The sequence below is a fragment of the Phoxinus phoxinus genome (assembly GCF_949152265.1).
Source record: "Phoxinus phoxinus genome assembly, chromosome: 25".
NCBI classification, from domain to species: Eukaryota; Metazoa; Chordata; class Actinopteri; order Cypriniformes; family Leuciscidae; genus Phoxinus; species Phoxinus phoxinus.
Genome location: NC_136900.1, coordinates 3831516 through 4103463, shown reverse-complemented (window position 1 = coordinate 4103463; position 271948 = coordinate 3831516). Strand labels below are relative to the sequence as shown.

The window sequence follows — 271948 nt, the reverse complement described above, 5'->3', positions numbered from 1 at the left end:
GAAAGATAGTAAATTGTAAATATTAAACATGAGATAGAATAACATCTCCTCCCACTGTGACATTCAAGACCTTTTTGTTATTTATTTATGTTAGCTTTATTTGGATAAACTATGTCCTTGGTCTATGAGTAAGGAATGATCTTCAAATTAATAAAGATGTGTAGAGGTTGTTTGCTTTTAGAAGTGCATGATGGGATAGACTTTATTTAAAGAAGGCCTAAGAGACGCTCTCTCAGTCGTTCTCTTGTGAACATTGAGTTATTTGTGCAATCTATCAAGAACATTCTGCCAAACTGCATTTATACTTCATATTCATAAATATGAGAGTGTCTGAAGATGTGCAGAGTTTCTGACTGTCCCTGAGAGATGATTTTCACAATAGCATGTTCTTCTCACATGTGTGACCCTGTGAGCGCTCTCAGACAGTCCTGAGTCATGAGCACGTGCACTTTCATCTCACTGGAGAAAGCCAGAGATGGATTTGAAAGGAATCTATCTGGCACTTCGGCTCTTTTGTCAGTCTTTTCCTCGGGAAAAAGAAAAGCATGGGATCTCTTTGTATTTCCCCTCGCTTGTTTTCTCTTAGTTTCTGCTCTTCCACCTTCCTTTGCTTTGTCCAGGGGAATCATTACTGTTTTGCTGAATATTTCATACACTTCAATACCTCTCTTCTCATTCACCTGACACACACCTGCCCCCGAGTTCAGGAAATAAATAAAACACACCCGGAACTCTGCGTAACTGCGGTCTCCTGCGAGAGAGAGAGAGAGAGAGAGTTCACCAGAGACAGAAGTACATCCGTTTCCCAGATAATAATGCAGCAACAGAGAGGCTTTAATTCTGTAGCATGAAGGGTTTACCCTGTAACACTCACTAGCTGGACCCTCGGAAACGGTTCCTTTCATTTCATTTCATTTCATTTCATTTCATTTCCTTTCCTTTCCTTTCCTTTCATTTCCTTTCCTTCCCTTCCCTTCACTCCCTTTCATTTCATTTCATTTCATTTCATTTCATTTCATTTAATTTCCTTTCCTTTCCTTTCCTTTCATTTCCTTTCCTTTCCTTTCCTTCCCTTCCCTTCCCTTCACTCCCTTTCCTTTCCTTTCTGTTCCCTCCCTTCCCTTCACTCCCTTTCCTTTCCCTTCATTCCATTTCCTTTCCTTTCCTTTCCTTTCCTTTCCTTTCCTTTCCTTTCCTTTCCTTTCCTTTCCTTCCATTTCCTTCCATTTCCTTTCCTTTCCTTCCATTTCCTTTCCTTTCCTTCCATTTCCTTTCCTTTCCTTCCATTTTTTTCCCTTTCCTTTCCATTCCCTCCCTTTAATTTAATTTAATTTAATTTCCTTTCCTATCATTTCCTTCCATTTCCTTTCTTTTCATTTCATTTAATTTCATTCAATTTCATTTAATTTCATTTAATTTCATTTAATTTCCTTTCCTTTCCTCCCATTTAATTTAATTTAATTTAATTTAATTTAATTTAATTTAATTTAATTTAATTTAATTTAATTTAATTTAATTTAATTTCCTTCCATTTCATTTCATTTCATTTCCTTCAATTTCATTTCCTTCAATTTCATTTCCTTTCCTTTCCTTTCCTTTCCTTTCCTTTCCTTTCCTTTCCTTTCCTTTCCTTTCCTTTCCTTTCCTTCCTTTCCTTTCCTTTCCTTTCCTTTCCTTTCATTTCCTTTCCTTTCCTTTCCTTTCCTTCCATTTCATTTCATTTCATTTCCTGACAACCAATCCTCTACACATTGTTTCCTCCTTTCCTTTCCTTTCCTTTCCTTTCTTTTCCTTTCCTTTCCTTTCCTTTCCTTTCCTTTCCTTTCCTTTCATTTCATTTCCTTTCCTTTCCTTTCCTTCACCTTTCCTTTCCTTTCCTTTCAAAAAAAAAAAAACTTTAAACATAGTTTCCTTCTTTCCTTGCATTTTCTTTAAAACCAAAAACCTTCCAAACCAAATCATTTCCTTATTCACCGTACCCTTCCAAACATATATTCTATTCTATTCTATTCTATTCTATTCTATTCTATTCTATTCTATTCTATTCTATTCTATTCTATTCCAAATCAATGGAATGGAATAGAATCAATGTGATTTGCTAACAGAGAATCTGAGAGGAAACATGTATAATTCAGGTGTGGAGCCGGCGTTCTGCAGCGCTAGGACTGGCTAAAGCATAGCCTGAGGGTTGTGTGCTCCTCTCCAAGCCTGTAGAGCTTTCTCGTCTCCTGTGCAGATCTTTTGTTTAGCTGCCCTTGGTTTTACATGTGTACTTCTGTTACTGAAGTAAATGTCAATCCACGTGAACAAACTTTGACCGCGAGGAACTCCTTAAGTGACTTTTCTCAGCTCTCTGTTGTACTTCTCATGTCTAACATTGCTTACAGTTTCATAGCAATATAGTGAACTGATTTTGAGGGTGTATGTGTGTTAACACATTTCCGAGTAACATTCCTCAAGACGGTGTGATTGGGTGTGTTAGAATGGGGAATTTGGCTCAAAGAACAAACCGGTCTAAACTACAGTCACACCAAGTCTCTCTCTCTCTCTCTCTCTCTCTCTCTCTCTCTCTCTCTCTCTCTCTCTCTCTCTCTCTCTCTCTCTCTCTCTCTCTCTCTCTGAAAGAGAGAGATGAAAGCATTACTACTCTCTATTCTAACCTAGTCTAACACAAGTCAAGTGTAGAGCGCCACAAGCTCTCTCTTACTCTTCAACCTGTCAGTCAAACTCTTACCTATACTGACGTCCTGGGCCACGGGGAAGGGAACGGATGTTTTAAACAGTCTCTCAGATGTCTTAACCAAAGAAAAGCTGTCTCTCTATAGCTCTGCAGAGAAGAAATAATTATGTGCTCTCTTATCTGACGGATGAGGAAATCGGGAGTTGGCATATTTCATCTCGAAATTAAAAAGAATAATAAAAAAAAACATTTATCCCTTAGTTTTCATGACTGTAATTGATACAATATATACTGTTTAAAGCTGAGGTGTTCAAATTATGGTTGTTACAAAACTTTCTCCTATTCCAGCATAATATGTAGAGACTACAGTAGGTCATATATTTGTAAATTGTTTAAATATTGGAATAATTACGATTTGTTGGTAGAAGTTTTTTTTTAAGTCCTGATGCTCACCAAGGCTGACTTTATTTGATCAAAAAATACAGTAAAATCAGTAATATTGTGAAATATCATTACATTTTAAAATAACTGAAAATGTTATTTATTCCTGTGATCAAAGCTGTGATTCCAGCATCATTACTCCAGTCTTCAGAACTGTGGCGAAACTTCACAGCAAAAAGAAAAGTATTTCTGCTGAAAATTTGCTACAATGTAAAATCCATTTATTTACTTTTTTGTTTGACTGTTTGTAAAATATGAACCAAATCCTTTCTCTTATTTATTTCTAATTACAACTTTTGTGTGTGTGTGTGTGTGTGTGCGTGTGTGTGTGTGTGTGTGTGTGTGTGTGTGTGTGTGTGTGTGTGTGTGTGTGTGTGTGTGTGTGTGTGTGTGTGTGTGTGTGTGTGTGTGTGTGTGTGTGTGTGTGTGTGTGTGTGTGTGTGTCCGAGCTGAGCTCACTGGTCTCGTGTTTCATTAGAGAGTGTGTGTGAGCTGGCGAGTGACGGGAGCAGGAATGCTTTTCCAGCGGTCATGAGCCCGGAGCAGGACACATGTGGTGGTCACTGGGAGAGATGTGGCCTTCTCATCGCACTGCTATTTAAACAGGCTGGTGACAGGAGCGACTGCCAGGTTTCAGATTTAATTCATTTTACTGATGATCATATTCCCTTAAATAGGCCAATGAACAATATATCTGCCTCTGACAGCAGCATATGAAATCAGATGTGTGGGTTTCTGAAGCACAGGGCCTGTCCAAGACATGACAACGACTTATTTCACTTTAAGCCAGCACAGTTTTAAACCTGTAATTATTCATATTTTGGTAATAAATTACAATTAAGTCCTATTAATTAAACATAGAGTTTTCATAAACACTTTTTGTTATTCTGGTTGAAACTCTCTTTACATCCTGATAGCAATCAATAACAGACGTGGACTAGATATTAAAGTGCATGCATATATTGTCTGTGGAAGTCTCAGGACCAAAAAATGTTCGTCCAAGCATTGCATTCGGTCCGAACGTAACGATTGGACGTCTTGCCTGTCAGCACATGTATTTCCATTCCTCTGTCATCAGTCGTTCTCATCGCAGAGCTGTAGACAGACGTCAGTCACAGAGCACCGCAAACAAGCAGCTAGATAGAAACTTTAGATCATTTATTGAGATATTACTGCTGCGTGATATCTCTGCGCCCAAGTAGCAGTGCTTCGCCTGTGCTTCACACATATAGTCCCAAGTCAATATCTGCCTAGGAAATCGCCTAGTCTTAATCTGCATCGCTATTTGTACTCGTTGTGAATACGCAGGCCACAAGAAGTAATTAGGTTTTTTATTTTATTTTGTTTTAGCACTTTTACTCAGGACATGCTAGCTGGCAACAAAGGATTCCATTCATTATGCTAAGCTAAGCTAGCGGCGACCCTACCAAACTAAAACAATGCATGCACTGAGACAAAAATGCATTTGCCCACCTATCTAAATGTAGGAAAGACGGTGAATAAGCACTATTTAAAAAAAAAACGGTGGAGTGTTCCTTTAAAAGTAGTAAATAATGTATGTTGAAAGCATGGTAAACGTTTCCAAGATGGTTTAATGTGACCTTTATATTAGAGCAGGAAATAAAAATACTGTTAGTTTTAATAAAAATCAACCCCTGGGACCGGGGAGTGTCAAAGTTGAAGATACACTAGTTTATATCCAGTCAGTCATGGGAGTTGTTTGATAAAGATTTCCAATGAAAGCCATAGAAACGCCAATGTCACTGTGGATAACTGTCGAAAACATGATTTCAAGCCATTTAATCATTCTGGATGTGGATTTAACCGTTTGACCCCACATCCCATGAGCTGTTTGCTTTCCTCTATTTTAAAACGATCATCTGTTCGTCCGTGTCAGATATGTTTATACCAAAACCCAGATTCCAGCAACTGTATATTTTCTTTCAATATAACACATACCGAGTCCATCCTGAAGACAGGGTGAGCGAGACTCCGGGGAATTCTTGGAGGTCGACATTTTAATACTGGTAATTACGCTCCAATCTTCCTGTGAATCCACCTGTAAAATTGTATTAGCTATGCGATTTCCCATGGTCCTGTGGGAGAGCGGCCCAGTGCGGAAGTGTGTTCTGGATGTTTGATTATTTAATCAGAGAGTGATCTGAGGTCTCACACATTTCTCAAGGTCATGGGAGTTTCCACAAAGAGTTGTGTGTGGATATTACAGCGCTCTGGTGATGATGATGATGATGATGATGAAGATGATGATGAGGATGATGAGGATGATGAAGATGATGATGATGGTGGCTGTTTTAGGTGGGCCCTGGTTATGGTTCATGAATGGAGATATAGATCACTCTAAAAAATGCTGGCTTGTTTCAACCCAATTTTGGGTCAAATATGGACAAACCCAAACTTTGGGTTAAAAATTTAATGTAAAAATTTAACCCAACGGCTGGGTTTGTCCATATTTTACCCAAAATTGGGTTAAATATAATTTAAATATATATTTAAAGTCCCCCTGTAGTCAATCATTTTATCCCTTAAAACTCATCTTTGATCACCAAAATATCATATAAAAAACAAAAGTAATGCTTTTAAACAGCTTGCAAGTCACACCCTTGCCTTATTTAGTATACATGTTTTTACAAATATGCAAATGAGCCCCGCCTCTACTCACTCAGCTCAGAGATCCACTGGTTGACGATCACATGTTGATCTGGGGTGCGTTTCCCGAAAGCATCGTTAGCCAACTATGGTCGCAAGTTCCGTCGTTATCAGCTTAGTTCAAGGATTTGGTGTTTCCCGAAACCATCGTTCCAACGAACGTTCGCAAACAGCGTCGCAAACTTGTGTGGTTGGAACGAGAGCTCTCGAGCTGTGGTTAGAAGCAGAGTTTCTAGTTTACATGAGATGTAGACTGAATAAATCCTTATCTTTAGCAAAATAAGCAAGCTGACATTTAGTACAACCCGTGTTATTTATTTATAATACATACAAATGTAATTTACGTCTTTTAGTTTGTCAAGAGATTTAAAGCACCGTTTTTGAAGACTGCGCATGTGCGAACGTGCTCTACTATGTAAGAACGAGCCAAATATTGAGTCTGGTCAGAGAATGTCTAATAAGGGGAGAAGTTTCACTCTCGCTACAAATAGCAAGTGCCGTAGAGCGCCGGAATGAGTTGCCGGATGAACTCCCGGATGAGTTTGCGCGAGCTTACGTAAATGTATTTTTTTACATCGGTTTAAACATCTCGGATAAGCGCAAACTAGTACCATTTCTATTAGCCGTCCTACCTACAATCTCTGTTCTGTGCATAGGTTCTGGTGTAAACAATGAGTGACGTACACACACACACACGCGCGAGAGATCACTTCCGGCGCTCTACGGCGCTTGCGCAGACTAAGTAAACAGATCACTTGGACGTGGTTATGTAAAAGAGATAAAAACTATATAAATACTGTTCGTTTTATCACACAAACCGATTGTTTCGTGTCTTAGGCCATCAATGTGCACTTACGATGGGGAATTTTTTAATTTGGACTTTTCTCTGCGTGCTATTAGAGACAGTGCCTATAGACCTGCATTATATGACTGACAGACAAGAACAGTTTGATCTAAAAATATCAAAATTGCAACTACTGCGGAGACAAAGACACCTACATCTTGGATGCACTTCAGGTAAGCTAAAACATACCAAAATTTAATTTCAAAGTGAACTATCCCTTTAAGCAGCGAGCTATATAGTTGTACGGGAAACGCACCCCTGATTGGTTACAAGGTAGTTTGTGACATCAGAAACACCAGCGATTTCAAACCGTGTTTTTGAGACTGTCTTTGGTTCACTGCAGTTTTAAGCAGAAAATACTCAGCAATGCTGTCCACTTATGAATTCACACATGGTTTGTCTTAAAGCAGATTAAAAACACCACATAGACATTTAAACAACATTAAAAACACCACATAGACACATAAACAACATTAAAAACACCACATAGACATACAACAATATACGCTTGGTTTTCACCACAGGGGGACTTCAAATGTATGCAATTTTGACTGTATATATTTTTTTATACATTTAACTACTTAACACTCTTTTACTGTAACATTTTTACTTTCTTAATATTTTAACCTTTATACAAAAGGAGAACTGGCTTATCTTGTAGACAACAAAGCCTTTTCAACAAAACCTTATGTGAAGGTTTTGGGTTTACAAAAACCTGATGAACGTGATATAATCCTGAGGCAATAGTGCAACACAATACAAAACTCTCCGTCAAACTCATATGGAGTTTGTTTGAAGATTGACTTTGAGGATTTAAGATTTATCACAGCGTGACTCATTCACTCGCACATCCCTCGCTTTGGCCGGCAGCCATCATGTTGAAACTAGCGCCGCCATGTTAGCACATTTTCTCAGATGATGGTGAAGTTGTGTCTTATTAGTTCGCACAGCGGGTCTACATTTTGGTCCAGAATGATGATATGTTAGAGCAGTGAGAACATTCAGGGCAGTTGTTTTCAGGGCTATGCTACGATCATGCTGATCCGGTACAACAGGTGCTTCAAAACGAGATGAATTATAGCCTATAGACTGAGACATCTATTCACTTATAATCTGCCGAGGACAATGCTAAGCACTAGATTTAAAGACATGTGAGAGTGGTTTAACACTTGAGCTTTGAGGGCTGTTGTCAGGGTGTTGTTAAGGTGCTCTGAGTGGTTGTTACCAGGCTATTCAGTTGCTAGCATGTTCAGAGTGGTTATTAGCTGGCTATGCGTTTGCTTGGTTAGCATGCTATGTGCCCTGATAGCACACGCACATTGTGAGACTTCTATTTGATGTGCGTGTTTTCACCTGCAGAGTGTTTATTCATCTGCAATACTTCTCTAAAAGTTTAACTGTCAGATGTTATTAGACATTTATGTCTTTAAAAGCTAATTCACACGGCAAATAGACAGTTTTCGCAGATTGAACATGTTCAGTTGTTGTGGAATGTCTGATAAGTGACGTACTGTAATCTGGTAATTATCAGGGTCTGTCGGTGAAGTGTGAATTGGTCTTAAGGTGTTTATGATTATATGTAAAATGTATATTTTTAAAGACGTGTATCTGTACAACATGCTTTCCAGATGAAGCACTCTTTAGCAGACATCTTGGAGACATACGTGTTATCTGGATGGTTAGCATGTTTTGCAGTTGCTAGCATGTTCTGAGCAATTTTTAACATTGTGGTTGCTAGCATGTTCGGAATGGTTGTTAACATGTTGCGGTTGCTAGCATGTTCAGAGTGAGTGTTAACATGTTGCGACTGCTAGCGTGTTCAGAGTGAGTGTTAACATGATGCGGCTGCTAGCGTGTTCAGAGTGAGTGTTAACATGTTGCGGCTGCTAGCGTGTTCAGAGTGAGTGTTAACATGATGCGGCTGCTAGCGTGTTCAGAGTGAGTGTTAACATGTTGCGGCTGCTAGCATGTTCAGAGTGAGTGTTAACATGATGCGGCTGCTAGCGTGTTCAGAGTGAGTGTTAACATGTTGCGGCTGCTAGCATGTTCAGAGTGAGTGTTAACATGATGCGGCTGCTAGCGTGTTCACAGTGAGTGTTAACATGTTGCGGCTGCTAGCGTGTTCAGAGTGAGTGTTAACATGTTGCGGCTGCTAGCATGTTCAGAGTGAGTGTTAGCATGTTGCGGCTGCTAGCGTGTTCAGAGTGAGTGTTAACATGTTGCGGCTGCTAGCGTGTTCACAGTGAGTGTTAACATGATGCGGCTGCTAGCATGTTCAGAGTGAGTGTTAACATGATGCGGCTGCTAGCGTGTTCAGAGTGAGTGTTAACATGATGCGGCTGCTAGCATGTTCAGAGTGAGTGTTAACATGTTGCGACTGCTAGCGTGTTCAGAGTGAGTGTTAACATGTTGCGGCTGCTAGCGTGTTCACAGTGAGTGTTAACATGATGCGGCTGCTAGCATGTTCAGAGTGAGTGTTAACATGATGCGGCTGCTAGCGTGTTCAGAGTGAGTGTTAACATGATGCGGCTGCTAGCATGTTCAGAGTGAGTGTTAACATGTTGCGACTGCTAGCGTGTTCAGAGTGAGTGTTAACATGATGCGGCTGCTAGCGTGTTCAGAGTGAGTGTTAACATGTTGCGGCTGCTAGCGTGTTCAGAGTGAGTGTTAACATGATGCAGCTGCTAGCGTGTTCAGAGTGAGTGTTAACATGTTGCGACTGCTAGCGTGTTCAGAGTGAGTGTTAACATGATGCGGCTGCTAGCGTGTTCAGAGTGAGTGTTAACATGATGCAGCTGCTAGCGTGTTCAGAGTGAGTGTTAACATGTTGCGGTTGCTAGCATGTTCAGAGTGAGTGTTAACATGTTGCGACTGCTAGCGTGTGCAGAGTGAGTGTTAACATGATGCAGCTGCTAGCGTGTTCAGAGTGAGTGTTAACATGTTGCGGTTGCTAGCATGTTCAGAGTGAGTGTTAACATGTTGCGACTGCTAGCGTGTTCAGAGTGAGTGTTAACATGATGCGGCTGCTAGCATGTTCAGAGTGAGTGTTAACATGATGCGGCTGCTAGCGTGTTCAGAGTGAGTGTTAACATGATGCGGCTGCTAGCATGTTCAGAGTGAGTGTTAACATGTTGCGACTGCTAGCGTGTTCAGAGTGAGTGTTAACATGATGCGGCTGCTAGCGTGTTCAGAGTGAGTGTTAACATGTTGCGGCTGCTAGCGTGTTCAGAGTGAGTGTTAACATGATGCAGCTGCTAGCGTGTTCAGAGTGAGTGTTAACATGTTGCGACTGCTAGCGTGTTCAGAGTGAGTGTTAACATGATGCGGCTGCTAGCGTGTTCAGAGTGAGTGTTAACATGTTGCGGCTGCTAGCGTGTTCACAGTGAGTGTTAACATGATGCGGCTGCTAGCATGTTCAGAGTGAGTGTTAACATGATGCGGCTGCTAGCGTGTGCAGAGTGAGTGTTAACATGATGCAGCTGCTAGCGTGTTCAGAGTGAGTGTTAACATGTTGCGGCTGCTAGCGTGTTCAGAGTGAGTGTTAACATGTTGCGGCTGCTAGCGTGTTCAGAGTGAGTGTTAACATGTTGCGGCTGCTAGCATGTTCAGAGTGAGTGTTAGCATGTTGCGGCTGCTAGCGTGTTCAGAGTGAGTGTTAACATGTTGCGGCTGCTAGCGTGTTCACAGTGAGTGTTAACATGATGCGGCTGCTAGCATGTTCAGAGTGAGTGTTAACATGATGCGGCTGCTAGCGTGTGCAGAGTGAGTGTTAACATGATGCAGCTGCTAGCGTGTTCAGAGTGAGTGTTAACATGTTGCGGCTGCTAGCGTGTTCAGAGTGAGTGTTAACATGATGCGGCTGCTAGCGTGTGCAGAGTGAGTGTTAACATGATGCAGCTGCTAGCGTGTTCAGAGTGAGTGTTAACATGATGCGGCTGCTAGCGTGTTCAGAGTCAGTGTTAACATGTTGCGGCTGCTAGCGTGTGCAGAGTGAGTGTTAACATGATGCGGCTGCTAGCGTGTTCAGAGTGAGTGTTAACATGATGCGGCTGCTAGCGTGTTCAGAGTGAGTGTTAACATGTTGCGGCTGCTAGCGTGTTCAGAGTGAGTGTTAACATGTTGCGGCTGCTAGCGTGTTCAGAGTGAGTGTTAACATGTTGCGGCTGCTAGCATGTTCAGAGTGAGTGTTAGCATGTTGCGGCTGCTAGCGTGTTCAGAGTGAGTGTTAACATGTTGCGGCTGCTAGCGTGTTCACAGTGAGTGTTAACATGATGCGGCTGCTAGCATGTTCAGAGTGAGTGTTAACATGATGCGGCTGCTAGCGTGTGCAGAGTGAGTGTTAACATGATGCAGCTGCTAGCGTGTTCAGAGTGAGTGTTAACATGTTGCGGCTGCTAGCGTGTTCAGAGTGAGTGTTAACATGTTGCGGCTGCTAGCGTGTTCAGAGTGAGTGTTAACATGTTGCGGCTGCTAGCATGTTCAGAGTGAGTGTTAGCATGTTGCGGCTGCTAGCGTGTTCAGAGTGAGTGTTAACATGTTGCGGCTGCTAGCGTGTTCACAGTGAGTGTTAACATGATGCGGCTGCTAGCATGTTCAGAGTGAGTGTTAACATGATGCGGCTGCTAGCGTGTGCAGAGTGAGTGTTAACATGATGCAGCTGCTAGCGTGTTCAGAGTGAGTGTTAACATGTTGCGGCTGCTAGCGTGTTCAGAGTGAGTGTTAACATGATGCGGCTGCTAGCGTGTGCAGAGTGAGTGTTAACATGATGCAGCTGCTAGCGTGTTCAGAGTGAGTGTTAACATGATGCGGCTGCTAGCGTGTTCAGAGTCAGTGTTAACATGTTGCGGCTGCTAGCGTGTGCAGAGTGAGTGTTAACATGATGCGGCTGCTAGCGTGTTCAGAGTGAGTGTTAACATGATGCGGCTGCTAGCGTGTTCAGAGTGAGTGTTAACATGATGCGGCTGCTAGCGTGTTCAGAGTGAGTGTTAACATGATGCGGCTGCTAGCGTGTTCAGAGTGAGTGTTAACATGATGCGGCTGCTAGCGTGTTCAGAGTGAGTGTTAACATGATGCGGCTGCTAGCGTTTTCAGAGTGAGTGTTAACATGATGCGGCTGCTAGCGTGTTCAGAGTGAGTGTTAACATGATGCGGCTGCTAGCGTGTTCAGAGTGAGTGTTAACATGATGCGGCTGCTAGCATGTTCAGAGTGAGTGTTAACATGTTGCGGCTGCTAGCGTGTTCAGAGTGAGTGTTAACATGTTGCGGCTGCTAGCGTGTTCAGAGTGAGTGTTAACATGATGCGGCTGCTAGCGTGTTCAGAGTGAGTGTTAACATGATGCGGCTGCTAGCGTGTTCAGAGTGAGTGTTAACATGATGCGGCTGCTAGCGTGTTCAGAGTGAGTGTTAACATGATGCGGCTGCTAGCGTGTTCAGAGTGAGTGTTAACATGTTGCGGCTGCTAGCGTGTTCAGAGTGAGTGTTAACATGATGCGGCTGCTAGCGTGTTCAGAGTGAGTGTTAACATGTTGCGGCTGCTAGCATGTTCAGAGTGAGTGTTAGCATGATGCGGCTGCTAGCGTGTTCAGAGTGAGTGTTAACATGTTGCGGCTGCTAGCGTGTTCAGAGTGAGTGTTAACATGTTGCGGCTGCTAGCGTGTTCAGAGTGAGTGTTAACATGTTGCGGCTGCTAGCGTGTTCAGAGTAAGTGTTAGCATGATGCGGCTGCTAGCGTGTTCAGAGTAAGTGTTAGCATGATGCGGCTGCTAGCTGTTCTAAATGGCTTTTCGAATGTTATGCAGTTGCTAACATGTTCTGATTGGATGTTAGCATGCTATGCGGTTGCTAGCATGTTCTGAATGGTTGTTAGCATCATAGATATGTATACGTAGATGCCTCATTAGAGACAGTTTCTATGGGCTACTATTTAAGCTGTCAGCCATATTGGATAGGTCAAATGCCCGGTCCGTGAGCACTTGAGAGCAAGTTGACTGTGCATCTACAACCGCAGTTATTCACATGTATTGTATGAATATTTACATCTGCAATAGACTTCAGTAGATGATTTTAATATTATTTTGTATGTTTTTACTGTGTGTGACGACAGCATCTGAAATGTTGACCGTTCCAAGATGGTGGACACACTGATGTATCTGGAGCAGTCGAATGAGGTATCCATGTATAGATATCGATGGTTAGCATACTGTGCGGTTGTTAGCGTGTTCCAAGTAGATGTTAGCATGGTATTTAGTTGCTAGCGTGTTCTGAGTGGTCGGTTCTTGGTGGTTACTTCCACTTCGTAGGTAAGGACCTCCATGAAACTGAACTTTAGTTTGTTAAGTAACACCTGACATTACTAAAGGGCCCACAAGACATGAGCACAAACAGGCCTAGTGAGATATAAAGGTTTCGAAATGACTACAGAGTGGAACGTAAACACTCTTCGCTTGCTTTAATACGTACTCAAGAAAACAATCTATTACCATAATTGTTCTGTAACCCCTCTGACAAGAGCTTGTGGGAACAGGGTGAGGAATTTTGAACTGAATGGGGAGAGACCTCAGTCTGTCCTCCTTCTCCCCCAATCCAGACGAGGGTCCTTTGTGTGGCGTGAAAGCGTTCCCATCAGAAGCCTCCGTCAGACGCAGGCATGAAATCTGTGCCACCGCCCTCTCGGGCCGTCTGTCCTCCAGACACACACAAACAATAACCTTTAACATGCCTCGTATGTTCATATAGCTGTGGTTTAAACACAAGAACTCTCATTAAACTTACTCTGAACTAATATCTAGATCTTTGTCAGTTTAATTACAGATAAAAGGTCTGCAAACAGCTAGACAAGTGAAATGCAAATACGTTGAATCAGAATCCAAAACAATTAACGGTGAGTTTATCGTTTACTTTAGCTTCAACCGAGCTCCTGTTAGCGAACTAGATTTGTTTGCATTGCTTGAAGAATATGTGAGTGGTGTTTGCCACATTGCTAGGGTGTTGTGGGTGGTTGCCAGAGTGTTGCTAGGTGGTTTCTAGGGCATTGTGGGTAGTTTTCAGGTGGATTTTTTTAAAACCTAGTTTCTATGATATCCTGGTCTCTAGATATTTCACCGCATTTGATCCTTTAGCAAAAAGTAATAGCTCAGTTTTCCTCAACAAGACATAAGAAATGAGGTATCGTATAATTTATGTGTGTAGCACAAGTTAGGCTACATGTTAGCCTTAACACTACGGGTAAAGGGTTTGCTGAAGTATTTGGTCTATGTTTATGATCTAATGAGCCGGATAAGAGAAGAAGGCAGAACATGTGAAGGTTTAAACTGGGATTTTTTGACTGCCTGCAGATGGCGCTCTAAAGCAGAGGCAACACGTGACAATCCTCAACCAGCAACACGAAAAAACCGCTAGAAAAACTTCAGTCATTTCAAGTGAAGCTTGACAACAATTGTTTTCTGTCTGTCAATCAAAGGGACCTCAGAGGAGATTGAGATCTAGGCCCTGGACAACCACCATTTAAAAATATTACTGTTCTAAATAGACACAATTCTATTCTAATTCTTTCCTATTTTAGGTGCAAATGTTCAAATGTGATTATGAATAATATAAGCAACTAACGTTTCTTTAATTTGCATTGTTTTTAATTCGCATCTCATTTCTATAATATTTAATTCAAATGTCTTTTGAAAAAGATTGAATAGAAGAAATAATTCATTATGACAATTGTGATTTCAATTTAATATTCAAAATATATGTCTTTGTACAATATTATTTCAAGTAGGTACATTTTCATTTCATTTACAAAACATTGGAAATATTTATTTTGTTTTACCCCATTTAAAATATTCAGACAAAACGTGACATATAAAATGCAATGTGACAAACATGTTTTTTAAGATCCAAGGCATTTGGGGGGAAAAAAAAGTATAAAAGATAATTCATATTGTTAAATCACGTAGGCTATTAAAGATAAGCATAAAGTCTGGTTTCATTTTATTGCGAATCCTTAAATCGGATGTGCTAAAATAAGACAAAGATGATGCAACACTTACTCAAATCATAATTCATGTGAACAAAGTCGTGCGTGCGTGCGTGCGTGTGTGTGTGTGTGTGTGTGTGTGTGTGCACGCGCACACATGTGTCTGTGTTTAAGACATGATTAGAGGACTTTTAAAATTCCCATATAGGCACTATTTCCTCCATGATTTATTATAACTCTCAAAACTAATTCTGTAATTGTACAATCTATTCATTTAGAGTCATTTGCTGATTTTAAAATAGGCTAGGTCTGAATTCAACGGTATGTGAGACAAAACTGTGCATCCTATGGATAAAAACACAGGACTTATCAAATGAGTCTAACAAATGAAACACAATGGAATGTATGTTTACAAGTCAGCAATATAAAATATATTCTAATATAATCTCATCATTTGAAGAGCTAATAGATATTATAAATTCCCGGGCATCCTTTTTGTAGAAATCGGATATATCTCTGATTCATGATGACCATGTGTTCCTTTAGGACGGTGAAAAATCAAACAAATAAATAATAATAATGATAAAAAACTGAATTGTTCTATAGGTTGTGAGTCCTGTGGTCTCCAAGCTTCATGTGTGTGTGTGTGTTTGAGGTGTTCTGCTGCTTAAGTCCGAGGTAATGGCTGGTTAAGGCCATCTGATGGGCCGAAAAGGCCAGTTTGGTCCAGTTTTGAACATGGACAGGACTCCTGCCTGCCTGAGCTTCACAGGTCCTCTGACCCCGCGAGGGCCTCTTGGGACTGTCCGGTGTGGTTGCGGTCTCAGCCAGAGACCAGATCTTGGGCTTCTGAGGCGGACTCGCGTGAAGCGACGGCTCTTGTGCCGCCGGACTCTTCTTGACTCGCTCCTCCTCGTCTGAGTTCCTGTCTTTCATAACACTGCTCACGAAACTCTTCTCAGCGGCCGCGTCATCATATTCCTCGGACGCATCGGAGTCCGTCCTGTCAGAGGCTTTACACTTCTCGTCCTCCGGATAATCACAATCCTGCTTGTCTTCCATGTTCTCCGTGTCAATGTTCTCCAGGTCTATTTCCTCGTCCTCGTCCCGCTTGTCTCCGTCCTCGTTGTCACTCGTATACACATTTCCTTCCTCGTCGGTCCTTGTTTTGGGAACCCAAGTCATTTTGTTCTCCTTCTTCAGTCTCCTCCGGGCGTTGGCGAACCAGGTGGACACCTGAGTGAGGGTCATCTTGGTGATGATGGCCAGCATGATCTTCTCGCCCTTGGTGGGATAAGGGTTTTTCCTGTGCTCGCTGAGCCAGGCCTTCAGGGTGCTGGTGCTCTCACGGGTGGCGTTCTTGGGTCGGGACGGGTCACCAAACTGATACTGGTGTCCGTATGGGTAGAAGTGTGTGTGAGGAAACCCAGCGTGCTGAATCCCAGGACTGTCTTTAAACTCGTACTGGGAGCCCTTAGACAGAGGAAAAAAGCAGATATGAGCTTGTGTGGTTCTAAGAGAAAAAATATATGCTTGCTTATTTTCTTTTATACACTCTAAAAAATGCTGGGTTGTTTCAACCCAATTTGGGTAAAATATGGACAAACCCAGCCGTTGGGTTAAATTTTTACATTACATTTTTAACCCAATGTTTGGGTTTGTCAATATTTTACCCAAAATTGGGTTGAAACAACCCAGCATTTTTTAGAGTGTATTTGTATAAAAAACAATGGCTGAAAAACATGAATAACCCTAAAGAAAATCAAAACTATCTTGAACAATAAAGAATTGTCCAGTGATTTTTTTTTTTTATTTTATTTTTTTTAGCATCTTACACTGCGAAATGGAAATATCTATCCTTTATTAATTTTTTTATCTATGGAATAACTTTTGCTATTTAGCTTTAATGTACTATTCAGTAAAATTAAATAATCGTTTAAAGCATTTTGATCGGGTTAACATTTAAAACTACACGAAGTACATTTTCGTTGCTCTCAAGGGTTCTTGAATTGCCTTTAAATATATAAAAAAAAAACATGGATGTTGGAATCTTCAGGTAAAATAAAAATGCATAAATGTACGCTGTTATTCGTTTGTATAGAAAAAAACGAAAACGTAATTTGTGGAATGTGACAAACGTTTTATTCGTTATAAAAACATGCAGTTTTACTTAAATCTACGCCGTTTCTTCTGTTTTATTTGTAAAGTAGCGAACCTATACGTTTTTAGTAATTATGGAAGCAACATTTTCCAATTTTAAGACATCCGCGTTTTCTTAAAAATAGCCGTTTTCTTATCAAGAACATTTTAAGGCTGTATAGGGTTAGTGTGTTTAACTTAACGGTTTTTTTTTGGAGAAAATAAAACTTTCAGCATATATTTTAATACGTGTTCTTTAAAGAATCAATTCGTTGATGTTAAATAAATAATTAGAAGAATTAGAAAAGTTTTTTGAAGCTTACAAATAAACTTTAATTGTCGGCTATTTAAAGTAGGCTACACTAGTGCGGTTTACAAGCTTTAGTCATCGGATAAAAAAAAAAAAAAAAGCCGAACGATATTTTCAACCTTAAAGATGCTTGTAAATCCAAACGATTATGTTCTTGGACTCAAAGTTTCTTCTGCATGCACTCACCAGCTGGTTGAGTATGGAGAGGTCGCTGGAATAGGGCAGGAACGCGCTGTATCCCTGCGCGTTGGCGAACGGAGCTCCGTACATGCTGGAGAGGACGCTGGAGAGCGAGCCCGACGCGTTGAGATCCGCGACGCGACCGCCGACCGACGCGTGCCGCTCCGTGGAGTACAGCGGTCTGATGTACTTATAGCCGAGCTGCGGGAGAGACATGCTGATGCTGGGCGATGGAGAGAGTCGCGGGTCTCGCCTGGACACGGAGGATTCAGAGGAACCTCGCGGAGAGTCTCGGGGAGAGTTAAAGCTCTCTCCAGTCTGAGGTGGACTGAGGTCACATTCAGATCGAGTGGGATTGTTCACAACACTCGTGTGATTGACATTTCTAGTGTCTCACAGGCCCCTCCCATCCTAGAAATCTCTCTCTCTCTCTCTCTCTCTCTCTCTCTCTCTCTCTCTCTCTCTCTCTCTCTCTCTCTCTCTCTCTCTCACACACACACACACACACACACACACACACACACACACACACACACACACACACACACACACACACACACACACTCACTGTGGCTTTCGTAGTCCGATCAATTCCGACTTTATGTCTTATTACCCTTTAATCATATAAAAATGTATTTTCACACAACTGGATATTATAAAGCTGACCCATATAGGCTATTGTAACAGAAACAAGACAAACATTTAGCCTGTGTCAGGAAAAGGCTAACTAATCGCCATAAAAATAGCTACAATTTAAACAACAATTATAAAACAGCTTTACTAATTATTATGACAATAAAATGCGATATATAGGCCTAAAATATGGCAATACGAGAATTAATTAAATATCTACAGTAAAAAATATGAAAACAAATCGAGCTTGTTATTCGTCATTATACAAACTTAATATTTCTACAAAATGCGATGGATTAAACAATATTTTTCTGTCAACATTAAGACTAAGAAACACGAGATATTGAAATTCCAGGAAAAGCTTGAATAAATCCTGAAGAGGCATATTGATGCTTTATTGTCCTCAGAAAACAGTGCTGAGATTACATCTCCATCGTCGAGTTATTAACAACATCATAAATCTTATTTCACAGAAACTAATCCGCTTTAAAAAGAGTTTTTATCCGGCGAAGCAAACGATCATATCACTATCGACATGTGCTTAAATTAACAAAGAATAAAACAAAAGATTTGTAGATTTAAAAATGAGATCATATGAGAAGACATTGAATTGAATCCTGTTTAAGCTTTTCTGATCCATTTCACTCGATTTTAAAACGCATGACTTGTAATGTTGCCCACAGTTTATACTAAGAGTAAAATGTAAAACTGGTTTATGTAAAACTGCTGAATGCAAACTAAAGAAGAATTGCAAATGTTAGCCTACACTTATGTTAAATCGGTGATTTTTTTTTGTGTGTGCAATAAAGATCCATATTGATTTTGCATTAGGCTATGGTGGATCAATATAGCTGTAAAATAATTGTGATAACACGGTTTTACCAAAGCACTTAAAAAGATATTCAGTCCAACGAAATAAAGAGAAAAGCTTTTTTTTAAGTTTATTTCTGTTTAGGCTATCCATCTTCCAAAATGAAGATCCAAAATTATGATATAGCCTATCTTCGACAAATATTGATTTGACCTTCACTCTAAAAAAATGTTGGCTTGTTTCAACCCATGTTTGTGTCAAATATGGACACAATTTAAACCAACAGCTGGGTTTAAAAATTACACTCACAAAAATTAGACCAACGGTTGAGTTTGTCCAAACGTGACCCAAACATGGATTGAAACAACGCGGCATTTTTAGAGTGTTTGGAAAGGACAATGAAATCAAAATCTCTCAGGAGTTTATTAAGTTGCTCCAAATGCATCAAAGAGTCATCGGTGGATTTCGAGATTCAACCTTCTATCCAGCTGTTTATCTTACAGCAGCACTGATCCCTGTAGAGCTGTGGTGGACCGTCAGTCTGTATATATATTTATATATATATAAGGAGTTCATAACCGCGGGCTTCTGACGCCGAGCAGTTATTAGACGCGGCGCGCGAATCTGTCGGCCATGATTTGCACGCGCTGGAGCGAGTTGGTCGGGCGGTAACGAAAAAGAAATAGTGTTCACAAATTATCTGAACATCCTACCCTGCCATCTCGTGCTCCTTTTGCACCTGCTTTATTTCAGCGGGCAAATGACTGGAATCTCGAGGAATCAATAGGGCGTTTAGCCAGGAGAAACAGGGTCCTTATGGCAGTCAAATGGATGACTTCACAGCCAGTTATTCTTAAGTAATAGATCCACTGCGCTCCGCCACCCTGAAGAGACAGCAGCGAAAACACATTTCCCAGAATACTAACAGGAGCGTCGCGCGCCGTGTCGAGGGTCACAGGTTAATGTAATGCACGCGCGCACAGTTTGTTTTCCTGCGAAGTTTAGATAAGTAGCTGACCAATGAAGCTTGTAATTACAATATTCCAAAAAACTGGTCCCGGATCAGTATATAAATCTCTCCATCCAATTACAAGATGTAATATTTCTGCAGTGGCGCTGTAATGAGCTCTAATGCCTGAGCTTCAGTTAATCCCCCTCGGATGCCGCACAGATCAGATGTTGCCTCTGTAATTAGACTGGCAGAAAATCATTATTTCATGTTCAAATAGAAAATGAGGTTGGTGGGGAAGTTAATTTCTCTCTGCTCTGTCAAGCATGGACAAGAATTTAATGATTTAATTACAGTTGTAAGCTCTTTGGATCAGACTTAAATGGAGACGGGTTTTTTTACCCTTTCTTCTTCGGCACAGTTGTGTAAATGGCTACGGCGACTCGAAGCCTTTGACACGAGCTCAGAGAGAGCAGAGATCTTTGTGAACGCTTCTTATGACGATATTAATTGCCTCGCTTCCTTGTTCAACATCTTATACCTCTTCATTCTTGATGATGACAGTGGAAACTGAATGAATAGTCGAAAGCGATGTTTCAAATCTTAATGATTATCCTTCTACCATAGAACACAAAATGAGAAGTTTAGCAGAATGATGAAGCTGCTCTTTTCCCTACAGTGAAAGTGAATGGGGACTCAGATTGTAATTAACATTTATCAACTCACATCAGTTGTGGTAAACTGACGCTCAAGCATGATCAATGTTTATATATGAATCAAAAACTAAATTAAATCTGTTCCTCGTGTAAAGCGATTGAGTCTCTTCGGAAAATGTGGCCTAAATCAACCGTTCGCAAAGACCCGCCCCCCTTACTGTCGTTATGTCCGACAAGCGCCGTTCTCTTACGAGAGGTTCTCTCGTACTGCGTACTGAAAGTACGCACCGGGTAAAGTCTCTTTGCTCGAGATATTGAAGCCAAAATTTATCCTTAAATTTCCATATCTTGTAAACGCAGTGCAGCAGCAGTCAGACCTAGAGCGGGCAATCTAGCGCGCTCATTGGCTGCTCCGCGGCAACTGCTGCAGCCTACCACTGAGCCCCTGGCGTGACGTCACGCCCAATGAGGACGCTTCGCGCCCTCACGCGGCCAAGCCCGCCAAAATGGGAGTGGCTTAGCGTATATAAGGGGCAGTTCAGGCTGCTAACACTCGATTTTAATCTCTTCAGCGACGCTCTACGCTTCGCTGACCTCCGAGAGAAGCCGCCGCCGTCGAATCCAGCGACCAGCCAGCTTAGGACAGCGCCTGAGGAAGCCGGCCGTCTTCGCCACCTTCAGCCGTCCGTGCCAGCTACGCTATCCGGCGACAAAGTATCCTTTTTCCAAAACCTCTCCGTGAGCTCGCCGCCGCGACTCACGTCCTAAAAGAGCAAAGGCGTTTGTACAAAAATGCCTCGTCTTTCCTGCGGTTCGTGCCGAACCGCGCTCAGCGACGGAGACCGCCACGTGATCTGCGCTCTCTGCCTGGGCCGAGACCACGCAGCCATCGCTCTCTCGACGGGTGGCTGCATCGAGTGCGACGAGATGGCGATTTCGACCCTGCGGGCTCGACTCGCCCTCTTCAACGTCGAAGCTGTCGCTCCGCCTCTCTCCAGTGGCCCGCGGAAGAAGAAGCGCCGTGCCCAGAGACTCCCGGAGCCCGTCGCTCGCGAACGCTCGCCGGAACCTTCCCCTCGAGCTTCGCGTTCCCCTTCACCGCCCCCCCTTCCCGACGCGCAGATGACGGCTTCGGCCCTCACTGCCGTCGACACAGGGGACGAGGCGGGGGACGACGCCATCGACAGCTGTTCTCTCCTGGCGTCGGACAGTGAAGAGTGGTCTGGATCTACACACTCCACCTCCTCTTCGACGCAGGAACCTGGCAAGGCCCGGTCTAATGTGGACGCCGAACTCATCCGCCTCCTCACCATGGCCGTCGACCAACTGGGCCTGGACTGGTCTCCACCGGAGGCGCCCGCGCCCAACAGGCTCGATGGGTGCTTTTTACCTAGCCGCCGCCTAGCGCCTGCCTCTAGGTCAGCACCCTTCCTGCCGGAGCTCCACAGCGAGCTCTCTAAATCGTGGAATGCTCCATTCTCCGCGAGACTCCGCTCCCCTGCTTCCTCGACTCTCTCCCAAGTGGACGGAGCCGTCGAAAAAGGCTACAGCCGGATTCCCCCAGTGGAAGAGGCGGTCGCAGTGCATCTTTGCCCGCCATCACCAAAATGGCGCTCAAAGTCTGCCCTCCCGTCGAAAGCCTGCAGGACCACTTCAGCCCTTGTCGGCCGCGCTTTCGCCGCCGCCGGACAAGCCGCTTCCGCCCTGCATTCTATGGCTGTCCTCCAGATCCTCCAGGCTGAACTCCTCCGCCGTTTGGACGAGAAACGCCCGGTTCAGGACATCGTGACGGATCTGCGCAGCGCGACGGATCTTTCCCTCCGCGCCACGAAATCCGCAGCACAGGCGATGGGACGATGCATGGCTTCACTCACGGTAACGGAGAGGCACCTTTGGCTGACGCTCGCCGAGATGAGTGAGTCTGAGCGCGCCGTGTTCCTCAACGCCCCGCTCTCCCCCGCCGGCCTCTTCGGCCCCGCGGTGACCGGGATCGTGGAAAGGTTTTCTGAGGTACAGAAAACGTCTCAAGCCATGAAGCTGTTCCTCCCACGACGCGTTAGCTCCGCTGCAGGCCGCTCCCAGCAGCCTCCTGCACGAAGCTCATCGCAACAACGCCCATCGCAGCCTCCATCAGCTTCGCAGCAGCGACAGGGCGGCCGCCCTCGATCGCGCTCAAACAGCCGTCACAGACCGCCTCCCCCCCGGGGACCGCGACAGAAGATCGTGCTGAAGCCTGAAGCCGCGAAATCCTCCTAGCCACCGCGAAGAGGAAAAGATGCGCGAGTCCCGCCGCCGCCGCCGGACCGCCATCAAAGTTAGCCGCTCTGTCAGTCCCCTTAAACAAGGCTACTGCAGTTGTGTATTTAGCAGCCAACGAGCCACTCACAGTACACGCTCGCCTGCACACAAACGCCGTTTTCACGGCGACCCAGATAAATCACAAAAAGAGTGTAATGTCTGTATATACGGCTCACGCCGATTGTGTTCTATGTGTAGAAAATGTGCCCACTCCAATGTGTTCACCCCTACACACAAGCACCCCCCCCAGGTTTGTCACAGAGCCCACTCATATAAAGCGGGCACGCGCCGCTCGAGTGTTAAATGTAGGATTTGTGCCCACGTCCCAGTGCCCACACCTACAAAATGTCCGCTCTGCTGTACAGTTATCACGGGGGGCGAAACTAATAAAGCCAATAGGCCGTGTTTCAGATATAAGCGCCGCACGTGCTCACGAGCACGCGCGCTCACTGACGAACACTGTTCCCCCCATATCGCTCACAAGCACCGCTGTTCGCGCCACAGACTATTCTCCGTCCCTAGCGACCGAGTTACTGAATGCGAAACGGCAGGCTGCTGTAACCAGCGAGCAGCATTACTCAGCAAACGAGGGCGCGCGCGCCGCGCTGATACCTCCGTTTCAGTTCCTCGAGCCCGCGCAGTGCGGCGCTCAGGACGCGGAGACCATTCTGCCCCTAGCTATGCGTGCGAAAGCATGGGAAGCTATCCCGGGCGTGTCAGAATGGGTGCTGAAGGTTGTAAGACAAGGCTATACACTGCAGTTCGCTCGCCGTCCCCCGCGCTTCCGAGCCCGTACAGTGACGAGCGTGAACCCAGAAGTAGCACACCTACTTCGCGCAGAAATAGCAAAACTGTTATGCAAGGGGGCGATAGAGCCGGTACGTCCTTCTATGAGCGAGTCAGGCTTTTACAGCCGTTATTTTCTCGTGCCCAAGAAGGACGGAGCGCTCAGACCTATATTAGATCTGAGACATTTGAACAAAGCTCTTATGAAAAGACCGTTCAAAATGATCACGACCAGACAAATCCTCGCGCAAATTCGCCCGAGGGACTGGTTCATTTCTCTCGATCTGAAAGACGCGTACTTTCAGATTCAGATCATACCCCGTCACAGGCCATTCTTGAGATTCGCCTTCGACGGTCAGGTATATCAGTACACCGTCCTGCCGTTCGGCCTGTCTTTAGCACCCCGTACATTTACGAAGTGCATGGACGCGGCGCTCGCTCCCCTGAGGCGTCAGGGGATGCGAATATTGAACTATCTGGACGATTGGCTGATTTTAGCACAATCAGAGGCGGAACTTGTGTCTCACAGAGCTGTGCTACTCAGTCATCTGGAAAACCTGGGTCTCACGGTCAATTGGACCAAGAGCTCACTGCTGCCCCGTCAGTCAGCTTCCTTTCTGGGAATACAGCTCGACTCAGTGGCAATGACGGCTCGCTTGTCAACACAGCGCGCGCGCCGTGTTCAGCGTTTGGCCGCATCTTTCCAGAAAGACAAAGTGTTTCCCCTGAAAACGTTTCAGAGATTGCTGGGCTTTATGGCCTCAGCCGCAGCAGTGCTCCGGCTAGGTCTATTGCGTATGCGCCCCCTGCAACGATGGCTCAACGCTCGTGTACACCACCGAGCGTGGGCTTCCGGCGGTTACCGAATCAGAGTGACTCAGAGCTGTGTTTCAGCTCTGCAGCCCTGGCTTGTGACCGACTGGTATCAGCAGGGAGTTATGATGGGAACTGTCTCGTACCGAAAAGTTATCTCGACGGACGCTTCCAACCTCGGTTGGGGCGGGATATTCGAGGGCAGACCGGTCTTTGGCCTTTGGTCAGACACGGAGAAGCTCCTCCATATAAACTGTCTGGAGATGATAGCGGTCGAGTACACTGTGAAACACTTCCTCCCTTTTCTGCGGGGCCACCACGTACTGGTTCGAACGGACAACATGTCTGTGGTATCGTACGTGAACCGCCAGGGCGGTGTCAGATCCAGGGCACTCTGCAATCTGGCGGAACGCCTCCTCGTCTGGGCTCAGCACCACGTGCGCTCGCTCAGAGCCACGCATGTGCCAGGACGCCTGAACGATGGACCGGACAGACTGTCCAGGAACAACGTTCCCCTCGGGGAATGGTCCCTGCACCCTCAGTCAGTCCAGTTATTGTGGCACCGCTTCGGCAAGGCGGAAGTCGACCTATTCGCGTCGACAGACAACGCCCATTGCCTAAGGTTCTTTTCGAAGAACGAGGACGCTCTGGCCCAGACATGGCCCAGATGCCCGTTATACGCGTTCCCTCCGGTCTCATTGTTACCACAAGTAATCAAGAGAATCAGGGAAATGCGTCACTCGGTGCTCCTCATAGCCCCCCGATGGGAGAACCAGATATGGTTCTCGGAGTTGGTGCGGCTGTCAGACTCAGCCCCATGGCCGATCCCGGTGAGGAAAGACCTCCTTTCCCAAGCCGGCGGATCGATTTGGCATCCTCATCCAGAGCTATGGTCTCTGCATGCATGGATAATCAATGGGTACCCGTTGTTTTGCCAGAAGGGGTCGTGAACACGATCACGCAATCTAGAGCTCCCTCTACCAGGCGGCTTTATGCGTCTAAATGGTCGGTGTTTACTAAATGGTGCACGGACAAGGGCTTGCAGCCTCAAACGTGCGGAGTCTCGTGGGTGCTTTGCTTCCTTCAAGAGATGTTGGAAAGGGGCAGGTCCCCTTCCACGCTCAAAGTATATGTCGCGGCCATCGCAGCGTTCGCCGAGTCGACGCTCGGCCAGGCGATAGGAAGGAATGAGCTCATCATCCGCTTCCTTAGAGGAGCCAGGAGGATGAATCCCCCACGGCCCCCCTCGGTTCCTTTCTGGGATCTTTCCCTGGTCCTAGAGGCCCTGAAAGCACATCCCTTCGAACCGCTTCACTCTGTGGATTTGAAGTACCTCGCGCTCAAAACCGTGTTTCTGATCGCTCTTGCATCAGTTAAACGTGTGGGTGACTTGCACGCGCTCTCTGTGAGTGCTACGTGCCTCGAGTTTGGACCTAATGACTCTAAAGTCATCCTTAAACCGAGACATGGTTATGTCCCCAAAGCGATCGGTACCCCGTTCAGAGCACAGATCATTTCGCTCTCAGCTTTGCCGGCATCAGACAACGAGGTCGATACGAACCTCCTTTGTCCTGTCAGAGCACTGAGAATTTACGTCACGCGCTCCGCCGCCTTCAGGCGCTCGGAGCAGCTTTTTGTTTCGTTCGTTTCGTTTTTTCACAGTGCTGATATTGTTAACTAAAACTGAATCCATTTTTTTGTTTAATTTAAATAAAACATGAATAATATAGAGTATTAAATGAAAATTGAAGGAGCATTAGAAATGTTGCCTTGCCAACTAACTTAATAAAATAAGTTGAAGTTGAAGTACTGCAATTATTAAAACTAAAACTGAAATAAAATTATGTTAAAGCTGTATAGATATATAAAATAACTAATAAAACACATAACAAAATGACTAAAAATAAAATAAAAACATAAACATGAATAATAGGATAATTGACAGTATTAATAAATACTATAATACTATTTAAATAACTCTCACTGAAGTTTTTCCCCTCTCAAATTTCAGTCGTTTAAATGTCGGCTCTGTTTGGAGCTTGACAGATTGTTTCATATGAACTGTCAAATTGAAAAGAGCTGCAGAAATATTATTTAAAAATGGACTGATTATCTGAACAGCAAAGAGCAACTTCTGCATTTCTGAGCAACGCAAAGTCAAGAGATCATAATCTCGACTCAACATTAAATGTTACTTCTGAAATCAACTTTCAGTGCTCTCCACATTAATGTGTAATGTGTACTTTAAATCAACCATATAGTCTTATGTATGTTTTTATTTCTCCTCATTAATACATGCTAATACTAAAAAGAAAGGTATTGTGAACACTCCTGCACAATAAAAAAGTCCCATTTCTTGGTTTTGTCAGTTTGTTTTCTCCCCTGCACTATTAAATGAAGTCCCAATGTGACTCCACTGTGTATAACGCTGACATTGTCCACAGTCCAGTGCAGATATGCAAGAATATCATTTAGTATTCAGAGGCTTTATGTGTCACTCAACATGACAGACCCCCTCATCTCTCCTCCATATTCAGAAATCACGCCATGTTTCTCGTCCCTTAGGAGCAGCTTGCAAAAATACATGTTTTAAAGGGTTAAATCCTTCATGAGTTCACAGCAAATGATCTGAAGGTGCCGACTAAATATGATCAAATTGTCTGTGAGTCTGTGAATGTTAACAGTTAACTAAGCATCATATTCCTCATATTCCACCGTCCACTACATGTTTATTCATAAATCTGGCCCTGGACCACAAAACCAGTCTTATGGGTAATTTTTTTTTAAATTGAGATGTGTACACATGAAAGCTGAATAGATAAGCTTTCCATTGATGTATGGTTTGTTAGGATAGGACAATATTTGGTCGAGATACAACTATTTAAAATCTGGAATCTGAGTGTGCAAAATAATCGAAACATTGAGAAAATCTCCTTTAAAGTTGTGCATTTATGTTCACGATTGTGCTGCATTCACTCACAAAAATACATTTGATATATTTGCGGTAGGAATTTAACAAAATATCTTCATTGAACCTGATCTTTATTAATATCCTACAGATTTTTGGCACCAAATAAAAATAGATCATTTTGACCCATATAATGTATAGTTGGCTATTGCCACAGATATACCCGTGCGGCTCCAGACTGGTTCTGTGATCCAGGGTCACACATTTATTTACACTGTCAATTGCAGTGCAGTTCCTTGTTGTGTGTGAGTGTGTGTTCATGTGAAAGTGTGTGTGCTGTAAATTAGCTGTGGGAGAGAGTGTGATTTTAGGACACTAGTGAGATTTGTTCTAGCAAACAGGTAAATCCCACAGCATGCTGTCAGTCACGTGTCTGCCGGTGTTTCTGAGAGATCTGTGCTCTCCACTTCCCTCTCTCTGATGTCTGTCCCGATCACACTGTTTCTATATATATTAATAGGTATATAGATTTTGCGTATGGTTTCCCACGCCCCCATAGGGTTTTTTGAGTGGTTGCCAAATACTTCCTAAGATGTTCCGGTTGGTCGGTGAGTGCAAAGAGCCCAGTCCAAAATCTCGATATATTCTGGTCTTTAGATATGGCTCAAATCCCTCCCTCAATGTAAATTTGTGGAATTATTTTTTGCCTGTTTTATCATCCGGAGAAAGCCACACTTAGAAATGTAACAGCACACCTCTCCTCCTTTAAGGTATCATTTATGGTCGTAGTAAAACGGTTGTAGAACAAGTTAGAAGTCAGCAAAAAATATAATCTACGCAAAAGCGAATGCTAACACTTCCCTTGTTGTGCTCATGACAGACTTCAGTAGGCTACTCAGAGTCGCCTCTAAAGGTTTCTGGCAGTAAACTGGATGTGGAATTAGAGGCTTTCGCACCAGAGGAACATTTCCATTCCTTTAACTGGTGAAAGTTCCCGTTTTTTGATATGTTTGCACCGCAGGAACTGGGAAAGATTTTAGTTATAGGAACAGCTTTTGGGGGAACTAAATTAGCTCCTCCTTCATATTTAAAGGTCCTGTGTTTTTGAAGCTTTGGTTGTGTTTACAGTGTGCAATATAACATGTGTTCATGTTTCGCGTGTAAAAAAACAATTGTATTTTTCACAAATCTGCATACCGCTGTTTTCACTGTCCTAAAAACGGGCTGATGACTTCCTTGTTCTATGAAGTCCCTCCTTCAGAAATACGTAACGAGTTCTGATTGTGCCAGCGGTTCCTGTGTTGTGATTGGACAGGAGTTTAGCGCACGTTGCCCGGAAAGGCCACGCCTCTTACCATAACGTGAAGATGCATGCGCTCAGTGTTACTGTAAACATGGCCAAACAAAGGTGATTTGACTCCGGGATGAAAATAACAGCGTCTCGCCGACAAACACTCTACAAACGCAACTCTTCCTCTTCTCTGTAGGAGCGCAACAAGACCACGCCCCCTTTTTTTGTGTATTCCTGTGTGCGGAGGCTAGTCAAACTGTTCTAGTGACGTCATTAAAGCAGGAAGTAGAGGATGTAGTCCGAACCGGCCGCTCGCTGTAGGCTTTGAAAGGGGACTTCTGTTAAATCAAATATCTCGCTTGGCATTGAACTTTGAGCTTTATAATTTTACAGGTATTATTTATGCTCTAACAGCAACATTACACACTAGCTAAAGTTAAAAAAATGGAATCACGAAGAACGGGACCTTTAATATGTTTTACTTATATGAACTAACTCCACGAACATGGAAAACAACAAGCTAATGTTCACGGCATTAAACTACCCAGTTCGAAAGCCCCTATTATTCAGGTAGCAAGCCATAAATATGCTGACTGTTTTATAGCATGCTGAATCGTTCTGCCATAAACCGATCAGGGATGCTTGTCTTGTACTACGACGTAACTACACTCTTCACAATAAAGTTTCTTAAAGGCGTTCTTCATGCATCAATGCCAATAAGGACCTTTATTTTTGAGTGTGCAAACTTTTATTTTGAGTGTACCATAGTTCAAAGCTTTGTTGGAAAAATGAACTAATAACTATTAGCTAGTCACAACTAGTCACGCAGTAACTTTGTTTGCACGACAACGATATACTAAAAGCGTAAAAGTATTTTCCGCCTTCAGACGACAACATTGTCAAAACGATCCCCGATCACACGGATCTGTTAAAACAACTAAAAATGCTGTATTCATGCCGGGCCAGTAGTTGGCAGTCACTGTTTAAAGAAAAATATATGCGCATATAGACTGAGATACGTATGATGCATGACGTCACCGTTTTCACAAATCCGTGTTTTTGAGATCGTATAGAGAGCCTAAGTCCCGCCCCTCCGCTTCCGGCTCATGGGACCTTATTTCGGAAAAATATGTATGGCGAGAGACAACTTATCTTTTTATTCCGTCCGAACTGTGCCCTGAATTACACATATGATGTTTGTCAATTTAAAAGATAATTATGAAAGTCAAGAAAGTCGCAGTTTGTCATAAAACAGAAGAGTAACATTTAGTTTTATGTGAAAATCGCTCAATGAACTACATCTCTCGTCTCGCACTGTACGTCACCGTTTCTCGTGTGTGTGTGGTCTGGTACAACACACTCCGGCATCACGGCGTAACGTTACGATTATAACGGAAGACTATAGAAAAAATGACAGACGTTAGCTTCAGTAAAGTTAGCTTCAGTAGAGTTAGCTTCAGTAAAGTTAGCTCCAGTAAAGTTAGCTTCAGTAGAGTTAGCTTCAGTAAAGTTAGCTAAGCTTCAGTAGAGTTAGCTCCAGTAAAGTTAGCTTCAGTAGAGTTAGCTTCAGGAAAGTTAGCTTCAGTTGAGTTAGCTCCAGTAAAGTTAGCTTCAGTAGAGTTAGCTTCAGTAAAGTTAGCTAAGCTCCAGTAGAGTTAGCTCCAGTAAAGTTAGCTTCAGTAAAGTTAGCTTCAGTAAAGTTAGCGTCAGTAAAGTGAGCTTCAGTAAAGTTAGCTTCAGTAAAGTTAGCGTCAGTAAAGTTAGCTTCAGTAAAGTTAGCTTCAGTAAAGTGAGCTTCAGTAAAGTTAGCTTCAGTAAAGTTAGCTTCAGTAAAGTTAGCTTCAGTAAAGTTAGCTTCAGTAAAGTTAGCTTCAGTAAAGTTAGCTTCATTCATTGAGAGAAAAGGTATGACGTCACATGTGCGCCTTTTGGGTTTGTAGTCTTTGTAATTACATATTTTCACAGTCTTACACCTCAAAAGTTTTACATCAAACTGCGACTTTCTTGACTTAAAAATGTATCTTTTAAATTTACAAACATCATATGTGTAATTCAGGGCACAATTCAAATGAGATAAAAATATTTGTTGTCTCTCGCCAGACTACCATACAATATTTTTCCGAAATAAGGTCCCATGCTGGTCCACCGGAAGGGGAGGGACTTAGGCTCTCTATGGTATCGTTTTCTAAAACGTCCACTTTTAAACTTTTAGAAGTTTGAATGTTCAGGCCCCCAAAACGACGCTGTCGTGTAAATGATCGGTTTTCCGATAAAAAGTTCAAATACAAAGTTTTCCGTTTTTAGTTGAAAATGGTGTTGTGTAAACTGCCCCTCATTCCCACATCCGTCATTCGAACCACATCGGTTCAACACACAAAAACAAAGAGCTATCGTTAATGACGTAATCATGAAGTTAATTCTGCTGTTTATTCATCGGTTCAATATAAAATCCCCAGTATTTAAGATCAAATCTGATCGTAAGTGTATGTTATGCTGCGTTTTGTGTAAGTCACCAATGGTCTCTACGATCAACTTAGGCCCTGTTTACACGAGAACGCTCGCGGGTGAAAACGTAAAAATATTTTATCGGATGTGCCTTTCGTTTACACGGCGACGGCGTTTTTGGGGCTTAAAAACGCAAAAAAGTGAAACCACCCTCCAGAGTGGAAATCTTAAAAATGCTCCACCTAAATGTTCCCGTCTAAACGGTAAAAACGCAAAAGTCTGCTAGACAGTGAAGGCGTCGCGTACGCGTTTACGTCACAGGCATGCGGCAGTACAGGAAAATAACAAAACATTATCAAGCTAAAATATAGCATTAATTTCATTGACAAAAAATAATAATAATTCTGTCATTTTTGAGCGACACGCGAAGAGCACCGAGGGTTAAAGCAGCAGCTTTACCGTATTAAACATGAAAACTGAGTCAGCGTCTCTTTCACTTTCAGTGCTCCACATCGCCACCTAGCCGCCTGGAGTGCACACTACATCCAATTTCACACACTTTTGCATCACCATATGCACGCAGATTTCCCCCCCATAACGCTCGTCTAAACGCAGAATAAAAAGTGATAACGCAATGCCACTTTTGCGGTTTCTCTTCAGATCGTTTCCGTGTAAACAGCCTTAGCTCCAAAGCTTTTGAGAAACGCAGCTCAGAGCAGATACGCACGTACACACTTTATAAATGCCACTCAAAACACACAACTTTGTGATGCTGTTTGCGAAAGTGTGATGAAACTCTAGTTTCGGGAATCGCTGAATCATTGAGGTATGTTGGTAACGATGGAACTTAGTCGGCTAACAGTGCTTTTGGGAAACGCACCCCAGAACTTGTGTTTCCACACACTTGTATGTTTCTGGCCTAATACTTTATTTAAACCACCGACCCGAGTAGGAGCGAGAGAGATGCTTGCTTTAGCAGAGCCACCAACGATACTGTCATTTGAATATTAAAACATTACAATCACTAATCACCGCAGACTGCCACACCAGTCCAGCCCTTTCAAAGAGCCCGACACAATACGACATCCACCTCAATAGACACCGAACACGCATTGTAATGTAAAACATGCCGGGGAGGAAAAAGGCAATTATTATTTTAAGAGAATGATTACAATCTGAAATGAAAGGACCTCGGTGGTCTGTTATTTCTACGAGGGGAAGATTAATCTTTTCCAATCTGTGGACAGGATAATCAGGACTGTCCCTCACACCTGGGCTTCCCATGTGTGTGTGTGTGTGTGTGTGTGTGTGTGGCCGTGATGGAGAGAGTAGAGTAATTAATGACTCTCACCCCACGGCTGACAGTAATGGATTGGCTGCTATCAGTGCTGGCCATCCGTTAGTTCGTGGGAAAATATCGCGGCGGCGCACTTTGATGGGATCGAGCGAGTCTTCATGAAATGGAGTTTTCAAGTGAAGTTATCTGGAGTCCGGCGGTCGCGATCGAGGCTCCTCGGGGCGGGTGATGTTGGTCAGGGAGCTCTTAACAGCTAATTTCATCTATAAATGCTTTTGTGTTTGTGTCACAGTTCCTTTTTATATATAGGTTTGATACAAGTTGAGCTCTATGTAAAGCATATGTGACATGCTGTCGTTTAGCACAGTCAATCATCTCAGCTCGACCCTCAAGTTGTAAAATTGCTCTTAAATATAAAGGTTTTAAAAGGGGGTTTTCGCAGTGATGCCGTTTTTGGTTCCCCAAAGAGCCTTATTTTGAACCGTTCCTAACAGAACCATTTTGAACATTTTAATAATGAGCTACACTTTAATTAACCCATTATATTGGCATCAGCCATTACATTTAAAACAGTAATATTCTATACTGAACCTAAAATAATCCTGACACACTGTAAAAAATTATCGTGATTTTAACGGTAAAAGACTTTAAAAATGCTACAGTGAAAAATTGTTAATTGGGTAACAGAAAGTTTCCGTACTATATACAGTAAATAACTGTGATAGATCTAATGGTACATTTCATGTAATTTTACTGTAAAATACCGTTAAATTTACAGTGTTTGAAAGTGAAAAAGAACAACTCCTTGTATAATTTACGGTGAAAAAACGTAAATTGACATTCCCACAATTCCCTGTGTGACACTTCACATTTGATGTATTTTTTGTTGAAATAACTGTTTCTTCATAGTTTTGTACATTAGGGTTTTATGTTACATTTAATGTTGTTAAATTAATGTTTATTGCATTTTTAAAATGTCATGTGTTACCATGATGGTGTTTAATGTTTGTGTGAATGACTGTGCAGCTTATATATATTAGTATTAACATTCTTGTGGAAGAGCTGCTTGTGATGAGCTTTGATTGATCATGTGACTCTCACTGCTGTGATTGGTGGTTAACAGTGTATTACAAAGGTACAAAACAGATATTAATACTTCAATAGGTCTGTAAATTCACATTATATCAGATAATAAAATACGGTTTATTACTGTAAATTTTAAGTTAAGTCTGTAAAACCAATAACGTTGCTACTGTATTTTTGACGGTAAAGTTCTGGAAACCACAGCTGCCTTTTTTTTACCATAAAAATCACGTTTAAATTTTTTACAGTGAAAGCTTACAATCTCTAGTTTACATATTTGGTGACTGATTTTCTAAATACAGTACAGAGGAGCCGTAATTTATCAATTTGCAACAAGAATATGTTCATACTCCTGAGGCGTGTTATTTTAAAATAGTGATGACCATGAAAAATCATGAAAGAATGGTAGAAACCTCAGTTTGTTTTCATGCCAAGAGTTCAAAAAATAGCATCCATTCAATTATTTTAGAAAAAAAGGTCTGAAAATGTTTTAAATATAAAGAAAATAATAATAGATTCAGCATTAGTGATGTGGCAGCGAGCTATAATGCACATACGTGATCTTTTTGTGTTTCTTAGTGGTTGAATTCATTTCAAAATCTGCCAAACTTCCAATACTACTTCTGAATAGGATGTCTACTTCATAAATTGTATGAAAATTGTAAAAATAATGGTTCAGATCACTCAAACAACATATGGAAATGGAGGCGCCTTTATATGGGCAGTAATGTCAACTAGTGGAAAAGTTTGGTACTGCGCCCGAACTAAATCTCACTGAACGCTTATTTCAAGAGATATCAACCTAAAATTTAAAACACAACTTTTTCAGATTTTTGGCTTTTTTGTTGTTGTTGCATTTTTAGAGTCCTCCAGGTTTTAAAAATATATACTTTATATAAAATATGAATAATTACATTTTTAACATTGTACATTTTCATGAACTCAAACTTCTATAACTTTTTTTCTGTTTAACTTCCTTAATTTATTTCACATCTACAAAAATCTGCCAAATGTCTTCTTTAAAACAAGACCAATTTCTATATTCCAAAGCATTCTTGAATTACAACCATTTAAGTTCAGAATGTACATTTTCATGTCTATTAGGAACCTTTTGTGGAATGGAAAGGTTAAAGGTTCTTCATAGAACCATCAATGCCAAAAAAAACTTTGCATTTACAGTAAAACCCTTTTAGTGCAAGCATTACATTAAGCTTAAAGTTAAAAAAAACTCACTCACAAACACGTTAACATCAGACTACTGCGATAAAATCACTATTATAACCAATATTAGCTATATCATCTCTTGTCATGACCATGTAAAGCCAGTAAACCTGGTATTTTGTTACACAAAATATGTACAAATAAAAGAAAAACAGACGTGGATGAAGTGATGTAGTCCTATATTACAAAAAGGATTTAGACAACAGGACAGCTCAAACATCTCATATTCTTGAACAATTAATATAAGCAATTTAACCAAAAGAAAAGCTTTTCATTTCTGCTTTCAAACGCACCACAGACGTCCATTGTAAGGTTTGAGTTAAATCGTTTGTTGTGGTAATTGTCAGGATGCTACAGTGTTGTTGATGGACCTCAAGTTTTATTGAACCTGGAATGTTCCTTTGACTCATATTCAGTATATCTATTCTTTGAAATCTAATATATAATAATATCAACATGCAGACATCACGCACCACAAGGTTCGCTAAATCGATTATTAATGTTAAATTATGCTTGAAAACTCTAGAATTTTTCCATTTGACTCTGATATAGACTATACATCTTCTCTCAAACTCTCATAAACACATACACAGTGAGGAGGAAGTATTAGCATAAATGCATTAGAATATGAATAAGTGCGAGCGCTCAATAATGATTAATATTCATTCACGCTGCAGTCTTCAGATCAGGCTCACTACCCAACAATCCACAACTATTAATATTTAAATGCTGGTTTTATTTAACATGCGGGTGTTTATGGGCGTGATGCCAGAGATCTTGATAAGTTTCTCCTGAGAGCTGCACTTGAGCAGATACTTTCTGCCCGCCAGTGTCATCTGCAAAATCCAATTTAACACAAAGCGCTCTTATTTACAGAGAAGCCAAAGATAAACATACCTGAATGACTTTTGTCCAAAACCATTATGCTCATAAATTTAGCACCCGAACCCTTTTTTCTCTCGCTTTCTTACTTCTCTAAAATTCGTCTTTGTGAGTGTTTAGAGCTTTGCCCTCGATTCAAAGGACAAAAGTGCATCAGCAGTTGTGGCCTACTGGGATCTTTTTACCTAAAACACAAGAATATGTCCTCGTTGACATCGAAACAAAGCCATGGACATGAGCAAATACTGCAGAACCGATAGGAAGGTTCTTCCAAAAGCAACAGCTTATTTTTGGGGATAGAATTGCATGCATCCTTCATGAGCTCAGTGTAAAAAAAAAAAGATTTCAAGATGGTGGAGAAAATATGTTGATATTAATTAAGAGATAATATAATCCATCCGGTTCTTCCTGATTATTACACGACTACTTGAAGTAAATAATTAGATACGAAATATTGATTTGAGTTGAAATATCTTATTAGCTCTTTAGAGAGCGTAGACGTTGCCTTAACCTGCTGAAAACAAGCTTGGTCAGGTTAAGATATGAAAACCACCACAAAATGTTTTAATGTTTAATTTGTGCGCCCATGGGCTGCTGGTCTGAAAACGAGGTGTGTGTTCAGGCGCATTTATATTTTGAGGAACTGAAATAGACTGGGCTATTAACCAACAAAAACCTAGTCTAAAGTCAATGGTGCAATATATATATATATATTTTTTTTTTAAAGAGCACGTTAGTAAGAGCGCCACTAGACCCTTTTACAGCCCATGTGATCAAATAGTTGCGCGCGCATTTTGGCAACGGAAGTGGTGTTGTTCCCCACTGGCTCTAACGTTTTAGCAACTCCGAAAGTTTATCAAAACGGTTTCCCAGCATCAAAATGTCTAGTTGTTGCGTTTCCGGTTGCACTAATCGATATTCCACCAAGGGGCTTAAGTTTTATAGGATTCCGACAGGATCACGGCCGTTTCAGAAGAACCGGCGGCGCCTGTGGCTGCAGGCGATTAAACGTGTTGATTGGAGCGAGGACATAATAAAAAATGCTCGCGTCTGCAGCGCCCACTTGACACGTTGCTGTTTCTCGCCATGCTTCCGTTGTCAATATGCGCGCGCATACGTTGCTACGTCATCATTGTGTACAAACAGTAAAAGGGTGTAGACGGGTCCACAACGCGCAAATCCGCCATGGCGTGAGCACAACTGGCTTTTAAAAGGCAATAGATGTGACTCTGATTGGTTTATTGCACGTTACGCCCAAAACACACATTACTCATTAAGGGAATATGGACAACCCTTTTAGACCATGTGCCGGGAGCACCGATCATTTTTCCCGTCGGACACGCCGTAAAGTGCACTTGCGCTTTAGACCATGTGCTTAGATCGTTAAAATAGGGCCCAATTGTGTTTTACAATCTCTTCAGATTTTAAACGTTGTGCAGTGTATTCCTGTCGAATGTCTGTTTGTATCTGTGGTGCGTTGAGTTGCAAATCACTTATGCGGTTCATTTCAGTTCGAATTCTGCCTTCGACGGCAACTGCGTAGCCACTAGACAGCAAGAGAGCTTAGTTTGTGGAACAGAGCTATCATCTGTCTTCATACTCCTCTTTACTCACGCTATGAGCCGATCAGCTGGTCCTTTTTGTATGCTAACGCAATGCCTCCCCTGTCATGTAGAGTCTAGCTAACACGCTCTATAAGAATCTCATAATGTTTTACTCACACAACGGACGAACGGCCACAATTACCATTTTACACTTCACTTCGTGACGATTGGTCTGTAGATCCGACTAGCTCCAGCTACTGATATGGATTCGCCTGCCCCTTTCTCCAGCGCATTTACATACAAATTGAGGATTTTATATTTATTTATTCTTATTAATCAGCCCTGTGGCAGGATTCACGCAGTGGTGCTCCATCAGTGTTTAAATACATCTCTGTGACATTTGTCCCCTGCTTTAGCATGATAGGGCCGAGCGGGTGGATAATGTAGCCGTGATTACTTTTTCCATTGAGAGGACAAACGCTTTCATTTTTCCTGTCATCTTGAATAAGTGTTAAAGAGGGTTTAGGGCCTTCGCTGTGTGCTCAGTATGCAAAAGGAGTGGAACGCGGAGATGGGTGTATTAAATAACCATTAGCAGCCAGGCTCGGATCCATTATGACAACCCGCCTCTTGAATGCATCACGGTGATTTGGGTTGAGAGAAATCCATGCTCGGGGCTTGCAGTCCACTTTCTTTTTTTCGGCGCAGCGTTAATGTATCATCGCTTAAACAGCCGGCATTGGTATGGTAATGCCGTGCAGTGCAGATAAGGGTGTGGTGACTGGGGTCTCAGTTTATGGAGATGGCCAGTCGGAGGGGAATCTGGATCTGTGTATCTGTGTCCCTAATTTGACGTTTGTCTGTTTGCTTTTGCATCAAACTGGATTGATTGATCAATAGTTCATGAAGTAAAGTCATCATCTTTAAGGTGTTTTGTTATGAATACAGGATTTAAAGACATATGATATGGTGTTTCCTGATAAAATTATATATATATATAATTATGTCAACATGGTTACGAAAAAGTGTGCCCAACATTTACTAAGCACATTAGTGCGGAAGTCCTGTTTATACTGATTTAGTTGAGGCCATAATGGTGGTCACCACCCACTAAGCACACATACCAGGACCTTAGGAGCTCTCTGAAAGTATGCATCATCTGCAAAGTGCATCTGTCATCTGGTGTTCCTGTAGCTTAACTGAGATTGCATGATGCTAGCAAGGTCAAGGTCAAGGGTTCATTTCACAGGGAATTGCGTAGACTGATAAAATGAGAATTCCTGAGAATATTGAGATAAAAGTTTGAATAAAAGAGTGCATTTTGAGAGACTATCACTGCAGAGCCAATTGATGTAGCTTGAAGGTCCAGCCACACGCTAACCCGTCCCATTACCCAATCACTAAAACTAGCTTAGGTCAACTCTACCCGAAGAGCTGGAGCTGGACTTGGTCAAACTCTACCCATGATGTCCAGAGAGGGGGAGCTGGTTTGAACAACCCCAAACATTGCAAAAACATCTGCTCAACATTGTATTAATAATAACATCAGATTGGAAAATTTTTTGCAACAAGCTAAAGATTGAAATTCACATGCTCGAGATGCTAGGGTTGTGCAACATCACTCTAAAAAATGCTGGGTTGTTTCAACACAATTTTGGGTCAAATATGGACAAACCCAAACGTTGGGTTAAAAATGTAATTTAAAAATGTTTGTCCATAGTTGACCCAAAATTGGGTTGAAACAACCCAGCATATTTTAGAGTGATAAATTAATTACAAATTACTTTTAAATTCCAATTCAAATCAGTTTGAATTAATTTAGTTAATGAGGTAGCAAACATGATCCAGAAAAAAGTGTCAAAATTGTCCATTTTTAACATGAAAATATTTTGTTTAAAGTTGTTTAAAGTCAACTGTCGGGTTAACATTTTTAAACATTGTCCATATTTGACCCAAATTTGGGTTGAAACAACCCAGCATGTTTTAGGGTGCAGATACTTGGCAACTGAACGTGTGCTTCAATGGACTGAATGGGTGTGCTTTCTGTAGGTATTATAGACCTCCTCAGCGTCAGCATAGCTTGTAGTGTAGCTAGCTCTTTATGAACAGTGTGTGGCTTGAAAAGTTGAAATTTTATAAGTAGCTTTCCCGACTGATGAAGAGACAAAAGAAGAAAAGAGAACAAAGAAAAGGTCGAGCTAACTGCTCTGGGAGAGATCACAGCCGTTACATGAGCAGTCACTCCAGGAATGTGAGGTGGGCTTGTCTTGGCCAGGTGCTTTGGTCTGAGGGTCAACTGAGAACAGCAAACCTTGTTTGTGTTTTTAGCACATCACAGAGAGACCTCTTGACCCAACTTCCCTCCATTTCTGAAAGGGAAACGGCTCTCAAATACATTGATGTGTGAAACTGCTATGAGGAAAAACAGGCATGATTTCCTGTTATTTGCTTTGAGTCACTGATCTTTGTAGTTCATGTTCTCATTAAACCTGTACCATAAACATTTCAAGGTTACTGTAATCTGTTAATAGTCATGGTATATTATGAAATCATCACAATTGCTCTATTTCTCTACATAACTCTATTGCAGTGGTAAATAAGGCAACCATTTCACACAGCGATCTCTATTACTGTTTCCAGCTTTTTCTTTCCCTATGTTTTAGTCAGACTGAAATGAGATTTACACATATCTTTTATCCTGGCAGGCGATGTGAATGTCAGTGAAGGCTACAAGGGATTACATTTGATCAGGATAAAGATCAGAGTTTCTATTTACACCTAGTATTAATTTTATAAAGCCAGACTTTTCACCATCAGCTTTGCAGCTTATTCTGGCACACAAATCATCTTTTCAATTCATGCCTATGTGAGCCAAGCTATGCAAGTTCACGGAAGGGAATTGTGAGATTGACAACTTTTCAACTTTGTGCAAATATCAGGTGTGACAGTGAATGGTCTGTGTGGTTATGCCATTTAAGACTTATCTGTCTCAGGGGATCCAATCACAAGTGGTCTTAACATACAATGCCTTCACGCGTGACCACTGATCTGATTTTGACAAATGAGTTTCTGATTTCATAAACATATATCACTTGCTATATGTTTAACTATATATTGATGGTTTAGTGCAAATGCATTTTCATGTTTCCATTAAAGATTTTGTTGTTGTTGTTGTACATATTTTTTTGTCATACTGTACATACATTGTCAACAAAGCTTTAAAACTGGGGTGCCACAGGGTTCGGTATGTGGTCCTCTTCTCTTATCATATATATGGCTTCTCCTATCACTGATAGTGATCGCTGTCATTCTAGCATCAGGATACGTTTGCGCTACAAATGTGATACTCGCATCAAATAAGGTTTGAGGAATCAGATCACAAAATATTTTGTACCACATTTACATCTGTATTAAGGCCGTGTGTCCGCCAAAGCGTTTTTAGCCAGCTGAAAACGCTAGGTGCTCTGCTGAAGACGCCTAGCTGCGGGCGCTTGAGAGCGTTTTGGCAGCGCAGTTTTTTTTCAGTTGAGACGCATCGTTGCTATGATACAGAATATCCGTTGGTCCGTGTGGTATTAGTCCCGCCCCTCCTCCACTGTGATTGGACGGTTGGCTTACCCAAAGTTGGCTTACCCAAAGTTTTTTACCCAAAGTTGAACATTCTTCAACTCTCGGCGACCTGTAAAAAACGCAGAGCGCTCACGCTTGAGCGTTAAATACTCGCTCAGCGCCTCGTTACGCTCCTGGCATTCTAAAAACGCGGTGTTGCCATTGAAAACAATTGAAAAAACACGCCAACCGTGGGAAGAAACGCGTGCTGTACACTTGATATCACATTACCTGAGATCGATTCTGGTACCATGATTGAAACAAGCATTTGGTTTAGCGTGTTAAAGAGATAGCTATAGTACTCCAAATGTTTTCTGATTTAACTAACCAATTCCACATTCATCGGCAACAATTGCCACTCTAATCCAATTCCTAATCTAAGCTATCCTAAACTAGAAAACCAATCTCTGATCTGTGTGAAAGGTCCGTCTCTAGCAGCACCCCCCATTTGGAGGGCCAAATGTGAGGATCTGTGGCTATTGAGAGTCAAGGCGGTCTAATCCTATTAACAGAGAGATAGAAAGGGAGAAGTTCTTTTGAAAGTGGCAGCAAAAAGAGCCGTGGAGCACTGAGAGGACTATACTACCATCGCATTTCTGCTGGGTTTAAATCCAACAGAGAAATCTCACTTTTTAAGAAGAATAACAAGTCATACTTCACTGTGCTTAACCAGTACAGAAATTTGGTTTAAAATGTTGCATCATGAAACCACAGTCATAAAATAATCCGCCCTCTTAGAGAATTTGAGTGAATATATTCACTGCGCTATAGCTACCATTTCAAAAAACAAAGGCTTAATTGAATTCAAAGGAGATTTACTCTTGGCCTCCCGCAGTTTAGATGAACCTCAGTAGTGCTACGGTAACCCAAACCTGAGCAGTCCCCCGGACCAGATGCCCATGTGGCCAGATCTCAGCCGCCCCTCTTTGCCTGGAAAAGGTAAAATCTTCAAAGGCGTTGGTTCGACTCCTTCATTACGGCTCCAGAAGGAGTCTCAGATAGAGCTAATCATCAAATGAACTTCTATTATATGACCTCCCGAAGTGCACCCCCATTGGTTAAGCTCAAGATGTTCTTCAACGTCTAGAATATCAGAAACTTTCAAATACTTTTGTTACAATCTATTTCTTGACAGCATACTTACTGAATAAAAGGCTGCACGTAATCAAGTATGGAAGGAGATAGGCGACTAAAAAGAGGTGTACGTATCAGATTTTAAGGAATCCTGCCCATTTCCTCTGTCTACTTACCGCACAAAGACTTGCTTCTGAGTTCTACAGTTTATTAAATACTTTGAGGATTTGTTATTGAAATTATATTGTGTTAGAAATGAATGACGGAAGACTGTAACTGACCGTGTGTGCACGGCAGTGAATGTCACCGTTACTGTGTAAATCTGCTTGACATATTTCCACTCGGATCAAATTTCAATATTGCATCTGCGATGAATCGGATGCAAATGATGGATTTTTCATTTTTAGTCTTCATGCCGCAGCACATTATTTCAGATCAATGGCACTTAATTTGCATTGTTTTGCTGGCATTTAGTTCAACTCTGGATATCATAAATTCTCAATGTAATTTCTTATAAAAGTACAGAGGAGGTCAATATTAAATATTTAGTAAATTGTATATTATTTAATCTTAATTAGTCATTATCTTAAATTATTAATCAATAGGTTTTTTCAATATTCTGAATATATTTTTTAAATATATGTAATATTCGCTTAAGTTTGGCTTAAATATATTTACGTACTTTGATCCTATAATAGTAGCCTACCTCACTCTAAAAAAAATGCTGGGTTGTTTTAACCCAAATCAGGGTCAAATATGGACGAACCCAACCGTTGGGTTAACATTTTTAATTTAAAAATTTTACCCAACGGCTGGGTTTGTCCATATTTGACCCAAATGTTGGTTGAAACAACCCAGCATTTTTTAAAGTGTATGATATTAGCAATAGACAAGACTTCTAAACTAATGTTTAACAGTCAGTCTTTTAATTCAATGCCAAATACTTTTTTAGGTTTTCAGTCATCGGACAGGATGTAACTCATATGCCTGGTAACACCACACACAGACGAGTCTTGTCACCTCCTCTCAGCAGTCTTACTCAAGTCGGAATCTGTCTAACCCTCTGCGGTCCCAGGTTGGACAAATTAAAGCTGATTAGTGAGATGTTGGGCTTGTGTGTTTGCCCTTAAGCTAAAGAGTCGCTATGACAGCGATACCTCATCCCTTATCAAGAGTGTTTTTTTTCTGTTGTTCAAACCACCTCCTCCGGTCAGCGTGGGCACGGCGGGAGAGACTGAGCTAACAGAGCCGTCCTTTGAATTGGTCCTGTCTCGCCAGCGGCGGTGTACATAAATTGTGTTTTGGAGCACAAGGTGCCCACACTGAGTGTGTATCGATGGCCTGTTACCCATGGTGCTCAAATTGAAGTGGGAGGGTTGTGATTAGAGAACGGCTCTTTTGTTGCCCCTTAAAAAGACAACAAGGGGGAGGAAACACAGCGTTGGGCCTTGGCCTGAGGCTCAGAACAGCATGGCAGCATGGACTAGTAGGAGATTATGAAGATGGAGAGGCGTGACTGTGGAGGGGCGGGATTAAATCAAGATGGTCTCCTGTGAGCTAACAGCCCATGGCGAAATCTTGCGGCAAACACGCTCATCTCTATGCACCCTGTAATTATGCACACTGTCCGTGTTATAGGCTCGGTGTGTTCCCCGTGAAAAGTTGAAAGTGTTTCCTGGCACTGTGTTTTGTTTCACTGATTCGAAACATAAAGAACTGGAGGAGCAGTGTGCGTGTGGTGCAGGTAGTTATCAGCTGTGCTGTGCTAATCACTCTACATTTGACCCGGGGCTAAATCAGCAAGCTGATCCATTCATCAAAGTTCCAGCCGAGGTGGGATCAGCCCGGCACTACGGGACGTCCCAACATGTGACAGCTGAGGCTTCCTAACAGTGTTCCTCCAAAACAGCAACATACAGTCAACCAGATTCACACACCTACACGCACACTATACATGCAAAGGCCATTCTTTTGACGGGCCGTCTCAATTGTTATGCTTAAACCTTGTTGTCCCAAAAGTCCCGGGGGTCGGAGTTTACATGAAGGCACGGAACTGCATCATGCTGTCCGCCCACTCGGGGTAAAGGACATGCTCTCCTATTGGCTGAGAGTCCAATAGGTACCCCCACTCCATCTAGTTTCCCATTACTGGTTTCCAGAAAGTCCCTTAACCCAATGTTGAGTCCTTCACCAACACGAGTAACCCAAGACCCCCTGCATAGGGTACAAGATGCACACAAACACCCTCAGGGTTCCTCATTTGGATGGTTCTCGGGGGGTTTCTTGCTCCAGTGGCTCATACCCACCCACAGAGGGTCAGAAAAGGGCTTCACGCCTCTACCCAGACTATATAGTGTCCTACCACCTCCACAGCATCATCTGCTGCTGCCATTAGCCTAATGACTACAGAAGAGCTACAGAGTAGACTGTGACTAATTCTGCTTCTCCCTTCAGCTGTGGGTGCAAATGGCCATTTTTACATCCATATGGGTCGACAGCTGTTGATTTTTTGGAATATATATATATATTGTAATGTGTGTGTGTGTCTGTGTTAAACAAAGAAAAATAACACAATGGACCCATAACAAGTTGAAAGAACAAGTAATACCACTTTGCTATTCAATCAACACTAAAGCCTAAGCATTTTGAAAATGATTCGAGAACCTGGCAGACATTGAGTGGTTCAGGATGGCTTTGGGTCACTGGATACTAAACCATTTCAGACTTCTGGCTTGAGAAACATCAAGTTTCTCATATGCAAGTGAAAGAGAAATCTATACATTTGCTTTCTTAATAGTTGGTCAAGCTAATAAAGGGCAATAAAGAGAAAAAAAGAACAAGGTTAAAATTCACAACCCGAACCTCTCAAAGCACAATGTCCATTCAAACTCACATTTACTCTCTTTAGCAAAAGAGAATTATCATATTAAACGGTTTGAAAGACGTCAACATTCTTGGAGCAACTGCTTTATTGAAATGGTGACTCTGTAATGGAAGGATGCATTCATCTGGTTTGTTACGCCTTTTGAAGTGGCTTTTCAGGTCATTAGCCTATTTCCCATTCAGCAAGAGCCTGCATGATACCCATTTTGGCACAACAAAGGCTGTTAATGAGTTAACGCCTCTGGTCCATTCTCTGTTTTCTTACAGACTGTTCTGAGGGGCCCGTAGGCTGGGCCTCCATTGGCTGGCTGTCTTTTTATTGGCTATCATAACAACTCCCAGCTGTGGGAGGGGACGCTCAGGGTTTGAAGTTAACACAGACTGAGAGAGGTCATGCTAAAGTTGAGAGGTCAATGCATTGTTGTGCTGCCAGTGAGAAGTGTATTTAAGAGCCCATAAACAGTATTCAGCTCATTTGGCTAAGTAGCCGTCCCCACTAGTCTTTTGTGCCGGGGCATTCAGGTAGCCAATTACACTCAGGGCTCCTCAATAGAGTTAATTTTTAGTCTGCTTTGTGGCTAAGAGTTGCTTGATAGGCAAAATGGGCCAGTAATTGATGATCATTAAAGGTTGTAAAGCTGTTTGGGGTTTGGAGAAAGTGATCTGTGAATGAAGAAAGACATAACGGCCCTTCTCTTGAGGCCATTGTCAAAGCACAAATGAATGAAACCAATGCAGGCCTGACCTTCAGTTCGCGGAGGCTAGAAGACATTGGCATAATGAACTGGAAAAAGACACAAACACATTCTCGCTTCTCTCTGCTGGGTAAGAATGGTCAAGTCACCTTTATTTATATAGCGCTTTTTACAATACAGATTTTTTCAAAGCAGCTTTACAGAGATAACAGGAAAATAAAGTTTGTTTCCAGAAGAAAATAGCATCACAGTCCAGCTTAAGGAAGCTCGGTGATGTTTCATTTTCGTTGTAAAAAAGCAGTTCTTCTCTGGACAGCAGTGTATGATTATGATTCAGGCAGCATTATAGTATATTGTATATTTCGGGAAAACGTTATTTAAGTATTTTGTTACTACTGTAAAAAAATATTTTCATGATTTGTTATCACAACTTTTTATCTTTTGTCAAATCAACTTCGATAACTAATGATAGCATACTATTTTGAGTTTCTGTTTATTAAACCATTCTTCTTCATTGTCTTAACTCATTAAAATTTATTACAACGAACTCAACATTTTAAGGCAACTTAACTTGCTTTTTTTAAGTTTACCAACTTTTTTGTTTACAGTTTAGCTGATTGGTTTGTTCACAGTGATGACTCGTCTATATGCATTATTCGAAATAGATTCAAAGTCAAAAGAAAAGCCAAGACTGAGAATCACCATTACTTAGGAGACTAGGAGACTTTTTCCCAACTAAAAATTGGCAGTACCGTTGGTTCAGGAATGGTACTTGTAGCATTGTACTTTGATAAATGCCATAGTATATTCTTTTGTATTCTTTTTAGGATTTACACCAAACGTTGTCACTATATGTTAAACTATGACAGTGAATCATGTGTAGAAGTTTATATCCGTGTGGATGTAGATTTCATGTTCTGTTCCAGTGAAGTCCGGAAATAACCTCAGCCTGCTTTATACAATTATGTTTGTAGGCGATGTTTATTATTATTAGAGGAATGTGACCATGCCAAAGGAATAGTGTCCAGGAGAGTTCAACAGCGTCCCAGATGAGAAGAGTCCGTACGGAAGTTATGACTCACCCTTGACCCCTACCAAAGTTTCTTACGTGGATATAGAACAAAGTGTGTCAAAGATAGTCTCATTTGCGTAAAGAAAAGAACACCCAACGCTATCTCACGAACAATTTGTACGAGTGAGTATGAGGTGGCTAATTCGTACGATTTGTCTAAACCCCAGTGATGGGTAGGGTTAAGGGCAGGGTCAGGGGTCATTCGTACGAACTCATATTAATTTGGCAACTCGTTAAATATGTAAGATTTAGCAAAAATCTTAAGAATTCGTACGAGTGAGGTCGTGTGAATTCATACGAATTAGCCATCTTGTAAAATCACTGTAAACCCTAACGCTCAAAATACTTAATTGGTTTGAGTAGGACAAACTTAAATTAAACTAATTAGTTCAGTCAAATTAACCTTTATGAGTATTTAGCACTTTCTTTTTCTTTCAAGTTCACATAACTGATATATTGTAAGTAAACTGAACTGTTTATACATTACAATAAATTCTTTTGAGTTTTATGAAATTATTTATTTTAATTTAAAGTTAAGTTTCACTGAAACGGCTGGGATGTCTATTCCCCAGCATGCTTTGCCGATGGCACATATAATGGGGTTTTTTGTGCCAGACTAATGTTAAGTGGGAGATTTAATAGTGATTAATATTTTGTTATGCTAATTTAGAAGAATTTCTGTTAATGTTGGTTTTAGGATAGTTACCATCATGGTGACGAGTGGAGCATGAGCTTGATTTGAGAGCAAATAATACATTTACATTGTTGCGCTCATACAGCAAATGCTTCTGTATAACATACTACTGCTAATATGTTAACAAATTAGTATGTTAGCGGATTAGCTCGTTAAAGCTAACAAAGGTTATACCAAGTGTTCACAGTGAGATTAAATGAAAGCTTCAAGTTAATTATATGAATTAGTGTACTCAAACATTTTAACTGTTCTTAACTTGAAATGTTAAAGTACAAAATACAAATCTGCTAGTTCTGCTTACTTAAACTTTGAATTTCAGAACTATTGGGCAATTGATTGCCTTAAATGTTTTGAGTTCTGCCACCGTGAGATCGGGTTGGTTTACCATGTCCGGATGCTGCTGCTATATATTGAACCTGTAGGAATGACATCAACTGATTATAAGTAGTGTTTCTGTATCCGACGTCAGTTTGAGCTGGATCCTCTTTCTCATTTTCTACAGCCTGTGAAGTGTTGTCTTCAGTCAAATCTCTGTCAACTGATTGAACTTCAACTTTGACTCCGGGTCTTCATTGAGCATGGTCTCTTTAAGTGTAATTCCCCTGCAATATACTTTTAATACTTGAAGTAGCCTACACTACAAGTGCACATTCAGTTCAATTAAGCACACTTCTTTTCCACAAGGGTCCTCTCTCATCCATATTTCACTCTTCTCCGCCTTTCCTTATTCTTTTCTCTCTTCTCTCTTTGTGTGTTTCTGTCGAGGAGAACATGATCTCTCTCTACCGCTGCCTGTGAGGCATATTGTTCTTGTTTATCGTCAAATTCACTCCCACTTCTGCACCAGCCAGAAAACAAACATTTGCAGAGCGAAACAAGTCATTTAGCATGGGTGTAATTGATACAACAGGGTTGCAACTACATAACTACACTCCAATCAGCCCGAATCAAATGTGTTCAAGTATGTTTATTGGCCCTCGCTCGCTCTCTCTCACCGGGTCCCCCGGGCCCTGCACCAGGTGGGCTTGAAAAACTAGCTGTGGTGCGAAGGGTCTGACCTCTGACCTCTGCACCCAAACCCACATATTAATCACAATCAAACATCTTTGTCTTTACCATTGTGAGCGGACGGCGGCAGTATCTGTTTCCACACTCACTCGCTACTCGTCTCTCACCTCTTTGGAAAAAAATCAATAAAATGAACATAGAGAAGATATCACTTCATCTATACACATTAATCAAAAACAGTGTTATCAGCGTATGTGAGGCTTTACTATGTAGATCTGATTAATGTCTTTGATAAAGGCCTGAGGAATTAATTACCGATCAGCTTTGACCGATCAAGTTTTTTATTAGAAAGGAACGTTCTGTGTAAGTGTGAGAATTTTTGCCGTTGATGCCGTTCTGCCACCATCACATTTTATTTATTTATAGAACATTCCAGTATTTGTTGAAAAAGATTTATCCGTGGCGTGCACACTTACACACACAGATGTCTAGTTTGCTATCTTTGTGGACTCTCCATAGATGTAATGGCTTTTATACTGTACAAACTCCATATATTCTGTTCCCTTACACTAACTCGACTCATAAACCTACCCATCACACACACACACACACACACACACACACACTAATCCAACCCCTAAACCTAGCCATCACACACATTCACACACACTAACCCAAACCCTAAACCTACCCATCACACACATACACACACACTAACCCAACCCCTAAACCCATCCATCACACACATACACACACACTAACCCAACCCCTAAACCTACCCATCACACAAAACGTTCTGCATTTGTAAGGTGTTCAGAGTGATATGTGATTAAAGGGTTAATTCACCCACAAATGAAAACTCTGTCTTTAATTACACACATTCATGTCGTTCCAAACCCGTAAGACTTTTGTTCATCTTCGGAAGACAAATCAAGATATTTTTAATGAAATCTGAAATCTTTCTGTCCCTCCATTGACAATCTACGCAACTACCACTTTCAAGCCCCAGAATGGCAGTAAAAACATCATTAAAGTAATCCATGTGACTCCAGTCGTTTAACCTCTTCATCTTCACAAATCTTTTTGATGAAATCTGAGAGATTTCTTACCCTCCATTGACAGTCTACGCAACTACGCCCCAAAAAAACCCCATGAATTTACAGATTTATTTACAAAATGTGAATCTCCAAATGCGCGTTCACACAACAACATCTGTCTCGCATCAACACAACACGCATGCGTCGTGGTGCTCTAGTGAACGCGCGTTGGAGATTCATATTTTGTAAATAAATCTGTAAATTCATGGGTTTTTTTGGGGCGTAGTTGCGTAGACTGTCAATGGAGGGTAAGAAATCTCTCAGATTTCATCAAAAATATCTCTATTTGTGGATGAACGAAAGTCTTACGGGTTCGGAGCGACTTGAGGGTGAGGAATTAATGACAGAATCTTCATTTTTGGGTGAATTAACCCTTTAATGTGTTTCAATGACTTGTGTAATTGTTCCGTGTAGTTTCCAGGACGTGTGTGCTGGCTATAGGGTGGTGGCTAGAGACTCGGATCAAGTGATAGCACAACTATCTTCAAAGACACGTGATTTGAACTGTAATGTAATTGGGGCAAGTTGAAGGAAGGGTAAGGGTGATGAGCATTAGTTAAAGTGATACTTACCTTAGCATGCCGGCTTCTGCACACCACATACACTGGCAGAATTGGATTTTAATTACACTTTGTGTGCTTTTCTCTGCGTTCTTGTACAAAAGCACACCTGCGAATCTAGGGCAACACTCCCACACACACTTTACACTCTCCGTCTGCTTTATCTGTGCAGGTGAGTGTGTGCTGGTGTTGTGTTACTCTCGTGAGTCAGCGCTGCAGTCATTGATCATGTTCACACCACTAATATCTATATTATAAAGGAAGAACAATGTTGACTCTCCTGCTTGGGCCTTTGATAGAGCTTCAAAGTCGAGGTAATTACGACTGATATCAGTGTCTGCTCGAGATGTGTGAACGTTAGGTCCGCCACCCAAACACACAGAAGGACTGGAGATATGTTTGTCGGTCTCGAGTGGCTCGGGTTTGCTTGACAGACGGAGGATTAAGTGCTTATTGATGGAGTGACTCAGGTAGAATATGACTCTTTGAATAGATAAACTCTTGCTTTTATGCTTTTGTGTGGGTCTGAAGTTATTTATACTCTGTTTGTTCGCTACTAATGACAATAACAGTTTCCTGGTTACTGTGGAGACCTTTTCTTTTGATGAAAATCCACATCATGACATTTTATTTTTTTAATAAATGACTGCATGTCCATAAGGGAAAGCATGAGCCAATGCTTCTGCGATCCACTTTAGCGCAGCCCTGACAGATTTCTTTAATGATCAGACATTGAATTATGGAGATCTTTTTGGAAACATATGAGAAGCAGTTCTGCTTTACTTTCTATCTAGGACAATTGAGATATTAAAAAGATTTTGTTTGTAATTTTATTTGGTATTTTCAGGAGATTAAATTATTCATTTTTCACATTTACATTTTTAATTATATACAAAATACAAAAATTGCAATGCAAGACAGATCTTAACAGATCACAAAAATGTAATTATTAATTACATTACAATAAGATTTCACAGATTTAAAATACACTGAAAATTGTGTAGGATTTACTTTGAAACAATTTCCACTAAAATGATACATTTCATAAACAATTATATAAAAATGGCCAGTAACATTGAATTAAATGTGATTTTTTGAAGTAGAAAAACTGAAATATATTAGTGTGTTTTACAAGAAAATACTTTGTTTTAATTACAACTTTGAAAAATCCTTTTTTTTTTTTTTTTTACAGTGACTAAAAAATGTCTGGATTATATTCTATTATATGTCTGGGTTATATTTCACCCCAAAGCCAGAAGAATGAATACGCATGTACAGTATATTATACTTAAAAGAAGCTAAGGGCTAAGATTTCTCTATTGTAACATTTCCTCCCTCAACTGTCCTAAATAATAATAAAATAAAGCAAAATAAACACGATCACTTTTATATGAAAAATAAAATATTATTTAGGTTGTAAAATATCTTTACATAACTGTAGTATTTGTGCATTATGAGGATTTAAAGATTAAACTTGAATATAAAAATCATCGTTTTATATTTTAACATTGTGTTATACTATTATGTTTTAATATAATGCATAACAATTATAAAATGGTATGAATTATGAATAAATGAACCCTGGCCAAACACTATTTGTTTGTTCGTTGATTCATTATCTGCCTGTGACCGGACATGTTGTGTGAGATTCACTCTCATCTCAGAGCTTGAGGTTCAGCAGCGCCACATGTCGGATTAAAAGACTTGTAGTTCTGGATCTAAGCGTCCGATCATCTCTGGGCGTTCCTGTATGATGTGTCAAGGTTGTCCTCGTGACCTGGAGGGGGCTGGTCTGCTTCAAATCCACTGTAATTATCCAAACAAAGGCAAGGCCTAATTGTCCTGTAAAACAATCCAGCTGCCATTGAGCAGCAGCAGATCTTTTCTCTGGCCAGCGGTGATCCATCTCTGCCGTGTCGCGGGGACAGAAGGAGGGCTCTGACAGGTTAAGCCCTGATATATAGTCATGTATTGTGTTGTGCTTTGCAGACGGGAGCACAAAAGAAAAGTTAACCTGGATGACTCCATTGTCGCTGTCCTCCCGGCTCCACGGAGGATTTGGTGATAAAAACACTCTTAGTGACGCACAGCGCGCCAGACATGAAATTGGACGCCAACACTGAATCCGTTATTGATGTCTGTCTGATGACACAAAGAAAGTGTGTAACTTTAGAGAGAAAGAAAGCGATGGGGGGTTGGTGCGGGAATGAAACTGCTAAAGAACTTTAAAGGGCTTTTCTCTTGCTTTATAAAAAGTAAATTGTTTGCCCAAATTTTGACAAAATTGTTCTATTTACTTGCTTAAAAAATGCCTTATACATTAATTTGATTAGTATGCAATCACATAGCGAAGTTCCAGCTAAATTGAGGGCTAAAAGTGTCAATTTGCTGTTTTATCAGTAGTGTAGCGACTGGTCGCTTTCAAAGCCAGATCTGTTCACCCTCAAACGAAATTAACATAGATTCCAATTGAAATGTGTGGATTTCTTGAATATTTGCCGATTTGGGATATTGGAAAAAAAAAATATGTTGGAGATTTCTTTCTTTCCCCATTCTGTACTTCCATGACTAGAGAAACGCTTTCTGGGACATTACCATTATGGTTCACCACGTGATCTTGACTTAAAGGACACCACTTTTTTTGGAAATAGGCTCATTGTCCAGTTCCCCTAGAGTTAAGCAGTTTTACCGTTTTCTAATCCATTCAGCCGATCTCCGGGTCTGGCGGTAGCACTTTTAGCATAGCTTAGCATATATCATTGAATCTGATTAGACCGTTAGCATCTCTCTCAAAAACATGTATGAAATAAATCGATATTTTTCCTATTTAAAACTTGACTCTTCTGTAGTTAGTACATCGTGTACTAAGACCGACAGAAAATAAAAAGTAGTGATTTTCTAGGCCAATATGACCATAGATATACATAATAAAGGCTATATGTTTTACGACGGAGTCTCGAACGGCATCACCCGGCGGCCATCTTGTCACAGGGAAGCTTTCTGTAAGGTGAGTGATCTGCACGAACACAAATCCTCTTATCTCGCTGAAATCTTGACCGATTTGCAAACGGTTTGGTTTCTTACAAACGTTATTAACGTGGCTATAATTCTCAATGCTTGAACATGTTGAAATATATAATATTATAATTATTCATAAGTACGCAGTGTCATAACTACATCTCTGACGTTTATAACAAACCAACCCGTTTGAAAATCGGTAGAAAATTTAGCAAGTTATGGTTATTTAAAAAGTACATGCACCATTAAAACACAATGTTACGAGTGAGCGAGCTGACTGTGACAAGATGGCCGCCGTGTGCGGACGTCGACCTCCATTGGCCAGCAGTGCGGACGAGACATCTAGCCTTTATTATATGATATCTATGAATATGACTAGGAACTATACTCTCATTCCTGCGAAATAATCATGGAACTGCAGCAGCGCAGTGATATTACAAACTTAGTGCCGGTCACGTTGGAAGTTACCGAGCTGGGGACTATTTTCAGGCGCTGTGTAATATCATTGCGCTGCTGGTACGTCAGCAGTTCTTGATTATTACGCAGGAATGAGAGTATAGTTCCTAGCCATATTGGCCTAGAAAATCTCAACATTTCATTTTCTGTCAGTCTTAGTTCACGATGTAACTACAGAAGAGTCAAGTTTTAAATAGGAAAAATATCGAAACTCTTTGGTCATATTTTTTGAGAGAGATGCTAACGGTCTAATCAGATTCAATGATCTATGCTAAGCTATGCTAAAAGTGCTACCGCCAGACCCGGAGATCGGCTGAATGGATTAGAAAACGGTAAAACTGTTTAACTCTAGAGGAGATGGACAATGAACCCATTTCCAAAAAAAGTGGAGTGTGCCTTTAATGAGACTTTGATATTCTTTTATGAAGGGTGGAACAAATGGTTACACATTATTTTGCTGATTCTTTTTAAATATTCTGTAGACTATATATAACATTACAAATACATGTCAATTTATTCTTCTAGCCCTAACCCTATAGTCTACTAACATTCTACTAATACTCTAATGAGAGTTAGTTGACATGTGCAAAGTTACTTATAGTAAACAGATTGTCTACCAAAATAATACAATACCATCAGCTGCTGATTGTGGGAGACACCATCTTACAATCCAGTGCATCTAAGGGTCGTTATTTGGTAATTTATTTGGCTTTTAACTTCACATGTTTGCTTCAGATAAAAGCTGTCGGCACACACACACCTTGGGCTGTGTGTATGTGTGTGTGTCTTCCCATTTCTTTTCAAGGATTGCCCAAGAGCCTCTTTGGCTGTGTGCTTTGCCAGAGGTGGCACAGATGCAGGATCTACATCTTGACCTTAACAAACAGCTTGAGGCAGGTGTGAGGGAATGTTATTGATGGACGATGGAGTGATAGATGCTTGACCTCCTAGCATTCCTGCTCTTTTAATTGACATAAAGACCCTCACAGGGGCCATGGCTCCTAGGTAAGTAAATTCACCACAGATGATGTGTTAAACTCTTGTGAAAAAGAAGAAGTGATTAATTGTATTGGGGTAGGTGCGTATGGCCGCCATGTTGGATTTCAGATGGCAAGTGTTTGCATGTACACTTCTGGTTTCTCCTGACGCCAGTGCTGAGAGTGGAGAAAGCAGAAGATGATCCTTTATATGAATCTGTTATATCACGCATGTTTGAGTCAGATGAATGACTGAAACACACTTTACTGTCCACAAAGAGAAAATTGACTTTGAGTCATGGTGCATACACATGCACAATGTCTTTTTCCCCGACCAATTATGCCTACTGTAAACATACAAATATGTAAATATCACTACATTTAAAACTAAAGTATAGCAAAACAATTTGTGTAAAAACAAGGTAAGACTTGACTACAATAGACCCACCAGACAGCAGGTTACACCGACAATACATGACAAGGTAACTAGGCAAAACAAGTGGGCTTAAATACACAAGGACTAGTGACTCAATAAGACACACCTAAAATTAATCAAGATTATGAAACAAAGAGAAAACGGACCTGAGAAACACATGACCAAAACAACCAATCAGAACACGATTAGATAAGGGAAGCGCATCACATGAGGGCAATAAATACAAGTGACAAAACCAGAAACCATGACTAAGAAAATGACAAAATAAAAGACATGAAAACTTAAAGGTGACATATTGTGCCCCTTTTCACAAGATGTAATATTAATATATGGTGTCCCCAGAATGTGTCTGTGAAACTTCAGCTCAAAATACCACCCAGACCATTTAGTGTAGCTTGTCAAATTTGCCCCTTTGTGGGTGTGAGCAAAAACGTAACTTTTTGTGTGTGTCCCTTTAAATGCAAATGAGCTGCTGCTCCCACGGTCCTTTAGGCAAGCTTCAGATACAATAACAAAACACATGAATCTCAATGAATAGGCCATTATCACGCTGATACGTATTACTTCCGCATTCAGTGATCTTTGTGCACTGCCACTTCCGGTGAATCACTCAGGCGAACCCATGATGGACGACCCTAAGTTTACTTATACTGCATCCCCGGTAAATTTACCCAAAATAACTTTTTCTGACGTACATCGACTAACTGAACAACACTCCATCACAGCCCGCTCCAAAGTGGACAAGGGATACAGTTTCTTTTTCGAGAACTTCATCTAAGACTACGAAGTTGAGTGGCTACTAGCTACATACATTACACATAACATAACATTAGCTAGGTAGGTTAGCTTATGCTAACGTCAGTTTGGCGTCAGCTCAGATGTTTGTATGGTTATAAGGTGTTTAAACCCTCTGGGGTCGGCAAACGCGCCAGCGCGTTTTGCTCGATTTTTTTCACATAACAGCAAAAAAAACGTAAAATACTCCGTCATTTATGGTCAGACTTAAGAAATAAAAATAAGAAATAAAAATAAATAAAATACAGAAAAAAAACTGTTAAATGTCTTTTTATGTGTCCACTTACAAGCGAACAAAAAAAAAACATATATTATAAAAATAAATTGCAATTTTTAGAATTCACCTGGACGTTTCTGAATGGTTAGTGGAAACATTTGTGTAGTTCTGGAGTTACAATGATTCACACTCATCGACTTGCATGTAACGTCATGTTTAACTTTTACACAAGTTGACAGTATCTTGAGGTCTTTATAAGACAGCTGTGAGATGTTTTGGTCAAAGAGTGTTCAGTGCTTGTCTGGTCGACAGAACAGTTTGCATGCTTTGCTGGAAACTTTGCCATTGCATTAGAACTGGTCACACTGCTGTCGCTTGTGAAAACCATAGCGGCGCCGTGGGTGGAAACGTGCAGATTAAGGGCCGGTAATATTATAAAAAGATCCCCTTCCTACGTCAGAAGGGGACGAACTCTGATCAGCTTATTTTTAAAAAATGCTTGCAGAAAATGGCTTATCAAATCTAAGTTACTGGGTTTTCACTTTTCATGTTTTCAGGGTTGGTAGACGCACCGGGGACCTGATAATAGCACTTAAACACGGAAAAAGTCAGATTTTCATGATTTGTCCCCTTTAAACATGATACAAAACCCAACACCAAACGTGACATACGAATGTTTAATTAAAAATTTAATTAAATACATGACATACAAGTTTCAATAGAAATTACATTGTTTACGTTAGTTGTACCATAAATGTGTCGGCAGCACTTTCCCCCGATTTTAAATGGAATAACATTTCATAAAGATCTTATCATTAAATATATATTTTAAAGAAAAACACCCTAAGTTAGGTTATTTGCATTGAATTTAATTTAAACTAAATGTATAAACTATAAATTTAAATTAGAATTTTATTTAATTGTAATTATTATACAATTAAGTGTTCAAAAACATTGCATTAAATTTACACTTAAGGATATATTTTTAAATGTATATTATTTTCGTAATAAGTTAAAAGTATGCTACATTGAACTTCTTTTCACTGAGAAGGGTGATGAAATATAAAATTTGCTGTACTAAATTATGGTCATTAGACCATAATGAAACAGGAAACGCATCGCCTCAGTTCTATTTTAAGCAGTTCCAGCCAAAAAGATATTCCTTTACCGGTAAGTAGTGTTTTCTAAACATTGTCTGCTGTCTTGTCTACACCTGAACACCTTAGGACACATTCTGACACCAGATGCTAATTCTAACCTCGACGTCAGGAACAGCTGTGATGATGTCACAAGCAGTGTTAGCATAATGTCATTTTGTGATATTATTTTTGTATTCACCAGATGAAAATGAATTGGTTCAAAAGGAAGATCCAATCGTCTTGTGCTGAATTTTTTACATTTAAAATTGAATCCTCAGTGCCATTCAGAGACATAATGAATGTACACACAAGGACATGCCGCCAAGTTCTCCCGAACGGCTCTGGGAATGTCACACCAGTGCGGGAATCCCGGTTACTAAAGCCTGCTAGACTTCTGTCTTTAACCAACAAATTTCTACTAAATACATTTTCCCACACACACTAATTTCTGCCAGTTTCTCTTGTTCCCGAGAGTTTTCATAGCTGTACATCACTCGTGCAAACCTTTGGACTGTTCTGAGTGGAAGCTACACACACACAGCTTTCTCACACGACGACCGCTAGCTGGACCTCGACTGCAAGAGTTGGTCTGATAGTGAGAAATACTGCAGCTAGTGTCCAAACAAAGACAAAGGCCTGAGATACAACAAATGGACAGAGGCATTACGCCATGTTGTGTTCCTCTAGTGTTGTGTTAATTGGGGTGTATATAAAGAGAAAGCGGCAAGACAGGTTTGGTATTTCTGACCGGTAAATGCAATATTAACAGCAATGATGTTCGGTGAAGGTTTGTAATTTCAGTTCAAGTATCAGATCGGGGGATTTTTTTTGGGGGGGGTGTTTTCACTTGTAGCCAATAGAAACCGTTAGATTTATAGTTTATTAAATTAAAATGGGCACAATTAACACATTCCTTCCATTCCAGTGTGATGAATTAACCAAAAGCAACAAAATCTTTCTTTCAGGACTTCAGTATTTCAACAGACTAGTTAAGACTATTTGTACACAAGAATGCACAACACACATTTTTGGACAATAGCTAATGGAGCAAGAGTCTGTTTGAAATACTTTACAGAACTATATGTTTAATAGTTCGCAGTACACATTCCTGTCACGATCTCCAGCTGGAGTGCCCTTGAGAGCCACCAGGGGGCAGTCCATCACAGACTTTTGATATTCCATCAAAATGCTTCATTTCCCATCATCCTTTGTCCTGACTCATATTCCATTATTATTTTCAGCTGTGTCTCATTAGTCTCATTTTCTCATCCTATATAAAGTCGGTTTATCAGTCACTCTTCACTAGATCTTGCATATCTAATGGTATTGCATCTCTGAGCGTTGTATCCTGGTTTTCCCCCATGTCCTATACAACACACCAAGCTGCGATGGCCACGGAGTTTAGCCCAACAGTCACCAGCATGCCCAGTTTTAATGGTCGCTAGCCCTGTGTTTTTAGTGCCTGCCAGTTTTGTGGTTATCATACCAGAGCCTGTTCACAAGATGGCCGCCAAGCCTGAGTCTCCAGCTGCCACGGTTGCCACGCCAGAGTTTCGGGTCGTTATGAATGTCACACATGAAGCCATGTGGTTCCTAATCGAGTGAGACTGCCATCCAGCTTGGAGGACACCGCTGATGTCGGTGCGTGCAGCCGGCATCCCTAGACCAGCGCTCATTGGCCTCAACGGTCTCAAGCCTGCCGGTGCCTGCGCTGTCCTTCCCAGAGGTTGTCCCCTTGTCCTCTGTACTCCCCAGCACGGCAATGGCCATTTGGTGTGTTTGGGTCGTGCACTGTAGCCTGGTTCTACCAGACTCTCATACATTTCATTTGTACAGAGAGTCTGGCCTCTCCATTGACAAGCGTTAACTTCCTTGAAGGCGGTTCTCTGTTGAAGTGTAAAACTATTGGATCTGCCCAGAGCCACTCTGGATCTGCCATAACCAATCGCTAACGTTTGGTCGTGACGTATGACGACTCAAACTAGCGCACGACCTCAATGTCATCGTTCTCAGCCACTCCCTCTGTTCGCTGATTGGACCGGTGAAAAATTAACTGGAGAAAACTCAAGAATACACCACAAGCCCAGACGTAGTTCTGAAGGAAAATTAAAATTGAGCGGAAGAACGTAGGAGGGCGGAGCCAGGCTACGTGCACTGTGCTTCATTTCAAGAGTCCGCTCCAGAATCCACTTTAGTCCACTCCAGAGTTTGCCCAGCCTGGTGACCTATGAACTTCCTGTTTGCCTGTGACACAACCGCAGAGGTGGTATCTGAACTTGCTGTCTTGTATTGATGCGACCACAGAGGTCGAATACAAACTTCTGGACAAACTGAAACACTTTGCTGGTCCGTTTATGTCATGGAGGACACCCTCGATCTACCTGCCTGTTTTGACATGGCCCCTGTAGCCAACGATAACCTCTCTGTGCTTTGTGTTTCAGTCTGGCCACCTGGCCAACTGCTCTGCCTGCACCGCCCTGGTCGTCACCTGCTCTGCCTCAGTCTCCAGTCTTCCTCTACATGGACCTGGTCCTCCTTCTCGCCCCCTGGTCTACCTCCATTCCGCCTTTCTCCTGGACTTCTCTATGTTAGGAGCGTCCTTGGGAGGGGGCTATGTCACGATCACCTGCTGAGTGCCCTTGAGAGCCACCAGGGGGCACTCCATCACGGATTTTTGCCATTCCATCAAATGCTTAATTTCCCATCATCCTTTGCCTGGACTCATCTTCCATTATTGTTTTCAGCTGTGTCTCATTAGTCTCATTAGCTCACCCTATATACAGCCGGTTTATCAGTCATTCCTCGCTAGATTTTGCATGTCTGTTGGTTCTGCATCTCTGAGCCGTGTATCCTGGTTTTCCCATGTATTGTTTATTTTTATTCTCTGACTGGCTTTTGGATTTCCCAGTTCACTCCCCACCACTCCCACCACTCATGTCACAGGAGTGGCGGGGTCAAACCTGCGGAAAGCTATAAAGGAGCTGGGAGAGGAGGCTGAGAAATCGAGCTGCTGGCTGTGGCTCCAGAGGAAACACAACGGTTGGGGGCCAACACCCCTGTAAAGGCAGACTATATAAAGTCCTATATGCCACTGCCCTCCCGTCGGGAGATGTACTGGTATAGGGGGCGAAACATCAGTGAACGGCGGCCTCCAGCTGACGACCTGCAGCTGGCACCGCAGACATTATGCATTATGCAGTGTTGTAGACAGACAGTCACAGAGCACCGCAAACGAAACAGCAGCCGCCGTTTACAGTTCCACCTGAACTAAAGCAACCAGCTTATGCTGCGTTCACGCCACAATGTGTGTGTTCATGTGTTTTTAAGGAGGCGTGGCTTTGGAGACGCTCTGAAGCGCGGGTGAGACCTCTTGCTTTCAAAGCTAGCTTGCTATTGCTAGGCTCTCCGGAAATTGCCTACACTACCTTTTAAAAGCTTTTTTTATGCTTAACCATGTGAGTGCATTGGAATATTTTGTTGTTTCATCATGTATTTAAATACATTTGTAATTACTCATTTGTAATGATGAAGTTGCTATTTTGTACATTCAAAATATATTAACGTAATTTAATATCAAATACTTTACATGTGCCTTATGTTAGTCGACACATTCAAATAAACACACTTCTGTAAAGCATGACAAAAGATTATTAAACCATAATGATTTGAAATGTACTTTAAATAAAACATTTATTTTGACATTATTACAAAGTGCATTTCAACGTGCACCTAAGCAAGTACACTTTCATGACTGTTTCTTAACACACTTTAGTACACTTAAGTGACTTATTTCATTAATAATAATATCTGCAATTTGAAGTACACTACAAGTGCGCATTCAGTACAATTAAGTGCTCTTCTTTTTCACTTAGAAGTCTACTGAACCCTTTAAACTAAAAAAACATTTGCTGTCATCATTTACTCACCCGTCATTCTATATACACACACACACACATAAGAGCATATAAGTCGAATGACGGGTGAGTAAATGATGACACCAAATGTTTTTTTTGACAGCAAAAGTGACATTGTCTTATTTTATTCAATACTGTAAGAGGTCATCACCGCATGTAGATACGAGTTTTCCACACAGAAACTGAGCAGTGGTTAATGCGGGATGTGTGTATCAGGATGAGGATGACCGGTTTAAGGGAGTGGGCTCTAGTGGACGGCCGGACGCCTCTGCATTGCTGTTCCTGTTACTATGAGAGCGAGACAGGAGGGCAGACAGCTGTGTGTAGCACTGGACCCGCCTCCCCCTCGACAAGCTGCCCGCTGAGTGGAGGAAACAGCTGTCAATCACCTCAAACAACCAACAGACCACAACATTGTAGACACAATACACTAAATCTGCAAATGTGATGCATTGAATAGTAACTAGAACTTTGACGTACCAGAATGAGATCTGTGTTCTGTAAAAAGATCCTTGCTGCCATTCCAGTAATGAGCTGCCATCTTCCCATGGTAGTCCCTTATATTGACTTTGGCATCTGCAGAGAGAAAAAGCTGTTTCCAATCATACAGAGACACTTTCTAAATAAACTTGGTGTTATTAATAACTCTTTTCACACCATGTCAGCATGATACTGGTTACACTGTGCTGCACTTCCATAAATATACAAACACACACAGACATTAAAGACATAACGGTTCTTTTAAAGGGACAGTTCACTTTTTTTGGAAATAGGCTCATTTTCCATCTCCCCTAAAGAGAGTTAAACAATTTTACCGTTTTAGCATAGCTTAGCATAGATCACTGAATCTGATTAGACCGTTAGCATCTCTCTCAAAAATATGACCAAAGAGTTTCGATATTTTTCCTATTTAACTGCAGCAGCACAATGATATTACATACTTAGTGCCGGTCACGTTGGAAGTTACCGAGCTGGGGACTATTTTCAGGCACTGCGTAATATCATTGCGCTGCTGGTACGGCAGCAGTTCTTGATTATTACGCAGGAATGAGAGTATAGTTTTAGTCATATTGGCCTAGAAAATCACAACTTTTTATTGTCTGTCGGTCTTAGTACACAATGGCCCTCATTTATCAATCTTGCGTCGAAACGGGCGTATATGTTGGCGTAAGATTATGCTTACACTCCTCTCACCGCCTGATTTATGAAGCTGTGCATACCTTTGAAATCCAGGTGTACGCAATACCTGCCTCTTGATAAATGCCGCGGCTGAAAACGATCGTCATTAGATTAACACGCCCCTATATATTCACGTCTCCGCCTCCCCCACGCCCTCATTTTACGCCATGGACACACGGAAGACGGCAAAGAGGAGAAACTTCTCCGGTGGAAATCCAGTTTAAATCGCTGGTTGGTTGAGCAAATTACCTATCACAAACAATGCATTATTTTACAGCACGTGTTTTGAAACTATTAGCGTTGAATTTCGTATGACGTCACATGTAATAGGGTGTACAATAGTGATGATGATGTGAATAATTGCATGACAATTTGTAATATTTTTCTTATTAGTAGCCTATTATGATTTTGATTATTAATGACGCTTATTGTTATTTAGAAGAAGAATGTCTTTGTCATTATTATTATTTGTATTAGGCTATAGGCTAATTATTGTTTATTTTATTAATTTAATAAAGAACTCTGTCTCTTATTCCAAAAGATCCATGTATAGGCTACTTTTGTGTCTTTTCGTTTTTCCTTTTTAAAGTAGGCTAATTGAAAAACGAAAAATTAACGGTTGTCTTTTTAAAACGCAAAGTTGAACACCAAAAGTTTAATTTGAACTGGCAACACCAACTGCTGCGCAAAAAAAGTAAATATCGACGAATTTTCAGATTTTTGTTTAATGACTTTTTGCCCCTTTATTAAACATGTAAAATATACACAAATTAATATGGAAAACATGTAGATTTTAATGGTTTTCTAAGGTCAAATTAGAATCTGGAATTGATATTTTCCCGCAGTGATGAATGAGAAGAGCCAATATTAAACTATTGTTTTCTAAGTCGGCTAAGATCTCCATCTTCGCTGTTAATGCGCTTTTAGAGAGAAATGCACCTTTCATACGGATTACTTAATCAGAACAAAATGTATTAGCTTTCGATTCGAATTTGTTCGTTTTAAAGTGGACATTTCAAGCTTTAGATAGGCTATATTTTGTTTCAGTTCTCGCGCTCCAGTTCACGGAGATCATGAAACTGATTGTTTTATTTTATTTTACAAAAGCACAACGTTTTCTTGTAGTTACAAATAATGTATTATTATTTTCAGTATGACCAGAAATGATGGAGTATTTTAAATTGTTTCACTATTGATAGGAAAAAGTGTTCGCGCGCGCGCCTCCGTGCCATCCAGTGCGCGTTCCACACTCCGCTCCACAAACCCTTTGGATATGCGTCAAAATCTTGTGTTTATTTGTGATAATCTTAGTCCTGTATTATTATTGTCTAACCCGTATTATGAATGTCATTTGACGAATTGCTTTGTTCCTTTTTTGGATAAAAGCGTCTTCTAAATATAGCCTAGTAATAATGATGATAATTATTATTATTTGCGGACACGGACCCCAAACACACCGCGTCTTCAGGTGACTGTAAATGCGCAAAAACTGTTTCCATTGCAGTTTTGCGAAATATTCCTTTTTCGAATTGCCTGAAAAACCACCTCATGCGAGCGTAAAAACTTTTTTTGCGATAAACGCGAGTTTTTGCGAAATTGACGTGTTTCCATTGGGCGTATTTTCAATTCGCAATTTCAATTTGCGCAATTTGAAGGGTAATGGAAACGCATTACTGAACCCAGTCCGTGCGCGCATGCCGGGCTTAACTCACAAAAATAAACACTGAAGTTTATCATTTCTGTTGTTGTTTTTTTACAGGGTCATAATATATCATATCTTTAGTTTGTCAGTGCGTTTTGTGGTGTTAGGAATTGTTTTTCTGCGCATTTCAGCACTAACTCAAAACGTGCGTACATACACCACCTCCTGAGCTGGCGTAGGATTTGAGCGTGCCGTACGCCAACGTCCATATTGATAAATCGCAAAGTCACCGTGGTTTTGGGTGTACGCTGGAAATTTGGTGTACGCACTTTTGATAAATGAGGGCCAATGTAACTACAGAAGAGTCAAGTTTTAAATAGGAAAAACATCGAAACTCTTTGGTCATTTTTTTGAGAGAGATGCTAACTATGAAGGTAAATGAGTAGCAAAACTCGAGAGCACGTAGATGTGAATTTGAGAACTTGTACAATAAATATTTGTACTTGTATGCTCAAATTTACACTCACAGCTCTGATGTGAAAACCTGTAAAATAAAAATCTGAAGTTGAATGTTGAAATTTGTACTCGCAGAGAATAGTCACAAACCTGTATTCTGAATTTGAAGCTGCAGACAAGTAGTCACAGATGTGTAAAATGCCATTCACAAAAAATACAATGACTGACACAAACGTGTAATATATATTTGCACTTCTTCTTACATTCATATTCCCAGTACAACCTCAAAAAGGCACTTGCAACTCCACAAATCTGTCATTACAAGTTCAAATTTCGCGCCTTGACTTTTGCTACTCTTTTCGCGATATATGAGGTGCAAAACTGACTTGTGCACTTGCAACTCAGAGGCGCGCGAGAAGGGGCGCGGGCGGGAGCGGGGGTGTTTAAAGGAGCCGTTCTATTGGCTGGCGCCTAGCCAATGAAATGGGTCTTTTATTGTACGTGATGATGTCACGAAACCCGCCTCCTCGTGGACTATCTATGCATTAGACTGATTTTAAATAAATAAATGATATTATCAAACTCAGTAAACACTAAAGTAATTAAGCATAGCCTACAATAAAGCAGACGAGCCCAGAATATGACATAAGAAAGCAAATTTGTGTTCAGTGTAAATAAACCTGCTGCCTGTTTTATTAATAATAACGAATTGTGTGTTTTTTATTTTTACAAAGCATTTTTATACAGTCATTAAGCCTCATTAAGCGTTTTCTTGTTTTTTTCTGGGAGGAAAATGCGTAATGTACAATTAAACGCGTGTCGTTGATTATTAGTATGGTGTTTACTGAGTTTGATAATATAATTTATTTATATTAATATCAGTCTAAAGGCATTATTTTTTTATTTTTTTTGCTAAATGAGGGATATCTATCCACCTTATTTTTTAAGAAAAAAAAATACAGAAATCAATATCAAGTTCTTGTCACATTTCTTTTCATTTTTTTATACACATTTTCACATTTTGCATAGCTTGAAACACAACAATAATTTAAATAAAAAGAAACAAACAAACATTTAAAAATAATAATAATAAAGGGCATCACAAACATAGGCTATGTTAAATTCATTTAGCAGAGATACAGATCTCTGGGCTTTTTGATTTTTTAAAAACTTTACAGACTCAAACTGCATTTTAAAGGCTGCTTATTTTTAAATACTCCATTTAGTTTGATGAATATACAATTTTCATAATAACAAAAACAAATCGATAACATATATTGTTCCCACTCAAATGAGGGAAACATAACCCAAACAAATTTAGATGGAGGAGAAGAAATATTAACAAAAAGAGATATAATCGATTGGTTTCTGCATTAATCATTAATTAAATCAAGTTTATCTAAAAACAAATCATCACGTACAATAGAAGACCCATTTCATTGGCTAGGCGCCAGCCAATAGAACGGCTCCTTTAAACACCCCCGCTCCCGCCCGCGCCCCTTCTCGCGCGCCTCTGAGTTGCAAGTGCACAAGTCAGTTTTGCACCTCATATATCGCGAAAAGAGTAGCAAAAGTCAAGGCGCGAAATTTGAACTTGTAATGACAGATTTGTGGAGTTGCAAGTGCCTTTTTGAGGTTGTACTGGGAATATGAATGTAAGAAGAAGTGCAAATATATATTACACGTTTGTGTCAGTCATTGTATTTTTGTGAATGGCATTTTACACATCTGTGACTACTTGTCTGCAGCTTCAAATTCAGAATACAGGTTTATGACTATTCTCTGCGAGTACAAATTTCAACATTCAACTTCAGATTTTTATTTTACAGGTTTTCACATCAAAGCTGTGAGTGTAAATTTGAGCATACAAGTACAAATATTTATTGTACAAGTTCTCAAATTCACATCTACGTGCTCTCGAGTTTTGCTACTCATTTACCTTCATACTAACGGTCTAATCAGATCCAATGATCAATGCTAAGCTATGCTAAAAGTGAATGGATTAGAAAACGGTAAAACTGTTTAACTCTAGAGGAACTGGACAATGAGCCTCTTTCCAAAAAAAAGTGGAGTGTTTCTTTAAAGTGACAGTTCACACACAAAAATAAGTATGGTGATGGGCATGATTTTCAGAGAGTACTAAATAAAATGTCAGCCTGGTCCTCACATAAAGCTATCACATGGCTTCAGAAGACATCCCAGACAGCAACATCATCGGCATCCACACATGCCAGATGTGGGCCGGATCTGGGCGGACACTATGTTGCTGTCTGGGATATGAACTACTTTTATGCTTTTTCTAGTTAGTTATGCTGAAAAGCTCCACTCCCAATTAACTTACAAGAATGCAGAACGTTAATGGAACAAAACGTCCTGAAAATAATTTGGTAAGAGTAGCTTTCTGGTGGTCAACATGACGACCAATTTGTTTCAAAATCTGTCAACCTTATAAAACATCCCCAGATTGCGTAGATCTCTATTGAAATGACTGGATTTAGGCCAAAAAATAAAAAAATAAAAATGCTGAACAACAGTGAATGTGACCAAACTTTATATCACACCATGTTGGTACATTTGACTAGATGAGAGCTGGCCGTTCAACTAAGCCTGGTTTCTCTCAAGGTCTGATGGAGTTTGGGTTCCTTGCCACCGTCGCCTCTGGTTGCTTAGTTGAGGTTTAAAAATGTTAAATTATTGATTTCATTGCACTGACACTATCAGATGAGAACAAAACTTGAACAATGATGACACCAGAGCTGCTTTATAGCTTATTTGACTTGAATCGACTGTAGCCGCGTTTCCATCACCCTTCAAATTGCGCAAATTGAAATTGAAAATTGAAAATACGCCCAATGGAAACACGTCAAATTCGCAAAACCTCCCATTTATCGCTAAAAAGTTTTTACGCCCGCATGAGGTGGTTTTTCAGGCAATTTGAAAAATAAATATTTCGCAAAACTGCAATGGAAACAGTTTTTGCGCATTTACAGTCACCTGACGTAGATAACACTGGGTGTTTGGACAGAATACGAGACAGAGTTCTTTATTAAATTCATAAAAGACAAAAGAATTACAGGAATACTAGTTTCTAAACCTCAAAGAAATGCCACAATCCAGACTTCAAAGCAGATATGAGGGAGAAACACCAGAAACTCCTCGTACGAGCCGCTCCAAGTATAAGACCCTTTTCCTTGCCATTTATGATTGATAACACACACACGTCTCCTTTGATTAATAATCATGGCCAGTGTGGTGGCTGAGATATACATAAACAAACCAATGTCCGTTACCATGATTTTGGGAATTACTTATCGCAAGAGGAAAAAAAGTTTTAGGCTATATTTACACGGAAACGATCTGAAGAGAAAACGCAAAAGAGGCGTTGCGTTATCATTTTTTATTCTGCGTTTAGACGAGCGGTATGGGGGGAAATCTGCGTGCATATGGTGACACAAAAGTGTGTGAGATTGGATGTAGTGTGCACTCCAGGCGGCTAGGTGGCGATGTGGAGCACAGAAAGTGAAAGAGACGCTGACACAGTTTCTCATGTTTAATACGGTAAAGCTGCTGCTTTAACCCTCACTGCTCTTCGCCTGTCGCTCAAAAATGACGGAATTTTATTTAAAAAAAATTCTGTCAATGAAATTAATGCTATATTTTAGTTTGATAATGTTTTGTTATTTTCCTGTACTGGCGCATGCCTGTGACGTAAACGTGTACGCGACAAGAGCAGATCGGTGCCTTCACTTCAACGCGACGGTGGAGCGTTTTTAATATTTCCACTCTGGAGGGTGGTTTCACTTTTTTGCGTTTTTAAGCCCCAAAAACGCCGTCGCCGTGTAAACGAAAGGCACATCCGATAAAATATTTTTAAGTTTTCACCCGCGAGCGTTCTTGTGTAAACAGGGCCTTAGTCGCATAACATCGGTTAATGGAAACGCCGTCATTTCGCAGTAGTTTTTTGTAAATTTTTTTTTTTTTAGACCGTAAAAGTTTTGCGCAAATCTGTAATGGAAACGCACCTACTGTTATTGAACTGAATCAACATTTAACTGAATTCAAGCTGAATAATGACACTATTGTCTACTGTAAAACTGCTTAAAGTTGAATTTGAACTTGTCTCAAATGTGATGAAGTGTGCATCGATAGCGGTTTCATCCACCTATGCACATTTTGGGATATCACATAAAAAACGCTAGATGGAAACCAAGATGCGCAAACTTTTTTTTCGTTTGCGCTTAATTGAGACGATATACATATTTTGCTCGATAAGACGACGATAGATAGAAACACATTTATCAAATAAATTCCTCGATAAGCAAGGGGAAAAAAGCACGCGGCTTTGCCTCAGCAGAGGATGTGATTGGATAACGGGACTAACCAGCGGACCAATCACATCGCATCATCTTAACGTTGGTTTAGTCGTTCTGAAACGCCTGAGCCAAAGTCTGTCATCAGAATCATTAGGTTTAGTTCCCTCCAGAAGTGATCGCGTTCACAAACACAAGAGAACATGAGCGTTTATTGTGTTTCGTCTGACGCTCTGAGACGCAAATATTTATGATTTAGGAAAAAAGAGACACAGTGGCAACTTACATTTGACATATTACAAATATTTTGCACCAATTTCCAAGGAAGGGATGGTTTTGTTTTCTTGAACACATGGGAAGGAAACACTGCTTTATCCGCAGTCACATTTGCAGCTTTAGATGGAAACACATCAGCTAATATTTGTTATTTTCCCGTTTATTACTGCGAGGCTGCTTTGAATAAAATCTGTATTGTATAAAGCGCTATAGAAATAAAGCTGACTTGACAGAAATGCTGTTGTCTCACTGTCAATACTGCCTGTTTTGTGAAGCTATGAATAAAATATGATTATGTTTTCCTCCTCTCTAACTCATGGCACACAAACACTCATTAATGACTTTTTATAACACATGAACAGAGGTGTGAGTGTGTGTGTGAGTGGGAGGTCAAGGTTAGGGTACTGCAGCTTAAAAATAACAAATGCACTGTCATCTCTGCCATCGGAGAGTCGTTAAAAATAATACGGACAACCACTCTCGTTTCAATCAGCTCATCCCCTCTCTTTCTCCAGCGCACAGTGATAATCACTCTGGCCTTGTGGCGGCCATATGGACCCGGCTGGTCTGGGGCCTGCTGGAATACCGCTGTGGTTAATTAGAGGCTGAATACTGAGAGGCCGAGCGCTGATCTGAATCCCTGCTTGCCTGGACACACTGAGTGGCCTTTAGAGCCGCTCGAGGCCTCCGGGGATTCGGAGAGAAATGGCTCGGGTAATTATATGAGATAACAGTGAAAAGAAGAGGTGAGGATTGTGCGTTTGAAAGGAGGCCGGGCAACATAAAGAGAGGGAAAGCGAGAAACGGGGCGATAGCGGTAAAGGTCAACACCTCCTCTTTTTATGTAGAGTGTCAACAGCCTGTTATGCCTTTTTAAAACGAACGCGCTTTTCATAAATAACATATTCTATTGCTAAAGATTCAGCTTTAGAGATCAGTGCTCTGCCTGACAAATGAATGTGTGTGAATGACAAGTTTCTTTGACCGGCTCTTTTTTAGCCGTCTAAGCTTTGTTAACGGCATTTAAAGTCGCATATTTTGCACGTCTTTGAAATCAAATGTTTATTAGGCTTTATAACTCTAATATAATGATGATGATCAGTATTTACTATAACAGTAAAAATGTATTTAGTGATCCCACAACAGGGAGAATAAATGGAATAAAAAGTGATAACGCAACGCCACTTTTGCGTTTTCTCTTCAGATCGTTTCCGTGTAAACATAGCCTTAAACTAGCACAGCTATGTACTGCAGGAAAAAAACAAAACCAATTATACAGTTTATTATTTTAACTAGATCACAGCAATTGACCAATTAGAACCAAGCATTTAAAAATGTTTTTTTGTTTTTTTTTATGAGAAATATAATGGACATTTCTTGGCAGTACTTGTGAGGTTCACCCCATGCGATATTAAGGTTTTATGGCGCTTTTCCACTGCATGGTACGGCTCGGTTCGGTTCGACTCGGCGCCGAACGGTTCGGCTCGCTTCGCTTTTCCACTGCGTGGTACGACTCGACTCGGTACGGCACGGTTCGGTTCGCTTTAGCTCGGTTGCTGTTCCACTGCAGTGTACCGCTTCAAAGTGGGTGGGACTGATCGTTAATAGTTGTAGGTCCGGTGGTAGCCGTGTGCGGCTAAGAGCTGTGCTACTTCCGCTCCTCGGCAACCAACGAGAGGAACGTCTGCACCTCGTCCACTGACCACGATTCAGCCATTTCTTGTTTTATTTTTTTTGTCAAGTAAATACTCTAAAAACAGGTGCTACCGCGTTGGCTGTTGTCTGGCTATTTAAATCTAGCGGGTTTAGTGTCTCGTATCGCGAATACAATGACGCTGAAGTGACGATTCTGTCTGACCAATCAGTGATCTGCAGTGTTTTCACGTCACGTTTAGTATCGGTACGGTACGCTTGGAACCTCAACAGAGGTGGTACCATTTAAAGCGAGCCGAAGCAAGCAGTACCGTACCGTACCATGCAGTGGAAATGCGCCATAAGTGAGCCGTACCGAACCGAGCCGTACTGTACCATGCAGTGGAAAAGCGCCAAAGCGTGCCGTGCCGTGCCGTACCGAACCGTACCATGCAGTGGAAAAGCACCATTAGACTATAGATATTAAGGTTTTCGACTATAACCCGACTGTGCTGGATTGTGGTTTTACAGGAAGGTTGGCTGACATGATGACCTCGCAGACATGACCTCAGGGCTCTCAGCCCAACAAGCTAAACCTCCATCACTATCAGATCTGTGAACTCTCGAACCCCCAACATAAATGTATACGGGCGTCTGACTGCTGCCTCCCCAGGTGCTTATTCCATTGAATTATAGATTAGCTCCTAAAGCCGCCTGTGTGTTTTACACCATGTTCGCTATTACAGATGCTGGAGTTGTTCAAGTATTCTGTCAGCGCAAACACTGACGGTTGGAAAGTTGACCAGAAAAGACAGAATCTATAATGTCATATCCCGCAGTGCCTAAATATCAGCAACAGGCACGAATTGATAACAATAAACTAATAAAACTGCAGTTTCAATAAAGAGCGGGACGCTAACTCTGATTTTCAACAATCCAGTCACGAATGCGTCTGACGCACCGGCGAGCTGTTTAACCGAGTTATATGATTACGGTTGTGTCTGGAGAAATGCTATGTGCTTTAATAGAGTTACGCGGGGGTCTTAAGCTGCGCGCCGCTAAGAGAGGCTTATGTTTCCAGGCGCAAAGCAGTAATCCTATAACTGTGTTCAACTATATTGCTTAAGGCACTGCAAGCAGTCGGTTTGTAACTACGTTAAACTATCTACAGTTCCCTAACCACTCGCACAGATCTCGCTATGATAAGATAAAGCATTATTCACCCGGAGTGCTATAGAAATCATTAGTGTAGCAGAGACTACACTTCAACACGTCAAATGACTTCAAACCGCGGATACAAAACTAATACTCTATTATTGTGCAGTAAGGAATCAGATGGTAATATCATGGTGGGTGTTTTCATATGTTCATGTGTCCTTTTCCAGGGGTTGAGTTTTAGGAAAACTAACACATTTAAACTATAGGGTCTTTTGTTCATTTAAATGCTTTTATCCAAAGCGACTTACATGCATTTTGTAAGCTTTTGAGGCAAAAACAACGCAAGAGGTGCTCAAAATACAAAGTTCAGGCATTGCTCAGAGTAACATAAGACAGACAAGGGAGGATTAAAGGAAAAGGAAAGATTTTGTTTTATGTTAAGTGCTCACGGAAGACTTGAGTTTTCAGTTGGCTTTGGTATATCTTTAATGTATTTTGTACCATGCTTTCATCATTAATTTTTCTAACGCATTTTATATATAGGTTTTATTTTTTTACCCTTGTCCAAGACCCAGACTTTCAATCTAAACAAAAGAAAATGCATCATTAAAAAAAAAAAAAAATACATTTATTCCATTTCATTTATAAAACTGATATTCTAAACAGTGAAATAAATTGTATTATTATTATTATTATTCACAAATTACGACTATCACTCAGTTGTGTGGTGTCATTTTGTACCATTTTACCATTTAATTTAACTTAAATGTAATTATAAAAAAAATAAATCATATTCATAAAGAGTTTAATAAACCATTATTATTATTATCATCATCATCACTTAGTTGGTGTGTCATTTTGTACCATGTACATTTTACCGTTTACTCTTAACTTTATTATTATTATTTTTTTAAGTGATATTATGTAAAAGGGTGTAATAAACCATTATTATAATTATTATTTACAACTTTTGACCATCACTCTTTTATTGTATTTTCCATGACCAATATAATTTAAGTTTTATCAAAGATTACATCAAATGCCAGTCTTTGCAAGTCTCAGTCATGAGTCGGCCGTTTTATTCCAAAAATCTTAGCATTTCATTTCCGTCTATATCCTGCCATAGGAAATCAAATACAATTGAGACGCTGCATTTATTTGTAATTATAAAAATGAAATATTATTGAAATAAACACATGGTTATAATCAACACTCTGAGCAGAACAAATGTCTGTCAATTGTTTAAACATTCATTCTTGCGTAAATTGTTGCAGTGAATTGATGATCATCTTTAACTGTATCCAGCCTATTTGTAACGTGAGAGCAGATCAGCCGTTAGTCACTGAATGTGTCGTCCACGTCCTGCTATTTCAGCTGTACTGCACACAACAGCTCTTTATGCTGCTTGATACGGCACACATCTGCTCTTTGTTATAGTTCTTTCCCTGCCGCAGCTGATGAATCTGAAGTCTTGCACATTCACAGAAAATAGATGACTTCCATTGCAAATTATAGAGGATACACTTAGATGAGGAGTCAGTCGAACGCTGTAAACAATAGATGTGACCAGTAAACAATCTGGTCACCTGGTGAGGGGTACGAGCGGGCAGCTTGGCCAGGCATGGCTCACTGGTTTGGAGGTTCCCAGATGAAGGTCTGGCACTAGAGATCTCATCATTCTGATGTGTGACCAGTGATGTCTGCCACTCAATAAACAGGCTGTGTGTGGATGTATAGTCCATACAATATTATAACACATTTTTACAAATTTGATGACAGAATTAACATTTGAACTGAACACTTTCCCTTTAAATAAGCTGTTTCTGTGAAAACATTATATACCATGCTTAAAGTGAAAGAATCAAGTCTGTTCATGAGTGTAGTAGACTGGGTTTCTCATGTTTGGGGTTCTCATGTTGTGAAATGCTGTGATGTGATTGGTTCTTAAGGTCACGTGACTGAGTGTAATCAGGAAGCTCAGAAGTGAGCTGCGGAGCTGTGTGTGTGTATATATGCGGCTGTTCTCTGGCAGTTTTTCAGTAAACGTTATTGAGTTATTACAAACACCGTCTTCAGTGTTTTACTAGGACCTCAAGATATTACATTGAGAGTGTCTTTTTTTTTTTGACACATGTCTGTCTCGACTACCGTCATTATGTCTTCAATATCCATGACCATGACAATCATGCCAGTCTGGGAAAAGCTTCTCTGCTGTGTTGACGTTCACAAAACCTGTGATGTGTATATATATCTCCAGGCCATCAAATCTGTCTAACTTCACACTTGTAAATCAGTGCATGTCAATGGCTGGTCTGTTCTTGCTGACAGCTAGGACACATAATGCAAGGATAAAATAGATCAATAAATAGGAAAACACTTTCCATATCTTTTGTTGTTGATGTCACGTCAAAGGCCATCCCGTCAAACTTAAATCCATCTGTCACTTGGGAAAAGGCAGATGGATCAATGACAAATAAGAGTTTGAGACAAAGAAACAAATTAATTAGAGAGTTCAAGATAAAGAAATGGAAAAAAATCCTTTAAAAATCTAGTTTAAAAAGCATGTGCCAAATTCTTAGAAATTTACTCCATATTCAAAGCCGTTTGACATTTTGAGAAACTTTCATACAAATTTTGGTCATACTTTATATTAGATGTCTTCAACCACTATGTACTTACATGAATAATAATAATAATACTAATTGCTAGGTACAATGTACTAGTGTTGATGTTGCATTGCAAAACCCCTGTGCTGCTATTGAGGTGTGATACAGGAAAGGTTAGGACAGGTGTGGACAAGCTCAGCTAGGATAGCAATTGCGAGTTGTAGGCTCTCTGTGAGCCTTCTTGAAAGATATCCTGAGTGTGGGGCGTTGTCAGGTCTCCTCTCAATTTAGAGTCGTCGTGCTGAGGCTCCTAGATCTCCTAGAGCTTGGCTGAGGTTTGCTAAGTTGTTAGGCACTCTGTGAGCCTCATTGGCTACTGCGAGCATTGTCAGGCCTCCTCTCACTAAAGATAGTTATATTTAGAGGCCTCTGTGGTAGGTGCTGAAGGTGTGGTAGGCTCTCTGTGTGCCTCCTTGCGAGATGTCCTGAGCGTGGCGTGTTGTTAGGTCTCCTTTCAATTTTAAGGATGAGGACTTGAGTCTTTTGACTTAGTTCAGGCAATAGGGCACTCATCCCTTCTGCATGGCAGCATGGGTATTATATTCACCATAGCGACCCCTTCGGGACACAGTGCGATTTCCCTTTCGAAAGGGAACGTCTCAGGTTACGCATGTAGAGATGGTTCTGTGAGAATAGGGAATGAGACGCTGTGTCCCTTTGCCATGTTTCTAGTATTTCTGCACACGTCTCCTTCAGACAAGAAGAGGATGACATATTTCACAGGTGCCCTTTTTATACTCAGTCGCGGAGCCAGTACTTGTCAGACTCCCTCATATCCGCCAGGTTTAGCCAAAGATGGCGTTCCTGGACCACCAAGGTGGACATCGTCTGTCCGATGGAGCATGTGACTTTTGTTGCACGCAAGGCGAGGTCCGTCACTGTGTGCAGCTCCTGCATCAGCCCTGTTTCAGAACTACCCTCGTGCTGCTCTTTAAGTGCCTTGGCTTGGTACACTTGCATGTGAGCCATGGCGTGCAGGGCGGAGGCAGCCTCTTCAGAGGCTCTGCAAGGCTTGGCTGTGAGAATGGACGAGAATTTACAAGCCTTGGATGGGAGATGCGGATAACCGCTCTAGGCGGCAGTGCTCTTTGGACACAATTGCATCGCAATCCCCACATACCCCTTTACCAACCCGCTATCGAGGGTAGTAAGGGGTGGGGGGGGGGGGGTGGGGGGGGGGATTCCAGGATCCGTTTCGGGCAGAAAAAGGTGCCGTCTATGATCTAGTAACCTCCACATGCACTTCCGGAAAGAATGGCACTGGGGCGGGCCACCCTGAGATACCAATCGTTCAACCTCAAGGGCTAAGGACACGATGGAGGCCTCCACTCAAGCCCGACTCTCTCGGCGGCCCGGGAAAGCAGAGACGTCAGCTCTGGGTCAGAATCGGGCAATGCTACTCTCCCTGAAGGGGGCAACGCAGCCGAGTCTTCATCACTGGAGGACTCTAGCTCACCCTCTGTTCCAGGGATCGATATCTGATTGTCTGGCGGAGCCCCAAATGAGGAATGGGTAGCCCACTGACTCGGCGGGTTAGCCCCCACTGTGATCCTCAGGTCAGCCTGGCTATTCACCGAAGTAGCCCTCTTCCTTTCAAAAAAGGAGTTAGATCGGGGTATAGGCGAGGGGACTCCACCTCGTCTGAGGTACTCGAGTCTCAACCGCTACACCGTGATGGTCATCTTCCTGCAGTGGGTACATGACTCATCCACTAAAGCTACCTCAGCGTGCTTGACGCCCAGCGTGAGGCAACGATCCTGACTGTGAGCCGGCGCCAGGTAACTACCGCATCCAGAAACACACGGGTTGAATGACATCTTTAAAAAGACGCAGTGTCACATCCGTGTTTGCTCTTTCAGGGAAATTAGCTCTCTTATAGTGTTATACCCGCGATGTGGGGCGGAGCGCGAGATGCAAATCTCGCACGCCAATGTGCATTGGCTGGTTTAGTTTACACTCAAAGGTGATTGGGGTTTCAGGCTAGATTTCAATTAGTCAGACTCCGTCTGACATAACATAGAAAATTACTTACTGATAGGGAACTATGGCTACATGCGTAACCTGAGACGTTTTCATCCTTTTTAATGATGATTTTTTCCTAATTGTGATATCACACTAGCATATGGAAGCTTGTTTCCACCACAGAATAAAAAAATAAAAAAGGTAATTGCTGAAAGTTAAGGGGCTCTTCTCGCAATTACGAAAAATCATATTTCTTACAATTCTGAGAAAAGAAGTCAGTCTTTCCCCCCCTCAGAATTGAACTTTATAACTCGGAATTTTGAGTTTATATCTCAGAATTCTGAGAAAATAAGTCAGAATTGCAGATATAAACCCGCAATTGCGAGAAAAAAAGTCAGAATTGCGAAAGAAAAAAAGTTTAAATTATAAGATATAAACTCGCAATTGCGAGATAGTCACAATTACCTTTTTTATTGTTTATTCAGTGGTGGAAACAAGCTTCCATACTAGCACCTCAACATTTTTAACTTTATACCACAAAATAAATAAATAAAATAAAAACATGTTCATTCATAATAGAAGAGGTGTATTCAAGTATCCATAAATATCATTATATTTATTTATTTAGGAATACATCTCGATATAATGTGCCCATTGTGACATCTCCAAACCAATTGAGAATGACCTAAACTTCACTAGTATCTGTGATGTCATTTTGTGAAGAGAGCAAATTACAAATTGGCTGAGCATTCGTGGTACTTGAAAAAATTGAGAAAACGAAGGACAATCCTCTCTATCTCTCTCAGTGTAGGGTCCAAGTGAGCTGTAGGTGGTGAAGGGAAACCATGGAGTATCCATTTCCACACACCATATGGAAACTCAGTGGTTTGTACAGAGGAGGTGGGAGCTAATATTGACCTGGACCATATGTGTTTTAGTGAATTACAAACACAACAGGGCCGAGTGGACACCGAACACACAACATATGGGCATCTATTCTCTGTTAGGGGATTTTACAAACAAGACCCCCCTACACATATATGCGTGTACGCCGTCCAAGATCTCAAGGGACTCTTCTTTTGAATTACTCTATTGACACACACCCTAGTTAGCGTCATTAGCGAGAGCTAGCGTTAGCTCACAGTATGAGGGCCATCACTGCTGTTTTCTCCCCTAAAAACCAATTATCATTTGTGACTGCACAGTAACTTCAGCTCAGCATCATTGATCATATCTGTGAGCTGGGATTTCTTTTTGTAGGGGAGAGCGTTAAGAAACATTATAATTTCACTAATGTGAAATTCTTTTGTGATACTTATTTTTTCTCTTTGCTTTGACATTCCTTTTTGTGATGCTTCTTTTAATCTTCCCCTTTGTTCTTCACATTACATTGCTTCACTGTGGAGCATTGTTTTAACGTGGGTGGTGTTACACTCCGTGTCTGCCGGTCTCAGGCTACATCGAGCGGTGTTTCTCGTAACACTGCAATAGCATGATGCATCTTTGGAGAAGTTAACAAGGCACTGTTTCCCAAAACCAGAATAAATGGTTGTTTCAACAATACAGATCTGTCGTTAATGACGTCACACAGATAGTGTAGTAATATCTAGTGGTAATTTTGAATGAATTAATGAATGAATGAATGAATGAATGAATGAATGAATGAATGAAAAATACATACATTCTCATTACAAAAATTAGATAATAATTAAATATCATTCATTATTATTAAAAGTGTTTTTGGAGGTTAGACCACATGACATTTTACAACCTGAACTGACTTTGTCAAGTAAAAAAAAATTCACATTATCAGATATCTTATAGTGACCTCGTGGTCTTCAGAGTTTCTTTATTTCCATTCAACCAATCAGATTTGAGGAACAAGTTAACGGTTTATGTCAAGTTTAGGCTTTATCCAGGGTTAGGTGCTTCTACATCAGTGTTATTCACCTATTGATTTTAGTAATAAGTTATGCATATAGGGTTAGATTTAGGGGTAGGAATATGATTAGGACTAAATTTTCAGACAGAAATGTTGTTCCAGGATCAAATATCAAACGCCTGCGGTAACTGAGTAAAACGTCACTTCATCATTGTGGATCATTGTGTACTTACACTGTTACACACCTCGGGTTGTTAGCGACCCTATACATTTTTTTTTTTTTTTACAAAAGATGAATGAGAAACCAGGCATTCTTTTATATTTTTTTCTTATTATATTGTTTAAAATGGATTGTTCGGGGGAATACTAAGGTTGATGTCAACCTTTAAAAAAATATGAATGAGGTGGAGAATAGTGAATGACGTCCTGGGTCACTAAAGACCCGAGGTATGCGTTTGAGGTGTTTAAAGTGACCTTACTGTAGTTATTGATTAGGAGCTGGATGATTTTGCCATGTCCGTGCAGAGAAGCCAAGTGGAGCGGTGTGTAGCCCTGCAAACACACACACACACACAAATAATATGTGATCTTGGTCAAATTAAGGCCTGAAATGTCCATTTGTTTGCATCCTACACACACGCAAATATCTAAATATCATTAGCTTGGGCGGACGGTAATAGACAGCACTTCTTGTTCTCCTGTTGTGTCTGTCACTCGATTGTGATAGGCTATTAAAAACAGCTGGATGTCATTTCACACACCACTGTGTGCAGTCGACGTTTCACATTTCTGCAGTTAACCAGACAGCGAGACCCGCTGAGACTATCGCTACAGTACATCCCGCACATTAACGCGGGACTAACCCTCTCTAGGATACCGCCAGTCAGCCACCGCTGTTCAAACGGCACCGGCCAAACAGCTGAAGGCCTGACGGGCTTTTCTTCTGAACGACGGTGGTGCGAGTAAGATAGCGTGCTAGTGAAGACGACATGAGAGGATGATGGATGTATGAAACGTGACTGCAGTTTAGTGCTGATCTGAGCTCAAGCGGTGATTAGTGCGGATGACGGCACATTAACGCTCCGCGGGGAGTTTATCATCCAAAGACACTTCTGCAAACGGATGTTTCATGTTGACTCCATCTATCCCGGATATCTCTTTGGTGTCCGTTTGTTTTACACTTACCATTTCCTTGCTCACAACACTAATGGGCCATGTGATTAGAGGAGGAAAAAAAGTGGCAAGAGCAATAATATTTGACAATAATGAACATTAACCAAACACAAAAATGGATAATCATTTAGGAAATGTACGTAACACTGTAAACCCTAACGCTCAGAATAATTAATTGGTTTGAGTAGGACAAACTTAAATTAAACTAATTAGTTCAGTCAAATGAACTTTTATGAGTTTTTAGCACTTTCTTTTTCTTTCAAGGTCACAGAACTGACAGTGCTGGATCATAACTCAAGGCGAGACACGGCAGGCAAAAACATCGGGTTTTTTTTCACAGGTCAAGTTTGAGATTTTGGGCTATTTGTCTTCAATAACATGTCTTCTTTCAGACTTGTGGTGAATAAAGTCCAAAATAAACATTTAGGTCTTTATTTTACTACACTTTGTCTATTTGCGTCTGTAGATTTCTCCTAAATTCAACAAAAGCTGGCGTTATAAATCAACGCGCTGAGAAAGCGCTCTCTCTCCTTTACAATGCTGTCGGATCCAAATATGGTCATTTCCTTTTAATCAGCAACCAATCGTGAAAGTATATGGGCATTTAACTCTAAAAGTGAAATCTCATTGGCTGATGTCAATTTCTGACACCGTGATTGGTTCAGATGCATCACGTGACGCGCTCTGACATTCAGATGTGTGTTTTTGACTGTTTTTCAGCTCAGTTGAAGGCCATAAATGCTGTGTTTATAAGTTTTGATGTGATTTAGGTGGTTTGTATTGTTGTTGCTAATGATTTGATGAGATATTGTGTCAGTAAATAGTTGTTTCCTCTAAAAAAGTATGATTTTTTACATTACAAACCTTTAAATGCCTTTTTCTCAAAATGATTTTTTTGTCATAACATCTCAGCCTATGTAGCACCAAACTTTCCAGTTCTACACTTAGCAGTATTCTGAAGATATGTTCAGAGGGATTTGTTAATAAATCATTCCTGGCCTGATTTATGTGATATTTTAATCAAAAAAATATGGCGAAAATCAATTTTTTAAGGCTATGGACAGTATATTTTGATTTCCAATGAAAGCATATATCCTGAAATCCCTCTGAACATCTTTTTTCATCTTCTGTGTAATCAAAATGAAAAAAGAATTTTGCACCTGGCTTTACCATTTGTTCAGATCTATCTACCGAAAATATATGCAAAATTGCGCATATTTAATGCCTAATTTGCATAATTAAACATACAAATTTCAAAAACTTATAATACATTTTTTTATGAACTTGTGTAAGTAATCAACTGAGGAAGTTTCATGGTGATATCTATTATTTAACAATTTTACCCTCACCTGTAGTGTCTCGCCTTAAGTAAAGAAACATACCGGTTCTGAGACTGAATCATGGGTTCCTTAAAGTTAAAGGTAAGTAAAGGGGTGTAAACACCGATCTAGGCAAAAGTGTCAATATTTCTTTCTTTTTTTTCAGGTAATGTGGCCTGGAATCAGTCCAGAATTGCTGTGGTGTGTAGCATAGCGTAGCCATGTTGCTAAGAGCACAGTACTATCATCATGTAGTTCTGCTGCCCTTAAAGGTTAAAGTAGACTTCCCTCTGCTCCACACCTCATTATTACACTAGTCCTAGCACTGACATTTTTGGAAAGGTCACAGACACTTTCATGGGCTCTGTTTCACATCAGCTTCAGTATAAATAAAGGCCCTGGAGAGACTGTCCAGGGTGTCAAAGAAGCCAATGGAGATCAAGGTGAGACGCTGAGAATGGTTTTAACGAGACTGACTGACAAAGCTACAAAACATGGATGTGTGCGATCCCAACACAACATATGTTCTAAGATCAGTTTATACTGTTCCTATAACGTTATGATTTTTTTTTCTGAATGTTCAAAACGTCCAGTTTATTTTTATTTGTAATATGAATGTTTTATCTACAAACAATCTACATAGTTAAAATCGCTATATAAATAAAGAGGAATGTTAAGGGAACATTCCAATTGATAATTTTGCAAACTATGGGAACGTTACTTTTGAAACAATCTAGTAGTCACACTTAAAAAAAAAATAAAAAAAAGTCTAACTAAAACATTTTAAGAAAAAAGTTCCATGATCAATGTATAAATTTTTTTTGTGCAATAATTTTGACAACATTATTAAAGGAACACTCCACCGTTTTTTTAAATAGGGCTTATTCACTGCCTGTCCTATATTTAGATAGGTGGGCAAATGCATTTTTGTCTCAGTGCATGCATTGTTTTAGTTTGTCAGGGTCGCCGCTAGCTTAGCTTAGCATAAAGAATGGAATCCTTTGTTGCCAGCTAGCATGTCCTGAGTAAAAGTGAAAAAAAAAACCCACCTAATAACTTCTTGTGACCTGCGTATTCACAACGAGTACAAATAGCGATGCAGATTAAGACTAGGCGATATCCTAGGCAGATATTGACTTGGGACTATAGCCCAAGTAGCAGTGCTTCGCCTGTGCTTCACCCTAATATAGTCCCATGTCAATATCTGCCTAGGAAATCGCCTAGTCTTAATCTGCATCGCTATTTGTACTCGTTGTGAATACGCAGGTCACAAGAAGTTATTAGGTGGGGGTTTTTTTTGGATCACTTTTACTCAGGACATGCTAGCTGGCAACAAAGGATTCCATTCATTATGCTAAGCTAAGCTAGCGGCAACCTATCTAAATGTAGGAAAGACGGTGAATAAGCCCTATTTCAAAAAACGGTGGAGTGTTCCTTTAAAGACCAGGGGCCTCATTTATAACCGTTGCGTACGCACAAAACAGGCCCTGAAAGAGGCGTACGCCATTTCCGACGCATAACTTGTGATTTATAAAAACAAACTTGACGGGAAAATGTGCGCACCTGCACGCAAACTCTGACCCATGCGTACGAACGTTTTGGAGACGGAGCAGTTTGGCGACACTGATGGTGAGCTGGAGTTAAATGTCTTTTTGGTCACTTTTAGACAGAAAATCGAAATAAAATTATACATTTACAGAAATATAATAGGCCTACAAATATAATTTCACTCACCAAGCCTATCACTTGAAGCAAATATCCACACCTTAAATGTCCGCGCCACCGAGCGCGTTGGGCCGTTTAGTGAAACTGACGCATAGAACGGCAGATGAAGTAAAACTGTAAATCTTCATTATGAGTCCTAATCATAAATAGCCTAGGCTACAGTGCATGTTCACAATAACAGTTTAAATAAAATAATGATTTATGTTTTATTTCTGATATAAACATTTAGATTAAATATGCCATTCTAATTTTCTAATTAATAGAGTTAAACACTTAAACTACATGACATTTACTGAAAAGTAAAACAAATATATATATTCAATAAATAGCCTATAAATATTTGTTGTGGATGCAATGCTTTTGAACACTTTTCCTTTGGCATGCTTTGTTTTAATGTTTTAACTACAGAGATAATTGCTTATCATGATAATAGCAGATTGTGCAAACATAGGCTAATGCACAACAAGGTCGATCTGTTTCGAAAATCAATTAAAAAGACTATTTGGCCAGTGGAAAAGATTGAGAAAAACTTTCTCTGAAATGTATTTAACACTAGGCTATTTGATTTATCTATTCAAAAACAAGGCATAGGCTACTAAATTATTTTTATTAATGTAATGTGACGGCACATCCGTATTTCATATTTTCCTAATGTCTTGTACCGTTAAACATGTTATCACGTGGATGAATAATCATATGCAAATGATATGCAGATGAGGATATGCATAGTAAAACTAGGCGTTGTAAGCTCCATATATGGTTATTTCGGGGAGGAGACGCATGTGCGCACAATCTTCCGCTGAGTGGGATTTATAAAGTGAATCCTGCGCAGGTTCTGGCGTACGCACGGTTTTATAAGTCTGAATATTTTTTTGCGCACGCCATTTTTGGCTTTTGGGCGCACGTACACTTTTAGTAAGGATCCTACGCACAGTTTTATAAATGAGGCCCCAGATACTTTTGAACAATTATTGTAGTAACGTTACTAGTAATTGTAACATTGTAGTAAAGTGTTTTATAAAACACTGAATGTTATGCCTATGTATATATAGTATGTCATTCAGAACATTTAAACTGTGTAAACAGTAATGAAAAGATGAACATTTTCATATTCATCTTCTGAAATGTCATGAAATGCATTTCACTTCCTGTACTAATCGGAATGACTACAGCATTAAAGCACCATTACTTCCAAGGTTTGTAACTTAATCTCATACTATCTGCATTTTGAATGTTTAATAAAACCTATTTGTTCAGTGCTCGGCAAGGAAAAAGGGATTTGATCCTCAGTAGCGTGCCAGCTCTTAGTAGTCCCACAATCCTCTGATAAGTGGACAGCCAATGACTGCGCTCAGAATCTAAAGCATATTTCTTCTAAATCCTGCTTCATTTCACAGGTGTATTGAAATCAAACTCACCCCCTGTAGAAATAATGAAGAAAGAAGGCTGTCATCAAGACCCAGAGTGGGCTCCCATTTGCCAGAAAAAGCCAGAGAAGATTATAGAAACAGAATAAGCATATAGTACATAGCACAAGATGGGTCAAGAACTTAATTTCACACTGATGGGCAATTTGGCTTTGGAAATATTTCCTTCACATGAAGAGCATAAATCTAAGTCTACAGCCATTGAGCTGCCTACAACATTTTAAAGCATCATGGATTTACTTCTAAACACAACATTATGCTTCCTTTATGATATCATGTTTAGGCCATTTTGTATGGAAACATTGCATGTATTCTACAAGGAGAAGGTAATATCAGAATCTTTTTTATGCTTATTAGAACATGTGTAATGTGAAACTGGATAAAATGAGGTGTACACTTACATGCTAGAAAGCCAAGTGAAGGCATTGGAAATGAGAAAAAAAAGGAGACAGGCAACATTATACATCAACTTATTCAAATTAACTTCTTTTTTATATATATATATAAATGTATGAAATTGACCATACCCCTGCAAAATGATCATATCAGGAATTAGCGTCAACGTTTGTAAAAGGGCCTCTATTATACTTTATCAGATATTAACTTTCATGCAGCTGTCTGAATGTAAAAGATCTGCAAAGTTTTAAAGATCAACGTGCAAATCAAATTGTTATTGTCTCCTAAAAGAAAGTATTTATTATGAACTGCTGACATCAGTCATCAATAATTCTAGTCTCACTTCCTGTTACATACCTACATAATGCATAATTTGCATAATGCCAGCCTATTTTATTGGCTGCTCGTGCACAACGTCTTTGACCCTCGAACACTGTGGTTGTCGCTGAGGCCTGGAAGACTTTGGTTAATCCACTCTGCATGCATTTCAAAAGAATGAGACACTGGCTTGAATTGATACATTACAACCGATATCATCGTTATTGTTCGTATCACTGTGTATCAAGTGATGAGGAAGATACGGAGCTGAAATTCAGATATGATAATGGTTGTGATAATGACGCACTGTAAGCGGTCGTCCAATCACAACAGACTGGGTCATCTGACCAATCAGAGGAGAGTAGACCAATCACAACAGACTCGGTCATCTGACCAATCATAGAAGAGTAGACTAATCACAACAGACTGGGTCATTTGTCCAATCAGAGGAGAGTAGACCAATCACAACAGACAGGGTCATTTGTCCAATCAGAGGAGAGTAGACTAATTACAACAGACTCGATCATCTGACCAATCATAGAAGAGTAGACTAATCACAACAGACTGGGCCCTCTGGCCAATCGGAGGAGAGTAGACCAATCACAACAGACTGGATCATCTGACCAATCAGAGGAGAGTAGACCAATCACAACATACTGGATCATCTGACCAATCAGAGGTAAGTAGACCAATCACAACAGACTCGATCATCTGACCAATCAGAGGTAAGTAGACCAATCACAACAGACTCGATCATCTGACCAATCATAGAAGAGTAGACTAATCACAACAGACTGGGTCATCTGACCAATCAGAGCAGAGTAGACCAATCACAACAGACTGGACCATCTGACCAATCGGAGGAGAGGAGACCAATCACAACAGACTAGGTCATCTGACCAATCAGAGGAGAGTAGACCAATCACAACAGACTGGGTCATCTGACCAATCAGAGGAGAGTAGACCAATCACAACAGACTTGGCCATCTGACCAATCAGAGGAGAGTAGACCAATCACAACAGACTGGGCAATCTGACCAATCAGAGGAGAGTAGACCAATCACAACAGACTGGGCCATCTGACCAATCAGAGGAGAGTAGACCAATCACAACAGACTGGGTCATCTGTCCAATCAGAGGAGAGTAGACCAATCACAACAGACTTGGCCATCTGACCAATCAGAGGAGAGTAGACCAATCACAACAGACTGGGCAATCTGACCAATCAGAGGAGAGTAGACCAATCACAACAGACTGGGCAATCTGACCAATCAGAGGAGAGTAGACCAATCACAACAGACTGGGCCATCTGACCAATCAGAGGAGAGTAGACCAATCACAACAGACTGGGTCATCTGACCAATCAGAGCAGAGTAGACCAATCACAACAGACTGGGTCATCTGACCAATCAGAGGAGAGTAGACCAATCACAACAGACTGGGCAATCTGACCAATCAGAGGAGAGTAGACCAATCACAACAGACTGGGCCATCTGACCAATCAGAGGAGAGTAGACCAATCACAACAGACTGGGTCATCTGACCAATCAGAGCAGACTGGGCCATGTGACAAATTATAACAGAGTAAATCAATCACTGGGGCCGACTGTTCAATCAGAGTAGAGATACTTCAGAGACAGAATTGTCGAACTAACCGTTTCCGACTCTTTGATAAAATTAGGTAATGCAACAAACAATGTATACTATGAGAATATTATTATTATTATTATTATTTTACATTTGATGCATGTAAACCTGTTAAAATAGCATAATAGGGGCACTTTAACTTGTTTTTAACACTAACACACACACACACACACACACACACACACACACACACACACACACACACACACACACACACACACACACACACACACACACACTGTAAGTCAAAACAAAAAAGTCCATCAAAAGACATGAAGGGAAAGTAAAACAGAAATCTGCTCGTGTGTTTGTGAATCACAGTGAGGCGTATCCAGACCCTGACGGCGCTCCATGGATTATTGATTTTTTTATTCCATGTCTGCCCAGAGGAGACTGCACTTGAAGAGCACCATTAGCCCCATAACGATTAGAGAGCAAAAGTTAATTATGTAATTATGAAGGCAATAAGAAGTGCGTGTGTGCTTGACTGTGCCTGTGAAGGCTTTAAACATTATCTTCAATGAGACGGAGGGAGGGGAGATTAACGGAGGGAAAAAACGAGAGAAAACATTAAGTAAACTCTTTCACTCCTCCGATTTTACAACTAGATTTTTTTTCTTTTGTTTATTTTTTCATATTTCCATAAATTCTTTATTACACATCTACTATACTGAACATGTTTTCGATTTCTGAATTGATATTTTGAATACCAATAAGGTGGCAACAATTAAAAAGTGTTATTAAAAAGCATATAGTGGGGAAAAAAAGTTATATAACCTTTATAATATATTTTTTAAAATATTAATTTATTTGAAATATTTACACATATATATTAATTAACAATTTAACCTTGAAATATTAATAATAATAATTCATATTAATAATTATGATGTGTACATTCACGTGTTTAACGGTTACACGACTTTCAGTTTTATAGTTATTACATCAAAACCATTGTTGAAAAGGATATAAATATATATTTTTTTTTATGTGTAAAAACCAACATGAATAAAAATATTGTATTTTAAGAACTTAAAAGCGTTTTCTTTGATATTTTTTGTCATTGACCACACACACATTCGTGTATTTTCACACTTACATAAACGCCAATCTGCAAAGTGTTGAATCGGACTCTAAACTGTGCCGGGATCTGAACGGAAGCACCCGTCTCCGAGGGACCGAGTGTGGGGGTACACATCAAGGTTGGGGGTCGGGACGGGGGGAGCCAGAGGCACACAGATCCTGTCAGTATTGCACTTCTCCAACCCACAATGTGACGAGATAAGATACAGTGGATTATAATATGCATGAGCTGGGGGGTGAGGCCAACGCTTTCACTGCTGGACTGTTGGTATATCCACAATAAATAAACATGAGGTCATGTTTATGCAAAGAGAGAGGAGGAGGTTATACATTCAAAACTTCAATTCTGAGCTAAACACACATCCTCTTAACCGTGTGTTTGATTAGCAGAAGAAACTGCAGATTAGCCACATCAAGCTAAAGCAGGAATACCAGTCTGTGACCTAAGGGCTCGCATTAAAGAGAAATATGGTTTGATTATACACAAATAGCGCCAACCCAGGCGGAGGAGGAGTTCATTTCTCCGTGAGAGCGGTGTGTTGCGGTGTGTGTGTGTGTGTGGGCTCCTGCAGAGGTGTAAATGCGAGTGTGTCAGTCGGGACACCGGCTCCTGTCAGCTCTCACCGCTCTCTGGTTGACGTCCGCTCCGGAGCGCACCATCATGTCCACCGTCTCCACGCGGCCCTGCTTGACCGCCCAGTGGAGCGCCGTCTGCAACACACGCAAGCAAACACACCAGCTGTCAATCACCACACTGCTGTCAATCACACACGTGATGTATTCAGGCTACACGTCCCACCTGGGCTTAATAAGACTCCGGCGCTACCGTAACTCTGAACTCACGTGAGCCGCTCTCTTGTCCGCATTCACACGGGTCATATTGACCGAGCATGCGTTGCTTCGTATGATTGGCTGAGGTGTTGATTTCTTTTAAAATAATATTCTGTCATTATGAGCCTAAACCTTTACGCTGCTATTTTTTACAGATTTTTGTTATTTTGTTATTTAATGAAACTCTTCTCTGTATCAAACCTGGTGCGACTTTTTGTAAGCCACATGAACTCAAAATTATTATTAATTATTCTCGGTTAAATTTGAGTACTTCATTTCAAAAAGTTCACTCATGTCGATTAACTGGCCATTCCTCGAACTGAGAACGCACTCTGGAGCGGTTCGTTTGTAGTGAGTACGTTTGAAAGCGCATCGAGACCACCTCGGCTTGTTGGGTCCGCTTTTGGTGCGCACTGCATTCACACCGGCCCGAACCAACCGCACCACGGGGACAACGAACTCTAGTGCGATTCAACCCAACTAAATGAGGCCGGTGTGAAAGCACCCTGAGACTCATCTTTTCAGCGTCTTGGTCCAGTTGTTTGGCGCACCAGGGTTCAGACGGCAGCGTTCACGATTATTCAAATGAACCGAATCAGAGCAAATGAATCAGAGCAATCGCACCGGGGGTCGTTTGGCATCAGACCGAGACCCATCTTTTCAGGATGGCAGCGTTCACACTAGGGACGTGTTCACACTTGGCATGTTAGGTTTGATTAAAACGAACTCTGGTGCGATTGCTCTGTTAAAAATGCCATTCTGAACGCTAAGCAGATCAGGACTAAATGTTTTTGTGAACCGAACTACAAGTGTGAACACAACCTTATTCAAACGAACCGAACAGAGCAATCACACCAGGGTTCATTTTAATCAAACCAAACCTGCCAAGTGTGAACATCACTGCAAAACCAATGTAGTTTGTGCTTTATACATGCATTTCATTTTTATATTACTTAAATAAGATATTAGCTATAGGTTAGAGACCATATTAATTAATTAGACAAATGAAAAGCTGTGAGAAACAGTGATACAAAAATTATAAAAATAATCTAAACCAGTAACCCATTAAACAGACTGTTCCCCTCACAGTCTCATTTTCATTCACTTCAAATGAAATATAGTGGCGCCAGTCAAGAAAACTTCAGATCCTCTTAAAGCTGCAGTCCGTAACTTTTGGCGCTCTAGCGGTTAATAAACAGAACTGTATGCGTCTTGTGGAAGAACATTGTAGCCGGAGCTACTTCTCTCTGTTTATGTCTAAGACGTAAGCTACTGTGCTACTCCACAGTGGTGCAGACCTAAACCCGTCTAAAATAGTACCAATATAAACACTTATTGGTGAACTGTAGTGATTCAGGATAAGACAAAAACACGGTTTGGAAAATGGATTCATGACGTAATCATATAAATGTTGTACATTTTGAACGAAAAATAAATTACGGACTGCTACTTTAAGTGTGCCTTTAACTTTAACTCCAAATACCAAAGTCCTAAACCGGTCACTGTATCTGAAGCCCATTTCTGCCGCACCTATCAAAGCTGTGTTTGGGATCATTTGCATAAGCAGATTTGGCTCCATACGAATGAATGAGAACAGGCCTGAGTCATTAGCATAGCAGCTAATTCAGCACAACGTTAGCTCACTGAGGCCAAACCCAAGGACGCTGCCCTGCTGCTGTTCAACCCTGCGTCCCAGCAGACGAACACATAATGCACCTCAATCCATAACACCATCTCACAAGAAGAAATGGACATTTAGAGCTACTTCATAATACTGATGATCTAAAGTATTATTTTCTTGTATGTTTTGTGATTATACATATGATTTATTGATTTATATATATATATATATATATATATATATGTATATAATTATATAATTATTTTTTTTAATATATTTTTTTTATTACTAATCGTTATTATTTTAAATGTATTTTAATATAAAAAGTAAATTATTTTATTTATTTATTTAGATAAAAACACACTAGGGTGAGTAACAGGGCTGCAGATTTAGACAAAATCCATTTTATTTTAGTATCATTGAGATTTATACATCAAATGAAAGCTGACTGAATAAGCTTTCAATTATGGTTTGTTACGATATGACAATATTTGAACGTATACTTAAAAATCTGAGGGTGCAAAAAAAATCGAAACATTGAGAAAATCGGCTTTAAAGTTGTGCATGTTCACGATTGTGCTGCATTCACTCACAAAAATAAACGTTTTATATATTTACGGTAGGAAATTTACAAAATATCTATATGGATCATGATCTTTATGATCTCATGATCCTAATGATTTTTGGCATAAAAGAAAAATCTATCATTTTGATCATTTTGACCCATATAATGTATTGTTGGCTATTGCCACAAATATACCCGTGCGACTCGTGACTGGTTTTGTGATCCAGTTGGTTTTATTTGTATATTTTCAGTTGTCATTTAAATATTTGTTAAAGTTGGTAATTTATTCATTTGTTTTTTTATATGACTAAATAGTTTTTATAACTTTTTATTTCAGTTTTATTTTTGCACATCAAGTTGAAATGAAATGTTAAATATGATGATTTCTCCCCTAGATTGCACAGAATGTAGAATAAAGAATGAATACAGACACAGTTACAGGATACTTACAAACTTCAGGTCCGAGTGAAGAGTTCCAAGTGTTATTTTTTTATTCATTGCGTGTGTCGGAGATTCCCGGAGCGAGACAGAGAAAGAAAGCAAGAAAACAACATCGGTAATAGGATAACACAGCTCTTTTTGGCCTTGTTGCTCTCCATAGTCGCCATTGTGTTCCTTCACATCGGCGTGTTTGGCCAAAAGCTCAGAGTGTTTCTCCGGTCCGCGTCCACATTCCCTCGCAGGGACACATCAAAGCCGGAGCAGCCATGCTTTTGTCAAACTCTCCTCCCCATTTTTCTGTCACCAAGTTTTATCTCTTCCAAATCGCCACCAGCCTTTAACCTATTCTGAGCCGATTAGCTGAATGCTTGATTTGAGCATTAGAGAAACTATAGCAACCTGTAATCTGCCAAAGAGCGAATCAAAAAGCCCTATGTATCTTGTCACGCAAGAGCTGGCAGCCCACCTTGACCCCATAAGCCGTCTCTTACAGAGCCTCGCTGGGCGGACAGGCCCCGCTTTATTCACACACAATCCGTTGAGAAATGGTCTCCGGCCAATCTGTGCCCCGTCCTGAAGAGCAACAATCTGCCCAAGTCTAGGATCACTTTGTAAACAATATGCGATAAAACAATATCCACTGAACAGCCTACAGGAAATTAAAAGCTAGTGCAGCTAACATGTTAGCATAAAGTATTGACGCATTAAAGGAGCACTCCACTTTTTTGGGAAATGGGCTCATTGTCCAACTCCTCTAGAGTTAAACAGTTTTACCGTTTTCTAATCCATTCAGCCGATCTCCGGGTCTGGCGGTAGCACTTTTAGCATAGCTTAGCATAGATCATTGAATCTGATTAGACCGTTAGCATCTCTCTCAAAAATATGACCAAAGAGTTTCGATATTTTTCCTATTTAAAACTTGACTCTTCTGTAGTTACATCGTGTACTAAGACCGACAGACAATAAAAAGTTGTGATTTTCTAGGCCGATATGACTAGAACTATCCTCTCATTCCTGCGTAATGATCAAGGAACTGCTGACGTACCAGCAGCGCAATGATATTACACAGCGCCTGAAAATAGTCCCCAGCTCGGTAACTTCCAACGTGACCGGCACTAAGTTTGTAATATCATTGCACTGCTGGTACGTCAGCAGTTCCTTGATTATTACGCAGGAATGAGAGTACGGTAACTACAGAAGAGTCAAGTTTTAAATAGGAAAAATATCGAAACTCTTTGGTCTTTTTTTTGAGAGAGATGCTAACGGTCTAATCAGATTCAATGATCTATGCTAAGCTATGCTAGAAGTGAGACCCGGAGATCTGCTGAATGGATTAGAAAACGGTAAAACTCCTTTAAAGGGGTCATGTGATGCGATGTCTTGTTTTCCTTTTTCTTTAGTGTGTTATGTAGCTGTTAGCGCACGTGTAAGATCTACAGAGTTACAAGGCTCAAAGTCTCAAACCCAAAGAGATATTCTTTTTTAAAAGTTAAGGCTCAGCCATGCCTTCCTAAAACGCTTCGTTTAAACACCTCCACAAATCTACGTCAGTCTGTGGTTTCATAACTCCGCCCAAATGTATACGCTAAGAAAGATGGCGGAACTTTTATTCTCGCTGTATTATTGTTGGCGCCGCCGTGGAGACGCTGTGAGAAATTTCGTTGAGAAATTAAACTACCGGTACTTTGTTTGGCCTTCCAAATAGAAAACAGTGAGCACAGTACAAGCTAAAAATTTGACTGTGTGCTGCGTATTTTTGGGAGGACTGTTTCCAGAGAGTTCGAGGCCGGCTGTGCAGAAAGGCGGATTGTAGAGAGTGGAGCAATTCCATCTTTGCAAGTACAGTCTGGCGCTTCTGACTCACAGACACAAGTGTATGTAAAGTAAGTTTTCATATTTTAAGAAATAAAAAATGCAGACATGGTATGTTTACATAGTGTTCTCACACTCGTAGCACGGCAAAAGACAAAAGTCTCGTAAAAAGACAGTATAAGATATTATAATCAGTAATTATGTCCCCAATGAAAAAAAAATCTTACCAATCTAATACGTTCTGCTCCAGTCGAGCTGGCAAAGTTGATCTCTTTGTTCATCTGCATTTTCCGGATCAGATTCGGGCTCGAATTGATAGTTACCAGTAGGCCTATATCCAAATACGGTAAGGGGCGTGACCTTTCCGTCACACGCTTAAGGTATTCGGGCCAATCACAATGCACTGGATCGCTGGCCAATCAGAGCACATCAAGCTGAGCTTTGTAAAAATGTACGCGTTTCAGAAAGGCGGGGCATGGAGGAGCAACAATAATGTACGCTTTGTGTAAATAATTACTTTTTTTAACCTAAAACCAAATACACAAAATAATGTTTTTTAAAGAACCGTCATATGACCCACATTCAGATGTCTATATAGCAGGGCAGTCCCTTGTGGAATGAAGTGCACTTTAAAGGGATAGTTCACCCAAAAATGAAAACTGTGTCTTTAATTACTCGCCCTCATGTCGTTCCAAACCCGGAAGACCTTCGTTCATCTTCAGAACACGAATTAGGATATTTTTTATGAAATCTGAAAACTTTCTGTCCCTCCATAGACAGCAATTTGATTACCACTTTCAAGGCCCGGAAAGGTAGTAACGACATTGTTAAAATAGTCCATGTGACTTTATCCAACAATCTCTTCTCCAATGCTCTTAACGTAGTAACTGCAGTGCAGCACTTCCTGGTTCTACGTCAGAACGCTGGCTCATTATTGGCCGACGCTGGTCACGTGATGCTGACGCAGGAGCTGGCCAATAGCAAGAAGCGGTTGAATAAAGTCGTTTATTTTTTTGGGGGGGGGGGAGGGGGAATTTGCACACAAAGAGTATTCTCGTCGCTTCGTAACATTGCGGTTGAAGCACTGGAGACACATGGACTATTTTAACGATGTCTTTACTTCCTTTCTGGACCTTGAAAGTGGTAATCAGTACGATTATAGGCATTTCTTTTCCACAAGGGATATGACACACAGATACAATTAGGTGATTACATTTGAATAAACTAACCAAAGTGCTAAAATTCATTTCTGAATCGCACTGCACTTCTTTTCTACGCACATGAATGATACATAACATCATGAGACTTGTGGAGAGCATTGTTACTTTTCAAAGTAATTTACAGTTGGTGGACAATAAAATGGGGTAATAACGTATGGATATGATAATGTGCTTTCTGTATTTAAAAACTGATTTCTTAAATACAGCTTTTCGAACAAAACGTAGAAAAACAAAACATGAATAATAACTAAGAAATAAAAGGTCTGAATATGTCAAATCCACGTGTTTATCAACTACATCAGAAGTAAAAAAAAAATGATAACAATATAAAAACTCTATAACAAAAGATTTGTAATCCCCCAGTTTGATCAAGCCGAGCATAAGAAGCAGCGTAATTCTAGTGTGTGTGTGTGTGTGTGTGTGTGTGTGTGTGTGTGTGTGAGGGAGAGGTTTAGTGTGTGCCAGATGGAGGCTCTGTCTTTTATTGGCGGTGTGAAAGGACAGCTTATAGTGCTCCTCTGTGGTCGGGCTCAATGGAGAGGGTGAGAGCAGACCCTCACACACACACTCTCACTCAAAGCCTGATACTTGTCACCATATGGAGCTGTTTAAAAACGGCCATAGCCCCACACAAAAGAGCAACATTAACAGCCTCTTACAATGACTGCTGGGACAACACTGAATTATTGCACAGGGAGAGCAGACACACACACACACACACACACACACACACACACACACGCACACACGCACACACGCACACACACCTTTTATGACCTTATCACTCAAATTTGAGCTTTGATAATACTGAAAGCTTTGAATATTTTCAATTTCAGAGAGAATTGAAAGGGAATTGAAGGGCTTGTTCTCAGAGGGTTTTGCTTTAGGACCCAGATATTACATTAACCATGTGGCGACCCAACACAATATGAAGATTGTTTATTGTATTAAAGAAAAGCAAAACTTGCTTTTTTATATTACCAGGCTCACCAATATGCACATTTATTAATGTAATGTAGACTAAATAGGAAGATTCACATTTTTGTACATGCATAAATGACGATTTACTAGTTATAATTAATTGATAACAAATATAGTTTTCTCCTCCAATTTACAACCCTTTTTATTTTTTCTATCCTACCTATGCAAAAATGATATGGATAGTCACATTTTATTACTTGCATTTAGCTTAGTTTTTCCTATTGTCCACAACCATTCAACCATTCGAGACCGGCAACCGAGTTTTGAGTCGAGACCGACAAGAACCATTGAATTAGAAGACCAATGTTTTGTTCCAAAACCAAGCAAAATGCAGGATTTTAAGCAGCGTCGGCACACTCATGAGGAAAAATGTGGTGCCTTCTAAGAAAATTATAAGACAGGATCGCAAATATCACCACGTCTCTGTGGAAAAAGCAATCCCAGAATGCACCAGAAAAGCACAATCGAAGATGGCAGATGATGCAAGAGAAAAGTGGCTCATAAATATATTATATTAAGAAAAAAAAAAGTTCCATTCATTATATTTAAATCATGCATTAAACAGTCTACAGAGAAGTAGCATAATGTTAGCATAGCGTAATCCAGAATTTAACACCAAAATCAAATTTACTAGTGAAAAAGATGTTTCTCAAAAAAAAATTACGGTATTATTCCAGAAATAATATACTTTAAAATAATATATGTATAAATAATAAGGTTTGTATAAACCTTATATACAGTATTTTTACTGTATATATAAATGGAAGGTTTACAGAAACTTAATTTGCATGCTAATTGCAATTCAATTAAAATGTATTATAGTTTAAGTTTATAAAGTACTTAAAGTTCTTTCAAGGACTTAAGTACAATCATATGTGTAATTATTTAAAATACAGCAAACGATTATTAAAACATAAAAGCAGTAAAAATTTAAATTTGACTATTAAAAAGTGTGTTAAGAAACAAAGGTCCTGTCCACATACCCTCACTTGTGGTCACACGGCGGGAAGTAAGTGCACAAGACTGTCCCAGGTCAGTAAAATGCCACAGCACAGAACATTAACACACACTATCTCTAATAGCGCTTCGGAGAGGTCTTTGTGGCAAAGAGTATATCCGTCATCCATCACGTTTCATAACTTGGAAAACTTTTCAGTGTAATGTCAATTAATTCGATGTTACATATCATTTGTTTGTAAAACATAAAGCGTTGCATATTTTATTGGTGCAGAGTGTATGTACTTTGTAAAATGTTTTAAAAAAGCACCACCACAATCGCCCAGTTATTAAGTGTGTGATCGGTTATACAAAAATAACCGCAGTCTTGCAGTCTTCACACCGTTGAACACTTTGGCCAAACTCCGGAGATACAGTACGTCATGCCAGTAGACAAGTGGCCAAGTGCAAAAACTGCAAGTGTGGGTATATGGACTGGCTCATAGTCATGGAAGTCTTTAAGAACACTTCTTAATATTATCTGCCAGTACAGTTTTTTAAAATATATACTTTTAAGATTTGAAGTACATTAAGTGTACATTCAATACTATTGAGGGCACTTCTTTTTCACAATGGAAATGACACAGTTTTGAATGATGTCTAAAAATCCCAGAAAGCACTGAGACAAGTTCTGTGGGAAAACCCAATCCAAGAGAAAGCAGTGCCGACATGTGTAAAAATAGCTTGTTTGTAATATTTGACTCAATATTTGTTTATGAGTATGTATTATATTGTGGGTAGTTGTGTATCAGTGTTTAGCTTAGAAACTAAAACGACTATAAGACTAAACTCTATTGAAGGCGATGTGTATTTTGAGTTAGGAGCATTATTTTTTAATAAGACACCAAGTGTGTAAAGCTTCAATTTCGGTTAAGATGCTGCCTTAAAGGTATAGCCGAAACACTTCGTCTACACTTTTAATTATTTCTTAATGATTTAACCCAGTTAATTAAATGCATTTTACTTCAACACGTGAGTGCATTGGAGTATTTAATATGAGATTAGTAAGTAAATTATAAGTACACATATACAATACATTGTGGGTTCTTTCTTTTTTTTAAGGCAATTGGTTTCCTCAATTTAAGAAAGTAGACAGAACTCAGATAAACTAGATTATTAGTTTTAAGTTAAGTAGATTGACATTTTCAAGTGATTGCAATTTAATAAAATTAGGTTAATCCAACTTAAAATAAAAAGTGATCACAACACCTCTTTAGTTTCAGTAACTTTTACTTGTCAGGGAAACTTGGAATTGTCAAGTTCACGTAACTTATTTTTTTCAATTGCACATGAAGTTTATTTACTTATTAATTTTAAGGTAACGGGTTTCCTCCCTTTTTAAGTTAAGTCAACTGATCACTTTTTACAGTGTGACAGAAAGACAGTTCAGTTAGGTCTTTTCCATCAGAAACACAGATGAGAACAAGTCCTCTGTCGGCTCTCACAAATCATGAGCTGAGAATTAAGAAGGAAAGAGAACATTTCTGACTTTTTAATGAAGCCTATATTTTACATTATGCACCCTCTCACCTCACAAAACTGTTAAATCTCAACCACATTTACGCTGCAACACTGTGAAATTGTTTTGTAAACACACAAAAGGCCAATGAAAAGATGTAAAGAGCCTTCCTTATCCTAAAACTTAAGCATGAGTTTAATCCTTTTATACCACAGTAGCTCAATCCTCCATTCCTATTGGCTGAGAGCTGCGGAGAGGTCCATGTCTGCCTCGAGGCGGCTGGAGCGCTGCCTGTTTGTTAAACTAATAATTGCCGTGTCATTACACTATAATTACTCACAATGATCATTCGGCTGCCTGTGCGTATAGAGAGATTTGCATACCAGACACACAAATTAGCATGAATTAAATACCTCATCATTGCAATTTTTAATGTTGAACAAGAGTGCTGAACTCCTGCATGAAGATGCCTAAGGGTGTAAACCAAACTCTAATGTTTTCATAGTAACACTGGCTTCTTCTCGTTATTTGATTGTGTGCTCTTGAAAACGTGGACAAATCCTTTTAATGTAACTTGAGTTAATAAAGATCAATGAAAAGCAGTGATATATGCACATTACTGTTTGTCAGTGCGGTAATAATGAAATCAATTCTGTTTGTTTGAAATATAAAAGAGTATAAGAAAAATAGATAAAGAATATGTGCATCCAAATATCACAACAATAATGTGTTTTCAAATTGTGGAAAAGGTGAGAGGAAAAAAAAAGCTAAATGTATTTAACAGTAAGACTTTTTTTCATATCTGCCCCAATATTAAACGAATGGGATTTCTTACCAAGGGGATCATCATATTTGTGGGTCCTTGGCATTTAAAAGTTTGACCCTGTGTTGGGGTATTGCGGGTGGTCTCTATGTGGTTACTAAGGTGTTCTAAGAAGTTTTTAGCATGTTGCTATGTGGTTACTAGAGTAATCTGTGCGGTTGACCTAAGTCAAAAGAGCCCACCCGAAAGTCTCTGTGATATTCTGGTCCCTAAATATAATAAGGTCACTCGTTTACTACGGGAATGCTTGCCTTAGCAAACACTACTAATAAACTTGATATATAACCAAAAACAACGCTTAGAGAGCATACTTACCCCCTGTAAATCCAGTGAGGTCATTGAAGTGATTGAAGACAACATGGATCAAACATTGTTCTGATGCTAATGAAATACTGTACAATGGACTCTAAGCAAGTTTCCTTTACATTCTAGTCAAGAGAGCTAATGAGATCTAATGAAAGAACTACTCTAAAGAGAACAGCTACTCAACTAATCCATTCCACCTTCATCAACACATCACAAGGCTAAAGTTGAGCAGCCCAAGAGGAGAGAAGCATTGTTGTGAAGCTCAGGCTAAGGGAAGGACCAAATCTAGGTACATAGATTAGCATCCACAGAGGGGATTATGGACACCTACTCCCATTTCAAAGCCTCGCCTTTTTTGAAGTTTTGGGGGTTGTTGGCTCTAAGCTGAGAAATTGTGAGTCTAAAGGCTAAACTCTCATTTGATTCCTCTGGGATCTCCTCAGCTTAATCCCCAGATCCTGGTCTCATCTTCCCTTGTTATTCGATCGCACTAAGATCAGCGTCCAACCTGGCTACGGACACCCCCTTCTCATTTCCACCCCCCTTCATTAACTTCTCTTAAGAAGATTAGCAAGCCCTTGGATGTTATTGTTTGCAAATCTGATTTCCCTGGTGTCATATTCTAGTAAACAACAGCATTGCGATGGATGCAACTGACCAGTGGGCATCTCTACTCATACATACCATTCACATATCATTCATCCAAACACCCCCCAAAGAAGAAGATATCAAATTCCACACAGGGATCAATGAGACTCTGTGAATAGTTATAATTATTATATATATATATAATGCGGTTCATTTAAATTGACTATTTTCAACACAGTTGCATGACACTTCCTAACTATTATACGTTTTGGCAATTTGGTGACAAATTCCCATGAATTCTTTCAATGTCATTTGTAAGTTTTCGTACAACCTCCTCGCGCCCCACTGAGGGTTAGATTCAGGGTTGCTTCATGTACATCACAAATTGTATGTTTACATATTGTACAAATTTGCATTAAATTGCAACTTCGTGAAATACTAAACAAAATTTTGTGAGATCAGGTTTGCGTTTCCCCAAAGCATAGATAGCCAACTATGGTTGCAAGTTCCGTCGTTATCAGCATAGTTCAACGATTTGGTGTTTTCCGAAACCATACAGTTCCGACGAACATTACTAGTTTGTCAAGAGATTTAAAGCGCCGTTTTTGAAGAGTGTGCATGTGCGTGCATGCTCTAGTACGTAAGAACGAGCCTTCTCATTATTAGAAAAAATGAGAATTAGTCCTCAGATGCCATGTCTGGCAAAAATCTACCATTAAAATCTCATTTTAAAGACAAATTTGTGACAACACGGTTTCGGAAAACAGTTGTGACAAGCTAATTGATTTCTTCAACGATGCATTGCAGCGGATTATGTCGTTGTATGGGAAACACACCCCAGGTCAACTATTTAAGTAAATTAATTGGAGCTGAAAATGATAAATATATGCGCATATGTGGGCGCATATATTCCCAATACAATTTAGTCATGTTACCCCACTACTTTGGAATACCTACTCTGTTTTGAACACTGGAATATCTACTCTGTTTTGAAAACAATTACTGTCACGCTACTGAAATTTGTAGTTTAGTTGTAAGTTTTGCCATTTTTATTTCAGCCTCACATTACAATTGATGATCTTCCTGAAACAACACTTTAGCATAATTATGGACAACAGATAGAAAGAGTAAAACTAAAAATGACACGAAAATAGGGATAAACAGATTAATGGGTTTGCATGACTTCTTTCTAGTGGCATGAAGTAGAAGCGAAGGGTGCGGGATGAAGGGGTCTAGGTAGAGTCGTACTTACGGTGACAAAGTCCTGCAGACGTGAAAAGAAGTAGGAAATGAATGTAATGAGATTGTGGACATCACAGACGCATAAATCAAACATGGTCAAAGGATGTATCGCACAAAGTCACACATTGCAATTCAATAGAGCGGCATTTCCTGCAAAGATTCACAAGGGACTCAAGGTAACCGTTTGATTGGAAATGAGGAGGCACTAATTAATTTGAAAAGCTGTTATCTTGCTCAGTATCTGCGTCTATGAGAGGGGTTTGAACCATTTGGCTGTGATGCTTCAAACACAAAGAGCTTCATTTCCCCTAGAGACACCAATGCCAAGTTCAGCCCACAAACCCCTTTCAATTCTGCCAAGCAATTCTAGCCATGCCATTAATTCCACAAAGCCAAATGTAATTGATTGATAAGGGCCTGAGATTAACCTTTCCTATGAGTTTTTGTCTCTCAATCGTGATGGCCACATAAGATGCAGTCTATCCCATCAACACTATCGCTTTTATCTGATCCTGGTTAAGAGCATTGGCCATTACTGTTGACCTGGGGGGACTGGATGAGCAAAAAGGTCCACTGAAAATGTCCATCTTTGACTGCCACATCTGAAGTCCGATCTGATGAGAATGTCCCATCTTATCTCCAAAGACAATGAAGATGCATTTGAACCAGTTCCTTGTTTGAAAAATGTATTGTTGGGTACAGAAGAAAACCTTGCGTGCTCTTTGGAAATGTCCTGTTGTTGTCTAAGTTAGCATCACTTACACAAAAGAACATTTTGCTGTTATCAGCGCTAGCATGCTCGTGGACACATGATTTAAAGTGTCCTCTCTGGTGGGAGCAGGTCCACAAACTTGCAGTGAACTGAAACAGAATCCCGCTGGACCACATCCACCCTAACCAAGAGATATGGAAGATGCAACTAAAGATTGTGAAATCCGCTTGACTTTGAAAACTAGTGGAAAGAACAATAAACCATGTTTGGATTTTTGATTATATCTTGAGAAAAACACAATGGTAACTATGTTTTAAAAACACAATTCTAAACAGCTTTTATGAAAAGGGAAATTTGCAGAAAACAGTGCCATTTGTGGGCCATGATTTGCTACTGATATAATTGGCATGCTATAGAATTCCTATAGATTTAACTCTGTTTAGTGGGTAATGTGAAATGTGCCATTCATTTTATTGTCAATTATATTTTATTTTTGTAATTTATCACAGACACACCAAAACTAAGTGATACTAACATAATTTGCTCTATTCAAATTCTAAGTATATAGAATCTGTAACTGCCAAACTTAATGTAACATATTTTAAATAATGGTGTGCTTTCGAGTTAGACTTGGGGTTAGTAAAGTTAGACTTAGTAGATAGACTTTTTTATTTTTTTTTTATTTACACAAACGGCACAGATTTTTGAGAATGGCCTATCTTTGCCCGGTTGCATAAAGCAACATAAAAATGTACCTTAAGTATGAGACTTAAGGCGTGATTTCCCCTCAGCTAAGGGAATGACTTAAGGGTGTTGCATATAATCCCTTAAACGGTTCTCTTAGGTAATGGAAACCGTTAAGTGTTTCACGACAGCGACCCAGGTTTTGCCATTATAAAATTTGATTGCTGCCATGGACACGTTATTTGTTAATACAAAGAGCGGTAAATTTCACGTTTCAAGTTTCACAAGATTTAACACTATGGGGAATGATATACTAACGCCACCATGCTGAGGGGAGTGCATGCCAAATTATGGCTGTGACAAAACATCAAAGATTTCAGATTCAGATTCACAGAAATGCTTAAAACACTACCCCTTTGGGTCACATACAGGCTGTGAATGGTATCAACAACCTGATACCCTGAAGCCTCAGCGGCGCTAGAGCTGCATCCATACATTTGGTAAATGTGCAAGGGGAGAGAGCTAGGGCGAACGGAAGAACCCAATATTGGAATGCTTCGCCCCCGAAAGCGAACCTCAGGAACTTCCTGTGAGATGGAAGGATGGATATGTGGAAGTATGCGCTCTTCAGATCTATCGTGACAAACCAATACTCGGATTGAATTTGGTTCACAATGATGGGAATAGTGAGCATCTTGAACCTGAACCTCCTCAGAGACCGATTCAAGTGCCTGAGATCTATTATTGGACGAAACCCCCCATCCTTCTTGGGAACTATGAAGTAGCGGCTGTAAAACCTGGAATCCCTGTCCGGCGGAGGAACACGTTCTATGGCCTCCTTTACCAGCAGGGAATTTACTTCCTGTTCCAATACCCGACCCTGCTCTGGGTCGACTGCAGTCCAAACCACCCCGTTGAATTTCGGTGGGCGAAAAAAACTAACTGCAGCCTATACCCTTTTGAATGGTGTGCAGGGCCCAAGGAGAAATATTAATTGAATCCATGAATCTAAATATTATACAGAGGGAACCAGGTCGAGGCTGGTTTCAGGTATCATTCGAGATTCGTTCTCGACCCCCTGAAGCGGCTCTCCGGCAGGGTTCGATCGAAAACGATTCTTGGTGTTTGGACGCAAGCGCTGCCTGGCCGCAAGCCGTTTGCTGGAAACCGATGCGTCCCGAAGCACACTTGACGGCGGGAAGCCGACATCGATTTCCTGTGGGCTCCACGGAGGAGGCGACCTTGATCGCTCCGTCACGGGTCGGGCAGCCCGAAGAGATCCTACGTTTGCTAGGATCTCTTCTCCGAAGCCTTTTTCGCCTGCAGGATGCCCTGCTTCTTCTGAGGCTTCGGCTGAGAGCGCCGTCTATGCCCCCAAGCTCCTTGGGGGGGGATCTAGAGGCAACACTCTCCTTTTGTGTCTGTCTATCTATATGCTGAGGAGCTGGTGGATGGCTGTGGCTGCCCACTGGGGGCAGACTTCTTGGATTTCGAGCAGCGGGGGAGATACTGCTTGAAGGCTGCAGACTGCTTTTTCGCATTAAGGAGGAAAGCCCTGTCTTTTATCCTTGATGTCCGACAGATTCAACCATAGATGCCTCTCCGAGACCCCCATAGCCGCCATGGTATGGCCATCGTGTGCAGACTAGCACCAGCCAGACCCGCAGCCATATAAACCCTGCCCACCATATTAGATGTATCGCGGCAGGGCTTGGTGGGCAGCACCGGGGTCTTTAGGGATGACACAGCGTCGGGGGATAAATAACAAGTTTTCCAAACCTTATGTTATACTTCAGTCTTCAGATTATGTGCCATCCAGAAATGTGCGCTCTGGAAGCGAACGTCGCCTTGTGGTGCCATATCAGAGGGAAATGACAGTTAAGGGTCTTTATACAACACCTATCGTTTTTTCAAGAGATTATTAAGGGAAAAATAGATAATTAAGGGAAATTCTTCAGGGTGAATGATGTTTCAATAAAGAATCCCTTAAGGGTTATTTTTTGCAACACCCTTAAGCTTAAGGAAAACCTTTGGGCGTTCTTAAGGGAAAATTACACTTAAGGTGCCAACCGGACACTGGCATTCAGTAAATTTACAGTAAAAATAGTTGAGTTTTGCCAAAACAAATTCTTTCTAAACCACTTCATGTATTTTATTTTAAAGAAAATGCAGTCTTTTTTTTTTGTCCTTGCATGTCAATGTCAGCCCCTTTATGTGGTATATTTAAAACTTTAAAAATAATTGTTTGAGATTTTTAGCATATTTACAATGTATTTAATTGAATCATATATTTTCACATATTAGCAAGGGGTATATTACTTTAGTTTTTCATTACACACTTACAGTATATTGGCCATGTCAAACTCAGTATTTACATTCAATGCTCAATGCAAATGGCCCTAAGGACAAGATTATTGATTGTAATGTGGCATGGTGCAATGATAATTGTTAGCTAAGGCGGTTATTAGATATTTTTTGCACTGATCTTCAATCCTGAGCATTTTAAATATAACAAGGTTGACAAAATGTCTTTTGAAAATAATTATATTACGGTAATAATAATATTTTATTTTATTTTCCGTTGTGTGATTTATGCAAACTGAGTGATACTACCAGAATTTACTCAGTTATGTATTCAAGTAAATAAATGCTAAAATTATTCTAACAGAGTTGAAATAATGTAGTGCTTTAGCGTTATACCTGCAGTTTAGTAGCACACTTTTTTTTTTTTTAGTTCTTAAAAGTTCAAGAGCAACGGTTTCAAAGTAATTAATTTTTTCCCAATACATTTTCAGGTCACAAATGACACTGTTTTCTGTGAATTATCCATTAATATCTGGTAAAAGTAGAGTAAAATAAGAATCTATTAGCATTAGCGGTAGCTACGGAGGTGGTAAATGTTCTTGTCAGTTGCTCTACAGCAACGCTGCAAGCATCTAGCAGCGCCAGCCGTTCCCTGTCATCCTCTCCGCCGCGTAAATTCACTAAACTTCATGGAAATTTAATAAGTGCTGCTGCTTTGGGCCTCCCTCCCGTAGAGCCGCGAACCGCTGCTGCTGCCAGGCACATATGTGATGATTTACAACCAGACACAAGTCTACCACCTTCCTTCTTTTCCCCCCTTCTCCGTTTTCTGTGTCCAGCCATCTCCCTTGTTTCGGAAGTGTGTGTAAGTGGCAGAATACACAGCCTTGGGGCCAAAGGCTTCTGAAGTTAAGCCAGTACAGGCTGCGCTTGCATCCAGGGGACGAACAATATCTGGAAGTCGTCAGTGTGTTTGCTTTTCTTTTCTCTTCACCTTTAAAGAAGACCCGCTCTGTTCCCCTAACACTATCGGGCAGCAAAATGCTCCTGGTCAAACAACAATCCGTTCCTGTCTGAGTCTTTTCATCCTGCCCTAAATCTTCAAAAGAGACACTCTCTGGGTCTATGCAGTAACGTAATCCTCATCCTAATTAGCTTGACCCTTACAATAGAGGAGCCACAACCGCTGCAACCCTCCAGTTGCTACACACATTACTGGTCATGAGGAAATGGTAGTACTGGCACCATACACAGAATATTAAATCATGATATTTAGTTACAAGGTAAAACGCAATGGCGCAGACTCACCTTTTTGGAGAGGAGCGTGGGGTCCTGTTGCAGAAGCAGGAACAGGGTCGTGGCGTTTCCCAGCGCCGCACACCGCAGCCACTCCCTCTCGATGGGCTCCATCTGTACCCGATGAAACAGGGACTGCAAACAAGATATGGAAACAAGCCATGAAGACTGAGAAAATGAGTTCGCACACAAAATCCAACAGTGATTCTAGATAACACTTTTTAGTTAACTTTACTTAATGTCTTAACTTAAAGGGTTAGAATTTCTTCGCTGTATTCTCGCTTTTTGCTCGCAGGTTTCTCTATAGAGCGCCCCCTACAGCTTCGGAGTAGATATTTGACAACACTGTCGAAAAGCTCGTTGGCGACTCTGATACCAGAGGCTAGTAGATCAACGACATCAAAGCAGACGGGACATTCTTTACAACGTCTTCTTCATTCGGGTTCGAACAGCGTGAGGGAGCGCAATAATGACAATTTTAGCAGATTTTTTTTTGCCGTAAAGCAATTCGTTACATCGCGAGACCTGATATCATGCGATACTTCCTGATGCGCCCCCAAAGTTGCAAGTGTGGTTTTTCCGCTCAAATGCGATAGAGACGATCACCATTCAACCCGCAAAAAGTTATATAACCATTCCAATGACTCCGAAGCTGTTCGGTTAAGGTAAAAACCTGCATAGTTCACCTTTAGTTGAAAAAAATCTAGTAATCTGTATTATTCACATACTGTACTATGCCTTTTTTAGTAGTTAAGATTCATTGATTAGTTTGAGTACCATTTGGTCAAGGGGAAAATAAGATTCTTGCATGTATTTTTCTTTATTATTTTCCTTGTACATAGCTTATCACAGCCTGTTTATAGAAAGTTCACTGGTACTTAGTCTCCTACTTCTAAAAAACTGGACACCGCTCGCTGAATTCATGTCAACAATGCAGCATACTGCTATTTTAAATGTTTATAATGCCACATTAATTCACAGACAATAGTTGTGTCCCAAATGATGTACTATACCCTGTCCACTTATACTATGCATTATGTCTAGTGTAAACAGTTTATAAGGTTATTTTATTATCCAGCATCCGAGTCTGATAGCCCATCTCCTTCTGCTTGTGAGGAAAGCTAAAGCATGAAGAGTCCAAACACTTTTCTTCACCCCAACCAAATAAGTATATCATACGGGTATTTGAAGGACACTTTTTTTTTTCTTGTTGGAAAGCTACACTGTGTAAGATTGTCTCCCATCTAGTGGTGAAATTGTATATGACAACCAACTAAATATGACTTTCTAGCCCCTCTCATTCCGAGGGCGTTTTAACTCCTACGGTGGCCGTATCCTAGACGTCGTACTCTGGTATGCATAACCAAGCCAAGCAACTATAAAACTTTGAATTTACACAAATATGCTGAATTACCCGTCGAGAAGAAAGCAGGCAACTTCGGCGTCCCTTTTAAAATCCTTGCTCCTCATGAGCTCTTTCCATCTTAGAAAAGCCACTACAATATTGACTTTAGTCTTGTTGATTTGCCTGTCGCGTTTTCGTTTTAATTCTCTCTTTCGCTTTCTTGGCGACTCTGTTACATGTCCTCGAGAATAAGCGTGATCGTCCATCTTCAACAGGCTTTCAAATCTGCCGGCAGTCGCGAGTAATCTCCCACTCGCATTCGTCACGGTGCCACTGAGTGTAAAAACGCGAAAGGCAAAGCTTGAATTTCCAGGTATGTCCCTCTTTGGCTAATGTATTTTCAAGATGGAGGCGCAACATGGCTTCCGCCATTCGAGCGTCACCCGTATGTATAAATGGCAGATTCTACGCTTACGAGAATACTTGATTAGTTGGTGGAAGTAATTACACATTAATGAGCACATATCATTTTGAAAGAACAGTATTTTTTGCTTAGAATCAACTTAAAAAATTACACAGTGTAGCTTTAATAATACACTTCTCAGACTCTTTGTACTATAAAATGGAATACAATTGGGACGAAATGAGAAGTTCCTAAATATTTATTTAAAAACAGTAGCATATTGTTCATACTTTGCAGTATGCACCAGTGATCCATTCGAAAGCATCTGACCGCCTGTCCACTCCTGTACTATACAAGTCAGTTATAATACTCCTTCTAGTTTTGACCTTTCTTCATTTCTAATCTAAGGTCGGTTCCAGGCAGCCTCCCTCTAAACAGAACCAGACAGAGTTTCTTGTCACACTGATCAATGACCTGTGACCAAGTCTGGGGCCCTGCTGACGCCCGTGGCCAGCACAAGGGCCCCGTTGTTCAATCTGACAGGACGCGTCAGGGATCCAATACCCAGATAACAGGATCCGAGGGAAGACCGTGGATCGCAACACCACTAATCCTTCTGTTTAGCACCTGTTTATGATATGACAAATTGAAACCCCCAGCGTGAAGGTCCTGACATTATTGCATTTCTGTTCAAAACATTAATTCAACATGGCAACTGAGGGGCTGCCGATTAGAGCGAGGGGCCGAGCGTGTATATTGACATGTGTATCTGATAAAAGCAATATAGATCTGAACCCTAAAAAAACTTCCCAGGGTTATATTAGAAACAAACAAAGAAAGAAAAGAAAACTAGAAGAGGAAAGGGAGATTTTTGGCAGAGGCTAGGATCCTGTGGCCTTGCCCCACTGTGACCTCTGACCCCGCGTTAAAGGCAGAGCGTGCAGAAAGACGGAGGAAAGCGTCTGCAGATCAAAAGGAGCTGACAGATGAAGGCGAGGGGTCTGCGTGACCTTGACTCTTAAACTTCAGCTGCGTCTCCAGACGAGAAAACACTGATGTGAGCTCCATTCATCTGTTTGCTAGCAACACCCAATGCCAGATAACATAAGCTGCTAATTAAAGACAGCTCATTAGAAAGCAACCAGATACGCCACAATCTAAAGCGTGCCATCAAAATGTTGTGCACTGAAGCATTGCTGGGCATCATAGGACCATTTAACATTCTCAAAATGCTATGACTTACTTATTTGATCAGAATAATTGCTGGAAACTCGAGCCAAGAGAGAAGAAAGACGGTCCCTGCAAATACGAGCACACTCAGATACACATCCCATGATGCCTTGCGCTGAGGAAACTCCTACTGTGAGAGGGCAGACCCCAATAACAAGATCTATAAAAATAACTGTGACATCCTGTTGCTCTGGTCAACAAACAGCGAGATGATTGATGAAGACAAACTGCTGCAGTGATGGACATTGCGAGATATCTCTCGAAGACTGCCCGTGTTACCTCAGCCCTTACGGACACATGAAAGTCTCAGACAGATCAGATGTCAGAGCTCCAGCTGTTTATTTAGTTGTTTTCTTCAGCAACTTTACATGCCTCAAGTCTCAAAGAGGCCATTATCGCTGGAAAACCATGTTAAAACAGCCAATAATATTTCATAAATATGTTTATAATATGCATTTCAATTAATTTCGCCCACTGACAGCACTTGCAGTTTATTTTTTTAGACTAAAGTTGATCATTTTTTATTAACAAATATTTAAAAGATGTCCCTCCACATTATGCATCACCCCTGTTACCACCATAATTTTATGCAATTTGAAGTAATAAACTATTTTTATCCTTTCAGGGAGTGAATTCATGAAGAAGCAAAAGTCTCCTCTTTTGATCTCTTTAAGGCCTGGTTTCACAGACAGGGCTTAGATTAAGCCAGGATTAGCACTTTGTTCAATTAGGACATTTAAGAAGCTTTTATAAACGTGCCTTAGAAAAAGAAAAACATTACTGATCTGTATCTTGAGACAAAACAATGGCAGTGATATATTTTAAGATATATCAGAGCAAGTTGCTCTCAGATAAAACAGCTCAAACATGCATTTTAGTCTGGGGCTAGACTTAAGCCTTGTCCGTGAAACCGGTCACTAATGGTTTGTTATATTTGTCATTAGGGAACGATCCTGAAATGCCAACCATGTTACTATGATTTTGCATAGTAAACATTTGATAATTAAAGCAGATAATTAAAATATCATTCTAAACTTATCTTTCTAATAAGAAATTTGTAGTCCATGATTTTTTATATATACTGAAACCCGGTAAACCCTGTTACTTTCAACCCTGTTACCATTCTGAATGCATATTATATCCGATCAAATTTTGTAATTAAATAATTTAAGTTCAGATGGCACATAGTGGCATTTATTAACACTTTATTAAAATGTATTACAAAATTATTTGTCTGATAGTTTAAATGCTTAAAATTTACACTTATGTATTTGGCCGACGCTTTTATCCAAAGAGACTTACACCGCATTCAAGGTTTGCATTTACATTTGATCAGTTCTTGCTTTCCCTGAAAATCGAACCCCTGACCTTGGTGTTACTGCTGCCATGCTCTGTAGTTGTTTGAGCTACAGAAAAGATGTAAACAATTAGGCAAATAGGCTAATATATTCATATATAGGTATTATACATATCGTTAAACATAATTATACAAAGAATGTTTAGTTTAAGTTATGAGAGAATAAATGTTTAAAAATATATTTTTTTCAATTAATAAACAATAAAAGTCATGTTTTAAAAAAGAAAATCATGACATTGTATTAATTTGTGTCCTAATAAGATGGAAAATAGCAATACATTTTCTGATTTCTCTTTATGGTCTTGCCCTTTTAAGGGTATAGTGTATTTTTACAAGTAACGGTCATTAATGAGGTCAACAAAACCCTACATCATTCAACATGCCCATGTATTGTGCACATGTTTATGTTTTGACATCAAGACTAGAGCAAGGTTCAAGCCATTTAACATTATATGCATGTTCTGCATGAAATGCAAATGTTTTTGTTCACCTATATGTGGGTATTTTAAAAAATGCTAACAATATGCTAAATCACAAGTGAGCTGGAGGTGAGTCAGGTCTACTCTTGAACATGGGAAGTACGGTGCTGGCACACCAAACCCAACGGCCTGGTGAACTCATCCCAGCGTGATCTCACTGAAGGTGCTGTTCAGACAGTGAAAGCTAACGTGGAAATGGCCGAGCTGGGACGCTCACTCTGTTAGCATTGACAGAATGAGACAGCTAGGTCAGTGTCCCGCTCGCCGGGAGAGCAGATACCATATCAGCAAGTTTTGTGCCCTTTGTGTGGACACCAGGGATGGAGGAGAAACATGCTGTAGCTTATGCTACATACACTAAGTGATGTGAGTCAGTTACTGATTCATTACCTTAGTTTAGCTAAACTAGAAGGCTAGAAACTAGATTCCTTGTTTTTCCTACATATTCAAAAAAGAAGCAGGGTATCTACACCATTAAAAAAAAAACTTAAGACCACATAAACAAATTGGTTCTCTGTGACGTATTTTTGCGATGCCTTCAACAATCTGCTGCCTCAAACAGGGTGTACTTATGGGGTTTTCTTCATGAACGAAGTAGGTAAGGTTGAGGTCAGGACTTGAGCCCTGCTGAGAATTTATCACCCCAACATAAAATTAACAAGAGAAAGGAGCCGTAATTGGCAGGCCAGTTGGTACCCGGCCAATAAAGTTTACAGCAAAGTTAAAATAAAAGTTTACTAGAGACAAACTCCCCTCGTTTATTCTGAAATTAATGTCTTTGGTTGTTTATGGCTCTGTTGCCTTCTAACATCTATTTTGAAAGAAATGCTCACAGAAACAATTTTATGGAGTAGTTTATTATGTGGTCTCAAAATTCATGGGCATAAATCGTAAACACTCTGTATTTAATTTTCTGTATTGCCTGATGATGAAAGCCTGAAGACAGAGATTTGCCCATTAACTCAAGCTCAAAGTACACTTCCTTTTTGACACAAATGCTTAGCTTATGTATCCAACTTAATGCATAGCCTTTCTAAGCATACTCCACTTGATAGCTTGTGTGAACACAAGCGGTCGACTCATGCAAACTACAAAGTTTCGTCCTTGTCCATTGTCTGCATTTCTCTGCACTATTGTGACCAATGAAAATGTATTTTCACTCTTATAAAATAAAGTTGCATGCATCTTTGAACTCACTCACAAAAGAGATCACTAAAATCGGAATCTGTCCTATTTTACTCACCTTCACATCATTTCAAACCAACATGATCTAAATCATAAAAGAAATGCAGAACATCATGGCCTTGGTGGGTAAAGAGTATGCAGCAGCAGGTCAGGCTGGTGCATGTCTTCATACCAGTGGCGTAGGCAGACATTTTATTTTGGGTGGGCCAGTGAAAAAGTGAGTGGACCTATAGTTTTTCCTAGAAAAAAAATGACTTTAATAATTAAACCTTAAAGGGGGTCGCACATCGGACGAGAAGCACGCAGCGTAGCGTCTAGGACAACTCGAGGTATCGCAGACAGGACGCGCACTTTTTCAGTTTATGGCCAGTATTATTGTTATGTTTAAGGACATTATGGAATTAAGATCATGTCTGTACTTTGTTATGATTGTACTGTACAATTAAATACAATCGTTGCTGAGTCTGCAGTCTGAACACTTTACCTCAGAGCGTCCGTTAACTGAATGAATTGAGAATATCACCTGAAAATCCGATAACATCAGCAATTTTCATTCTGCTGCTGATTTCTGTAAACGAATGTAAAACTAAATGTCTATTTCAGCACAGGGTGAAGTCAGTATGTATACATTAACGACGATTTGAGACAAATAAATGTACATTTAATATAAAAAAACATACATAGCTCTGTGGCGCGGCAGGATTTTGAACAAGGTCCTGCAGCCGTTTCTGGGCGCCGTGGACAGACGCCGAATGGCGCCGCCGGTGTGTGTACTCATAGAGAATAATGTGTTCTGATGTTCTGAATAATGCTGCGCTTCTCTTCTCGTCCGGTGTGCGACCCCCTTAAAAAGGCCACCACAGTCCGCCGCCCAGAGAGTCTTCCTGTCGGAACCCCTAGCAACCGTAGCAACCAATTACCTTCCGGAGGGAGGCTTTCTACAACTTGGTTCAACAGTTCCATTTTTCGATAAAACAAATTAAACACACACACCAGTCAACAATAAATCAGGTATAAATTTATATATTTTCTTAAATACATTTGAATAATAAAACTAAACAAAAAATTTATTTTGATCAAACTTGCCTGGGCGGGCCAGTGAGTAATGTGGGCGGCCCATTACAGGCTACGCGCCTGCTTCATACTATGTCCATCTTGCAAGCATGTCAGGCTGATCTGCTTACAGACTTGGATGAAAGCGAGGGTGTGGGCTTAGACACAATTAAAGTACAGCGCACGGCAACAGATTTATCTCTCTGGGCCACGGAGAGGCATCTTTGGTTAAATCTATCTGGGCCTTTTTGGCGATGCTGTCACTTTAGTCTTTAATAGGTTTCACGAGGCAAAGCAAGCGGTGGCATTCCAGAGGTATCTCCCGCTCCAAGCTCAGGTCTCAGGGGCTGCTGGGAGGGAGCAGTCCCTGACATCTACAAACTTCCCGTATAGGATTCAGCAGAAACAGACTTTCGCCTCCATGGGCCCAAACCCACCATCCGCCCAAAAAAGGGGGTCGGGGCATCACTCTCACACAAAGCCTTCAAGGGGTAGAGCACATTGTCATTATTTCCAAAAAGGCTTTGGCTAAGAGGTCCTGACGCAAGTGGTGTCAGGACTCTGAGGACAGGCCCCTTTTATATTTATATATATTTATAAGGTAAGTGGCTTTTATATTCATCATATGCCTGCTTTTCTTGCTCTCAGGAGACCGTTCTGCCAACCCCGCCACATCTGGGGCTTCAGTGGCACAGCAGTTTCCAGTGAGTTCAGGTCTCAGTGTCCGCCTGAAGATGTTGTGGCACTGGGAGACTCGCCACATCGAGGAGGGCTTTAGAGAAGTTCAGTTGTTCCCTGACGGTCTTCCACTTCAGGGTGCCAAGCTGATTACTCGAAGACAATGCGCCCTGCAGACTATAGAAAAAGGCTACAGAATTTAGTTTGGTTCTCATCCGCCTCGGTTCAACAAGATCCTGCCCACAGTGGTAGGTCCCAGGCAGGCTCTGGTAATGGAACAAGAAGTCATAGCTCTTTGGGGAAGATGCCCAAATAATTTGTTCCTCCTCCTGGAGGAGAGTCCGGGTTCTATAGCTGGTACTTTATCATTCCGAAAATGGATGGGGGGGTTATATCCAAACTCTAGATCTGTGTCAGCTGAATCGCATGTTGAAAAAATTCAAGTTCAAGATGTTAAAGGGCATATTGCAGGTTTTTGTATTCAGGATTGATATATAACCTTGTATGAAAATACCATATGAAGAATAAATGCATGATTAAAAATTGTTTTGCCAGACATAAGGGCACAAATTTAGTAGAAAACGTGACAGTTTCCTTGACCGTGTTGAAAAAACGCTTTTTTTTCACCATCGCGTCATATTACGTCACATGGGGGAGTCGTTTGCCGGCGCTGCGTTCGCTCAGTGCAGAATAGGCTGGTATTATGTTGAAGCGGTCGTAATTCAGTGTGTTTTCGGTGGTTATTGTATTTCAATTAATAATTATCGTGATAAATGACTGTGAATTATGGCCTGTCAGGACATCGAGTCCACAGGTTTCCGAACAAGATAAAGGACGGTGCTATCTTCCGTGTTTGTGTGCGTTTTGTGCAGGGTAAGAGACGGCCTTCGCTTCTGCGTCTGCTTTTAGCGTTCACTATAGACTGCATAATTATAATCCCGGCGATATGATGAGTTAACGTTACGGCCAGAGGTGTAGTGGTAAAAAAAGAGGTGGGTAAACTATAAATTCTGGTGAACCACGACGTGGTCACCCGGTAAGGTGGGCCACTGCGTACCGGTGTGTGTTTTTTATCCTGATGACATCGCTATAGGCATCATTTGATGGTACTACCAAGGGTATCACTGGTTGTTCCCACATCATAGGTCACACAATCACTAATCAATTCATACATTAATCTAAATTCTTGTTAAAAAGACTCAAGAAGGAATAATATGGTTGAAATATATAAAGTTTACTAAATGACAAAACAGAGAGAACAAAAATATTTTTAACCCGTAATTACAAAACAAAAACGGTTGTTGTATTTTTAAAAGGCAAAGTTGAACACCAAAATTTAAATTTGAACTAGGCTACACCAAATGCTGCGCAAAAAATAAATATTGACGAATTTTTGTTTATTAGGCTACTTGTTGCCCCTTAATTAAACATTTAAAATATTCACAAATTAATATGGATTTTGTTGTTGTTGATTTATTTTTCTGAGACAAAATTAGAACCTGGAAATGATATTAATCCCGCAGTGCTGAATGAGAAGAGCCATATGTCTCTGGAACCACAGCCTACAGAAAGGTGATTTATAGGCTAGCCTAATGATAATAAATGTGTCTGAAAAAATAACGAGGCATTTTAATTGTGTATTAATAAACTATTGTTTTCTAAATCAGTGTCGGTTAAAAACATATCTCCATCTCCGCTGTTAAGCGGATGTGCCTTTAGAGAGAAATGCACCTTTCATACGGATTACATAATCAGAATGTATTAGCTTTCGATTCGAATTTGTTCGTTTTGAAGTGGACATTTCAAGCTTTAGCCTACATATATATTTAGTTTCAGTTCTCGCGTTCCAGTTCACGGAGATCATGAAAGCGCGCCTGATTGTTTTATTTTATTTGACAAAAGCACAACGTTTCTTGTTATTGCGAGTTTACACAAATAAAAGTAGTTGCGAATAATGTATTATTATTTTCTGTATGACCAGAAATGATAGAGTATTTTAAATTGTTTCACTGTTGATAAGTGTTCGCGCCCGCGCGTCCGTGCCATGCAGTGCGCGCTCACACTCCGCTCCACAAACGCTTGGATATGCGTCAAAATCTTGTGTTTATTTGTGCTAATCTTAGGCTAGCCCTGTATTATTATGGACTAACCCGCGCGGCTACTGACAGTAATGCAGCGCAATATGAAAGACTTCGTCTTAGGTTTAACAACCTATGAAACTAATAATGAACAATATGAAACTAAAACGACATAGCCTGCTTAATTTAAAATGGCTTATGAACTATATGCTATTTAGAGGTGGATAAACGCAGTTTAGAGGTGGATAAACGCACTTTGGAGGTGGATAAACGCAGTTTAGAGGTGGATAAACGCACTTTGGAGGTGGATAAACGCAGTTTAGAGGTGGATAAACGCACTTTGGAGGTGGATAAACGCAGTTTAGAGGTGGATAAACACTATTTCAGAATTTTGGGAGGTGCCCAAACGGCGTTTACGTGCGTTTAGCCTCCACTACATCCCTGGTTAAGGCGATATGTGCACACTGTCCCAGCTCCTTCATCGGGTCGCCCGGTCCGCCGTCAGCATGTGGGTCGGCCACCGGTGGGAAACATGACGCTCACGGATCCGTCAGAGATCACTTATTTTACATTTGTTTTAGTCTTAATTTAATTCATTAACGTATCCCCCATAAACTTGTAATGTCTTGCAAGTCTGCAGCCGACACTTATTATTATTATTATTATATAATATATTATGTTCATTTTCAATCTGTACTCTGAATTTTAATGTTTGTGTTGGCTGTACATATAAAATTTGTATACAGTAAGAAAGTTGTGATTGTGATTATTTTTTTAATCATTATCACCAAGTGGGGCCATTCAAAGCCTTTATAATGTCCCTCTTTCTCTGGAAATTGTCTCCTAATGGCTGACACACACATGCAGGTAAGGGACTAAATACTAGCTTTGCTATTGTCTGACACATAATTATTGTGATCTGGGCATAGTGTTATACATATCGTCAGCTAACGTGAATACATCTATAAGCTAACACTGTTCTCTCTTCGAGACCCCTGCCCTGTTCTCCTCACACCACAGCTCAATGCGTCTCCTCTGACCGTTGTTCTGTCTAATCCTGACCTGTCTACTCTCTTGGCTTCATATAAGGCTCATAATTATATGGCTGAGGTCCGTCATACGAGTAAACAATTAGGCTACAATTTCCTCAGCGTCCGAACTGTCATTGCGATCCATTGCTTTCCTATTGTTTACTTTGACCGCTCTCCCCCATGCTACGTCACTTCCGGTTTGGCGGTTTTCAAATGCGGAAGTAAAATTTTCTCACAAAAATGACTCCAGAAGCCTAAATAGCGTTTTATAAGTATGTTTATATTTAAATCTAGTTCCTACATTATTGTTCTATACATTGGCGCACTGGGTACTCTAACCTGCAATATGCCCTTTAACTTTGAAACTAATCGTGACTCAAATCAGATCCAAGGACTGGTTTGTTATGATAGATCTCAAGGATGCATACTTCCATATATCCATCATTTCTTAACACAGGAAGTTCCTCAGGGGCACTTTTTGGGGGAAAAGCTTACCAGTATAGAGTTCTTCCTTTCTGTCTAGCCTTGTCATCTGTAACTTCACGGAAAGCGTGGATGCAGCTCTGGCTCCGATAAGACTCCAGTGCATTCGCGTACTGACCTATATCAATGATTGATTGATTCTGTCTCAATCAGAGCAAATCAATCAGCACATCTGTCACCTGCTCGTATTGAATAGATCCTTTCAGCCATAAACAAGATAAAGCTAGGCCACTGTCAAACAGTTTTAAAGACTGTTAGGTCTGATGGCAGCTGCATCCAATGTGATACTTTTTGGTCTGCTATACATGAGACCTTTGCAGTGGTGGCTCAGGACCAAGAGGTTTTCCCCCGAGGGGCAACCCGTTTCGCATGATCAATGGTGATGTGGAAGAAGCCTTGGTTCTTGTCCCAGGGTTGCATGTTGGGGGTGCCTTGTCATCAAAAGACGCTTTTGACAGACGGGGGAAATGCTTATGACAGCCCTCACGGGCTGGGGAGTGATTCTAGAGGGTCATTATTTCTCGTGGCAATGAAAACTTTAGCATAAGTTCTGCCGGTAAGACTCACTTGTTACGTCACTTATTACCTTCTCATCTATCCAATCATATTCTTATACTTGTGGTATAAAAGATCAGTACTTACACACATCTAAGTTCGCAGACGTTCCTCCCCCCCACCACCAAGACGGGTCTGTCCCTCCATCCTCCCCAACACCACCAGGATGGTCCCTTTCGTCCATCCACCACACCACCAACAGGATGGTCCCTTCCCATACCTCGCAGGGGATCGGCTGCGCCCCTGCCTTCGTCTTCAGGCAGGATATGCAGAGTCCGCACCCTCGGATTGCAAGCTACGGACGGGGCCTACGCCAAAGAACTTGATTGCTTGCTGGGCTGTTAATAAATGTTTAATTGTCACAGTATTTATTCTCCCGAGTCTTTCTGGTAGAACATAAATTACCTGGAAATTATGGCTGTTTTTCTGGCTTTGAAACATTTCCTTCAAGACCTCATGAGCCATCATGTGCTTGTCCGGACAGACAACACATCGGTGGTAACTTGCATAAATCATCAAGGAGGTCCGTGCTCATGCCCCATTAGCAAATTGGCATACCAGATCCTCCGGTGGGCCCAGGGCAAGCTGCTATCACTAAGGCCAGTGTACATCCCTGAGAAACTGAATCAAGGAGCAGACATTCTGTAAAAAGCAGGGGCTGAGGCCTGGGGAATGGAGACTCCACCCCAAGGTGGTGAAGATGATTTGGAGGGAGTTTGGCCAGGCAGAAGTGGCCAAACTCCCTCACACATCCAGCCCTTGGATGTCATTGTGCAGATGTGGCCAAGGCTGCATCTTTACACCTTTCCCCTGAACTCTATGCTCCCGGGAGTTCCAGATAGCGTCCGCAGGGATGGGTTCAATCAAATATGAGTAGCCTCTTTCTGTCCAGCCAGAGTATGGTTTTTGGACCCTGACGTCTTTCCTCAACGGCTCTCTGTCGGAGGTTCCCATCTGGAGGGAACTTCTGTCTCAGGCATTAAGCACAAATTTACACCCCCGCCCAGAATTGTGGAAACTGTGGGTTTAAATCTCTTAAACTCTGGTCTCTCAACTGAGGTTGTTAAGACCATACTTAACTTGCTTTATTTATTTCTCCACGAGGAAAACTGTAAGCCTTGAAGTGGAGAGTTTTCACCTTTGAACCCATTGAAACTGTTGCAGAGAAATTCTAACCTTAAAAAAAAACTTTTTTTCTGCGGGGCCATGTACCAAATGGCCCCCTAAACATTCGCAGTCTTCCTACGACATTTGTAAGTCCAGAAGACCAAAAGTGCATATGAAGCGTGCCATTTCGGACAGGGCCTAGGAGACCTTCAGGCCCTGTCATTTGTCCCTTTGTATTTGGAGTTTGCACCTGGCATGGTGAAATATTTTCTACTAGTGATGTGCCTGAACCCAAATACTATGTTCGGAAAGAAAATTACGCATTCTACAGACATCGTCCTGTCAGTCATCTTTCCTTACTATCTTCATGTAATAAGTGAAATCTGATGTACTGTGATGTAACCGACTACTGCAGCAAACCTTATGGGCCCTATTTTAACGCTCTGAAACGCAAGTATCAAACGCGGAACGCAAGTAACTTTGTGGGCGGATCCCGGGCGCTGTTGCTATTATACGGCGGGATAAATGACTCTTGAGCCCGACGCAAATCTAAAATGGGTTGGTCTGAAGTAGCTACATTATTCATAGGTGTGGTTTGGGTGTAACGTGAAATAAACCAATCATAGTGTCCTCTCACATTCCCTTTAAGAGCCGGCGCGCTTGTTCCATTATAAGGACGGATTTGCCAGGCAAACACCAGGAGCAGTTCACAGCCGAGGAGACCGACGTTCTCATCAGGGCTGTAAAACACAGAAAAGTGACATTGTATGGGGATGGGAGAAACCCACCCAAATTAGCTTCGGTTAAACAGGCGTATAATAATTTGGGTAAATTTGTAAGCTAGATTTATGCCTATTTTTTTCACATCTCAAGGACACAACAATGATTTCCCTCGTGTGTTAATATTTTTCCTTGTAATAATGAATGATTTGCAAAAATGAAAACTACTGCATCTGTTTAGATGAGAGAATCAAAGTGTATGTGCGTTATTCACACGGTACATAATGGCCAAGGACGCGCCCTTAAAATAGCATATGACTAACGCGCAACGCGCCACTGTCTTTAGACTAGGTTTTTCCTGGTCAGTGGCGGAATGGTTTTCTAAAACTCCAAAATATCACCAGGGAACTTTTGCGCCGTAACACGCCTCCTCTTTTCACTGAACCGCCCCCGCGAGCGCAAGTTCATTCCCTAATTTACCGACGTGCGTCTGTGGAGGGAAAAGTCCGCTGTGCGTCAGGTGCAAAATAGGAATGATACATGTGTAGTGTACAAAGTCAATTGCGCTGGGTGCAAGTAAGGCCCAATGTCCCTTTAAGGGCTTCATAGAATACATTACTGATTTTAAGATTTTTTTTTTAATTATTATTATTATTCTGTTGTTCTCATTGTCTTACATCGAATTTTTTCAGAATATCGGATTTAGGTTCCGGCCACATCCCTAGTTTCTGCACCCTAGACTGGGGTACTTGCCTAAGGTCCCCACTAATGTGGTGCGTAATCTATAGTGTTGCTGGCCTTTTGCCCTCCTCCCTTTTGGACGCCAGACCAGGAGAAGCTAAACTTGCCCAGTCAGGGCATTGGATGTTTATTTCCAAAAAGATGCCCTGTGGCAAAAGTATGATCAATTGTTCATGTGCTTTGGGTCACATGACAATAAACCACAGCAACCAAGTGAAAGAAGAGCAAGTGGATAATCGAGGCTAGACTAGAAGTATGGTGGCTTCCAAAGCCTTGTTATCAGGAATATCCCTAAAAGTTTGTTATGCGGTGGGCTGGTCCTCTCCGCACACATTTGTGAGGTTCTACGACCTAGACTTGGACTCCAGACATAGACTTGGCCACCAGGTCCCGGGTGCTCATGTCCTAGGTTGTGCTCGCCATAATTTGCATGATTGCTAATCCTTGAATGTGTAAACATATAATAACATAACATAATAATCACAAATGTGTAAATAACAGTACAGCAATCAATAATATAACACGACTGACATTTCTGTAAGATTGTCATACTCACTAACATGATACACTATCTTTCTGAAGTGCTGTAAAAACACATTAGAAATTAGCTATATGGGCAAGGGTTTCTCTGTTGGCCGTGTTGTGTTGCCTCTTGCTGAGTTTGTATTAATGAGCTTTTCCCTTCATCAATGACACTCAGGGTCGTGCCGCTGACGGCAAAGTTCACAGCCCTGTTTACAGCTCAGGTGAGAGATGCTCGGGGAAGAGGTGTCACCTCTACGATAATTAAAAAGCCCAAGCATTCACTGAGGGGGCTGTCCTTCAAACGCCTGCATGCGGTTCTGGGAGAAGACTGTCTCTATACTCTGCAAGGATATGGTTTGAGAAATGTGCAAAATTGCCTGAAATAGAACTCAATCCTCTCCTCCAAACACTGTGTGGTATGGTTTATCGATTTATAATAGCAGTTCCTGCAGCGTTATATAAAATACAGCATGATGCAATACGATGCAACAACCACATTTGATGATTCTATATACATTACTGTTTGTAGTGTTCGTCATTTGTATTTTACTGTTGTATAAAAGTGTCTGCTAAATTAATTCATATTATGGAGCTAAATAAATAAATAAACATATATGGTCATGGCGGACTAGATCTGCTACACTGCTGCTGCTTTTGTTGGACTTGCTACTGCCAATAGATACACACACGCTAAGGTGAGGATTTAAGATTTGCTGCTACTGAATAAATACAGCTTACAACGAACACTGAACCCGACAATTCAAATGTTGAGAGAAAAATCTCATTGGCTGTAGAATTAGCAGAAGCCAATCAGCTTGTGCCATGTGGTATTAGTGTGATTGTTTGCAAATTGCATGCAAAGGACGTATCAGCCTGTGCCATCTAGAGTTTATGACTGAACTAGATGTACATTTTATATATATTATTTTTAGGGCTGTCAAAAGATTAATCGTGATTAATCACATCCAAAATAAAAGTTTGTGTTTACATAATATATGTGTGTATACTGTGTAGAATTATTATGTATAAATACACACACATTCATGTATATATTTATTTAAGTAATAATTGCATTTATATACTGTATATACATTTATATAATTTATATTATATATAAATATTTTATATATAAATATAACCAATTTTTCTTAAATATATTGTGTGTGTTTTTATATATATAAATAATTATACACAGTACACACACATATACTATGGAAACACAAACTTTTATTTTGGATGCGATTAATCGCGATTAATCTTTTGACAGCCCTAATTATTTTATTTACATTTATTTGTTGTTGTTTTTTAAAGATGGAAGAGATTGACATACCATAACTGAAGATGCTGTGAGACTCCTAGTGTCTTCCTCTGGTCCATCCTGTTCATCACTCTGTACAACACATACAAACACAGTTAACTCAGCAAAACTGTATCACTGTACCTAAGAATCAATTTAATATATTTAAAGGGGCCATAAAATTGATTATTTCATTTGATTGTAATAATATAGATGTACAGTACTTTGTGCCATACAGTAATGTCCATTTAGTGCATCTATTGAAATTAAACTGTAGAAAATTATTCATTATGAAACATTCATAATTATGACATCAAAACCATGAGCTCATATGACCATCCACATTTACATTTTAAAGGTACAGTGGCAAAAAAATTGTTACTGTGTTTGGTAGAGGAACCTTGACTAACATTATAAGTGGACTTCAGGCTGGAAAATGGCAAAGATAATCTCATGCTTATACAACTTATATGATGCCACTCAAGTGCTCATCTCTCTGTGTCTCATCGTGTGCTGCCTCCTGATGTTATGATGGACATCCAGACGCTACAGGAAATGTGTTAAATGGCAGACGAACAGTCACAGGAGAATAGTGGAAACAAGGGATTTCACTCTCAAACACACAAATAAGTTTCTTTATTTAGTATTCAATATTTTCAACGTTTGTTTGTTAGTAAAATAATACCATTGCTATTGTACACAATGTTAGATATTTGATTTTGAACAAAAACAATAAGTGATTTGTTCCAAACATTTTAGTTTGAATGCAAGTATAGTAGTTAAAGAGACACCTAATATAAAGTGTTTTTGGTTACACTTTATTTTAAGTTGTCATTGTTACAGTGTACATATTAAGTACCGAGTAATATTAAGCAACTACATGTACTTACTATAGGGATAGGGTAGGATTAGGATTTGGTTGAGGGTTAGTTGCATGTAATTATCCATAATTTACTGTTATTACTATGGTAAAATAAAGTGTTACCGTGTTTTATTTATACATTTCACATCCATCCATGCCTCCATTTCCAATAGGATGTAAGAGAATTAGATCAACAGAATTATAAATAAATAAATAAATAAATAATGTGCATATACCCATGAACAAAATGGGTAAAGTCTTTCTCTCTTTTTCCACACAAACAAACAGTCTATCTCTCTTTCTCCTGTCAAACAGCAGTGAAATGCGGTTCTGACAGCTAGAAAGGCCTGCAGTTTCACACCGCTGTACTGTCAGCAGAAGAGTCCTCACTGAATTTAAAACAGACTCCACTTCATTTGAGAAAAAAATGGTAAAAGTGAAAGCGATGTCTCTTTCAATATTTATAGTTTTTTTTCATTTTATATTTTTATCTTAATTTAGTTTGTATGAGGTCAAGTAAGGGTCTTGGTACAGCCAATACATAAACAACACATTGCTGTGAGCAAGTAACACATGCTGTTGCTGTACAATATATCATACATGAATTACCCGTAGCAGATCTATACAGGTGGAGCTGGGGAAGGTGGAAGGTTTCTGAACGCGCACTGCAACTGCTACAGAAAATGCTGACCAGTATTTAAAGGTTGAGCAGCGAGCTCATTGGCTACTGATCCAGCAGGAACCAATCAGCTGTGCCCTATTGAAAATAATGTGACTGCATACAGATTGAGTTAAGAACCAATCCGCCTGAGCCATCTAGATTGTCATGACAGAACTTTGAATTTCTGACTCTAAATTCTGATTGGATGAGGCCAACTCAATGTCATGAGAAAACATAGCTATTTAACGAATATGCAAGTTCATACAAGTTCATATGATGTGATTCATATGAAAATGTACGATTTGTATAAATTAATTAGGTATGAAGCTTCATGCCCAACCCCATCCCTAAACCTGCTCCCCAGTGCGACGAGAGCAGATCATATGAAAAATCACAAAGGGGGATGTACAAATTCATACGAAGATGCAACAAATCAAAATAGTTCGAAATTGTTGTGAAAATGTGTTAGATGAACCACATTCAAAGTTACTGGAAAATGTCAATAAACACACTTGTGACCATACATACATTAAAGGTTGGTTAGGTAAGAATTGTCTAAATAACTTTTTTTCAAATTGGCTTAAACTGTCTTTATATACCAATACATAATTAAAATGTAAGTACTTTGAAAATGAGAGTATAAAAATTGAGTGACTATAGTGTATTTAATCTTCAAAAAACACAGCTCATTAATTCATACCGGGACGAAACAAGTGATTGGCTTGCGCGACTGTCACTCTCCGTCGCCATGACTACCGCCGCTATTACTGGCTCTGCCCACGTGCGCGCAGTCGCACACCCGTTTTTAGGTGGGAGTGAATAAAATTAATGAGCCGTGTTTATTGAAGATTAAATACACTTGAGTCACTCAGTTAGTTTTTTATACTCTCTATTTCAGAGTACTTGCATTTTAATTATGTATTGGTATATAAATACAGTTTAAACAAATTTGAATAAAAGTTTTTTTTAGACAATTCTGACCTACCCTACCTTTAATACACCTAGATACTTTTGCTTAGTAATCATTAACATACAGTGCATCCGGAAAGTATTCATAGCACTTAATTTTTTTCACATTTTGTGATGTTACAGCCTTATTCCAAAATGGATTCAATTCATTATTTTCCTCAAAATTCTACAAACAATACCCCATAATGACAGCATGAAAGAAGTTTGTTTGAAATATTTCAAATTTATAAAAAATAAAATAAAAAAAGATCACATGTACACAAGTACTCACCACCTTTGCCATGACACTCAAAATTGAGCCCAGGTGCATCCTGTTTCCACTGACCATCCTTTAGATGTTTCAACAATTTATAGTATAGCCAGCAGCCATATCACCTTGTAGCCCAAGACTGGTCGCCCACTGAAGCTAAGCAGGGTTGAGCCTGGTTAGTACCTGGATGGGAGACCTCCTGATAAAAAACAGGTTGCTGCTGGAAGAGGTGTTAGTGAGGCTAGCAGGGGGCGCTCACCTTGTGGTCTGTGTGGGTCCTAACGCCCCAGTATAGTGACGGGGACACTAAACTGACAAAGAGAACCGTAGTTCGGATAAGACGTTACACCGAGGTCTTGACTCTCCGTGGTCATTAAAAATCCCAGGATGTCCTTCGAAAAAGAGCATTTGCACCCAGGGCATCCTGGCCAAATTTGCCCCTTGGCCTCTGTCCACCATGGCCTCCTAATCATCCCCATACACTGATTGGCTTCATCACTGTCTCCTCTCCACCAGTAAGCTGGTGTGTGGTGGGCGTTCTGGTGCAATATGGCTGCCGTCACATCATCCAGGTGATGCTGCACATTGGTGGTGGTTGAGGAGATTCCCCCTTCCATAAGTGAAGCGCTTTGAGGTCCCAGAAAAAGCGCTATATACATGTAAAATGTAACAAATTACAATTTGATCGGAGTCAAACTGTGGTAAATTCAGTTTATTAGATGTCAGAGCACAAACCAAGCCATGAAGTCCAAGGAATTGTCTGTAGACCTCTGAGACAAGAGTATCGAGGCCCAGATCTGGGGAAGGGTACAGAAAATATTCTGCAGCATTCAAGGTCCCAATGAGAACAGTGGCCTCCATCATCCGTAAATGGAAGAAGTTTGGAGCCACCAGGACTAGAGCTGGTCGCCCGGCCAAACTGAGCGACCGGTGAAGAAGTCAGGGAGTCAGGAAGATGACCAAGAACCCGATGGTCACTCTGACAGAGCTCCAGCGTTTCTCTGTTGAGAGAAGAGAACCTTCCAGAAGAACAACCATCTCTGCAGCGCTCCACCAACCAGGCCTGTATGGTCAAGTGGCCAGACAGAAGCCACTCCTCAGTAAAAGGCACATGACAGAAACAAAATTCTCTGGTCTGATCAAACGAAGATTCAACTCTTTTGGCCTGAATGGCAAGCATCATGTCTGGAGGAAACCAGGGACTGCTCATAACCTGGCCAATACAATCCCTACAGTGAAGCATGGTGGTGGCAGCATCATGCTGTTGGGATGTTCAGGATTATTCAGGATGGAGGGAAAGATGAATGCAGCAATGTACAGAAGTATCCTTGATGAAAACCTGCTCCAGAGCGCTCTGGACCTCAGACTGGGGTGACGGTCTTCCAACAGGACAACACACAGCCAAGATAACAAAGGAGTGGCTACGGGACGCCTCTGTGAATGTCCTTGAGTGGCCCAGACTTCAACCCGATTGAACATCTCTGGAGAGATCTGAAAATGGCTGTGCACCGACGCTCCCCATCCAACCTGATGGAGCGATTGAAAGATTCTGCAAAGAAGAATGAGAGAAACTGGACAAAAATAGGTGTGCCAAGCCTGTAGCATCATACTCAAAAATACTTGAGGCTGTAATTGGTGCTTCAACAAAGTATTGAGCAAAGGCTGTGAATACTTACTGTATGTACATGTGATTTTTTTTTTTGCAAAGATTTCAAACAAGCTAATTTCACGTTGTCATTATGGGGTATTGTTTGTAGAATTTTAAGGAAAATAATGAATTTAATCCATTTTGGAATAAGGCTGTAATATAACAAAATGTGGAAAAAGTGAAGCGCTGTGAATACTTTCCGGATGCACTGTAAACTCAGCTTTAAGGAAAACATGAGACAGTTTTCATTTTGATGATAGAAAAACAATGATAGAGCCCCTTGTGGCATTACTGAGAATAGAACATGTATTTGTATTATGTTATAAATTGCGCTGTTATGGGAATCTGTGTCCATTTATCGGTGTAGATTATGGTTTAGGCAGGCCTAAGAGTGCAGTGTCAATGTCAACAGACAAAATATAAAGCTGGTACTTATTTTGGCTTTTGAACTGTATACACATATAATACAAGGTGTCTTACCTTGTACAGTGTTTCTATAGCATATGATTAATATGTCTTCAGGCATGAACAAAAATAAAAGTTATTCCATGATTAAAAGCCCAAAGCTAAACATGGGAATAGTACATTTTTATTCATAATCTATGAGATTTAGCGGGCCATTTACATATCTAAATGATTTACATATGGTACAGAGACCCTCTAGTCATAAATAATTTAATATCACAACATTTCCTGAAGGAGTAGCTCATCAGGGCCACATTAAACTTTAATTACTCTGTTAACATCACAGTTATGATTCAATAACTTGCTCGGAAAACTAAATGTACCTCAACAGATTACTGAGATGGAAATAATAGCAGTGGACAAACAGACAGAGGAATGGGGGAGGGAGAAAGATGGGAGAATGGATAGAAGCGAAGCCAATGAAGGGATATGTGTGTGTGTGTGTGTGTGTGTGTGTGTGTGTGTATGTGTGTGTGTGTGTGTGTGTGTGTGTGTGTGTGTGTGTGTGTGTGTGTGTGTGTGTGTGTGTGTGTGTGTGTGTGTGTGTGTGTGTGTGTGTGTGTGTGTGTGTGTGTGTGTGTGTGTGTGTGTGTGTGTGTGTGTGTGTGTAAGCGTGCGTGCGTGGCCTAGTAACCTTACATTATGGGGTCAAATTTCTCCAGAAAGATGCCAATATCCAAAATCCTTGTCCTTGCGGTCTCCATGAGGAAAATAGCTTATAAATCATACTAGGTGCTGTCTTTTTATGAAAATCATTGTAAGCGTTTGAAGTTTTCATAAGGTTTTTGGATAGTTACTACATCCTTCTAAATTAATTACTGGCCATTTGGAACAGTATCCTAAAGTGAAGATCATGGTAACCCACTAGTAATGACTCAAGCGTTATACAATCCGTCAGAAGCGATTACTATACAAAACCTTACAAAAACCTCAAAAGTTTATAATGACTTAAGAGTTATAATGCTTTTCACTTTAGAATACTGTTCCAAAAAATTTGTCATTCCTTCTAAAGATTTGGTAATACTTGACTCATTACTAGTGGGTTACCAAGATTTTGACTTTCAAATTAATAATACATTATGGCCCATCCTCGATCTAAGACTGCTGAACCACGTCCTCATGAAATGAAACGGCTGTTCATAATCTTAACGTTGAAACAAATCCTCTCACAATCCCATGTGCCCAGGGGATTTTTTTTTATCAGTGGATCTGAAGGGTGCATAGTTTATTATCCTGATAGCCCCTCATCACAAACCATTCTTGAGGTTCGTGTTTAAAGGAGTGGCTTACCAGTTTACCACCCTACCATTTGGACTGTCAGGGCCAGATGTACTAACGCTTTTGCGCCCACTTCATGCGTATTTGTTACGCAAAGTGCACATAAAACCATGGCGAGGTATGTACGAACGGGACACACCGAGATGAAAGCGCAGACTGCCTGTCGCGGGAACTGAAAATGGCAAAATACGCTTTTCGTGTCATGCATATGCATTGTTGGGATGGTCAAGGGGAAAGTGGGAGTGTCACATAAAGAGATGGGAGGGGAAGCGTAAACTGCACCTAATTATGTATTCTGCGTTATGTACAGAAAAAGCCGGTGAAAGCGCGCCTCTATTTTGCGCTGAAAATTCTCCGCCTCTTAAAAGCAGGTGTAACTTTAGGAAGCGGGTTTCCTGGCATATGCCTCCTGGTGAAATGGCAGCAGTAACCCGAGCAAGATGAAGACATAGGCTAAGGAGACGAGCTGAAAATTATTTTGCCACAAGAATCACACCTTTTCAGTTGAGTGAAAACGAAATCATTAAGCATTACAGATTGAGCAGCTACGCAATATTACAGTTACTGGAAGAAATCAAAGATGACATCGAATCTCCGACTCAGCATTCACATTCCAGCAGTTTTTAAACTCCTTGCTACATTACAATTATTGGCATCAGGATCATTTCAAACAGTCATAGCATGATGGAAAGAGAGGAGGAGGCCCATTCAATTGCGCGTTTAAATACGGGCAATTTACAGTATAGTGTGTGGGGACAGGCGCTGATTACCTGATGAACTGCAGGTTTGGTACATAACACGCACACTGCGGTTTCACATCAATCGCTTTCTGCGCCTTGGTCATGGCGCTATTAACGCTGCGTTTGCAAATGTACGTGCATCTGGCCCTCAGTGGCACCCCGCATTTTCACAAAATTCATGGATGTGGCAGTGTATCCCCTAACATGGAAGGCAACTGAACTATTATGGCATCCTGAACTACCTTGACGAGAGAGGTTTGTGCCCAGTCAATGTCTCTGCTCCTCAGCCAATTAGAGAGTCAGAATCAACCTGGCAATAAGCTCGGTTTCACCCAGCCAGCGAATATCCTTTCTGGGTCCAGTATTCGACTCGGCCCAGATACAGATATTATCGCTGGAGCACTTGTTGAAAATTCAGCGACTCGCCAGGGGTCTTTGTCCCCTTGAGCCATTTCTGAGGTTGCTGGGCCTGATGGCAGCCTCCTCAGTTTGACCTGCTGCATATGAAAGTGACATTTAAGTTAGAGCACACACATTAGAAGTAGTGAGTACTGAACACACTCACACTGCAAACTGTGGATGCACACACCCAGAACCGTGGCCGCCATTTTTACTGTGGAGCCTGGGGAGCGATTGGGGCTCAGGTCAAGTGCCCCTCAGTCATTTCCTGCCGGTATTGAGAATCGAACCTGCAACCTTTGGGTTACCAGTCTGACTCTCTAACCATTAGGCCCTCACCATGCTTTGGCGATCAGGACACTTGATCCTCAGGGTGACCCAAGGCTATGTCAAGGCCCTGGAACCCTGGAGGGCTCTGCAATTGTACCATTCGGGAGTAGATTTAGGGATGGTTTCCAGAAGGAAAGTTTTCACAACAGAGAGCTGAACACGCCTTGCCCCCACATGGTTCTGACTTGGGATCTGTCCACCGTCCTGAGGGCACTTCGAGGTGAATTAGCCTCTAGAATTAGCTGACTTGCGGGAGATATTACCTAAAATTACTCTATTGCTGGCACTAGCCTTAGTTAAGCAAGATGGAGACCAGCAGGTGCCTTGAGTTTGGACTGAATGACTGAGTTTTCGTTTGCTCTGGAGGCTGCACCAAAGGGCTGCCGTTGACGAAGCAAAGACTGAGCTGTTGGATAGGGGTTAAAATTGCGCTGGCCAGGTTATATAATCTGTCATCCCCGCACTAGAGGAGTGGGTCCTGTCTGCTTGAGGGTTAGACTATAGTGTGCTGAATGCAGTGTTGTGTGTAACGTGTTACAAAGTAACGCGTTACAGTAACGCAACTACTTTTCATGTAAAAAGTAGTGTCACGCGCTACTACTGAAATTTTGGTAACGAAACGTAGTTATTTTTTCTATTCGCCACAACGTTACTTTTCGTTACACGGTCTTCTCAGCTGCGCGCTTGCAATAGTCACAAGCTCCACACGGTACGTGACAGGCTGATAGCAGCAGAGCAGTCAATTCTGTGAATTACACTGCGCAAACCAAAAGTAATACTACCCACCGGATGAAGAAGGGTTGGCATTTAAAACACCAAATATTAAGGATTGGCATATCAAGCTAAATTTTTTTTTCGATGATTGTTCGAAAATCCTACCTCTCCCCTAGCCTGGTAATACCAGACTCTGCTACTTCACTTTGCTTCGTAGACAGAGTCTGGCATGGCATAATAGAGAAGTGTTTTCCCTCTCGCTAGGAGGCGCTTGTCTGAAGTTTAAAATCATTGGTTACCCGTAAGCCAATCAGATAAGTTTAGTTAGGACGTATGTTATGCGCCTGTACAGCCGCATCGAACCACAGACATCATGCATCGAACTCAAATCTATGATCGAACTTCCACTGTAAACCTGCTGTAAACACATGATGATGCGAGCGAAATACCGGAGTGAACATGGCTGTAAACGACTTTTGCAGATTATGCAAAGTTAATCTACGCATCCACGGTACAATCACGGCCTCTAAACTTATTTTTGACAGAGTGAAACAAGAAAATATTTTTTCGCCAACTCTCAAATTTAGGATTAGATTTTTTAAACACAGCCAGTGCCGCTGCTAGCCATTTTGGTGCCCTAAGCATAATTCCTTTATGATGCCCTCTACCCCGAGAAGCTTCATGAGGCACACGCGCGGTCTCTTGCTCTCTCTCCCTCTCTGCCGTGCACGCGCTACGCGATTTGGAGCACAGTCTCTGTCTCGCGGGCGCGATCGCTCTAGATTCCGGAGATTTTAACTAATTCGCGGGCATCAGTGAGCCGCTATCAATATTCGGGAGACTCCCGGAACGCAATTTTTCTGGTTCTCCATAACAGAGCGAATTGCATCCCGTGTCTCGTTTCCCATTTCCGCGGTCGTTTCGGTTTTCGATTTCTCTGACCTACAATGTAAAACTCGGCGCTTAGCGTCTACGTCACGGCTCTCAGCCCGCCTTCTGTTCGTTGATTGGCCCGGCCGTCCTAAGGCCGCTGGAAAACTGAAAGATAGGCCGCTGTCTCAGACTGACTACAGGAGCTAAATGAAATTAGCGGAAGTAGGAAGTTTGACGTAGTCAGGCTACCTCTCCCCAACATGCTCACCGGTAAGACGGCGTTCACTCAAATCCCGCTCCGACATAACATTTCTCTGTACTGTAGGCTAATAGGCCTACGTGTTGTAGCCTAGTTATTAAAGAAAACGATTTAGTTTCATATTTATGTTTAAATAAAATATATGTTTTTATTTAATCTATGTTGATTATATGAAAAGTGAAAAGCATGAGTAAGATTATAAGATGCGCAATCGGGAGACAAATAGAGTGGGCAGAAATAATTTTGACCACTTCATTAAATTTGTTTTTGTAGAAAGCCTTTCTTTAAAGTGAATTTCGTTTTGTATTAATTGTATCTTAATTTCAATCAATGTTTCATCAACCAATTCCCTGGATTTAATAAATAAGAAGCAAATATAGCAGGCGATATAATCAGGACTTCTCAGGAGCTCCGCGCAGTGAACTGGAGCTCGTCTCATAATGAACCCAAACTCAGCGTATAAGCTTTGCCTCAAATACCTGAGAGATATACAGCAAGCTTGAAATGTGTACTTTTAAACAAAACTTCAAAATGAAAGAAAACAGACTCTCTGCTTATGTAATCCGTATGAAATGTGCATTTCTCTCTGGCGCGTTCACTACTGCGAAGATCGCGAGTCAGCATCGTCAACTTCATCTTTGCAGCCGACACTGACAGAAAACACTTGTTTATTAATAAACAATTCGCCTTTGGCTAAGCCACGCCCTAGAATGTAGATTGACCAATCACAGTGCAGCCAAGAACGAGCTCCCACAGAGGCTCCGACACTTTTTCACGGCGCTCCATTGACTTCAACGCAGGAGGCTCATATTTTTGGTCTCGGCAGGCTATTACGTCGTCGTTTTATAAAAAATATGGTTAAACGTTGTGCCTGGGGCATTTGTAACACAGATACGCGTTTCCCAGAGAGGTTGGAGGGGGTGTCCGTTTTTCCCCCTTCCCAAAACCGAAGTTAAATACTGACAAGTGTCGTCTTTGGATTAAACTGTGTGGACGTCCTCTCAGTCAGCGAAACCCCTCAAGGATCAACAAGCACACTTTTGTGCTCTAAGATACATTTAGCTTTTAACCTTACTGTGAAGTTATATAGTTAGACAGTTTTATGCTGTTTAGGTTATGATTTCGGTTCTCTGCCCTAATTGTTGATACGCTAGCACACGCTGCTAATAAATACAACTTTATACTCGCGTAGTCCGTTTGCTTTGTAAATAATAACGATTATAGAAGTTAATAGAGACCTACCCAGCTTTGCATGAACAGTGTTTCTCCTGATATTGTGAGTCACAGCCTCCGTCTCGATTAGGATATGCTGTGGTTCATTGTTTGACTGTGACCGTTATGCTTTTGCCTCTATTTGGATGCCTTGTTGTTGCTTGCGTTTCACCGTTTGTCTTGAATAAAGCCTTCAAACGCACACTGCAGACACTTTTGCCTACTTCTATCGGACACTTTATTTGCTGCTTTATAAAAGTTTGATAAAATTTCAGCAGGAAGAGCTGTCACAGCATAAGCCATGTTGATACCAAACCAGAGCCCAGATGAAGTTGTCGGAGGTAGCAACAGTAACTAAGGGGGGCGGGGCTTAGCCAAAGGTGAATTGAAAAGTCTCCTTGCTATATTTGACATATTCATAATCATTACTTTTGCCGGTTCTTTGTGATATTTTTCATGAACGCGTCACCACCGCTCAATAATTAATATTGTTCTTTGGTGTTCACTTTATACAGGTTTTTCAAATGTTATTTAAATCTCAAAATCTCTCTTTTTTTCTAGTTTTCTTTTCTTCTAGTTTATCAATAGGTAGAGCTCATAGTAGAACTGTATGTAGGCCTACACATTTAGGAACAGAGTTTGGGGTTTTGCCCAAACTCAAGCAACATAAAAGTAACATAAAAGTAACGTAAAAGTAACGAGTAACGTAAATAGTTACTTTCCAAAAGGGGTAACTAAGTAAAGTAACAGATTACTTTTTTAAGAAGTAACAAGTAAGGAGCAAACACTACTTTTTAAAAGTAACTTCCCCAACACTGGCTGAATGACACTAAAATATGTTTATATACATCACACTCCCCCGGAAGGTGGTGCTTATCTATGGTGGTTTCAGCTGTATTGGCCCAAGGCTGATATACATCTGAGCAGCTTGCCGCTCTGCCTTAATTTTACCTTATGCAAAGTGCTAATGCCACTGCCCAGTGCACTTTGTTAAGGCCCTTGGATCAGAGCTTGCAGGGCCTCTTCTTTGCCTTATAGGCTTGTACAGTCCTGCGCTAATAACACACAGGGCCCTATCTTACACCCAGCGCAATTGACTTTGTACACCGACGCATGTAAGCACCGAGCGTAAGAGTCATTTATGAGATCCGCCCACAAAGTTACTTGCGTTTTGCATTTTAAACTTGCGTTTCAGATCGTTAAAATAGTACCCACAGTGTCTACTGACACAATGTCGAGTGAACCATTATTGAGAGGGAACGTTTCGGCGTAACCTCGGTCTATCTCTATCTATCTCAGTGAACCAAGATTATGATAAAGCATTTGTAAACACACAGTTAATAATAGTGTTGTTGGCTTTACAGTATCATTTCGAGCCTGAGTCAGATTCTGAAAATTTCACAAAATGTGGATGATCAAGTCGATTGAGCAAAACCAACTTAGCGAACACGACTTGAGCAGAATGTTTCACAGTGGTAAACCGGTGTTGTACTCTCTCAGATTCAGGAAGCTGTCCTCTGTAAAATGTGCTGTGCACAATGAAACTTTTGAGTTTTACAGCTCAGGAACAGCGTTATAAATAAATCTTAACCACTGATTCATAAGTTCATTCATTTCATAGCGCCAAAGAAAGGAGTTTAGCTTTTACATCCAAACAAACAGCATTTCCACGACATGGCGATAACGCTTTTTTTTTACTGAATTTACTGAAGCCTCGTCTACACTCTTTGCATACGCCTTTGGGCCGGCAAAGTGTCTAAGCTGGTATAAGCAACAAACAAAATTTTTTTTGTTACAGTTACAGTTTTAAAAACATGAGTACTATGACCAGGCCAACTACCCATTTTATGAACTCTGGTAAATTATCAGTCAAGAAGTTCTACTGAAGAAGAATTATTGCAATAAACCATAACTATTTAGAAAATTAAATACATCAAGCTCGGAAATTCTACCCTGAACAATACCATTACCAGGCGAGCGTCACGTGAACACAAAATAACATCCCCAAAGCATCTGAGAGCGATAATCAGGTCCCCAAAATGCAATGTGATTCATCTTATACTAATTAAAAAGCTTGCACAGCAACATTAACATATTAATTGAGGTTCGAGCATAGGGCTGTTATGATGAGGAAATTCAAATGAGTCTTTCGAGAACATAGTCGAAATTATGGTAACAGAGGGGTGAAGATAACACACACACACACACACACACTCCTCTTGTACAAATGGCCTTATCTCCAACAGAGGCTCATATGTGTGTGATCTGACATGCCACCCACTTCTATTATCAGACGGCATTTAGAAATGAAAAACCCATTTACTCCCATTTACATCCCGTCTGCCAGCGAGAGAAAGATCTCTTGCCCCGCACTGTTCCCCGGCATTGTCCAAGTGAGAGCGGGACGCAAGGTCAGTGGAATTACCCGGAAACCTCTCACTACACTTGTTCAAAGAGGCGAGCAACAATGGCTTCCTGGCTAGTCGTTTAAGTAGGGCCATTTTCCCATTCGGTAATGTGTTATCTCTTACATATTATGTGTATTGAAGGTGGCATGGCAAAACACAGATGTTTTAGTTAAGAGAAAAATACTTGGCTATAGCGGACACCAACAGTTTCATGGAGTCGCAGGTTTAGGCCATTGATCAGGAATGGTAAAAAAAAAAAAAAAACACTTCTTTCTACAAGAAGTGGCAGTGAGGTCAGGCTTTGATAATCATGAAATCACAGGATAAAGGAAGAATATATGTTTTTTCAGCCTAGATTACTACCAATTGTCTTTCAGCAGGATGTTAGTGGGGATGTCATCGCATTACAAGATGTTTTCCTACGTAAAGCCCGCTATTGTTACGAGTTGCTGGTGGCTGTAATAATCTCACGGCACGGGAAACACAATAACAAAGTCTTCACTTGGAAAATACAAGAATCGAACACATTGAACAACTTCCAACTAAAGCGAGACTGAACAATGAACAGAGGAAACTAAGGGCTTAAATACACAGAAGTAAATAAACAACAGGTGAACATAATCCAATCAGACCCCATAGAAATTAACTAGCAAACAGGGAACGGGGAGCAGAATAAAGACGAAACCAAAACAGAACAAGTACAATTCAAAAAATCTTTTAAGATGATGCAGTTAGAAGACAAAAAAGATAATAGCAGATTGTACGATGTGATCTTAAAGAGATAGACTGTATAAAGTGTGATGAAATGTATAACAAAAGTGCCGTTAATGAGTGCCATTAATCTACTTCATGATGTTTCATATTATATTGATATAATATATTAAAAACATTATTAACATTAAGGCGAGACATGGCAGGCAAAAACATTGTTTTTTTTTCACTGGTCAATTTTGAGATTTTGGGCTATTTGTCTTCAATAACATGTCTTCTTTCAGACTTGTGGTGAAAAAAAGTCCGAAATAACCATTTAGGTCTTTATTTTACTACACTTTGTCTATTTGAGTCTGTAGATTTCTCAGAAATTCAACAAAAGTTGGAGTTCTTAATCAACGCGCTGCTCCGCGATCTCTCTCTGCTTCCTTTAATCTCACACACCGCTGGAAAGCTCTCTCTCTTCTGTACAATGCTGTCGGATCCAAATATGGTCATTTCCTTTTTATCAGCAACCAATCGTGAAAGTACAATGGGCATTTAACTCTAAAAGCGAAATCTCATTGGCTGATGTCAATTTCTGACACCGTGATTGGTTCAGATGCATCACGTGACGCGCTCTGACACTTAGATGTGTGTTTTTGACTGTTTTTCTGCTCAGTTGAAGGCCATAAATACTGTGTTTATAAGTTTTGGTGTGATTTAGGTGGTTTGTATTGTTGTTGCTAATGATTTGATAAGATATTGTGTCAGTAAATAGTGGTTTCCACTAAAAAAGTATGAATTTTTACATTACAAATCTTTAAATGACCTTTAAAGACAAATAAATAAACCCAAAACCTTTTTCTCAAAATTATTTTTTTGTCATAACATCTCAGCCTATGTAGCACCGATGTACACCAAACTCTCCAGTTCTACACTTAGCAGTATTCTGAAGATATGTTCAGAGGGATTTGTTAATAAATCATTCTTGGCCTGATTTATGTGACATTTGAATAAAAAAAATATGGCAAAAATCTATTTTTTTAAGGCTATGGACAGTATATTTTGATTTCCTAGGTAATGAAAGCATACATCCTGAAATCCCTCCGAACATATTTTTTCATCTTGTGTGTAATCAAAATAAAAAAATAATTTTGTACCTGGCTTTATCATATGTTCAGATCTATCTAGCGAAAATATATGCAAAATTGCGCATATTTAATGAGAAAATGCCTAATTTGCATAATTAAACATACAAATTTCAAAAACTTGTAATACATTTTTTTTATGAAGTTGTGTAATTAATCAACTGTGGAAGTTTCATGGTGATATCTATTATTTAAAAAAATGTACCCTATTCACCTGTAGTGTCTCGCCTTAACAATGATTTGGGACTAATATGATGTGATTCTGCGAGTTATGCTCTGTGGCACTGCAAGATTTTGAACTGTGTGTGTGTGTGTGTGTGTGTGTGTGTGTGTGTGTGTGTGTGCACACTCATAGAAAACTGCTTCCGAAATCCATCAGTCATCAAATGCGGGTGGCCGAAGTATATATTGGGCTTAAGATTCACTGCAAAAATGAAACTTCGGCCGCCCGCGTTCTGTGACTGTGAAGTAAACCCAGGCCTTTAGCCTCCCATGAAATCTACCCAAACTCCCACAATGTGACGGCTCTCATGGCATGCGCTGAAAAACTAATATGACTGATGGATTTCGGAAACAGGTTTTTATGAGTGTACTAACACACACCACACACCGTTCGCATAAAAATTCACCGTCACTGAACGGGTCAACCTAGACGATCAAAGACTCAAGATTTACTACGACAATTAAAAATATTAAATACCTTGGCAACTAACTGAAAAATAATATATATATTAGATAAAAACAATAAAAATTACTAAAATGTAAACTAAATTAAAATGAAAACTAATAATGTAAAAATAAAAGCAAATACTTTAATAGTGCCATGGCATAAGTCATAAATTTAGTAATTTAGTAGTATAATTTTGTAAAAATAAAATGAATACTAAAATAATGATGCTACATGCTATCCAAAGAGCTGACCTTAACTTGAACCCAGAAGATTGCTCCAAGCCTGTCCCCTAATGAGAGTAAATGACACCATAGAAGGCAACAAACAAACACACCGCGCTTAAAGCTGTGACCGGCTGTGTGTGTGAACCCAGCACCATGAGATCAACCCACATCCAGAGGGCTAAAACCGTGCTAAGATCTGACAGGCCGGGTTACCACACTCACTGTACGGTTAAGACGTTCACTGAGCCAGGGCAAGCAGGAGCCTCTAAGAGGATTACAAACGACAAGCTGAGAAAACACGACGAGCCAAGGCCAGAGATGCACTTGAGTCTGTAAAGATGAGCATATGCTGTTTGATCAAATAAAACACTGACACTGAAGAGAACGAGATTGTTAGATGTTCTGAAGAATATGTGCTAACCCATTAAAAAACTAATTTTGTGTGAGATTGCCACTTCGTCAGGGAGTTACAACGGTTGATAGGGGGTTGCTAGGAGGTTGCTAGGAGGTTGCTAGGAGGTTGCTAAGATTTGGGATTTTTTCGTTCCAGCATTTGTTCTTAAACGATCAGTGTCTGCGTGTGAGAGACAGAGAGCGGGTTAATGCAGATGTATTTGAAGGTTATGTTTTGCTATTGGCCCTCAGCATATATATACTGTATATATATATTATTATTATTATTTATTTATTTTTTAATCAGCTTTAAGTTCAAAATCACTTTCGTTGGTGTTACTTATTGTTTTGCATGCAGTAAAGCATAAAGTTTGTAGATACCTGATGAATTAATATAATAAAAATAAGTTTGTCAAAAAGACAGTCGAGCTTATTTTCATTTTCCATATCCACGAGTAAAGCTGATGGTGTTTCTGATCAAAAGAGATCACGAAGATGAAACTGCTAATGCTAATCAGAAGAGCGGGAGACACGAGCACCGGGAGATAGATCAGTCAGAATCATAAATCGATGTAATGGAAAAGGCAAAGCGTCGTCGGTGAGAGGATATCACTGATCAACTGAGCGTATACGTGACAGAATAATACACCAGGCTGTAGTCAGGGCCGCGCAGAAACTTGTGAACGATGCGCAGTTGTCTGTCACCGTTTAGTGACGTGTGTGTGTGTATGTGTGTGTGTGTGTGTGATGATGGGTAGAATATACAGTTTGTACACTATAAAAACCATTACGTCTATGGAATATCCCCATTTAGATAGCTAAGTAAACGTGTGTGTGTGTGTGTGTGTGCGTGCGTGCGTGCGTGCGTGTGTGTGTGCGTGTGTGTGTGTGTAGTGCTAACTTTGCAAGAGATGGCCGTTTCACTGATCAGAGATAGGGTGTCACTCTTTAAGGACAGCCGGTCACTGCTGCTGAGTTCAGTGCCATCAGTGGGACTCGCATTGCGACTGGAATCGGCGTGCACCATGTCCTCATGCTTCACAGAGAAATGTATGTCCTCCACCTGGTCTGATGAGACCTGAAATACACACATACACATTCAAAATGTCAGCAACAACATTGAAACTATGTCACTAAATTAATAAAATCTGAATTAGTGGATCATGTCTGTTCAGGCCTGTCCAAAAACAATAAAGATAAGAATAAGGATAACTATATTAGCGTCCAAATTAGCAGACAATATTGTTCTGTGTATTGTAAGCATGCGCTGAAATGTTATCATCTGCAGCTTTAAATGCTTGAGCTAAACCCTAAACCAGTCGTAACCAAGATGTTATTTCTCTCACCTCATATTCTTTCCATCACAAAAAAATAATAATAATTGCGAGCACAAAGTTTCTTGGGAAACCATAAAAGTATTGTAAGAAAAGGCAAAAGCATTTAAATATAATTTGTCCTCCCATTTATTCATTTTTACCATTACCATGTCCCTATAGTTGCGCCGTAAACATAAGATAATACATTTGTATTCAAATAATTAAAAATAGCGTTGAATTATCAGCTTAGTTGCTTACTTTGAATTATCACTCTAAAAAATGCTGGGTTGTTTCAACCCAATTTTGGGTAAAATATGGACAAACCCAGCCGTTGGGTTACATTTTTAAATTACATTTTTAACCCAACGTTTGGGTTGGTCCATATTTGACCCAAAATTGGGTTGAAACAACCCAGCATTTTTGTGTTAACAGTTAAAATGTATATATTCAAACAAGAATAGTACAAAAACATTGTGATTGCCCAACACATCAAAACAGTCCGTCAAGATGAAACACACTTCAGCGATCAATTTCAATAAAACGTGTAATCTTTCAGCTCTCTGTGAAGTCTCTTAAAATTCCCCTATGTGAAGCTATTTATCATATAAAACAATTCTTTTGCGGACATAACGCGACTTACATCTGTTTGTGCCATGGAAAAGAATGAAAAGACTTGCATTACTTGTTGCATGCAATTAAAGCCCCACAAAAAGACACAGGAAACAGTTTAATATCTCATAGAGACTGTAATTACCCGGTGAGCGTCCCATGGGACCTCATTACTGGAACACTCTCATCACACAAACCCTTCTTAAAAACACTCTCCTCCACCAGTAAAGCACACACACTCAAGCCAATAAAAGAGACACATCAATCAGTTTAGTTCAGGTAATTAACACTCCTGCCGCATCTTTACATAATAATGCCACATATTTAAACAATTTACACTATAAACAGCCTAACCATCTCACTGACAGCAATCAGAATAAAGTTGATTGATAATTACATTTAAAGTAACTATGAGAGGATTCAAAATTGAAGAAAAAAAACATTGTGACATAATTTTCATGAAAATAAACACATTTACCTGCCAAATTTTAATGTAATCTCAATATAGTGCGAACTTGTCTGGATACAATGATAAAATAAATAAAATAAAGTCAATATTAATTAAATTCAGTAAAACTCACATACTTCCACACAAAAATGTCTGAAGGATCATGTGACACTGAAGAAAATTCAGCTTTGTTCACAGGAATAAATTACTATTTAAACATATTCAAATGAAAAACAGTTATTTTACATTGCAATCATATTTTACAATATTACAGTGTATACAATGTTACTTTCATAATATTACTGTAATTAAAATGAATGCACCCTTGGTAAGTAAATGAGACTTCTTTCAAAAACATTAAAAGAAATGTAGGGACCCCATACTATTGAACGGTACACTCTAAAAAATGCTGGGTTGTTTTAAACCAATTTTGGGTCAAATATGGTCAAACCCAAATGTTGGGTTAAAAATGTAGTTATAAAATGTAAACCAACTTTCGGGTTTGTCCATATTTGACCCAAAATTGGGTTAAAACAACCCAGCATTTTTTAGAGTGTATTGTATATATATTTTATCTTTACATTTTAATGAGAGTTGAGGTGCACTCTAAAAAATGCTGGGTTATTTTAACCCAATTTTGGGTCAAATATGGACAAACCCAAAAGTTAGATCAAAAATGTAATTAAAAAACTTAACCCAATGGCTGACCCAAAATTGGGTTAAAACAACCCAGCATTTTTTAGAGTGTGGGGAGTAACTGTATACTCAAATTTCATGACGATGTTTTTTTTATGTTTATAAAATGGGCTTAGTTTTCTATATGCAAATGTGTTCAGGTTCGTGAAATTTACCTGGTTAAAAGGTACAATTATTTTGGGGGAATTTGCCTAAACTCTCTCCCTGTCTTCCGCTACCAAACAGATCCCGCCCCAGACGCCAAATCAGGCCTCACTAAACACACCTTGACCACTTCAACAATCAATAATTGGGTATGTTTATAGTTTAATTTCACGTTCATATGTGTAGGGATTAGGTCTATACATAGTTTGTGAAATGAAAGTGTGCTGGGACGAGTTAAAGCCCTGATTAATGTGTCATTGATTACAGGGACAAAAGGGTAATAGTTTCTTTTCACCGCAACTGCATTCGTCTCTAAAACATACAAATGCATCGCCTGTACACTTTTCATCTTCATGCTATTTTGGTTCATCCGAGCAGCAGCATGCACACCGTTGAGATAAAGTACATCTAAAGTTACGAAAGAAACATTTCTCTCCCACCTTCTTTATCGCTGTCCTTTAACAGACCTGTCAAAAACGCCTCTAAAAACTCTGCGGACATGTTCAGTCTGAGGCCTAATTAACTTTGTACAAGTATTCATGTACTGGCGAGGAGGAAACTAAAGCTTCACTTTGCTGGTTTTGATCAGTACCGTGAAGTGAACAGTGGTGTGAACGACAACTGGGACACTGTCACAGCGACTATCTCTGATGATCATGTAGCGCTACACTTCTAAAGGCTCTTCACACATTTTAAGATCCAAGAGTCAACTGAATTGCTCAAATGAGAACAGGGGAGAGATAAACTTGGGGGGAGGATGTTGAATGTAAAATAACAAGAGAATCTCGTGTCAACTGTGCTGCATACATCTGTGACAAATCAAAGGGAATAAACAACGCTGTGATTTCCGCGCACCTTGACAGGCCGAGTGGAGAGCGCGAGCGAACGCGCTTCTGACAGGCGACGACTCCGGGTGAGCCTCCGAGTTACTAAACTCAACTTTTGAAAATTGCGACGCTAAATATGCGATGACATCGCAGCATGAGTCTGGCACATTGAGAGCAGTTTTACCTCGAGCTGCGCTGAAACGATCCACTCGCTTTTCACATCACACCTGAAAGATGTCATGATAGCGCCTCGCGTCCTGTAGACGCCTGCACCCCGCTAGCATCTACTGCTAAACACCCTACAGAGACACACAATCGCTCCTAAACCTTTACAGATCTACACTTTTACAGCATTTGTTTATCCCTGACGTCCACTTACAAAGTTATCCAAGGTCTCTTCCACCAAGTCGTAATTTAGTTGTCATGACCCTCTCTCTGACCATAACGTTCACACGTGAATTTAATTATTATTTGTTTATACATTTTTTGGTATGTCCAACTCAAAAAATCACTTACAGTTATTTATTATTATGATATTTACAAATCCACTGAATTATACATGACCTGTCTACATATCAACGTATATTCCAACAGGAAAAAAAATATATGTGAATGTATATGAAAATGTTAAGTGCTTTTTTCTGTCATTTAAAGTTTTTCACCCTTTTTTAACATATATTTGCTTTCATTGTTCATTTCCAGATATGCTGTAAATTAGTGGAATAATAATGTTTTGTTTATGATTTAAATGGATCTATTTGCGTAGTTGACATTTATGTTAGTATTGTTAGTGCTGTTGTTGTGTACTTTATAGGATCAGATATTTTATTTTTGTCATTTAAAAAAGTTATTGTTGGTTTAACGTAAAAAAGTAAGTTACCTGGTTGCCTTAAAATTTCGAGTTCGTTGAAATAATTTTTTTTAGTTAATACAATGAAGGAGATTGGTTGATTTGACAAAAGAGAAGTTGTGATGACAAATCATGAAAATAATTTTTTACAGTGATATTTTCATGATTTGTTATCACAACTTTTTATCTGTTGTCAAATCGACTCCGATAACTAATGTGTGAAGATAACATACTATTTTGAGTTTCTGTTTATTAAACCATTCTTCTTCATTGTATTAACTCAAATGTTTTATTACAACAAACTCAAAAAATTAAGGCAACAAGGTAACTTGCTTTTTTAAGTTAAACCAAAATTTTTTTTTTTACTGTGAAGTGAGTGGCAACTATTGGCAGAAGTGAATAAATAAATTCCTTATATGTGTGGACTATTCTCAAATAACATCCCATTAAATCTTAAAAATGCTGAAGCATTCACTGAAAGAGGAAATCACATTTCTAAGGAGTGTGAGAGACTTTAATTCTACAACTCTTAGCATGTAATGCTTCAAGAAGAGCCCAAACAATGAGCTGCCCTCTCAGTAAACCATAGACAAGCCTCTTATCCTTTAATTAGACCCCTCACACACACACACACACGTATATGTGGTTTACGGGAAGTGGGAAGGAAGTGTCCTTGAAAACCATGTTTACGTTGTAATACCCATGTCATTATACACACTTGTGTTCTCATTAAACTATAAAGACACACACACACACACACACACACACACACACACACACACACACACACACACACACACACACACACACAGAGTAAAAACACACATAATGTCTTATATATTTCAGAAAAAGTTGTATTTTATGGTAATAACACACCAACTTGAGCATTCACAGTATGTCAACTGTTGTGTGGGGACAGATGTGTTTACTGGAATTTTACAACGGTTTTAAATGTGAATAATCTCATTAGAACTTAGAGTCGGAACTATCGGTTTTATAGAATGAATTATGAATAATGTACTTTGGTTGCTATAACAAAATTAAAAGACATATTGTTATAAACCACTAAGCATTTCTAAAGCATTCACAGACAATGTTAAGTCTGAAGTCTTTAAGTAAAAGCACACAGAGGTGGATTTCATCACACAGTCTATCAAAAAGGAGCTCGAGTAGAAACGTCGCATCCCTTCTGAACACTTGGCAACGTAAATTGTTTATCAGACACTAATGCAGGCGTTTAATCCAATTTGCATTCATATTAGTTACCGGGTATCTCCATCCGAGGGGAATTACTTCTTTAGTGGCCCTCTGAGAGTCCAGAATAACTCCATGCATAATATTGGTATCTTTATATTTCTCATTTGAGAAGCCAATTGCTTTCAAATACACTCTGCTCTCGCAAGTGATTGGTGAAGTCATTTGAAGAAGGCTTCAGTTGAACACACACACACACACACACACACACACACACACACACACACACACACACACACACACACACACACACACACACACACACACACACACACACACACACGCAGGTTATGGAGCCTGTCATAGACTAGCAGTCGCCAAATTAATCCACCGACTGCATTGCATCTTTGTGTCTGTTGGATCTGCCTGGGTCTGGATGTTAAAGGGATCCTTCACCCTAAAATAAAAATTAAGTCATCATTTACTTATTTCTTTTATAGACCGCAAAAAAAAAACATGTCCAACTCGCGCTCATGCATGTAATGGCAGTGAATAGCCACCAGCATCAAGCTTTAAAATAAGATGCAAAGGTATCAGATCCGATGCGACACGTGTCGTGAGTGAAGACAGAAAACCAGCGGCCAAGGGCAGGATTTGTGTTAAATAATACATTCAATTTAATTTTTTTTTTCCACTAAACCCTCTCGTATAACCCCAGAACACTTTGAGGTGTATATGGACGAACGCAAGTGGTCTGAAAAAGAAAGAAAAGCATAAGGCATTAGAACAACACTAGTGTGAGTAAATGTTTTAGGGTGAACTATCCCTTATTCTGATCTCTGTGGGTTTACTGAGGAGGCTATACGTGTTTGACTCGTGATTCATTGTTTATTGGTATTGTTATATTATTATATTGTGTATCAAGGAAGCTCAGGTAAGGAGGACAGGGGATAGAATAATTGTAATATATATATATATATATATATATATATATATATATATATATATATATATATATATATATATATATATATATAGTGTGAGGGCGGGGAATAAACAAAATTAGCAATTACATATAATATATTTAAATGACAGAATGCAAAAAATGCTTTTCTTACTTAGTATTTTTGTCTTGTTTCCAGTCCAAATAGCTAACAATTATTAAATCAAGATGCATTTACTATCTTAATTCAAAAAGAAACAAGATTATATTTCTTACCCCATTGGCAGATAATTAAAAAAACTCACTTAATTTTGATTTATTTTCCCAGAAAACAAGACTTAATATCTTATGTTATTTTACTCATCTAGTAAATGCATCTTGATTTAAGAATTTTTAGATATTTGGACTGGAAACAAGACAAAAATACTAAGTAAGAAAAGCATTTTTTGTAGATCAAGACACATTTACTTAAGAAGCTAAATGACTTGTTTATTTTCAGAAAAGACAGACAGACAGACAGACAGACAGACAGACAGACAGACAGACAGACAGACAGACAGACAGACAGACAGACAGACAGACAGACAGACAGACAGACAGACAGACAGACAGACAGACAGACAGACAGACAGACAGACAGACAGACAGACAGACAGACAGACAGACAGACAGACAGACAGACAGACAGACAGACAGACAGACAGACAGACAGACAGACAGACAGACAGACAGACAGACAGACAGACAGACAGACAGACAGACAGACAGACAGACAGACAGACAGACAGACAGACAGACAGACAGACAGACAGACAGACAGACAGACAGATAGATAGATAGATAGATAGATAGATAGATAGATAGATAGATAGATAGATAGATAGATAGATAGATAGATAGATAGATAGATAGATAGATAGATAGATAGATAGATAGAAAAAATAAAAATATGTCAATGGAGTGAGTCAAATGAACTTGATTCAAAGGGAACACAAGATTATTTGTCTGACCCCTTCGGCATAAATCTCTTTTTCAGCATAAAATCACTCAATGTATCAAAGTCATTTTGTTTCTCAGCTATACATATCTTAAATTGAGAATGTTCAGTTATTCGTAATGACTAAAATACTGCGTAAGAAAGTCATGTTTTGCGGTGCTAATGAAAGTCTTCGACTCTCAGATTGCTTATTTGGAGCAGACTTTCTAACAAAGGCAGATTCTTCCCACATATCTCTTTACCTGAACGGCGTCTGAATGAAGCTTTTAAACAATAGAACGGAGGTGACTTCACCCAGACGATAGTGTGACTGGGGTATAAAATACAATGTTTACAGACGAAATCCATACTTTCAAGACACTGAGAAATGTGGGGTTGCCAGAGGTATGCGGAAAAATGAGCTGAAGAACAATGAGACGCTTTTGACAGTAAACTGTAGGTTGCATACAAAGAGACAGGGGTCAAGTTGAAATTGTCCATCACCCAGACAAGCAGAACTCATTTGGATGCAAACGAGTGCCTACAATATTCAAATATTCAATATATATTCAGAGCTTGGGCAAGCGCTGGACTGACGGACCCCCCCCCACACACACACACACACACACACAGACACGCTTCATTCCCGTGTTCAGCCCACCGAGTGCAGAGGTACAGTGCAGATGTGTGTGATTTCAGTTTACCGTGGTATCGTTAACTCCAAAAAATGAGCAATGTCAAACTCAGAAACACACACAGACCTACGGGAAGCTGAGAGGATAAAATTACGATGAATTCAGGTTGATTGGGACACTTTTTGCTAAGGCTGTAAACGATTAATCGCGATTAATCGAATCCAAAATAAAAGTTTGTGTTTACATAATATATGTGTGTGTATTGTGTATAATTATTTTGTATATATATAAATAAATACACACACATGCATATATATATTTGAGAAATATTTGCATTTATATACTGTATATATTTTTTTATATTATTTATTTTATAAATAAACTAGGGCTGTCAAAAGATTAATCGCGATTAATCGCATCCAACATAAAAGTTTGTGTTTGCATAATATATGTGTGTGTACTGAGTATAATTATTTATATATATAAAAAACACACACAATCATGTATATATTTAAGAAAAATTGGTTATATTTATATATAAAATATTTATATATAATATAAATTATATAAATGTATATACAGTATATAAATGCAAATATTTCTTAAATATATACATAAATGTGTGTGTATTTATAGATAATAATTATAAACAGTACACACACATATAGTATGCAAACACAAACTTTTATTTTGGATGCGATTAATCGCGATTAATCTTTTGACAGCCCTAAAATAAATAAAACTTTTATATATAAATAACAAATTTTTCTTAAATATATACATGCATGTGTGTGTATTTATATATATATATATATATATATATATATATATATATATATATATATATATATATATATATATATATATAATAATTATACACAATACACACACATATATTATGTAAATACAAACTTTTATTTCGGATTCGATTAATCGCGATTAATCGTTTACAGCCCTACTCTTTGCCATTGAGATGACTGGAAACCTGAGGTCACCCTATTCCAAATATTAGTGAGCCGGAAACTATTTTACGTTATGTTTATCTCTATGACAGGGCGATTATTTGCAGTTTTGCATTCTCAGTGACAGACAGAGCAGAAGTGTGTGTCTCAGTGAAACCGCACCTGTCACAAAAACGCCAAGGCATCGTAAAAATTTTTCCTCTTATTATCCCACGTGTTCCCATATGGAGATCTGGAAGAAAAGGGTTCAGACGATACGTTTGAGAGGTTTTCTATGACTTTGATTTGAATCGCTATAAAGGTCACTTATATCAAAAAGGTACACTCATTTTGGACAATTCGACTTGTGATGCCATCAATAATGATGATACATTTCCTTAAACTTTTTTTACCCAACAGGTGAATGAGTTAATGAGTCACTTGCAAGTTTGTCTATTAATTAGTGAGATCGCCTTATATGAACAAAGGGTTTAAGTGACGCTGCCTTTGAATTTGGCCATAATGAGGTACACACTGTAAAAGAAAAAGTTGGTTTAACTTAAAAAAGCAAGTTACCTTGTTGCCTTAAAATTTTGAGTTTGTTATAATTAAAAATTTTAGTTAATACAATGAAGAAGAATGGTTTAATAAACAAACTCAAAATAGTATGTTATCTTCACACATTAGTTATCGAAGTTGATTTGACAAAAGATAAAAAGTTGTGATAACAAATCATGAAAATATTTTTTTACAGTGCAGTAAAAGGCAGGAGCGCAGACATAATGCCTATAAATGCCGTCTAGGTGTGCAGCCGACATACAGTCTCCATGATTGAAGGTTGTAAACAGTCGTCGAACCCTTGACAATCAGCACTCAAAAAATTCATTTTGACCTCGTTAAAATTAATTAATTCAAATAAGCAAAAGTAACGCAATTGTTTAATATTGTCACAACTCAATTTAATTGTGTTCAATCAACCTAATATATTTAAAACGGAAGTTTACTTCATTAATTTGTGTGAAAACTACATTAATCATTTTTGTTGACATCTAACTGGGCGGTGGATCTGTAGTTCCCAGCATGCTTTGTAAGCGACTGCATACATCTAGGGATTAAAGTGTTATTTTATGTGTTTTTCAGTAAATGGAAACATGTTGTTAGTTAATTACTTTTGAATTTTGTGGTTACCATTATACAGAAGTGTTTAGGGTGTGGGCACTCAGTATACACTTCATTTGCATTAAAACTCACTCGCAAGTAATTAATATTAATATGTAAAAAGTGGTTTTAATTAAATAGAACACTAAGATCTAGCATTAGAAGTGATTGTAGAGTCAAATTAGCTAAAATTATAATGATGGTGATTTTAGGCAGGACAAAAACTAACCTGACTAAACTTTATCTAGTAGGATTGACTAAATTAATTTAAGTTCATACACCAAATCATTTCAAACTAATTAGATTTTGTTGGAAACATGTAATTCAATTTCGTGGAAAAGTTTTCCTTAATTTAATTAAGTTCGTTCAACAGAGGGTTTGAAATTAACTTTTTCACTCACCGACCAATTTGGCTACTACATTTTTAAGTTACCGGCCCTTCAGAACTTTTACTAGCCAAAAAAAGAAAGAACAAAAATTCTTAACCAGATTATCTTATGTCACAGCTTTTATAAATATATATATATATATATATATATATTATATTATCCAAACAAAATCCTGTCACCCAGCATCTCCTCCCTTCCTGTAGGATGTTGGAAAATAACAGTGTCTTTTCTTTTTAATCTTCACTTGCAAGAGAGTAAGCGTGCCATTGTTTGTTGTGAGTGTTCAAGTGAGCCAGATATGAGCAGATTCGGCGGAATCGGCGCAATACGCTGTATTTAATCATGAGTATTTGCGCTAAATCTGCACAGATTTGGCTGACTTCCCCAATCAAAGTGAGTAAATATAAGTAACCCGCCGAATTGGCTCGTGATTTGACAGCGACACAGTTGATTTTTACCCGCCGGTTGGCAGGTTGGCGGGGGTTAATTTCAAACACTGTTGACAATCACCCACAGGAATGCCACGAAAATCCAAACCCACACGCCAACCCGATCCACATCCATCCGCATAGCCGCCACAGAGCCACTTGAGCGTCACCCATAAGTCATTGCACATCAGACACCTTCTATTTCCTAAACGCATCAGAGCCACCTGATGCCAGCCATCACTTCCAGCCCAGGATCAATTGAAATCCTGTGTCATTGGAAACTCTGTACGGATGAGCTAATGAAATAAACACAATTGGATAGCAGAGAGTGTGGGTCAGGCCAGAGTAAGTGCCTATTTACCTGAATGAGAGGCTGGTATAATGTATTGGAGTGGATATCGCATTAACCTGCCAAAGCCTTTTTAAATGGGGTCCAGGGCTTAAACTGATTTATCTATTGGCTCCCCCAGGGGCACTTCAGATGTGCAGCCCATCCAGCCATCAGCGCAGATATCATTACTGCTCAGTGTGTGTGTGTGTGTGTGTGTGTGTGTGTGTGTGTGTGTGTGTGTGTGTGTGTGTGTGTGTGTGTGTGTGTGTGTGTGTGTGTGTGTGTGAACAAATAATAATAAACTCAAAAGGGCACATTATGTTATTAGGTGACTACAGATGTATTTCTGAAGATTGAACAGTGGGATTTTATCCATTAGGGAATTGATTGGATTGTGAAAGTGAGCTATACTTTAGTCGAGTGTTTGGAGGAGAGGGGTTGAAAACTTTATAACATCAGTGAAAATTAAAGAAAATTCACCTAACCATTATGTCCTTTCAAAAACGTATTGTCACACTTTACACCAGGTGTCATAACTACTATGTGCTTACATAATAATAATAATTGTTAGGTATAATGTACTTATTGTGTTGATGTGAATTGCTGGATCCGATATAGGAAGGTTTAAGAGAGGGTTAAAAGGTAAAGGAAGGCTCAACAGTGTAATTATAGATGATTACATTACATAAATTAATACGTGCAGGTATTTTTTTTAATATAAATGTAAAAACCTGTATGTACACCACATTGTATAAAATGACCAATTTAAATGTTACATAGTGGATTAGTACATGTATTATTTAAAGACACTTTAGTGGGACTGCCAATCTTTGTCCTGTGGAAGAAGAAAGTAGATGTTTTGAGCAGTGGGTTAGGCCCTGTTTACACGAGAACGCTCGCGGGTGAAAACGTAAAAATATTTTATCGGATGTGCCTTTCGTTTACACGGCGACGGCGTTTTTGGGGCTTAAAAACTCAAAAAAGTGAAACCTCCCTCCAAAGTGGAAATCTTAAAAACTCTCCACCATCGCGTTCCCGTCTAAAGGGTAAAAACGGTAAAAACGCAAAAGTCTGCTAGACAGTGAAGGCGTCGCGTACGCGTTTACGTCACAGGCATGCGCCGGTACAGGAAAATAACAAAACATTATCAAACTAATATAGCATTAATTTCATTGAAAAAATAAATAAAAAATCTGTCATTTTTGAGCGACACGCGAAGAGCACCGAGGGTTAAAGCAGCAGCTTTACCGTATTAAACATGAAGAACTGTGTCAGCGTCTCTTTCACTTTCTGTGCTTCACATCGCCACCTAGCCGCCTGGAGTGCACACTACATCCAATCTCACACACTTTTGCGTCACCATATGCACGCAGATTTCCCCCCCATAATGCTCGTCTAAACGCAGAATAAAAAGTGATAACGCAACGCCACTTTTGCATTTTCTCTTCAGATCGTTTCCGTGTAAACATAACCTGAGATACAATGGAAGTCAATGGGGTTCAATGTTGTTTGGATCCCAACGTTATTCAAATATCTTGTGTTGTATTCCACCAGAAAAAGAAATGCAGTTTGTGTCAGTGAAATCCAGACACTAGGAACAATAATAAACACTAGGACCGCAGAAGAACTACACACTTAACTTAACGTTATCGCAAGATGAAGAACTACGGCTTTAAATAGGTGAAACAAAACAGGTGTAGAAATTATTGCAAATGTATTAAAATGTTTGGATTTTGAGATAAACATTTGGAAGAATTTGGTTAAAATAAGATCTAGAGTGTGCATTAAATTCAGATTCAGTTTATTTAACAGCTACTAAAATACTGTAGAATTAGATATTAAAGAAGAAAAATGATTTAGACTTTTAGCTCCCTGATCAATGAAGGACGGCGAGTGTTTCAGAAGAAGACTGTTATAAATATTAATGTTTTTGGTTTGGTCTTGTTAGCGGTGAAGAAATTACCTTTATTTATTATTTTTTTCTTGTTCTCTTAAAACTTTCAAAGCTTGTAAGTACGACATTCCACGAACTTCCAGTTGTCTGAGTGAAATCCTGGCACAACCACAGCTGTAAAACCAGCACCCGTCTAAGAAGTAAATTAATCATTTGCATGCATAAAATGAAAGAAGTGTAGACCTTATCATGAGAACTGTTTCATTTGTGAGATAAAAAGCACTGCGTGATCAGAGATAACATTTACACAGAGAACAAACAGTGTGTGTGAGAGCGAGACTCGACTGTACACAGCAGAACAAAGACACACAAGATTCACTAAATATCAATACTAATCGCAGGAATAAACAAAATATAAAGTTATCTATTACCGGTAAGTACAGTCAGGTGTCATTTGTTCTATTGTTGTTAATGGACATTTTTGGTGTGGTTATCAGATGATAATAATATAAGCATAATGTTTGTGATGACCCATTTTCTCTTTATAATTGCAAATTGAGGTTTTTAATAAGGTTTTATTTATTCATTTATTTATTACAACTTGTGCAATATGTTCTAAAACTAATGATATAGCATTTTTGTGTGAGAAATAGGTTAAAATTTAAGTTGTTTTCCCAGAAAATCTTGATCTTGCTAGACAGTTGTGGTCACTATTCGGTTCATTGTATTAAAAAAAGTAGTTATTCTTCTAAACATGAGTTTCCACAGAGGAAACATGGAAAAGTCAGTAACGCTTTATTTTACAGTGACCTTGTTACAAGTTACATGTAGTTACTGTCCACAGTAATAACTAAATTATGCAAACTAAAGCAAACCGAACCCTATAATAAGTACATGTTGTTAATTAATATTACCCAGTGTTTAAATTACTGTGACAAGAGCCCTGTTTACACCTAAGATGCGCTTTGGTCACAAGTGGACGATGTTAATAAGGTGTAAACGGGGTCTAAAACGTTTCGAGCTTGTTAAAAACACATTTGACCGGATTGCTTTCGTAGTGTAAACGCTCATGTGGTCGAAAGTGTTCAAATCGGTCTACGGACCTCACGCGTGAACATGATGGGAAGAGCTCCAGCCAGACGGGATTTAAACTGTGTCGGCCGGAGACCCAAGTTTAGTTTAAAGATGAAAAATGTTCCGATCACAATGTTCTCTCATTATTCCTGGTTTCTAACACACACTTGCGGCTCTCAGAGCAGAAACTAAAGCTGCTGCTCTCCGTGTGTTTCCCGTCGTCTCTGGTCGCGTTCATAAGTAAATTGCGTGAGCTTATTTTGTCCAGTGTGGTTGAAAGTGGACCAAAAATTCAGGTGTGAACGGGAATGCGTCTCCCTCGTCTACTTGTGATCCGATCGACCAAACCGCATCTTTATAGCAGGTGTAAACAGGGGCAAACACAAGATGAAGTGTTCCTGAGAAGTCACATGGGTCTGGTCTGCACTCACCTCATCTGCTTGGGTCACCACCACGGCTGGCGTTCCCTCCTCTAGATCATATCTTCTCTGTGCCGTGCGAATCTCGGGATCTTGCTTGAGCTCTTCCGGATCAAAGCCCTCGTTGTTCAGGATCTGTTCAGCGTGACTGTGGCTGTGACTGGCTGCGGACTCGTCCGTGAAGGCCAGAGATGTCTCGAGGTCTGGCTCTGGTCCGTCTCGGGCGAGATGTTTTAACTCACAAATGTGCTGCTCTGATCCTAAAGCGTGCGGAGACGATGGAATGAACTCGTGCGTCGAAAACTCAGACTCCTGAAAATACAGAAAATAACATGCATTTTTAGATCTGTCAGTTCTTCCAAAATGTTAATCAAATTATTTACATGATATGCCATTTAATTCAATAAATCACTGGCCTACAGTTCACAGATATCCATTTTGCATTCAAGTAAGGGCCGCTCACAAACTGTAGAAAATGTTTGGTCAGGTGACCTGAAAAAAGTGCTTATTAATTACTAACCAACTAATTACGATCCTCTGTTGACCTTTAGGTTGTTTTTTTTAAATACATTTGTTTACGCTTTGCCATTTTATTGGATAATTTTTAATGTGTGCACTTAACAAATATGGTCCTGCCTTAAAGTCAAGTCACTCTCATTTATATAGGGCTACCACAGAAACCGAAAATTCTCGGGACAGCAGCATGTGTCAATATTAACCGTTCTATTTCAACAGAAACGATCTGAAAACAGGGCTTTAAGTGTAAAATACCGAACTTGTCCTTTAAGAGCCGCCGCTTGTTCCACGGCAGATTGCTATTATAAAAGCGGGTTTGCCAGCGCACGCAACTTACATGATGGTAACGGTGATCTCGCAGTCTTCAGAACTTTGTTTCCTGGTTCTTGACGGACAACACACTTTGTCAGATGTTCTTATATACCGATGTGTCTCACCACTATTGATCAAACAGGTTTGATCCGTCATTACTACAATTAGCCTGAATAATTTGGGTAAATGTGTTGTTAGATTTATGCCTATTTTTTCACATCCTCATGGACATCACAATGATTTCCCTCGTGTGGTAATATTTTTCCTTATAATTATGTATGGTTTGCAAAAATATGAACTGCTGTGTAGATGAGAGAAGCAAAGTGCACGCTACATTATGGCCAAGCATGCGCCCTAATAGCATCTGAATAACGCGCCACTGTCTTTAGACTGGGTTTTTCCTGGGCTGTGGCGGAGTTGTTTTCTGAAACTCCAGAATATCACCAGGAAACATTTGTGCCGGAACACGCCTCCTCTTTTCGCTGCACCGCCCCCGCGAGCGCAAGTTCATTCCCTAATTTACCGGCGTGCGTCTGTGGAGGGAAACGTCTGCTGTGCGTCGGGTGCAAAATAGGAATGACACATGCGTCAGTGTACAAAGTCAATTGCGCTGGGTGCAAATTATGTACCTCATGATTTCTCCCTCAAGATTCCATAAAATCATGACATACAGTACATAGGAAATATATGTTTATAAATAAATGCAAACCAACATTTGGTATTAAACTGTCTAGCCTCTACTGAGTGATAGCTTAATTCAATCTAAATATGCAACCCTGTTACCCATTCTGGCACATGTATTGCTCAAGTCACACCAAACCATCATTAAACAAACATTACCGCACTAACTTCCTCTTATCGGCACCGTAACTGCATCATGTGCCGTTTTTTGTGCTAATCTAAAACGGGTTGACAAGCACAAATACCCTTTAGCTGAGGAATAACATTTCACTCAGCGCCGGCATGATTACTCTTCATTAGCCAGTAATGTGACAGTTTGACAAGTGCAGTGGCTGTTTTAGTCACCTGCTGATGCGCGTACACGGCCCAGTGGAGATGAGACCTCTCTGGAAGTGGCCATTAACCACAGTTCATCTGTCAGACTTCAGTCCACACTCAACCTCCACTACACTTCATTTGGAAAGAGAAATCCCAGTGGACTCTGTGTCATTTATAGCAGCGGTCATGTTCATTAAGACCTCAGGGGTGGCCATTTATATTTCAGTGCTACACTTCGCGTCGAGGCTTGTAACGAGTTACTTTTGTGTGAAAAATTAGTTCAATTTTGATATGCACATCCATTCCCTTCTGAAACTAAACCCTCATCCAAAATGTTTTAGATTTTTTTTCCCACATGCCAGAACCTAAAACCTGGAAATCAACCAGACAAGTGCTGTAGCTTCCTTCAATGAGACGTCACATTAAAATATCCCAGCATGCTTTCCACATGTCACAGCTGTTCTTGCCTCCATTTCCACTGGCATGTCATGTCTTTCATTAGACAAGAATGTCTCGGTAAAATGTCCCCCCCATTCAAGTTGGTTTAAACAGTCGGGTCCAATGGGTATTCATTACACACGGATTGGTAACTGGCTAGGAATTGTTTTCCTATACATAATGGTCGGATGTGTAATCCAAGCCTTTTGCAATTAATTAAGAAACGCTGTGTGCATGTGGCCGCTTGTACTTTGGCCCTGTCTGGACAATGACTGATTCGTCTTGGACTGAAGAAAATGTAAAGCATTTGATGTTTCTGAATACTTGTGCAATGAAGTAATTCCACTGGTAAATGTGACAGGAATCTAATTAATCTGAAGATTCAGTGTCGGGATAACAGGAAATCTATCTGAATGAAATGTAGACCAAACATTGCTTTGTGTGACCACAGGATAACCGCACGACTTATTCATGTTGACATGAGAATGATGTGATAAAATTGCTAGCTAACTTTGTCTGTCCAAAGTTACAGTGCATTAAAGTTCAACTCCTGTCATGACCATGCAAAGTCTAAAGGTCCTTGTCCGAAAATTTCGTATGCGTTTTTTTGTCAAAACACTTCTCAAAATGCTTGCTACGGATGCAAAAAACACAGAAAAATCAAACCCAATCCAAAGAAAATTATGACGGACGAAAGTTTCGGAGGCAGTGTGTAAACGTGATTGACACAACATGAGGTCGTATTTATTTTTTAACGTGCGAAATTTCGGACGAGAATTACGAACTCGGGGTAAAGGGACCTTAAAGCTACACTGTGTAGGATTTACTCCCATCTAGCGGTAAAATTGTATATGACTACCAACTGAATATGACTTATCCCCTCCCGAGGGCGTTTTAACTCCTACGGTAGCAGTAATATTTCAAATCTGCCGGCAGTCGCGAGTAATCTCCCCCTCGCATTCGTCACGGTGCCACGGAGTGTAAAAACGCGAAGCTTGAATTTCCAGGTATGTCCCTCTTTGGCTAATGTATTTTCAAGATGGAGGCGCAACATGGCTTCCGCCATTCGATCAACTCACCCGTATTGTTATGAGGATAGCAGATGAACCCAAACGCAGACAGTATGAAAGCACACAACGTTTATTATAACAGAAAAACAAAACCCACGAGGGGGCAAAACAGAGGCAATACAAACAAGGGATAACTAAACTAGATAACACTTGACAAAAACTACACTTAAAACAAACAGCAAATACAAGATCAAGACGTTCCTTTAAGACAAGGTACTCACGGGTAGACTCTCACAAAATGTGACACATCAAACAATGAACCGGCAAAGGACAGCAAAAACAGGGGGATTATATAATGAAACACTAATGACGAGGACAGGTGAAACTGACTAGACAATAATGACAAGACGAGGATAACAAGGAATTGGCCATGCGCTTGTACACAAAACATGATTCTGTCATGATCCTGCCTTACGACCAGGGAAAATCAAGGACACTAAGGCAGAATCATGACCCGTATGTATTATAAATGGCAGATTCTACGCTTACGAGAATACTTGATTAGTTGTTAGAAGTAATTATACATTAATGAGCACATATCATTTTGAAAGAACAAAGTGGTTTTTGCTAAGAAACAAAAAAATTGCAGTGTAGCTTTAACTTTTGATGTGTAAAAGAAGAAGAATGGGGCCCATGTGAATTACACAGGTAACACCTGACCAGATATTCATCTGCCTAGAATAGTAGTCCCATTGCTAAAAGATTCATTTAAGATCACATTTTAAATGGAAGAAATAATATAAGCACTTTAAAGAGGTGGTTGATTATGATTTCACTTTTCTAACTTTAGTTAGTGTGTAATGTTGCTGTTTGAGCATAAACAACATCTGCAAAGTTACAACGCTCAAAGTTCAAAGCAAAGGGAGATACATGCTTTTTTGGGGATGTTAAATAATGGCGCAAATATCAGTAAATTGACTAGAGCAAACCTTAGTAAATCACCTTGCATGATTAATTTAAATATTCTCCTCTCATAAATGTTGCGTCAGAAAGGGAAACTCCTACAAACACATATGCAATAAGATCAGCTGCAAAAATAACCTTGTCCATTCCTTTACAGCGCTAATTCTTCACTACGTGTCTTTTCACTGGTCCGCGCTGGAGAGAGCTGTTAGTAAAGCTGTCCCCAAATGTGAACATGCATTTACTCATCTCACTTGCACAAAACAGATTCAGTATTCCTGAAAATGAATAAAAACATTGAGATGCAATCTCAAAATATTACGCAACCCTTTACCAATTAAATATGTTAAATAACACAAATATTGTCACAGTGTCTGGTTGTGTGTCCCTGGGTTCCCCCACGGTGTCCTTCATGTGTTAACTACATTTCCCATCATCCTGTTCTGTCACTCATTGTTTCATTGCACACGGCTGTTTCCCGTCACCTTGTTAGTGTATCTGTCTATCTGTTTCGGTCCATGTCACGGAGTCATTGTTGAATGTCACGCCACCTCTGAGGTCTGTTTGCTCACCTGTCTTGTTTTGGATTGTTTATATGGATCTTGAACCTTGCCTGGACGACTACGATTTTGGATTTACCCTAATAAATAATATACTGCACTTGGATCTACCTGTTTGCGTGTGCTTTCCGTGACAAATATACTTTATGCATTTAACACTAGCCGAGACTCTTCTTTATGTGTACAGATGTGACGTAACACTAGCCGAGACTCTTCTTTATGTGTACAGATGTGACGTAACACTAGCCGAGACTCTTCTTTATGTGTACAGATGTGACGTAACACTAGCCGAGACTCTTCTTTATGTGTACAGATGTGACGTAACACTAGCCGAGACTCTTCTTTATGTGTACAGATGTGACGTAACACTAGCCGAGACTCTTCTTTATGTGTGCAGATGTGACTAGCCGAGACTCTTCTTTATGTGTGCAGATGTGACTAGCCGAGACTCTTCTTTATGAGTACAGATGTGACGTAACACTAGCCGAGACTCTTCTTTATGTGTACAGATGTGACTAGCCGAGACTCTTCTTTATGTGTGCAGATGTGACGTAATACTAGCCGAGACTCTTCTTTATGTGTACAGATGTGACGTAATACTAGCCGAGACTCTTCTTTATGTGTACAGATGTGGCTAGCCGAGACTCTTCTTTATGTGTACAGATGTGACGTAATACTAGCCGAGACTCTTCTTTATGTGTACAGATGTGACTAGCCGAGACTCTTCTTTATGTGTACAGATGTGACGTAATACTAGCCGAGACTCTTCTTTATGTGTACAGATGTGACGTAACACTAGCCGAGACTCTTCTTTATGTGTACAGATGTGACGTAATACTAGCCGACTCTTCTTTATGTGTGCAGATGTGACGTAATACTAGCCGACTCTTCTTTATGTGTACAGATGTGACGTAATACTAGCCGAGACTCTTCTTTATGTGTACAGATGTGACGTAATACTAGCCGAGACTCTTCTTTATGTGTACAGATGTGACGTAATACTAGCCGAGACTCTTCTTTATGTGTACAGATGTGACGTAACACTTGCTGAGACTCTTCTTTATGTGTACAGATGTGACGTAATACTAGCCGAGACTCTTCTTTATGTGTACAGATGTGACGTAATACTAGCAGAGACTCTTCTTTATGTGTACAGATGTGACGTAATACCAGCCGAGACTCTTCTTTATGTGTACAGATGTGACGTAATACTAGCAGACTCTTCTTTATGTGTACAGATGTGACGTAACACTTGCTGAGACACTTCTTTATATGTACAGATGTGACGTAACACTAGCCGAGACTCTTCTTTATGTGTGCAGATGTGACGTAATACCAGCCGAGACTCTTCTTTATGTGTACAGAAGTGACGTAACACTAGCCGAGACTCTTCTTTATGTGTACAGAAGTGACGTAACACTAGCCGAGACTCTTCTTTATGTGTACAGATGTGACGTAACACTAGCCGAGACTCTTCTTTATGTGTACAGATGTGACGTAACACTAGCCGAGACTCTTCTTTATGTGTACAGATGTGACGTAACACTAGCCGAGACTCTTCTTTATGTGTACAGATGTGACGTAACACTAGCCGAGACCCTTCTTTATGTGTACAGAAGTGACGTAACACTAGCCGAGACTCTTCTTTATGTGTACAGATGTGACGTAACACTAGCCGAGACTCTTCTTTATGTGTACAGAAGTGACGTAACACTAGCCGAGACTCTTCTTTATGTGTACAGAAGTGACGTAACACTAGCCGAGACTCTTCTTTATGTGTACAGAAGTGACGTAACACTAGCCGAGACTCTTCTTTATGTGTACAGATGTGACGTAACACTAGCCGAGACTCTTCTTTATGTGTACAGAAGTGACGTAACACTAGCCGAGACCAGTGTTGGTCAAGTTACTTGGAAATAGTAATTAGTTACTGATTACTGATTACTTCTCCAAGAAAGTAATCCAGTTACTTTACTGATTACTTATTTTCAAAAGTAATTAGTTACTTTACTAGTTACTTTACTAGTTACTTTACTTCAAAAACATGATGCACGACCTGAAAATGCTATAAAAGCAGACCTTTCAGCCTAATTATATTCTTTCTGCATATTCCATCATCTAAAATTTAATCAAATTAAACATTCTCTTTTTTAAAACTTGTTTAATTAGTTTCAATATTTTAACTTTATGCACATTGCATCAACCAAAAATTTAATTAAATGCAACAGTCTCAGACTTGAAGAAAAATGTTGAACATTTAACCAATTTCTGCAGAGTCCACCATATTTTAACGAAATACACAAAGTCCTTCTTCTGTTAACTTATATTTCTGCATATTCCAGCATATAAAATGCAAATATTTTTTTGTAAAATCCTCTATTCGATTAGATTCAAATAAAATACAGCAATAAACTAATTAAAATGAAAGTCTCTCATGACTGTTTTCCAAATTATTAACAGTTACGTCTTTTAACATTAAAGAGCAGATTCGTTTTGTTTTTGTAAATCGTCAGACATGTTTTTACCATTTCATGGAGTTTTCCTTTGTAGAAAGCCTTTCTTTAAAGTGAATTTCGTTTTGTATAAATTGTATCTTAATTTTAATAAATATTGCATCAACCAATTGCATGTATTTAACAAATACAAGGCAAATATAGCAGACAATAACCGTGACATGGAGGAGCCGGCGCGCCGCGTTCACTTTCACTTTCATTGTTAACTAGAGCGCGCACCTCATAAATGAATTAAACTCAGCGTAGGCCTATGTCTCATGATACATTAGCATTAAATATCTTTGCTGCATCCTTTCTAGAACAGACAAGGGCTTTCTTGCGGCTCGCATCAGCATTTACGGATGATGAGTTTTGTGATGCGGTTGCGGATTAAATAAATAATACCCCATTCACGCAGCTCTATCGATAACAACATTGAACACTAGGCTACACAAATAGTATTTTTTTATTTTATTTAAGCGATTAATTTTCCATAGTGACATAGGAGGTGCCGGATCCAATAAAAAGGTTCCGTATCCAACGTGAGCGTGTTCCGGCTCAAATTAAGCCACGACTCACGAGACAGTCTAACGAAACAAAATCACAGTAACGCAGTAACGCTGCCTCCTTACGGGAAAGTAACAGTAATCTAATTACTGTTTTTGCAATTGTAATCCCTTACTTTACTCGTTACTTGAAAAAAGTAATGGGATTACAGTAACGCGTTACTTCTAACACGTTACTGCCCATCACTGGCCGAGACTCTTCTTTATGTGTACAGATGTGACGTAATACTAGCAGAGACTCTTCTTTATGTGTACAGATGTGACGTAATACCAGCCGAGGCTCTTCTTTATGTGTACAGAAGTGACGTAACACTAGCCGAGACTCTTCTTTATGTGTGCAGATGTGACGTAATACTAGCCGAGACTCTTCTTTATGTGTGCAGATGTGACGTAATACTAGCCGAGACTCTTCTTTATGTGTACAGATGTGACGTAACACTAGCCGAGACTCTTCTTTATGTGTACAGATGTGACGTAATACCAGCCGAGACTCTTCTTTATGTGTACAGATGTGACGTAATACTAGCAGACTCTTCTTTATGTGTACAGATGTGAAGTAACACTAGCCGAGACTCTTCTTTATGTGTACAGATGTGACGTAACACTAGCCGAGACTCTTCTTTATGTGTACAGATGTGACGTGACACTAGCCGAGACTCTTCTTTATGTGTGCAGATGTGACGTAATACCAGCCGAGACTCTTCTTTATGTGTACAGATGTGACGTGACACTAGCCGAGACTCTTCTTTATGTGTACAGAAGTGACGTAATACCAGCCGAGACTCTTCTTTATGTGTACAGATGTGACGTAATACCAGCCGAGACTCTTCTTTATGTGTACAGAAGTGACGTAACACTAGCCGAGACTCTTCTTTATGTGTACAGAAGTGACGTAACACTAGCCGAGACTCTTCTTTATGTGTACAGATGTGACGTAACACTAGCCGAGACTCTTCTTTATGTGTACAGATGTGACGTAACACTAGCCGAGACTCTTCTTTATGTGTACAGATGTGACGTGACACTAGCCGAGACTCTTCTTTATGTGTGCAGATGTGACGTAATACCAGCCGAGACTCTTCTTTATGTGTACAGAAGTGACGTAACACTAGCCGAGACTCTTCTTTATGTGTACAGATGTGACGTAACACTAGCCGAGACTCTTCTTTATGTGTACAGAAGTGACGTAACACTAGCCGAGACTCTTCTTTATGTGTACAGAAGTGACGTAACACTAGCCGAGACTCTTCTTTATGTGTACAGATGTGACGTAACACTAGCCGAGACTCTTCTTTATGTGTACAGATGTGACGTAACACTAGCCGAGACTCTTCTTTATGTGTACAGATGTGACGTAACACTAGCCGAGACTCTTCTTTATGTGTACAGATGTGACGTAACACTAGCCGAGACTCTTCTTTATGTGTACAGAAGTGACGTAACACTAGCCGAGACTCTTCTTTATGTGTACAGATGTGACGTAACACTAGCCGAGACTCTTCTTTATGTGTACAGATGTGACGTGACACTAGCCGAGACTCTTCTTTATGTGTACAGATGTGACGTAACACTAGCCGAGACCAGTGTTGGTCAAGTTACTTGGAAATAGTAATTAGTTACTGATTACTGATTACTTCTCCAAGAAAGTAATCCAGTTACTTTACTGATTACTTATTTTCAAAAGTAATTAGTTACTTTACTAGTTACTTTACTTCAAAAACATGATGCACGACCTGAAAATGCTATAAAAGCAGACCTTTCAGCCTAATTATATTCTTTCTGCATATTCCATCATCTAAAATTGAATCAAATTAAACATTCTCTTTTTTAAAACTTGTTTAATTAGTTTCAATATTTTAACTTTATGCACATTGCATCAACCAAAAATTTAATTAAATGCAACAGTCTCAGACTTGAAGAAAAATGTTGAACATTTAACCAATTTCTGCAGAGTCCACCATATTTTAACGAAATACACAAAGTCCTTCTTCTGTTAACTTATATTTCTGCATATTCCAGCATATAAAATGCAAATATTTTTTTGTAAAATCCTCTATTCGATTAGATTCAAATAAAATACAGCAATAAACTAATTAAAATGAAAGTCTCTCATGACTGTTTTCCAAATTATTAACAGTTACGTCTTTTAACATTAAAGAGCAGATTCGTTTTGTTTTTGTAAATCGTCAGACATGTTTTTACCATTTCATGGAGTTTTCCTTTGTAGAAAGCCTTTCTTTAAAGTGAATTTCGTTTTGTATAAATTGTATCTTAATTTTAATAAATATTGCATCAACCAATTGCATGTATTTAACAAATACAAGGCAAATATAGCAGACAATAACCGTGACATGGAGGAGCCGGCGCGCCGCGTTCACTTTCACTTTCATTGTTAACTAGAGCGCGCACCTCATAAATGAATTAAACTCAGCGTAGGCCTATGTCTCATGATACATTAGCATTAAATATCTTTGCTGCATCCTTTCTAGAACAGACAAGGGCTTTCTTGCGGCTCGCATCAGCATTTACGGATGATGAGTTTTGTGATGCGGTTGCGGATTAAATAAATAATACCCCATTCACGCAGCTCTATCGATAACAACATTGAACACTAGGCTACACAAATAGTATTTTTTTTATTTTATTTAGGCGATTAATTTTCCATAGTGACATAGGAGGTGCCGGATCCAATAAAAAGGTTCCGTATCCAACGTGAGCGTGTTCCGGCTCAAATTAAGCCACGACTCACGAGACAGTCTAACGAAACAAAATCACAGTAACGCAGTAACGCTGCCTCCTTACGGGAAAGTAACAGTAATCTAATTACTGTTTTTGCAATTGTAATCCCTTACTTTACTCGTTACTTGAAAAAAGTAATGGGATTACAGTAACGCGTTACTTCTAACACGTTACTGCCCATCACTGGCCGAGACTCTTCTTTATGTGTACAGATGTGACGTAATACTAGCCGAGACCCTTCTTTATGTGTACAGATGTGACGTAACACTAGCCGAGACTCTTCTTCATGTGTACAGATTTGACGTAATACTAGCCGAGACTCTTCTTTATGTGTACAGATGTGACGTAACACTAGCCGAGACTCTTCTTTATGTGTACAGATGTGATGTAACACTAGCCGAGACTCTTCTTTATGTGTACAGATGTGACGTAATACCAGCCGAGACTCTTCTTTATGTGTACAGATGTGACGTAATACTAGCCGAGACTCTTCTTTATGTGTAGATGTGACTAGCCGAGACTCTTCTTTATGTGTACAGATGTGACGTAACACTAGCCGAGACCCTTCTTTATGTGTACAGATGTGACGTAACACTAGCCGAGACTCTTCTTCATGTGTACAGATTTGACGTAATACTAGCCGAGACTCTTCTTTATGTGTACAGATGTGACGTAACACTAGCCGAGACTCTTCTTTATGTGTACAGATGTGATGTAACACTAGCCGAGACTCTTCTTTATGTGTACAGATGTGACGTAATACCAGCCGAGACTCTTCTTTATGTGTACAGATGTGACGTAATACTAGCCGAGACTCTTCTTTATGTGTAGATGTGACTAGCCGAGACTCTTCTTTATGTGTACAGATGTGACGTAATACTAGCCGAGACTCTTCTTCATGTGTACAGATGTGACTAGCCGAGACTCAACTTTATGTGTACAGATGTGACTAGCCGAGACTCTTCTTTATGTGTACAGATGTGACTAGCCGAGACTCTTCTTTATGTGTACAGATGTGACGTAACACTAGCCGAGACTCTTCTTCATGTGTACAGATTTGACGTAATACTAGCCGAGACTCTTCTTTATGTGTACAGAAGTGACGTAATACTAGCCGAGACTCTTCTTTATGTGTACAGATGTGACGTAACACTAGCCGAGACTCTTCTTTATGTGTACAGATGTGATGTAACACTAGCCGAGACTCTTCTTTATGTGTACAGATGTGACGTAATACTAGCCGAGACTCTTCTTTATGTGTACAGATGTGACGTAATACTAGCCGAGACTCTTCTTTATGTGTAGATGTGACTAGCCGAGACTCTTCTTTATGTGTACAGATGTGACGTAATACTAGCCGAGACTCTTCTTCATGTGTACAGATGTGACTAGCCGAGACTCTTCTTTATGTGTACAGATGTGACTAGCCGAGACTCTTCTTTATGTGTACAGATGTGACTAGCCGAGACTCTTCTTTATGTGTACAGAAGTGACTAGCCGAGACTCTTCTTTATGTGTACAGATGTGACTAGCCGAGACTCTTCTTTATGTGTACAGAAGTGACTAGCCGAGACTCTTCTTTATGTGTACAGATGTGACTAGCCGAGACTCTTCTTTATGTGTACAGATGTGACGTAATACCAGCCGAGACTCTTCTTTATGTGTACAGATGTGACGTAATACTAGCCGAGACTCTTCTTTATGTGTACAGATTTGACGTAATACCAGCCGAGACTCTTCTTTATGTGTACAGATGTGACTAGCCGAGACTCTTCTTTATGTGTACAGATGTGACTAGCCGAGACTCTTCTTTATGTGTACAGATGTGACGTACTACTAGCCGAGACTCTTCTTTATGTGTACAGATGTGACGTGACACTAGCCGAGACTCTTATTTATGTGTACAGATGTGACGTGACACTAGCCGAGACTCTTCTTTATGTGTACAGATGTGACGTAACACTAGCCGAGACTCTTCTTTATGTGTAGATGTGACTAGCCGAGACTCTTCTTTATGTGTACAGATGTGACGTAATACTAGCCGAGACTCTTCTTCATGTGTACAGATGTGACTAGCCGAGACTCTTCTTTATGTGTACAGATGTGACTAGCCGAGACTCTTCTTTATGTGTACAGATGTGACGTACTACTAGCCGAGACTCTTCTTTATGTGTACAGATGTGACGTGACACTAGCCGAGACTCTTATTTATGTGTACAGATGTGACGTGACACTAGCCGAGACTCTTCTTTATGTGTACAGATGTGACGTAACACTAGCCGAGACTCTTCTTTATGTGTACAGATGTGACGTAATACTAGCCGAGACTCTTCTTTATGTGTACAGATGTGACGTAACACTAGCCAAGACTCTTCTTTATGTGTACAGATGTGACGTAATACTAGCCGAGACTCTTCTTTATGTGTACAGATGTGACGTGACACTAGCCGAGACTCTTCTTTATGTGTACAGATGTGACGTAATACTAGCCGAGACTCTTCTTTATGTGTACAGAAGTGACGTAACACTAGCTGAGACTCTTCTTTATGTGTACAGATGTGACGTAACACTAGCCGAGACTCTTCTTTATGTGTACAGATGTGACGTAATACTAGCCGAGACTTAGCCTGGGTTTCCCCATACTGCCTTTGCGCAGCGCGATTTTATTCACGCTGAAAGGCAGTCTGGAGACCATGGACCAGATTTTCGCCTCGTTTAGGGAACCAATCACAGAACGGGGAGGGAGCAGCAAGACGATGACGACATGCGACACAACTAAGCAGTTTGTTTATATCTATGGATTCAACATGGAAGCAGACGCGATTCACGCGAAGCTACCTTTTGATGCAGCCTTAGATATTGTTCTAAGTAGTTTAGAACGCAAGTTTATTTTGAAAAAAGAGCATCTTTTGGCGTCTCTACATACGTCGTCTGGTATAATGGAAACGATTGGCTATGAGCTACGTAAATAAATACACCCAATAAACGGCGCCGGGCATTCGTAAACCACGCCTCAAATACGAGAAAATGCACATGTGGTTCCCAGACCCAAGTCTCAACGAGAATTGGGTCTGGCGTTAGCCAGGCTAGCCGAGACTATTCTTCATGTGTACAAATGTGACGTAACACTAGCCGAGACTCTTCTTTATGTGTACAGATGTGACGTAACACTAGCCGAGACTCTTCTTTATGTGTACAGATGTGACGTAACACTAGCCGAGACTCTTCTTTATGTGTACAGATGTGATGTAACACTAGCCGAGACTCTTCTTTATGTGTACAGATGTGACGTAATACTAGCCGAGACTCTTCTTTATGTGTAGATGTGACTAGCCGAGACTCTTCTTTATGTGTACAGATGTGACGTAATACTAGCCGAGACTCTTCTTCATGTGTACAGAAGTGACTAGCCGAGACTCTTCTTTATGTGTACAGATGTGACTAGCCGAGACTCTTCTTTATGTGTACAGATGTGACTAGCCGAGACTCTTCTTTATGTGTACAGATGTGACTAGCCGAGACTCTTCTTTATGTGTACAGAAGTGACTAGCCGAGACTCTTCTTTATGTGTACAGATGTGACTAGCCGAGACTCTTCTTTATGTGTACAGATGTGACTAGCCGAGACTCTTCTTTATGTGTACAGAAGTGACTAGCCGAGACTCTTCTTTATGTGTACAGAAGTGACTAGCCGAGACTCTTCTTTTTGTGTACAGATGTGACTAGCCGAGACTCTTCTTTATGTGTACAGATGTGACGTAATACCAGCCGAGACTCTTCTTTATGTGTACAGATGTGACGTAATACTAGCCGAGACTCTTCTTTATGTGTACAGATGTGACGTGACACTAGCCGAGACTATTCTTTATGTGTACAGATGTGACGTAACACTAGCCGAGACTCTTCTTTATGTGTACAGATTTGACGTAACACTAGCCGAGACTCTTCTTTATGTGTACAGATTTGACGTAATACCAGCCGAGACTCTTCTTTATGTGTACAGATGTGACTAGCCGAGACTCTTCTTTATATGTACAGATGTGACGTGACACTAGCCGAGACTCTTCTTTATGTGTACAGATGTGACGTAACACTAGCCGAGACTCTTCTTTATGTGTACAGATTTGACGTAACACTAGCCGAGACTCTTCTTTATGTGTACAGATGTGACGTAACACTAGCCGAGACTCTTCTTTATGTGTACAGATTTGACGTAATACCAGCCGAGACTCTTCTTTATGTGTACAGATGTGACGTAATACTAGCCGAGACTCTTCTTTATGTGTACAGATGTGACGTGACACTAGCCGAGACTCTTCTTTATGTGTACAGATGTGACGTAATACTAGCCGAGACTCTTCTTTATGTGTACAGATGTGACGTGACACTAGCCGAGACTCTTCTTTATGTGTACAGATGTGACGTAACACTAGCCGAGACTCTTCTGTATGTGTACAGATGTGACGTAATACTAGCCGAGACTCTTCTTTATGTGTACAGATGTGACATAATACTAGCCGAGACTCTTCTTTATGTGTACAGATGTGACGTGACACTAGCCGAGACTCTTCTTTATGTGTACAGATGTGACGTAACACTAGCCGAGACTCTTATTTATGTGTGCAGATGTGACTAGCCGAGACTCTTCTTTATGTGTACAGATGTGACTAGCCGAGACTCTTCTTTATGTGTGCAGATGTGACGTAATACTAGCCGAGACTCTTCTTTATGTGTACAGATGTGACGCAATACTAGCCGAGACTCTTCTTTATGTGTACAGATGTGACGTAACACTAGCCGAGACTCTTCTTTATGTGTACAGATGTGACTAGCCGAGACTCTTCTTTATGTGTACAGATGTGACGTAATACTAGCCGAGACTCTTCTTTATGTGTACAGATGTGACGTAATACCAGCCGAGACTCTTCTTTATGTGTACAGATGTGACGTAACACTAGCCGAGACTCTTCTTTATGTGTACAGATGTGACGTAATACTAGCCGAGACTCTTCTTTATGTGTACAGATGTGACGTGACACTAGCCGAGACTCTTCTTTATGTGTACAGATGTGACGTGACACTAGCCGAGACTCTTCTTTAGGTGTACAGATGTGAGTGACACTAGCCGAGACTCTTCTTTATGTGTACAGATGTGACGTAATACTAGCCGAGACTCTTCTTTATGTGTACAGATGTGACGTGACACTAGCCGAGACTCTTCTTTATGTGTACAGATGTGACGTGACACTAGCCGAGACTCTTCTTTATGTGTACAGATGTGACGTAACACTAGCCGAGACTCTTCTTTATGTGTACAGATGTGACGTGACACTAGCCGAAACTCTTCTTTATGTGTACAGATGTGACGTGACACTAGCCGAGACTCTTCTTTATGTGTACAGATGTGACTAGCCGAGACTCTTCTTTATGTGTACAGATGTGACTAGCCGAGACTCTTCTTTATGTGTACAGATGTGACTAGCCGAGACTCTTATTTATGTGTACAGATGTGACGTAACACTAGCCGAGACTCTTCTTTATGTGTACAGATGTGACGTAATACTAGCCGAGACTTTTCTTTATGTGTACAGATGTGACGTAATACTAGCCGAGACTCTTCTTTATGTGTACAGATGTGACGTAACACTAGCCGAGACTCTTCTTTATGTGTACCGATGTGACGTAATACTAGCCGAGACTCTTCTTTATGTGTACAGATGTGACGTAACACTAGCCGAGACTCTTCTTTATGTGTACAGATGTGATGTAATACCAGCCGAGGCTCTTCTTTATGTGTACAGATGTGACGTAACACTAGCCGAGACTCTTCTTTATGTGTACAGATGTGACGTAACACTAGCCGAGACTCTTCTTTATGTGTACAGATGTGACGTAACACTAGCCGAGACTCTTCTTTATGTGTACAGATGTGACGTAATACCAGCCGAGGCTCTTCTTTATGTGTACAGATGTGACGTAATGCTAGCCGAGACTCTTCTTTATGTGTACAGATGTGACGTAACACTAGCCGAGACTCTTCTTTATGTGTACAGATGTGACGTAATACTAGCCGAGACTCTTCTTTATGTGTACAGATTTGACGTAATACCAGCCGAGACTCTTCTTCATGTGTACAGATTTGACGTAATACCAGCCGAGACTCTTCTTCATGTGTACAGATTTGACGTAACACTAGCCGAGACTCTTCTTTATGTGTACAGATGTGACGTAACACTTGCTGAGACTCTTCTTTATGTGTACAGATGTGACGTAACACTAGCCGAGACTCTTCTTTATGTGTACAGATGTGACGTAACACTAGCCGAGACTCTTCTTTATGTGTACAGATGTGACGTAATACTAGCAATACTAGTTTTCATATTTGGTGACTGATTTTCAAAATAAAATTACAGAAAAGCTGTAATTTATCAATTTGCAACAATAATATTTTCATACTTCTAAGGCGTGTTCAGACCTGTATTTTGAAATATAATGAACATGAAAAATCATGAAAGAATGGTAGAGACCTCAGTTTGTTTTCATGCCAAGAGTTCAAAAGATTTATTTTAGAAAAAAAGGTCTGAAAATGTTTTAAATATAAAGAAAAAACACATATGGAAATGTAGGCGCCCTTATATGGGCAGTAATGTCAACTAGTGGAAAAGTTTGGTACTGCGCCCAAACTAAATCTCACTGAAAGATTATTTTTTGAGATATATATCAACCTAAAATTTGAAACACAACTTGTTCAGATTTTTGGCTTTGATTTTTTTGTAGTTTTAGAGTCGCCCAGGTTTTGAAAAAATATATTTGATATAAAATATGAATAATTAAATGTTTTACATTGTACATTTTCGTAAACTCAAACTTCTATAACTTTTTTTCTGTTTCACTTTCTTAATTTATTTCACTTCTACAAAAATCTGCCAAATGTTCTTAAAAACAAGACCAATCTTACATCCATATTCCAAAGCATTCTTGAATTACAAACATTTAAGTTCAGAATGTGCATTTTCATGTCTATTAAAAAAAAGGGGGGGTGAAAGTGATCAGGTTTTTAAAGTTCTGTAAAGCTTATTAGAGCAGTGAGCAATAAACAGAGAAATTAGACCCGTTGTTACACCACGATGACAAGGCTCTGTCACAGTGTCCAGTCTGCAGCTGCTGTGGACACTTCAGTTAAGCCAGTGTTCATTTCCATCGGCAGATACGTGATATCCACAACAGCGCCTGAATACTACCAGACTCAAAGCCACAGAATCCACCTGGACTCGAAACACCGCGTGGGACAAGAGTTCATGCGGCAACGGGACACCAAAGAGGAAATCCCACGAGTCCCCGAACAACCTTACAGGATAAACGTCCAGGGCATTCAGAAACAAGCAGGACAGGGCTAATCTTTGCTAGTATTAAAGCTCAGGTAAGCTGAGGAATTCCCTGAAGAATGGAGAAGGGAATTCAGTATTAACAAGCAATTGGTGAACACAGATATTTATAACACGGCTTGAGCAAAGTTTGTCTAACACAGGCACTGCTACTCACACGACTACAGGGACAGGTTGACTTTTTCACCGTATAGATCATTATTAGGACAAACTTAGATAACACTAAGGGTGTATTCACACCTGCCTTGTTTGGTTCGATTGAATCGAACTCTAGTTCGTTTCCCCCCTTGGTGCGGACCTTTTGGGCAGGTGTGAATACAGCAATCGAACTCGGGTGCGGACCAAACAATCGAACCGAGACCCAGCTGAAGAGGTGGTCTCGGTACGGTTCCAAACTAACTCTGGTACGGTTCGTTTACGATGTGAACATGAACCGACCCAATATCGGCCCAATATCAATATCGACCCAATATTGTTCGTTCAAGTGCGAAAGAGGCGCGCTGTCTGGCCACACGATACTGTTGCGCGTCTTTCTGCGCGTCGTGTGTGTGGAATGGAATGAATGAATGTGTGTGCGCATCAGGACATTCACATAGAGAGCGTTCTCTTTAGTCTATTCGCGCATAAATGCTTTAAAAGCATTTGCCTGAATACGAGCGAGTTCATATAATGTAACGATAGTTACAATACAAGGATGGTGGGGGTGGGGGTGCTGCGTTAATTTACGTTAAACTGGTCAAACTTAATCGCAAGCGTTAACGTTGACAGCACTTGTTAGCAGTATATACAATAAGAATCTCATTATTTGAATGTGTGAACATATCCCCTCTCTATGAATCAAAACGTTATACTTTATATCCACTGTCAGCGTCCCATGGTAGGCGCACATGAGAGCATGTTCTCTCCGCCGGAATCGTGACCGTCTTGCAGCACATCATCGTATAGATGACATCATGTCATATGATACTCATTAATGATTTCTTCATATTGTGTTTGTAGTGAATAACACAAAAACAGTAAAAGAACAAATATTGCAGTACGAAATATCTCCGTCGAGCCTTTTTTTTTTTTTTTTTGCACTTCCTGATTTCCCTACTTGAGAATCCTTGTCCAATGAATGGACGACCTTAGCACACGTGTGGTTTTATTTACAAATTTTGGTTCACTTGCAAAAAGAGCAGTGTGAAAGCGAACCGTACCAAACAAAAACAAAAACAAAATTATTTGGTCCGGACCAAAGCAAGTGAACTATCGGACTTTCCTGGTGTGAATACACCCTAAATGTATCCACAGCCATGAAAATAATATAAGATAACATTCAACAGACTGTATCCGTCTTTATGAGCAAAGCAACTGCTTAATGAAGTCATATCACCATACAAGTGACTGTGATGCATCAGATCTGGTAATGTTTGTGGAAAGAGAGCATTATTCATGCCCCATAATCCTCAATCAATGTTCATTTACAGCCACTGGAGTTATTGACTCCTGAATAAAAGTATAATCTTCCGAGACAAACGATTATACACTGTAAAAAGTGAAAATGCGCAGATATTTATACCTGATCTGATCCATTACTTGTGTTGGTCTAACCCGATGTAGTACGTTTGAATCATATTTTGCACTTTTTAACTACATATTTATGTAACTACGTGAAGCATATTTTTTTACCTTTTTTGGCCTTTTATACAGTGTAGATTTCATTACCTGTAGGTTTGTCCATTTACTTTCAGGAAATTGTTGTTTTTAAAGTTCAGAAAACCATAAATAACACTTTTCAGGGAGAGATGTTTCAAATGAATGATGAGCGCAACACTTCAGAGCTGTTGAATGGTTTGGGGCTGCAAAACAAACTTAAGCCAGAGGTTGTGGTGTTGGAAAGAGGAGCATGTGTGTTATGCTATATGTAATGTAAATGTGCTCGCATATTACACACTAACACATATTTGGCTTTTTTTTTTTACCATCTTGTCAGTTCTTGTGTCTGTTGAGCTTACCTTTTCCTCGACTGCAAAAGCAGGTCTTTGTTGGTCCATGGAACTGGCATCTAGATAAAAAAAAATAATTTAAAAAATAATTAAAAACAAGATTAAAACTGCTGAGAGTCCGTGTAAAATAGACATATTTGGGGATAAAATATTTAAATGTTCCAACAGAGAAAGTATTTTGCAGGTTAACTGATCTACAGCTATTCAGTCTTACTTTATCAGTCATTTAAATGCTTGTGGCAATGCTCTCACTCTTTTTGTGTGTGTGTGTGTGTGTGTGTGTGTGTGTGTTTGTGTGTGTTGTGTGTGTGTGTGTGTGTGTGTGTGTGTGTGTGTGTGTGTGTGTGTGTGTGTGTGTGTACACTATAATCAGTTGTATGTTATCATGAATAATTGCAACCATTCATTATAATACTAACCCATATATAAAAGAGTATAATGCATCAACACCCAGTTTCAAGTGGTATGTCAAATTTGTGGTTACAATTATGTATGGAACTATAATGCATTAAAGGGCTTGATGCATGAATTATAGTTTAATGAAACCCTGCTTTGTAGGCTACACACTTCAGACACAGAGCAGTGCTGCATTAAGCGCTTGAGTCTATTAATAGAGCTCGCAAATGAGATTAGTCACCTCTCCGCATGTTTACATTGTTCAATGAATTCAAGCGATACCTTTATGTTTTGTTGAGAGGTGTCTAGATAAGAGAAGATGTCTATAATGGCCGACCACCACTGTATGAGCGGCTTCAGGTGCTGCTTTACCTGTTCCCGCGGGCTGTGTCTCGGCTCGCTCGGGTGTAGTTTGGGAATCATGTGTTCCTCCATCTTCGGTCGAGAGGTCGCAGCATTCCCGGTCGGGGTTCGTGGAAGTCATGTTAATAGTGCAGGGATTCCTGAGCGCGTGATGTCAGAGGATCTCGCGCTCGGAGGATTACCTCACCTGCGTCCTCCACTGAACGGAACGCGACGCGACACACCGAACGCGCGACGCGTCGTTCATGTCAACACAGCGGCAGTGCAGGCGCGGGGTGGCAAATAGAAGAGTGAGAGAAAGAGTAGACTAACTCCAGGAACGAGTGTTTGGCAGTAGGCCTATCGCCTGTTGTTTGGCGGCCGCTTTGCTTCCAGAGAGTAAACGCGAAACATTCGATGCGCACTTCAGAATATGATTTATAAAATGTAGTTGAGTTTGCATAGTGAAATTATTTCAATTTTTTTCCTCAGTGCCGAATTCTGTGACGTGTGACCCACCTCAGGGCCTATTAGTGGCATTAATGTTGCTGTTAAATTAGCGCCTATCACGATCACACAGATTCGATGGGCACAGAATTCTGTTTAACGCCGTAAACTACAGAATAAAACATAATAGTTCTAATCTAAAAATTAACTAAAATATAAATCATACATTTGCTACTCTTTGTAAATATATAGCCTATATATTTATGTATTTTTATGTAAACTATAGCCAAGCAATTAGCTATAGCTTACCTAGGCTGAAAAATAAGTGCATGCTCGTGCGTTCACACGGGGAAAAGTGGTCGCGTCCAAAAACAGTTCGACGACGGAACGCTTACGTTTATATAACGTTTTTTTAATTAGCCTATTATTAGTAGTATTATTATTATTAATCTGAACCGTTCACAGAGCACTGGCTCCTATGTATGATTGCAGAACAAAATAGATCTTTGGACTGAACATTTATTGAACAACCGATTTTGTGTGAAAATAAATCATAAAAGTAGTTTATTTTGTTAAAAAATCTTATAAATATATGAGATTGTATGCCAAGACACACAATATAACCAATAGATGCAAATACTTTAGCTAAAATAATATGTTTTTAATAATGTCTAAGTTAATAGCCTACTTGTTCAAATCAACCACTTTAGCAAAGTTTGCACTATTTTCTGTTGATTTTGATAAATAAAAGAATTCATTTTTATTCAATAAATATACCTACTGTCATTAACATATCTTAGCCTAATATAAAAATCTATATTTAAAAAATACAAAAACTAAATTATTTTAAAAAGTAACGATTCTGAAAGCATTTTTTAATTTGGATTTGCAGTAGTGACATTAAATCATATTTTATTATAGGCTATGATATGAATAATAGCCTATCATATTTTTAAATATGATGGTTTCATTATACGTATGATGATTATGTAAGGTGGACACCCAACTTATTTATATAATAGGCCTAGGCTACATGATATGTTACCTTCTGAATCTGTCATGACAGCAACAGTCTGTCCCAACAGCAGGGGCGCCTTTTAGCCCAAAACCTTTAGGATTCTTCCATTATTGAAAATAAATTGCTTTAATTAGCTTGAACAAAACTTAAAATCATTAACGATACAGTTGTCTCAAAAGATTTTAATTGTCTAGTTAAATCTACAACATAAAAAATAAAATATTAGATCAACTTAGCGCAGAATCAGCATCTTGAATAGCGGGTGTTTGGGGAAGTGTTTGTGCCATCTAGTGGTTTAGAGGAAAATCAAATCAGGAGCCTTTTACCCCGGTGCATCTTTAGCCCCACTGCACCCTTACCAGTACCATGTGTCCCGGGACATATTTTACAAGGTGGATTTTTGGCATGTGCTAAAAAAACTGAAAGTTTAGCTACTTTACTTAGATGTTAAAAAAGTGATTAACAAGGAACTGTTTTAAAGAAGTGTCAGTCACTTATGTTTTTAACTTTATATAGGCTGAGATGTTGAAAAAAAGATGCGTAGCAACCAAACTTGCGCTTGAGGCATTGGACATGAACGCAAGAACGCGCGCGCGCGTGTGTGAGAGAGAGAGAGAGAGAGAGAGAGAGAGAGAGAGAGAGAGAGAGAGAGAGAGAGAGAGAGAGAGGAAAAACTCAGCTTGAGCTTTTCTTTCCCTCTCCTTGAGGAAGCGCGCGGACCTCGAGACTCTTCCACCGTTAACCGGAGACACTTCTCGCCGCTCTTTATATCAGGAGTCGGTCAGCTTCGCGTCTTTGACTCGCTTCCCCTTCGATGGCTCACAGGATGAGTGTGTTGGCTCTCGGGCTCGCGAGGAGACTGTGGCAGTGATCTGGTCATGGCGTTTCCACAGGGATACTTGTACCAGTCTTCGCTGTCTCTGTACTCGTGTCCCCCGTACGGCCCCGGCGCGGTCCCGGGAGCGCGGGCTGATGATCTGGGACGGTCCTCTAGCGGATCTGCCTTCGCCCCGTACGCGTCCTCATCCTTCACAAACACTGCACTCTTCAACTCCCTCCAGTACAGTCCCGAGTCCACCGCCCCCTTCACTTCATACGGGGTGAGTCTGCTTCAATAAAGACCATGTTTCATATATTTCAGAAGTCTGGAGTTTATCAGTGTTTTTTATTTTGTATGATTATGCATTCCAGTGCCGACAATTAAAACTTTTTTTATAGGGTTTTTTTTTTCTTTCCTGTAGTGCACTTCTATAAAGTGTTTTTATTACGCCAAAATTATAGATTTGTTACCCTTTATCAAAGTAAATTAATTAGCTTACATTCGTTTTTGCACTTTAAACGTTCATTGGGAACGCAGTAAACAAAACCCTTCAAAATTAACGAATAGTGTGCATTATTGCGGAATTTACATGTTATCCCTCAGAATATTAATTATTTTCATTTAGTTTTGCTTACTGGCATTTTTATTTATTTATTTCCGTGCAGAGCTTTCATATTAACATGTTTTCAGTGTGATTAAGTTCATTTTTATCACGTTCGGTTAATATTCCAGAAGCGCGCTGTCACATTTGAACAGTAACACGTCTAAACAAACAGAGAGTCTGCTGTGCTTTCCTCCTCGATTGTAATCTTTATTAATTCTTGCCCAGGGCTCCACATATGAGTCTTCTCCGGGCATGCCGGGCTCCATCGGCTATCACCCGTACGCCGGTCCCCTGGGCGCGTACCCGTTCGGAGACCCCGCGTACCGGAAGAACGCGACGCGCGACGCCACCGCCACCCTGAAGGCCTGGCTCAGCGAGCACAGGAAAAACCCTTATCCCACCAAAGGCGAGAAGATCATGCTGGCCATCATCACCAAGATGACCCTCACTCAAGTGTCCACCTGGTTCGCCAACGCCCGGAGGAGACTGAAGAAGGAGAACAAAATGACGTGGACGCCACGGAACAGGAGCGAGGATGAAGATGAGGAGGATAGTATTGATTTAGAGAAAAATGATGAAGACGATGAACCGCTCAAAACAGCCGAAACAACACAGACGACCAAAGACTCAGGTGTGCATTTCCCCCCGTTATTATGCGCGCGTGCTTGTATTGTTATTATATTCCGTATACAATTTTTTTGAACATATGTCAGTGACAAATAAGGTTGTATGAGATGACAAGGTGAAATATGTGTGTGGTTTAACCATATATATAATATAAAAATATAATTATTGCACCATCCATGAATACACATGAGTGCAACTTAATCATTCAAAAATTATTATAATAAACTTCTGGGTCATGAATAATACGTTTTAATATTGAATGCCTTTTCATGAAAAATTCTAAATATCTATTTTTAAAAATTAATAAATAATGACCTTGACAAACAGTCATGAGGGTCTACAGGGGTTCTCTTTAAAATACAATTTCCTGTTTTATTTCTTCTTCTTTTTCCCTTGTCACGCGATGACAATAATCTCTGTATTGTAATATCTCGATGTAATCTCTGTGGATAAACCACTTTATCTTTGATTTGGCGGAGGAACGTTTAGTAAAATCCTATTGTATATTTCTAGGCCTAGTAGCCTATAACAAATAGGCTACAAAATAACACAATATTTTAATTTAAAAAAAAAAATTGCAGGCTTTTAATGACACCCTTTTTTCCTGACAAGTTTTAGGCCCACATGTTTTTGTTTTTTTTGCCTTCACATAAATCTTTACCTCCCTTTTAAAGTCTCACACACATATTTAAAACATACTTTTTATAGTAGGCTAGCCTATTTTTATAACTCGATAGATTCGGGGTAAAAAAAAAAAAAAGAGCATCTGTTGTTGTTGTTTTGTGTTATTTATCATATTAACGCACGTGCCTTTCTAACAAGCCTTTTGTCATTCCATCGCAGTTGGCGACGAGCGCGCGGGAGATCGCGACGACGCGACGGATAGCGTCATCATCGACTGCGAGGAAGAGGAGAATCGGACAGTCTCTGAGTCTCCGGTGCCCACGACCTCCTCTCCCCAAAACGAGCTGAGTGAACCCAAGACACCCGTCAGTGAAAACTGCCACGCCACATCTGTCAATCATTCTGCGAACCCGGCCCCTAAACCCAAACTGTGGTCTCTCGCTGAAATCGCTACCTCGGATAAGAGAGCCGACGCGTCGCCCCCCGCGCAGTGCCCCTTCCCCCCCACACGTTTCTACTACACGTCTCCGTTCTACGCGGGATTCACGAACTACGGCGCGTTCGGAGCGCTGAACGGCTCCGCGTCAAACTCGACGCTTCTGAGCGGGATTAACCAGACTGTGTTACACAGAGCGAGAGACAGCAAACCGACTCCGGAGATGAGCAGAGACCTCACGTGTCAGCACAGGAGGCCGAACATTTAGTGCTGGGGTTATTATCAGATTATTTCTGGTTTGAACGGGATTTTTCAGACGAACGACAAATTAAAATCACATCACTTTTTTTAATATTTAAAAAGGAAATGGTATTGAAATATTCATTTTCTTTACATATCTATTGTAAAATATGTGTGCAAGAGGCCAAAGTACTACACTCTAAAAAATGCTGGGTTATTTCAACCCAATTTTGGGTAAAATATGGACAAACCCAGCCGTTGGGTTAAATTTTTACATTACATTTTTAACCCAACGTTTGGGTTTGTCCATATTTTACCCAAATTTGGGTTGAAACAACCCAGCATTTTTTTTAGCAGATTGTTGTAATCTCGATCAGCTGTTGAAATGAGTTCAGTTATTGTTTCTTTGCACATTACACACTTTGATCATGTGCCATTTTGCTAAATCTAGACTACTTGTCACATCGATTGGGAAATTTGCTTGTTTTCTTCAAGCAAATTTCCTAAAGCATCAGTGGTATTTTATTTGTGCCTAAATTATGCATACACTCTAAAAAATGCTGGGTTGTTTCAACCCAATTTTGGGTAAAATATGGACAAACCCCAGCCATTGGGTTAATTTTTTCAATTACATTTTTAACCCAACATTTGGGTTTGTCCATATTTGACCCAAAATTGGGTTGAAACAACCCAGCATTTTTTAGTGTACGTTTTCTTGAAACTTTAAACGCATAAATCATATGAAGAGGTTTTGAAATATAAATGTGTGTGAGGTGTTTTTATATGGAACCGAAGAGGAACTACAGGGCTGGCATCCGGTCCAGTATCAGCTCTGGAGATATCAGTCAAGAACATTTCTTTCTTCTTCTTTTCCAGCTATTCTTCATATCCTCACATCCTGACCCCTGACGGATTATTCCATCATCTGTTCTTCACAGAATGGTGTGCAGTGCCTTCCTGATTTGCTCACACATACACATGGACTCAAAGAAAACCCTCCATGACTGTAGCCGTGGCCTCCTGCAGGCACAACACACGGGATAAATTGTACATTTAAATAACATTTATTGCTGGGGGATTATGGGACAGTACTCTTAAGTGGAGGAGATATTAAATTCATGCTCCATAAAGCATCTTCTCATGAAAAGTGTGTTGCTTTTTTCCTGCGATGCGGAAAGAGCGAGGGGCTAAAAATGTTCAAAGACCATTTTAAAAAGGTATTAAATGTGTAAATTCAAAATTTAGTAAACTCTTTTGCAAGAATGAGCGGATTAGCACAGATTCCCCATTCCTGCAGTCCGGCATCAACAAACATCAGAGAAGCGAGTCCGGCCCGTGGCTTACAGCGGGAACACAACGCTTTTGTACACAAAACCGTGAAAAGAGGCAGCGAGGACTTGAAAAGCTCTCTAATCCCTCCAGTAAATGCGAAGTTAGGGTGTATATTTATACTTGGCGCAATGCTATTTCACAATTCAGTGAATTCAGAGCTTTGTGACTGAAGAAGCTCCGGCCAAACTATCCAAACTATCCAATCATCTCGTGGGCAATGTCACATTCAGCGCAGTCGTTTCATCGCGTCGCTGCTTTACAAGGGGTTTCAGGGCAGCAAGAGATGAGTTTCCTTTCTGTCTCTTTTCTAGACGTGCAAACACAAAGCATCCCCAGTAATTGCTGTAAAATGGGTTCTGAGCGCGCAGATGATACACTTATTTCTAATATATCTTTCATCTAGCTCTGTTATTGCAGCTGTTTAACATGCGAGCCAATTCTATAATGTGTTTTTAATGAATTACTCTTTCTTTGTAAACAAAAAAACTGGCAAGATATCACACTGTAAAAAAAAAAAATTCATGATTTGTTATCACAACTTTTTATCTTTTGTCAAATCAACTTGGATAAACTAATGTGTAAAGATAACATATTTTGAGTTTCTGTTTATTAAACCATTCGTCTTCATTGTATTAACTCAAATTTTTAATTACAATGAACTCAAAATTAAGGCAACAAGGTAACTTGCTTTTTTAAGTTAAACCAACTTTTTTTTTTACAGTGCAAAATCTGATACTGTACATCAGGGAATTTTATTTTTTCAGGGATATGACAAGGAAAATCTGATAACTTTACAACAGAACAAGTTTGCAGAAATGTTTTTTTGCTCTCAAAAATAGACTTGCACTGACAACAATGAATTTTCTTGTGAAAATATCTTATAATATTCCTACACTCTTTAATGACATTGATGTTCCCACACCGTAAAAAAAAAAGTTGGTTTAACTTAAATAAGCAAGCAAGTTACCTTGTTGCCTTAAAATGTTGAGTTCGTTGTAATTAAGAATTTGAGTTAATACAATGAATGGTTTAATAAACAGAAACTCAAAATAGTGTTATCTTCACACACATTAGTTATCGAAGGTGATTTGACAAGATAAAAAGTTATAATATTTTTTTACAGTGCATGAAGAACATTTAACACGGAATATTTCCACTGCACAAGAGTGGAAAACGGTTCAATAGATTTTTAAAATGTTCTTCACACAAAGAAAAATGGTTCTATTTAGAACACCGGAAATGTTTCTTCTTCGGCACCTCTGCAAAAAAAAAACATTTTGGAAGGTTTCATTTTAAGAGTGTGTAATAAATATCAGTCTATGAATAGTGGACAGTCCTTATAGAGTGAGAGAAAACCTGTGAAAAGCTTGTCCACTCATAATCGATCAGCTGGGCGGTTTTGAAGCATGCACACTTTGCTCTTCACTGAAGGCTGTAGGGCCTTTAAAAGCATTGATTTGGAGCCGATCGATGGGGTCCGAGGGACTGTTCCTGAAGATACTTACAGTTGATGAACTCAACTCTTCTGGAGATAGACCATGATTGACATTTATTAAACATTTTACTTTTTTTTGGGGGGGGGGGGGGGGGGGGGTGCATTGATAAGCGTTTAGTTTTATTTAAACTCAATCCCAATCATTATGTCTCATTGAGTGGTTATTGAGTGGTTCTCAACTGGTGTGTCGTGGCCCAAACAGCAGGGGGAAAGATGCTAATGTGAATTTAAATGTAACTTAACCATAATCATGCATGATGATTCTCATATTTTCATGTGTTGTCAATGATGCACTTTCCAGTCAAATCAGCAATTTGTGGCAAATCCATCTGTCATTTGGTTGAAGCTATATATACTGTAGTCCAATTATGCAGAAACAGGTCATGTGTCTTTTTTGACAACCATGAACAAAAAAATAAATATGTTAGAATATTAAATCTAAGTAACTTGCAACGATATAAACATGTTTGTGTTGAGCACAATGCGTTTTATAGGCGTTGAAGGCATGAAAACCCTCGAAATTCAAAAGATAAACACTTAAAAATTTATTAATTGTAGGCTATCATGTTAGTAATTCTGCATGTTGTTGGGTGAATGCGGTTTATGGTAATTTGATTTTAAGGACATTTTTGTATAATACACAATATTGGTCACAGTGTCCGAAGTAAAACACACTGTTGAGAAGCACTAACAGCGTGGTTCCCATTTAAGGGTGAATTATTCCTGCAGTTATCATTCATTCTCCTAACAAGCCCGCCCTCCACTGTATGATTGTATTACACACTGACAGTCCTCCAGGCCTTTGGCAAATAGATTTCATTTAGGGTTGAAAATGGCCAGTTACGCTGATGGCTCAATTTACTTAATAATAGATGGGAGGTAGTCTCTAAAATAATATTGACTCAAGCAGCCCCGCACGCGGAGGACGCTCGGCGAGGAGGCGTTGAACAGACAGCTGCTCCTGCCTCAGGGCTCGTCTTTAATTGAAAGCATCATTAGGAGCCTCGGAGTCCCTGAGCAACTGCAGTCCTCGCGCGCAAATAACGCCACAACACACGCGCGAGCCCGCCGTCGACGCGTGCCACGTTCAGTGAGAGCCTCGCGCGCGGGCAACACGGTGCTGACGGATGATTGGCTAATTAAGACATGCCATCTCACATCGTCTTTGTGTGTTTGGTTATTTACATCAAAGACTGTGAATAATTTAGTACACCTGGAGACAGGGAACGATACGCCCTGTTTGTAATGGGGAGAAATACCAGTTCTGGTTGTTTTGTGTGTGTGTGTGTGTGTGTGTGTGTGTGTGTGTGTGTGTGTGTGTGTGTGTGTGTGTGTGTGTGAAGTGAATTCAATTTAGCATTGTTAATAAAAGTAGCGTGTTGATATTTGAAATATAGTTTGTCTACAATGTAAAGCATGTAAGGGAGTTCAGTGCTATTTTGGTCCAATACCTTAAGTCTCGACAGTAAAAACAAGTCATTGAAAATGTGTGAATTTCAAGGAAATTGAATGGCCTATTATACGCTTTAAAGGGAAAACATGTCCTACACAAAGCAATTAAGAAACAGAACAGGGAAAAAAAAATCAAACATGTGACAATCTGCCCCAATAAAAATGTGCACCAACCTGATCTTTTCAGCCTTTCTGTTGAAAATCTTGTAACATATCCAAGTGTTTTACTGAGTTCACTTCTTTAACAGCAGATATTACAAAAATGTAAACCCTAATGCTCAAAATAATTAATTGGTTTGAGTAGACTAAACTTAAATCATATGTTGAAGGCGTTGGACCATAAAATGGATGTCCAATCTGCATTCGGTCCAATCATTGCATTGTTATGGTCCTATGCCTTCCACAGATGATATATATATACATATAAATACATATATCAGGACATGAAGAGACTTTCAAGCAGCATAAAAAAAAAAAATCTGGAACAAATCGTCTATCCTGCATTTAAATGTTTACAAATTCACTTACTCAAATACTTCAAGTTAAGAGAAATTAAAATGAGAACAAAACACAAAAAATTGAGTTTTGCCAACTTATTTGGGTTTACAGTGAATATGATGTTGAAATTTTATGATATGATGATGTCTGATGATAGATTTCACAAAAATCACAAAGTTAATGCACTTTTGAACAGGGTGTTGACAAAAACCACTAGAGAAAACAAGCACATCAAAATTGTATAGTGACATGCAGGCTCTCAGAGAAATGTTGACAAGATCCCGCAATGCGAGACAAATAGCCCAGTCTCCTCTACTCATAATCAGTTCATATGTACTTTTCTGTCTGATTACATTATTTCGTGCAGGTATATTCTTTAAACAGCACTGAGCTGAAATCACATTAATATAAAGTGCACGAAAAGTGCATCCGAGATGAGATTAGCGCGCATCTTTACACCGCGAGGAACACACGAAGCGTTTGCTGCAACACACTGACTTTGTAAACTAATGCATTCATCTCGTCTGTTAGAGCATTTAGTTAAGCTGAAGGAAAGAGAGTGTTCTCCGGGAAGCCGGAACAAAGTTGGAAAGGCAGCGCTCGCAGGTTTAATATCGCTATATCACAAGCACTCCCGCATTACATCTGTAAAGCAACGCATTCAGCAAGAACCATTGACAGAGAGCCTCTGTATTCACAAGGGTTGAGTTATCATATTAAAAATACATTTATTCTAAGTCAATTGTTGAGATTGTTTGGCAGTGCTGGAAACAATAACATCATGGAGGACTCCATACTCCTGCCAGCACCCTGGGGTAGCGCTATATTTCTTTTTGATGCGATTAAAACACAATGATGAATATGGTTTGCTTTGTAGTTGAATAATGGCTGGGAAAGCGAGACTGCACTCGTGAATGGATTCCTTCGTCTCAAATGGAAAGACACAAATATATGATTACTTTTTTATCTATTCTGAGAGCGCTTTAGGTGATTTACAGTAAATAGTGCGGATAAAAGTTTTACATATATTTGAGGTTGCAGGTATTACCAGCAGCGGCTCATCCATTTTAATATTAGCCAAGCTGTTTTTATTATAGCAATTCTTCTTTTTTACTTATAGGCAATAGATGGATGAATTATTATTGAATGGAGGCAGCCTTTTCCAAACATCTCGAAGTAAGTTATAGTCACCTAGGGAGACTACTTAGCAAACAAACCAGGAAACTGCAATGAATTAATAATCAAGATGCGAATGAAAGCCGTCAGAGCGATGTTACCCAGCTTGTGACAGCTTTGCCAGACTCTGCATTCATGAAGACATAGGAATTGCAGAAAGGAGTCCCGTCACCTTCCGAACCTCTGGCAACCTCACTGGCTTTGCTCTCCTAAAAAAACTGAATAAAGGAATCAGATTTGTTAAGTTCTATACAATATTTGAGACAAAATTTGTTTAGATCAAATATATGCACTACAACTGAAAACATGACATTCAATCAGAACCACTCCTAAAGTTTTTTATCATAATGCATTTGTCACAGATATTTAATTTTTTCATGGACTTTTAGTTTGTATTCATTGGTTTCCTTTGTCTAGTTTCCTGCCACTTATTCGTTGACATGGATTTATTCAGAACATGTGTTTGTCATCATTTTCCTCATTTGCTTTGTATTGTATCCATTGAAAGCCACAATGAGCACTACAGAAGTAGATGTCTAGCCTGGGTTTCCCCATACTGCCTTTGCGCAGCGCGATTTTATTCACGCTGAAAGGCAGTCCGGATACCATGGACCAGATTTTCGCCTCATCTAGGGAACCAATCACAGAACGGGGAGGGAGCAGCAAGACGATGACGACATCTATGCGACACAACTAAGCAGTTTGTTTATATCCATATATACCTAGACCCTCACGTTTATCTTGCACAAACGGCAATAGTCGCTGAACGTCATTGTTTACAAAAAAATATCTTACCCATCGTCTTCTTCCTTGTCTAATTTCTGTCGCTCTACATACGTCATCTGGTATAATGGAAACGATTGGCTATGAACTACGTACGGGCGCATTTGATAGACATTCTTAGCACCCAATAAACGGCGCCGGGCATTCGTAAACCACGCCTCAAATACGAGAAAATGCACATGTGGTTCCCAGACCCAAGTCTCAACGAGAATTGGGTCTGGCGTTAGTCAGGCTAGTAGATGTCTTAAATTGAAAGAAAAAAAAGGGAGTAGTTTTTACTTGTGCAAGTTTTTACTGCCTCATATCTAGGGTGTTTTCAGGCATTGCTATGCGCACATTTTAGCTCATGCTACGCTTGTTGCTTTTCTCTTCCATAACTTCATTTCTAGAGATGTACCAACATTTGGTCAACTAAGGCTATGTTTACACGGAAACGATCTGAAGAGAAAACGCAAAAGTGGCGTTGCGTTATCATTTTTTATTCTGCGTTTAGACGAACGTTATAGGGGGGGGGGGGATCTGCGTGCATATGGTGACGCAAAAGTGTGTGAAATTGGATGTAGTGTGCACTCTAGGCGGCTAGGTGGCGATGTGGAGCACTGACAGTGAAAGAGACGCTGACGCAGTTTTTCATGTTTTATACGGTAAAGCTGCTGCTGTGACCCTCGGTGCTCTTCGCGTGTCGCGTTTAAAAATGACAGATTTCTTTTTTTGTCAATGAAATTAATGCTAGAATTTAGTTTGATAATGTTTTGATATTTTCCTGTACTGGCGCATGCCTGTGACGTAAACGCGTACGCGACGCCTTCACTGTCAAGCAGACTTTTGCATTTTTACCGTTTTTACCATTTAGACGGGAACGCGACGGTGGAGCGTTTTTAAGATTTCCACTCTGGAGGGTGGTTTCACTTTTTTGCGTTTTTAAGCCCCCAAAACGCCGTCGTCGTGTAAACGAATGACACATCCAATAAAATATTTTTACGTTTTCACCCGCGAGCGTTCTCGTGTAAACAGGGCCTAAAATTTAAAGAAAAAAAAGGGAGTAGTTTTTACTTGTGCAAGTTTTTACTGCCTCATATCTAGGGTGTTTTCAGGCATTGCTATGCGCACATTTTAGCTCATGCTACGCTTGTTGCTTTTCTCTTCAATAACTTAATTTCTAGAGATACACCAACATTTGGTCAACTAAGGCTATGTTTACACGGAAACGATCTGAAGAGAAAACGCAATAGTGGCGTTGCGTTATTTTTTATTCTGCGTTTAGACGAGCGCAGGGGCGGCGCTAGGGGTGGGCTAAGGGGGCTTAAGCCCCGAATGTTTTGTCAAAAGCCCCGAATCTTTTAGTTTAAAAAAAATAAAAAAATAAAAATTAGTTTCATTTCCTTTCAGTCTTTCTGACTGGAGCGGCAAAAGCTATATTACCGTGCGTGGTGGCGGACGGTAATGCATCGCGCATCACTCAGCTTGTTTGACAACTGCCAATTAAACTAACGAAGAATATAAATCTTCTTCTTCGTCGTTGTCATCAGGGGCTGGCGGGGTATTGTATGTTACACCGGCGTCGTAGCGAGCTTACTGGCTAACCGGCTGATGTAAATATGGACAAAGTTTTTTATAGCCTATGGAACACTAACAGTAAACCTCACCGGCCGGAGAGAGATTCAGAAGCAGCGTCAGACGAACCGCGGACAAGTGTATGCTGCGTTCACACCAAACGTGAATAGAGTGTCTGGCGTGAGTGATTTCAATGTTTCAATGTGAAGACGCGTTTACGCGCGTCTTGAGGTCCTACGGGGTGAATGAGGCGTTTACTAGCGCGGCGCGGTGAATTCACCTCTTTCGCGCGTCCAATTTTTTTTTTTTTATTGAGTTGGCCTAACTATCATAATTTTCCCAGATAGTGTATAGATTTTTAGCCATTCAATTATCTCAAACAGCCTGAAAAATAGTGCATTTAGCTGACGTAAATGGGAAAAAAAATCTTCCCGGGGGAGTATGACCCCGGACCCCCCTAGGTTTGGGCTAAGCCCCGAATGTTTACATCGTCTGGCTCCGCCCCTGGACGAGCGTTATGGGGGGGAAATCTGCGTGCATATGGTGACGCAAAAGTGTGTGAAATTGGATGTAGTGTGCACTCCAGACGGCTAGGTGGCGATGTGGAGCACTGAAAGTGAAAGAGACGCTGACACAGTTTTTCATGTTTAATACGGTAAAGCTGCTGCTGTGACCCTCGGTGCTCTTCGCGTGTCACGTTTAAAAATTACAGTTTTTTTTTTTTTGTCAATGAAATGAATGCTATATTTTAGTTTGATAATGTTTTGTTATTTTCCTGTACTGGCGCATGCCTGTGACGTAAACACGTACGCGACGCCTTCACTGTCAAGCTGAGTTTTGCATTTTTACCGTTTTTACCCTTTATACGGGAACGCGATGTTGGAGCGTTTCTAAGATTTCCACTCTGGAGGGTGGTTTTCAGGCATTGCAATGTGCATATTTTAGCTCATGCTACGCTTGTTGCTTTTTTCTTCAATAACTTCATTTCTAGAGATGCACCAACATTTGGTCAACTAAGGCTATTGTGCAAAAGGCTCAAGTGATGTGAGTCTGGACAGAGTATGTACTGCGAGTGTTCGCTCGGACCACGCCCCCTTTCCGACATGTTGCGACATGCCCTGGCTTGCAGAGAACGGCTGTCAGTTTAGTTTCAGTTTATTAGTTAAGCTTCAGATTGTGTTTGTGTGCGTCAGTGATCACAAGTAAGTTACAATTATATCATATAAAGTTAATATTAGCGATAATATTATGGTTGAGTTTACAGTCAGTGATAGCCTTTATCTCTGTTGTATGTGTAGCTTGTATGGTATTCTAATTGTGGTTCACTTTTCATGACATGTTTAGCACTGTTTATTTAAGTAACTAAGGAGAGTTATTAGCCTCAATTGTGTTTAGGTTAGTTAACATCTATGTTTATTTCCTTTCTTTTAGAACCACACTTACACTGTAAAGTTCATAAGAAATAGTGCCTGTGCATCTGTATTTCAAAGTATATATAAAAACCTTCAATGAATATCTCTGCCTTCCGTGTCCTGACTAGACACCCCATATTGGTGATTAATTTCCGTAACCAGTAGAGCCCCATTACAATTTATGGTCCTTCGAGCCGGATTAGAGTCAACGATATGGCAACCAGTAAAGAAGGAATCAGCCTCCCTGTTTCACCTGTGCGCCCCAAACTCTCAGTGCAACGCCCAAGATATCTGGATGATTTTCTAGTTGAATATACAGATCAGCATAGCTTAGCGCAGATGCACAGGTACGAAGAGGGGAGGGAGCTACTCAGCCCTGCTAGAAGCATATCAACAATGCAGAATGCAAATGAAGCCATTGTTCATCAGGCTTTGGAGACAGCGCGGCAACAGAGTGAAACAGCTAAGAAACAAACAGAGCTTTTGGAGCTTTTCCTGCAGCACCATTCCCCTCAGACCTCAGCTCAGTGTTCAAGGAGGTCATCACGGCATCAGACCCCAGTACGCCAAATCTACCCAGACAGAGGAGGTGAACCACAGCCTTCCCCAGCCCTTGCTCCTCACCACCACAAAACTGAGGATCACCCAAGTGTAGCTGCAGAACTAACCCATCAGCTAGAACAAATGACACTTCCTCCGTCTCTCAGCCGAGTCACTCAACCCCAGCACACGCTCGATCCACACTATGATGTTCAGGATATCAAGCAGGATACTGAACATGATCCACCAGCTCACCTTCAGACCAGCTATCCCAAAGGGTCACCCCAGGGCCTACAGCAGTCATTAGGCTTGTTCAGAAATGCCTCATCACATAGCCTGCTCTCGTCATACCCCATATCAAGTAATTGTAAGCCCAACGCAGCCGCACCCGGCAGCCAACACGAGAAAGGTAGGGAGCCTCAGTTGGAAAATCCACATCTGGTGTCCCCTGAGCCTCATATCTATCTCCCACATGTGGCTCCTCCCAGATCGATACATGTAAATCCAGCTCTCGATCAGATGATGCCTTTACCTGTGCACCAGTCAATACATCAGTCTCCTTATGTACCCCAACCCTTCTACCAAGGAAACCCAGCAATGTTGGCCCAATATCCCTCCACCGGGTATAAGTATGCACCCCCCAATATAGAAGGCCCAACATTTCCTGACTTCACCAAGGAGGATAGAGCTCAATATGTGGAACTACGCCTTTCCCTTAGCACACTCCTACATCCTTCTCAGTCGGAGCATTACAGGTATGCCATCTTGCTGAAGCATGTCAAGGTTCCACATGCACATCGCCTCGTGCTGGCTCATGCAGAGTCTAATATGCCCTACTCTGAAGCTCTGAAAGCACTGGATGAACGCTATGGACGTCCATATCAGTTTGTGCTGAAGGAGATAGAGGACATGGAACGCCTACCCCCCATCCGAGATGATAGGGCTCTCGACGAGTTCTCCATCAGAGTGCAGTCGCTTGTCGGGATGCTGAAAGCTCTCCGAGGTGAAGGCCATGAGGAACTCCACTGTGGCTCCAATGTGAAGCGCCTTCTAAGCAGGCTCCCCAAGCACCAGCAAGAGCGATTTCGTCGTCAACAGTATAGGAAGGACCCTGATAAATTGAAGCTAACGCTCACTGATTTTTCAGACTGGCTGAAGGGAGAAGTCAGATGCTTGGACATTGAGCCCTCACTTCATGCTCACAGCGAGAAGGACCAGAGAGAATTCAAGCAGCAGAAGTCCAAGGTCAAGATCACTACTGTTATGCATGGGACAGGCAGTTCCAGTAACCATCCAGTCAACACGCCCTCCCAAGCAGCTCATTCTGTCCGAACCCAAGGGAAGGGTAAGATATACTGCCCTTACTGCGAGGCAGAACACTACCTCAGCCAATGTGAGAGTTTCGCTAAGCTTACCAAAGCAGAGATGGTGGATTGGATTAAAGTCAAGAGAAGGTGCTGGAGATGCGGACGACCTCACCTAGCCTCTGCCTGTGACCTCAAGAAGCCGTGTCGCTTTTGTAAGTCAAAACACCTTTCCCTTCTTCACGAGGTCAACCACAGGAGTGAGAACGAGCCCACCATCACATCGACAGCAGAGACTCACTACCTGGATCAGCCAAATAGATATAGCCAGGTACTGTTAAAGATTGTCAGAGTCAATTTGCAATACCAGGATAAAGTGATTGACACGTATGCAGTGCTGGATGATGGCTCTGAGAGAACCATCTTGCTTTCATCTGCAACACGCCGCCTGGGAGTACAGGGTCAAGCAGAAGACCTCACACTCCGTACTATCCGCCAAGACATCAAGATACTGTCAGGGTCACGTGTGTCCTTTACGATCACTCCAGCTTCCCAACCAACGAAGAAGTTCTCCATTCAAGGCGCATTCACAGGTGAACACCTAGGCCTCTCTCAGTACAGCTACCCAGTTACCCAGCTCCAAAAAAGATATCGGCATCTACGAAGTCTAGCAATCCCACCCATCGATGGAGCTCAGCCAACCCTCCTGATTGGATCGGATAATGCTGATCTGATCGTTCCGATTGAACCAGTGCATCTGGGTCCCCCTGGTGGTCCTGCAGCAGTCAAGACTATGCTTGGTTGGACACTCCAGGGTCCAGCAAAATACCTGCAGCAACAGCTTCCAACCACACAGTGCTTGTTCACCACAGTTTCCTCCCCTTCTGTTGAGCTGTTCAGTCAAGTTGAACGGTTGTGGCAGTTAGATACACTGCCTTTCAAAAGTGAGAGGTTAGTGACCAGATCCAGACAGGACAAGTACTCAGTGGACTTATTAGAGGCCGAGACCACTCGTGTAGAAGTAAACGGAGTGCATCGGTACACTACACCCCTTCTACGAGTCCCAAATATGCCCAAGCTGCAAGTTTCAAAGGAAGTTGTGATGAAGAACCTGCGAAACACAGAGAAGAGGTTAGTACAAGACCCACTGCGTGCATCTACCTACCAGGAGGAGATCAAGAAACTGGAGATTGCTGGGTACGCCACCAAGATTGACTCCTGCGAGGTGGACTCATCAGAGGAGTCGTGGTTTCTGCCCCACCACATGGTCAGACACAATGGCAAGGAACGGATTGTTTTCAACTGCAGCTTCCAGCTTGGCAGACAAAGTCTGAATAACTACCTCCTTCCTGGTCCAGCCTTAGGACCCTCACTCCTTGGAGTCCCCCTGCGCTTCAGAGAGCATCGAGTCGCTGTAAGTGGAGACATTAAAGGGATGTTTCACCAGGTCCGCCTGCTGGACAGAGACAAGCCCTTGCTGAGGTTTCTTTGGAGAGATCTAAAGACGGATGAACAACCATCAGTATACCAGTGGGAGGTCCTGCCGTTCGGGACGACGTGCAGTCCCTGCTGCGCGATCTTTGCTCTTCAGAAACACGTCAATGAGTCAAGTCAACCTGGGGAAAATGTCCGCCACAGTGTAGAACAGTGTTTCTATGTCGATAACTGCCTGCAGAGTCTACCCACCGTAGTAGAAGCCAGAAACCTTGTGACGAAGCTTAGAACACTTCTAGCTGCAGGTGGCTTCGATATTCGCCAGTGGGCCAGTAACCAGCCAGAGGTGATTTGCAACCTGCCCAAGGAGGCCAAGTCTGATAGCAGCGAAAGATGGGTTTCTCAGACGCATGGTGAAGCTCAAGAGATGACGCTAGGCCTTAGTTGGCACTTCATAGAGGACACACTTCATTACAGGCATCGCCAGGTTGCCCCAAGCCAGACAACCATGCGAAATATCTATAAGATACTAGCAAGCCAGTATGATCCCCTAGGTCATATCCTGCCCTTCACAACAAGGGCCAAAGTTTTGGTCCAGAGACTGTGGGCCAAAGACCGCGACTGGGACGACCCAAACTTACCGGTCGACCTCCTGCAAGCCTGGACTACATGGGAAGAAGAGCTCCCTCAGCTCCCAACAGTCAGTCTCTCCCGGAGTTACTTCCCACTGGACGTGGATGTAAGTGCCATCACCCTCAAGCTTCACGTCTTTTGTGATGCATCAGAGTCCGCCTATGGGTCAGTTGCTTACCTACGTGGTGAGGATCCTCATGGCCAAGTCCATGTAGCCTTTGTGCTGGCACGCTCAAGAGTGACACCGAAGAAACAACAGTCAATGCCACGCCTTGAGCTCTGTGCTGCCCTTACCGGAGCTCAGCTTGCCCAGATGATCCAGAGAGAGCTCACCCTTCAGTTGACAGACACAGTGCTATGGTCTGACTCAGAGTCAGAGTCCTGCAGATACAAGGTGTTTGTAGGGACTCGTGTCTCTGAGATTCAGGAGCTGACGGATCACCGGTCATGGAGGTATGTGGACACACAGAATAACCCTGCAGATGCTATCACCAGAGGGATGACACTATCCAACCTAGCCAAGCCAAACCAATTCAGCCAAGGTCCTGCCTTCCTTCGGCTACCACGTGAGAGTTGGCCAGGCACAACTTCTTTCGTGGAGGTCCCAGATGAGACAGAGATGAAGAGGTCTGCGTTCTGTGGCATTATGTCAGCCATTACTGCTCCAGAGATCCCAGCCGCTGAAGACCATTCTACCTTTGAAGATCTCCTTGAGGCAACGAGTAGGTCACTGCATGGGGCGGCCTCTCAGTCAAGCGCCCTCAGTGCAGATGACTACGCAGAAGCAGAACTCCGAATACTTCAGAGAGCGCAATATGATAGCTTTCCAGACAAAGTCAAGTGTGTAAGAACAGGGAAAGCACTTCCATCCAGCAGTCGGCTCTTGTCACTTGCTCCAGAGTACAACGTCTCTAGAGGCCTTATCCGAGTAGGCGGTAGGTTGCGCTGTTCTACTAGTCTGGAAGAAGATGTTGTACACCCAATTGTGTTAGAACCTAAGCACCCTATTACCAAACTCATCATACGACAGTATGACAACAAGTTACTCCATTCTGGATCGGAGAGGGTCTTTGCAGAGCTCCGACGCAAGTTTTGGATCCTCCAAGGCCGCGAAGCTGTGCGTCGTCATCAGAGATCCTGCCCGGAGTGCCAGAAATGGAGAGCAAAGCCTGCTATTCCTAAGATGGCAGATCTGCCCCCTTGTTGTCTCCGTCTCCTGAAGCCTCCATTTTATTCAACAGGAGTAGATTGCTTTGGCCCGTTCCAGGTCAAGCGAGGTCGGAGTACGGAAAAGAGATGGGGAATAGTTTTTAAGTGTATGGCCACCAGGTGCATTCACCTAGATGTGCTGTCCAACATGGATACCGACTCGTTCCTTATGTCACTCAGAAGGTTCGTGGCTAGACGGGGAACTCCCTTCGAGCTTCTCTCTGACTGTGGGACCAACTTCCGCGGAGGAGAACACGAGCTCAAAGCAAGTTTCGAGGCCATGTGCAAAGAGCTGCAAGTCCAAGTTGGCTAAGCACCAGATCCGTTTACAGTTCAACCCACCAAATGCACCTCACTTTGGTGGAGCCTGGGAGCGGGAAGTCAGATCCATTAAGCACTCTTCTGCACTCTACATTACTCTGGGAGCTCAGACAGTGACCGAAGAAGTCTTGCAGACAGTTCTGATTGAGGTAGAGGGAATCCTCAACTCCAAGCCACTGGGCTATGTGTCGACAGATAAAGCCGAAGTGGATCCCGTAACCTCCTCATGGGGCGGCCCGACTCTTCGCTTCCTCAAGTGGTGTACCCTGAGTCTGAGATTCTCAGTCGGAGAAGATGGCGGCACAGTCAGGTGTTAGCTGACCAGTTTTGGACCCATTTCATTCGGAACTACTTACCTTTCTTGCAGTCAAGGCAGAAATGGCTAAAGGACACAGAGAACCTCACTGTCGGTACAGTGGTGATGGTAATTGACCAAAGGTTCCTCGTGCATTGTGGCCCGTGGGACGAGTCACAAAGACCATTAAGAGTGTCGATGGTAAAGTGAGGACTGCTGAGGTGCAGGTGGACAAGAGGACATACACCAGACCAGTGGCCAAGCTCATTGAGCTGCCGGCCATCCCGGATAATGCCTCGACAACAGCTCCTGTGGATAGTTGAGCCTTTCCAGGAGATAATTCACACCGTGAATTATGGGGCGGCTGTGCAAAAGGCTCAAGTGATGTGAGTCTGGACAGAGTATGTACTGCGAGTGTTCGCTCGGACCACGCCCCCTTTCCGACATGTTGCGACATGCCCTGGCTTGCAGAGAACGGCTGTCAGTTTAGTTTCAGTTTATTAGTTAAGCTTCAGATTGTGTTTGTGTGCGTCAGTGATCACAAGTAAGTTACAATTATATCATATAGATAAGTTAATATTAGCGATAATATTATGGTTGAGTTTACAGTCAGTGATAGCCTTTATCTCTGTTGTATGTGTAGCTTGTATGGTATTCTTATTGTGGTTCGCTTTTCATGACATGTTTAGCACTGTTTATTTAAGTAACTAAGGAGAGTTATTAGCCTCAATTGTGTTTATGTTAGTTAACATCTATGTTTATTTCCTTTCTTTTAGAACCACACTTACACTGTAAAGTTCATAAGAAATAGTGCCTGTGCATCTGTATTTCAAAGTATATATAAAAACCTTCAATGAACATCTCTGCCTTCCGTGTCCTGACTAGACACCCCATATTGGTGATTAATTTCCGTAACCAGTAGAGCCCCATTACACTATGTTTACACGGAAACGATCAGAAGAGAAAACGCAAAAGTGGCGTTGCGTTATCACTTTTTATTCTGCGTTTAGAAGAGCGTTATGGGGGGGAAATCTGCGTGCATATGCCGTATTTGACTATAAGTGTCTTCTTCATGTACACAGTGTCGATAAGCTACCATAGGTAAATATGTCAGCAGTGTGGACACACTTCACCGTGACCCAACATGATGCTATCCGCTTGTTCATTTGTGACATGACGAATACTGTAGAGAACTTTCCTGCATGGCTAACCACAAACCTTAAAAAGAAGTTTCTGGGAACCAGAAATAGTTTGCTGGGTTAGCACTGCGTGTTGTTTGCTTTAGGGCCCTGATAGAGCGCTTGGACACTTTTCTACCATTGGGTTGACCCGTTCTGAGAACGGTAAAGAATATTTCCGGTTATATTTACACTTAGCTTAGTTCAGCGCAGCACGATTACAACACGCTCTCGGCCTGGAGTCCTCAGCGTGGTTGGCTAGCCGTGTTGAACCGTTCTGGTAACGTGTGTAGTGACGTCGCCACTCAGGATTGATGCCTGGCTGCCAGTTTCTTTGTAGCTGGTCAAGTGCGCTAACTGAGCAAAGTAAACACAAGTTAATAATACATTTGTTCAGGCAAAATATCGAAAGGCAGTTTGTTGCACAAGACTTTATTATAACATCATACTGAGTTTAAATACACAACTATTTAACTACACCTTTATTTTTGGTTTCGATTTTCAGTTCAAGTAAAACTTAAGGTGTGTTTACACGTGTAGTTCAGTTCTCTTGGTTCTTTTGATCCGGGCCAAAAAAGAAAAGTATACATTTAGTCCTGGTTCGCTTGGCATTCACACTGTCATTTTTAAGACTGAACCTAGGGGAAAAAAACGGCTTTTATGGCGTATAATTTGTGACGGAACTTGTTGAACATCCAAAACAATTCTGTATGCTAAATTCGCTCGCTTTATGTGTGTACATATGAAGCTGACAACTCGTGAAGAGCATATCAAATGTGTAAAGGAGACAAAACCGCACCAGGAGTTAGTTCGGAAACGGCTCTAGACCCATCTTTTTAAATGCTACGGTCCGCATGTTTGGTGGCAGGGTTCAGATGGCAGAGTTCACACTTATTCAAATGAACCGCACTATCAGAGAAATCGCACAAAAGTTTGTTTTAATCGAACCAAACATGCTAAGTATGAACACACCCTTAAATTTCGGGTTTGCTGTTTCGTTAAAAGAAAAATCGCCTCTATTTTGTAATTGCTCCACATATAATTCGCCTTCGGCTAAGCCACGCCCTAGAATGTAGATTGACCAATCAGCGCAGCCAAGAACGAGCTCCCACAGCGGTCCGACACTTTTTCACAGCGCTCCATTGACTTTAACACAGGCGTCTCATATTTTTGGTCTCGGCAGGCTATTACTGTCGTAGTTTTATCATAAATATGGTTAAACGTTGTGCCTGGGGCATTTGTAACACAGATACACGTTTCCCAGAGAGGTTGGAGGGGGGTGTCCGTTTTTTTCCCTTCCCAAAACCGAAGTCAAATCCTGACAAGTGTCTCTTTGGATTAAACTGTGTGGACGTCCTCAGTCAGCGAAACCCCTCAAGATCAACAACACACTTTAGTGCTCTAAGATACATTTAGCTTTTAACCTTACTGTGAAGTTATACTAGTTAGACAGTTTTATGCTGTTTTTGGTTATGATTTCGGTTCTCTACCCTAATTGTTGATACGCTAGCACACGCTGCTAATAATTACAACTTTATACTCGCGTAGTCCGTTTGCTTTGTGATAACAATTATAGAAGTGAATAGAGACCTACACAGCTTTGCATGAACAGTGTTGCTCTTGATATTGTGAGTCCCAGCCTCCGTCTCCATTAGGATATGCGGTGGTTCATTTTTTGACTGTGACCGTTATGCTTTTGCCTCTATTTGGATGCCTTGTTGCTGCTTGCGTGTTTTGAATATAGCCTTCGAACGCATATTGCAGCCCCTTTTGCCTACTTCTGTCGGACACTTTATTTGCTGCTTTGTAAAAGTTTGATAAAATTTCAGCAGGAAGAGCTGTCACAGCATAAGCCATGTTGATACCAAACCAGAGCCCAGATGAACTTGACGGACGTAGCAACAGTAACTAAGGGGGGCGGGGCTTAGCCAAAGGTGAATTCTAAAGCATTGTGCATCACCGTTTCCTTCTCTGTTTGTGTGTATGGGGTAATATTTCCGCCTGTTGGCAGTTGTTAGCTGTAGGCGTCTGTGGTCATGTCTGTGAGTATCTCCTGCTGCGAGAAGCTCGAGGACCAACAGCTGTCAGGATCTGTTCTTTGCCAGCCAGAGTCATTTTTCACCCCAATAATCCATCTCAACTGCCCCTGATCTGCACCAACTGCATCCTAGTGCTCTGATGTCTTCCCTCCAGCAATCCACACACTAAACGTGGATTCAATCTGCAGTGAACGTTTTCTGTGTTGGTTGGCAACATCACATCACAAACATACACCATTATTACAGACATGCCCCCCACGACGCCTCCCCTCTCCCCCACAATCCATCTCTCTCCAGGATCTGGCAGTGACATATGTTATCACACCACTGTTTTTCCAGTAACCCACGAGTCACTCCTCTCATACATACTTGCCCTGCAGTCACTGGGAAAGAACAACATACACTATAAATCACACATAATATAGACAGAACGTCAAATATACACACGTGTGATGTGTGTAATGATACAAATTTTTAGTGAAACCCCACAAATATATTTTTTGAATGTGATCATGGTCCAAATAAAATTAACATCATTTTATGGACAAAAAAAAATAAAAATAAATCCTAATCATCTTCTTGTGTTCCCCAGAAGAAAGACAGTAATAAAGGGTTGGAAAGACGTAAGAGAGGAGAGAATTTTCATTTTCAGCTGAATTTTTAAAGGGGACCTATAATGCAAAATTGCCTTTTAAATTGTTTTTGAACATATCTATGTGTGTGCAGTGTGTGCGCACAACCACCCTAATGGGGTAAAAGTCTATCCACTCCGTTTGTTATTTCCCCCCATGTCTCAAAACGAGCTGTTCAGGAATGTGCTTCAGTGCGTCACATTAGGCCTGCTTAATTAGCTTAGCTCCGCCCCTGAGTGAGCGGTACACAGTCCGCCATATTCATCTCCTCGCCAGAGCATCTAACAGCAGCATTCGAGGCATGTATTCTTATTAAAGCTACTAAAATGATTCAGTCAAGAGCAGCGAGTGACTTTTTGTTTTTATTTTGTTTGATTCATATTTACAGCATATACAGCAATATATACTGTATATTATGCTGCATTCACCTAAATACACAGATGTAATATAGTACACATGCGATTTCTTTACTTGCTGTTTACGTTCACAGACATAACTGACTGTGTTTCTGTGAACATTGTGTGTTTTTGACATTACCTTTGTGTGTATTTGACAGTTTCAGCAATACAGAAATTAGAGACTTGTAAAAAGGGGGATAATAGGTTCCCTTAACACGACAGGAGGTAACGCACTCCACGAGTTGACAACAACTCTGTCACCCAACGATTCTATCTTGTCTACAAACCACGCTTGGTCACGAAAAATCACGCGATAAAACGAACCGGAAATTACGCGAAACAGCACGCGCGCCACTACCCGACGAAGAAGAACACAACACGCGAGTCTTTGTTTGAATATGGACGTCAGACAGAAATTAGTGCTGCAAACTGTTTGCGAGATGATTTGCTCAGAAAAAAAAAAAACGTGTATTTTCCTGGTAACCTCAACCCATGCCTTGCTCTTATTGGCTGTAGCTCATGACATCACATGTGGTTGAGTCGTGCCACAGCTCCGGATATCTAGCTTGCTAGATATTTTTTTTGGGCTCGGCGACTCGTCTGCGAGCGTCTTTGATGCGTTGTTGGCTCTTTCATACTAACAGATTGGCGAGCGTTCATCGGCCGCTAATCCCCCCGCGATTTGCACGCGATAACACCCCGACCTGTCGGCGAGCTCAATGATTTGCAAATCGGGCTTAAAATCCTGTAGTGTGAACTTGGCTTTAAAGGTTTTCTGAGACATCATATTGGGAGACAAGAAGGAAACAAAGGCTTCTAATAAAAGCAGGTGCTAACTAGCGAGGACAATTAAATGTGTAAAAGCTCTATCTGAATGCATGACCTGCACTGTTATGTAAAGAGCATGACAAAAATTTAGACTTTTTTTTAGGGAGTTTACCAGTTTAGCTGCAACTGATCATAATCTATACACCGGCCGGACAGTTCACAGCTCTTGCCTTTTATTCCGCTTTCACATCTGTCGTTTTTATTTTTTATTTAAAGTGACAGCGAGAGCGTGTGGGTGTTACCTAGTAACAGTTCCCTCGACTCCTGGTATTTACATCTAAAAAGTGAATTCTTGATGAGACGAGGAATATCAAAGACAACCAAAGAAGTGTGGAGTTTTTAATAATGCACCACCTGTTCTCAGCAGAGGCGTCAGAATGTCACGGGAGTTTTTAAAGCGTATAAATTCAGAATGAGGCCAGGTAGACATCTATCATCATGAATATGTGGCATTACTGTCCAAACCATCATGATTTTAGGGGGAGAAACTTTTAGTATATCCAGGGAAACACTTCTAGTCTGTCTGAAAGGCAGTCCTTTGAGAAATAATGATAGGTCACGGTTTATGTATGCCTCTACGTCTTTTCAATTTGAGGCCCTCTTTTGTGTATTGTGTGTTGTACCTTCTAACCCCTGGCATTTTGAGCGTCTAGCTGTGCCATGTTGCTAGTCTGTCGATGGGGTGGTGAATATACCACCCTCTTCTACTGAAGATCACACAGCAGGTACGAAGTGCCATGGGCGGCATTGAGGGGGTCCACTATAAGGTACATGACATTTGTGGTTTTTGCTACACACTGATGCTGGCGTCCCTGCTGATAGCTGTGCCTTTCCTGAGCAGTATACCATTAAGCTACATAAAAATAAGATATATTGAAATAAGCATATAAAAGATTTAAGAATGAGGATTAAAATCACCAAGCCTGAAAACATAGTCTTTTGTGTCTACGTCACATGTCGCCAACTGGAAATGTCCTATGAAGCGATGACCAACGCTATGCCTCTCTGGGCTCAATTAGTTTTGTCTGATGGGTTGATCTGTCCGGCAGATCAGATGCAAATAGACCCGAGCAGACAAGCCCAGACCCGGCACAGGTGTTACTTAGCATGGGGTCTGTCATCTACATCAAAAGGACACCTTTGACACTCCACATAACTTACAGATCCTTCTGCTGCCACCAGAAAGGAAGAACAAAAGAATAGGCTTGAAAGAGGAATCAATAGGCATATGGCAATTAATAAAACATTTTCCCACTGAATTCACTACAGAGGGGATTTCTTTGTTCTATTTCCACAAAAGAAGGAGACTAGACAGAGCAGATCACTAAATGTTGTTTAAAATATCGCTCTTCGGTCAAATTATTGTAGCTGTCGAGAGGAGGGCTCACATGGACTTCCTTGTGCCTTGAGCATACAGATTGTAACAATATTTCCCAAGAAGATTCTCTGTGAATATAGGATCACTTAACTGATCAGTGAATGCAGCCGGCTCCTGCTTTGGAGAGCATAATGAGCATCGCATTACACTAATGAATGGTGTACTGGGTATGAATCAAGTGTAAAGATTCAGACTCTCCTGTAGGATTAAGAGTCGCAGAGACATTGAATCACAATGATCCGAGGGACAAAGCAGGGTCACAATGATAGCAATAGCCAGGGCAGTGACCATTAACGGTCATACACTAACAAAACTATTTGAGAAATTTAGGGAAGGTGACCTCTGGCATTATGGTGGGATTACAAACCCCTAACCTCCACCTCAAGGCTTATAACTGTGGCGAAGCAGACGGGCAATACATAGGATTACAGTGGAGATCCAGTATTTTGGATGATATCTAAAAACCTCTCAGGAACATTGAGGACTGTGGCCCTCCGAGTCCACTAGGTGTATCATCTAACAATGTGTGAGATCTAGGATATCCTTGAGTAAATAAGGGTTACATGGGCAAATCTCTGCAGAGGTCAACAAAATAAGTCTCCACAGGTTTCAAAAGAAGACGCAGGTTTCTACAACCAATGTAGGAGATGTAACCAATGAAACATGATTCATTTTGAAGGTAAAAAGACCTACATACCTGGGACTGAATTTGTGGGTGCCGGATAACCTTAGTTGTAGAGGTCTTGTAGACAGGCAGATTTGTGAAACTGTTTGAAATGAGGATGCTGGTGATTCGGTTTAATTGCACATCTGGCGTTGAAACTGACTACAATGCGACCTCAGAAATCTACACATCTCCAGGCTTAGCCTGCTCATCTAGACTAGGAAATAGGACTAATAAATATTATTTATGGAACGACTCCCATACTCAAGATATAAAGCCAAGAACCTGATGGACACAATCTGATAGGCTGGCTGTTATACAAGTGAAGAAGAAGATCTGGAGAGAAGATTGCTTATGCACAAGCGAACATGATCATAAAACATTAACGTCATATAAATGCCTAAACGGCTAATGTTACCGAGAGAAATGTCGACCCAGGACGAGTTATATGAATGTGAAACTTTGGGGGTGTTGATAGACTCCATCTACTCCATCATTGCTCTCAATCCAATCCAGACCTAGACTTTCACAAAAATCAATGTGATTTTCTTTGCTTTTTGTTTTTATTTTTTATGAAACTTACACACTTTCAAGTGTTGATAAAAAAGAAAGCATGAATGTATGTTTGTTTGATTAAAAGCAGAGGCTTGGTTCTTTCTATTGTATGTCCACATACAGTAATCATACAGCAAAACCTTTGCTACGTTTTTTTTATGAAATAGGCCATGCTGGTCAATTGTGTAATAAACTTTTTCAGATAAACCCACCTCTGAATGGCATATAAAAGATACAATCTTAAAATGAGCATGTTGGTCAGACAATTTCTAAGTGTCTAAGGGAGTGTTTCTTGTCTATAATAAACTTTAGGCTGGACTGAACCGAATTCTGGCTGGCTCTCTGCATGACATAAAAAGTATTTTTTTGAGAGTCCAACAGGAATGGAGTAATGTTTAGGGATAATCAAAATATAAAACTCTGATTGTACTAGTTCAATCATACAACTTTGTTAGACCTGTCAAAACCAAGTTAACATTCAAGAGCAATTAAACAGGCTTTTAACTACTTGTAATTCATATGCCACTCAACCCTTATACAAGTACACAAGCACATACACACATCACTACGCTGTCCTCTTATCCAGAGAGAGTCTTGACTGTGGGGAAACAGCTTAGGATAAAGTTAATCATGCATATAATTGGGTTTTGACTCTTGTGTCTGCAGGGGCCTGACCTGCCAGTATCAGGATGAGCAGCCCATCACCTGAGTGATTAACACATGTAAATGAACACAGCCCATAATTATAAGCCACGTTTACCTCCTCTCGAGATGATGAGTTTGGACTCTCTGCAGATAGACATAACTCACGGATACATATCGAAGCGGAGTTTGAAGAAGAAGAGGGATTAATTTAGGGCATGCCCTCTGCGAGAGAAAGCTCACAATAGCGGAACAAATAAAACTTACAAAACAATGTGGGAATATGTCAAGGCCAAGAATCTCCGAGGAAGATGTGCTTTTTGGACAAGGCCACTCTGTCGTAGCTTTCATATTCGAACACAAGCCTCACAAACAGTTTAATTATGAATCACAAGCTTGAGCCATACAGGACCATGACAAGTTCAGGCGCCCAACACAATGCCTACTGCATAATTAAAGACTGCAGTCGATGGTGAGAGCTTCCGAAACACGGATTTACGGCCTGCGTGGTGGCCCTTTTGTGTGTGTTTTCCATTAAAATAATGTTTTTGTGCCTCCCCAGGGAATAATTAAGAATGAGTCAGGATGGTCAACTAGGCAATCAATTGGGTTGACAAGTTTATCTAGATAATTTCTTGCCGAAGCTTTAAAGAGGATTGCAACCTCTCGAAGAAGCTTTGCACATTAACTGACAGTCTGCATGGTATAAAACTCCCTCAGAGATCCATCTCCTTCACTGCTAGCTATAGCCAATGCAGCACTATTGTAACTAATAGGTCTACTAAGAGTTTTCCAGCATTTTACACCATGAGCAAGATGTGGCAAGTTCAAAATGGTTTTAAAATCACATTCTTGCCATTTTAGTTTAGACACTGATCAGTGTTTGGAGGACATGACCCTTAACCAGTCCAACAGGGTGTCCTTACAACAGGTGAAATGTATCACTTTACTGTCGCCATCAGCACCCAACAGAGTTGTAATATGCATGTTCCTATGGCCCAGCCATAACATTGGCTCAAGCAATGTCCTGACACAATAGAGCTGTTTACTGGTCTGGCCTGAGTTTAAGCCTAAGTAGATTGTAGAACGATTAGCAACAATGATCTCTATAATCAACTTAGTTCACAATGCTTTTGAGAAATGCAGCCCTAGACACTTTTAACCTCAAAAATGCTATAAACGTAATTTGAGCATACTGCGACAAAAACTTTTTCCAATGCACAAAAAGAAGAACATAACGACGGTTCCAAACCGAGATAGGGTTTCTTGAATACACGCACAAAGAGAGTTTGTCTTGTAGTAATTGCCAACAGCCTTTATGAGATGCTAATCCAGCCACCCTCTTGTCAGGGACAGAGCTTGAGCAGCGGCAAAAGCAGTTTGTTGTCCTGTTCCCGTCTGGCAAGCTTGACATTTCCCCCTTCTGCTTTTGTCCCCTGGCTCCCCTGGCCCTCCTCGAGGGGTCTATTTAGTGTGAGCCTCTCTCGGCACTCTTGGATAATCTCATCAGAGAGTGGGATGCTGGGGGTGTATGTAAATCCACATCTGTTACGTCCTCTGCAGGGAGAGAAAGCCGCTGGAATGCTCATTGAACCTGGTCTCGCAACCCACTTCCACACGAGTGGGGACCATGACCTCAGTTGGGATGCAAACACAAGAGTACATGCTGCACCTGTCTTCTGAGACAGTACAAATTATAGAGCGACTGATGGGTAACATATTGAAGTCTTCTAGCTGAGATCACCATAGTTCACCCAAACATTCTGTCATCATTTCCTCAACCACATGTTACAAAATCACATGATCACATTTTTTTCTGTGGAACACAAAAGAAGAGATTTGAATCATCATTGAGCGTTTTCTTTCTTTGAACATACCCACTGCGCAATGTGGCGTCGGAGTGACGTCTTCTCTATTACATTTTTGGACGTCCAATTTCGGTCCACTGAAGGGGTTGTTTTGTAACGCCAGACAACGTCTTTTATCGACATCTACCGCACATCTAATGTTGACATCCGTGGGACCTCCGTGTAAGGGTTATTTATAGGGCTGGGTATCGATTCAGATGTTCCAATTCGATTCGATTTCGATTCGCAAGCTCTAATTTCGATTCGATTTCGATTCTAAATTCAATTTCGATTCCCGATTTGACTCAATGAATTTAGATTTTCTGAAAATTGGACAAGTAAGAATAGTCGCATGCCTTGATCAAACAGGATCCGGTCATTTTATGTTTAAGATAAAACTAACATAAAATCTCACAGCATTATCTGTAACATGGAGGCTGCAAGCCTATGAACTGTAGGAAAACTAATAATGTCTTTTGGGTGATAGATAAATAAATATGAAAAAAACAAAAAAGATTTTTGGCCTTTGAGAATCGATTTTGAATCGACCACATTTAAAAAATCGATTAATTGAAAAATCTATTTTTTTGCCCAGCCCTAGTTATTTATAGTCTAAATGTGGTCGTTTGTGGACGTCTTTTAAACATCAAATTTAGACAAATTTTACGTTGTTTTTATACAAGTTCTAGAACTGTAGTCCCATGTTTTTTAAAAGGGTAGAGGATGTGTTTTTTGTACCATTGTATTTACATTTATGCATTTGGCAGATGCTTTTTATCCAAAGTGACTTACATTGCATTACACATTTATATTCCTATCAGTTCTTGCTTTCCCTGGGAATCAAACCCATGATCTTGTTTTGCAAGCACCAATGCTCTACTGTTTGAGCTCCAGGAAAACTATATTAAACTGCGTCTCCAGTTATCACCTGGTGCTGAGACAATCAAATGGAATTTTTGGAAAACGATCTTAAATAATTATTAATAATCTGTATTCATATGTATTAATCATGTTGATAACAACAATGTTGATATTTGTAAATAAAAAATAGTATATATTAATCATGTAAATTTCCTGGACCTGTCAAAACTTTGATCAGCTCATGTATACTAATGTCAAAATCCAATATGGTTTCATTTAAAAGTACATTCTAACTACTGGAGCAAACAGGAGGTTAATTGCACCAATGTTAACAAATATTTAGTCCCATAAAATTTTTATATTTGCTCACACAGTATTTTTTTCTCCAGGAGGTTTTGGGCCTAACTTGTACATTTCAGTTACAGTATTAAAGAGGGCCTTTAATGTTTTTCTACATTTTCAACTTTCTTTAGTGTGTAATGTTGCTGTTTGAGCTTGAGAAAGGTCTTCACGGGTCAATGTTACAAAGCAGTCTTTCTTTATTGCAGTTTTGAGCTTTCTTCTGGGGAAGAAACTAGTCACAATATTCCTAATTAAAATAGTTTATGCCTAAGAGAAACGCAAAATAAAGGGACGGGACCTTATGTTGCGTAGTAGTGTGTTGTCGCCATGTCCAAGGCCCTGTTTACACCTGGTATTAAGATGTGTTTTGGTCGATCGGATCACAAGCAGACGAGGGTCACATACCCGTTTACATCTGGTGTTTTAATCCGTCTCTTTTGTCCACTTTCAACCACTTCTGTCCTGATTTCTTTGAGGGGAGGGTCAATGGACGGGTAAATGTATGGACTTTTTCAGATATGGATGAAACACGCTTGTGCAATTTACGTGTGAACGCGGAGGATGGATGAACACACGGAGAGCATCAGCTTTCGTTTCTGCTCGGACAGCTGAACAGTGTGTGTTAGAAATAAGGAATGGAGAGAGAACATTGCGCTTGGTACGGTTTCGTCTTCAAACCAAACTTGGGTCTTCAGCCGATAAAGTTTAAATCTTGTGCGCTTCCCATAATGTTTACGCATGAGGTCAGTAGGTGGAGAGAAGACGGTCTTCTGTGGCTGTTTGAACACATTCCGACCACTTGAGCGTTTACACTACGAAAGCAATTCGGTCGAATGCATTTTCAACTACCTCTGGAAGTGGTCGAAAGTGGACAAGCTCAAAACGCCCCGATTACCTCGTCCACTTGTGATCTTAATACCAGGTGTGAACAGGGCTCAAGAGAAGCTGTTTTTTCCACCTTGACCCTGACAATTACATTTCCTAAACACGCTCAAAGCGGTTGACCAATCACCAGCTGACCAATCAGAGCACAGTGTGCTTTTTGAGAAGGAGGTTCTTCATAGAGACAGGAACTAAACAGAGTTACTGACAGAGAAGAGCGCTGCAACAATGGAGAATATGAGGAAACATAAGGTGTTTTTTGAACATTCAAGCATGAAAACCTATTCTAGTAGACTTTGTAAAAGGGCATAATAGTTCCTCTTTAAGAGATGAGCACAAGTGTGTGACTTAAAGTTTACAAGCAGGCTTAAAAGAAGACTCTCTTTCACATTCATATCTCTTTTATTTTTAATACTTGTACTGCTAGTCTGTGGTTATCAGTCTAGAGTACTAAGCAAACACTCAACACGCTAGATTAAAACATTAAACTGCAATTTACATTTCAGAAAGGAGCGGCAGAGGGACTACACCTCCTTTGACTTCCTTCCTTCCTCAAACATGAAATAATGATTTTCTGCCAGTCTAATTACAGAGGCAACATCTGATCTGTGCTGCATCCGAGGGGGATTAACTGAAGCTCAGGCATTAGAGCTCATTACCAGCGCCACTGCAGAAATATTACATCTTGTAATTGGATGGAGAGATTTATATACTGATCAGATGGGGTTTCTCTAATAATATTGTGATTAGAGGCTTAGTTTGGACTGGGGGGTTATCAGTCAGAGTAGGAGATTTTAACGGGATGGGAAAAGGAGAATTTTATTAACCTTTGACCCATCGTGAGGATGCTCACATCCAGTCAGTATGAGGGAAAATAGATAATCGGCCAAGTTTACCCAAATTGAATTGAATTGAAATGAACTGAATGAGTTAGCTCATGTCTACCTTCATGTTGATTTTGTTCCTAATTAAGTCAAATATGAACAATTAACAATTCTGAAGCAATTTCTGTCATTTTGCCAACTTCCGCTTCTCTAATTTCAACAGGCCCTCTATCCAGAACTATATCCTGCAAAGACAGGTCAGTAAACCCAAACACACAAAACGACTGACAGTTAGAGAGCGTCTGTAATTGTAAGGTAGCATAAACTGCTAAGATAGTCTTAAAAGTTAGACTAGTCTTATACATTTTTCTTTAAGACTGTGCAGAACTTACATAAAAATGTAGATTAATGTAATTTGATACTGAAAAGTAAGACTGATTACCCCTAACTAACTGCTAGTTGGTATAGTTCTTAAAGTCCGCGTGAACCGGAAGTTGCAAACGACTTTTCTCAAGTGTTGTGACGCATTTCCGAGTGAAAGGGAATATTGAACAGAGGGCAGGGTTTTGCTTTAGCTCTCCATCTCTCGCCCATAGCAGAGTAACGGTTTGAGGGAGTGGTGAAGCGATTAACCAACCCAAGACGTCAAACCTACGTCATCAGAAAAATAACCATTCCAGACCGGAAGTAACTTTTCAGACTTTGATTAAAGATAACCACGGCAAAATAATTTTTTCTGTGTATTAACTTGCACAGATTAATTGTTCACCACAAGACTAGTAATATCCGTAAGTAAATAGGGTCAATTTTGATTTCATGCCGACTTTAAGACATTCTTAATCTAATGGCTATGTTTAGGCAACTGGCCCCAGGTTTGGTAAAGTCATGTGATAACTTCCTCTGAGGGTAGTGTACGTTTACACGACAACGATATGCTTAAAAAGGAGAAGTTTTTCCTTTGAGTTTGCCATGAACAGACGACACCCAGTGTTAAAATGATCCCCATTCACACGGATCCGTGAAAATGACTAAAAACGCTGTATTCTGCTGCCAGGCCATTAGGTGGCGATGAAACACTGTAGAGTGAACACATAATACGCATGTGGTCATCGTTTCCACAGATTGGCGTTTTTGTTTGTTTACATGGAGACGGTTTGCAAAAGTTTGCGTTTTCAAAAAAAAACACGAATGAACGGCCAAAACGCATACAAAGTTTTACGTTTTTAGTTGAAAATGGTGCTGTGTAAACAGCCCCTAAGGCCCTGTTTACACGAGAACGCTCGCTGGTGAAAACGTAAAAATATTTTATCGGATGTGCCTTTCGTTTACACGGCGACGGCGTTTTTGGGGCTTAAAAACGCAAAAAAGTGAAACCACCCTCCAGAGTGGAAATCTTAAAAATGCTTCACCATCGCGTTCCCGTATAAAGGGTAAAAACGCAAAAGTCTGCTAGACAGTGAAGGCGTCGCATACGCGTTTACGTCACAGGCATGCGCCAGTACAGGAAAATAACAAAACATTATCAAACTAAAATATAGCATTAATTTCATTGACAAAATATATATATATACATACATCTGAGCGACACGCGAAGAGCACCGAGGGTTATAGCAGCAGCTTTACCGTATTAAACATGAGAAACTGTGTCAGCGTCTCTTTCACTTTCAGTGCTCCACTTCGCCACCTAGCCGCCTGGAGTGCACACTACATCCAATTTCACACACTTTTGCGTCACCATATGCACGCAGATTTCCCCCCCATAACACTCGTCTAAACGCAGAATAAAAAGTGATAACGCAACGCCACTTTTGCGTTTTCTCTTCAGATCGTTTCCGTGTAAACAGCCTTAGTTGTAGCTTTCAAACTTGCTGGGTTGAGATTGGTCACATGACATGCAAGGTCATGTGGAGTTTGCCGACAGTGATGTCAAACCAGGGGTGCTTTCAATCCCAAAGATTGAACAAATTTTGCAAACATAAATGAATTAAAGATTTCTAAATAAACTACAAGGTGGTGGGAAGTTACAAAGACAGATCAGTGCCAGCATGTGAGACTGCTGTGGTCTTTTTACACCACTTTTTGAGCATGCAAAAGGCAGAAGATTCATGTATACAGACAGGAATAACGAAATGCGTCATTTTGACCTTATGGGCTTTCCATCCACTGGATGGAAAATAGATGCTTAAACATCATGTTTCACATTAGAAAGAAAATAGTAATGGTTGGAATGATATGAATAAATCATGACATTTCATTCATGGGTGAACAAGCAGGTTTTTTAACGTTTGACAATATATTTCCTTATAACGTCAATCATTTCTGAACTCTGATGTGTCGCTTGATCTACAAAATGATGTTAACTGACTTCTTAAAACTTTGAAAACCTAAGAAGAAGAAGAAAAAGCAGCCTCTCAAAGTTATTCTTTCAGCACTAAAAAGGTTAAATTGAGGTAATGGAAGCATTCAAAGTTGCGAGCTGGTAGCCTACTTCACATGGCGCGAAATCAAAGTTGCTATTGATTCCCGTCCCATCCGCACTGCGCGGGAAAAGCGACAGAAAAGCCGCGAAAATCAGAGAGAAAAAGCTGACATGATTTAGTGACGGCTCTCGATAGTCCCCGTGAGAAGCGCTGAAGAGACACATCAAACTGGCTTGAAGAGCAGTCTCCGAGCTGAGAGGGTGACAGCAGAGCCGCTATTGATTTCTGCCGGTGTAAAAGCACTCAGGGGAAACATTTCAACCCGCCAACGAGCTCAAACATCATAAGCGTTATGACAGATGCGTCTGACGTCACGCACACATGCATTTTTCAGCAGTCGCGACGCCGCCTGATCTAAACTCACGACAGAAGAATTAAATAGAGTTTAACACAGAACATTGTCTTTTTTCATTTACATATGCACTGCTTCATGAACACAAATCCCACACAATTAAAATTTCTTACAAAAAATGTTAATTTAAAATGTCCCCTTAAATGTAGGCCTACTCCAGTGAGAATTTATTAAGGGTTTATTCTGTGCATATAAATAAACCTTAACATAAAAAAAACACCCGACCACCATGACAATATATATTTAACATGCCTTGATTTGATCTGACAATAATACTCAAAGTTGTTGAAATAATTAAGTTGTTGAAATGGAACCTTATTTTATCCCAAAATAAAAGCATAAAATTATAAATTGGGGGGGGAATTATACAAAAATAAATTTTTATTTCTGCAGGTTTGGTCCTCCATAATATCAAAATTTACACACAACAAATATCCTATTTATTTAATGCATTGTGCAAATGTATAGCATTTAAAACACAACTGACCACTAATCTCCCCTATTTGAAAGATATGGACTATAATTTCAGGGTAATGTGAAGGGCTGTAACGATTAATCGCGATTAATCAAAATCCAAAATAAAAAGTTTGTCTTTACATAATATATATGTGTATTGTGTATAATAATTATATAAATACACACACATGCATGTATATATTTAATAAAAATGTGTTATTTATATATAAAATAGTTCTATTTATATATAATATAAATCATATAAAAATATATATGCAGTATATAAATGCAAATATTTCTCAAATATATACATGCATGTGTGTGTATTTATATATACAAAATAATTATACACAATACACACACATATATTATGTAAACACAAACTTTTATTTTGGATTTCGATTAATCGCGATTAATCGTTACAGCCCTAAAGGTGAAATCAGCACAGTAGCCTATGCCTCATATGTTTATCTGTGATAGAGAAAATATAATTGTTTTGTTGATACAGGCCTACTAAATAAAACATATGTTTGCTGTTTACAGCTCTAAACACGAGGACGATGCCTTAAAGGAACACTCCGACTTTTTGGGACTTTAGCCTATTCACCTTATCCCCCAGAGTTAGATAAGTCCATACATACCTTTTTCATCTCCGTGCGTGCTATAAGTCTGTTTGACGCACCCACCGCTAGCCTAGCTTAGCACAAAGACTGGATGTAAATGGTTGCAGCTAGCATACTAATCCAAATAAGTGACAAAATAACGCAAACATTTTCCTATTTACATGTTGTGATTTGTATAGTCACAGAGTGTACAAAAAACAAAGTCACATGAGACACAGACATATTTTAACCGTATAAATACTGGGAACTATTTTCTCTGAAGGCGAAGCACTGCTACTTGGGCGGAGTGATAACCGCAGCACCTGAGACGCGCCGTGGTGAGGAGGAGCAGAGAGTTCGTTCAGAGCGCGTCTCAGGTGCTGCGGTTATCACTCCGCCCAAGTAGCAGTGCTTCGCCTTCAGAGAAAATAGTCACAAATCACAACATGTAAATAGGAAAATGTTTGCGTTATTTTGTCACTTATTTGGATTAGTATGCTAGCTGCAACCATTTACATCCAGTCTTTGTGCTAAGCTAGGCTAGCGGTGGGTGCGTCAAACAGACTTATAGCACGCACGGAGATGAAAAAGGTATGTATGGACTTATCTTACTCTGGGGGATAAAGTGAATAGGCTAAAGTCCCAAAAAGTCGGAGTGTTCCTTTAACTGAGGCCTAGCTCGCTCTAAGTGAACTTTAGGAAACCCTCATTATTTACTCACTTTCATGTCGGTCCAAACCCACGACTTGCTATGGGAATCGTCCAGGAGTCTCTGGAGTGATGCTCCTGAAATCCTGCTTTATGAGCAGAGCCGACGGCAGCTGAAGCGTTAATCAATGACCTCTTCATTACAGACTGAGCTGGTCAATACGTGAAGAGCTCAACACTTAGTCAAATCAATTGATCATTGTTAGGTGTGCTCTTAATTGCTTTTGAATTCACTCCCAGATTATCAAATGAAGCAAAAGAACATTAGTATATCAAGAAGACGGCATATTCTGGCCATCGTCCAGCAAACATTTGTTTCAAATGCAGTCATATATTGTGATCGGCGGTGGATCGGTGGCGCCCTCTAGTGTCACTCAACACACACTGCTCAGCTTACACACTGCTCTTAACTGGGGAAACGGCAAAAGGTGCGATTTAAATCAAAACATATGACTAAATAAAATAAATATGAATTAAAATCTATTTAAATACACTACTGGCCAAAAATTGTGGACACACTTCCACGATCTTGGCCTTTTGATCTAAAGGCTAAGCTTAAAATTAGTTTTGCACAAAGCTAAATGTTAGTGCTGTCAGTCGATAAAAAAACTAGATTAATCGTAATTAAAAACTTTATTTTAACTATAATTTTAAATGTTATAATTTCACAGTTTATAACCAGATTAATGTAAAAACAACATAAAAACTAAATATTTTAAATACTTGTCTCGATAAAAATCCACCCCCCTAATAAAAAAATATAACAACATTTAATTTAAATGAACTTGAAAAAACCCTCAAATAAACCCATAATAAATGTAATATTTACCTGTGCCATTCCTTTCTGTCTAACAGGCAATAGCGTTACATATTTTAATGCTTTAAACTGGACAAAAATGTATTGCATGCGTGAACGCTGACAGCACTACTACATTTATATATGGTTTTATTCATACTCAACAGAAAACACACTGGGAAACTGGGAAATGTGGGTAAAAGCTTCTAAAGCAGCTGTGACTTTTATTTTGTACAGGGTCATTTCACATGTATTTTACAGTCTTTATTACAAAAGTATTTACACAATTCAGACGATTATTATTCCACTGTAGATTTGAGGCACAAATGAATGAATTGTGTACATAAAGCAAACCAATGCTTCCCTCTGGTCTCCAAGAACAGCACAAACTTCAACCAAATTACGTATAATTATCTGAATCGGTCCAGTGGATGTTTCATTAATACATTTTATTTTTTTAAATACTGTTGAAAGGTGCATCTGTGCAACCAAAACATACATAATCTATACGGACATGGTCATGACGATCACGAGAACCAGTAAATCACCAGGAGAGTCTTTGGGAAAGTTGATCAGGAAACAAAGAAGAACACAAACGGTCAGTGATTTCATGCATAGAAAAAACTTCTACATGAAAGGTAAAAAAAAAATACGACTTCAAAACGTCCATGTGACAATACAAATATTTGACAGTAGATTCACAGTGTAAAACATCAGAAACAATTCTGAAGACATGCTTCTTTTTTTGAGAATGACAAATGGGCTGTGTGTGTGTATATACATACATATATATATACACACACACATATGTACACGTAAGTGACCATGGTTATGTTGTTTGGGATTATGGTTATTAAACCAAAGGCAAATGTGTATTAAAAGTCACACGCTATTACATGAAAAGCTTGCTCACTTCAAACTCAACATGCAAGATTGTGCCAAATGATCCTGTGAAAATACATTATAAATTCCGTGGGCCAGTAAAAGACAAGCATTCGTAGACACTAGTATGCTAAAGAATAAAAGTATTTTAAAACCATTAAAATGCAAACAGAATAAAACGCTACAAAACTGACCTATTGACCATAATTGTGTACGTCTTGTTTGAATAACCCAATCAAATGGACCGTCCTCAGGATAGAAGCGCCATTTCATTTGCATGGAGAGAAAGGGTTTTATGAACATGAGAACAGGACAGCAGGCTTTCCCTGAATTAAACACAGCTCCACCCGACTGAGGCCGGCAGATTCTCGGGAAAGGAAACTTTTCCACCAGCACAAGTCCAGAAAGTGAGAGAAATTAAATATAAAGCATGTCTGTTTTGAACGACAACACTGTGGCTAGAGAAACAAGATCATGTGACTAAACGAACGCCTCTTATGACAGGAGCAAACACTAGGACCTAAGCCACTTCCCACGGAGACTCTAAACGCCGGGATGGCACTGTAAGCACACGAGACCGCTCAAACTCTCAAGATTGTCCCAAACCCACTTAAAGGCCGATTCAAACACTAGCCGGCAGCAACATTGTGTGGGTCTTTGCTGGCCGAAGAAAGAAACTCGAAATTCACAACCCTAGCGTGCTATTAAGCATGACGCTTAAGCTCTAGACTGAGTCCAACTGTTAGTATGCAACATCGTTTTGTTAAAATCCTACAAAGATGCTTAAGAAATGCAGCATTCCCGAAAGTAAAGAGAAATTCAAACGGGTGAAATCTGTCAGCTGTCGAAGCCACGCTCTCGTTCAGGAGCGAAGATATTTAAAATGATTCGGTCTATGGTGGACACATGAATAAAGTTGCATGTGCCTTTTACTTTACGCTTACCAAAATTTGCCTGGTGCGCCAACGGCTCCGTGTATTATTCCAATGGATGTTTGATGGGGACTTATATAGTTGCATCTAGCAGACATGTGCATTGATCAGCCAGAAACTGTGTGACGGCACGGCTGTCCCACAGACACATCATGCATGCTCCTGCGGGCTCAAAACGGGGACGGCTCGTGCCTCTGCATGCGTCTCTCCGCAGCGGCCGCCATCCTCCTGCGCCGCAGCGTCACCGAGTCCGAGTCCGAGTCCTCCATCGAGGGCATGACGTCATCCGTATCAGCGGCAGAAAACACATCTCCTTCATCTGGCTTTTTGTGAAGATAACATCTGACAAAGAGAGAACACAGCGTCTTAAAAACTACAACTTAATCAGACCCAAGACAAACCCTTGGGGCATTCCCATTTATCATTTCTGCAAGGCCGACGTGTCACGATCTCTGGCAAATAACAGACCAGAAGTCATTAGTGTCTAATGGAGATTTCGCATGGAGTTCTGAACATATGGACATGCAGAATTTTCGGATCCAAAGCAATAGTCGTGTTAATATAAATAACTTTTGGTAGCATTTTATTTTACAGTCCTGTTTCAGATGTACATACCGTATTTTCCTGACTATAAGTCACACTTCTTTTCATAGTTTTGCTGGTCGTGCGACTTATAGTCAGGGGCGACTAATATCAAAATTAATTCATACTGACTGAGATGAACCAAGAGAAAACATGACAGTCTACAGCCGCGAAAGGGCGCTCTAGTTAGCGGAGTTGTTCAGAAGCGACACCGAGGATGAAGAGTTCAGTGTTGTGGAGTGAGATCACGGGAGCTTGGTGAACTTGCTTACCGGTAACTTGTTGGACTCGCTGGCTAATGTTAGTTTAGCCCAGGGGTGCCCAATCCTGCTCCAGACTGTCCTGCACAGTTCATCTCCAACCCTAATCAAACACACCTACCTCTCATTTTCAAGTGATCCTGATGTGCTCTGAAGACCTTAATTGGTTGCTTCAGGTGTGTTTGATTAGGGTTGGAGATGAACTGTGCAGGACAGTCGATCGCCAGGAGCAGGATTGGGCACCCCTGGTTTAGCCTATACAGCCTCCCAGGTATATGTTCTTTATGCTATTGTGTCGCTGAATAACTGTTAATGTGTTACGTTAACATACCGGACACCTTCAGCTGTTGTTCTGTGTGCTGTTGTGGAGCTGAATAACTTGCCTTTCCAGATTAAATGTCTGTTCTTGGTCTTGGATTTTGCGAAATAAATTTCTAAATAAATGCGACTTATAGTCCAGTGCGACTTGTAGTCCAGAAAATACGGTACTATATAATTATTGTAGTAATTACAAAAACTAGGTAATAACTAGGTATTAGTCCTGTACCTAACCTTAACCCATGTAGTTACCTTATACTACCCAGTGCTTTCTAGGTAAGAACACAGAGTACATTGAAAGCGCATGTACTGTAAAATAAAGTGCAACCATAACTTTTTGTGCAGCTATACTGTATATGACCACCCGACCGGATATGATGTATTCTAAACGGGTGAGAATTGCCAATATTGTCCCACTAAAACATTCTACAACAATTATTTCTGAAAAATGTGTGGTTATGAATTATGTCCGAAACAGTAATTTTATAATTATTACAGAATTATTTAGTCTTATTAGCCCTTGAAAGCCTGAAAGTTTTTCTTTCAAACATACTGGTGGCTATTTGTTTTGTGTGAATATGAAACTACATTCATTATTCATTCATGTGATCATGCTGAATAAGCAGAAGGTAACAGATGCTTCATGATCAATTTTAGGGATCACCGAAATGAAAATTCTTGTCCGAAGCAGAATATAAAGAAACACTCAATACCGAACACGGTTTTCCCCATTTATTTTGACAATTTTTCCACCATTGCATAAATTAAATAGTCAAAATTCGCTTTTTACCATTTTGTCTTGCTTTTCAAAGAAAAAATCAATTACAAAACTACAATTTAACATTGAACATTTAAAAATATTTATTTAACAATGAACATTTTGTTTACATTCCAGCAGACATTATACCAACAAAGCACAATATAACTTTAAAATAAATAAATTGTTTAAGTAATAATATTTTTATTTGACCATCTTTGAGCTGATATTAGGCCTATAGCTAACTAACTGCAGCAGGAATGTAATGTTTGTATGCCTACAACAAAACAAGTCCATCTTGTGTTGTTTAATTAACATTAATATGACAGACCGGTATTTAAGGCTGCTGTCATTTTAAGACCAAATGCTTGGATCTACCGGTAATACAGTATTCTGACACACATCCGGTTTCACCGAGCGGTTAAGCCATAACCGACTGCATTTACGTGAGATACTCCACGTGATGGGCAGTTTGACTGACAGCTGTGTGTCAGATTCAGGCGCAGAGAGAAGTTAATTCGGGATCGCGCGCAGTCTGAGAGAGCGTTTCTGGTGCCCGTCATTACGCCCGAGACAACAGTAGAGTGATTTTTCCACAACTTACTGCGCATAATTTATAACTTGATAGTCTTTTTGAAGATTCTCGTTAAACACACGCGTCTCTGACTTGAATTACACTAAATAGTGCTGTAGCCTAAGTTTTTGCAGATGCACCCCTTGACAACTCAGCAGAACCGTGTCTGCAAACGGCCATTTTTGGGTCTTTCTCGGACACTTTAAAACGCTTCCACACTGACGACATGTTTGCTGGATTCATAAAGCGTGATTGTCTCTCACTCTATGCTGTTTGCCATTTGTCATCAAAAACGTCATTGTTCGGTAAAATTTATTCGGTCTTTTCACTTATTCACCTGCATGTTTGGTGATATTGAGGGTATTGGTTCATTGTATGGTTTGTTATTGTTTTTATTTGTATTTTATAGGTCGTGTGAGCTTTGTACTTAGGGCTTTTATGTATTTTATTTATTGTTTTACTGTACAGCACTTTGTGTCCACTTTAGATTTTAAAGTGCTTTATACATACATTTTGATTGATTGATTGATTAAATATTTGTCCAAACACCGAAATTTTCTTTTTTTTTTTCATTTTCTGCCGAATAATTTCGGTGGCCGAACATTCGGTTTATCCCTATAGTTGTGTGCGCCTGTCACCAGGGGGCGACACAGACATCTCCTGTGAATGTCAGAGATGGTGAACTGTACGCGGAGACGAGGCTCACCTGCGAGCTCTCAGCAGCAGCTCCTCCTTCCTCTGCATCAGCATCCGCTGCCTCTCATCTGCAGACTTGGAGAAGCGGCTCCCGCGAACCTCGAAGTCTTGTGGCTCAGGGGCCGCGACCTCTGACCCGCTGCTGGCCCCCGCTGGGTCTTCAGTGTTTCCCTGGATGGGGGAGCGCTCCACAGACTGGAGCAGGGACAGGGGGAGACAGAAACACTCTTACTACGCAGGCCAGCATAGATCAACAGGACAATGGAAGGAGAATAAACCAGGACATGTTGCCAAACGGCTCCAACACACACACACACACACACTGGGTTTTGCTCATGAAACACGAACGGACGGGAATTTCCAGATTCATGAAAGTGTCTGTATTTTTACAGTTAAAATCGGTACAGTTTTAAAGTGTTGTAGTTAGTGCAAAAAAATGTTGTGTTCTTTTAGGTTAACTGATGACACTGCATATTGATAAAAAAAGTAACAATGTAAAATAAAATTAATTAACCAACCAATAAGCTACATGTGAAAATTATTCAGAATCTGGAAATGTATGAATGTCTCAAATTCAGTGTTGTATAAAGTACTAGAAAGCAATACTTGAGTAAAAGTACAAGTATGGTACTAGAAAAAGACTTTGGTAGAAGTAAAAGTTACCTTTTAGAATATTACTTAAGTAAAAGTCTTAAAGTATCTGATTTATTTTGTACTTAAGTATGAAAAGTAATTTTCTGATATTTAATGTACTTAAGTATTTTAAGTAAAAGTAAAAAGTTTTTTTTATTTTTATTAAAGCAAGCGGTTAACTTTGTTTGTGAACTTTATTGTGGATTTCTTATACTAGGCATACTATTAACTGGTACAACCTGCTGTTGTTTGTGTTTTGTAGCCTGTAGCCCACTGTACTTGTGTTATCGTTTATCTCGCACTGCATGTACCTTAAGTTAGCTGCTCTACTAAGAAAAAATCAGTCTGCAATAGTGCACTGTTCTGTACAGCCTTATAATTCATTGTATTTTTCAAAAATATAATTTTATATTCAGTGCAATAGCCGTATACAGGGTTTTATAAATACAGAGGTCCCAAAAGTGATCTTGGGGGTTCGGGGGCATATTATTTTTCCACTGTCATTGGCAAAAAACATATGTATATCTGTGTTAAATAGGAATCCATTGTAATAAAGTTATTCTCATTCTGGGCACAGTATGCAAAAGGATATTGCTCTGCTCCCCTCTCTCATCTCCATCTCTCATCTCCATCTCTCAGTCTCTTTATCTTTACCTGTAAATCTCCCCTTACCGAAGATGAGCTTTGCAAACTGATTATTTATGTCGGTCGTTTAAAACTTCTATTGTAAATCAGCGGTTTAGTTTAGCCACTTGCATCTTATCTCGTAAAGCGTCGCGTTGGGATTCGCGCGCGGCCGCGGCTCGCGCTTCCATGGCAACAAACAAGCTTTACGCTGAAATAGAGTGTGCGCAATGCAATCTAGGAGCAGTGATTCGCCAAACCTCAAACCCACATTTCTTCTGATTTTATTTTGTAGTAACGAGTAACGAAGATGCTTAGTGGAAATGTAGCGGAGTAAAAGTATACATTTTATCTAGGAAATGTAGTGAAGTAAAAGTAAAAGTTGACATAAATTTAAATAGCGAAGTAAAGTACAGATACGTGAAATTTCTACTTAAGTACAGTAACGAAGTATTTGTACTCCGTTACATTACAACACTGCTCAAATTCACTAACATACACACATTTAACTATCAAACCTGAGGTTCACAGAGCGTTTGTGAATCTGGAGGGTTTTCGCAGAGATAAATTTTTGGAGTAGATTTCTTCGAATTTACTTGTTTATTTACAAAGTTTCAAAGTCACTGTGAGCACATGGTTCTGTTAAATGAATTTTTTTTGTCATTCAACAGTTTTGAAATAGTCAGTTTTTTCAGTTCAGTTTGGTGATGCTAGTGGTGCAGAAATGACTTCACCTTCAGCAATGCGGAGCAAGACTCTGGGCCGGTGAGGTTTTACCAAAATGGAAAGAACGTATCATTGCATCCCCTAACTCTGTCAGCGGTGTGAGCCTCACCTGTGTGGGGAAAGGCACCTGTATCCGGCCCTCCAGGATGTTATCAGTGGTGACCTCCACAGAGCGGGTGAGCTGCAGATCCTGCAGGATCAGGTGATACGGGACCTGTGGAAACATTTCCTGGATCTGATGGGCCTGAGAAATTCAAGGAAAAGCCGGTTAATAGCGTGGCCACTTGTGTGACACAGACTGTCAGTAAACAGCTGAAGGATCACCATGGCGTTGAGCTGGGAGTTGTTGGCCTGTGCGATGCCCAGGATGTTGGTGGTGTGCATGACCTCCACTGAGAAGCTCGGCAGCCAGCTGGCAATGCGGGACCCTGCGGGGGAACGGCCCAGATTTATATTATACACTCATGATGATTTCATTACCAGAAGCCTGTGTGTTCAGAGCTATCTTCAAGTCATCAGTGATGAGATAAAAACTTATTTTAAATAGATTGTTTTACCTTTTATGGGCATTGTACCTTTATAAAGCCATTTTTCCCCCAAACTTAATTAAATGCATGTATGAATGTATCATCTTTTGTGTAAAAATTCTTAATTTAATCAAATTCAATTAGAATAATAGGGCGGTCACCAATAAAATAAAATCAGTATCAATTAAATGAATCTATGCAGTGCAGAGGAAACAGAAACCGTCTATCTAATGCAGCTCAGATGCAGTTACAAATGCATAACTAATGTTTATAATAATACATAATAATGTTTGTTTTTAATGTTTTAAACATAAAAATATAAATTAATCACTGAGAGAGTCATTGAGATTCAACCGATTCATTCAGGAACTCGTAATGAGTGTCATTGAATCATTCATTCATTGTGGCTGAGTTTTGAACCATTTTCGTTGGAGAAATGGATAAAAAAGACAATATTGTGTCAAATGTAATTTAAGTCACTTAATATTAACTTCTTGTTAATTGAACTGCTGTATAAAAGCAATATCACATTTGTAATTGTGCTGATAAAAAAAAAACATTGTGTGATATTGATTAACTATATTAAATTATACAAATATTAAATAAATGTTTCCCCTTATCTTGAATTTTGGGGGCATTATAAACGCATTTTAATAGAGTAAATCGCTCTAAATGATCACGTGCACTACTATAACCTACTAGTCAGGTGACACTCGAAAAATGAGAACATCGTGCAAAAGTTAATTTCAGTAATTCAACTTAAAAGGTCAAACTAATATATTATATAGACTCATTACATGCAAAGTGAGATATTTCAAGCCTTTATAAGCAATATTCTAATTTTGAATTTGGGGTTTTCATAAGCTGTAAGCCATAATCATCAACATTATAACAAATAAAGGCTTGAAATATCTCACTTTGCATGTAATGAGTCTATATAATATATTAGTTTCACCTTTTAAGTTGAATTACTGAAATAAATGAACTTTTACACCATATTCTCATATTTCGAGCTCACCTGTACATCACGTAGTGTATGCGTGCGCTCTCTGGCTGTGTTTTTTTAAAGTGAGGGACACTCAATGTCAGACCGCATATCGTAAAAACAACAATTACTATATTATCATAAACTATATACATCGCAAACCCCTAGTACTGAATAGGCATTATGCAAGTTAACAAATGCAATGATGCTGGTAACGCATTACTCTAATCTGACCACTTTTTTCAGTAACTTGTAATCTAACTTAGTTACTTTTAAAAACCAGTAATCTGTAGAGTAACTAAGTTACTTTTTAAAGGAGTAATCAGATTACTTTTTCAAAGTAACTGTGGCAACACTGAACAAATGTGAAAGAGTGATTTCTACAGCTTGCTCCCAGTAAACGGCTTGTATTCTGCATGGATGTGTACGAGAGTCCTCACCGTCGAAGTGGAAGAAGTGGTTATGCTGGTTGATGTGCGGCCGTGCCTCGGCTCCTGGCCCAGCGGGCATGTTCTCATCCAGCGCCTCCCTCTGGCCCTCCTCTCGCTCCCTCACGCCTTCACTGATGTTCAGAGACATGCGGCACGTGGGACAGGACGTGTCCTGCTCCAGCCAGGAGCGCAGGCACGAGCTGCACATAAACAATGAATGTCAGATTAACGATGTTTGAGCGATTAGAACGCGAGAGCGCTGGCAGGATCTGGTTATTACTCACTTATGGAAGAGATGTCCACAAGGCAGCTTGCGCGCTGAAGTCATCGAATCCCAGCAGATCGCACAATCATCGTTATTAGCCAACAGCTCTTCAGGCGTCGCCACAGCAAACCTGCACACAAGCAGACGCTTCGTGTCAGCACACACGTCTGGTTTACATCAGCCAATGCAGCAGGCTGACTCAGAACACACTCACACACACGATACACACACCGAGACTATTTATGGGTAAGTTTAGGTGGTTTAGGTTTGCTGGAGTGGGTAGAGTGGGTTAAGGTGTCAGGGAAAGTACAGTAAAACTGTAAAATGAAATGACTGTTTTCTATGTGATTATATTTTAAAACGTAATTTATTCCTGATCATAGCTGAATTTTCAGCATTATTTCATTATTAAGTCTTTAGTGTCACATGATCCTTCAGAAATCACTCTAATATGATGATCTTATCAATGTTGAAAACTGTTTTTGCTGCTTAATATTTTTGCAGAAACGATGATATAATTTTAACCCCCACAGGATTCTTTGATGAACAGAAAGTCCAAAATATTATTTGTAAGAATGTAAAGGTCTTTATTGGCACTTTTGATTAAATTAATGTGTCCTTGCTGAATAAAAGTATTAATTTCTTACAAATTCTTACAGATCCCAAACTTTTGATTTTACTTTTTAAATAATGAAATTGAATCATTATTGCCGTTATTAACACATAATTATATATTCAATTACAATAACTATTATTTCCAATTTATAAACCGTTATTCATTTACAATTTACAGGCTTTGTTTTCTTAAGCAAAATCTAATTTATTTTTTATTTTTGAGTTTTTGTGAGATTCGCAGTTATCCTTCTTAACTATATTGATGTAAATACGTCATTTTACAAACTCATTAAAGGTAAAATCTCTTTTCAAGAGCACAATGCTGATAGCTCATGTGACTTCTGGTTACCAGCCCTAAGCTTTGCCATACTTTAGCATCTTTATTTAGATGTTGTGCTTATTAAAAGATGCATTTCTACAGGCTTTGGGTTATAAGTAAATCTGAAAACCTTCAGGCTCCTCACCTGGACTCCATATTGTCAATAACACGCAAGTAGTTTTTGTGTCTGCGAATCCTCCGCTGCACCTCGTGGAAGAGATAGCGCAGCTGCATGAAGATCACCAGACTAGCCATGGACAACCAGATGTTTCCAAAGAGCTGCGAAGGTGTGAACAACAAGAATACATGATCATAAAGGCACTAGGATTTATTCAAAAACTCTCAAACACACACGTGACAAGAGTAAGAAATCATGTACGCCGCTGGTATAAGTTTGTGACATCTGACAGGACGCAAACACATGTGAACATTACACGATTTTGACTCCTAAAATCTTGTCGTGTCGTGGACAAGAACATGTCTGACTACACGTTGCTTTCTGACCAGTCATCGCGTGTCGTTGCACACATATATACACACGCACTCACTCACACACACACACACTAAGCTGGTTTAGATCGTACCTATCAGACCGTTACCATTTTGTCCATTTAAATGGGGAAAAATCGAAGATAACGTCAGTGAATGATGGAGTGCCGCAAGGATCTGTGTTAGGCCCTCTGCTATTCTCAATTTATATGCTGCCACTTGGTAATATTATAAGAAAACATGGGATTAGTTTCCACTGTTATGCTGATGACCCTACGTCAAACAGATCGTGCCAAAATAGTGTAATCTGAACCAGGCATTAGACCGTCTCAATAAGAGTCCAATCAGACCATATTGATCGTCACTATGAGCCAGTCACATGACTGTTACACAGCGTCTCACCAGCATATGGATGTGATGCATCAGGTCCAGGCAGAGGATGGCTAACTCCATGATGAAGTCAGTGTAGTAGATGTACGAGCTCTTGTTCTCCCAGGTGCCCTCGTGGTTCAGGTCCCACAGGTGAATGGAGTACCTGTACACAACAGATCCAAACCTTCAGATTCATGCTTCGGCTAATCACATTTAGCAGAGCTGATGGCTTTCTTAAGAGCACACACACCGTATGATGACGTGTCCTGTGCGTACGGTCACCAGCAAACACTGCAGGACAGGAGACAAGGCTTGGGGTTACTTCAAGTCAGCATAATATCCAAATATCAAGACAATTTTTATAGAATATTGCAGTTTTCAGGGCTTGACATTAACACCCGCCAATCCGCCAAATGTGTGTGTATTTCAGCAGTGGAGTGTGACGCAGTCTCTGCTACTAGCCACTTTGGTGGCTTGAATTTTATATATAATAATATAGAAATAACAAACTGATTAAATGTAAACTAAGTGCAATGTAGTGTCAAAAATAAAAAAAATTAGATACTGAAATATCTGAATCTGATACGGAAATATCATCAGAGAAATCGTTGTTGGTATTGACTATCTATTCTGTGAAAACGCTTCCAATACACATTTTCCGCAGAATAGATACTCAATACCAGCAGCGATTTCTCTCTCTCTCATGATCTCTCCGACAGCGAGTGACACACACCCGCCTCCACTCACTCATTTGCTCCGGGTGAATATTGTTGCTGTTACAGGGCTTGAATCTCGGCGTGGGATTGCAAGTATTGCGCATAATTTAACTCATTCCTGCAGATTGTGCTGAGTGTCAAATACACACAAAATGCCGGTCTTGGCAAGTATTTACGTAACCACAGTCAGTTATGTTTTAAGTGAACAGTTGAGAAAGAAAGCGCGTGTGTAACGGTGTAATGGATCAGTGCGATAGGTCTTGGTCTAATATTCCTGCTGCCAAATTATGAGATAATATTAAAACAAATATATACGGCAGTTTTTCCCTCAAGGTATCGATGTCAAAATTGTAGCCAGTGAAAACGTTGATTAAATGCTAAACTGTAGAAAAATTATATAAAATACTTAATGTCAAGCCCTGGAAGTATTTATTATTGCACATCATTATTGTTTTGTAAAGTTAATGTGCCGTTTTAATATTTAATCTTTATTCAAATCAATTGGCGGGACACCCTGTTACTCTAATGAGATTGATCAATAGCAAACCATCCAATCAATTCCCCAGGGACAAAATCAAGTCTACAATCATTGCTGAAGACCATCGCGACTTCCGTGTCAAGCCGACTTTCAGAATGTAGGGAAAAAGGGAAAAACTAAAGAGGGATGTCCTCTTCACAGTCGCTACAAGGGTTGTAGAGAGATCTTACCTCCGCTGCCATGAAGGCGACAGTGTGCATGCCGTGAAGATGCCCGACGACAGCGCAGAGCACCGCTAGACCCCCACAGCACAGCAGCACAGACACCAGCAGAGACAACACTCGCACATGACTGCCCAGCGGGGTGGTGGGAGAGAACGACAGCTGGCAGGAACAAACAACACATCTTATCAGCAACTCACAAACGAAGAGGCGAAGGAATTTGAAGTAAAACAATAGGAAGGAAGAAGGATGAAGTAAATAAGAGTAATGCAAGGAAGGAAATTAGAGCAGACGAAGGGGAAAGGAAGGGAGTGAGTAAATAAGAATGTAAAATAAAGGAAACATGAAGGAATGAATTGAGGAAGAGAGAGGGAAAGAAGCAAGAAAAAGAAGGGAAATAAGTAAATAGGAGCAGTGGAAGGAGAGAGAGAGAAGGAAGGAGAGAGAGAGAAGGAAGGAGAGAGAGAGAAGGAAGGAGAGAGAGAGAAGGAAGGAGAGAGAGAGAAGGAAGGAAGGAAAGAGATAGAGAGAAGGAAGGAAGAAAGAAGTAAAAAAAAGAAAAAATGAAAGAAATAAATAAAGAAAGAAAGCAAGAAAGAAAGCAAGAAAGAATAAAAGAATAAATGAGATAAGTAAGAAACATAGTAAGGAAGGAAAATAAGGAAGAAAGAAAGGTAGGGAGTGAGTGAATAAGAACATAAAAGGATGGAAGAAAGGAAGTAGGAAAGGTAGGTAGCCCAATTAATATTTACATCTTATAAAAATATACATAAATGTCTTAATTATACTCAGATCCTCCAACAAATATCTTACAACTTCAGAGTGACACATCTCTCGGATGATATTGGTGGTTAAAGCAAATGTTTATCAGAGCAGAAACTGATCATGGTGTAAAGTAAAGAGTGGAACAGCACTACTGTAGATGTGTGTGTAGTGTAGACGTGTGTGACGAGTAGACGTGTGTGTAGTGTAGACGTGTGTGTAGTGTTTCCCTCCTCACGTATTCAAAGCGGTCCTTGCAGAGCTGCACCATCAGATGCAGGAAGATGAGCATGGAGAACCACAGACACCACAGCACCACCTCCTCCACCCGCTGCACGTTCAGCACGCCGAAGATGAAGATGAACTTGTAGAAGATGAAGTTCCAGAACTTATCCTTCAGATGCTGGACGACAGAGAAGAGCGGCGTCACAACACAACCACAGAAACTACAACACAACCACGGCGGAGACCGCAGCGCATGCGCCCGCGCGCTTCACAGGAGCCTACAGCACACACCACTGGCAGAAGCTATCTGATGGTTTTAAGCTCTCTTGTGCTCAGGGCTAGATTTATTTGATCAAAAAATATTAATACGGTTAAATATTATTACAATTTAAAATTACTGTTTTCTGTGTGAATATAATGTAAAAAGTGATTTATTCCTGTGAGTTTTCAGCATCATTACTCCAGTCGTCAGTGTCACATGATCCTTTAGAAATCACTCCAATATGAGGATCAAGAAACATTTATGATCTTTTATCAATGTTGAAAACTGTTTTTATTTTTTTGTGAAAACTGTGGAATATCTGTGGAATCTGATTTGATTCTAGAATTATTTGAGATAAGATTAGATTTGATAAATACAAAGTTACAAAGAAAAGCATTTCTTTGAAATGGACATTTCTGCAACATTATCAAAGTCTTTACAGTCCGTTTTCAAGCAAAAATAAATAAATAAATATATATTTCTGACCTCAAATATTTGAATGGCTTTTGTAGAGTCATCTGTTAATAACTAGGCCACTGCTTTGAATAGTTATCTTCCCCTTTTCAAAATCTACCAACATTGTTTTTATTAGGCAACTACCATATTGTGAATAATACACTTGTTTGAATATGTAAATACTAGAATTATATCCATTCAACTCTCCAGATATTGGTTTTGACATCGGTCACTGATTAACATATTGTTTAACCGTACAACAACAAAAACACATTGCATCGCATCACATTTACAGTAAGTAAAACCATGATATGATTAGGGGTGTAACGATACACGTGTTCGTATTCAACCGTTCGGTACGAGGCTTTTGGTTCGGTTTTCAGTATGCATTTTCAAACCGAACCATTTTTCCTGCCGACCAAAATTTCAAGTCGCACTGTTACTACACAGCGAGATCCAGTGAAAAAGATCTAGTGAGAAACATTCACATTTCTCCGTTATTACCGGATCAAACAGCGCTGATGTGGAAACCAGGAAGAAACATTGTGCCATGAATGAACTATTCAGTGTCCACAGATTCACCGTGGATTTACTGTAGTAACACTACCAACTGTAACCATGGAAGTGTGGCAGGAATAGTAAAAGCTATAATGCTTTCAAGTAACATTACGTCGGTTTTATTTTGACATTATGAACACAATTGCTGCCCTCAAATGTTAATCTGAACCAAAATAAACCTGTTTATAACTACTACAATATTACATTTCATTTTGTCCAAGGAGCTGGTTTTTTTATATGCTCCTAAGAAAAGTCAAGTATAGCTCCATCATTGCTCAAAGTAAAAACAATATCATACTTTATGATGTTAGTTTTAATAAAAATATAATTAAAAAAATTAAATCAAGGACATTTCTCTGGCATTTCTTTTCTTTTTGTGAATTTTGTGAACCGTTACACCCCTAGATATGACCTATACTTTTATTCTATGTTATGTATCTATATGGAAGTGACAAAAGAACTCAAGTTGTCGAGGATGTTTGTTATTAAGGTCTTCCGCATATACAGGTGAACTAGTAAAATGAGAATATGGTGCAAAAGTTCATTTATTTCAGTAATTCAACTTAAAAAGTGAAACTAATATAATATATAGACTCATTTACATGCAAAGTGAGATATTTCAAGCCTTTATTTGTTATAATTTTGATGATTATGGTTTACAGCTTATGAAAACCCCAAATTCAAAATTAGAATATTGTGAAGGTTTTCATAATCTGTTCCATAATCATCAAAATTATAACAAATAAAGGCTTGAAATATCTCACTTTGCATGTAATGAGTCTATATATTATATTAGTTTCACTTTTTAAGTTGAATTACTGAAATAAATGAACTTTTGCATGATATTCTCATTTTTCGAGTGTCACCTGTAAGTGTGTGTATTGCCGGACACAGTTGACGTGGACGTGAATGACTCGTACCTGCTTCTCACTGACTCTCAGCGGGCCGAACACAATGCACTGGATCACTTTGGCGATCAGCATGAGGATGCAGCACGCCGTGTTCACCATCACCTGTGGGAAAAACGACAGCTTCTTTCAAATAAAAACATCATCACTCAACAACGCTGGTGTGTTTTGAAGCTGCGGTCCCACATACCCAGACAAACAGGCTGTCCGTGATGAGATACACAAGCACACTCGTGGCCATGTTCCCCAAGTTCTCCAGCGGATCCAGCTTGATCTCCTCATCAGAGCCGCTGTGTGAGTCTCCAGACAGAGGAGAGGCGTCCTCCGAGTCTCGGACCGAGCTGTAGGCGCTCAGGATGGTCCCGGCCAGCAGAACAGTGCTCAGGGCAGTGTATGTGTGTAAGCTGGGCCAGGGGAAGCGCTCCAGGAACAGCAGAGGCATCCTGACTGACTGCTCTCGGTCACACCGCAGGCTTTCCTCTTCGCTGTCTGCTTACTGGGAGTCCAGGGGGAACCAGTGGCCTTTCACAGATCACAATCGGACTTAAATCCTCTTAAAAACAAATAATGATCAGAATTCAGGCCTGTTTTCATCTGAGAGTCCAAACTGTGTGTATCATCTGACAGGGCTTAGGACACGTAGACACAACACGCTACAGACTCTAAAGACAGAAGTAAATACAATATGTATTGTTAAATGTAATGTTTAAACCCCATGAATGCTAAATGTTTACCATTCTTAAAAAAACATGTTAATATTTCCAGAACAGTTGACTATTTCACAACATTAGCATGGAAGCTAATCTGCTTCAGCTACGTATTGATTAAACAGGACTAACAGTTTGATAAACTCGTCAGACGGTCTTTAAATCTGACCCGTGATGCTCGACGATCTGTCTGACATCTGTTAGCTTTAAATAAAACTGTGAGATGTCATGTTTAGATGAGTTTCTCTGGCTGTTTCTGGCACTTTCTATCCCTCATACCTGTTTCCGCTGCCTTAGACGTCACCCTGTGAACTTCCGGTGCTGCTTATGCGACGACAGGCGGAGCTTTCCGGGTAAACAAACATCAAATATTTAAATAGTACCCAGCTGACTAACAGCCATATTACACTAACAAAACATTACCACGATAACCACAGATTCAGCCAAAAATAGTATATTATTGTAACTATTATCACAGTTATTGGTTCTAAAATATGCTAGGCTAACGTTACTTGTTTACACCTCACACAAACTATGGAAACTCGTTATTAATGGACTATATAGGGCTGCATAAATGCATACAACATTTAAACATCGTTATATTTTATTATTATAAATGAAATGTTGAATTTATTAATTTTATATAAAAAATTGGATACTTTAACTTTAAATATTGTTTAAACCTTTCAAACAAACAAACAAACAAACAAGTTGAATGTAGGCTAGCTACCAATTAATATTATTCACAGTTTCAATTCAAGCATATTTCTTGGAGCTCATGAAGATTGTCACAAAATCTCTTTTATGTTCAGTAAAAATTCATAAATACAAAGACATTTTAAAAGCTTATCAAGCAATGGGAAAGTTATGGTAAAATAGTGAAATGCCAAACAGTTTGTTAAAGTCAACACTCAGCAGATTAAAACATGAGATACGCTAAACGCTGCATATTTTGTCTTTATAATTTAAACTTTTTATGATTATCACAATTTCCAAGAATATATTTTACATTTATAATCAAAAGGAGAAAATTGAAGACAAATGAAACATTTCAATGATCGTAAAAAGGCCCGTCAGGATAAGGCACATATTGAATCAAAAGCTATGACTGGTCATTATTTCACATTCACATTTGATATGCTCGGTTAAAATCCATAAGCATCCGCTTTTAAGCAGAACACTTTTATGTACATGATATTTCTCATAGAAAATCTTTCCTATATGTGCAGTAAAGGCAGATACTGAGACCGAATCAGTCCAAGCGGTTTCAAAGAGATGTCCAGGTCTCGGATTGCTGAGAATCTTTGGGATCTTGAGTTACGGAGCGTTCCCCGAATCTGGAGTCTCGAACAAGTCTCTGACAATGATTTCACTCACTGCAAAGAAGAAGAAAACATCTTGAATCTCACATATACTGTATATCAACATTCAATATCATTGTACATCTCTATTAAATCCTCCTGAGGGCAGTGTCGTGTGTGTTGTGTGTGTTGTGTGTGCGTGTGTGTGTGTGTGTGTGTGTGTGTGTGTGTGTGTGTGTGTGTGTGTGTGTGTGTGTGTGTGTGTGTAGACAGGAGTATTTCCTCACAGCTCTAATGTAAAGCGGCAGCGGTGTTAAACCAGAGACTGAACTGAGTTATTATAATTATTACAACCAAAAAGCTCAAGCCTATAGTCTCAACTAGTTCCTGAAATAAAGCTGGTTTCGTTGACGGAAAGCCTTTCCAATAACCAAACACACACATCTATTAATACACTTTAAACAAACAACAAGTTATTTAGGCTACAACATGACTTTCATCACGCGTATGGAAAGAAACAGAGTTTACAGTGAGAGCTCGAAATATATTTAAGCCAGAAAAGGTAGATGTGTGCATTAGTACAAGAATCTGTTTGAGCAAAGATGAAATACAACAACACACACACACACGCACTCACTCTCTCTCTCTCTCTCTCTCTCTCTCTCTCTCTCTCTCTCTCTCTCTCTCTCTCTCTCTCTCTCTCTCACACACACACACCCTAAACCTACCCATCACACACACACACGCTCTCTCTCTCACACACACACCCTAAACCTACCCATCACACACACACACACACACACACGCTCTCTCTCTCTCTCTCTCACACACACACACACACACACCCTAAACCTACCCATCACACACACACACACACACGCTCTATCTCTCTGTCTCTGTCTCTCTCTCTCTCTCACACACACACACCCTAAACCTACCCATCACACACACACACACACACACACGCTCTATCTCTCTGTCTCTGTCTCTGTCTCTCTCTCTCTCTCTCTCTCTCTCTCTCTCTCTCACACACACACACACACACACCCTAAACCTACCCATCACACACACACACACACACGCTCTATCTCTCTGTCTCTGTCTCTGTCTCTCTCTCTCTCACACACACACACACCCTAAACCTACCCATCTCACACACACACACACACACACTCCCTCTCTCTCTCTCACACACACACACACTCCCTCTCTCTCTCTCTCTCTCTCGCTCTCTCTCTCTCTCTCTCTCACACACACACACACACACACACACACACACACACACACGAAGCCGGACAACAGCACTCACTCATCAGGGGTGTTCAGTCTCTGCACCTGCGCTCTCCACACGCTACCGGTGCGCCAGGTAACGGAAAATACACAAGTTCTGTCCTGCCAGGGTTTGCTTAATTATAAAATTACATATTTATGATATGTAATTTATTATTTTTAATCTGAACACTGTTTTCAAATTTATTTCATTTAAAAATGAAACAATTATTTTATGTAATAATTTATTTTTGTAATTATTTTATTCATGTTATATATTTACAGCTGTTGTATTTTAGTTTTTTTTTTTTTTTTTTTTATAAATATGAATTTTCTTTCTTTTTTTACAATCGCTAGGACCCGTTTCTCAATAGTTAGGTCACTTAGGTCATAACACAGTGAGCACAACATCAATGACTGCATACTTCAGACAACATCAGTTCTCTTCTCACTCAGACACAAACATCTAAACTCGATGTATCTACAGCTACACATGCTGTCACTCTTTTCAACACTGATAAACTTCAGTTCAAAGCCTAACATAACACAAAAATGAATAAGAAATGTTCTACATTTCTACAATAATGCCATACTGAAAAATATTCCAAATCTAAAAAATCACATACTATCAAAACAATTAAATGTAGCTGAACACTTACACAAGTTTTAGTCTTTCGATTTCATTACAATCTATTCAAAAGGGGAAACTTATAAAGAAGTTTGACAAAAGAAAACATTGTATAATGCTTCCTGTTGTTAGGGGGAAAGTGTTTGTTGGGTGAAACCTTTGCTAGTGTTCTGGAAGAATGACTTGATTTGAAACGTATGAAGTGTTGTGGGAGTTTTAGTGCATTTTGAATGTGAAATATTGTAAACTGCTGAGCCGAGCTGAAGAGAACTGTGAAGAGTTTTGAAAAAGTCACCTTAGTATTGAGAAATGTGTCCTAGAAATTGTAAAAAAAAAAAAAAAAAAAAAAAATATGTAAAAAACATTCATCAATAAAATCTAAATATAGCCTATTTATACCTCACTCTGCTAAAACAACTGGATGTAAAATCAAGAAGTTTAAAAGCAGCAACATCTAATGTGAAGTAGGCTATGCAGGACTGTCACAATACAGCTGCGCAAAACTAGCGTTGGATTAGCCTTCACGTTATATTTAGCTCGTCCAGTGACTCCACGCAATGCCAGTATCCTCTTTCCCACTGCACTGCGGGACTCGAGACTATAATTAGGCCCAAACCAAACCGGCTTCCAGACACTAGGGGTGGCAGCTGCTAGTTTTTCTAGAGAGTAAACAAAAATCCTGGCTAGCATATGTCACAAAGTTAGCGCATATTCTGTTAATGTAGCTTGGCGTGAGTTACTGACCCAGCACGAGACGCGGTCAGAAGCGAGTATTGTAAACAGATCATATGTTCTGGAATAAACAGGTACAGTCACAGAGTAAGACTATGGACTTATTTCTGGGTCACTAAAGGACTCTTGATTTCTTAGCATAATGAAATCCTAAACACACTCACACATGAAGTGTGGAAAGAAATGTTCCAAGTTCAATATAAATTCAGCTTTATCATCAAAATATTTGGCATAACCTTGAAAATAATTTTGAGCCAAACCTTAGTTTGTACAAACAAACATATCTCATTACAGTAATGCACAATAGGAATCTAAAGGAGAGTTTAAAAGCATAAATGTGAAACTTGTAAGTTTGTTGCTTGGGGAGTACATTAGTTTTTAGCGGTGGAAATACTGTTAAAGTCTCCCTGTGGTCAATCATTTTATCCCTTACTCATCTTTGATCACCAAATTTTTCGTTGAAAAAATGTCTTCATGCCTTGAAATAGCTTGAATGTAACCCTTGCCTCATTTAGTATACGCTGTTCTATGAATATGCAAATGAGGCCTGCCTCCACTCACTCACTCTGTTTGAGACTGTCTTAGGTTAACTGCAATTGACCCTTCGCTAAGCCACGCCCGAAAACTGCCACTGGCCAATCGTGGCTTAGCAACCGTAACTAGGCGTGGGAGGTCTGTCGAGCTTTCGAGCGAGGGAAACATGCCGAAGCGTTGTGCGTATGGATTGTGAAAATATGATACCCGGGGGGTGGAATTTTTTTCCTTCCCGAAACCTAAAATGCCGGGCGTGGATCAAGCAGTGTGGGACGCCCCATTCACAACTAAACGTCGACAGGATTAACAAAAACACCTATTGCTTAGAAATAATGACGGTTCTTTGTTCATAATGCATATATTTGAACGTAAAATAAGACGATTAAAGGCAAGACGGAGGCTCACTGACATACTTTAAAATATATTTCAGCATTTTGTTAATCGACGGCCTACCCCTGAGTAACGTTCCAATCCAATCCGATCGCGGCTCTCCCGGTGTTAGTGTTATTCCACAAGATTTATGGATAAACTGTTTGATTTATAATTATTAGATTATAATTTATTTTCACATTCCACTTACCCTGCTGTGCATGAACAGCTGTTCCTCAATTTGTGTGTTTCCCATTTGAATGGTCGGCGAATGAGGCGCTGCTGCTTGCGCTGGGACTCAGCCTATAGACTTTAGCTTCCATTTTGATGAAATTATTCTCTAATCGGTTGCATATTATGTCGCGGATATATCCCTCGAATGCATTCTGCAGTCCCTTTTGTCTTGTTCTCTCAGATATTTCACCTGTTCGCCAAAAATGACTAATTATCTCCTTGGGAATGTCTGACACCGGTACATAGACACTTTAATAGACGTGCCAGGTGCGAAAGCTGGCCAGGCGTAGCAACAGTAACTAAGGAGGGCGGGGCTTAGCGAAGGGTCAATTGTAAGGAGAAAATACACCACATAGACATATAAACAAAATTAAGAGCTGGATTTTCACCACAGGGGGACTTTAAGTTTTGGGCCTATACCTCTGAAACAGTTGTGGGGAATCCCTTGCCTCAGAGAGTCATTGAGATTGTTTATACAAACTGAGAAACAGGTTGAAATGAATTTATGTGGCAATCAGCATTGTTCCCTTAACTTCATTAATTTAAAACTGTTCTCCTTGGAGTCTTACCATCATCGAGAGTGATATCCTGTAGGCCTATGGACTGAAAGCCAAGCTCTTTCTCTTCATCTGGTTCCTGTTTAATATCAGGGCTTTCTCCACCTTGTGGCAAACTGTAGCGTTCGCTGGACTCCTCAAGAGATGCGCCTGAAGGTTGAGGGTCCATCAAGCTCTCTCTGATAGACGGTGAGTTGGAAGGCACTTTGGCAAGAGTAGGCTGGTGGGAAAGAGGAAGCACTTGGGAAGAGGAGGACTGTGGGAACTGCACCGGATCCAGACCAGATGTTTCCACATTTGCGCTAGTTAGAACAGAGGTACTGGACACTGAGCCACGGTTATAGAGATTATGAGCGTGTTCTGAAGGGATGACTTGGTATCCTTCACCTCGGTGAGACCTGGGTTGCTCTGCAGGGATTTGGGATGACTTGCAGCCCCCAACCTTTGGAAGACTAGGTTGTCCTTTGTAAGACAGATCCTGTTGAGGTTTTTGGTACAAAGAGTTGTTGAAATCCACCGGTGAGAACATCGGGTGGAGGTCTGCTACGGCATCGAGGCTTCGGTCTGCCGGATGAGAGCGGCTCAGATGCAGATCCTGAGGCGAGTAGCAGAGATAGGCAGAAGATGGAGACCCTTCGGTCAGCAGCCACTGCTCAAGAGGCTGGACCTCATCTGAAGAGATTGAGTCCCCAGTGGTGCTGAGACCGGTTGGGGACATGGCTGGATGCTGGCCGTTGGTGTTAAGGTCCGGCCTCATGTCAAACTCCTGCTTCACATGCACTGCTTTGGAAGGAGGGTGTTCAACACATTACAGATTAGCTTTGTGGACATTTCTTCATTTCTCAAAACATTTGAAAATGTATATATTGTATTGTCCAATTGTGTCCTAAATTCAGTCCAGTTCTACAGTAATCTAAGGCCCTGTTTACACTTGGTATTAAAGGATTAGTTCACTTACAAATAAAAATGTCCTGATATCACCCCATGTCATCCAAGATGTCCATGTGTCCACTTTCTTCAGTCGAAAAAAAATTAAGGTTTTTGAGGAAAACATTCCAGGATTTTTCTCCATATAATGGACTTCAATGGCAACCAACAGTTTGAAGGTCCAATTGTCAGTTTCAATGCAGCTTCAAAGTCTCGACACGATCCCAGTCGAGAAATAAGGGTCTTATCACGCGTGACATCGTTAAACATCCAGGATATGCACACGTAAGGACCATTTTAAACAATAAACTGACACAAATACATATAAATGTGTGTCATTTAACATACAATAACTTTGAACGGTCCTCCTACTCCAAACTTGTAAACACTGGGTCGGTATTTCCGACTACGTCACGCGTGATCTTTACAACGTGTTGACGTAATGCATCTCAGAGATAGTACAAGACGGGTATTTGTGGTTAAAAAAGTATATAATAAAAAAGAAAAAAAATAGGAAATGACTGATCATTTCACTAGATAAGACCCTTTTTACTCGACTGGGATCGTGTAGAGCCTTTGAAGCTGCATTGAGACTGACATTTGGACCTTCAAACCGTTAGTTGCCATTGAAGTCCATTATATGGAGAAAAATCCTGAAACGTTTTCCTCAAAAACCTTAATTTATTTTCGACTGAAGAAAGAAAGACATGGATGACAAGGGGGGTGAGTAAATTATCAGGAAATTTTCAATTATAAGTCCATGTTTTTCAATGCGTTTTGGTCGATCGGATCACAAGTAGACGAGGGAGACACATTCACGTTTACACCTGTTGTTTTAATCACTCTCTCTTGTCCACTTTCAACCACGTCTGTCCTGATTTCTTTGAGAGGAGAATGTTTACGCATGAGGTCAGTAGGCGGAGAGTAGACGGTCTTTCGTGGCAGTTTGAACACATTCGACCACATGAGCGTTTACACTACGAATGCAATCCGGTCAAATGTGTTTTTGACTACCTATGGAAGTGGTGGAAAGTGGACAAGCTCAAAACGTTTTAGACCCCATTTACACCTGTATTACCCCTTTTCCACCAAGGCAGAGCTGGTGCTGGTTCGGAGCCAGAGCCTAGTTTCAAATCGGTTCTTTGTCTTTCGACCACCAAAGCACCAGCTCCGAACCAGTAAAAGTGGTTCTTAAGTAGCACCAAAACATTGCTGGGCTAGAAGTAAGAACCGCTTGAGTCAGGGGCTGGGGGCGGGGTTACCGTGACCAACAAGAAGAACAGAAACTTGTGACCGCCATTTTTAAATAGCAGCTAATCGAGCTAATAGCAGCTCGATTGTAATGTCCGTCTATGCAAGTTACGGCGAGCTGCACGAACGCGTTGGATTCGCCGTGTTTGGATGCCGATGTAGGTTCGCAAAGCCATGAGCATCAATAGTAACGCAACGACCGCCATTGTTGATGTAAGGCTTGTTCGAGATGCATCAGAGCGGCGCGGACCGATCAGAGCTCCGGGAGTGTTTGGAGAGCATACGACTCCTTGTGCTTTTGGGTCGCTTTCGCAGTGCATTGATGTCATGCGGCGATCGGTCTGCGAGAAGCCGAACCATCTCGAACAAGCCTGGTGTGTTTTTGTTTGGCGCTGCCGCACTAGCGTTGCTGGGAAACATGAGATGTATACAGTGACGTAAGATCTGGCTCTGTTGTGGCTCTCTAGCCTGTGGAAAGGCAAACCGGTTCTTAGAAGACCCGTCAGTAGAACCAACTCCGAACCGCCAATAGCTCTAGCTCTGAACCAGCACCTGGTTCTTGCTGGTGGAAAAGGGGTATATTTGGTGTCGTCCACTTGGAGCCTATCGACCAAAACACATCTTAATACCAGGTGTAAACAGGGCCTCAGTCTCAGGCAACATGGCATATTATACACATTATACGGATTTCAAAGTTTTCAATCTCCAAACCTAGAAGCTTAAATTTGATTGGTTAGCCTCTACCCCAGGTGTTGCCAACCCAGCAGACCTCCAGTTCTAACCCCGCTCCAACATTCATGAGTAATCCTGAACACCTTGATTAGTATGTTTGATTAGGCATGGAAATAAACTCGTAGCCTTCCAGGAGCAGGTTTGGCTATCCATGTCCTACACAAATTGGTACACAGAAATTGTATTTTTGTTTACAAGTTACCAGTCTGCTACAACGAATGCTTCAGAACATCTATTTAATCTGTTCAGAGTTTTGTTTGAGACACCAAGGCCAAGGTTTCTGCCTGGTATTAAGATGTGTTTTGGTAATCCGATCACAAGTCATCAGCTGAGACATTCATGACTCCACCTGGTATTATTATTAACATATTAACTGTGACTACTAGTATTGGAATTTTGTGGAACGTAAAAGAAATTGAAGAAAATGCAAGTCAATTAAAATGATAAGGAGATCAGCTGCGTTTCCCATTGAAAATGGTGTGTTTTTGTACAACACAGTGAAGTTTGAATGACTTGTTTTAGTGTGCTCTCTCACAACACATATTAGGTGAAAGGGCGACGAGTAGGAAGTGCTTCACTGCGGTCCGGGACGCACGAAGGACGGAGCGTTTCTTCAACTACAAAGGCTTTTTGTGGTCACAAGTGTTTATGACTACCTCTGTATGTGGTTTCAGTTTCAGTGAAACACTTTACACGTTCCTAGAGACTGTTCATTACATGAATGAGCTACTACCGGCCTATTTTAGATTGACCTGTGGTTGGTCTTTGATATATTACTGCCTCTTGCCGTCCAATTGGCAGTTCTTGCCACCAAAGTGGACCAGGACTATTACCTGAAAGATAGGTGAAGAACTGCGAGACACTTCTCTTCCTTTTGCCATTGCTGACGTAGAACTGCACCTGGGTGGAGGAAGCCGTGGTTTTCTTGTAGTACGGAGGAATCTTTACCACTATGCTTGTCTAAACAGGAATGGGAACACACAAGAGACACCTGTAATTATAGATCTCAATGGGATGTGCATGTACCAATGTTGTTTAAACAAATTGAGGAATATCAGTGTTTTTACAAAATCAATAACTTAGTATGCTCACATTTTGACTCTTCTCTTGTAAAGCCCTCACATCGACCTCCCATTGTGTTTTACCATCTGGAATGGAAAAAAAAAGACAATACAAAGGCTTTTATTGTTTTTACATAACAAACCGTCATCCAAAATGTATTGCTAGACTACTGATCTAAAAACAGCGCCTAATTTGAGCAGAGAGCCATGGGCTGCGTCTCAAATCACATACTTTCTTGAGTAGGTCTTATTTTGAATGAGTAATTACTTCACAGCCGCTAAAAAGTAAGATCTATATAGTATGAATGTGTGTGGAATAAATGTAATCCGGAGGTACTACATTCGCCATGTTGTCATTATCATGTGATCTAAGTTACGTTGCTTCACTGCCATTCATAAATGCTCTCCCGTGGCCTCATGGGATAGGAATGTGTCCATCATACACACACTTCAGGATCTCGCCGGAAGCTCTGTCATCCGCGTACTTTTAGCCTGTTCTTTTATGAGTACTGTGAATTCAGACATACTTCTTTAGTCACATACTGTTTTTGCCGATAGTATTACAGATTTCGGATGCAGCCTAGGTGTGTGTCAGGGTTATGTTTGATCTGTTTAAGGGTACGTTTACACGACAATGATATGCTTAAAGGAACACTCCACCGTTTTATGAAATAGGGCTTATTCACCGTCTTTCCTACATTTAGATAGGTGGGCAAATGCATTTTTGTCTCAGCGCGTGTTCTTACGCCTTTGTTGTTGCTAACTGGCAACAAAGGATTCCATTCATTATGCTAAGCTAAGCTAGCGCCGACCCTGCCAAACTAAAACAATGCATGCACTGAGACAAAAATGCATTTGCCGACCTATCTAAATTTAGGAAAGACGGTGAATAAGCCCTATTTTTTTTTAAACGGTGGAGTGTTCCTTTAAAATGTAGAAGTTTTTCCTTTGAGTTTTCCACGTACAGACGACACCTTTGTCAAAACGATCCCCCCCATTCACACGGATCCGTGAAAACGACTCAAAACGCTGTATTCTGCTGTCAGGCCGTTAGATGGCGATGAAACACTGTAGACTGAACAAGTAATTTGCATCTGCATGATGTCATCGCTTCCACAGATTCACGTTTGTATTATTTACGCGGAGACCGCTTTCAAAACCGTCCACTTTGAAACCCGTTTTCAAAAGTTCGCTTTTTCAGACACCCAAAACGCGTTGTCGTGTAAATGAACGACCAAAACACAAAAAGTTACACGTTTTTAGTTGAAAACGGTGTGGAGTGAACAGCCCCTGAGTCTCCTGGGTTACTCAGTGTGTACTTAGTCATGTCAACTGTGTCTCATTTCTTTGATTAGTTCACTGTGTATTTAAAGGGATAGTTCACTTTGAAATAAAATGTTGGTATGTTTTAGCTTACCTGAAGTGCATCCAAGATGTAGGTGTCTTTGTCTCCGCAGTAGTTTCAATTTTGATATTTTTAGATCAAACTGTTGTTGTCTGTCAGTCATATAATGCAGGTATATAGGCACTGTCTCCAAAAGCATGCAGAGAAAAGTCCAAATTAAACAATTCCCCATCGTAAGTGCACATTGATGGCCTAAGACACGAAACAAGCGGTTTGTGTGATAAAACGAACAGTATTTATATCGTTTTTATCTATTTTACACAACGACGTCCATCGGATCTGTTTACTTAGTCTGCGCAAGCGCCGTAGAGCGCCGGAAGTGATCTCTCTCGCGCGTGTACGTCACTCATTGTTTACACCAGAACCTATGCACAGAACAGAGATTGTAGGTAGGACGGCTAATAGAAATGGTACTAGTTTGCGCTTATCCGGGATTTTACACCGATGTAAAAAAATACATTTACGTAAGCTCGCGCAAACTCATCCGGGAGACCACTTCCGGTGCTCTACGGGGCTTACGCAGACTAAGTAAACAGATCCGATGGACGTCGTTGTGTAAAATAGATAAAAACGATATAAATACTGTTCGTTTTATCACACAAACCGCTTGTTTCGCGTCTTAGGCCATCAATGTGCACTTACGATGGGGAATTGTTTAATTTGGACTTTTCTCTGCATGCTTTTGGAGACAGTGCCTATATACCTGCATTATATGACTGACAGACAAGAACAGTTTGACCTAAAAATATCAAAATTGAAACTACTGCGGAGACAAAGACACCTACATCTTGGATGCACTTCAGGTAAGCTAAAACATACCAAAATTTCATTTCAAAGTGAACTATCCCTTTTATAGTTCTTGTTTGCTTGTTCTGTTCCTGCCTGAGTTGTATTGTTTCCTTTTTGTTCTTGTTAATACATTTAAACTTCTGCTACTAGATCCTCTTTCTCCTCGTCTCTGCAACGTTACACGGTGAGTTATTGTAATAGATGTTTTCACTTACCAGAGCTCTTTTCTAGAAAGACCACTATTGACTCTGGACAGATGTTTTGTCCAGTTATAAGCATCTCTTCTCCTCCAGTCACAGAACCACAGGCGGGACTAAAGCTCTCGACTTGAGGAAGTTCCTGAGCTAAGCGTTGAGCTAGTCAACAGAGGAAAAACAATGGCTGTAAATTGCAGAGGAAATGTTCATCAATACGATTTGGTGATGTTTTCAAATACAAATTAGATTTTTGTGGCTTTTAGTCAATGTATAATTTCTGTATAATGAATTTAAAACTTTTTTTAAATGTTTAAAATGTACAATATTTCTCTTATATTTTGATGACATCCTCTTGTTCACATGGACATATACAATTTTGATCCAGGAAATGCTCTCTAGAATGAGTATATTTCTCCACCAAGTTAACTTAGACATAACTAGCATATAATATTTAACGTATTCAAAGCATTTTTTCACATAATTCCACATAAAAAAACTTACAGCACTCTATTGGTACAGACGCCACCTGCAGTGACAGCACTTTGCCGCTGTGTTGCGGGATATGAACACGAAACACGGTGCGCACGCGCGTGTTCTTGCGCCCGATGTCAGTCTCTCCCTTGCGCAGCTCGATGTCTGAGTTTCGCAGCTTCATGATCCCAGCACAGTCGATGCTTTCATAGAAAGATGACAGAAGGCAGCCATTAAAGATTAGTCAGTTAAATGCTGTTTATTTAATAAAATTGCAAGTTAGCAAGTGAAATTAAACCAAAGAGTGACATAAATGGTGCTATTTGCTGACAGTGGCTCAGAGCAACTCAATATAAACCATTAGCTTGAACTCGTGGTGAAAATCCAGTTTTTAATGTTGTTTATGTGTCTATGTGGTGTTTTTAATATGCTAAACCATGTGCTAATTCATAAGTCAACACCATTGCTCTACTTAAAACTGCAGAGAACCAAAGACATTCTCAAAAACACGGTTTGAAATCGCTGGTGTTTCTGACGTCACAAACTACCTTGAAACCAATCAGATCAACGTGCCGGCGGGCTTTAGCATATAGATAACAGCGAACTAGCATATCATTAACTATGCGCCCGATGTCAGTCTCTCCCTTACACAGCTAGATTGTCTGAGTTTCACAGCTTCATGATCCCAGCACAGTCGATGCTTTCATAGAAAGATGACAGAAGGCAGCCATTAAAGATTAGTCAGTTAAATTGTGGAGTCCAGGTAATCCCGTTATTTTTCTGTTTATATGAAAAATCGTGTAGATATAGCAATATAGCGTGTGTATGATGTTTATTACGATGTTACGATGACCTTCATGCCTTTCTCCACTGACGTTATGAGTTGTTCGAAGCGTTTCTGATGATTGTTAGAAGATGGCGAACAGGAACACGGTTCATGTAACATTAGCAACACATTTTTAGCTGTTTTTCAACACAGTCGAGCAAAAGGCTAATCAGATTATTAGCGTTATGTGTCCGACGTTGTAAAGAGCGATATCATTGTGCAGTGTTTACCTCAGTAAGTTGACAGAGTGGATATCGGAGCTGCTGTGAGTGAGTAGGGGCGGGGCTAATTTGTATATTCATAGTGCCACGCATACTAAATGAGGCAAAGGCTTAGAGTTGCATTCCAGCTATTTTAAGACATGGCGAATTTTTTTTCACAGGAAAAAAAACATATAAATATGTAATTTTGGTGGTCAAAGATGAGATTCAAAGAATAAAATGATTACATTAAAGGGGCGCTTTAAGTTATTTTACTCTGTCGTATGCATTCATGAGATCTCAATGCCATCACAATATTGAAAAGTTTCTATTAAAAGCCTGGACAATTTGGTAGTGGGTTCCACTGTAGAAATGATCTACTCAGCCATGATTAGTTTGTTTCTGTTAGAAGAACTGTCAGATAATAAGATGGGTACCATGATAAAAAGATTGATTCTATACTGTCATGTCGCCTCCCATGAAGCAATCCATGCCAGCTCTGATTAGGGTCCTGATAGTTAATAATTTGCTTGAGTGCAAATTATTTTAAACATATTTGATCAAAAGTACTATTTATTCCATGGGAGGAAAGATTTTACAAAAAATTAAGAGTTCTGTTCTGAATTTCACATTTTCCATTAAGAGCTGCCATCTTCTTGTTCTAAACGACTAACCTTTCAGCCGTGTCAATATATCATTTATGCAAAAAATCTCTCTCTACAATGCATGCAGGACATGGTGAATGTAAATCAGAGGTTTGCTTGACAGGTACCTGGCACACATGTTGTTTTCAGGAAGGAGAGGAATTTCAAGAACTTTGGTGCTGGATATCACCGTCTCTTGACTCGGAGTGGCCACGGTTTTGCCAGTAATCCTGTGCACTTGATAGAACGGGTGTGGCCTGGTGTAGCGGTCATCCGCTGTCCCGATGAACATCTGCAGGCTGATGGGTTTATCATTGCACCCTATTAGCTACAGATGCGAGAACAAACAATATGAGTAAACATGCAACTGATTATTCCAAATAAATGGTATGTGCCTATCCATCATCCATCAACGCTTTAATGCACTGGCCCTGAAAGTATTCAAAGTAGCCCACATCAGCCTGGCCTTTCCAGCCAACATTCAAAGTTTGTGTTGAGTAACTTTCCTTTTCTAGTTTTCAAAGCTAAGAACTTCTGTTCCTCGAATGGCAGGAAAGGTTGTCCATTTGTGTTATTGGTAGCTAGGGTAAACAAACAGGCCAACACATGTAACATTAGCTTGTGCCCAGTTAAAAATACCACACGCTGACTGGATCAAAAGCTCTCTCCATAAGACTGTCTGATATTTATCATGAATCATATTTATCTTATCTTCTATTATAGGCAAATTCGATCATTTATCCAATATTACAATGCTAGTTTAACCAAAAAAAAAAAAATGCATAATAATATTAATATAAATAATTAAATACTGGTCTTTTATTTGGACTGGAGCAGGTGTCAGATGAGCAGCAAACCTTGAGGTATGGAACCCACTCTCAATTTACCAGAATAATGAAAACATCTGCTGTGCAAGTTCAAATTTCGCACAATACAGTTTCTGTGACGAACAAAACAAGTAGGCAATGATGGATGAGCTACTCCATCAATAATTAACCATAATCAATGAATCACATGTACATATTTCCATTTATAATTCACTAGTGGCACCAAATGGAATTGCAAAAATGACTGTTTCCAAACAGGTTTTTTTCTCCCATCTGGCATTTTTCAGACAAACAGGGGACCAGGCCCCGAACACAAACCACTGCCAGAAACCTTCAACTACAGGGAAATTTACAAACGGCTAATGTGAGAGCTGGTGTAAAACCTGACCTTTACAACGGGGTGTCTTCCACAGTCGGATTTAATGGCCCCTCGACTGCCCTCCGTCTCATAATGGGCTCTGTGGTGAGGTTTAGGTTGGATCTCGATCTTTAACTCACATTGGCCACATTGACTGGGCAGAGGACATTCCAGTGGAGGTAAAGATGTGGACCTGGGCAAGAAATAAAGAACAGCAGTGGCTTTAACAAACATAGCTGTTGTTTTGGGGAATTGGTCAATGAAACAAAACACCCATTGTTATAACCCTAAAAACGATGGAGCTAACAATCTATTATACAACCGGCACTTATTCAAAATCAAATGTTGCAAAATCAAGTCCTATGCATACATGCAATTTACCTGTATAAAGGAGTAGTATTGACTTGTTTGGGTTTAGCCCAAGGGAAGTGTGTTGGAACGGCTAAGAAATGTTCCACTATATCCTCTTTCCTTAAACAGGGCAGGGACACAGCTATGCCCGAGCTTAGCGATGGATTTGCAAGACCTTGGTCTTGAAGACCTGAGTCCTCATGTCCAGGCAACAGAGACGCTTGATCCTGGTGGTGGTTGGTCTGATACGTTCTTCTTGTTTTGGATGGGACGTCTACCTCCTGTGGAAAGGTCTGGTAGGGGGCAAACGTGGAACCGCTCATCCACGTCTCCTCAGTGACACTCCCCCGAGGAGAGTGAGATGGTGTTACGTTGGGGGAAAGGTGAGGGGACGCCAAACCAGGGATGACCTCTGCACTGGAGTGTCGCCTTTTCCCACAGGGCGATGTTGGCCGAGAGGAGGGCCGAGAGGAGGGCCGTGAGGACGAGGAGTGTGGATGGGGACTGAGCCACGTGTCCTCAGTGATGCTGGTGCGGGGCGACTGGTACGGCGACAGCGATTGATATTGCAGAGCTTGCAGATGATGCTGTTGGTAACGGTACCAAGAGTCGTCTCCATATGCAGCCATGCATCCAGGAGAACCGAAGGGGGAGACGAGCGGAGACACTTGAGGAGACGCCTGGGGAGAGGTGAGGGGGGACGGCAGAGGAGACGTCAGTGGTGACACTAGAGGAGACGCCAGTCGAACTCGAGCCGCCGCCTCGTTCAGCTCTGCCTCCACATCATCGTAGATGTGCGAGAAGGATTCACAGGACGAGGCGTCAGACAACCAGCTGCGGGACGACAAACTGCTGCAGGGGCTGGGACACAGTGAGGACGTGTCCCTGTAGGATCCATCCAATGGCAGGAAGAGCTGGTCCCTCGATAGAGACCCAGCACACGCGTCCCCACAAGCTCCTGCTGACTGGCCCAACTGGTGGGTTCCCAGGTCCTGGAGGCAGTTGGCTGGGATAGAGGTGATCTGGATGCTGGGACAGTCAAACACCCTGCTGGGAGAATCCATGGGTTGCAGGGAACCAGGGTGAGGGGTGCCATAAGGCTGGTTTGTATAGTCGTCCTGCTGTTCTGTGGGATGGTTGGGGTCAGAAGGAAAGAGAGGGTAGGAGTTGGCATCGTCGTCCGATCTGGATTCTGGAGGAACAGGAAAAAGGTTAATTTTAACACAAGACCCCTTAATATGACATACCTTGGTTTACACTTAAAGGGATACTTCAGGATTTAGCACTAAGCTTTGTATCAGTAGAAAACCTGTAGTGTTTTCAAATTGCCGTGCTTCCCTCCCTCATGTCCCCCTGAGACGAGAGATTTATGTATTTTTTGTCTGTAAAAAATCCTCCGATGACGCAAAAATCATCATTTTGCGTCATCGGAGGATTTTTTTGGCCAGAGGCGAGAGACTACAGCCAGTAGAAGGCGCTAGATCCGCATGTTTTCAACCTGCCCATAGAGGGGCGGATCTCACTCACAGAATGTACAAATAGTGTCAGCCATCTTTTATTTGGACGCTAAGCTAACAGGCTCTTGTTCTGTGGAGAAAGCTGAGTAGTAGCGGTTACCATCCTCTTTTTCCCGGACACGCCCTAGCCGTTGAGATCGTCCAAAATGTCCGGGATTCGGCTTTTACTTCCTGCAGTCGCCATTCATTGTTTATATGCAAACCTTTTGTTTCAATCTAACTGAATTCATTCCGATTGGTGAATCTGAATGTAGTGTTTACATGAACGCTAAACAAGTGATGGGTTAATGTGCGTTTTAACATTGCTAAGAAAATTCCCTCTCCTCCGTGAGAGATACGAGACCGGTGCGTCTCACAGGTGCCGCTCATCAGTAATCACGCCACCGGCCTCACGCAGTTCTCCCGCGGCCGTCAGCCTCGTCCTGCTCGCCGCAGTAAACATGAGGAACGGCGACTGGAGAACGCAAAAGCCGAATCTCAGACATTTTTGGCGATCTCGAAATCCCGAGCAGACTCGTCACGGAAACTTACTAGCCTAGCCTTGTTGTTTAACTGCGCTCTTACCGGTAGGCGTGGCTTGGGAGTGGCCTCATACGGCAGTGAAGCAAGTGCATTCTGGGAGTTGTTGTCTTTCATCCACATGAGCCACAAATACATTTTCTGGCCGTTCTCAGTCTAGAAGGCTCCAAATTCAAAAATAATTTCACATTTCTACTACATAAATGACCCATTTTAAATACACAATCATCTTTACAGAGGTGAAGTCTGTCACCTGACGTACGTAAAAATCGATCATTCTTTAAAGATGGCGCGGTATATTTGGAGTGGACAGAAGAAGAGACAGAGTTATTCATTAAACTGGAATACTGGATTCTAAACAACAAAGAAATGCCACAATGTATCAAGAGCTTGAAGCAGATATGAGGGAGAAACACCCAGAAACTCCTCATATGAGGAGTATCTAGCAACTTGAAAGTCTGGTGTGTGTGATCCTGAGCAGTTTAGTCAGTGTATGATGCCTACTTGCCTAGTGTTTTAAAATCCCTTTAGATTTTAAAAGTCCAGTTTATTCCAGGCTTTACATAAAGTGATTTTTAAGTGTGGCATGATTTTGTCCATTGGGAACTCCTTGTATTAACATTGGGAACTAAAATGGCTTATTACTTTAGGGCATACGCCATATAATCAGACAGAAGAGGAAATAAGACTGAACCATCCAACTCCCATGAAGCTTGTTTCCAAACACTGAATAAAAATGTACTTGCAACTTTTTTTAAATCAGAATTGCGTGATACAAACTTACAATTGCAAGACCTGGTTTCACAGACAGGGCTTAGATTAAGCCAGATTTAGGACTTAGTTTAATTAGGGCATTTAAGTTGCTTTAATAAACATAAAACTGCTGTCCATCTTGAGACAAAACAATGGCACTGACATATTTTAAGATATGTCAGTGCAAGTTGCTTTCAGTTAAAACAACTCAAACATGCATTTTAGTCTGAGAAACCAGCAGATAAAGTCAGAATTGCCATATTAAGTCACAATTACATGTTATTATAACTATATATGATTTGTTCCGTGGCGGGAACAAGCTTCCAGACTCCTAATCAGTGGCGGTTTCCTTTGCACCAAATGATTGTTCTATCAAGTCAACGTTGTCTAATGTCTACCTTTATTAAGGTCCATCACTGCATTAGCTTTAGGCACTACTGGTCAACATTACCCAGAAGCCCACTCGGACTAATGTGACTACCGGTATGTTTCAGAGGCAGAGCAGTTCTTATATTTTGATTTTATTATCATGAAACAAACTTTTTATTATAATGTGCACTGATGAATTGTTATTGTGTAACAATGTTTAAGGTCAGTATTGGTTATTATTTTCTTTTGGAAGGATAAATACAATCCAGTAACTTTAGGTTTTAAGTCAGCAATGTCCTTCAGCAAAATGTAATTTAGTAAACGAAAAAAAAGAAATGTTGTTTTCAAGCGTGTGAAGAAATAAGCATACTCCAACAGGCCACACACTGGCATACTGTACTTGAGCAAATGCATTTCTAGAGATGCTCTTCTGGCTCACTCAGACACATGAGCAAACTGACAGAAGTGCAACAGTAGCTAACCATAAATATCACACACACACACACACACACACACACACACACTCTGATGCACGAGCTAGGGATGCTGTCACACTGATAACACTATCTGTCCACCATAATGAAGTTACACGCGCACTCAAGCTTCGACAGTCAAATGCTCAGCAATAAAAACTGAAAGGTGATTTGCTGTGAATTTAAGCAAGCTATCAGCGAGGTTTACCTAAGGATAGAGAAAGATCAATTACAGAGGACAGTGTCATTTGCATTGACAACTTCAACAGTAGCCTACAGTATTTAGGGAAGTACAGCGACACACAATGCCAATATTATTATTAATAATAAGTGGGTGAATTATTATTATTATTAATAATAATAATGGTTATTCTTCGTATTTGTCTACAATCCACGACAATTAGATTGGCACAAAACATAATGTATTACAGTAAATACACGCTTCATGTTTTTTTCTGAAAGATGTTTCGCATGATTAGGTTTTGACCTTCCTCTTTAAGCGCTTCAACTACACTTGATGTTGAAAGATAAGGAAGTGACTCTCGGTATTTTAAAACACAGTTTCATATATTCTGGACACACACACACAGATCCAAACATGGCCACTTCTGTAAAACATTCTGGCCGCGACTCAACTACGTCGCTCCCATTATAACCGCGCGCGCTTGCACGCACTTCATTGATTATAACCGGAGCGTTGGAACCGTCGCGTCGCGTCGCGTCCGCTGAAAGTAACGTACAAACCTGTGTGGCTCAGCGACTGATGAGAATAACTGCTTTCTCCAAATATCAGTCTGAAGTCCAGTTCCTCGCTGTAGTTAGTAGTCATTGCATTAGAGACCTCAGCTCTACTTTCTTCTGTTGAATTACATAAACAAACAAGCCCATGCGCGCGCAAACGCCACTACAACTCTCCAACTTTCCACAAGCGTCACTTTGGTTGACAAAACAGAGATGGTGTCAGCGCGAAAACCCGGAACACACACGGTCCAAAATGTCCTTCCCCCCCACACACACACTCAGAAGTTGGTTAGATCGAGCCTCTGGTGTTGTTTCTTCCCGGACTTTGTTGATTTCCTGCCGTGTTTAATAATCCCATGCTGGGGTTTGAGTTGATCTGAAGTCTTGCGGACATGTAGGTGGTTATAGCAAAGTTACATGTTACGCTGCGACTTCAGACGTGACGTCACGACATTTGACAGACTACAAACACTCGAAAAGGAAACGCACGCGCGCGCGCGCGCACGCGGCCACATTTGCAAACAGCAACAATGTAACAAGCGCGCGAGAACGTTTCAGCGGCAGTGGAGCAGCGAGCGTGCACTTTTATTAGCCGTTTGATACAGTGGACGGAAATTATGCACATGATCAATTAATACACACTCAGTTTGCAAAGTCAGAATGTGGTTGCGTCTCAAAACATAGTAGCCTAAGCTCCCTTACACACACAATACCATGGTAACCACAGTTTCCGCTTAAATATGTTAATTCTGAAAAATTGGCAACAAAAAATATGGTATCTTATCCAAACAGTTCAATAACTTTATAGAATCGGTCTTTTTGTTAATAGAAGAGACTTAATATACAATTGAATTGTTTTTGAATCTATCATATTTTGGGGGATACACTGTCATTTAAATACAATGTATACATTTAAGTACGGAGTAATATTAACATGTACTTACTGTTGGGTTAGTTGGATGTAATTATTAATGTGCTACATAAGTACATGCAATATGTGACACTAAAATATATCGTTGCCGATTATCTTGATAGCAGAGGCTGTTAGTTTTATTTAAAGGTTAAGTGTGGATTTTCTCCAAAGTTAAAGTAAACTTACATGCAAAGAACACATGCACTGTCTGAAACTGAAGTAATCCAGCTATTTATAGGCATATTTCTCCAGAAACACTATAGTTTCCTGTATGTAAACATGTTGACATGTGTGTATGTCCTGTTCACAGGTAATTTACAGGGAGTTTGCCAGTGTGTGAAAATGATTATATTCTTGGTAGTTGAATAGACCATATTATGATTGATATGGTATTTTAAATCTATCCAGTTATAATTTGCATAATAACAATGCAAAGTAATGACTAGCTGAAAGTTATTAATGAAATGATATAGGCCATACTGATCAATAATTGTAAGGAAACTTCCCAGTAACCTTTTTACTTAAACACAACTCTCTATTTAAAATAATATTGTGTGATCTCTGATTTGCTGCATAATTTGCCTGTACCTTAAGCTTGTTAAAAGTACATTTATGTACCGTTTGCTGTCAGAACTTATTTTGTACCATTAAATTAAAACAAACAAACATTTCCTGTACCTCACATGGTACTTTCGTGGCAAATCTACTTCTGTGTGTACAGTGGTACTGGTCTCAAAACACACACTTGCTTTGATAAGAGTACCAACCAGTTTAAGGCATTTAATAAAGAGGAAATCTTCTGTTATTGTTGCGTTTGTTTTCGCAACTTACTAGGGTTTGAGAGTCAAACTCTCACATGCGAGTCACTGAAGCTGTCCTGGTTTAATACACGAGAGGCATAGTTAAAATGCTTTATTTCACAATGATGAACTTAAGTTTCATGACACAGAGCAGTTTTGACTTTGTCCTGTAAGTAACTGGCGCTACACTGCGCTCTTCTGGTGAAGGGAGGAAATCCATCAAAATTATTATACAAGTAAAAAAAACCCATTCCTCCATGCGAAACATTGGCAACAAACTCCAAACCAGTGTGTCTAATAGAAAACACTACTAGAGATGGCACTTGATAACTGAATTGAACAAACTTAAAAGCGAATGCAAAGCACACGGTAGTTTGTCAAGCGGCACTTTGTGTAGAAATGAAGAGGAGTGGATGTTTTACAGTGAGATCAGACGCGAGTGTCAGTGTTCACTTGTGGTCGGACCACAGTCACCATTCACAACTTTCGTCCTGCATATTACTTCCTCTTCCTCTTCCTGTGGCACTTCACTCAGATGTCTCTTTCGTGTCGCTGACTCATTGTCATTTAGCGGTGCACATTTGTTGTCGTCCCTCTTGCGCTTGTTCACCAGTCCACTGCTCTCCTCTCCGATCCGGCCCTCCGGGAGCCCGAGCGCGCGCAGACACGCCACGGCCGCGGCCTGCTCCGCAAACTTCTTCGACTTCTCCCTGAAGAACACACATAACCACAGTGTCACGCTCTGAATTACTACAGTGTGCATGAAGGGCCGAGCTAAAAATGGCTAAATAGTTAGGGCTCTTTTAAAGGGGTCATGACATGAGAAACCAAATTTGCCTTGATCTTTAGGTATATAAGAGGTCTTTGTACCATTAAAACGTCCTGCAAGTTTCATAGCTTAAGACGTCCTCCCCATTATAAACGAATCATTTATTTAATCAAGCTCTAAATACAGCTCGTTCTGGATCCATGGTAAGAAGTGACGTCACGGTACGAAGTGACGTACCAGCGTTTGCATATGACCGCCTCCAGCACAAGACAACTACACTTAAAGCGCAAGGCAACTACGCTCATTTCGTATCATTGTCGCGCCCGCGCGCCGCGCGCCTCACAAGTGTTCAGTCGACGGACAGCGAGTGGGTCTGACTCTGTGTACAGGGAGATTACGACGTCGCAGATGTGCTGTTCCTGGCTGTGGACAAACGACATCTTTGAATACGCTGCGAAAGATCCAGTCGTCAGGGAAAAATGGATGCACTTTATTTTTTGCGGACGTCTCAGTCACGGCAGTGTTAGTTTAAGCGTTTGTTCTATACATTTTAAGGATGACTGTTTTGAGCTTTGCCAGAAAACTGTTGCTCAAAGATAAGTCCGTGCCGTCTATTCTGGGCTCAACAACGACGACGCAAACTGTAAGTAATGTATTTAAAACTTTAAACTACTTTTTAAATACGCTGAAAGATCCAGTCGTCAGGGAAAAATGGATGCACTTTATTTTTGCGGACGTCCCAGTCACGGCAGTGTTCTATACATTTGAAGGATGACTGTTTTGAGGAAAAAATGCCAATATGATGCTTGGCTTTGCCAGAAAACTGTTGCTCAAAGATAAGTCCGTGCCGACTCTTCTGGGCTCAATAACGACGACGCAAACTTACTTTTTACCATGGCTAATATAAACACATTTGTATAAGAGAATCTTGAAAATATGTCGCCTTTCTAGTAGGCCTACATGTGATAGAAAATTAAAAATGTTGCCTTTATCAATGCTGCATCTTCTAAGATGGCCTGTCTGTGCATGCATTTTCATTGGAATTAGTTAAATAATGTTAAACTGTTAGAAAATGAAGCTATAGGATAATTATGCAACAATAATCCGTTTTCAAGTGTCTTGGGTTAATTTTTTTTTATTAATTCAAAATAGTTTCACTTTCCATGTGGACACGGGCTGATCCAGTCTTCGTTGTTGTGGTGATGTTCATTTTCCTCTGATTCCGGCTCAAACATAATAAGGTTTTATCATTGCAAGAGCCATCGCTTCGCATGCATCACCCGCTATTAAACAGTTACGCCGAATCCGCAAATGTTCTGGCTGGGGGCGTTAATAATTGATGCATAGGCACTGACGTTAGCCAATCATAACAGTGGGCGTTAACACTGAACTCTTAAAGGGGAAACACCCCCAAAACAGACTGTTTGAATCAGAGGATGAGAAACAGGGTGGGAAAAGGTCATAAATCACTACATTTTAAAAGTTTTTTGTAAAAAAAACTATAGTAATACTATAATTGCACCTAAGGGAACATAATAATAAAATAAAAAAAACCATGTCATGACCCCTTTAATAATCTTCATTTGAATCACAAATCACTGGCCAGGAAATGAGCAAGAACTGCACAGATACTGTAGATAAGGAATAGCAACGTTCAGACGGCTTTTCACAGGAAGAAGAGTCAGTGTTAAAGGGGTGGTAACGTATGATTTCACTTTTCTAACTTTAGTTAGTGTGTAATGTTGCCGTTTGATCATAAACAACATCTGCAAAGTTACAACGCTCAAAGTTCAAAGGAAGATATTTGCTTTTAAAGAAAAGGACTACAACAAACGGCTGGTAGGAACTACTCGACATTCCTCCCGGGTTAGTGACATCACCAACCCTAAAATGTACATAAGCCCCGCCCCCGGGAACACAGTCCATGTTGAGAAGAGAGAGAGTTGTTGTAGTCGAGCACATGTGTGAGTAGGGATGGGCATCATTAAGAAATTATCGATATCGATGCCATTGTCAAGTCTGCTTATCGATGCGATTCCTTATCGATTCCCATATCGATTCCTGTACCATTTGCTGAACACTTACAGGGTGGCTTTGAGAGTTGTTGGCTTTGAATGTCTAATTTAAAGTGGTTTTAGAGAAAGAAAACCAAGTGTGCAATATCAATACAGAAGTTGAAAGCTTTGAAATTTCTAAAAAAAAAAAAAAAAGTAAACATTTCTTAAACAAAGCTTTGTATTGTAATCACACTTAGTCCCCCTTGGGGTTAAAAATAGCATCTCAAATTATAATAAAATGCGTGTTTTTATAATGATAATATATAAATACTTATAATATTTTAATGATATAGGTAAAAATATAATAAATATGTAATATAGTTATCATATTTAGCCAAATAAATATTTAGCAAAATACTCCTCTCTACAGACAATTGTTTAAGTCCAACTACGTGCTATGGTTATTAAATGGCTTTCCTGAGGTGAACGTAACGTTATGTGACTGAGCGGTTTATGGACCTCTTTCTGCGGTTGAAAACACTTGATCGATCGATTTTATTACATTTCGGTAAGTTGAACTGTATCTTTCAAATTACCTATTGATCATTCGAAGTTAATTTACAGATGAAAATCTGTACAGTTAATAGTAACAGATGATCGGTTCACGTGCCGCTTGAACTGAGATCTGTCACATCACATTTACAAGCGCCAAAACGGTGTTTATTTGAATTTTGTAATTAAATTGACAGAATCTGAGAGCTGAGAATTTGTTTTATATCAATAGTACCGTAACCTTCTCTGTCGGTGTCAGTGTCCTCTTTGCTTCGGGATTTTCTCTGCATGAGAAAATGGGTGTGTGGCGTGAGAGCGCGTGGAAAGTGACAACTGCGCGAGTCTCACGGTGAATGCGTGAGAGTTGGCAGCCCTGCAGATTCAGTTTGTAAATGTTTTTGGCGGGTGTGCTTGTGCAGCCGCGGTCTTGTTCAGTTGCTTTGTTGTTTGTGTAGCTCTATGGCAAACGCGCTGAGCACCGTTCGGAACTACGGGAGCCCAGAGCGAGCGTTGGCAGATGTTAAAGAGAAAACCGATTTTCATTCAAACATATCGACGTACACTACACATTCGAGTTAATCAATAAAATCAAATTATCGCCCAGCCCTAATGGAAAGGAACATTCGGAATCGTTAGTGGAATCGTTAACGTGTGGACGTGGACGATTCCGATGGATCGGAATGTTTGGAACCGGTTCCAAACCGGAACCAGGAACCGATTCCCAAGCCTATGTGTGAGTCAGCTCAAACTTTAGCATCCATCTTTTCACATGCAATAGAAAGTCACTCTGTGTGCATCTCACAACAGTTCCTATACGAGCAATTCATAGATTATCATGACAGAATATGCTAATTGAAGATAGTTAACTCCACATCAGCAACATAAATTCATCAACTAACCATTCAGAGACGTCCTGTTGCTTCTACATGTGTCACTTCTTCTTGAGTCTCTCCATCTTTGTCTGACTCCGTTTTAACATTAATGGCAGAATAGTTTCTGTCATTTTAGTGTGTGTGAGGTAATCGCAGCTGCTAACACACACAAGCTCTTGAAACCCCGCCCTCTGCAGCAGCTCATTTGCATTTAAAGGGCCAGGCACAAAACGGTGCATTTTTGCAAATCCTCAAAAAGTGACTATTAACATGCTATATAAACATATCTGTGGGGTATTTTGTGCTAAAACTTCACCAGTGTTGGGAACGTTACTTTAAAAAAGTAATTAGTTATAGTTACTCACTACTTGTTCCAAAAAGTAACTGAGTTAGTAACTGAATTACTCTATAATAAAAGTAACTCGTTACCAGGGAAAGTAACTATTTGCGTTACTGGTTTTAAAAAAAAAGTTGCTATAATCCAAAGAATTTGGATTTTTGTGAGCAGTTTTCACAAGTCAGTTGAAATGAGTAGAACAGACGGGTGTTTGTACATAACTTTCGATATTTATTGCACGTCGACAGACAGCAAGAGGTTTATCCTGCACTTCAAGTATTAATTTATCTTTGTAAGAAAAGTAAACGGTTACACCATATAAAGTGCATAACTCTAGCAAATTAAATCAAACTCTCTCAACCAGAGACAACTGGCGAACTAGCATCTGTGGTGGAGGTATATCGGTGTTTTTTGCCATAGCTTTGTAGATGCGCGCGGCGTGTCAATGAGATGCTTCATTAAATTAGAGTGGCTTACAACGGATGTCGACAAAGTCTTCGCTCCTGGACATAATGTACACATTACATGCACGTTCTTGCCTTTGACCACAATGAATTTGAAGTAGTGCTTATATCTCCACCAACTTTTCATCGGATTGCTCCTGACTCGCCATCTCTGCTGCTCCGTCAAATCTGTTTAGCGCCGCGGTTGTGTGTGTGTGTGTGTGGCGCCTGGCGCGTGTGCTGGCATGTGTGTAAAAACATTGGCTCTGATTGGCTACCATGAAACATGACTCTGCCTTAGCCAATCATAATCGCTTACATCGTTATTAACCCACCTCCTCACTAGCTGTGAGCCAGGGGTGCGTTCGGAATCGGATTACACAGTTTATTCAATCAATGCTTATAACGCACCGCATTTAACATCCAGTAACGTTAACGGCGTTGTAACGACGGGAAAAGTAATTAGTTAGATTACCCCGTTACTGAAAAAATAACGTCGTTACCTAACGCCGTTATTTTAAACGCCGTTATTCCAAACACTGAACTTCACACACACAGATTTATTTTACATCTTGTGAAAATGGCATTTACCACCCCTTTAATGTCTTCAACCCGTTCATGAGCCGTTGAAAAAAAGTCTCCCAGTTTGTTTGAGTTTAATGCGAGACCAAATATTGAGATCTGGACCAAACATGAGCCCGATGGACTCGTCCTCAAGACTCTTCTTGTGTTTGCGGTTTGAGATGACATCTGATCATTCCTCTTTAGACATGTCTGCAATATTCTCAGTGTTTCTCAGTGAAGCAGCAGCTCATGCTTCCCTGTGCTACAGATGCTTTCACTTATTATTAGAGCCGGGACTCGATTAAAAAAATTAATCTAATTAATTAGAGGCTTTGTAATTAATTTATTGAAATTAATCGCATTTTAATCGCATATAAATATTTGACCTGAGAACACTGAGAAGTAATTATTTTCACATGGATTTTTAGTATACCATTGAATTATGACTGAATACATAAGCTTAAGCAACACAATATTGTTTATTTTTGTTCAACCAAGTCCAGCAGACCAGTGCTATTTTTGCCATTAAGTGTAGCAATAGCCGTTCCGAATTCCTTGTTGCACAGCTTGCACACAACCATGCTCTTATCAACGCCGTTCGTTTTTTTATAACAAAATGTCCCATCCACGGGGCCAACCAAAGCGGTCTCGTCAGCTTCTTTGTTCATGTTCACTGTGGTTTGTTGTTGTCTGAAGTTATCAAGTTATGAACATAGACGGTTATGAACGCTATTGGTGCTCCAGTATAATCGGTCCGCCTAAACTCATCCAGTGAGAAACGTTCCGCAGTGCAAAAAATAAGTGCGATTAAAATGCGTTAAAAAATGTTAACCGTTAATTAAGATTAATTAATTACACAAAAAATAACGCGTGTAAGGTTGGAAATAATCCAAGATTATTTCAATGCAACAAAGACACTGCTTTTCATTAAGACATTTCCAGCATAGCGGTGATATTGGCCTGTGGGCCGGAGGTTTGGGACAATGGGGAAAATTGTGATGCTCTGATTGGTCAGTTTGAATATCTCACACCTAGGTGATTAAATCACACGGTCGGGGAAGTGACAAAACAGGATGTAACGGTTGTTCTGCCTCTTCTTCTGTTTGGATACTGAGCTGGTGTGGAGAGGGTCTCTCTGTCTCTGTCTCTGTCTCTGTCTCTGTCTCTGTCTCTGTCTCTGTCTCTGTCTCTGTCTCTGTCTCTGTCTCTGTCTCTGTCTCTGTCTCTCTCTCTCTCTCTCTCTCTCTCTCTCTCTCTCTCTCTCTCTCTCTCTCTCTCTCTCTCTCTCTCTCTCTCTCTCTCTCTCTCTCTCTCTCTCTCTCTCTCTCTCTCTCTCTCTCTCTCTCTCTCTCTCTCGTAACATTTTACATTTAAATGCTGGGTTCAAATGGTTTAAATTCTCATTACATCCATGCTGTAACTATTTAAGTGTAAACATAACCTTATTGCACATTGAACTTTTATTTAATTCATGGAGTCAGAATTTTTTAACGCATTTTAATCTCACTTATTTTTTGCACCGCGGAACGTTAAAGTCCCGGCTCTAATTATTATATTCCTGAAGACATTACTCTGGAGCTTGACCATTCATAACTCCACACACAACTTCCTCATTCTGAAGAAACTTCATTCTGTCTGTGATGTTTCTCTGACACTGCAAAGTCTTTTTAAAGGGGACCTATTATGCACAATTCACTTTTATAAGGCGTTTGAACACAGATGTGTGTAAACAACAAGCCTATACTGATATAAATCCACCCACTCCTATTTTTATAATCCCCATAAATCATAAACAGTCTCTCCAGACGAGCGGTCTCTCCTTTTTTGCCCAGGAGTGTATGTGACGTATCAGACAGCGAACTCACCACAGGGTAGAGCGGTACTTCTTATCGGCCACAGTAACCGTGGACTGGAAAGCTCGATCTTGAGTTCGCTGTTCCTAAGAACAAGCGGTCACAGGTTAATAGGTTAGTGCAATCCTATACACCAGTGCTTCTCAACTACACATTGTCCACAACAACGGACAATGTATAATGGAATTATTTTCATATGGATAAATAAAAATGACACGTATATATAGAATATTTTGTATCGAATTTACGCTATTCGCGTGGGACAAACTGTTTAAAGTAGGAAAATACGTAAATTTGTAAAAATCACATTTCTGATATATACACATAAATATAAACATACATACATTATATATATATATATGTGTGTGTGTGTGTGTGGCGCACACTTTACACTTTTACATAGTCACACTTTTAAAATTCAGCTACTTCATATATTCAGGTTTTTCAAGACTAGGGGAATCATGGTTCTTCAAACGAAAAAAACAAAACATTTTACATTTGGTGGATTGAAATAACTAATATGTTTTGTCTTATTTTAATACTGGTTAAAAGCTTAAATCATAAGTGTTTTGAGGCCCTGGTTGAGAAGCACTGCTGCCATCACACAGTCTGACGGGGAACTGACCGTCTCATACACCGGCTGATCAAGCTTTTCCTTCCGGCTCCATTCCAGTAGGAACATCTTTGGAGAGATCTGAGGTGGATAATCCCGTCTGGGAAACACAACTGTTAATACAGAACACTGCTACCCGTGTTAACCGACAACATTTGTTCCTCCTGTCCAGTGTATATTGTCTGTGTGCAGGTTTCTTGAGATCATTTCCTGCAGGCTGTGATTGGTCCTCCTTCACACCTCATCCAGATATAAGGCCGCAGGAACACTCAACCTCTGCCCTCGTGTGATTGGCTGTAGACTGTTTTTGCTATTACTTTGTGCCGTGTCTAGTCTAGAGATTGTGAGTGATCATGTGAGATTGTGGACCTGTGATTATTCATGCTGACCCACGCCAGATTGACTACGAACAAGTTTGCTACAAACTTGTATCTGTAAATATTCTTGTATGGGGTTTGACGCCATTTTATTTTGTATATCTATCTTTTCACATAGTTTTAGTTTAGGGAGGTAGGCAAGATTAAATTGCATTTAGTTTTCTTGCTTTTTGTGTTAGGAATTGTAGAGGTAAAAAGAAGATAGTTTTGGTATATTAAAAGTAATATAAATAATGAATATTCATATATTAGCGGTGCATGAGTTTTGTAGATGGTATAGCTAACATTCGTGTATGTGTGTTATTGTACGATCCTAAATTAGATTGAAAACCTTCAAGAAAGCAGATTTTGGTTGAAAATAATTTAAATTTATCCATCAGCGATATCAAGTAAGAAGAATTTAGTTCTATTAAACTTTGTTTTTGGTTATTTTGGCTTGTCTGCCCCTGATGCTAAACCCCTTTAAAAATAAAACGTAATGTTTTTTGCCATGTCTCTCTTCCTTCTCCTGTTGCTGCTGACCCCTAGCGGCCGTAACAAGTGCACAAGCCAACGTGCTTTCATGAGAGGCTCACAATTCACCTTTCAAAGCGGACCGGCATTGTGATGACATCATCCTCTAGTTTAGGGATCTCGGACTGATCCCCGTTGGTGTGTAGGGCAGCTTTCCTAGCTTTCAGCTCAGCGCTGGTCTTCATGTAGAAGTCAGTCAATCCAAACACCTCACTGCAAAACACACACACACACACACACACACACACACACACACACACACACACACACACACACACACACACACACACACACACACACACACACACACACACACACACACACACACACACACACACACACACACACACACACACACACACACACACACACACACACACACACACACACACACACACACACAAAAAAAAACATTATTAATGTGTGGGTAGATGTATGTGTGTGTGTGTGTGTGTGTGTGTATATATATATGAGGGGTGTAATGATACACATATTGAACGGTACAAGGCTTTCGGTTCGGTACACATTACAAACCGAACTATACGTCGGACCATTTTTCTTGCAGACCAAAATTTAGTTAGCAGTGGCGCTGGCGCGACCATCAGAGCGTTGTCCAACATCAACTGGCAAACGTAATGAAAGCGGAACGAAACTGCGCTGCTCATTTGTGCTTAATCAGTTTATCAGTTTGGACCAATGTGAGTGCAGCGCGAGCCGATCTTGTTCAAGCGACACTGTTACTACACAGCGCTGAGAGATCCAGTAAAGAAAGCTTTTGAATTCACCACTGAAGTAATTACATCGCTGCGAGAAGCACTCGCTAGTTATGCTAGCGAGAAGCATTCACATTTCTTCGTTATTAACCGTAGATCTCTATTAGATCAAACAGCGCTGACGTGGAAACCAGGAGACACATTGTGCCGTGAATGAACTAGTTATAGGCTTTAAGTCCACAGATCTGAACATTCACTGTGGATGTACTGTAGTAACACTCACTGCAACCGTGGAAGTTTGGCAGGAATAGTGAAATGCTTTCAAGTACGTCACACATCTTTTTCAAGCACTTCAAAACTCAAATGTTATTTTTAATGTGATTATCAAAACATTATTTGTTCATCCTTCAAAGATTTCCCCCAATTTATAAAACTAAAAGTTTCAAGATGTAGGAAAACTTACGCTTATTTAAAAATAAAAAAGACATTAAATTACCATTGTAACCAGTAGTTTGCTGCCACTCCCACATATTTATTTTATAATCGTTTTGCTTTTGAATTATTTTGACATTATGAATAAAATTGCTGCCCTCAAATGTTAATCTGGAGCCTTGCAAACTTAAAATAAAAATAAAATAAATCTGTTTATAACTACTACAATATTACATTTTTTATTTTTTTTATTTTGATATGCTGCAAAGATGATACCCCAGAAGATGGAGAAGTACAGCTCCATCATTGTTCTAAGTAAAATAAAATCATACTTTATGATGTTAGTTTTAATAAATATATATTTTTTTTTATTAAAAGGTATAGCGGAGGATTTTCTTTTTCCGGGTGGGTAGCCTATACTATTGGTCCCCCTAAGTGTCAATCATTCTGGTGATATGTTTACGTAAGGCCGTCGTACGTACTCGTCCCTATGTTTTCGCTTTCTGCGCATGCGCACTTTCTGGTGTATTATGTGTGATGATGAGTTACAGTTTCAGCCATTCCTTTGAAAATAGCTGAGGGTCGAAAGAGAAAAAATGTATACGAAGTGTATGATAAGAAGAGAAAGGCCGCAGAATATAGAAACAAGACCAGAGTGATTTTGGGAGAATATTTCACACGCTGGCGTGCGCTAAAAGCACAGGTTGGGCTTCCCACTGATGCCACAGTCGATTCTACTCGACAGGTAAAGTTTGTCATGCTATCTGGAGAAATCCATTTAAAATCACTGCTAGTAAAAGTTAATGTAAGCTATGATTAGCAATGCTAGCCCTGGCACAAGTCGGGAGCAGATAGAGTGTTGCGCATGTGCATTTTTAAAAAAATTGGAGAGGGCGGGTCTTTTCTAAAATTAGGAAAGATCCTCCGCTATACCTTTAATCTCTGGCATTTATTTTTTTGCTGTATTGAAAACGTCGTACCGAACCGTGAATTTTGTGAACTGTTACACCCCTAATATATATTTTGACATACAGTACATATATATATATAAGCATAACTTCCATGCGTTACCATATTTCTTCAGTGGTCTGAGCTGCATGCAACCGTTTCCCCAATGGAGACTCAACTCTGTCCCTGAGCATCTGACATAAGCAGTATTTGGTGTTGAACGGGTTATTCTCATAGCGAACAGCCTGTTAGAAAACATAAGAGAAAAAAACATAATTGCTACTCATAAACAACAGTTTTACTATTATTTATTTACAGTAGTATTAGGAAGATACATCTGGGTTAGAGTATATTCATGGAAGACTAATTAACCATTTCAGTCATCGGATACATTTACTTTTAAAGTTTTATTATGCATCTTAATGATCATACTATATTATAAATGAATTTTATTTGATTATTTAGGGGGGGGCAATCCAACCGTCTCCATTGACTGCATTGTAAGAGGCTCCTCCTGGTCATTTCTTGCTTCTAACTAAAGACAGAGAAATGCCTAAAAGCTGCTGTGTGACGAGTGTACAGCAAACAAGCTAAAAAACACAGAAATACGTTTTATAAGCTGTCGACCCCAAAAAACGAGTGTTTAAGGACTTAAAAGTGGATCAGGCAGTTGAGACAGAGCGTAACGTGTCTCATTACTCTGAGAACTAGCGTACGCCCGCTGGAGGAGAACGTCATCGGCAACACAGGGTCGCTTATCTTACAGAAATATAATATATAAAACTGACATTTGGATATTTGACTCACCAGTGACCAAATGTTTAACTCACAGCACACGTAACTGTGTATTAGTGTTTAGTGCATACTGAGTGTCAGGATCCCACAATTTACACTTTCGTTCCAGCCTGATCCACTTTTAAGTTCTAAACACTTGTTTTTCGGGGTCGACAGCTTATAAAAACTCATTTCTGGGGTTCTTAGCTTGTTTGCTGTACACCTTGTCAGCAGCTTTTAGGCATTTTCCGGTCTTTAGTTAGAAGCAAGAGATGACCAGGAGGAGCCTCTCGCAATGCAGAGTCAAGGGTTGGATTGTCGTCGTCGTCGTCGTCGTCGTCGTCGTCGTCGTCGTCGTCGTCGTCGTCGTCGTCGTCGTCCCCCCCCCCCCCCCCCCCCCCCCCCCCAATATTTTGTCATGAGTTTTATTTGTTACACGTATATTTGTCGTTTAAATAATTGATGAACGCTTACGTATTTGATGTAGTCCTCCATGACCCGCTCCACAGACAGCGCCCCCTGCTGGCGGAAGACTGAGGGATTCCACATGGCCGCCCGCGCGATCATGACCGACGAAGCTCCTGTCGCCGCTCGAAACGTCTCGATGTCCTCGAAGCTCTTCACTATATCTGAAGAGCCACCACTGCAGACACAAGTCATGAGACACAACGGTCACAACAGGAACCAGCGATACCAACTGCACTGCATATGTAAATGAGATTCAAAAAGACTTAGTTGTGGCATAAGTGTAATGCAGGGTAAAGCCTCACTTGGCAATGACCGGTATGGACACGCTCTCAGCGACGGCCTGGATATAATCACAGTGGACCGGGTGCCGCGGTCGCTCCTCCTTCATCCTGACAACAACAACAGTTCAAATATACAGATGCTCTAAGCAGACATGAGGAGAATCGGTCTGCAAACACACGTGAACACTTCTAACCTGCCATGCACGGCTATGGCCGCCACTCCGGTTCGTTCGATTCTCTTCACTAAACGCACGGTGTCCTCGAGCTGAAAGAGCACATTACATCACGCGTCCATTAATGACCCGGAGCAAGCAATATGCGGTTTTATATCAGGGTTTCTTACTTATTAAAAATGTTACACAAATTATACAACTAAAAACACAGAAAAGCGTCACTTGCCGTGGGAAGGATTCTGATTTTACACGTGACGGGTTTCGAGATCCCATTCACTAGAGTGCTCAGAATCTAAAAGACAAGACGTTTGAAAAAGAAAAAGTTAATAATACTTATAAAACTGATATAAAAAAAGAAAAAACGAAGAAAACTTACAGCTTCGATCTTCTCCGGGTCAGAGAGAAGTGCCGAACCCATTCCTCCCTGTGTGAGATCAATGTGACATGTTGAACCGCAGCAGAAATAAATGATCATAGAAAACATGTCCATTATTATAATACAACACAGACAATAGTCTGAGCACAGATCACCATGTTTTCTAATTTCATTCTTTTCTTTTATTAGTAATGAAGTTATCATCATAACACTAAAGAGCTGCAGGGATGATGTAGTTTCCAGCACTTCCACCGTCCTGAATGGGTTTTTGGTTGAAATGGTTGAAAGATGATCTGTGGTGAGTGAACACAAGCTCAAGATATTCTCACCTTTTATTCTACAACATAAAATACATCAGTAAAACACTTGTGATTTTTATAAGCTTTTACTTGTCTTGTAAAAAGCGGTTGCTAACAAGTGTCTAAATGGGACAATAAAGGTTGTTGAGGAGATTAAACTTAAACTCATCGAGTCACTAGATGCTTTCACAGCCTCATAATCAAACTATTATACCTCAAACTTTCAGGAAACATGTTTTAAACAAAGACTGAAAGAGTTGTCAGAAGCTCAGTGATGGTGACGCTGAAGTCATGTGACCGTGTTTTAGTTTGTTTATAGTGTTCAATTGTGCAGATTTTCAAGATAAAGAGAACGTGTAAGAATCACTAGTTTTTGTTGGTCACAGAGCTTATTTTCTGCAATAATCCACATGCCAATGGAAAAATAATACTACTGTTTTTTCTGCCGATCTCGGGTCTGGCGGTAGCACTTCTAGCATAGCTTAGCATAGATCATTGAATCTAAATAGACCGTTAGCATCCCTCTCAAAAAAAAGACCAAAGAGTTTCGATATTTTTCCTATTTAAAACTTGACTCTTCTGTAGTTACATCGTGCACTAAGGCGACAGAAAATGAAAAGCTGTGATTTTCTAGGCCAATATGACTAAAACTATCCTTTCATTTCTGCGTAATAATCAAGGAACTGCCGTACAGCAGCGCAATGATATTACGCAGCGCCTGAAAATAGTCCCCAGCTCGGATGCTAACGGTCTAATCAGATTCAATGATCTATGCTAAGCTATGCTAAAAGTGCTACCGCCAGACCTGGAGATCAGCTGAATGCATTCGAAAACGGTAAAACTGTTTAACTCTGGGGGAGCTGGACAATGAGCCTATTTCCAAAAAAAGTGGTGTCCTTTAAGTGACAATGTTCCTTTGTTTTTCAATATCCTATTTTTTCTTTCTTTCTAGTTTTAAATATGATTTCAACTCCAGATCTTCAATGTGACCTCAGACCTTAAACCCCGACTGTGTGTTTGACACAGAAGCAACCCGTACCTTTGTGGAGTATTCCTTGGGACAGCCCATGTTCACATCAACGGCCGCCACATCGTTCTCCCTGTCCCGGAGGAAAAGCAGCCGCATTAGACATCAGTTCAAGCGTAGAGTCTAATAAGTGGAGGAACACTGGGTAATACTTGGTCTACTTTAAATATCCCATATGCTGAGAAACCGGTAACACAATAAATACAAATCGACAGAAAGCAAGTTGATAAATGAATTGAATCCAATATGTGGTGATAATTTAACATGAGCGATTTATAAGGTATCTTCTGTAGGCCGGTGGAGCGCCACAAGAGTAACAAGGTGAAGAGAAAAACAAGAAAAGGACGATTGTAACGCGGGACGGATGAAACATTGAGATTTCCTTGAAAACCACTCACGTCATGTACGTCAAATTTCGTCAGCACGTACATCACGGAGTAGGGATGGGACGATTACCGGTTTCACGATAAACCACGATAAAATGTACTGACGGTTAGTATTATCGTTTAAAATGTAATTAGCATTTAAACCGTGTTTTATTATCGCGATTTTAATAACTCACTGTAGCCTAAATCCTGTCCAGCCAGCAACAGTCTGACGGAGGCGCAGCGCGCAATGTTGGGGGTTTTTATTCGAGAAGGAGTTGCGTTAGTGATCGTGTTCAGGAGATTTTTGAACATTTTAAGAGGACCAAATCTGAGGTGTAGTTATATTTAGGCTTTTACAAAAGTCCTGAGGGAAACTTAATCGAGGATGGTCACCCTGTCTGCAGAACAAAAAGTCGCTGCAACAGAAACACTTAAAATCTGCCGAGTCGTCTTGTATGACCAGCACCCGCTGTTGTATAGCGAACCGCAAGGCTAATGACTTCAATACCAAAACTACGTCTGGGAAATAATTGGGCACGAAATGTTATTTTGAGTTGAAATATTTTATCTCACTCGCTTGAAATAAACGTGAAGCTTCCGCGAAGAAAAGTTTGCAGTGGCTTTGAGCCAAAGACAAACGAACAAGTTCAAACACAACTATTATTAAGAGTGCCATTTATGGGATAATAATGTATAAATACATTGTACACTTATTACACCGATTCTTTTTTTTTACCAAATAATTACGGGGACATATTGAATTGAGATTTATCATTGTTCTAAATCTTACCCGTTTATAAATCCATTTTGTAGCCTACAGCGTAACGTTACAAAACAATCGTCCAGACAAGATGATCACAACAATATTATCAATTTCTGTAAAGAATAAATCAACTCTGATTTCATTATCAATACAATCAAAAACGGAGACGCAAGACGGCAAGTTGTATTTGAATGAAACGAGAGCGCAACCGTTGTGATACATGGATGTGCGCTTATAATGCGTTGCTATGACGACGGTCATTATAAGGAAGGAAATGCCACAGAATAGAATCTTGCTTAAAAAAAGTGCGTAGAGCTGCTTGTTTTATTTGATGTTTGTTGATTTTCAAATGTAAAACTTGTAAAAATGTTGTCAGTGTGAGCATCAGTTCTTTTTGAACACTTTCATCTCGTTTTAACAAAACCGTTATAATATTGATAATCACGATCATTTTGGTCACTATAATCGTGATATGAAATTTTCATACCGTCCCATCCCTATCACGGAGCGCCTACCAGACCCGCGGAAACAGTTCTTCTGTACGGCATGCCGTTGTGGAGTAAAGCCGGAAGCTGTTTTGAGTCCAGCGAGTGAATTCTTTCATGCTGTACTTTTTTTTTGACCTACAAGTTGTATTGTTTCATGTGTTATTGTAATGATAATACGGCAGGTGTCACACCCTTAAGTCCTGCAACACACCCTTAAGTGTGCACTATCAGAGTTTGTTAGTTTAAGGGAAAAACAGGTTTAACAGGCGCTGTCGGGACGGTTGAAACAGCGCCTCCTGCCAGTTAAACCTGGTCATAGGAAAACCGCTGTTAAGGATATTCAACTAGCAAACACTCAATATGACTCAAGGAAGAAATGTAAGAAAATTAATTGTAAACGGATTTGTCTGTCTTCGTCAAAATAGCTTATTAGAAAGATTATGCAAAATGCGCATAGGCTTATCGCCTATGTTTATTGGGCGATATAACAAAAATGGTTAAAATTAACCTTTACCTTAAAATAAATTACAAAATATGTTTGTAACAATATGTACATAAGTTACTTGTCAGGTATTGTTCATAAAAACAAGCATTAGATGAATAGTTGCCGCTTAAACTGTTCTGTTTCATCCGTCCCACCCCTGTGCTGCAACCATTGGAACAAAGCACAACTACCGTTCAAAGTCAATTTTTACTTAAATAATTCTATATTTGTACAGAATAACACATGATACTAAGAGAACACGTATGAGTTGTTGATCACACACACAAAAAACATCGATCTGTAACCTTATCTTAGAAAATGACGTTTATCTGAAAAGTGTTTCAACTGTCCCGGCTCTCCCCAACTTATCTGTCTGAGTGAAGTCAGTAAGTGAGCAGAACACAACACAAGGGATATATGATAGCAACGGAAATAAAAAAATAATAATAAAATGACTCCAACTCACACAAGCTTAGCCACAGTCAGGGCTCTCTCTGGATCAGCCGTTCCCTGAAACACAAGCAGCATTATATTGTAAAAATAATAATAATGCAGTCAGGATATATTAAATGATTAGTTCACTTCAGAATTAAAATGTCCTGATAATGTACTCTCCCCCACGTCATCCAAGATGTCTTTATTTCTCCAGTGGAAAAGTAATTAAGGTTTTTGAGGAAAACATTGCAGGATTTTTCTCCATATAATGGACTATAATGGTCCAACGGGTCGAAGGTCCAGATGTGAGTTTCAGTGCAGCTTTAAAGTCTCCACACGATCCCAGCCGAGGAATAAGAGTCTCATCAACTTGTGATGGAGTCATTTTCACTGTAAAGTATCTGTACCTTTACTCAAGTATAGTTTTCAGGTACTCTTTCTTTACGCTCTTTTCTCTCTACATTTTTTAACCGGGGCACGCGTGACCTTTCAACGTGATTATGTAATGCACATTAGTGGTTAAAAAGTACATAAATGTTTTGTTTTTTTTAATAAAATGGCCGATGGTTTGGTTTTATCACTAACAATAATATGAATTCTTTAAAAATTACAGCAGTTTAAAACCACAGACTATCAATAAAATGTAAAATTATAATATTATGGATTTAAAAAGTACGAGCCATTAATGCCTGTGAAGTAATATATTAGTGTAGCACACAATCTTATACAGCTAGTAAGCTGGCTATGTTGTTAAAACTATCTTTTAGATCTAACTGTAATTATTTCCCACAACCAGGTTCCAGGTTATAATATGCAAAAGTCTAAACATTAATCTCTTAATTTTGCAATAAGTAGATGTACTTAGCCAAAATAAAGGCTTAAACATATTAAAAATGCACATTTGAGGGGCTCCTCTTCTGGCGTAAGTTTTCAGACAGCTTTCAAAATGGCCACCAGACACATGGATACACATATGTCAGTGTGCAATGGTCTGATTGGTTTAAAATTACAGGAGGTATGTAATAACAAACACATCAATTGGTTAATACATCAAATATGATAATACATTGCTGTTTCTTTTTATAATCTGAGCTCCAAGATGGTAGTGTGCTTAATGGGTACTTGAGCTTAATAGGTATGTTTACCCTAAATGTTTTTTTTTTTTTTAATAAAATGGCCGCTGGTTTGTTTAGATAAGACTCTTATTCCTCGGCTGGGATCGTGTCGAGACTTTGAAGCTGCACTGAAACTCACATTTGGACCTTCAACCATTGAAGTCACTATATGGAGAAAAATCCTGGAACGTTTTCCTCAAAAACCTTCATTTGTTTTCCACTGAAGAAAGAAAGACCTGCACATCTTGGATTACATGTGGGAGAGTAAATGATCAGGACATTTTAATTCTGAAGTGCAGTAATCCTTAGACACTGACCATCTGAAAGACCACGCGGCTCTTCTCTTCCCTGCAGGTGCGAAACATCACACGCTCATCCGGAGCAACGAAATCCACCGTCTCCAGAACATCTGCACACACATTAACATGCTAAATGGATCCCTAAAACAGACTAGAACCATTAAAGGGATAGTTCACTTTGAAATTAAATGTTGGTACGTTTTATCTTACCTGAAGTGCATCCAAGATGTCGGTGTCTTTGTCTCCGCAGTAGTTTCAATTTTGATATTTTTAGGTCAAACCATTCTTGTCTGTCAGTCATATAATGCAGGTCTATAGGCACTGTCTCTAATAGCATGCAGAGAAAAGTCCAAATTAAACAATTCCCCATCGTAAGTGCACATTGATGGCCTAAGCTCGCGCGAACTCATCCGGGAGTGTTGAGTTTCTACTTATTCCCAATTTGTAAGCCTTCTATCTTGACACATTACTCGCTTCATTGTTCAGGCCAATCAAAGGCATACGTTGAGCCGTACAGCCAATCACACGCGTTTCTGCTGAGTTTAAAAATGCAACGTCAAATCGAAGGCGGTTAGATTAGTTTCCGGGGAAGAAATCCGGTGTAAACAGATCAGATGGACGTGGTTGTGGAAAAGAGATAAAAACGATATAAATACTGTTCGTTTTATCACACAAACTGCTTGTTTCGTTTCTTAGGCCATCAATGTGCATTTACGATGGGGAATTTTTTTATTTGGACTTTTCTCTGCATGCTTTTGGAGACAGTGCCTATAGACCTGCATTATATGACTGACAGACAAGAACGGTTTGACCTAAAAATATCAAAATGTAAACTACTGCGGAGACAAAGACACCGACATCTTGGATGCACTTCAGGTAAGCTAAAACGTACCAAAATTTTATTTCAAAGTGAACTATCCCTTTAACAATCATATTTTGTCGAATGTGAACTCATTTTACACACTACATGTTATATAATATCCCCGGATATCTGATATGTCCAACAGAAACAGACGTACCGTTCACTACTCTCTTACACTGGGCCATTTTGATGTCAATCAGCTCCTGGAATATCAAAAAGCCATAACTCAATTTTATCAATATTGCAGTGCAAATACTTGAGTCATGGACTGAGATGTGACATGATGCTGTGAATGCTCATCCTCACCTCACAGTACACAATATCTGCTCCACAGTCCAGTGCCAGCAGTCTCATGGGAAGAGTGCCCACCCGGACCATAGGGGCCAGCACAGCCTTCCCATCAAAACACAACCCGTCCCCCATCATCTTCATCATCTTCCTCATCCGCCCAACAGCTACACAACAGTTCGCTTGTTCATCAGTGCGGATGTCAACAGTGAGATAAAGTATCTTCAATCAGATCAAAACATTTGAAAGAACACATTATTAGTTTCAGTCATATATTAATAATATAGCCAAATATGTTCTAAACTCTGATTATATGTATAAAATAGCGACTGTGCCATTATAATTACAGTTATTCTATCCCCATGTTGTAGATATTTACATGATCCCAGCGCTGAACTTCCCAGTATCAAACTCAACTTGAGTCAACATTACAGCTGCGGTGAACCCGCGTGCACGGCGCTCGCTTCCGGTGCTGATGACGCCATCGCCGCGCGACGGGCATGTTCTGAGAAGAAAACCCTTTCCAAAATAATACCCACACTTTCGGTTTTTGCACTTGACTTGACCACTTGTCTACTTGTATGACTTATTTCGTAAAAAATGTTTTGCCCAAGTGTTCAGTGTGAAGACTGCCAATGTGTAAAGATCTTTTGATTACCCGTTGTGACACTTGTAGTGTTGCAAAAAATACAAGTGTTTACAGAGCAATTAATTATGTTATTTTCAATACATTGCATTTTAAAAGAAACTTCAAAATGTCTGTTCAGTAGTTGCTGTAAATACATGATTTTAAAATCGTAGTGCTTAAGTGATAAAAACGTACGAAAATGCTCATACATTACTCATCTTTGCACCAATAAAACGTGCAACACAAACAATTATACAAAACAAATGACACTGGATTGTTTTCCTCATCTCGCGATTTCGGGGCACATGAGTTAACGAACATAATTCACGATGGGATTCGCTTAGTCTCGAATACAGCGGCATTAATTATTATTAGCGGCAATAATTTAAATTCAAAATATGAAATCACGGCTGATTTTAAAGTTTGAACAAACATTTTCAAAAAATGCCACCATGCTAACTTTGCTATGCAAGAATATAAAATATATTGTCAAACAGGCTTGCACGCACCGAAAACGTTTAGTGTGCTAGCTAGATGACTATAAGCATTCAAACAAATCAAATGATAATGATGATCACACCTACAATCTTCAAGAGCCGTATTTTGCAGTTGTCACACGGAGGCGCCGTGGCTTAGTTGGTTAAAGCGCCTGTCTAGTAAACAGGAGATCCTGGGTTCGAATCCCAGCGGGGCCTTTTGTCATGACATCGGTTTTTTTCACCAGCTATACATTATTTGTTTTGTAGTTGACACTACGCATAAAGTTAAGTGGTAAGCATTTAAACTCATTCCATGGCTGAATGCAAAAAAATGCAAAACTGTCTAGCGTTTTTTTCTTCAAGGTTTCTAAAAATTTAGCAGTTTGCAATGCATCAGTATCAGATAGCCTACGTAAATTGTAGCGGTTTTGTGTCTTATTATTGACAAGTTAATTTTATCTTTTTGCAGTGTGCTTTTACCTGTCACTGGATTATTAGGTGCCCCAAATTAATCTTCTAAACATAAAAAGTTGAGTATAGAGTACTGAAATGGTTTTGTTATTAGCAAGAGGATGTGTTTTTTAAACAAAGCATGGAGTGAAACAACAGATTCTAATCAATCTATTCTTAATGGTTTCTCTCCTTATTTGAGTAAAAATAGAGTCGAGGTCAATCTTCAGCTGGCTGGCAGGAGCCGCCACTGGCATGTCACGTGACCTGACTAGTCTAACTCTGGCAAGTTTCAGAAACCATTGATTTTTGGCAGAATTTGTGTTTTGTGTTCCTTCCTCTCTAGCTCATTTATCATGCATCTGTTGAATATGATTATGCTCTTTTGCATAATTTTATTCCAATTAAACCAGTCAAATGGCCGTGATCACTGGTTGCTTACCAGCCGCGGCTGACTGAGCGCCCGCAGCAAAGCGTCTGTAAGCAACCAGTCTGATCACGGCCATTTGACTGGTTTAATTGGGATAAAATTATCTAAAACCGCAAATTATACAAAAGAGCATAATAATATCAACGGATGCATGATAAATGAGCTAGAGAGGGAGGAACACAAAACACAAACACTGACAAAAATCAATGGTTTCTGAAACTTGCCAGAGTCAGACAACTAGCCAACCACTGACAGGTCACGTGACATGCCAGTGGCGGCTCCTGCCAGCCAGCTGAAGATTGAACCCCTGCTGTAAAAATATATAGATAACAACAACATACATTTACCTGATAAGCAAAATAGCAAAAGAGTTGGATGTATTATTTGTATTTACATCTGGTATATACACTTGTATTATTTTATTTCTTATTTTCTAACAGCATTTTCCCCAGGATGGCTGAAAAGTTCTTCACCAACAGTGGAAAAAAAGAAGAAGAAGAAGAAAGGAGAATATAAATTTCAATCCCTTGTCAATAATTTTAAGCAATTAATTCTGAAATCACATATTCTGTAAGAATAAGAAAATATGCCTGCAAGTAACAATATCATTTCAGACTAAAGACCAAAATTGTGAGGAGTTAGAAACCATGTAAATGTATTTACAGCAGTGAG

At 40.2% G+C, this 271948-nt stretch overlaps 6 protein-coding genes and 1 long non-coding RNA gene across 14 annotated transcripts; 1 reads left to right on the top strand and 6 right to left on the bottom strand.

The window, feature by feature from the left end:
* Positions 1–14336: 14336 nt before the first annotated feature.
* Positions 14337–17578, bottom strand: irx3b (iroquois homeobox 3b). The gene is made up of 2 exons (XM_079604157.1): positions 17234–17578; positions 14337–16071 (listed from the first exon to the last, which is right to left on the bottom strand). The coding sequence occupies exons 1-2, from the start codon at positions 17441–17443 to the stop codon at positions 15199–15201; spliced, it is 1083 nt and encodes a 360-aa protein (XP_079460283.1). The 5' UTR covers positions 17444–17578; the 3' UTR covers positions 14337–15198.
* A 42672-nt stretch (positions 17579–60250) lies between these two features.
* On the bottom strand, positions 60251–173541 carry LOC306993246 (uncharacterized protein). Of its 2 annotated transcripts, none has more exons than XR_013796420.1 (10): positions 173091–173541; positions 172332–172381; positions 152368–152667; positions 137985–138161; positions 120921–120980; positions 104617–104755; positions 87364–87450; positions 78131–78203; positions 60969–61064; positions 60251–60849 (listed from the first exon to the last, which is right to left on the bottom strand). XR_013796420.1 is itself a non-coding variant. In XM_079602912.1 (10 exons), the coding sequence occupies exons 1-10, from the start codon at positions 173200–173202 to the stop codon at positions 60701–60703; spliced, it is 1227 nt and encodes a 408-aa protein (XP_079459038.1). In that variant the 5' UTR covers positions 173203–173536; the 3' UTR covers positions 60251–60700. The 2 variants fall into 2 exon arrangements, 1 of the variants encoding a protein (XP_079459038.1); XM_079602912.1 differs by having other exon boundaries at positions 104633–104755; positions 173091–173536.
* A 1477-nt stretch (positions 173542–175018) lies between these two features.
* Positions 175019–178074, top strand: irx5b (iroquois homeobox 5b). Its single transcript, XM_079603702.1, has 3 exons — positions 175019–175625; positions 176175–176580; positions 177420–178074. Exons 1-3 carry the CDS (start codon positions 175404–175406, stop codon positions 177902–177904), a joined length of 1113 nt encoding a protein of 370 aa, XP_079459828.1. The 5' UTR covers positions 175019–175403; the 3' UTR covers positions 177905–178074.
* Positions 178075–178192: 118 nt separating this feature from the next.
* Positions 178193–211291, bottom strand: LOC306993247. The gene is made up of 4 exons (XR_013796421.1): positions 210996–211291; positions 194685–194849; positions 183931–184047; positions 178193–178896 (listed from the first exon to the last, which is right to left on the bottom strand). It is a non-coding gene; the product is annotated as an uncharacterized lncRNA (long non-coding RNA).
* A 678-nt stretch (positions 211292–211969) lies between these two features.
* amfra (autocrine motility factor receptor a) lies at positions 211970–228447 on the bottom strand. Of its 4 annotated transcripts, none has more exons than XM_079604182.1 (14): positions 228338–228447; positions 227542–228013; positions 227364–227456; positions 225181–225345; positions 224190–224342; positions 223016–223056; positions 222796–222928; positions 222050–222183; positions 220990–221100; positions 220715–220905; positions 219087–219190; positions 218872–219006; positions 216790–216974; positions 211970–213934 (listed from the first exon to the last, which is right to left on the bottom strand). In XM_079604182.1, exons 2-14 carry the CDS (start codon positions 227791–227793, stop codon positions 213763–213765), a joined length of 1869 nt encoding a protein of 622 aa, XP_079460308.1. In that variant the 5' UTR covers positions 227794–228013; positions 228338–228447; the 3' UTR covers positions 211970–213762. The 4 variants fall into 4 exon arrangements, with proteins under 4 accessions (XP_079460308.1, XP_079460309.1, XP_079460310.1 ...); XM_079604183.1 differs by having other exon boundaries at positions 227542–227904; XM_079604184.1 differs by having other exon boundaries at positions 228191–228357.
* Positions 228448–228647: 200 nt separating this feature from the next.
* Positions 228648–248699, bottom strand: nfatc3b (nuclear factor of activated T cells 3b). 3 transcript variants are annotated; one of them, XM_079604178.1, is made up of 10 exons: positions 248097–248699; positions 243752–244913; positions 243401–243563; positions 242314–242513; positions 240546–240718; positions 240063–240203; positions 237685–237740; positions 237426–237552; positions 233695–234465; positions 228648–229434 (listed from the first exon to the last, which is right to left on the bottom strand). In XM_079604178.1, exons 1-10 carry the CDS (start codon positions 248179–248181, stop codon positions 229376–229378), a joined length of 2937 nt encoding a protein of 978 aa, XP_079460304.1. In that variant the 5' UTR covers positions 248182–248699; the 3' UTR covers positions 228648–229375. The 3 variants fall into 3 exon arrangements, with proteins under 3 accessions (XP_079460304.1, XP_079460305.1, XP_079460306.1); XM_079604179.1 differs by having other exon boundaries at positions 233695–234462; positions 248097–248598; XM_079604180.1 differs by lacking the exon at positions 248097–248699 and adding an exon at positions 245803–245920.
* Positions 248700–249902: 1203 nt separating this feature from the next.
* Positions 249903–270501, bottom strand: dus2 (dihydrouridine synthase 2). 2 transcript variants are annotated; one of them, XM_079602979.1, is made up of 16 exons: positions 269669–270501; positions 269308–269511; positions 269159–269204; positions 268158–268249; positions 266757–266800; positions 264200–264260; positions 262862–262909; positions 262712–262777; positions 262507–262577; positions 262334–262420; positions 262038–262206; positions 260913–261034; positions 258766–258909; positions 257819–257906; positions 257206–257279; positions 249903–250516 (listed from the first exon to the last, which is right to left on the bottom strand). In XM_079602979.1, exons 2-16 carry the CDS (start codon positions 269443–269445, stop codon positions 250249–250251), a joined length of 1518 nt encoding a protein of 505 aa, XP_079459105.1. In that variant the 5' UTR covers positions 269446–269511; positions 269669–270501; the 3' UTR covers positions 249903–250248. The 2 variants fall into 2 exon arrangements, with proteins under 2 accessions (XP_079459105.1, XP_079459104.1); XM_079602978.1 differs by having other exon boundaries at positions 269637–270479.
* Positions 270502–271948: the final 1447 nt, after the last annotated feature.

Excerpts from the sequence above, each read along its gene's own strand:
- dus2 (XM_079602979.1), bottom strand. The coding sequence starts at position 269,445 with ATGAGGAAGATGATGAAGATGATGGGGGACGGGTTGTGTTTTGATGGG. Across the intron at positions 268,250-269,158 it reads GTGTAAGAGAGTAGTGAACG|ATGTTCTGGAGACGGTGGAT; the intron begins GTACGTCTGTTT and ends ATGTGTGTGCAG. Across the intron at positions 262,910-264,199 it reads CCAAGGAATACTCCACAAAG|GGAGGAATGGGTTCGGCACT; the intron begins GTACGGGTTGCT and ends GATCTCACACAG.
- LOC306993246 (XM_079602912.1), bottom strand. The coding sequence starts at position 173,202 with ATGACTTCCACGAACCCCGACCGGGAATGCTGCGACCTCTCGACCGAA. Across the intron at positions 138,162-152,367 it reads TGGTGACCCAAGCAGATGAG|GTCTCATCAGACCAGGTGGA; the intron begins GTGAGTGCAGAC and ends TGTGTATTTCAG. Across the intron at positions 87,451-104,632 it reads CCACGCTCCTCTCCAAAAAG|ACGGCGCTCCACTGGGCGGT; the intron begins GTGAGTCTGCGC and ends CGTGTGTTGCAG.
- irx3b (XM_079604157.1), bottom strand. The coding sequence starts at position 17,443 with ATGTCTCTCCCGCAGCTCGGCTATAAGTACATCAGACCGCTGTACTCC. Across the intron at positions 16,072-17,233 it reads TCTCCATACTCAACCAGCTG|GGCTCCCAGTACGAGTTTAA; the intron begins GTGAGTGCATGC and ends CCTCTGTCTAAG.
- amfra (XM_079604182.1), bottom strand. The coding sequence starts at position 227,793 with ATGCCTCTGCTGTTCCTGGAGCGCTTCCCCTGGCCCAGCTTACACACA. Across the intron at positions 223,057-224,189 it reads TCGCCTTCATGGCAGCGGAG|TGTTTGCTGGTGACCGTACG; the intron begins GTAAGATCTCTC and ends CCTGTCCTGCAG. Across the intron at positions 213,935-216,789 it reads CTGCTGCTGAGAGCTCGCAG|ATGTTATCTTCACAAAAAGC; the intron begins GTGAGCCTCGTC and ends TCTCTTTGTCAG.
- nfatc3b (XM_079604178.1), bottom strand. The coding sequence starts at position 248,181 with ATGACTACTAACTACAGCGAGGAACTGGACTTCAGACTGATATTTGGA. Across the intron at positions 240,204-240,545 it reads GTCTGTACCAATAGAGTGCT|CTCAACGCTTAGCTCAGGAA; the intron begins GTAAGTTTTTTT and ends TCTGTTGACTAG. Across the intron at positions 237,741-240,062 it reads CTTTCTAGAAAAGAGCTCTG|ATGGTAAAACACAATGGGAG; the intron begins GTAAGTGAAAAC and ends TTTCCATTCCAG.
- irx5b (XM_079603702.1), top strand. The coding sequence starts at position 175,404 with ATGGCGTTTCCACAGGGATACTTGTACCAGTCTTCGCTGTCTCTGTAC. Across the intron at positions 175,626-176,174 it reads CCCCCTTCACTTCATACGGG|GGCTCCACATATGAGTCTTC; the intron begins GTGAGTCTGCTT and ends ATTCTTGCCCAG. Across the intron at positions 176,581-177,419 it reads ACAGACGACCAAAGACTCAG|TTGGCGACGAGCGCGCGGGA; the intron begins GTGTGCATTTCC and ends ATTCCATCGCAG.